The sequence below is a fragment of the Leuciscus leuciscus genome, assembly GCF_965113295.1.
Source record: "Leuciscus leuciscus genome assembly, chromosome: 8".
NCBI classification, from domain to species: Eukaryota; Metazoa; Chordata; class Actinopteri; order Cypriniformes; family Leuciscidae; genus Leuciscus; species Leuciscus leuciscus.
Genome location: NC_138732.1, coordinates 29,465,912 through 29,754,269, shown reverse-complemented (window position 1 = coordinate 29,754,269; position 288,358 = coordinate 29,465,912). Strand labels below are relative to the sequence as shown.

The 288,358-nt window shown below is 39.7% G+C and overlaps 9 protein-coding genes and 7 long non-coding RNA genes across 19 annotated transcripts in view; 8 read left to right on the top strand and 8 right to left on the bottom strand.

Moving 5' to 3' along the window:
- The window catches only part of LOC309504391, a 2,814-nt gene extending 1,470 nt beyond the window's left edge, over positions 1-1,344 (top strand). Inside the window, exon 2 of the long non-coding RNA XR_014208073.1 lies at positions 1-1,344. This exon is cut by the window's left edge and continues 234 nt beyond it. This is a non-coding gene — a long non-coding RNA (uncharacterized lncRNA).
- Positions 1,345-7,729: 6,385 nt separating this feature from the next.
- Positions 7,730-9,634, bottom strand: LOC309504854. The gene is made up of 3 exons (XR_014208204.1): positions 8,996-9,634; positions 8,033-8,426; positions 7,730-7,848 (listed from the first exon to the last, which is right to left on the bottom strand). It is a non-coding gene; the product is annotated as an uncharacterized lncRNA (long non-coding RNA).
- Positions 9,635-28,027: 18,393 nt separating this feature from the next.
- Positions 28,028-33,192, top strand: spon2b (spondin 2b, extracellular matrix protein). The gene is made up of 6 exons (XM_082178184.1): positions 28,028-28,357; positions 28,942-29,173; positions 30,192-30,415; positions 30,936-31,127; positions 31,478-31,661; positions 32,592-33,192. The coding sequence occupies exons 2-6, from the start codon at positions 28,951-28,953 to the stop codon at positions 32,768-32,770; spliced, it is 1,002 nt and encodes a 333-aa protein (XP_082034310.1). The 5' UTR covers positions 28,028-28,357; positions 28,942-28,950; the 3' UTR covers positions 32,771-33,192.
- Positions 33,193-33,552: 360 nt separating this feature from the next.
- LOC309504867 (transmembrane emp24 domain-containing protein 11) lies at positions 33,553-38,168 on the top strand. Its single transcript, XM_082178146.1, has 5 exons — positions 33,553-33,721; positions 37,178-37,269; positions 37,375-37,500; positions 37,590-37,736; positions 37,906-38,168. The coding sequence occupies exons 1-5, from the start codon at positions 33,574-33,576 to the stop codon at positions 38,053-38,055; spliced, it is 663 nt and encodes a 220-aa protein (XP_082034272.1). The 5' UTR covers positions 33,553-33,573; the 3' UTR covers positions 38,056-38,168.
- Positions 38,169-38,573: 405 nt separating this feature from the next.
- On the top strand, positions 38,574-64,403 carry rnf212 (ring finger protein 212). 2 transcript variants are annotated; one of them, XM_082178431.1, is made up of 13 exons: positions 38,574-38,699; positions 39,578-39,690; positions 39,965-40,026; positions 40,108-40,177; positions 40,277-40,333; positions 40,408-40,466; positions 40,543-40,602; positions 48,255-48,310; positions 48,481-48,550; positions 49,098-49,140; positions 49,242-49,296; positions 63,611-63,683; positions 63,785-64,403. In XM_082178431.1, exons 2-13 carry the CDS (start codon positions 39,673-39,675, stop codon positions 63,933-63,935), a joined length of 774 nt encoding a protein of 257 aa, XP_082034557.1. In that variant the 5' UTR covers positions 38,574-38,699; positions 39,578-39,672; the 3' UTR covers positions 63,936-64,403. The 2 variants fall into 2 exon arrangements, with proteins under 2 accessions (XP_082034557.1, XP_082034556.1); XM_082178430.1 differs by having other exon boundaries at positions 40,103-40,177.
- Positions 64,404-77,255: 12,852 nt separating this feature from the next.
- LOC309505064 (uncharacterized protein) lies at positions 77,256-85,373 on the top strand. Its single transcript, XM_082178446.1, has 2 exons — positions 77,256-79,369; positions 80,222-85,373. The coding sequence occupies exon 2, from the start codon at positions 82,794-82,796 to the stop codon at positions 83,583-83,585; it is 792 nt and encodes a 263-aa protein (XP_082034572.1). The 5' UTR covers positions 77,256-79,369; positions 80,222-82,793; the 3' UTR covers positions 83,586-85,373.
- Positions 84,141-149,324, bottom strand: fgfrl1a (fibroblast growth factor receptor like 1a). The gene is made up of 7 exons (XM_082178356.1): positions 148,866-149,324; positions 148,455-148,551; positions 117,586-117,858; positions 94,883-94,960; positions 89,728-90,012; positions 88,654-89,007; positions 84,141-86,210 (listed from the first exon to the last, which is right to left on the bottom strand). Exons 2-7 carry the CDS (start codon positions 148,516-148,518, stop codon positions 85,804-85,806), a joined length of 1,461 nt encoding a protein of 486 aa, XP_082034482.1. The 5' UTR covers positions 148,519-148,551; positions 148,866-149,324; the 3' UTR covers positions 84,141-85,803.
- Positions 94,977-108,297, top strand: LOC309505132. Its single transcript, XR_014208309.1, has 2 exons — positions 94,977-101,834; positions 103,035-108,297. It is a non-coding gene; the product is annotated as an uncharacterized lncRNA (long non-coding RNA).
- On the bottom strand, positions 121,014-121,460 carry LOC309505150. Its single transcript, XR_014208330.1, has 2 exons — positions 121,159-121,460; positions 121,014-121,084 (listed from the first exon to the last, which is right to left on the bottom strand). It is a non-coding gene; the product is annotated as an uncharacterized lncRNA (long non-coding RNA).
- Positions 149,325-151,283: 1,959 nt separating the features above from the next.
- Positions 151,284-158,238, bottom strand: rnf4 (ring finger protein 4). 3 transcript variants are annotated; one of them, XM_082178066.1, is made up of 8 exons: positions 158,140-158,238; positions 157,538-157,624; positions 157,268-157,394; positions 154,530-154,606; positions 154,383-154,395; positions 154,089-154,212; positions 153,535-153,586; positions 151,284-152,392 (listed from the first exon to the last, which is right to left on the bottom strand). In XM_082178066.1, the coding sequence occupies exons 2-8, from the start codon at positions 157,547-157,549 to the stop codon at positions 152,243-152,245; spliced, it is 555 nt and encodes a 184-aa protein (XP_082034192.1). In that variant the 5' UTR covers positions 157,550-157,624; positions 158,140-158,238; the 3' UTR covers positions 151,284-152,242. The 3 variants fall into 3 exon arrangements, with proteins under 3 accessions (XP_082034192.1, XP_082034194.1, XP_082034193.1); XM_082178068.1 differs by lacking the exon at positions 157,538-157,624 and having other exon boundaries at positions 158,140-158,201; XM_082178067.1 differs by lacking the exon at positions 158,140-158,238 and having other exon boundaries at positions 157,538-158,133.
- Positions 158,239-161,318: 3,080 nt separating this feature from the next.
- On the bottom strand, positions 161,319-166,901 carry selenot2 (selenoprotein T, 2). The gene is made up of 6 exons (XM_082178065.1): positions 166,601-166,901; positions 164,552-164,662; positions 164,335-164,461; positions 163,067-163,154; positions 162,796-162,942; positions 161,319-162,200 (listed from the first exon to the last, which is right to left on the bottom strand). Exons 1-5 carry the CDS (start codon positions 166,783-166,785, stop codon positions 162,821-162,823), a joined length of 633 nt encoding a protein of 210 aa, XP_082034191.1. The 5' UTR covers positions 166,786-166,901; the 3' UTR covers positions 161,319-162,200; positions 162,796-162,820.
- Positions 166,902-170,499: 3,598 nt separating this feature from the next.
- Positions 170,500-173,428, bottom strand: rab33a (RAB33A, member RAS oncogene family). The gene is made up of 2 exons (XM_082178451.1): positions 173,060-173,428; positions 170,500-171,608 (listed from the first exon to the last, which is right to left on the bottom strand). The coding sequence occupies exons 1-2, from the start codon at positions 173,321-173,323 to the stop codon at positions 171,162-171,164; spliced, it is 711 nt and encodes a 236-aa protein (XP_082034577.1). The 5' UTR covers positions 173,324-173,428; the 3' UTR covers positions 170,500-171,161.
- LOC309505162 lies at positions 173,143-192,897 on the top strand. The gene is made up of 3 exons (XR_014208340.1): positions 173,143-173,277; positions 190,767-190,905; positions 192,769-192,897. It is a non-coding gene; the product is annotated as an uncharacterized lncRNA (long non-coding RNA).
- On the bottom strand, positions 176,768-192,775 carry LOC309504953 (matrix-remodeling-associated protein 5). The gene is made up of 7 exons (XM_082178253.1): positions 192,658-192,775; positions 190,735-190,967; positions 190,033-190,162; positions 189,474-189,864; positions 185,021-188,308; positions 182,542-183,445; positions 176,768-179,678 (listed from the first exon to the last, which is right to left on the bottom strand). The coding sequence occupies exons 2-7, from the start codon at positions 190,926-190,928 to the stop codon at positions 177,770-177,772; spliced, it is 6,816 nt and encodes a 2,271-aa protein (XP_082034379.1). The 5' UTR covers positions 190,929-190,967; positions 192,658-192,775; the 3' UTR covers positions 176,768-177,769.
- A 55,040-nt stretch (positions 192,898-247,937) lies between the features above and the next one.
- On the bottom strand, positions 247,938-287,474 carry LOC309505109. Its single transcript, XR_014208282.1, has 4 exons — positions 286,890-287,474; positions 286,498-286,561; positions 281,817-281,981; positions 247,938-248,897 (listed from the first exon to the last, which is right to left on the bottom strand). It is a non-coding gene; the product is annotated as an uncharacterized lncRNA (long non-coding RNA).
- LOC309505122 lies at positions 253,446-255,277 on the top strand. The gene is made up of 3 exons (XR_014208298.1): positions 253,446-253,526; positions 254,237-254,318; positions 254,648-255,277. It is a non-coding gene; the product is annotated as an uncharacterized lncRNA (long non-coding RNA).
- Positions 287,475-288,358: the final 884 nt, after the last annotated feature.

The following is a 288,358-nucleotide window of genomic DNA, read 5'->3' as shown; positions in this document are numbered from 1 at the left end:
CTGCACTCGGAAATATGATGCCCTTTAAATTGTCATGTCACCTCTGTGAACATTACTTACATGACACAGTTTTCTGCTGTTGTTGTTGTCTTGTGTCACACACAGGTTTTGTCTTTTAACCATTGCCATCCACCTCTTCCTTCGCTCTATGTCCTTAGGGAAGCCATACATATGGAATCCCTTATTGGATTGATTAGAGCATCCAAATGCTGCACATCCAACCATGGTATGACCACTGATCTATTAAAATGTCAGGTGTTACCAATAGCCATCAGAACTCAGACATCATTGAAAATCACAGAGAGCGGGTGACAACTTCTCCCCAACCACTAATGTCCCTCTGACTTGGATTAGGTAAGAGGTCAGAGTATATGATCAAACCAGGATCCTCCTCTCTTGCTCTTCATGATGTTTTGAGGTCGCTTAGCCTGTTATAATGATTGCTGTTGTAGTAATGACACATGGTACAGTATGTTTGTGATGTTTCGAATATGTTGTTGACTGGGTTGTCCCAGGTATATAGCGCTACTTACTAAGTCCTCTTTTGAGTCTGCTTTTAACTGTATTCTCTCCCCTTATTGACCATTGTCCCCATTCTTACTGCTGTATAGGGCCCAGGAAAGCAGATGAGACAGAGGATGTCCCTTTCACAAAGGAACCCTTGTTGTTGTTTTTTTGTATTGATTTTTAAATGGTTAGGTTCTGGGATGCTCTAGAGTTCTGTAAATAGTAATTTTTATTTTTTGTAAATAGTTGTACAACTTAAAATGTTTGATAAATAAATGTCTTTCTCCTGACATAAGGGGACTATTTTTATTTTATTTCATGTATTGTTTTGTTGTGTAACACCCTCACTTCACCCTATTTTCTCTCCTTTTCTGTTCTGAGTTGCTCTATTAGATCCATATGGCCCCTGGCAGTCTGATCGCTGGATCACTCACCTCCCCCTGGCAAAGTGGGCTCTTCATTTTTATTTTTGAAAAATCTGTTTTTGTTGCCCTTGTTTTCAACAGCTGTTTCTTTAAATAGTTTTAATATTCATCATTTCAGACTCCCTCTCAGAAAGTTAAATACTTTTAATAATTTGAAACTCCATGTTTGCATCTGCCTTCAGCCTCAGCATATCAAACACCTCCCGCAACACTCCTGGCTCCAGTTTAACATGCTGCATCCTCCTCTGAATGGTCCTGATGTCAGGCAGAGGCATATTCATGGCTTGGAGGGTTTTATATCATGTAGTGCCACAATAGAACTATATTTGCATTTTTCTTGTTCACTCACACAAGCACGCATTTTTGTTGTTTGTCATTGTTTAATAAAAAAAAAAAATTATTTGAAAACCTTCATTTGTATCAGCCATGCTTAATTTATGTCACAAGTGCTGTATTGTAACAGACGTTTAAATGATTTATTAGTTAATTGCTTAAGTTACTTTGAGTTACAGCTATACCCTTACTCTTAGAAAAATCTTCACTCTACACTTAGCCTACTTATAAATCCAAACATAAAGCGTAAATTTGTTTTTAATCTGTTAAAGTTTTGATAATGTGTATGGCTTAATCATAAAATTATATTCTTAGTCTTAACATGGTCATGTTTTACATTTGTGGTTCTGGGGTGGTCTCTTTCATCAGAAGAAATGAGCTAGCTTCTGTGACTTCAGAACGGACCGTCACGGCAAACCTCTGCGTGATCACGAAGGTAGGCTAATGGCTGGATCGGAATTTATATCAAAATCATGAGAATCAATAGCCTAATACAGGCCAGTTGTGCTAAATCATGAGACGTTTATTATCAGATTAATGATATGCCAAAGTTAAGTTGGAGCCGCTACAGCCAGTGCTATTACCCATGCGAACATGGACACTAAGCTTTTCCCTCCAAAAATATAACCTAAAACTTCTAAATAATGCAGTATTTTCGTGTTCACCCTGCCTCTCCAAATGCAAAACTGGCATTAAAAAAATGCAATACCAGCTGAAAAAGTACTTGGGTGTGTGTTTTATTTCATATTACCGTTCAATAATGCAGTCGCTGCTGTCTGTCCCATAGAATAACATGACAGCCAGCGTATGTTTTAGAACTATTGGGGCTTACATGAACCACGTGACAGCCATAGCGGCGACATCAAAGAGTGTCGCAACTCTTTCTCTCTATGGCTCTGGTCTGTGCTATCCTGGAGAGTATTTCTGGCTTAGATCCTTCATCCGAAACGATGGCTCCCAGGTACTTAAAGCTGTTAACAGTCTCAAGCTTCTTATTGTTTATCTTGATTTCAGTGCTGATTCCATTGGGGTTGTTGGTCATCAGCTTGGTTTTCTCTGCATTAATCTGCATATTATATGCTGCCGAGGCCTCGTTAAGATGTTTCACAAGATTGACGAGTTCCTGTTCTTTTCCAGCTAATCCATCGATGTCATCGGCAAAACGCAAGTTTGTAATCGTCCTGCCTCCGATGCTGACTGTACCATCATGATCTTCCAATGCGTCGGTCATAATTCGTTCTAAATAAATGTTAAAGAGAGTGGGGGAGAGCAGGCAGCCTTGGCGGACTCCGACTGTGGTTCGAAACCATTCTCCTATGGTGTTATTGGAGTAGACTGCACTAGTAGCCTTGTCATATAGGCGTTCTATTGTCTTGATCAGGTTGGCATTGATGTTGTATAACCTCATGGTAGCCCATAAAGCCGCATGCCAAACCCTATCGAATGCCTTTTTGAAATCTATGAATACGTGGTAGAGTTCTTGTTGGTGTTGTAGGTACTTCTCGCAAATTATTCTAATATTGAAGATTTGTTCTGTCGTGCTGCGGCCTGTTCTGAAGCCTGCCTGTTCTTCGGCAATGATCTCCTCTGCTTGCGGTCTCAATCTGTTTAGTAAGATTTTCAGCATCACTTTACTTGGGTGGCTAATCAGACTAATAGTGCGGTAATTTTGGCATAACTGAAGGTTGCCTTTCTTCGGGAGGGTAATTATCAAGGATTGAGTCCATGGTGTAGGCCATTCACCTGTTTGCCAGATTTTATTGAAGATATTCCATAATGTATCTATCATGGCCTCTCCACCTGCTTGAACCAGTTCTGCTGGAATGTTATCCACTCCTGCCGACTTCCCTTTTTTTAATGTTTTTACTGCTGCTTCAACTTCTTCTCGAAGGATAAGATGGTTGTCGATGTTAGTTGGTGGAGGGACATTCAGCACCTCAGTATGTCCTGTGGCTCTGTGAGTATACAATTCGGAACAGTACTCTGTCCATCTTTTAAGGATATCCTGTTCTTCTGTCAGACATTTCCCTTCTTTATTTTGGATGGTATTGGTTTGCCCTTGTGTTGTACTTGTCAGATCTTTCACAAGTTGGTAGGCTTTCCTGCTGTTGTTTTTCTGTAAACTTCCTTCTATGTCTTTGCATTGTTCTTCAATCCAGGTCTCCTTTGCCTTTTTCATACTTTTCTTAACTTGCTGATTGATTTCTCTGTAATGTCTTTCCCCTTCAATCTCGTTTTTCTTACGCTTGAGTTCTCTGCGTTTGTCGCATAACTCCAGTATGTCCTCTGTGACCCAGGGCTTCTTTGTTGGCCGGTATTTTCCAAGGATGTCATTTGCTGTTTCAGTCACAGCTGTGTTGAAGGTGCTTATCAGTGTGTCTACTTCCGTATCCTGATTGTCAGCAAGGGCGAGAAGTGGAGCAAATTTCCCTCCGATCATTGCTTGGAAATTTTCCGCTATGCTTGTGTCATTGAGTTTGTCAAGGTTAAATCTGATCCTTATGCTGCCCTGTTTCTTAGTCTTCTTGAGATGGAGTCTGAAGGTCATCATCACAAGATCATGGTCGCTATGTCAGCTCCTGGAAAGCTCCTGGTCCTTGCAATGTTAACACTAGTCTGGAAACGACGCTTGACCATGATGTAATCAATCTGGTTGTGGTACTTCCCTCCTGGGCTATGCCATGTCCACCTTCTGGATGCCTTGTGTGGACCAAATGTGTTTGCCAGCCTTAGATCGTTGTAACTGGCGAATTCCAGGAGCCTTAGACCTCTCTCGTTGGTTTCAGTGTTGCAGTATTGGCCACATATCCCTTTCCAGTTCTTACATGCATCCTTACCTATTTTGGCATTCCAATCGCCCTGTACTACAATGATGTCTTTATTAGACGTTTGGTCTATGACTTTTTGCAGTTGGTCGTAGAAGTCTTCCACTTCTTCATCTTCATAATCAGATGTTGGGGCATACGCCTGGATGATGGTGATGTTGAAGGGTGATGCCTTCAGATGGATGGTAATAAGTCGACTGGAGACTGGTCGACAACCCATGACAGCATTCACGGTGTCTTTGTGAACGAGGAATCCAACTCCTTGCTCATGTTTGTCTTTGTTGCCACTAAAGTAGAGTGTGTGGCCATCTGGGGTCGACGTTTCCCCGAAGTTCTTCCAGCGTACCTCACACAGTCCAAGGATGTTCCATCGGTATCTTTTCATTTCATGTGTTAACTCTTCTAATTTCCCTGCTATTCTCAATGTTCTTACATTCCATGTGCCAATTGTGATGTCATCCCTGGCACGTAGATGTTTTGGTCCATCAGTCTCACTCTTAACACCCCCATCCTGGTGGACAACAACGGGAGGCGCGGTCCTTTTTCCGGGTGACGACCGAGCCGGTATGAATTGAGTAGTGGTTGTCATTTTTCATGTGGTGTGTCTTGGGCAATGTCGCATGGCGGAGCCCATCCCTCTCCATGCCAGACCACAGCCGATATCCTCCTACTAGGTGGCTCGCCCTGGTCTCGAACACGTAGTCGTTGAGATCCTCAGAAGATCTTCTTCCGCCTTGGCCGGTAACCTGTGTCATGAAGGTTCTTCGCCCTGTGATGCCGTGTTAACATCACCCCCTCACATGGTTTAGCATGCCTGCTGAGGCGAGGTCCCGGGGTGTGGCGCTTGGAGCCATCATGTGAGAGTTTGGAGGATGGAGGAGGACCGCTATGCCTGTCCTTCCTACAAGTAGGAAGCAGCAGCCAGACTACAGTGGTGTTATCTCTCTCCAGACCCCCCTACACCCCTATTTAATATCTTTATAAGACATTCCTAATTCAAAGTAATATGTTATTTCATCGGTCATCTCCATCTCCGACTGCTGTATATGATTACAGTATTGACCGCTGTGGTACCCTCAACATAACTCATGGCCACGAGAAAAATATATCGTTCCCTCAACATATGATCTCGAGGCCACGACTTTACATCGCGTGGCCACGACATAATGATGTCGTTACCTCAACAAAATGATCTCGTTCCCACGACTTAATGTGACGTTCCCACAAATTAATATCTCGTGGCAACAACATATTATCACGTTCCCACGAGTTTATATGTTGTGGCCACAACAAAACTAAGTGAACCGAACATGTCCTCTCCCGGTCACCATATGTGTTAAGCATCTGCAACTTACTTTCAATTTGATTTGTGATAGTTTGCACGTTGTCTTGATGAACAGATGCTCAGCTGCTCATCTGTGTTGATGCGAGCTGCAGTAGCGCCGTCATATCTGGCTATAACGTCATATAACCAATAACACGCTCTCAAACGTTTATTTTTTAGCATTGTTGGGAGGAGTAAAATTTATATATGTGGTTTCAACAACCAGATGCATTTACACTTGTCCCGTTTTTTCTGAAATGGGGCCCAGACCACCTCCTGAAGTGGTTTGAGCGATCACTCTTTGACTTTTCCCAGGGTTTATAGAGCTTCCACTCAAGTTCCTCCCTCTCTTCCTGCTTCCACGCGGCCGTGGGCTAGCAGGCCCAACACATTAAGCCATGTGCAACTTCCTTGATCATGACGGAGTCAAACTAACCATGTAAGTTCATCATATCTTCTTCATTCAACGCAGAATGTCGATTAAAACTTTAATGCCATCGACTAATGGAACCATTAAATCAGGAACTTTTCAGAACTGCTTCAACTGCAACGGCAATGCAAGTATTGTACATTTAACTGGCTAAACAGAGGTTTAGTAATAAGCTGTAAACCCATTTACAAGGCTTTGAAAATAATAAGCTGGTGGTTCTTTACATGGTTAGCTTCATTCCCTGTTTCCGTTTCTGGTTTCATTCTGTCACTTACCACATGAATGTGTGATTGTGTGTATGTGTTTGTTACTAATTGTGTTTGTGATTTAGCTAATTTGCTAATTTGTTACATTTCTTTGTATATTAAGTGTTTTTGAGGCTCTTGTTGTGCTTAAAATGTCATGCAATTTGGTCGTTATTAATAGGCAAAAGTTAAGTGTCCTTTGAGTTCTTCACTGTTCTTAATCAAATTATGTAAGATTTTCTTGGAGAATTTGAAGAGGTCAAATTATATCTTTCTTTCACCTGATGTAACCAAGTCTGCAGGCTTCTGGTTAAAATGGTCAATGGTTGAACATTAGCATTCATCTCCACAAGTCATTTTTCACTATCCACTCAATTCCTGATGGATAAAATCTAGTCCTGCCCTACACTACTTTTCTTGTTTCAATATTCTCTTTCAACCATATGCCATTTTAGGGCATATTGACCATTTGTGACCCTGGACCACAAAATCAGTCTTATGTGTAATTTTTTTATTTATTGAGATTTATACATCATCTGAAAGCTGGAATGGAATCTTTCCATTGATATTAGGTTTGTTAGGATATGACAATATTTGGCTTAGATACAACTATTTGAAAATCTGGAAACTGAGGGTGCAGAAAAATCGAAATATTGAGAAAATCGCCTCAGGGGGTTAAAGTTGTCCATTTCTATAGGCGATTGTGTTGCATCCACTCACAAAAATACATTTTTTATATATTTAAGGTGGGAAATTTACAAAATATCTTCATAGATCATGATCTTTACTTAATATCCTGATGATTTTTGGCATAAAAGAAAAATCGATAATTTTGACCCATATGGCTATTGCCACAAATATACCCGTGCGACTTAAGACTGGTTTTGTGATCCAGGGTCACATTTTAGTTTCATATTGACTGTAAAGTGCTGTAGAAATGTGACATGATCATGAGGTTCTTATTAGCATCTTAGTTGCACCTTTAAAGCTGCTTGCAATTTTTTTCCATAATTGTTTCACACACACACATGAAAGTGACCAGCTATAGAGTAACCTCTGATAATGCGCTTCCTCAATTATCAGGATTAAGACCTGTCACACAAGGACTGGGTGTAGACTGCCACAAAGCACATTGCCAAGAACATACTTTCCAAAAACTGTTACATAATGCAGGCTAGCCCCAACCAGTTGCAACGTTGCTAAGAAATCATGTCTGTCAGTACAAATATTACACTGGATAGGTTAACACTCTCAAAGTGAGGGTTACTGCACTGACCCTTAACTTCACATTCTCTTCTGCTGAAGGGAACTAGCAAGATGAACAAGATCAATGAACAAGAACTCATGATCAATGTCCTAATATGCATATGAGTCAAAATCGCTAAGGGGTAATTAAATGTAACAAATCATAATAATTTATCATCTTTTACTAGAAAATTAAACATTTTTATTTTTATTAAAACTTTGATAATTGCCTTAATCTTTTAAACAGCTGAAAAGATAGTGATCAAACTACATTTTATAATAATCTGTCAATTTCCCGAATCTATGTTTGAGAGAGTCCATTATGTACTATGTATTGGATACATTATCATCTCTGACAGACAGCATGTTGAAGCTTCTCAGGCTGCCATTTCCTGCCGGGCCTTTACGCACCGCCCCTATGAACCGTACCACTTCGAGGAGCTAACAAAGTACACCACCAGGCAAGACAATCAGATAGAAGGTACAAAGTTCATCTTTATTGAATTAAAAGTATCTCTTAAAATAACGTGTCACTCAATCAATTTCTTCCTCTTCTCAGAATCCTGGTCTCTTCCCTCTTCGGTCGAAACGTTCACAACAAAAGGTAAGTACGTGACTAGGGAATCCTCTTTGAACTGTACAGTGGTAAATAGGCAGATAGCTAGTCGTCTTCAAGACAGATTGGAACAACACGGGACGGATGACTCACGTCTTCACCGGATCGGCTCCAGGCCGGACAATGATAAGTGCACAAGTAATGGCTCCTCTTCAAGGCAAACCAGGACAACGAGAGAGGAATGGCTCACGTCTTCAACGGATCGGCTCCAGGCCGGACAATGGTAACTGCACAGGTAATGGTTCCTCTTCAAGGCAAACCAGGACAACGAGAGAGGAATGGCTCACGTCTTCAACGGATCGACTCCAGGCCGGACAATGGTAACTGCACAGGTAATGGCTCCTCTTCAAGGCAAACCAGGACAACAAGAGAGGAATGGCTCACGTCTCCAACGGATCGGCTCCAGGCCGGACAATGGTAAGTGCACAGGTAATGGCTCCTCTTCAAGGCAAACCAGGACAACGAGAGAGGAATGGCTTACGTTTTCAGCAGATCGACTCCAGACCGGACAATGGTAAGTGCACAAGTAATGGCCCCTCTTCAAGGCAGGCCAAGACAGCGAGAGAGGGATGGCCCAAACAGAGAATGGAGGGTACGTATAACTCACAGCTTTAGCAGGCTCTTCAAGCTTTAGCAGGCTCTTCAAGCTTTAGCAGGCTTTTCGCTGGACTCAGACAGAGAATGGAGGGTACATATAACTCACAGCTTTAGCAGGCTCTTCAAGCTTTAGCAGGCTCTTCAAGCTTTAGCAGGCTCTTCAAGCTTTAGCAGGCTCTTCGCTGGACTCAGACAGAGAATGGAGGGTACGTATACTTCACGGCTTTATAAGGCTCTTCAAGCTTTAGCAGGCTCTTCGCTGGACTCAGACGGAGAATGGAGGGTACGTATACTTCACGGCTTTAGCAGGCTCTTCAAGCTTTAGCAGGCTCTTCCCTGGACTCAGACAGAGAATGGAGGGTACGTATACTTCACGGCTTTAGCAGGCTCTTCAAGCTTTAGCAGGCTCTTCGCTAGACTCAGACAGAGAATGGAGGGTACGTATAACTCACAGCTCTGTATAATACACACTCAAGAAGCACAGGTTAGTAAGACCCAACGCCCCTCGAGTGAAGCGGTCCAGCAGGTCAAAGGCACGAACAAAGGCAAAACTTTACTCCCCACACTCGTGTATTCAGCAAAGCACTCAAACTTCACACGTGCAAATATCCACCATAAACACTGCAATCCACACACTCACAGTGAACTAGGGCCTCTGCTCGTAGCTCCGACCGAATTCCTACGTCTTCGATGGAACTTTAACTCGGGGACAGCCGGGAAGATGCATGACAACAAACAGTACTGGCTTGGAGGAATCAGAACAACATGATGTTTAGTTTTTAAGCACACAATCATCAGAACAGCTCTTACGTGCAGGGGCCGAATCCTCGTCTTCGATGTATTTGGACGCAAAGTCGGCCTAAAAGGTGAACAACGGCAAGCAGGACTGGTTTTGAGAGATCAGAGATGGGCAACAACAAGCATACTGGCTTCGAGAGATTAGAACATCAGAATGTTTAGCTTCCAACCAGCAATCATCCGACCATCACATCCATGGAGGAACAAAGAGCTTTGAGAATCAATATAGAAGGTAAGCGTAGTACTTAACTCGTTCCAAAAATAGCATGTGCACATCCGTTCTTCAGTCTCCGAGAATCTTCAGTCTCCGAGAATCTGGATCTTTGAGAGAAGCCGCCGCCGTTGAAGCAAGCGACAGTGCAAGCAGAGGACAGCGCCTGAGGAAGCCGGACGATTCTTCGCCGCCTTCAGCCATCCGTGCCTGCTACGCTATCCGGCGTCATATCCTCTTTCTGCTGTGTGTGTTCGCCGCTGCGACACACACTCTCTCTTCTTCTAAAAGAGAAATTTCCAATGAGGCGTTGTTTCAAATGCCTCGCACTTATCCCGCTCTCTCTCCCTCTGTTCGAGCCGCGCAAACAAGGGACAAGGGATGTCAGAAGCGGACGGTCACGGGGCTAGCTTTCTTTATGTTACAAGAAAGCTACCCCGCCCTCGCGCCCCGTTCGCGCGCGTCACTCACCGGCGAAAGGAGAAAAGAGAGTGCTTTAGTCCCGCCGAGGCCGGACCAACCTTCATTTCTCACACATTTCTCAGTCCCCTCTTTAGTTCAGGCGACTGGAAATATCTATATTGCAGTAAACAAGCCTGTTATATTACATGCACGCCTGCAAACGTGATGACGCTCTCTGGCTACTCGCCCCTCTTCTCGCTCTCTCTCCCTTTGCTTGTGCCGCGCAAACTGCGGCGTTCACAAGGGATGTCAGAAGCGAACGGTCATGGGGCTAGCTTTCTTTACGTTACAAGAAAGCTACCCCGCCCTCGCGCCCCATTCGTGCGTCACTGGAAATATCAATATTGCAGTAAACGAGCCTGTTATATTACATGCACGCCTGCAAACAAACGCCGACGCAAAACATGATGACACTCTCTGGCTACTCGCCCCTCTTCCCACTCTCTCTCCCTTTGCTTGTGCCGCGCAAACTGCGCCGTTCACAAGGGATGTCAGAAGCGGACGGTCACGGGGCTAGCTTTCTTTACGTTACAAGAAAGCTACCCCACCCTCGCGCCCCGTTCGCGTGCATCACTCACCGGCGAAAGGTGGAAAGAGAGTGTTAGTCCCGCCGAGTCCGGACCAACCTCCATTTCTCACACATTTCTCAGTCCCCTCTTAAGTTCAGGCGACTGGAAATATCAATATTGCAGTAAACGAGCCTGTTATAATACATGCACGCCTGCAAACAAACGGCGACACAGAACATGATGTTCTGCGCTCTCTTATATGCTCGCGCTAACTGAAAGCTTATGTGTTTTCCCCCTGTGGCTCAGTGGCGAAATCTTAGGCTTTCGCGCCAGAGACCCGTGTTCGAATCCTGGCTCTGGCGGCAGAAAGAAATTATGCTGTTTGCTTCTCCGAGCTCGCGGCCAGCTTTCTTACATACAGAAAGCGAACCTGCATCTCGCACCCTCCCGCTCACAGGATGGTGCTCGAGTATTTATGAGCGTCTAAACATATGAGCCTTCATAGCATTTCGCTCTTGTCAGTCCCCTTAAGAAGGCGACTGCAGATGTGTATTTTGCAGCCAACGAGTGCGTTGTACAACCCGCTCGCCTGCACCCAAACACCGTTTCTACGGCAACCCAGAGAAATCTCATAAGAGTACAATTCTGGTTATCTGGCTCACGCCGATGGTGTCTTGAGTGTAGAAAATGTGCCCGCTTCCCAGTGTTCACCCCTACACACAAGCATGGTTCCCCCTGTGTCATTCACTCATACAGAGCCCACTCTAGAGCTGGCATATGCCGCTCGAGTGTTAAATGTAGGAAATGTGCTCACAAAACAGTGCCCACACCTACTCACTGCCCGCTCTGCTACACTTTTATCCCAGGGGACAAAACCTATAAAGCCGACACACACCGGCTATGTTGTAAGTCTTGTGTCCGCCCGTTCCGGCTCACGCCGATGGTGTTTTGAGTGTAGAAAATGTGCCCACGTCCCAGTGCTCACCCCTACACACAAGCACGATCCCCCCTGTGTCTCTCTCTCTCACAGAGCCCACTCTCATAAAGATGGCACACGCCTCTCGAGTGTTGAATGTAGGAAATGTGCCCATGATACAGTGCCCACACCTACTCACTGCCCGCTCTGTCACACGGTTATCCCAGGGGACAGAACACTTAAAGCTGCCGAATACCGGTTATGTTGCAAACGTAATCTCTGTGCCCGCTCACGAGCACTCACACTTACTGTTAAACACTTTACCCCCGGTGCCGCTCACGCATCCTGGTTTTCTCGCCACAAATGTTCTCTGTCCAAGGTGACCGAGTCATTGAGTGTAAACCGGCCAGCCATCGCTGTCAGCGAGCCGGCGCATTCAAGCATCAAGAGTGCGCGCGCCGCGCCGATACCTCTGATTCAGGTTCTCGACCCCACGCAGTGCAATCGGAACCCAGAGGCCATTCTACCCCTAGCTATACATGCAGAAGCATGGGAAGCGATTCCAGGTGGTTCCACAACCAGACAAATCCTCGCGCAGATTCGCCCGAGGGACTGGTTTATTTCTCTCGATCAGAAAGACGCATACTTTCAGATTCAGATAATACCCCGTCACAGGCCATTCTTGAGATTCACCTTCGACGGTCAGGTATATCAATACACCGTCCTTCCGTTCGGCCTGTCTTTGGCACCCCACACATTCACGAAGTGCATAGACGCGGCCCTCGCTCCCCTGAGAAATCAGGGTATGCGAATTTTGAACTATTTGGACGATTGGCTGATACTGGCACAGTCGGAGATAGAACTTATATCTCACAGGACAGTGCTTCTCAGCCATCTGGAAAGCCTGGGTCTCACGGTCAATTGGACCAAGAGCTCATTACTGCCCAGTCAGACAGCTTCTTTTCTGGGATTAGAGCTGGACTCGGTGGCGGTGACGGCCCGCTTGTCGACACAGCGCGCACGCAGTGTTCGGCTCCTGGCCGCGTCTTTTCAGAAAGACAGCGTTGTTCCTCTGAAGACATTTCAGAAAATGTTGGGCTGTATGGCTTAAGCTGCAGCAGTGCTTCAGCTGGGTTTACTGCGTATGCGCCCACTACAACGCTGGCTGAACGCTCGAGTGCCTCACCGAGCCTGGGCTTCCGGCGGCTTGCGAATCAGAGTGACTCAGAGCTGCGTTTCAGCTCTGGAGCCCTGGATAGCGGCCGAATGGTACCGGTTGGGAGTGACAATAGGAATTGTCTCGTACCGAAATCTAGGTTGGGGCGCTCTTTTCGAGGGCAGACCGGTCTTTGGCCTTTGGTCAAACCGGGAGAAACGCCTTCACATAAACTGTCTAGAGATGATAGCGGTCGAGAACGCGTTGAAGCATTTCCGCCCCTATCTACGGGTCTACCACGTACTGGTCCGCACGGACAACATGTCTGTGGTGTCCTACGTGAACCGCCAGGGCGGTGTCAGATCCAGAAATCTCTGTGTTCTGGCGGAACGCCTCCTCGTTTGGGCTCAGCACTCACTGCGCTCGCTGAGAGCCGCGCATGTGCCTGGCCACCTGAATGATGGTCCAGACAGACTGTCCAGGGACAACGTTCCCCCGGGAGAATGGTCCCTGCATCCTCAGACAGTCCAGTTACTGTGGTGTCTTTTCGGCAAAGCGAAAGTCGACCTCTTTGTGTCAAAAGACAACACTCATTGTTCTTTTCAAAGAGCGAGGACGCGCTGGCCCAAATCTGGCCCAGCGGCCCGCTGTACGCTTTCCCTCCGATCTCTCTGTTACCACAGGTAATCAGGAGAATCAGGGAAGCGCGCCACTCAGTGCTCCTCATAGCCCCGCGATGGGAGAACCAAATTTGGTTCCCAGAGCTGATGCGGCTGTCAGACTTAGCCCCATGGCCGATCCCGGTGAGAAGAGATCTCCTCTCTCAAGCCGGCGGTTCGATTTGGCATCCTCATCCAGAGCGCTGGTCTCTGCATGCATGGATAATCAACGGATACCCATTGCCTTGCCAGAAGGGGTTGTGAACACGATCACGCAGTCTAGATCTCCTTCTACTAGAAGGTTATACGCGTCTAAATGGTCTGTGTTTACCAAATGGTGCGCCGACAAAGATTTAGACCCACAAAATTATGAGGTCTCGTGGGTGCTTTGCTTCCTTCAAGAGCTGCTGGATATCGGCAGGTCCCCTTCCACACTGAAAGTGTATGTTGCGGCTATTGCAGCGTTCGCAGAGTCGACGCACGGCCAGTCAATAGGAAGGAACGAGCTCGTCATCCGCTTCCTTAGAGGGGCCAGGAGGATGAATCCCCCACGGCCCCCGTCGGTTCCTATTTGGGATCTTTCCGTGGTCCTGGAGGCCTTGAAAGCGCATCCCTTTGAACCTCTAAAGACAGTGGATTTGAAATACCTTTCGCTCAAAACCGTTTTTCTGATAGCCCTGTCATCAGTCAAACGCGTGGGTGACTTACACGCGTTATCTGTTAACGCTGCGTGTCTCGAGTTCGGACCTAATGACTCTAAAGTCATTCTCAAACCGAGACATGGCTATGTCCCCAAGGTGATTGGCACTCCCTTCAGAGCGCAGGTCATTTCTCTGTCGGCTTTACCGGCATCCGGTAGCGAGGCCGACGGTAACCTCCTTTGCCCCGTCAGGGTGTTGAGAGTTTACATCACGCGCTCCGCCGCCTTCAGGCGCTCGGAGCAGCTCTTTGTTTCATTTGGTGGGTGCACCAAGGGTCTCGTCGCCTCGAAACACAGTCTGTCCAGATGGATAGTGGACGCTATCGCGGCAGCATATGCGTCTAAAGACCTGCAGTGCCCTCTGGGCATCAGGGCTCATTCCACCAGAGGCATGGCCTCATCGTTGGCTTGGTCCAGCGGGATTTCTATTCATAACATTTGTATGGCGGCAGGCTGGGCCTCCCCCTCTACATTTGTTAGGTTCTATAACCTGGAAGTTCCCGTCCTGCAGGCTAAACTTTTGTATGTTCTGCCCAGAATTTTCGTGTGCAGACTACCTTCACTTGATTTAGCTCCCCTGGTGAGCTGCACTATAAAGGGTTGATATTCTCAGTACGGACCGGTTGCGCCGCTCTGTATCCCCTACTGTGTGCTTGTGTACATGTGCTGGCCCACTCCGTTAGCCGCCTTTATTCCCACCTATCTGTGTTCCCCGGGCGTTCCCCTGGGACTTAGGTGGTGGATGCTGGGCGTGCACGGCGTTGACAAGGGGTTCCCGTAGCGTAAGCAACTTACGCAATACGAGAGAACCTCTCGTAAGAGAACGTACTCGGTTACCTAATGTAACCTCGGTTCTCTCTAGAAGAGGGAACGAGTATTGCGTAACCTGCCGTGCTCGCGCCACGAGCTGATATCGCTTCACTCGATGAAAACCAGGGAAGCAGCCCCCAAGCCCGTCCTTTTATACGCTAAGCCACCCCCATTCTGGCGGGCTGTTCGTGACGTCACGCAGGGCTCAGTGGTAGGCTGCTGCAGTTGCCGCAGGGCAGCCTATGAGCACGCTAGATAACTTGCTCTAGGTCTGCTAGCTGCTGCACTGCGTTGACAATAAATACAAAAGTTAAGGCTAATTTTTTGGCTTCATATCGAGAAAAGATGACTTTACCTGTAGCGTAAGCAACTTAAGCAATACTTGTTCCCTCTTCTAGAGAGAACCGAGGTTACATTAGGTAACTGAGTACGTTTTGATGCACAAAGTTGTTTTTTTATTGTCTCTTATAACAAAAATCTTTTATTTAAACTAGGGATGCACCAATACCACTTTTTCCCGAACGAGTCCCATACCGATCCTTTCATTTTTGGCACTTGCCGATACCGAGTACCGATACCTGTATTCTGTAGCTGCATTTGTAATTTTTTAAATGTATTGGTTAGATCAGGGGTTTTCAAATTGGGTGAATGTGAGCCTCCCCTTAGAGAAGGTAAGGACAGCCGAGCCCCCCAATTCCCCAAAATCCCGTCCGCCTGCCCTAACCCACACACGCCTCTGCAGTAAATGCCATCTTTTGTGTGTTCCAGGCAGTGATGAGTTTCAATAACAACTGATAAAATGTAAATATTATTTTATTTCCACAACTTTCTTAAAAGTGCATTCATAAACGATTCTTTGCAACAGCAAATAATTTCCAACTTCATGCAGGCCTAATTGAGGCTACTTTTAAAATCACTGAACATCAGTAGGCCTAACCACAAGTCAACAAAACATGCTTAACGTGCAATCGCTACCGCCGACGACACCTGACGGCTGAAATCGGCACGGTGTGTCTGGGCTTTAAGCGCACATTCGAAGGAGATGCACATCATCTCGAACAAAATCAGCAGTGGTGGGAAGAGTACTGAAAAAACATACTCAAGTAAAAGTACCATTACATTCCAAAAAATGTAGTGTGAGTAGAGTAAAAAGTACATGTCCAAAAAACTACTTGAGTAAGAGTAAAAAAGTAGCTTATTTAAAAGTACTCATGAGTAGTGAGTAGTGAGTACTGATCTGCGGATTCTACCCCCTTATAATAAACACTGTGCACTACAATGAATAAAAAAAAAAAAAATTGCACATACTGTAATTCACATTATATCTTGTTCTTTGTCAGAAAGATTGAAGAATATCTATCATCCATCTTTTTAGAATGCATCAAATCAGTACACTCATCACCATTTAAATCATATTATTTGAAAATAAAAAAAGCATTTAAAATTAGGTGTAAGGCCACTGAGCCTGAGCATGCTATTGTTGAACATAAAATATCAATATTCATAACTGTGCAAAGAATTCAAAAACCTTTAGAAACTCATATGATAGTTCAGCATCACACACCATGAGATGGGTTAAATAGAGAGATTAAAAAATACCCAATTTCTCTCCAAACCAGTACCAATTTTAGTGTTTTGATAAATGAGAATCACTAATATTATCAGTTTACCTCACCTAATGCACTGAAAAAGGCTAAAATAGTGAGCTAACACTAATTACACTGTAATTCCATGCTATTAAATATGTTACAATTTAAACGTAAAATGCACATTGTCTAGAAGGGTGGCGTCATCCCTTACATTTTACACAGCTACATTTACTCACATTGTAATGCTGATAATATAATTTGTAAGGAAACTTGTGCAATAAATAGGGAAGTTATATCCGGGAAACTTTTACAAAAGAAACAAACAAACACACACACACACACACACAAATGCATGTCTCTTTGTAGTTTTATCAGCAGCATCCACACACAACATTGTTTTTGCGCAAGTGCACTTGCCAAATGAAGACGGATTGTATGAAATGGATCAATAAAAAAAAAACCGTTGTTTATTGTGTTAACGAGCTGTAGTCACGCACTGACAGAAATGCAGTTCAAGTTAACGCCCTGGTTCATAAGGTGCACTGCATACTGAATCTGGTGGCATGGCGAGCGCGAGACGCGGCAGTACACAGATCGTGACGCACGTCTCTATATAATGAGATTGTGAAGTAAATGGGAGCGGGAATTCACCGCATTATGAACTCGTCACGCAATTATATTTATTATAAAAAAATGTAATCATATTAAATCGTATATATTCCACCCCATACCCGCTACAATCGAGATTTGACAATTTTATGTATTCCACTTAATACACAATAAAACAATATACAATAAGATTCGTTAACAACGTAGGCTACCTCCTGGTGTTCTTCTAAAATGAGGGCGAGCCACAGTTTACAAACCCGTGGGAACGGATTGCGAAAGCGTGGGCACGGTTTATGAATTTTGGGTACAGATTGCAAAAACTGAAGGCACGGTTTACAAGTCTGAGAGCGCGGATTAGAAACTCGTGGATACGGTTTATTAATCCGTGGGCACGATTTGTTAAACCGAGGGAACAGTTTGAGAATTCGTGAGTACTGTTTATAAACTGAGTGGGCTGATTGCAAAACCGTCGCCACGGATTGTTTTTTTTTTACTCACACAGGTGACTTCCCGGGCTCCGTATCCTCCCTTAATGCTGACTTCTGTTGACTTGGGACAAGAGAACGACGCATTTTAAAGCTAATACTCGCACACACAATTACCGATATCAATAGAGCTGCATACAGTTATTTTTTTCTTTGCGTGTCGCGCCTCCCCTGTGGCTCTTTGGCGCCCCCCAGGGGAGGCGCGCCTCACCTATTGAAAACCGCTGGGTTAGATCAACCAAAAGAATATAACAAAATATAGATATAACAAAAGATTAGTTAGCTTAATTTGTTCAGAAAATATATATTTCCTTCAGTTATTTTTATGCTTAAAATGCTTATGCCTGCTAAAATGTATTGTTTGAGCTTGTTATTTTCACTGTTTATTCTATTCTATTTCTATTATTCTATTGTTTATTCATGTTTTATCTTTCATTTAATAGCACAGTGCATATTTAGAGCTGCATTTAGAGCAGTGGGCTCAAACCATCTCAGGCTAGCCCAATTATCCAGTATTATTACATGCTTTCCTCACTCACTTCACAAGGTTTTTGGACTCCCAATCCATCTATAAACAACATTACCGCCTACTCCAGAAAGAATGAGCCATCACAGATTATTATGCCTTGCAATTCAGAACCCTGGAGGCTAACAGTGGGTGGAACAAGCCGGTCCTCTTCACAGTCTACTGACAGCCTGGAACCATCCATTCGACTGCATCTCTCGGCCTACAAGGACACCATGAGCTTCAAGCTTTTCATCCAGCTCTCCATCAGGGTCTCCATTATGGTCAGTTGAAGTCTTGCCTCCATGAGCATCCTGCCCTGCAATCCACCACAGGCATCATCCTGGGGTGTCCTTTGCTTCAACAACACTAACCGCGGCTCTCATGGACCACTGAGGAGGTGTTGTCATGGGGAGAATCCTTTTTCCAATGATGCCTCCACATTCTGAGCTGTCCACATCCTCCCGAGGTGATCCCGTAGTTGTCCAACACCATGCTACTTCCAATGAGAGCCCTCACATTGAGATCCGCCTTCATCACACCCATGGGCCACTATGAATCTTGGGTCATGTTGTATGGCTTGGCCAAAACTCCTTTTGTATTCCAGTGATTCATGAATGAGGTTTTCAGGCAGTACCTCCATCATTTCGTGTGTGTGTACATTGATGATATCCACATCTACTCCCAAAAAGAGACAAAACTCCTTCCGTATTCCAGTGATTCATGAATGAGGTGTTTTGGCAGTACCTCCATCATTTGCCACATTTAGAGCCTGTTCCTCCTGCAGAGATGAAAAAAAGGTTTTACAGACCTTACTTCCACCCAAGAAAAGTGGAGGATTGCAAACAATCTTAGATCTGCGAGCGTTGAACCGGGCCCTGCACAAGCTCCCGTTCAAAAATGCTGACTCAGAAGTGCATTCTAATGTGCATTCAACAACGAGATTGGTTTGCGGCAAAATACCTTAAATACACAATTTTGATGCGTACGTTACCATTGTAAGAGTGGTCCTTACCACCTTTGTTGTACGAAAGATTATGGCAACTGACTGGGGTTGGGAAGGTTATGGCGTGGCCTAAGTGTACCTGCTAGCCTCACACAGCAGTCTGCTGCAGCGACACCTTGCGAACATCTTGGTTAAAGTTGTAACCTCCATTCCTTAAAGCTGCAGTTGGTAACTTCTGTAAAAATATATTTTTTACATATTTGTTAAAACTGTCATTATGTCCTGACAGTAGAATATGAGACAGATAATCTGTGAAAAAATCAAGCTCCTCTGGCTCCTCCCAGTGGTCCTATTGCCATTTGCAGAAATACACCGCTCCCGGTAAGAAACAACCAATCAGAGCCAGGAGGAGTGTCTTAGCAGTGTCAATCATGCTTGTGTACGCACTGATCACCCCCCTCTCTCGCACAGCGCGTACCGTCGTTCAAAATCAAGATAGCCGGTGTGCCGCGCAGCTGTGCTAATGGCGGACAAACAACCAAAACTGCCAATTTCTCGAGTGGCACCAGCTCATGCAACAAAGACAGGTAAACGGAAAAAGACCGATGACGATAAACAAGCCCGTCGGAGCCCATTGACTCAGTGTCAAACCTCTAGCCGCATAACATAGCATACAGATAAAATGTCACGCACTGTGCAAAGCAACAATTGAAACCTGCTAATTCACTGGCTTGTCATGTTGCTGAAATAATGTACTAGCAAACCTTATTTAGCATTACACATGGCTAGAATAATTACTTACATACTGTAACGTTACCATTATTATCTTGCTAGCTATTTATAACTTATAGAAAGAGTGCAACGTTATGAAGTTACATTACATGTATTGCAAAATACGTAATGATTTGAGGACCAAGTTTGTAGTCAAAGTATGGGCAGGCCATAGTCAATGTAAAGCATATTGTTGATGTTTCGTCCCTACCAGTGAATGTGCGATAACTGTTTATCCGCCGTCATCAGTTATATAATGCGTCTTCCAGCTCAGCGGTCGGAGTCGCGCGTTCATGTGTTTTGGGGGCGTGGCTTTGGAAGGAGCCCAGAAGGGAGGGGGTGGAGTGAATGGAAATAATGAGCTGTCTTTAAAACAGTCGTGAGAGGTCTACAGACACTCGTTTTTTATACTTTCTTTTTCAGAGTTCGTAAATTTTAATTATGTATATATAAATAAAGTTTAAACAAATTTGGAAAATACGTTTTTTAGACAATTCCTACCTACCCAACCTTTAATAGAGGGAATGAAACATTGTGCCACAACATTGAAATGGCCGGTACACTGTTTTTCGCCCCCTCAACACAAACTTGAATGAGTGGATACACCCCCTCCTCCAATTTCACTTGCCAATTCTCATTGGTCTTTTCTGAAGTATCAAAAGTGTTTGGCGCTCCGAAGTGTGAACCCTATTTCATTACATCGACACAAAGGCCTCGATTTGAAAACGCATAATTTTCTCTCCGTTTTGGCCTTCCGTCTACACTGAGATGCCGTTTTTATTATCTCTCATGCTGATTGGATAGATCATTTGAACGTGTTCCTCCCGAACTTTGTTAATGAAACATCATAATGAGTGGTTATTTGAGTTATACTGTTGCTCTTATATCAGCTCTAACCAGTCTGGCCATTCTCCCCTGACCCTTGGCATCAACAAGGCATTTTTCACCCCCAGTGCCTCTCATTGGATATTTGTTCTTTTTTTTGTACCATTCTCTGTAAACCCTGGAGATGGTTGTGTGTGAAAATCTCAGTAGATCAGCAGTTTCTGAATAACTCAGACCAGCTTGTCTGGCACCAAAAACCATGCCATGTTCAAAGTCACTGAAATCCCCTTTCTTCCCCATTCTCATGCTCAGTTTGAACTTCAGCAGATCATCTTGACCATGTCTACATGCCTACATGTATTGAGATGATGCCATGTGATTGGCTGATTAAGTATTTGCATTAACGAGCAGTTGAAAAAGTGTACCTAATAAAGTGGCTAGTGAGTATATAGCATTATTCTAACCGACTTACAAAATAATTATATTTTACTAGTTGACATTGTTCATATTGTGCCACAACTGCATAATCCAGAAAATGGATTTTTCACCATTTCAAATCAAATAAGTCATGCCAAAGACTAAATCACCTACATTGAACGCAGAGGTTCAAGTTCTCTGCGAAATGCCACCAAGCTGGAAAATGAATCTGTCTTTAGGAAGGGCTCTGTAAATCATGCTCTTTATACCTCCGGCCTGAGAGTAGATGGTCACACTGGGAATTGTGAATGGGAATAACAGGAAAGTTTCACTTTATGAATCAACAGCAGACCTATTGTTTTTATAAGAGACAGCATGCATCAGAAAGACCTGAGAGGCCCTAAATGTACAGTGTACTGACATTTTTTTTTTAAGTGTGGTGACACTAAATTATAATTATAAATCATGTTGTGGGAGATCTGTCATAAACATGAGTATACAATACACATTAATACTTATAGACATGGATTATTATATAAATTATATACAGTGATGGAGGACCAACATCTAATGTATGTCACTAATTACTATGTTCAGGCTTCAGTAAAAGACTTGCATTGGTTCCTTTGTAAACACATTTTCAGTTTTGTCAGGTACTGTTTCCAAGAAAAATAATATGACCTAGTTAAAGGCACCATTTCTGGAACTGGTGCATGGTTTCATAACCATTCTTGCCAAGATCTGAACATTCTTTATTGGTTACATATTTGTTTCAAACATAATAGGTCCCAAAACGGCCAGAATGTCAAATTTACCGACTATTTACTATTTAAAAAAAAAAGAGGCTTAAGAAAATTAAGCACTAATATGAAATGTTAGCATTGGTAGTAGTCCTTAAAATACTTTTAGTAAAAGATGCATATTTAAGAAGTGCATTTCAAGAAAAAAGGTTAATTTAGTAATGTAATTAATTAACTGAATTTCAGTTAATTTTTGGATAAGACGAATGTATGTTTGCATCTACCTGCACTCTATTTTTTAACCCTGGATGGCTCTCAAAGACTCCCACAACTTAATTGTGCAGTTCAATCAATGCAACATATCTACTTAATTACTGACGTTTTATTTTGACTGTATTGCTAGAACTGGCCCTTTAGTGTTGACTGGTTTCTCCCAAAGTTTGTTTTTCTCCATTATCCAATATTACAGTTTTTTTTCCAAATTCCTTACACACTAAAAGTTGAACTTGAGGCCCACTTATTGACACATTTTGCGCTTTACACTTTTTGCAAAACTCTAAACATAGTTCTCTACATTAGACACATCACTCAAAACTAACAGCTCTTGTGTTTCATTTAGAAAACAGGTGGTGTTCACTAGCAGGGCGGAGACGGCCCTTCAGGCAGCCTGGGAGGAGATGGCAGCTCAGGGGACCAGGGCGGAGCTGGCAGCTCAGGGGACCAGGACAGAGCCGACATTGAGGGTATATGAGGATTAATAATGAGAAATAAAAATTCTTGGGGAGCTCGATGGACTCTGGACTCTGGAGGAAGACAGAGACTGGAACCCCCCCCCAGGACCTTGGAAGAGGGCGGAGACTTGAGTCACTACTGGGCTCTGGAAGAGGGCGGAGACTGGAGTCACTTCAGGACTTGGGATGAGGACGGAGACTTGAGTTTCAGGGGTGGCGGCGGCCATCTTGGACAAGGACTGAGGCACGGCGGCAGCCATCTTGGACGAGGGCTCAGTCGCAGTGGCGGCCATCTTGGCAGAAGGCTCTGGAACGGCGGCGGCCATCTTGGGACAAGGCTCTGGAATGGCGGCGACCATCTTGGGATGAGACTCTGGAATGGCGGCGGCCATCTTAGGACGAGGCTCTGGAAAGGTGGTCTCAGTGGGATGAGACTCTGGAAGGGTGGTGTTGGTGGGATGAGACTCTGGAAGGGTCAAGTAATGTCACCTTCATTTATATACTGTAGCGCTTTTAACAATATTGACTGTTTCAAAGCAGCTTTACAGTGATAATAGGAAATTAAAGTAACAGAGATTGTTTTGGGTCTACAGCAGCTCTAGAATAAAGTTATTGTCCAGCTAAAGTTAGTTTTGATCGATTCACTTCCGTTGCAAAGATCATTAGTTATTAACTTAGGGTGTACCCACACTAGCCAGTTTGAACCGTGCCCGAGTGCGTTTGACCACCAAAGCGCGGTTCGTTTGACTAGTGTGAGTGCTCCGAACCGTGTCCGGGCGCGGCTCGATTAGCCGGCCCTGGCCCGCTTGGAAGAGGTGGGCCAGAGCACGGTTCAGTTGGACTCGGGCGCGGTTCGCATGCAGTGTGAGCGCTAACCGTGCTGGAGCACGGAACAGGACGCGTCCTTGCTGCACTTCAGCTGGTACCTTGCAAACCTCCTCATACGAGCAGCACGATTACGTGAAAATTTTCGTGCCACAAAGGCGATAGATCTGTTTAACAACAGGCTGTGAGAGGGCTGTGGACCACCGTGGACCAAATTACTCAAAATTATCCACAAAGTAAACAGAGCGATGGACTCCATTGTGTTCAGTGAGAGCGCCGCTCTTCCTGTTTATCCCGAAACCGTCGCACCATAATGACGTAAGCGTGCTCCGGCACGAATGCTGAAACCCTATGTGAGTGCAGGCCAGAGGGGGAGTGGGGAGGGGGGACAATCGTACTCGGGCCCGGTTCATGGCAACCGTGCCTAGTGTGAGTACACCCTTACACGACACCATTCTAACAGAAAACCCTTAACGTGCTCCAGCCCGGTTTCAAATTATTTATCGCTTCCGAGTAGCCATGTGAACCGGAACTATTTTGAGAATGTTTTATCTGTACAGAGGTAAAGGGAAGGAGGAGGGGGCCTTCACAGGGGAGAAACTAGTTGACACTTCAGGACTGCGTTGTCATCGTGTCCAGGCGCAGGTCCTTCATCAGATCTGGATACAGCCTGCAGTAAACCTCGGGATAAACAGAGAGACTATTATTAGCGTAGACTCTATTCTTCTGATTATGTAACGAGTACATCAGGATTTATGGGGAGTGTTCCCGGTTCCGGCTGACCTAATCTATGCATCCTATCATTGAATTATAGAAGTTTATAATGTGTTATGTGTATGCTAGGTCAAAGAGATGTGTTTTTAGTCTAGATTTGAACTGACAGAGTGTGTCCACTTCCCGGACAATGTTAGGAAGACTGTTCCAGAGTTTTGGTGCTAAATAGGAAAAGGATCTACCGCCAGCAGTCGATTTTGATATTCTAGGTATTATCAACTGGCCGGAATTTTGAGATTGCAATAGAAGTGAAGGACTATATTGCGTTAAAAGCTCGCTCAAGTACTGGGGAGCTAAACCATTTAGTGCTTTGTAAGTAATCAGCAATATTTAAACATTTATACAATGTTTAAATAGGGAGCCAATGCAGTGTAGATAGAACCGGGCTAATATGGTCATACTTCCTGGTTCTAGTAAGAACTCTAGCTGCTGCGTTTTGGACCAGCTGTAGTTTATTTATTAAGCGTGCAGGGCAACCACTCTTAAGAGCATTACAATAATCTAGCCTTGATGTCATGAACGCATTAACTAATTGTTCCGTATTTGTCACTGAGAGCATATGACGTAATTTAGATCCATTTTCAAGATGGAAGAATGTGGTATTACAGATACTAGAAACGTGACTTTCAAATGAAAGATTGGTATCAAAGAGCACACCCAGGTTCCTAACCGACGACGAAGGTTTGACAGAGCAGCCATCAAGTGTTAGACAATATTCTAGGTTATTACGTGAGGACGTGCTTTGTCCAGTATTGAGAATCTCTGTTTTTTCAGAGTTAAGTAGTAGGAAATTACTAGTCATCCAGTTTTTTATATCAGCTATGCATTCTGTTAATTTTGTGAATTGGTAAGTTTCATCAGGGCGTGAAGAAATGTAGAGCTGAGTATCATCAGCATAACAGTGAAAATTAATGCCATGCTTCCTAATGATATCTCCCAAGGGTAGCATGTACAGAGTGAACCACAATGGTCCTAGTATTCCTCCTTCCCTTCCCTTTACCTCTGTACAGATAAAACGTTGTCGTTTTATCTGTACAGAGTCACCACATGGCTATGCGGGCGACTAAATCCGGGCCACTTTGGTTGACCATGTGGTGGTTGGGCAGAGGGTCCAGCCTAACTTACAGTAAGCCGCTACACGGTAGCCAGTGTCATCCGGACATTTCGAAATGAAAACAGTTAACCTACACTAAAACCTGCACTACAGAAACTTTGCATTGCATACTGAAAGGAACCTTGCATCTTAACCATTCACTTCATGTTTTTGCAGAATTGCTAGACAACCCTGCATCAGACGAAGAAGACAGCAGGGCAGGGCAGGACAGCATACTTTACGACAACTGCAACAACACATCATCACTGACAACACAACCTTCAGTAACATAAATAGGGTGAGTTTATCTACAATAAGCAATCTCCTGAAATGCAATCAGATTCGAATGAAGCAGCTCTACAGAGTACCATTTGAACACAATTCTGACAGAGTGAAACAACAATACGTAAAAGTAAGCTATATTGTCCTTATTGACTGCTCTATGTGTGTTCATACTGTGTGTTCATACTTTACAATGTTTTGTCTTGTCTGTTTCAAGGAGTGAGAACACCATGATTTTATCTTTGTTGATGAGGTCGGATTTAACCTACATATGCAAAACAAGACGTAGGGCAAGAAACCTAATAGTGCACCGTGCCATTGTCAATGTCCCTGGACAGCGTGGTGGAAACCATTACCCATTAGTCACAATGGTGTCCTTCATCATCATGCCACTCTTGGTCCTTACAATACTGCCCACATTATCAATTATCACTTTTCTTAATACCCTGCATAATATCCTCGTTCCCAATGATCAGAGGAATGGACCAGAGCAGTCAAAGTTTGTTGTCATCTGGGACAACATAAGTTTCCACCGGACTGCTCTGGTCTGCAATTGGTTCAATGACCATCCGCAACTTTTGATGCTCAACTTGCCACCATATTCTCCATTTTTAAACCCAATAGAAGAGTTCTTTTCGGCGTGGCAATATGATTGCCAACCCAACCAATGCATAACCCTTCTCCAAGCGTTGGAGGAGGCCAGTGTTGACATAGACGAGGGGGCATGCCAGGGCTGGGTACGCTGTTTAGCCAGAGAGAACATTGCTTGTTGATGACGTTTTGTGGCCAGACCCAAACAGGAGAAAGGATGCAAACAAATCTTTTTTCCTTTACATTACAGTAACAATCCTATTAGTTTACAGTATCTTCAAATGCATTTTGTCTGTTACTGTTGATCTCTTAGTGGTCAAATACACTGAAAATACAGTGTGTTAAGAATAAAATATTTACCCCTCCCTTGCATTTCTGTTTAAAGTGAACATATACTGAATACACATACTGTATATACAGTGTATTTGTGTACATAAATGTACGAGTCCAATGACAAACTCCTGTACACTCCACTGCACACGGAACAAGCAAAAGACAGCTAGAAGAGAGTAGTATTTTACATTGTTCACATCCATGTGTGGTTGGGCGTGTATGTGTCTAATAATTTGATGTTTGTGTGTAGAGTTACTAACCAGCCATGACGGCGACACGAAAAGATTCGATTTTAGAAGCGGTTTCTATATTTCTGTGACGTCACGGCTGGAACAGTGACACTAATGTGACTTTCACACTACAAGCAACTTTGTCGCTTTATGTCGCCAGTGGCTGGCAGTGAGGTCGCTAGTGGGCGTTACCACTACTGGTTGCCTAGTAACGTTTGTGAATGACATTCACGGTTGTTTCTTCATGTTGTAGACAACAAATCAGTGTTCTTGCCACTACAAACAAACATGTTGGAAGGAAAAGTAAATATAAATGGAATCAGTACATAAAATGCTTAATATTAAAGATGAATGAGAAATATTGAGAGTTATTTGCCATCACAGCTCTTTATCTGCAGCAAAAGGGCAAACAAAACCATTCAGGTCAGAGTCAGCAAGGCAAGTAGGCATATGTACACAGAGAAGTATCATAAATTATAGGACAGTTGCTGACTGCTAAAATTAGCTTGTGAAATTCGCTGCTCATTTGCATAAAGCTGAAATTTCTGAAATGTTATCGTGTGACTCCAGTCGCTTGACACGCCTACATTCTGTCGCTCTTGTCGTCGGAAGTCGCCAGCTCTCCACTGAAAATGAGTGAGATCATGTCGCTTTGTCGCTGGGTGTCGCTGTCGGAATGAATGGGGCATTGCAACAGAATTACTGGATTAATGCCAAGGTTAAATACTGGTCACAAAGAATTACAACTGGTAAATTAAATCTTTGTTCACGTCAAAATAAAACACCTTAAGTTATAAATTAGTAGAATTTATCTATGCACATATTTCTGCATTCATTGTCCTGTCTCACAATTGCACTTGGTAAAGACATTAGGACTGAGTAAGACCTAAAAGTTTTTGCAAATGATGACCTACTTTTTGGCCTTTAAAGAGACTATCATGTATTTATTACTTCCTTAAAGTTATTGTTAAATGAATCCATTTGTGTGGATTCAATCCAAGCTAATTTTAACACACTTTCTGACTCTCTCTGTAGTTTCTATGTAGTTTCTCTCTGTAGTTTCTAGTTATTAATATTTCAGTTAGTCCATTGTGACCAAATGGAGTGACATGTGAGGCAACTCAAATAAACAATGAGTGATGGTTGACAGAAACTGACCCTAGATTGAGACAGACATAAAACACATGTCAAGCACATTAGATGTCGCAATCCATTTGGGCCAAAGCCCAATTTACAGTACAACAGAGGAATATTAAAAACGCTTAAAGCAAGGTCTCAGAAATGGAACTGGTTTGCAAAAAAACATATCCAAACAGCTCTCAGCAAATTAAATGTCAAGAAACTGGAGAGAATTAGAGAAGGGTGAGGGGCAAAACGTGAGCATGTGGAAGCAATTACTGGCTGCAGGCAGGATCGGTTAGCTTTCGGCTTGCCGGGTGCCTCCAAGCTGCTGAGCCACCAGCCAAGTCTTTTTTCACAATCAAATAACCCCATAACTTCCTCCTTGGACTGTGAAACCCTCAGGAGCTTCATAATGCTGCTTTCTCTGTGCATCTCTGGTTGGGAGAGGAATAAATGTGTGAATCTTGATTCAAACAGTGACTCGTTTGCCAAGACCAAAGGGGAAATCCCAGATGGAGATGTAATGTAGAGTGTGGAGAGCTCGACACTACGCTTGGGAGGGGTCAGGAGGTTATTGATATTGTTAGACAGTGGGGACTGCTAGAAACGCATAAATAGCTGGAAGACACACAGTCATCTTGCAGTCTTCCTCTGAATGCCTGGGCGCAGGTGACCTCCATTAAACTCTTCTGCAGGAAACTCATCTGTCTCTGCAAACCCTGTAAGTGATTTACTTTAACTTATGTTTTATTCATGCTGCATGATGTTGAATTGCTTCTGCCTAATTACGATAAATTTAAATCTTTTTCAGAGCATATGACTTTAAAGGTAGTATTTTATATGACAAATACACACTACTATATACATACTTAATGGATTCTATTTTAAATATGGTAATGTTTAAATGGTGCATGAAATTGGATAATATGTGTAATAATAATAATATAAATTGTAACAATTAAATAATAATTTATTTAAAAAATATATATTTATACAATATTGTATTGAGTATAACTTAACCAATTTCAACAAATCATACAATTTCATTGCCAATCCTGCTTTTTCTGAACATGCCATGTAACAGTGCCTGGAAACAGAGTGAATTCAGTTATCCTGACCTACATTCCTTCCTTCTTAGTCAGTGTATGACACAGTTATATCAAATCACTCACAGAGGCAGCTTATGTAAATTGCTTAATTCCCCTGTTTGTCACTAGCATAGAAGGAGTGGTTCAAAGCGGCCAAACCTGGTTGTGGTATGTATCCACATCTTTCTCATTATAAAATAGTTCATTGTTCCTTCAGAGAACCAGCATGGACATGACATCTCTGAAAGTGAACTGCTGGCTGCAGTGGCTTACCGTGACTCTGGCCCTGCTGAGTGGAGTCCCTGCAATGCCGGTCGACGTGGAACGTGAATGCACGGCACCATCTACGGCCAAGTACAGACTGACGTTTACCGGCCAGTGGACTCAGACTGCCTTCCCCAAACACTACCCTCTGTACAGGCCGCCTGCTCAGTGGTCCCCCATCATTGGTGAGTGGCCTGCTCTTATATGTAAGAAGAGGGTAAGTAGTAAGTAACCATTATTGCTTTCAAAATTTCTACATTTGTTGCCCCCCTTTTTGGGTTGTAATGAGTGCAATGGCCCACCAAAAGGGGGATTGACCTAGCAAGTATGACTTTAACCAAAAAGTCAAAACAAAGGTGATATACATTCTTAAGAATAAAGGTTCCAAAAACAAGGGTTTCGCAGTGATTTCATTGAAGATCCCCAAAGAACCTTTCAGTGAACAGTTCTTAAAAGAACTAAGACTTTTTCTTTGTGTAAAAAACATGTTAATGATCTAAAGAACCTCCACTATAAAGATTTAATGCAATGGAAAGGTTCCATGGATGTTAAAGGTTCCATGGAACCACAGATGCCAATAAAGAATCTCAATAAGAATTTCAGGGTTTTAGTAACTATTGAAAATTAGCCATGGTGCATATTTTAAGTATGGCTGCTCACTGATCATTATTAGATTATTAAATACTACAATTATTTATCAGTTTCTTATAGATTTATGTACAGTATCACAAAAAACGATAGCATTTTTCAATTCTAGAATTTAGAAAATAGATAACATTTGGTAACTCGGTTCACTTTATTTTGATGGTCCTTTTAACACATTCTGTTGACCATAAATAACGTTGCACCTACATATCCACTAACTCATTGGAGTGTTAGTAGAGTATTAGTAGACTGGTAGGATTAGGGTTAGAATAAGTTGACGTAGTTGCAAAGATACTTATAGTCAGTAGAATGTCTGTTGGAGGAGCATCACAATAAATAGCAGATATTAAACAGAAAGTATCTACTAACACTCTAATGAGAGTTAGTTGACATGAATTGCAAATTTACTTATAGTCAATAGAATGTTCAAAAGGGACCATCAAAATAACATGTTACTGGTTACTCGCAATAGGGATGTTAAAAACAATCTGGATTGCACAAGATGTATTACCCCTAAAATTTGCCTCAAAAATTGTATCAATATTATTTTCATTCTAGGAGTAACTCACAGCTCAGACTATCACATATGGCAAAGGAACGAGTATGCCAGTAATGGGGTGAGAGAGTTCTCTGAGAGAGGAGAGGCTTGGACCCTGATAAAGGAAGTGGAGGCAGCTGGGGAACGGATCCAGAGCGTCTATAGCCTCTTCTCAGCACCAGGTGTGGTTGGAGGAACCGGCCAGGCAACCACAGAATTTGAGGTCTATGCAAGACACTCTTTAGTAAGTACACTGTGCATTGCAATATGTATTTTTATGCAAATCCACACCATTTGACTAGCTTTAACCAGCCTACGCTGGTCCCCCAGCCTGGCCATGCTGTATTGCTGGTCCTGTCAGCTGGTTTAGCTGGAACACCACTGTACCAACCAGATAAACCATATACACACTGGTTTAACGAGGCAGGGAGACAGACTAAACCAGGTTAGACCACTTAGGATCATTAAACCACCTTAGGCTGTTTTAAGCTGTTGTTATAGCTGTTTTTTGTTTTTAAACCGCAGATGTTTTCAGTCCGAAGATGTGGACACTTTCATACTGTGTCCAAAGCATTCTTTTGGAATTAGCTCTCTACATGCACATACTTCATTGGCCTCCCAGGCATTCCATATAAAATATTATAGAGAAAATTGTAAATAATAAAACTTTCCAAATGAAAACAAGCCAGTGGCAGTTCATACAGGCTAATGAGCAAGCTAAAAACACAGAGCAACCGAACACTAATGGTCTTCTTGTTTTTCAGCTGTCCTTCATTGTCCGCATTGTGCCAAGTCCTGACTGGTTTGTTGGAATAGACAGTCTGAACTTGTGTGAGGGCGATCACTGGAAAGGAAACATAAGCCTAGATCTTTACCCCTACGATGCTGGCACAGACAGTGGTTTTACCTTTTCCTCACCAAACTTTGAGACCATTCCTCAAGACAAGGTCACTCAGGTAATGTCTAAAAGAAGATAACCCTAGAATATTTTTATATTTTCCATTAAAAAAAAAATATCTTAGACCAGCATGGTTTGTTGGTCTTGTTTGGTTTAGGCTGCTCTTCCAACCTGGCCAACTGAAAAGTTTCCAAAATCCCTCAGCCAACAGACCAACCTTACCAGGCTTGGAGAAAGGCTGAGACAAGCAAAACATTTTAGGCTGGTTTTAGATATGTTTTTGCAGCAAGGTTAACTGCTTTTAGCTGGTTAAGTTGGTCTGCCAGTGACCACCTATAACCACCTTTATTCAGCAGGGATGCAAGTCTTGTTATGGATCTTGTTACAGATGTGTTTTCTCATCAACAGATAACCTCATCATTTCCAAGCCATCCTGCAAACTCCTTCTACTATCCCAGACTGAAGAATCTTCCCCCAATAGCTAAAGTCTCCCTAACTAAGATCAAGAACAACCAGATCTTCAGCTTACCCATTCAGCCAACTCAGTCCAATCAGATTCCAAGCGGGAATGAAGTAGGCGGATCTCTCATAAGTAAGCATTGGGAATTGTTTATAAAATGAATGTGTTCTAATGCTCTGAAAGTCTTCTCATACAGGACTTATTTATGCAAAAAGCAGAGTTAATATACAGTACTTGTGTTTGAGTCTTATATGCATGTATTCCATTTTCGAGGAAACACTACAAATCTGTAGAGAGAACTTGTGGTTATTGAATCATGGGCTGTAGAAAGGTTTATCCATTCCCATGGTAACCAACACAACAAACGGCAAACAAGATAATGGAGGCCAACCATTTTAAAAGTTTTCTGCCACTCAGCACTCAGGAAGTGTTTGTCATGGAAGTGAAATGTGTGCTTTTATTCCATCCTTCTGTTTTCCTACTCGTACAAAAGTCCCAGTCTGTAATACATATCAACCTTTTACAAGGTCAGGATATCTGGAAAGCATCATTGAATCTGGAGATCTCAGTGCAGTCAAACAATTATTTCTACAACATTTAAAGATTTTCTTTTGTTTTCCAAAATTAATTAAAATCTCAGATTAAATCAAGACTGGAAAAAAAACCTCAGAGGTTAAGTTAAGATTGGAAAAAAACTCAGGGGTAAAGTTATCATAAAGTTAGCACAAAATTTATTTTAAGTTGTTAGGCAACTTTCCATTTACTTACTCTTCTACATAAATAATATGTCTGCTTATAAATGAAATTATATCTATATTTAATTTTTTTTATTCTAAGATAAATCTTTTTTATGCTCAGCCAACACACTCGAAGGGCAGTTTGTAACTATTTTACCTTTTTGCAAATTGATGTAAATTCAAACAATCTCATCCTTCATGCTTAGTTTTTTATACTATCATTTTCAATATTATGTAAACTATTCTTTTAACAAGTACAACACTTTTTCCCCCAGTTCTTCTAAAGTTACGGTACTATAATCAATGTCTCTTTTTCCCCCTTCAGATACCCCTCTGGACTGTGAGGTGTCTGTCTGGTCACCTTGGGGTCTTTGTAAGGGTCAGTGTGGTGAGAAAGGGGTAAAACACAGAACTCGCTATATTCACATGCATCCTGCAAACAACGGGGCTGTCTGTCCACTTCTAGAGGAAAAGAAGCTCTGTATCCCTGACAACTGTGTGTGAATATAAAGAGGACATGATGAGGACCTGGTTCAAACTGGTTAACAGCTTTAAAATGTTTTGAGACTTTCTGTGAGACTATGGTGTAGTGGGTGAGTTAACAAGCTTAAACAATGGTAATGAAACAGACTAGACCACAAATCCCAAGTTAGTTATGAGGAATTGCAGATGTCACCAGCAAAAAGACTTTTTACAATATTTGCCCTAATAGCAGGAGTTTATAGACTGAATTTTCACACACTTCCTCATGCACTGTTCATTGAGTCTGATGCTCTCTGGTGGAAGAAACTCAACAGTGACATTATCAATCTCAATAGTTGAGATAAAAATCATCGTAAAAATATGTTGCATCAATGGATGATATCTGTACATTAATTGCAAAACTGTATATAAATTGTAAATACAATACAATAAAACACATTTCCTCTAAAGTTGTCATGTTTGTGTGGGGAAAAAAATTATGTATTTTTCTAAGTATGAAAATTACAGCACTATAAATTGTCCAAGTATTGGACATGTAGGTCTTAGGTGGACTTTCGTGTCTGAAAACTTTTAATTGTTTGAATACTGTCTTCAAACAATTACTATCTATTAAACTTTTAATCTTAATGCAGCAAGGCAGGTAATAGACTATTTATCAACATATTTAGGTTTCTCACTGGTCTTATCATTACTTTTACCTTGTGTAAACATGAGTCTACAGACATCAGCTGCAGATTTCACACACTAAACCTGCTGTGCACATAAACCTTTACTATTTTCCTTGGCTAGCTGTTACTGTTACTTCTAGCTTTCCTACCTTAAAAATGAATGGTTTTACTGCAGTGAATGTTAGGCTGACAGGCCTGCTGCTAGCCAGTTTTGTCATTTTGGCTCCGGCAATGTATTTTGATTTAGGGGAACAGGAGGAAAAGTGTCTCATTGAGGAGATTCCAGAGGACACACTTGTGACAGGTCAGTGAAGATTCAATATATACATTAAGGAACAATTTTATATTCTGTTTTAAAATGAATTATACTTTTAATAAATGTAGAACATTTATTGTTGACCTCATGTTAATAGTCTTTTTTGCGTTACTCTGTACGCATATTTAGGCTGTATGGATACCCTGTTATTAAGACAAGTTATTGTTTATGTTGCAAACATCAAGATAAATTCTGGATGCAAATATCTGCATATAACTGACTGAAATGTATTTAATCTGTAAAAAGTTACATCTGGTCTTTTCTTATCTAGACAACAACAGAACACAGGCCAGAGACAATTTAGGGGCTTATAGACTGATACAAACACAGCATTATTATTATTATTATTTTCATTTAAAAATGTCCCAAATTTATTATCATAATTAAATAAAAATGCTTTACAATGGCATCTGATATTAAACAGGGACACGAATATAATGGTTGTGAAATCTTCAGACCTTTGTCACATTCAACTACATACAGTAACATTGAGGCCTGCATAATAATTTCCTAAAAGTGTCCCTATTATGAATTTTCATTTCCATGTAATGCAGCTGTTTGTGAATGTACTTGAATACATAACTGGCTGTCCTGGAACAACGTCTAATTTGACCAGCCCTCAAACACTAGTTGTATCTGAGGCCTGGAATAGTTTGGTTTGTGTAGTTGACATGTTGAGAAGACACTTTTCTGCACTGTGAAAGCAAATCCACTTTGATGCACTTACAAAGGAAGAAGACTGTGCTCGAATTGGCACAGTAAAACCGACACCATTGTTACAGTTGGTTTCACAGTGTATCAAGTGCTGAGGAAGATCCAGAGCTGAAATTCCGATATGATAATGACCGTTTCATTTCCGACACATGCTGTAAGTGATCGACGACCAATCACAACACACTGGGCCATTTGACCAAATACAGTAGAGTAGGCTCCAGGACAGGAGGGTTTTAGAGAGACCGTATTCTTGATTGAATCGTTTCAGACCCTGTGAGAAAAGAGTTGATGCTGCAATGCATATTATGTGTTTTTTTACCTTGGATGTATGTAAACCTATTGTAGGAGACTTCCAAAACAAAGTTAAGAACCTTCAAAATAGCTTAATAGGGGCACTTTATTATTCCTCAATATTATAGTGATATTTTTACATTTTTACAGTATTGCCTGTAAACAGTATTGCCACCCAATCGGCCCAATGACGGTTTTTAGTAGGGCGGGTGAAGGATAACAGTGTGTTCGCAGTGTTTCAGTGTGGCAAAGTAATTTAATTCCAATTTTTAAATAACTCTTTCATTCTGTTACCAATGTAGCTTAGGGTCTCGCTCCGGCCGTTCTTTTTTACGCAGATCCTACAGTAACAAACTTGCCAGTTCGATCGTTAGTCAGAGGTTATGGCTAATGCTATTTAATAGGCCGCCCCTGCTTGCCATTATTTAAATAACATTTCTGTTTAACCCCCTACAATCGCCTATATATGTAACAACTTAGTTAAAGCTCAAACGATAACCAGAGGTCAGGCTAGTATTATAAAATAATGCCACCCCAATGCTTGTGATTATTTCAATAGTATTTTTATCTAGCCCCCTATAGAGCTCGGGCGTAGATGTTATGGAATGGTGCATTGTGGGTAACGGCGGTCATTTTAGAGGCACCGCAAAAGCCTGTCTATAAGATATTAGCGTAGCCGGCCGGTATCCAGAAAGAGTTATGGACAAAAAAAAAGTTGGCTATACGGACAAACTTCATAATGAAGCCAAACAACGCTACTTTAAAAAAATTTTTATTATAGGCGGAATCGAACAAAGCCTGGAGTAATATGTTTCCCTGATATTTTCTCCTATCCAGGGCCGGATTAACAATTTCATGTGCCCTCAACAACATTCACACACACACACACACACACACACACACACACACACACACACACACACACACACACATTTAATTGTTTATTAATAAACAAGTGGGGGTTTTTTTTGTCACAGTCGGCTGCAAAGATGAGGTTGACGACTGGCGATCTTCGCTGTAGTGAACGCGCCAGAGAGAAATGCACATTGCATACGGATTTACGTTCATAAGCAGAGAGCTGTCTGTTTTCTTTCGTTTTGAATTGTTTGTTTAAAAGTAGACATTTCTATATCTATTAAAATACAAATTAATGCAAAACGAAATTCACTTTAAAGAAAGGCTTTGTGCTTTCTGTTTGAAGTCTCTGCTCCGATCAATTTAAAAACTTGTCACTGGAGGCTCACTTGCATTTCACAAATGAATGAGTGCAAGATCTGCAGATCTACAAAGTAAACGCGGAGAAAACAATCGTTCGCACCGTTAACCAAGCATCAGTGGTGACACACACACTTGTCAGATTCTGTGAGCTACGAAGCTTGTCTATGCGGTTTTGTTACACTTCAGGAGTAATTTTAATTTATCATACGTGCAATAATGGACGCAGATTTGCGGTAACAATGGATGCAACGTAATCTAGAGTTAATATTTAGTCAGTTAAATGTATCATGCCAATTACATCAATTCAATTCAAATCAAGTCAAGTAAAAAGGCGACAATGGCAAGGAACCAAAACACAGAATGAAGAAAAAAAACCTTGGGAAAAACCAGGGCCAGTTCTCCTCTGGCCAACGAACGAACAGTGTATGATTATGATCCAGGCAGCATTACAGGTCAGAAGTAAGATTGGATCAGAACATTCAGAATATTATCCACTTCATTCTGGTTGAAGGTCGGAGTCATCACACCGGGATGGAGACAGGTTTGTTGAGGATCAGTGCCGATGGCTGTCGTGTCGATGAGGCCTTCACAGGGAAGAGTCTAGTTGGCACAATCTCTGCTGACACTTCAGGGATGCGTTGTGGTCGTGTCTAGGCAACCACAAAGATAATTCAAAGATAATCAATAATTCAAAGATAAAGGCGATTCAAAGATAATCAATACAAAACACCAAATGCTCTGAAATAAAAAGATACACCTGAGCTCAGAAAAATACATAATGGAGTATCTGGAGCATGTGGAGAAAAGAGATGGGGGAAGGGTAGGAGATGCAGATTAAGGCAATACTGAGGTGTGATCGACTTGATTGCATCTCAAATGAGGATGCTAATGTTTAAGAGAGAGTTCAAATGCTAATTTCCAGAAAAGTCCTTTGTTTTTTCAGAGAGTAGCCCTTCTCTAAGCCAGGCGTCTTGGCTCCAGCCCTACATGCCCATACTGCTATTGATGTTAGTATAATGACACATATACAATATGTGGCATTATATTAACTCCTTATTCCATCAAGATTTGAACAATTAATTTTGAATTTAGCTTTTTTTGGGTCATGGATTGCCCCCTGTATGACAAATACTATAGAAAGTAGCTACATTAGTCCTAGTGGACAGTAAAAATGTTTTAATAAGGACTACAGTATCACTGACTATTGGTTTCTCCCTTCAGGTGTCTTTTTGCTTGAGCACTGGGATGAAAATAAGAAGGGCAATACTCAACACCTTGGTTTGACAGTGACTGTGAGAGACCCTAACCATGAGGTACTGTATGAGGCATTCAACTCTTTATGTACTCATGAAATAACTGAAAATGACACAAACTGTTAACTATTACCACCTGGAACAATTCTTCTCTGTCATGTGCAGGTGGTCTTGTTAAAACGCTTTGGGAGATATGGAAAATTCACCTTTAAATCCCATGCTTCGGGTCAACATTTCGTGTGCATGCAATCCAACTCCACCAGGTTCTCCGTGTTCGCTGGTGATCGTCTGGTGAGTTGTGTGATGCTGTGGCCTCACATGTTGTGTTTGACCTGCTTAAAATGTCTCCTAGGGGCTTTTACTTTTCTCTTTATGCACAGAAAGTCCATTTAGATGTCCAGATGGGCGAGCACACAATTGATCCTAATGCTGCTGAGGCAAAGGACACTATGAAAGCAATGGAATATAACCTGCAACATCTCATTGACCAGATGCATTACATTAGCAGGCAGCAAAATTTCCAAAGGGTAAGCAAACACAGGCAGTAGGATGGCCTGACAACAAAATGCTTGTTGATTTAATTGCTTGCCAGAATCGGAATGAGGACCAGACCGAGTGTCAACTGTCCACATTTTCCAAGGTGTACTTACTCTCAGTGATTATATGCAATATGTATGTTTATTTTTCTGCAACCAGGAACGTGAGGAGAAGTTTCGCCAAATGAGCGAGGAAACAAATGGAAACGTTTTGTGGTGGGCCATTATTCAGACATCAATCCTCCTCTCTGTTGGAATCTGGCAAATGAAAAACCTCAAAGACTTTCTCATCGAAAAGAAGTTGGTTTAGCTGTATGAAATGACTAACTGTATGTTCAGATAATTCTACATTGTTTAAAGTATTCTGATATGTAGAAGTCTAAATGATCTCATTTGAGAGTAAACAATCATTTACTCTGCAAAGAGAATATTTCATGACTGTACTGAATTTAATAAATGCATAGGCTGTAAAGCTACTTATTAAATAAATGTTTTATCTTTGTGTTTTATTTCACTCTAGATGTTCCACTAATTTTTTTTTTTTATATAAATTCATCAACAAACTTTTAATATGGTAACTACTGTTTCCACCATATTATTAGGCCCCTTAATTACACAATTACTACTACAGTAAAATCACCTTTAATCAGAAATAAAAATACAACAGCAGACATTTACATTTTTTAATTTTTTTAATTTAAAGTATAATGTAAGAATGTAATCATTATGATTTACAGTTTAAATCGTTTAATACTAGCCGTAGTATTTGCCGGAAACTACGGTCGCCATGGTCATATTTGAGAGGAGTGCGCGATTTCCGTGCGGTGACGTCATCGTTCCAATAAGCATTGCTAAATCTGCTAATTTGTTAGATAAACTAGCAAACCCACATTTTAGCATACACACTACTGATAATAATCTGGATAGCGCGTAAAGGAAGATACAGGTATCGAGGTATGTGTTTTGTTGTTGTTTTTACTTTTTGAGATTTAGTGTCCTCAGCACTAGCGAACTTTCGTGAAGTCCTCGGTGAAACTGTATACAATATTTGTTTATTTAGCTCAAACGCTCAACATCTGCTTGCTAATTGGGTTAATGTAACCTTTATTTGAGCGCCCATTTATTGTAACTTACATTTAATCAATTCGTCTTGTTCATATTTTTCAGTCAATAATTCCTTTCTGACAGAGAACACTGTATATTAACCAGTGCTATGAACTGGCTTAATTTGAAATAATGTCATTTTAGTTGAAATTATGACATACTACATCGAAATTATGTCTTTAAACGTCAACTTGTTATGTCAACATGTTGACAACATGTCAACTTGTTATGACAAAATCCAAATATCGACTTTTTATCCTCATCATTTTCTTTTCTTCTTCTTCTTCTTTTTTTCATAATTATGATTTAGTAGTATGTCATAATGTTGCCCGGTTTCTTAGATAAGGCCTAAGCCTAGTCTCAGACTAAAATTCATGAGCAGCCTTAACTGAAAGCAACTCGCAATGACATATCTTAAAATATGTCCTTTCCATTGTTTTGTCTCAAGATGCAGGCTAGTTATGTTTGTTTGTTTGTTTGTTTGTTTATGGCATGTTTATATAAGATACTTAAATGTCCTAATTTAACTAAGACAGCTCTTCTGTCCTGGCTTAAATCAAGCCTTGTCTGTTTCATAATTTCAATAACAGGTGCATACAACATTTTTGTCATTGTAGTTAAACAGCAGTTTTGGGCATGAATGGACAGACCTTCAGTCTGTGTTCTCTATAAGCTCACTTTTAGAGGTTTAAGCAAACAGCCGTAATGATGTTGTTGTACTCAAACAGAATAATGTCTCACTGGATCTGTTGTAACTCGTGCTTCATGTCCCCTGGTCCTGAGCGTCAGCTGGCTGTCACAAACTGTGGCCACATCATCTGTAATGTTTGCTTTCAGAGAGGTATGTTCAGATGTACATGGTATATCGGTGCTGCTTTTATATATAACTGTAGTTGCTCTAAGCATTTATAACACTGGATCTGAGTTATAACTATTCCTATAATTATGATGATATTCCTAGTAAAATGATCTGCCTATTCTGTATTGAATTGCAGTAGTAAAATTTCAGTATGAATGTTTTGTTAGTGAGATTTATGAATTAAATATGTGAATATGCTGCCCTCTGCTGGAAATAATATAGTACTAAGAGCAGTCTGTGTTTGTTTCCCCCTAAGGAAATCAAGGTGTGTGTCTCATTTGCAAAGCAAAGTGTCAAATCTCTCCACTGTCTGATAAGGTAAGATGCAAGAGATTTTTATGTCGTAGAGATTAATATTAATGAACTGTCCCTAATCTACCTATTGTTTTCATAGAGCAGCTCAGAGGTTCAGGAGCTTTTCTCGGATATCAATGCAGTTGCAGTCAAGTACTTCTCAGATATAAGCAAGGTGATCATGTACATAAAATGAGTAGATTGTAGATATGTTAATCAATCATGCAGCAGTAGCACTTATAAAGACATGCTTTGACATTATTATGCTTTGTAGGTCTTACAATTCCAGGCCAGACACCAGAAGCGATTACTGGCCCACTATCAGCAGAAGGTGAGAGAATCCTGCCTTTAACATGACTTATTTGTACTGAATCAAATTAATGTCACACAACACTCTAAGCACAGATTGAGAGAATGAAGGAGAATGAACTGAAAATGCAACAAGAGATGCAGAAGATGTCAAAGTAAGGACGAGTATTGCATTAGTACAGCCATTTCTTTTTGCATTTTTGCCTTAATCTTGGTTTCTATTTTGAGCAGGAAAATTTCAGAACAGAATGCCTACATATCAAAATTAGAGATGACTGTTCAAAATCAAAGGTATTTCTACATGAATCTCTAAATAGATAGTTGAATACAGGGCCTATAAATAGTATTCACCTAATATATATCTTCGTGTTTTACAACATTAAACCACAAAGAATTTACTTTTGCTTTTGTGGCACAGATCACCAGGAAAATATTCTTTCATATCGAAATAAGAAAACCTATTGGTCCAAAAATATTACACACATAAATACAACACATTTAGTAGATGCACCTTAGGCCGTCCAGCTCCAGTCTTGAGTGTATATGGATACACTCATGTGCTTTGCACATCTGTCCAGTGCAATTTTCTCCATTCCTCTTAGCAGAACTGCTCAATCTCAGTCATGAGTGGACAGCCTATGTCAAGTCTATGCTTTTTGCTTTTTTTAGACATGAGGCAATTTAACTCCGTCTCTCGTGACGCTTTGCAGACTCTGCTTTAGTGGTGCGCGTTCATGTGTTTTGAAGGAGGTGTGGCTTTGGACAGCGCTCTGAAGGGAGGGTGGGATCTCATAGGGGTGTGCGCTATAACGATTTTTGATCGTGGACGGTTAAAATGTCTTCACAATCTGCTTTTGAAGAAATATCGTAGTATCGTATACATTTCATTCTATCAGTTGCAGTTCTGGTTCCTCCATCTCAACATACTGTACAACGCGACGTACATTCACATCACATGTAAACGCAGAGGTAGAGTTACACTCACGGGACACTACAATTCTCAAATGTTCATTATTTGCATTTGCTTTAATGCCTTGCCGGTGCATCTCATATCTGGTGCGTCTCATATGCGTGTATTAGATGCGTCGCGTGCCGGTCTTAAAGTGACAGTGGCGCCTAATATTAAACATGCTGCCGCTTGTCCATAAAGAGATAGTTCACCTAAAAATGAAAATTCTGTCATTATTTAGTCACTCTAAATCAGGGGTCGGCAACCTTTTTGTCATAAAGTGCCATTTTTAAGTTCCCGAGTTCATCACTGTGCCACAACACACACATAGCCTATATATATATATATATATATATACACACACACACTTCTTCTTCTTCTTATGCAGTCCATCGATTTCGAAGATGACGTCACTTCTAGGATGCGTTGTTAGAGTGTTGAGGCAGCCGCTGCTGTCGGCGGTGCCATTGAAGGTGGCTGTGAAGCCCAATCCGGGAGCCACATGTCCTGCCGCAGTCGGGACATGTGAGTGCTGAATCTGAGGATGGGTGTGGGTGTGGCTGGACGCGTTGGTGTCTGCGCTGACGCAACACAGTTCTTTGTTGGGCGCGCTGTGATTCGATCTGTTGGGCCCCCAGACCACATGCAGAGCTCCATGCCTGGCGGTTGGCAGCTGTTGTTTCCAGGACTCCAGGATTGATGCCGCAGCTTTTCAGGGTCGACTTGAGGTGGTCCTTGTAGCGACGCTTCTGACCCCCAGGTCTCCTGTTGGCTGCGTATATCTGCCCATAGAGGACCTGCCGGGGTAGGCGGTGGGAGGGCATGCGGATAACATGTCCAACCCATCGCAGTTGCCGCCTAGCAAGGGTTGCCTCCATGCTGCTGGAGTTGGTGCGCTGTAGGATGTCCGTGTGGGGGATTTTGTCTTTCCATGTGACACCTAGTATGCGCTGGAGGCATCTGATGTGAAAGCCCTCGAGACACCGAATATGCCTGCGGTAGGGAGTCCAAGCTTCTGCACCAAACAGCAGGGTGGATACGCAGACTGCCTGGTAGACAGCCGCTTTGGTGGAGGTACGGAGATCTTTATTAACAAAGACTCGAGATCGAAGTCTACCAAAGGCAGAGGAGGCGAGGTTTATGCGTGCCTGGATCTCGTTGTCTATGACGCAGGTGGGTGTTAAGATACTTCCGAGGTAACAGAAGTGCTGAACAACCTTTACTGGTGTGCCATGGATATAGAATTCAGGAGGTGTAAGGGTGGGGACCGTGGTCTGTGCAATGATCTCAGTCTTTTTGATGTTGACTTGTAGGCCACAAGCTTGGTAGACTGCGCATACAACATCCAGTGTGTGCTGCATTGCAGTAGGGCTGTGGGCTACGAGGGCACAGTCATCAGCGTATTGCAGTTCGTGAATTGTGGTTGTGGTGGTCTTGGTGATGGCTTGCAGGCGGCGGAGGTTAAAGAGGTTCCCGTCCAGACGAAACTGTAGGCAAACACCATCGTCGGGGCTGAGGGAATTGCGGGAGAGGAGGGTGACTGCTGCCAGGAAGAGATTGAAGATCACTGGAGCCAGTACACACCCCTGTTTCACTCCTACCTGCACAGGAAAGGAGGGGGATCGAGATGTACCCACAATCACACGAGCCTGCATGCCATCATGAAACTGTTGTAGGATTTCCAGAAACCTTGGTGGCACCCCAAACTTCTCCAGAATGACCCAAAGGACTTGGCGGTCAATGGTGTCAAAAGCCTTTGCCAGGTCAATGAAGGCAATGAACAGGTCTTTGTTCTGTTCTCTAGCCTTCTCCTGCAATTGGCGTAGTACAAAGATCATGTCGGAGGTGGATCGATCCTTCCTGAAGCCACCCTGTGACTCAGGAAGGATCCTCTCTGTGATGTGCTTGGTAAGACGAAACAGCATGACCCTTGTTAATACTTTCCCTGCCACAGAGAGCAGAGATATGCCACGACTGTTTCCACAGATGGACTTGTCACCCTTTTTCTTGTGGATGGTAACAATGTGTGAGTCTTTCCAGCCTTGTGGAACAGTTTTTTGTGCCCATATTATCTGGATAAGTTGGTGGAGATTCTTGGTGAGCAGATACCCGCCCTTCTTTAGAGCCTCTGCAGGGGTTCCATCAGGACCAGTAGACTTATTGTCCTTGAGGCTTCGTACTGCTGCCAGGACTTCTGAGAACCTGGGAGGGTCATCAAGCTCATGCACAGGTGGGAGCTTTGGGAGGCGCTGCAGGACAGTGGGGTCAGTCGGATTGTTTTGGTTAAGGAGGGTGTTAAAATGTTCAGCCCAACGCTCAAGAATTTCTTGTTTGTCCTTGTGCAGAATTGTGCCGTCTGTAGATCTGATAGGGGTGATTCTGCGTTTTTGGGGTCCATATAGTGATTTTATTGCGTCGTAAAAAGCTTGAGAGTTGTTGGTGTCCGCATAACCTTGGATTTCATGGGCTTTCCTAAGCCACCAGTCATTCTCCATTATGCGAAGCCGTCGTTGCACCTCAGCACGGATATTATTCCAGTTTGAGCGTAAAGAGGGAGATTGTGGATTGGAAAGGTGGGCAGAGAGGGCTTTATGCTTTTCCTCCAGAAGGTTGAGTATTTCGAGGGAGCTGTCGTCAAACCAGTCCTGGTGACGTTTGGAAGTGAAACCAATTGTGTCGGAAGCGGCTTTTTGTATAGCTGAGCTAAGGTTAGCCCATGCGCTTTCAGCTGTATTTTGTAGGGGATGAGTGAGAGCGGAGGAAAGGTTATTAGCCAAGCAGCGACGGTACGATGCAGTGATGTCAGGGGATTTTAGGGCTCGAGAGTTGAGCCGTCTTGAAGGTTGGTGCCTGGTGTGTTGAGGTCGGACCTTTAGATGTATCTTGGATCTGATCAGCCGATGATCTGTCCAGCACTCCGCCCCACGCATTGCTCGGGTGATAGAGATTTCATGTAGATCTTGTTGCCGGGTTATAATGTAGTCCAGTAGGTGCCAGTGTTTTGATCTGGGGTGCATCCATGATGCTTTGTATTTATTTTTCATTTGGAAAGTTGTGTTGGTTATGACCAGTTTGTGCTCAGAGCAGAGGGAGAGGAGTCGCAGGCCGTTCCTGTTCATGTTGCCTAATCCATGTTTCCCCATTACCCCAGGCCAGAGCATGTTGCTGGTGCCTACTCTGGCATTGAAGTCTCCCAAAAGCACAACTTTATCAGTGTGAGGAGCTTTGTGGAGAGCTGTGTCAAGAGACTCGTAAAAGGCGTCTTTAATGCTTTCTTCAGCATCCAGAGTTGGTGCATAAGTGCTTATCAAGGTTGCATAGCGACCCTTCGCAAGGGGAATGCGCCAAGTCATCAGCCGCTCACTGATTCCCACAGGTGACTCTGGGATGTTCTGTAGCAGTCTGCTTTTAATGGCAAAACCTACTCCATGTAGACGGCGGGTATCTTCTGGAAGGCCCTTCCAAAAGAAGGTGTAACCTTGCCCGACTTCTATTAGCGAGTCCTCTCCTGCGAGCCGGGTCTCACTCAAAGCAGCGATGTCGATGTTGTATTTGTTAAGCTCGCTCGCAACCAGGGCAGTGCGCCTGTGGGGTCGGTCAGATCCAATCTGCACATCAAGAAGTGTGCGTACGTTCCATGTAGCCAAAATTAATAGTTTAGATTTATATTTTCGACCGCGTAATGGGATGCCTTGACGACAGCGGTGGGCCGCCCAGGAGTGTAGGGAACAGGCAATGTTTGGGTCACCTTTTCTAGACCCTCCCCCCGACAGGGGGTGAGCAGTGCGGACCCTGAAGAGGGCTGCTCAGTCACACAAGAAGCTGCCGAAGGTGGACGCTGTTCCAACCCATCCACACAACGACCATCACGCTTGTGCCGCCTCCGTGCAGGGCTCAGGCTAGAGGCTGCCAGTCTGATCCAAGACCTGCCTCCGTCACATTTACCCTGTCGCCGAAGGGCTTGTACGGTGAAGTGATAGCATACGCAGAGAGTGGATTAATGTGAAGAGAGGGGGGCGCAGACCCTATCTCCACAGCTTCACTCCAGAATCCAATATCCAGTGGCAGGAGATGAACTCTAGACAACCAGATGGACGGTGGAGTTGCAGGGGGCTGCCAGGTCTCTGTCTGTTGAGCCTGCCTCTCACGTGTCCCCAACGCGGCCTTGTCTTGAGGAGACGAGATGCTCACGGAAGACTACCCACAGAGCAGTGGAGGCAGCAGTCTTAGTTGATGGCGGACTGTACTCGCCATGTCGAGGAGTATCATTGGCATAAATGGAGTTTTTGCAACGGATCTAGTGATGCCACTCAACTAGTCCCTCCATACCTGATAGACCTCCGCTGTTGGTCCACGACTACTTATTCGTCTGGGGACCACTGCACGGAGCCCCCAGCTTATTTCGTAGCTTACCTTCATATCTGAAGGGTTGTCCATTATCCGCCACCGATGGACGTGGTTGGTAGCAGTCAGCTCTGCCCCAACAATACTCATATAAATACACAAACATTTTACATTTTCACAATGGCTTACACAGAAATAGTACAGAAATTAAAATATTTATCTTGAAATTTGTTTTAGATTTAGATAGACAATTTAATAGTATTTATAACTTCTAACTAGAATAGAATTTTCTAGGCCGATTCCGATTTCCGATTTTTCATTGAGTTTGACCTGCCGATACCGATTTTAGCCGATTCCGATTTCATTTTTTCTAACCACTTTACAGCACACACAAATATTTATTTTCTATATATATTTTTTTTAAAAATAAAATACCATATCCTTTTACCCAAATTGAATAATAAAAACAAGTTTAAATGGGTACATTTTATATAAATATTTTTGAGTCTTCATTTTCTTTTCTGACATAACCTAATCCAGTTCTTGTTAAAACACACTAGACATGCACATTCTGTGCATTTTGGGCACTTTTGTTTGAAATCATATTTATTTTGTCTATCAGTGCTTTCACTTTAATTGAGCGTGAGCAGCGCAGACAAAATAGACTCGGTGACGAAACCCCCGCTTCACTGCTGCTCACGCGACGCTCCTGTTGGGCGCTTAATGCTCCTGGTGTGAATGCACTCAGTAGCCGCGTTTCCATTAACCTTCAAATTGCGCAAATTGAAATTGCGAGTTGAAAATACGCCCAATGGAAACACGTCAATTTTGCAAAAACTCCCATTTATTGCAAACAAGTTTTTACGCTCGCATGAGGTGGTTTTTCAGGCAATTCGAAAAAGAAATATTTCGCAAAACTGCAATGTAAACTGTTTTTGCGCATTTACAGGTCACCTGACGTAGATGACGCGGTGTGTTTGGACAGAATACGAGATGGAGTTCTTTATTGAATTCATAAAAGACAAAAGAATGACAAAAATACTGGATTCTAAACCTCAAAGAAATGCCACCATCAAGACCTCGGAGTAGAAATGAGTGAGAAAAACCCAGAAACACTTCATATGTGCCGCAGACACAGTATAAGGGTCTTTCCTTGCCATTCATGCTTGGATAACACGCCTACGTTTCCTTCCATTAATAATAATAATAATGTCTAGTGCGGTACGTGGCTGTGATGTATATATAAACTTACCAACGTCCGTTGCCATGATTTTTGGAATGACTTATCGTCGCGAGAGGAAAAAATGACGTTTTAGTCGCATAACATCGGTTAATGGAAACGCCGTCATTTCGCAATAGTTTTTTATCGATATTTAGAAAAAATAGCAAAAGTTTTGCGCGAATCTTTAATGGAAACGCGGCTACTGATTAACGTGCACGGCGAAAAAAATATGCGTGAAACGGCCGTAATTCACGAGGTTTCCTACATGTGCGTTCCGCGTTTTTTTACGATGAGGAATTATTACATCAAAATGTAGATCTGTGTGCAGGTAGATACTTTATCTCAATGAAATAAAGACACTTCTCTCGCATTTGCTTGTGTGCCAGCGATTAACCCTCCCGTGCCAGTGTTGGCACGCGTGCCTTAGGTTGCCTACCCCTGCTCTAAATTATTTGTTGTTCCAAACCTGTATTCATTTCTTTCTTGTGCTGAACACAAAAGAAGATATTTTGAAGAATGTGGGTAACCAAACAGCTGCTGGTCTCCATTGATTTCCATAGTAGGAAGAAATATACTATGGAAGTCAGTGGGGACCAGCAACTCTTTGGTTACCCACTTTCTTCAAAATAACTTTTATTTTCAACAGAAAAGAACAAAACTTGAAAGAAACGTATTCAGGTTTAAAACAACTTGACAGAGTAAATTATGACAATTTTAATTTTTGTGGGAACTATCCCTTTAATATTAATTGTACAACAAAACACAATGAGAAAATCACTCAATGCTTTTGACTAAGAACTTTAATTGTAGCTTTAATAAGAATCAATGTATAATTTATACAGTGAAGTCCATGTAGTGTTTTATTTTCATTTTATTTAAAATAGGGACATTAGTTAGGCTGTAATGCTCAGTCACTTGCAAAATAGTAAAACCAACATGAAAAAGAATCGTGATAAAAGCGTGAATCGTGATTTTCCTGAAAAAATCGTGATATGATATTTTTTCCATATCACCCACCCCTAGGATCTCATGCTTTTAAAGACTCTCTGAAATTGCCTACCCTACCTTTTAAATGTTACCAAACTTTCTATTCATCAATAAATCCAAACAATATTATTCTAATATTATTATCCAAACAAAAATATTAATGTTACACTGAAGACTGGAGTAATGGCTGTTGAAAATTCAGCTTTGCATCACAGGAATAAAATACATTCGAATATATTTTACAACTTAAAACAACTTAAAACAACTTAAAACATAAAACGTCAGAGGCAGTGAATAGTATTTATATGCACTGTAAATATGGCATGTATCCTTCTAATGAAAAACAACTTGTGATGGATGTGGAAATAGAAGAATTGAAGAAGAAAACACCTTAAACATTGTACCTTATTAATGCATCACTTGTCATTGAAATCATTCCAGTTCAAGACTGGCATTACAGTCCAACCGAGATCTACAGTCAGCAAGTCAAAGACAAGGTGCATTCTAGCTTGTTTTTAGCTCTCTAGTCTTTATATCTTTAAGATGAACAGATTGTCCAAACTGTTACAGTTTAAGATATTTTAGCCCTGGTAATTATGAAATAGATCAGGTGGTTTTTGTGAGTTATTATATCATTTCAAAAGAGCTGTTTCTCTGTTTATTTCAGCTTCTTCAGTGACAAAAGTTCCCTATACTTCTCCACTCTTAATATCACGATCCTTATCCTCTGCTAGCCTGTGAGTATTTACATTTACATTTATTCATTTAGCTGACGCTTTTATACAAAGCGACTTACAATTGCTATATATGTCAGAGGTCGCACGCCTCTGGAGCAACTAGGGGTTAAGTGTCTTGCTCAGGGACACATTGGTGTCTCACAGTGGATTCGAACCCGGGTCTCTCACACCAAAGGCATGTGTCTTATCCATTGCGCTACCACCACCCCTATTTGATCAGTTCAGATCTCTGGGGAAGTTTTAAACTACATTCTTTTGTTTCTCATTTCACTTAGATTCATAATTCTTTATTTTTTATGTTTGATTTATTAACATTAAACTGTTTCATAATCAACAGTACAAAACTGACATGGCAGAGAAATGTAAACCTGATTTTAATTAAATTCCAGCTGTCTGTGTTTGATGGATTCTTTGAAAAATCATCAACATCCAATGCGAACATCTATGAAATAGTATCTGTCATGTGTGTTTTTTCAGGATATTCTGTGCTTTAATCACTGAAAGTCTTGCTTGTAATTTTAACATTAGTTTGTTTTTTCTTTCTCAGAGCTGATAGCATAGAAATCGACAGCAGGGGGCTCTCTCACAAAGTAAACTTACCCTATTTTTCTGTATACTTGAGTGGTTTTCTGTAGAGTATATAAAACTCTGTCGTGACTTTGCAATCCTATATTTCTGTTTCTCCATCTAGACAGATGCCTTGAGTAGGATTTGTCTCAGAAGCTCACCGCAGAACTGCCGCATAGGTTTGTCAGCACTGTAGATTATGCTGTTTTCAGCACTGTTTTTTTGGATCGCCTGGACAGGGTTTGCATATGTTAAAGATGCACTGATTCTGGGCCAGTAACCGATAATCAACAGCTTCAATGCAATAACCAACACTTTTACTATATATAAATTTTAACCATTCTAACAAAAAGTTTTTGCTAATTAATTAAAAATCACTAACTAAATTAAAAATATGTATAACTAAATATAAATAAAATATATAAATAAATATATTTGCATCATTATAAAACTAGCTAAAAGTCAAAAACAGCCAAAAAGCCATAGAATACTGAAAACAGTGTTGTCATCAGTGTTGTAACAGACAATAGCACACCTGATTCCATTTATATATATATCTTTTTTTTTTTTTTTACCATATTACATCCAATAAACTCAAAGTTGATAAAAAATACATACACCTCAATAGCATAAAAAACTGTGCAGTAACATTCATATGTATATCAGACTGCATACAATTTTTACACAATTACAAAAGTTATTACAAAAATGATGTAGAAATTATACAAATTAAATATAAATAGAGATATATGGATATGTAGGTTTCTTCAATGGATTTCTTTTTTATAATTAAACAAAATAATAATACAAGAAAGTTTTTTTCATAATCACCAAGAATATAATGCAACATTATAAAAAATAAAAAAAAATCATAATGTGATTTTCATATTTACAAGGAATAAATCCAACAAAAGAGAGAAACCAAGTATTCAATCAAGTATTCCACAGTGCAGTGTAATCATTTCTTATTTCTTCCCACAGCACTCATATGTTCAATAATTCGTGTTCTGTCTTGTCTAATAGTTTTACCTACATATTTTTTATGACACAGACAAGTAAATAACATTCTCAGAGCAACATATAACATGTAAATCTTGTTGGAAATCGAAATTTTAAAAGAACTACTTCTTCTAATATTATTTCTACAATTCGCTACTAGCTAAAATAAAATAAAATAGAAATGGCAACAAAATAATTTTAGTTTTTGATACATTGATACATTTATAAAACCTGAATTAGCCAGCATTAAACTTGAAAATGCCCTAAGATAGCAATAATACTAGACTACTGAGAAATTCAATGCCATGAAAATTTTTTAAATCGTTTTTTGTACATTTTGGCAGCCCAAAAATAGTCAAACTAAAATAAAACAAAATGCTAGAAAATTCTGAAAACAACTAAAACTACCAGTAATATAGAGAAAACTGTACTGGAAATAAAAAAGAAATAAAAACTGAATTAAAGATGAAAAATAAACTAGTCATGATCTCACCACTGTATAATTATTGCAGTTTCATTTGATATTTCATTCATTAATAAGTAACAATAGAATTTTTTTGCTAATTAATAAGCTAAAACACACGCCCTAGTGTCGGAGTTGACTCCAGCACAGGAATTGACTCTCGTTGACTCTGTGTCTGAAATCGCTCACTCGTTCGTCAGAGAATTGTCGCAGAAACAATGTCACCGTCACATAGTTGAATCCTACATGCAGCTTATTTACAGTCAAATAAAAGCTTCTTATATTGTAATTATACCCGTGCCAACTTTGTGTGTTTCATCGGTTGTATATTAATTTGGTTTGCCATGGTATTGTGTTCATAATCATTCAACTAATCATAATAAAAATAAACTGCCAACAAGAATAAACACATTAATAAGTGTACATTATTGTATGTATTTAGACTATATATTATTTTTAGTATCTTGAATAATGTTCAAGCAGGTTTTTTGCACTATTACAAGAGATGTCAATGTGCTTATCACCCTCACCCGACCTTTTAGATGAATTAGAGAAATTCTTTAAAGAATAGGCTTCATTACCTTCTCTCTCATTTATTTTACTCTGAAATAATATATTAGACCAAGGCTTTTTCTTGGTCCTCTTTAAAATTAGGTACTATTGGCAACAAATAGGAAACAACGGTGATGCGTCATTTCAAGGTAATGACATCTCTAATTTGGCCTGTCACTAAAAGTGTGTTGTTTTAAATAAAGGTAGTTTTAGGTTTTGTGTCGGGAAAAAAAGAATAGCCTACATTTAGTCTGTAATAATTACGGCAGTCCTGTATTCTTATTGCCGACCCTGTTTTGACTAATGCTGGGTTCACACTGTACGATTTATAATAGTCCTTTATGACTGTTTCTTGTTTGACTATGAACATGAGCCACGCTGTAAGCCTTGTCACACTTAGGATCTCAGTTTTCACTCATTTCAAAACACGTTAAAAACACGCATGCAAGAAGACTCATCCGGAGTTTTACATCATCAATTCATGACACCCCTTACTAAAAAGAAGTATACTTCAGTTTTTTTTTATTAATTTTTTTAAGTATACTTAATGTGGGTATAGTCCAGGCAAAGTAACTCATTTTGGAGCCAAAAATATAACTAATTGTAAAATAATTTTTTTCAGCTTAGATCATTTCTATGAGGTGTCCAGAACAACACACTAAAAGTCCTAAGAAATCCTAGTTGAGGAAATATGTTAAATTCTCATCAATCCGAGATGTGTGCCAATAAGGCCAGGCAACAATACACCCCAATAGGGCAATTTTTTTCCATTACTCCTATCAAAATGAAACTTTACACAATGAAAGTACCCATGAAAAGTAAAAAAAAAATTGTATTACAAGTTTCTTTGAAAATGAATTTTAATATGCAAATGAGCTATACACTAATCGAATATAGGCTCCCCAAAATACACCCGCATAGGCTTAATTTCTTCCTTTACTCCTACCACAATAAAACTTTACACAATGAAAGTCTACTAGAAAAGTAAAACATTTTGTATTAGAAGTTTCTTTGAAAATGAAATTGAATATGCAAATGAGCAATATACTAATCGAATATGCCCAAAATACAACCTAATGGACTTATTTGTTCCTTTACTCCTATCACAATCAAACCTCACACAGTGAAAGGATACATGAAAAGTAACATTTTTGTTTTACAAGATTCTTTTAAAGATCTATTTTAAATATGCAAATGAGCTCAACACTAGGCCTAATTGACTTATGGCCAAGAATACATAAAGTGGGAGAGAGGCCGCACTATGCTTAAATATATTGTTATTTTTATTTGCAAATAAAAATATATTTAAGCATAGTGCGGCCTCTCTCCCACTTTATGTATTCTAATTATTTAGGCCAGCACTCTTAAAGTTGACAAGTATACACATTGAGTGAAGCCTGCTCCTATCCACATTTACTTATGGCCAAGAAACCATAAAGTCACAAGTAAAAAAAACAGGGGCCAAATAACTAACACATTCATGTCCATTCAGTAAGTTAACCTATGCATAAACAGTCACTTGCCACACTTACCTGGGTTACTTGCCACAAAAAGACTTATATTGACCTTAATAATTGATTGCACAATCTTGCCTCCAGTTGCTTTGTAAAATTGTATTTTTTTTAATAGTCATTAGTAACGTGGTGAGATAAAATTTTGGCCTGGTAGATTTACAAATGATTGGTATTGTTGGTAAGATTACGAGATTACAGGCAGAAGTCATTCTTACCAACTAAACGATTCACTCTCACACAGAAGACAGAAGAAAAACCAGATAGACACACTTTCCAGACATTCCAGCTCTTAAAATAATTTTGCCAGACACTAAAACTGCTTCTCTTTTTGTAGTTAGCAAGTATTTCAGACCAGGCGGGCCACACATCAGACTTCCACCGTTTGTAAAGTAGCTTTGCAGTGTTATGAGAATCTAGCAACAGCAATATCTAGGCTAGTTAAAGAAAAACTAAAACAAAACTAAAATAAAATAAAAAAACATCCAAAAAGAAACATCCCCTGTTGTTGCTACCTTGTCGTGGTGGAGAGGCTTGTGTGCCTCCGTGACCCTGAAGACTATACTGGCGGGGGTTATAGTATACCCCTGGCAGGTACTACCAAGCCAGGCAGTTTTCAGGTTAGAGACCAGTCTAAAAGCAACATTGCCATCACCCATTGGCAGTAGGATGATTGGATGAAGATTGGGCGGATGTATTTGTCATACATATGAATGGTGTTTCTGCCTATGCAAATTAGGACACATTCAATAAGTTTGGCGCTCATGTGCATATTCAAATTCATTTCAAAAGAAACTTGTAATACAAAAAAAAGTTATTTTTCATGAAAGTTTTATTGTGGTAGGAGTAAAGGAAAAAATTAAGCCTATTTGGGTGTATTTTGGGCATTTTTAATTAGTGTATAGCTCATTTGCATATTAAAATTCATTTTCAAAGAAACTTGTAATACAACATTTTTTACTTTTCATGGGTACTTTCACTGTGTAAAGTTTCATTTTGATAGGAGTAAAGGAAAAAAATTGCCCTATTGGGGTGTATTGTTGCCTGGCCTTATTGGCACACATCTCGGATTGATGAGAATTTAACATATTTCCTCAAATAGGATTTCTTAGAACTTTTAGTATGTTGTTCTGGACACTGGATTCTGGATTTCTATTGAGAAATGATCTAAGCTGAAAAAATTCATTTTACAATTAGTCTGTCGTAAAACGCTACTTTGCCTGGACTAGTAAGTTTAAAGGTCCCATGACATGCTACTTTTTGTAGGCTTTAATTTAGTCCTTAGTGGTCCTTAGTACTGTATCTGAAATCTCTTTCCAAAAATTCAGCCTCGGTGCAGAATTATAGCCACTACAAGCCAGTCCCAGAATGAGCTTCCTTCAGACGGGCCGTTTCGGTGTCTGTAGCTTTAAATGCTGATGAGGAGGAGAAAGGCGGCGCAAGGTGGAGGGTGGGTGTGGCCTTGACCATCTTGCGCAACGGTACCATGCATGTTTACATTGGATATATTGCAATGGCACGAAGACACACAGTCGTTCAAGCATTTCAGTTTGACCCAGAATCTGATCCAGATGGAGAAGCAACGGATGAAGAAGTTGCAACTCAGCGGCTCCAGCAGGACGTTTCCGAATGGTTAGTTTAAAATATTATGTCTGGATACGGTACTTTATTCGGATGGTTTACAGTTATCATCATGTAGCTAACGCTAACCTGTTGCCTTTTCATGAGAGATCTGTAACGTCTGTAATTTATCTTATTACAATTACATCAAGCTCTGCGATCTTGAAATGCGGATATCGCGCGCGCCATATAACCAACAGGAAAACGGTTATCCAAATAACAAAGAAATGTACAACACTCACGTTACAGTATGTGTAACTTGATGCTGTCTACCTTTACATTAGCGCAAGTAACTGCATAGCTAATGTGACAGCCACATTCTACGTGTAAGAAGCTAGGTAACCATAAACAGTAAAGCAACACACTTATATATAATTTGTTGACTTACTTGTCCGACGTTCAGCAAGCCCAGCTCTGTATTGACCATTCGATGTTCATTTGTACATCCAATTATTGAGCAATTATTATGCTTCGCTCACTCAAAAGCCATGATATCTCTCGTGGACAAACTAAAATCGCGCACGCGCGTTCTACTTCCTAGCTCATTTTCTCATGGGCGAGAAATATTCTCTGGGCGGGCAAAGCAGAGAAACGGGAGGTAACATTTCTCCTTATGACGTTATAAGGAGGAGATTCAAGATCAGCCCGGTTGAGCCTCCATTTTCTCAAAGGCAGAGAAAAATAGCAAAAGCTCGATTTACACTGATTAACATTTTTAGAAACTTGGGGACCATATACAGGCTAGGGGAACTCATATTAATGTTAAAAAACCTCAGAAAGTTGAAATTTCATGTCATGGGACCTTTAATAAAAAAAAAGCAACATTTTAAACAAAAAGCTGACATTTGACAGTTTTGCCAAAGGCTACGTCCGGTTTGGATTCAGAACAATGATCAAAACATAAATGGAGTCAATCGAGTCCATCAACACCATCCAAAGCTTCACAGTCGTTAACCCTTCCTGGGGTTTCATTAGGTAACGTTAGGCAGTTTTGATCTTTTATATGCTGTTTAATGTTTGATGATCGCATTATTTTACATTTGTGTAAGCAATTGGGGATTCGATCCATATCACGATACTGAACTCACGATACTGGTAACATAAGACATTTGGCATTATCAGAACCCACAAATATTCCCCCATTGCATTATTATACATTATATTTAACATTATATATAGTAGTTTAATGTAGTACTGACACTAAAACTCTGAAAATTAAAAAAAAAATCTCACAATGTAATTTTCATTTTGGGTGAACTGTACAGGAAACAAGGAGGTCCTCCAGTCAGAACTATGTTTCCAATGTCAAAGTTTCTTTTCAGTCTGGACCATCGCTGACGTTCCTGCAGGAGGGGTAAATATTCCAGCATCCACCGATGCCAGAAAAGATCCGCATGTTGGTGCATGTTGGACTCCGGCAGGGCTGCCCTTTGTCACTGGTTCTGTGCATAATTTTTATGGACAGAATTTCTAGGCGCAGCCAGGGTTTGAGGTTTCAGATTTGGGGACCACACGATTTTGTCTCTGCTTTTTGCGGATGATGTTGTCGTGCTGGCCCCATCAGACCATGCGCTGGGACGGTTTGCAGCCGAGTGTGAAGCGGCTGGGATGAGAATAAGCACCTCCAAATCCGAGGCCATGGTTCTCAGTCGGAAAAGGGTGGCTTGCCCACTTCAGGTTGGTGGAGAGTTCCTGCCTCAAGTGGAGGAGTTCAAGTATCTTGGGGTCTTGTTCACGAGTGAGGGAAGGACGTAACGGGAGATTGACAGACGGATCGGTGCAGCTTCTGCAGTAATGCGGTCGATGTACCGGTCTGTCGTGGTGAAGAAAGAGCTGAGCTGCAAGGCGAAGCTCTCGATTTACCGGTCAATCTACGTTCCTACTCTCACCTGTGGTCATGAGCTGTGGGTCATGAACGAAAGGACAAGATCCCGGATACAGTTGGCCGAAATTAGGTTTCTCCACAGGGTAGCTGGGCAATCCCTAAGAGATAGGGTGAGAAGCTCGGTCACTCTGGAGGAGCTCAGAGTAGAGCCGCTGCTCCTTCACATCGAGAGGGGCCAGCTGAGGTGGCTCGGGCATCTGTTCCGGATGCCTCCTGGACGCCTTCCCGAGAAGATGTTGTGTTAAAAAAAAGATGATGTCTATGCAAGGTGTAGATGGAAACAAATTCAATACCTGGCGGATCTTTTCTGGCATCGGTGGATGCTGGAATATTTACCCCTCCTGCAGGAACGTCAGCGATGGTCCAGACTGAAAAGAAACTTTGACATTGGAAACATAGTTCTGACTGGAGGACCTCCTTGTTTCCTCATCAACAACAGATGGTCAAGGCTTCAAGGTTGTTATGGTCATCAGAAGTTTTGGTAATGGGCCTATCATTGATGATTGATTCTACCACCTCACACAATAGCCATCATTCAGCTGAATTACTCTCTTTAGCATCTCTTCTTCAATTGTTGACTGATTCAAATTTTGCAATGCTTCACGCAACTCCTTTTTAGCTCCTGTGAAGTTCGTTCCATTATCTGAACGGATTAATGAAACATGAATTCTTCTGCTAATGAATCGGCAATAGCATTGGTCTTTATGCAAGATGATGGAATGCTTTGATTATTCAGGCATCACCGATCTGCTCAATCTTCCTCCAACTCTTAACATACCATACTCAAGGTAAGGATCCAATCGGAATATGCAGCTGTCTTCCCTGAGATGCATCTTTTCTTGTTGCAACATTTTTATTTCTTCTGTAAATTTCTGTTTCTGGCTGTAACGAATTAGATCCAGCTCAACATTCACTATATCCTCCATGGTAGGTGCTTTTTTTGCTAATTTCTTTTGTAGGTAGCCATTGCCTAGTATTTTGTATATTGGGATCTATTGGAACTGATCCTCTTCTGAATCTCCTTCCTCTTGCAACTTATATCCAGCAGAATTTCTTTGAGAAGCGTTAACCGTGCTACAGCCTTTTTTATGCCAGCTTGAATAACAAACAAGACGTTCTTCCTTACTATCCTGAGTGCATATTGCGTTGACATTGGAAACCTTTTTGAGCTATCTGTCGTCATCTGCAAATGACACTGAATGCTCTGGTCGAACCGGCCACTCTCATTGCGGCTTCAGCAGGAAACTTGGTCCTTTGATCCAGTTTTTGCTTCTGATCAAGTTTTCAGCATTCAAACCTCTCGAAGCTTGGTCCGCAGGATTTTCTGAGGAGCTTACATATCTCCATTGAGAAGGTTTAGAAGCCTCTCTAATTAATTGAGATTCGGTTTGCAACAAATGTCTTAAATCTTGTGGATTCATTCTCAGTGTGTTTCAGCACCGTGGTACTGTCTGTCTAAAAGTTAGACTCCTCAAGATCAATTCCTGTCCAGCAGTCTATCCATTTTGACTGTGATGGTGGCTGCTGTCAACTGTAGTAACCTGCTTGAGTGGGGCTACTCTGGACTTTTCTATCATGAATGTGCAGCTCTTTTGATCGTGGTCGTTTGTCAAAAAGAGGTACGTGACAGTCCTGTATCCGTTCTCAGTAGCATCTCCAAAGTGGTGCAACCGAAAATCTTGACATGCCCAAAACTTGCAGGTTGATCTTCTCACACTGAAGTTTGTGAGCTTCTGCAAATCTTCCAGCCAGGATAGCCATCTTTAAGCCTTTTTCTCTACAATTTCTTCATCCCATCCTACTTTCTCTTTACACAGGTCCCTCAGAATGAGCTTTGCTGGTAGCACAAACGATGCTAGGAACTCAAGGGGATCATAAACTTAGCTAACAACTGATAATATACCTCTTCTGGTGAGGGGTTTGTTTTGCACTTCGATCTTAAAATGAAATGTGTCTTTTTCTGCACACCAGCGAATTCCCAATGCTCTTTCCATGGGAAGTAACTCACTATCCAGATCGAGGTCTGTCACATCAGTGTCTCGTTCTTCTTCAGGTATGGACGAAAGTACTAGTCCATTTTGTCAAATGGAACCCACCTTGCTTACAAAGCGCTATGATATCCCTTGCAAGTGTGATTGCTTGTTCTAGGCAATCATCAACGTAAAAATTCTTCAAAAGTGTCTGAACTGCTTCTGGAGTAGTGTCGTTGATTCCATCTTCTGCTGTTCTTTGAAGAGCATAACAAGAACAACTTGGTGAAGAGGTTGCACCAAACAGGTGTACACACATCCTGTACTCCACTTCCTCTTGATCTAGGTTGCCCTGCTGCCACCAAAGGAACCTCAGGAAGTCTGCATCCACACTAGGTACTCGAACCTAATAAAACATTGATTCAATGACAGGCATCATTGCAATCGGCTCCTCGCGGAATCTGACCAAGACTCTGATAAGTGTGTTGGTGAGGTTGGGCGCCTGAAGTAACTGTTCATTCAAAGAAAATCCATGGTAAGATGCATTACAGTCGAAGACAACACGGATATACGACATATAACGATATATCTTCTCCACAGATATACGATTCACTGTATAGCTGTGTATACCAGATTTTCTTGTCTTGATGCTCTCTTCCTTTGGTCCATTCACTATCCAGCCAAGAGCCGTCTTCACTGCATAAGGTCCATCGTTTCTGCTGTTTATCACCTTCCATGGTTGCATGGCCTTATAAGCATGTTCACTTTAATCAGTAGCCCCACTGCAGCTTCAATATGTGGAAGACGAACTTCATGCATGTTAAGGCCATTTCTCAATATCCTTTTGGTTAGGAATGTTTCCTTCTTTTACAGGCAAATGTCGCTGAGTCAAGACATTGGGCAGATCAGTGCAATTATTCTCTTTTAAACCGCACACCTCTTAAGTCAGACAGCAAGTATCCTTGCACCTTTCTTTGTTGACCCATAATACAAAGCAGAAAATCAGTCTTCTTGCCCTGCACAAGTCGATGCACTTTGTGCTTCCCGGGTCTAGGAAAGCATATTTCTGATCTTTCACTCTTCTTTGATTTAACCTTTAAAGGTATAAAGAAATTGCACTCACCATCACCAGCCCCGGTGTATCCACAAGTTTCTGACTCTGTGAAAGAAGAGCGTTAGAAACCGCAAAGTCGTGGTCTTCAGACTTTTCCCCTTAGTTATCTTCTTGTTTGATAATACAGTAGGTACGGAAAGTATTCAGACCCCCTTAAATTTTTCACTCTTTGTTATATTGCAGCCATTTACTAAAATCATTTAAGTTCTTTTTTTTTTCCACTCTGCCATAAAGCCCCGACTGGTGGATGGCTGCAGTGATGGTTGACTTACTACAACTTTCTCCCATCTCCCGACTGCATCTCTGGAACTCAGCCACAGTGATCTTTGGGTTCTTCTTTACCTCTCTCACCAAGGCTCTTCTCCCCCGATAGCTCAGTTTGGCAGGACGGCCAGTTCTAGGAAGGGTTCTGGTCATCCCAAACGTCTTCCAGTTAAAGATTATGGAGGCCACTGTGCTCTTAGGAACCTTAAGTGCAGCAGAATTTCTTTTGTAACCTTGGCCAGATCTGTGCCTTGCCACAATTCTGTCTCTGAGCTCTTCAGGCAGTTCCTTTGACCTCATGATTCTCATTTGCTCTGACATGCACTGTGAGCTGTAAGGTCTTATATAGATAGGTGTGTGGCTTTCCTAATCAAGTCCAATCAGTATAATCAAACACAGCTGGACTCAAATGAAGGTGTAGAACCATCTCAAGGATGATCAGAAGAAATGGACAGCACCTGAGTCAAATATATGAGTGTCACAGCAAAGGGTCTGAATACTTAGGACCATGTGATATTTCAGTTTTTCTTTTTTAATAAATGTGCAAAAATGTCAACAATTCTATGTTTTTCTGTCAATATGGGGTGCTGTGTGTACAATAATGAGGGGAAAAATGAACTTAAATGATTTTAGCAAATGGCTGCAATATAACAAAGAGTGAAAAATGTAAGGGGGTCTGAATACTTTCCGTACCCACTGTATGTAGGACGCCTGGATATTTTAGTGAGCAATCTGGACATGACATTCTTTTCTTGCAATCTTCACTCATATGTCCTTGAGTTAGACAGCCAAAGCATAGCCTTTACTTTTGAGAAACTGAATTCAGGCCTTGTATTCCTGCTTTTTAAGCTTATCGCAGGAAATCCAGTGTATGTTCCTTGTTACAGAACAAACAAGATCTTTGGGCTGCAGAATCAGATTTCTCTGTGTTCTGTTTCCTTCGTTGTGAGAATTCTGCTTTGTCTTTGCCAGCCGGTGAGACGTTTGTGGCAAAAATACTACCTTTGAAGCCACTCTTCTTTGAGCTCTTCCCCTCTGGAGAACTGGACTTTCCTTTTCTCTCCACTTTAACATCCTGGATATCTCCAAAGACTGGGTCATTCAAACTTGAGCATTCAAGTAAATAAAGTTGACCAAATCCTCAAATGTGGCTCTTCTTCCATTTCGTCGCTGGATATCAAAGGCTGTGCTTCTCCAGCGTTCTCTGAATCTGAAAGGAAGTTTTGAAATGACTGTTCTCATGTTTGTTGGATTGTTCATCTCATCCATGAATTCAACATCAGCCATGGTATTTCTACATCCAATAAGGCATAGGTCTTCATTCCCTTATGTCCTCTGCTTTTATCTGTGGTCATTTCAGAGCTTTCTCAAGGTAAGCTGTAGCTATCTTCAGTTCATTGCCATAATGCTGCTGGAGGAGACGTTTAGCTTCTTTGTATCCCGTAACAGGACTCATGTTCACAACTGCGAACAAGAGCTTGTGGTTCTTCACTTGTGAACTGTTCAAGATAGTGTCTTGTGAGCTATTAGTCTTGTTCTCAATCACATGCTCGAAGAAGGCCCTTATGAAAGAAATATAGGCAAGAGGATCTCCAGAAAACACTGGCACATCACTTTGAGGCAATTGAGATAAGCTCTGCTGATTGACAATTCAGATATTTCGTTTTGTCGCTGCATCACTTTGAACAGATATCTGCCATCATCAATTGACTGTTGAGAAATTACCATGATCTGTAATTTGTTGTGATGGTTTCTGGGTAGAGCTTTGATCCTGGTTGCTTGTTGTTGGCTCAGACTTTCTACAAGGGTTAGATACTGGCTTAATTTGACGTTCCTTTCTGCTTTTAAATGAATCTCCAGCTTGTGATCCAGTCTGTGACCTGCAGTAATCATTCATGCCATCTTGACCTTCTTCATACTCTTTTAACACTTTGAGTTCAGCATTTGATGCAGCAATTTCAGTTCAAACTGTTCTCTTTAGTCTTCACTCTCAACTTTTCAGCCTCTAATTCTTGCCTCTTTCTTAAAGCAGATGCCCGGGCTAAAAGTGCTGCACGCTTAGTCTCTGCCTTGACATGAGCAGAACTTGTTGAAGATTGTGCCATAGAACTACTTGTCACAGATCCACTTTTCCTTCTATCTTTATGAGCCATAACTTCAGATACACTATCATTTAGTTTAATGCTGTCGTCATCTTCATCCTGAAGTTCATGCTCATCAGGCTCATTTCCTTTTTGTGGTTGAAATCCAATTTTTCGCATCAAATATAAACGGCTGGAAACGTTCAATATTGGGTTGAAACCAGTTAATCTGATCTTCTTTTCCATCTTCAATTTAGTTCTCTTTCAACAGTCTTCACATCTTTTTTTATCTTGCATTTATCTGTCAATTTGATTAGTTTTGTGTGTTAGCTGTGACAATTTCCCTTGTCTTTCATTTTTTAAGTCAATTCATTTTCTCTTCAGCAGTCTTTGCTGTTGGCTTTGGCGCCCTCTTGTGGCCAATACCGTGTTCACATCTACAGAATCATCCGCCATTCTACTTATTTAGAAAGCAGATCTTCACGTAAACCATTGCTGTAATCTTGAGCTGCTGCAATCGTTTATTTGTCTTCTAAATATTCACAAACTACACTTGTGAAAAAACGTACAATGTGAAGAAAGCTCCCTCTGAGATAAATCTTATCAGAGCAGCGTTCTGCCTCAAGCCTCCCTCGCCAATTCTTAAAGGCGCTAAAGACAGTCCAATGCTAAAACAGAGCAAACCATTTCAACATAAACAGGGGGGTGCTCAACGAATGTACATAAATAACATAAACCTAAACTAAATTAAATATTTATTCAAACATTTATGCCTTTAGTGTTGAATTTTAATTATTCCAGTTTAGGCTCTTACAGGCACTATCCACGATACATATTGTTCACTTTTTATGCGTTTTGGCCATAAAAGCGTTTTGGGGGCCTGAAAACATTTTGAAAAGAGGTTTTAAAGTGCAAGTCTTTGAAAACGATACCATTATAGTCTCCACGTAAACTACAAAAACGCAAATTTGTGAAAACGGTGACGTCATGCGTGTTCAGTCTATAGACCTTATGTAGCCCCGCCCCTTTTCAGCGCTGCGCTCGTTGTCTTTTGACTTCCGGTCTGTATTTTCACATTGATCTTACGTATTTATGAATGAACGGCTCGTTTTAAAATCTTCCCGGTCTACTGACATTTGTTAAGACATCTGCTTTAAACATTACAATCCTCATGATAACTTTCGTTAACTTTACATTAAGTAAATCCACTTCAAAAGCTAATTATTCCCGGACAGCAATGCCATTGAAATATACAGAGCGACCGCAAAAACGGAAGTTCAAAGACAATATTCTAAAGATGGCGGCGCCCTCGTTTCTCTGGCGCATAAGGTCTATAGCCACATAGTTTTTCTTTATGAAGTGACACCACCAACTACTGGCCTGGAATAACAGCATGACTCTTGTCAAACAACATGACTCTTGTCGATCTCCTTAGTGGTTTCTTTAGTCAAAATGAGTCCACACTTAAGCTCTGAACACCGTGGCGGGAGCTGCTATATTTCTATCGTCTTGTTAGCTGGGTTTGCTAATGCTAAAGCTAGTGATGCACCTTTGCACTTCTCTGCATCACAGTTTACGTTCTGAAATAACACTGCCATCTAGCGGTTGGGTTTAAACCGAACACAAAGCCACTGACACGAATCTTGGATGTAAACTAATAAATAAATATCGATAGTGTTTTTAAGAATCAGTACATTATCGCCAAACATATCGCGATATTCAGATGTATCTATTTTCTTACACCCCTAATACCTACATCCAGTTAGTTAAATGCTATAATGTATTAATATAAAATAATGTATCATACAGATTAACAGAATTACATTCAAAAGCTTTTGGTTTTTGTCAGTTTTCCCAGTTTTTGGGCAAATATATCAGCCACCTTTTTATTTTATAAAATTTTTTGACTCTGAGAAGAGTGGATAGTACTTCTTAGATCTCAGAAGCAGCACTCATTTCACAATGATATCAACAATCCATTTATATGATCTAGCTGTATACTTTGTTCTGTAATGAATGGTCTCCTCCTTTTAGGTTCAGTTTCTCACAGGGCATCAAGTCAGAGCTCTATGGGAAGCCATTCAGCGCCATTCAGTGCCACTGTCAGGTATTTCTTCCACTAAAGAATGACTCTACTGTCTTGTATCTTGGAAAACTATTGTATCTTAGCATTTACGCCCGGAGTAATACGAGAAGTATCTCTTGCAGTAGGGAATTCTCCAGTGGTCTACGGGAGCCTGCGATGAGTCCATCCCATAATATGGCCTACCGCAGAGAGTCATCATGGGAAATGCCTGTGTTCAAACTGCCCTCGGCCTACAAATACGGTTCTGTGTCCTCTCTGGGACCCCCTCTCTGACGTTCATTCCAGTCCAAAAGCAATACGGCTAATCACATCTCAAAATATTTTTGTATGTCACAAAGCTCTGCTATTTTTACCAGATACTTTTAGGAAAAAGACATCAGGCCTATTAATGTAATCAACATCCAGGCCTGTAGTCGAGCAATGAACACACTGCAGCGCTGACCTGTAACTGACTCTCTTATGATGCCGCAGTGCATTAATGCTGCTTCTCAATGAACATCTGTGCTCTTGTTTCCATAAATGTTCCTATGTATCATAGCAATTAATCACAGACCCTCATTGAGTGGTTTGTGACTGTGAATTTTAATATGCCATTTTGCGCATGACTCGCATTGTGTCAGCAGCATGTGCTGTTAATCACATCCAATATGTTCTCTGTTCTGATTCTCTTCTGATTTCACACTGATAACATTGTACTGAGGTGTTCAAACCTTACTTACATTGATTAAATTGATGCATCTGGTAATGTGGCTTGAGTTTGTTTGGGGTCTTTCTCTTGTATCTTGTTTATTATCTTATCTATTATTAATCAAATCTTGGGTTCATCCAAACAGGTATCACTTTATAATAACTGCATGCTATGAATCATTAGTTAAGCATCAGTAAATAGTTAATTCATCATTTATAAAACATTAATAGGCAGTTTATAAATACAGCTATAAATGGTTAAAGGACAAGTTCGGTATTTTACACTTAAAGCCCTGTTTACAAATCGTATCTGATGAAATAGAACGGTTAAGATTAAAATTTGGACACATGCTCCTGTCCCGAGAATTTTAGGTTTATTTCGCTTTTGTGGACCTATTTTGCCAAACGCGTCACACCCGTGATTCTTCCGTTGAGAGCTTGAATAATAGACACTCCAGCCCAGTTGGTGGCGATAATGCACCTTTGCCAATTGCAAGCAAACCACGGGCATTTCATTGAATACACAGAAGAAGCAGAAGAAGAAGCGGCGGAATACCGTTGTATGTAAAATACCGTTCTATTTCATCAGATACGATCTGTAAACAGGGCTTTAAGTGTAAAATACCGAACTTGTCCTTTAATACTTGATTCATTAATATCAATAATGTGTTTAATAATTGTATGGTAACACTTTATAATAACGTTCAGTTGTAAGTCATTTATAAGTGGTTAGTTAATGATGAACAAAACATTTATAAATGATTAGCAAGTGATATACTAACATTTTATGTATGTTTTGTAAATTCCGTTACAAGTAATTTACAAGTGATTAGTAAATGATTAATTATTTACGAAACATGACTATGCGTTCATAAATGATTAATAAGTGATGTTAATTATTGTATGTATGTTTTGTAGATTCAGTTATAAGTCATTTACAATTGATTAGTTAATGATTAACTAATCATTTACAAAACATGAATATGCGTTTCATAAATGTTTAATGAATTGTTTTTTAGTTTTTTTTTTTGTATGTATGTAGCAATTAGAGGGTGCAGAAAGTGTTGTAAATGCCTTGTATACACGTACAGATCATTTGTAACAAGTAAGTAACAGTGTTCAACACAATGATGTGTAAACGCATGAATAAATCATTTACAACACATTCTGCATCCCCTAATCTAAAGTGTAAACTATTCATCACTTGTAAATGTGTTACACATCATTTGTAGATAAGATTCGTTGATCTTATGCCTTATTAATTCTTGAAGTGGTAATCTACGAATGAAGTGTAAGACATTTACAAGTGATGAATAGTTTACACCAGGGCTATTCAATTAGTTTCATTCGAGGGCCGCATTTTCAAATCGAAAAGTTGAGGTGGGCCGGTGGGTTGGTTTGGGGGTTTAGCTTATTTATTGAAACATAACAGTTTCAATAAATAAGTTAAAGTAACCCTAAAAAAGTATGGTATTTACTTGGAAATGTGATACCCAACAGTATGCAAATATATAAAACCATAATAAATAAAAACTTGATAATTTACAGCTGTGTACAACTATTTTCCTTGGAACAAATAAATTATTTATACAAACTTATAGCTGTTGGTGAGAAATAATAATAATTGTATTTATAATAGTTATGCTTAAATGAAAAAATTCTGACAGTGAGACTTGATAACCACAGGCTACTCGCTCCCACGTATAAAAAATGCCTAAACACAAGTTAAAAACTATACGCACCTTTACAAAGAAACTGACATAATTTCATAACAAACATTAATTATATATTCCTCTACCCACCTAATAAATCTAATGCAATATAAATCACTATATTTACTATTATATAATATTATAGTATATACAGTATATTTACAATATTTATTTATTACTACATAGTATTCAATATAAATATTGCACATTTCTGCCCAACCCATGGTAAATTACTACAGTACATTCATGGTAAATGTCTGTAAGGGTGATTAGGGGATTTAAAGTCTTCTAATTTCGTTCATGCCACAATGTTTCTCCTGCTTTCCTCATCAGTCTTGTTGGGAATGTTGAGACTGTTTCATCCGATTTAATACTAATTAAATCAATGAGTGATTTGTGGTTTGTAACAGAGAGGTTTCTGTCGAACTGAAACGCTTCCCACTGGATGTCGCAACGCTGTTTAATATAGTGTCCGGGACCGGGAGTAAACGCAACTCCGTGCTGGGCCGTGTTGAAACAACTAGAAACAACTGAAAACATCGCATTTTGTTGTTACTGTACTGAACGAGAACCCGCTTCAGATGATTCAGTGACGGAGCGGTCTGAATGAATCCGAATTTTAGACCGTTATGCAAGTGCGTTTAGAATCAAACCAAAAGAATGATTCATTCATGAATTGGTATCGCTGGTTCAGTCGACATAAATTCGGGACACATAGAATAAACTGCTGAAATATTCGCACGTAAAGCGTTTCTCAGGTCAATTGGAGCGAGTATCAAACTGAATTAGTCGCATCGCCAGGAAAAGAGGAGGAGGGAGGTTGGTGCCATCGGGCCGCATGGAGATGTTTGGCGGGCCGCATTTGGCCCGGGGGCCGCCAATTGAATAGCCCTGGTTTACACTTTAGATTAGGGGATGCAGAATGTGTTGTAAATGATTTATTCATGCGTTTACATATCATCTATAACAGGTGTTGAACACTGTAGTGTGTACCGCAGTGTAAGTGCTGACTGGTGAGGGTATAGACAGCTGTCTTCTGTAGTGTGTAGTGTGTACTGCAGTGTAAGTGCTGACTGGTGAGGGTATAGACAGCTGTCTTCTGTAGTGTGTAGTGTGTACTGCAGTGTAAGTGCTGACTGGTGAGGGTATAGACAGCTGTCTTCTGTAGTGTGTACCGCAGTGTAAGTGCTGACTGGTGAGGGTATAGACAGCTGTCTTCTGTAGTGTGTAGTGTGTACCGCAGTGTAAGTGCTGACTGGTGAGGGTATAGACAGCTGTCTTCTGTAGTGTGTAGTGTGTACCGCAGTGTAAGTGCTGACTGGTGAGGGTATAGACAGCTGTCTTCTGTAGTGTGTAGTGTGTACTGCAGTGTAAGTGCTGACTGGTGAGGGTATAGACAGCTGTCTTCTGTAGTGTGTAGTGTGTACCGCAGTGTAAGTGCTGACTGGTGAGGGTATAGACAGCTGTCTTCTGTAGTGTGTAGTGTGTACTGCAGTGTAAGTGCTGACTGGTGAGGGTATAGACAGCTGTCTTCTGTAGTGTGTAGTGTGTACTGCAGTGTAAGTGCTGACTGGTGAGGGTATAGACAGCTGTCTTCTGTAGTGTGTAGTGTGTACCGCAGTGTAAGTGCTGACTGGTGAGGGTATAGACAGCTGTCTTCTGTAGTGTGTAGTGTGTACCGCAGTGTAAGTGCTGACTGGTGAGGGTATGGACAGCTGTCTTCTGTAGTGTGTAGTGTGTACTGCAGTGTAAGTGCTGACTGGTGACGGTATAGACAGCTGTCTTCTGTAGTGTGTAGTGTGTACCGCAGTGTAAGTGCTGACTGGTGAGGGTATAGACAGCTGTCTTCTGTAGTGTGTAGTGTGTACCGCAGTGTAAGTGCTGACTGGTGAGGGTATAGACAGCTGTCTTCTGTAGTGTGTAGTGTGTACTGCAGTGTAAGTGCTGACTGGTGAGGGTATAGACAGCTGTCTTCTGTAGTGTGTAGTGTGTACCGCAGTGTAAGTGCTGACTGGTGAGGGTACAGACAGCTGTGTCTTCTCTGAAACACATGATGTGGTAACACTTTATAATAACTGCACGCTATTAATCATTAGTTAAGCATTAATAAACAGTTAATTCATCATTTATAAAGCATTAATAGACATTAACAAGCAGTTTATAAATACAGTTATAAATGCAGTATTCTTAATTTATAAGCATATCTATAATGTGTTTAATAATTGTGTTTTCATACTTAATTAATGATCAATTTATCATTTCTAAATGAAGTATTTCATTATTTACAAACCGGTTATTTAGGAGTTGTCAGTGGTTCATAAGATCACTTAGAAAGTGTAAGTAAATTATTAATAAACTGTTTAAATACATATTATTATTCAGACATATAGTAATAGTTACTTAGTGTGTTAATAAATGGTTTATTAACATGTATTTCTACTGTAATTCAGGGTTAATTCGGGTAGTTATAAAGCATTTAGTAGTGGTCAGTTCACTATGTTTGTGAGCTAATCTAAAGTGAGGACTAGTTATGCTGTGTAAAGCGTTTATAAAGAAGATTTAAAGGCTGTTAATATTTTTATGTTCTATATCGCTGTGTTGTATTTGTTTACTTTTTCTGTTTAGAAGAAAACTGAGTCTTTAAATCTCCTTTATAAATGCTTTACAAAGCATAACTAGTCCTCACTTTAGATTAGCTCACAAACATAGTTAACTGACCACTACTAAATGCTTTATAACTACCTGAATCTACTACATTTACTTACACTTTCTAAGTGATCGTATTAGCCACTGACAACTCCTAAATAACCGGTTTGTAAATAATGCAATACTTCATTTAAAAATGATAAAGTGATCATTAATAAATTAAGAAAATACAATTATTAAACACATTATAGACATGCTTATAAATCAAGAATACAGCATTTATAACTGTATTTATAAACTGCTTATTAATGTATATTAATGCTTTATAAATGATGAATTAACTGTTTACTAATGCTTAACTAATGATTAATAGCGTGCAGTTATTATAAAGTGTTACCCATGAAGTCTTTAACCACTGCGCACTTGATGTTTTTTTTTTTACAATTTATTAAACATTTATGAAATGCATATTCATGTTTTGTAAATTATTAGTTAATTATTAACTAATCAAATGTAAATGACTTAACTGAATCTACAAAACATAATAATGATAATATCACTTATTAATCATTTATGAACGCATAGTCATGTTTCATAAATAATTAGCTAATCATTTACTAATCACTTGTAAATGACTTGTAATGGAATTTACAAAACATAGCCTACATAAAATGTTAGTATATCACTTGCTAATCATTTATGAATGTTTTGTAAATTATTAGTTGATCATTAACTAACCACTTATAAATGACTTACAACTGAACGTTATTATAAAGTGTTACCATATACGTATAAATTAATGTAATTATGAGGTTAACGGGTGTTTCTGGAGTGGATCAATTTCTCTTTCATGAGATACTTCCTCTTCTTGGCCGGGTTTCGTTTCTCCATGTCGTAAACTCTAGGGGTGAGGCTTCTAAAGCGTGAATCTTTAGGGGCATGATATTCAAATTACATTACATTTGAGCCGCATAGTGACAAATTGGATCCCCCCCTCCGAAATCGGTTCTCCTTTAGGACCCCAAGCGATCCCATTGGTTCAAATGGCTTTTAATAGGTACTCTCTTTAGCGGCTGATTACAATTCCTCCAAAATCATGTTATGATAAATGCTGTTTCAAATACAATATAACAACCATTTATGTCTGTATTAGTTAGCTTATACTAGCATAGCATACAGGTAAGTGCCTAATAGCGCCTGATAGCTTATAAGCTACACACATTTGCACTTACCCTACATATATTCTCAATCATCTTTAATGTAATTGTGTTAAATTAAGTGTTAAATGTCCAAATATTTAATTTATATATAATACAAATGAATGATGTTCAATTATTGAAACACTTTATAGGCTATTATTATTATTGATTAATTAACAGTTAGGCCTAATCAAATGTAAGAAATTACGTTCAGTTGGTTTTATTATGCACTAATGTGTTTTCGTACGTATTATATATTAAGCTATGCATATTTTAAATTCATATCACTCATTAACTGACAGTTTGGGGAAACCCGATTTGTCATGACACCGCCACATTTCAACGTACGATCTTTCGTATGATGGGATTGGTAAATCACACGCGTGAACCGTCACAAGATGATTTCTGCGCATGTTTCTACGTTAGATTGATAAATGAGGCCCAATGAGTGTGAAGTGAACAATAGTAAAAGTGGTGCTTGCGAATGTAACACTGCTAATGTTGTCAAGTCAAGTCACCTTTATTTATATAGCGTTTTATATTCAATATAGATTGTTTCAAAGCAAGCAAACTAGCCATAATGCCCGTAGAACAGCAAGTAAATGAGGAATATTTACAGTCGCTGTGCTCCTCCCAGCTGCAATCCCAGCTTATGACTTATGGAAAACCGCAAGAGCTAAATGAGTTCCAGCACCTTCAAATATCAAACGCCTCCAGGTACTCTTAAGTATTTTATAATGTCTAAAGCATAATCCTCATAAATCCTAACAGCTGCATTCAGTGGAGCAGATTATGAACACTTTAGCACTGAATCTGAAGAGCTGTGACAGAAGAGACGGTTATAGCTTGAGGGCCTCGACTGATCAAACGACAGCAGAGATTGTTCCAGTGTCATATCTGCCATGTTGCACAAGCTGCAGAGAAAGATGACACAATTACGCTGAGTACAGCTCAGACAAAAAAACATTTGTCTTTAATTCGTTTAGGAAATGAATGTCTCAAGGGAACGAGATGACAGATACAGTATAACGATTTTTTTAACTGCAGTTGCAGGTGACCCGTAGATTTATCAAACCAACAGTTACATTCATTTGTGATTATTAAGGGTGCTTCTTATGTCCCTATTTTTCATGTTTTGTATTTGAACAAACCTCCTGCATAGGGGTTATGCACACACACACACACACACACACACACACACACACACACACACACACACACACACACACACACACACACACACACACACACACACACACACACACACACACACACACATAATGTGCTGATGTCTTTCCTCCTTGTTATTTTGTTAACACACTTGAATGCTCTCTAGACCAACAAACCGCCTAAACTTCTGCTTTTATAGAGGTGGTTACGCTTGCTGATGATCAGTTAATCGAAGGCATATGATTAGCAGTGCCTGACTGCTACATACCCTCTGAATTCCTATGGAAGCAGTGAGGGTGTACTTAGCTTAGTTTGTCACACATCCATTTGGCCTAGATTTTGTTTAATAAATAATGACACGGTGTAATATGTCATGTGTTGTTGTTCATTTGAGGTCGCATTTACCTAATTTTAAGACCTGCAAAGGACCAGATGATGTTTTATGTCCTGATACATAAAACCATAGAATTCAAAAGGGTGTACTTTCTTTTTCACATGACTGTATATACGTACAGGCGAATAATATATTGCCTAATTATTGTGGATGGTGAAACGTAGTGATTACACCACTTCATATTACACATATTCTCACTCTACCTTTAATAGTCTGTGTTTCCTCTGGTCATTCTGCTAACAGCACATCTGGTTGCCGTTTTCTCCTGATGTGGTGGTGTACATTCATACCAGGCACTGTGAGTGAGCGTGTGTGTGTTTACAATAATCACTTCCCACAATTACAACAACATAAGGAAAAAAAACTTGTTGGAGGCAGTTGTTTCCAGGCTGCTCACTTCTTTGGAATGCAAAGGAAACACACACGCACGCACACACAAAACCTTGATGAAGCTGTACCGGTGAGCACAGGCCCTTCAACAGTTTGATAAGGTACAATAATGAAGATGGAACTAAATTAGGCTCATCTTTCTTATTAAAGTGCCATATTCAGTAAGGGGAACTTAAGAGGCTGTGAGTATGAAAGTATGAAAGTTTTAATAGGTTCATCTGAGACACTGGCACACACACCTGGAACTCATTATCCATCCATATGCAGTGGAAATGGCTATCATGAGGGCTTACCTCTCCTTAACTCAATCTCTGGTAATATAGCACTAAATCTGTGATACTCAGTGTTCAAGGTCTCAACAGAGTGAAACGTCCTCTGCAATGTTGGTGTTTTGTGCATTTCATTGCCTGGTACATATGTTTGCCTTATGAAGTTTGTTAAATGGTGGCAAGATAGAACAGTGGCTTAACTGAGTTGAACAGACATTGAAGATGCATTATGCGCTTCATTAAAAGACATGTAATTCCAGCATTAGGATGAAGATGACCGTAAATGTGTGGAAAGGATTTGTTGGGTTGGGGATAGCAAAATACCAAAGTTCTACTGATACTGTTTTTACAGTATGTATACTGTGCAGATAATGTGAACGTTTTGTGAATATACCTGGATGATATGCTCCATTTGGCACAGTGGCTGTGCCCAAAAATCGGCATACTTCTCTATAGGTGAAAACCAGTATGTGATAAAGGAGTATGTCAAAATGTACAGTAAAATAACCCGGATGACCTTCTACTAGATACTTTGATCCTGATCCTACCATAGGAGGGGATTTGTGAATGGCAGTGAAACGACTGACACTGGAAGGTCCCGTGATCATGACAACATGGCTAATGTACGCTCAAAAAACATTCATGTCTAAACTTAAGATTTATGTATTTGAATTGCATTTCCATTCATTTGGATTACATAGTTTTAACATAAACAAATTAATAATTCATATTTCTCAGTCATACATAAATGATACAGGTAAAATGTATTTAATTGTATTAAAACTGAATGTGATTTCTATATGTCAGTCATTCGTAAATAAACAGGTGAGATTTATGTAATAATACATAGCAATGTGTGGCGTTATTGTGATATGCAAGTAATATTAAAAGTTGCTGCAAATGAACTACATTTTATTGAAATCAGAGCAACACTGACATGACAACAATGACAACAATCTAAAAAAAAGCACAACATTTTCAACAATCCCTCATTTCTGATGCTCAGCAGCCAGTGTGGACTTTCTGCAGTCTGGATAGATCCGTCGGTGATCTTCCACCACATGAAGGAGAAACTGCAATTGTTCTTCAGAGTGTGTGAGATAGCCATTGTATTCTTGAATCCGAGCCACTCCTCTCTCGGCGTGATCATTGACTACTTTCATTGTATGTATGGTTGCCTGTGCCTCCTGATAATCTGCTTGATTCGGCCAAAATTCCGGGTCAATTTCAAGGAACGTAATGTAATTTTTTAAACCAAAAAATGTGCTCTAAACCCAAACAATAACCAAGGTGATCATCAATAGAAATATGTATTGATTCCACCAGGAAAGGTAAATCTGCTAAACCGGGTCATGGATGGATTCATTTGGATTTAGTTTCTACAATAAGTAAACTGAGATATGTATCTAAAATACATATTTAGGAATATATGGTGCATTAGATGCTTTTATGGAGATTTTTTTGGAATTTTACTAGCCAGGTAAAATACCAATTCAAATGATCTGTTTTTACGAAAATCATCATAATCTCAGAAAGTTTAAAGCTATTGAGCTACCAGTAATTATGTTACTGCCATAAAAATGGGCATGCTGTATTTTCTTATATAAAGGAACAATTTAAAGGGTTAAGGGCATGACAATTGGAAACTTTAAAAATAAGGACCACCCTAATTAACACTAACTGTAGTGTGCACACACATGAACACTAGGCAAAGTACCATTGAAGCATTGTTGAAGGTAATGAGATAATTAAGTGATGATTAAGCATTAATGATGAACACCTGCTGTTAACAAGCAGAATCACTGTAGAAGAAAAGAGAAAGAAGAACAGAAAAAAGAGAAACTTCCAGCTACAGCCTTATGCCCAGTTCATACTGCTCGGTTTTAGCCCCGATTTTTACCTGCTGACATGTTTTGCGAGATAGACGGCAAATGCCCGAAATCATAGGCAAACACGTGAGTGACAATCATGCAGTGTTAATTATCGAAGACACGATCTGAGAGAATCGCAGATGAGGATTGAAAATCCTGCTGTGTGAAATGTGTTCTGACTGAAAACTACATCGCGATGACCTACAGTCAATGAGAGAGCAAGATACAGGGCAGCGGGGAGTTCGGGGAGGAGTTATAGACCAGAATATCAGTATTTGAATAGATATATTTACAATTATATCAAATAGAATTAAACCACATACATTTGCTTGACCGGCAGCAACAGAAGCACATTGCAAAATTATTTATTTACCCCCAACTCTCTTCTCCTTTTCGCTGCAAATCAGCGCACACATAATTTGAGTCGCAAGCTACTTACGGGCTATCATTTTTAATAACAATTTCAGTCTCGCGCGAGAACTCCGGTCGCGTGATCTTGCGTTATTTCCTTATCACTTCTTACGTGTTTTTGGTTGTGAAACATAGTCGGCGATTCTTTTTTTTTTTGTAAAGTCATAACTGAATGATACCCCAGATAGTCGTGCAGTGTGCGGGGAACAGTGACCCGACTACTTTGAAAATCGTGCAGTGTGAACTCGGCATTAGATGAAATCAACTTAAGATAAAAGAAGACATTAAATCTCTGAAGATCTCAGCAGAGGAGGATCAAACAACTCCACAAACAGCATTAACAGCTTCACTTATCAGTTTGGGCTTATTTGTGTAATAAAAAAAAAATATTTAAAAAATTTTTTTCATTTGAAGTCACCATGACTGAGATCAGTATTTGCTTTAGTTGGGCTCTTGACCCTTGACTTTTTAACATTAGTTTTCTCTGGCTGCTGTAACTGTGTGTTTATAAAACACATTTGATATGGTAAAGAATACCAAGAGAGAATGTGATCAGGTGATACAGGTGGTGGTGGTGATAATGATGATGTTTTTTGATGATGACAATCATCATGTAGAAGCCTAAATGATTTCATTCAGAGTCTAATGCTTTTATTATAGGCTATTATTACTAACATTATTAATTTTGTATTATTCATTCATTGCCATGTGATTTAACAGTATGAGATCCAGCGTACTAGATTATGGTATTCGGTTAAATTGAAGGATTTTAGAAACATTTAGTGCACAAAAGCTTTTCATCGACATCATTAATTAGACACACACAGACATCAAGAATCAGCGTATGAATCTCAATAATGGTGACAATATATATATTTTTTTAACTTCAGATAAACAGATCAACTCTGACTCAAAAGCTAAAAAGTAAAAAAACAAAAAAAACACAAAAAAAAACAGATATTAATCAAACACAATTAGTCAAACAATTGAGCTATTAATTTATTAATGCCGCAATGCATGCTGGGAGCCATGGGTGAGTTTTGATTGGTGGTACCCAGCATGCACTGCAGCATGAAGCATTTCATTGATTGTCACCATTGTTAAAAGAAAACCCACCACTTCAGGTCAACCTTGTGAACCATCCTTTTTTTCCCCCCTCGGGAATACGAGATCCGATCTGTTATCCAGATACAGAAGCCCCTTGATGTGGACACACGCACCGTGTTTACAAGTGTAAACGCAGCCTTCATAATGCCGTAAACGAAAATCTTTTGTGCACTAGATGTCTTTAAAATTCGATTCGTGTCTTTAAAATTCGATGAATTGACATCATCAACAGAAATTACAGGAATGAAGTCAATCTGGTTAGTAAAACGTGAAGCTGTTAATGCTGTTTGTGGATTTGTTTAATAGTCCTCTGCTGAGATCTTCAGAGATTTAATGTCTTCTTTTATCTTCAGTAGAATTAATCTAAGGCTTTGACTGGAAGTTCTGTTCTTCTTCCTCTTTTCTTCAGTGATTCTGCTAGTTAACAGCAGGTGTTCATCATTAATGCTCAATCATCACTTAATTATCTCATTACCTTCAACACTGCTGCAATGGTACTTTGCCTAGTGTTCATGTGTGTGAATTTGTGAATTTAATTTAGTGTTAATTTATCATGGGCATTTTGCTGTGTACTATTACATAAATCTTACCCGTTTCATTTACGAATGACTGACATATATAAATCACATTTAGTTTTTTAACACTATGACATACATCTTACCTGTTTTATTTGTGTATGACTGAGAAATATGAATCACATTCAGTTTATTAATTTGTTTAAGTTAAAACTATGTAATCCAAATAAATCGAAATTGTATATGCACATCAAATACATGAATCTTGTTTTTTTTTGAGTGCTTTGTACATTGTTGTATACAAAATGTGCTTTTTTACAGTTTTTGTTGTTGTTGTTTTTCAAATAAGTACCTATAAGAGAGTATGCAATTGTTGGACACAGCCTATGTGTATTGTGTGGCATACTGAATCCCACAATACAATGCACTCGAAATTCCTTTTCTAGTGTGACAATTAAACCAGAAGTAATCTTTTTTTATCTTTTATTTGATCGTTCTACCAAAATATATGTTTATTACACAAAAGTGAGGTGAAAATGCAAAATAATGTTATATTTCAGACTGAATGTGGCTTGTGGAATTAAATACAGAACTTAATATGTAATACTAATATTTTCAATGTTTTTTGTAGAACAATGTGTTGCATACTATAGTTATTGTTATAGTAGGCAGTTTACATAGTCCCTTGAGAAAAAGAAGTACTCTCGTTCATTTGTTACTGTGGCAAGCAGTGCGGGGCTGAGAGCCGTGGGAACGGAGCGAGTCCTACAGTCCTATAGCTCGTTCTGGGTCGACATTCGACACTAACATTAGGCCGTTTTTATTTATATGCTGTTTAATGTTGATGATCGCGTTATTTTACTTATGCATGTGATCACATATGAGATCGCCTGTTCCTGCATTTTTTTAGCCTGTATTTTGATCTGGAGATTCAGTACTCTTTCAGAAGATGTCGTAGCGCCCCCTACCGTATAACAGTGAAAACACGGAAAGCACATTCCGGGGGACGCGTTTTCTCAGGATTTTTGTATGGGAAAGAGTTAAGAAACATAGTCATGGTATTTAGATTACATGTTGTGTTATTTATTTATTTATCCTTCATTTTTCCAGGAAGGTCCCATTGAGATTCAAAGAGTCCTGGCCAAGATGGCCGTACTAAAATTTCACACAAAATTTCACTTACACGTATATCACAAACCAAATTCTAAATTGATGAAGTATTTAAAAGAATTTAATGATACAGAAAAACATGGTATTAGTATTAGTATGTACATAGTATTTTTTTGTTGTACATTTTTGCTAGTTGTAAGCTTGAAAACATGTTCATTATACATGTTAAGCAGTCTTGAGGTTTGTGATGAAAGCAATAGAGGTGTAAGGAAATGTGTTAATATAGTGAAGAAAGAGAAATTTTCAAAAACATGCCACGCACAAAAGCGCAGATTGAAAAAAAAGAAAGAAATGAAACTGTCATTCAGCAACCACAAAAGAAATAACATCATCAGGGCAGTATGTTAGCAAACACGACACAAGCACCACATCAAACACACCGACACATGCAGCGAATCACCAGACTGACACACAACATGGTAGCACCAGCCAGAATAAAAGCAGTGACATCAGGCCCTAATTACAGTGTTATTCTATCTGAAACACTCTGAAATGTAAAGCATAAAGTCCGTATTTTCAAAGTTGGAAATAAAAGTGACGTTGAGTTATTTGCACTGAGCCAGGGTAAATGGAGGGGAATATTTAGATGTAATGCCTGTCAAGAGACAAATACATTACCAACAGGAACATTAGGAAACTATGTGTCAGACGCCTAAATCATTTAATCCCCCAAAGCTTGACACAAACACATGAAACCACACGATGAGCCTCATATTTCATACCGCATACTATAAATCAAATACTCCACTTGGATGACAGGTAGAAAATCATTCCATGAAAAGACTATTTGTCAATGAATATCCTCTTTACACATCAATAAACATCACTAACAAAAACATAGCATGGTATTACTAAGCTATTTTTTGCAAATGCACCAAGATAGTCAAGTCACCTTTATTTATAGCGCTTCATACAATACAGATTGTTTCAAAGCAGCTTTAAGTGATGACAGGAAAAAGATGATTTAGATCAACAAATATTAAATTTAATTTCATCTATAAAGAAGTTCTGCAGAAAATGATGTCATCAATCAGTTCTTATATAACAGTCAATACAGTCAGTTTAGTTAACAATAACAACACGAATAACTGAAAAATACAAATAATAAGATAACACTTTACAATAAGGTTCATTAGTTAACATTAGTTATTGTATTAACTAATAATGAGCAATACATTTGTTACAGTATTTATTAATCTTTGTTAATGTTAGTTAATAAAAATACAGCCGTTCATAGTTTGTTCATGATAGTTCACTGTGCATTAACTAATGTTAACAACCTTTGATTTTAATAATCTTTTTCTTTTTGTACGCAAGGGAAATGTTTATTAGTATTAGTAAATTAGTTTAAAATAATATTAACTTAAGATTAATAAATGCTTCATTCTATGTTAACTAGGGTAGTTAACTAATGTTAACTAATGAACCTTACTGTAAAGTGTTACCATAAATAATTATAATTATGATCCATCCATTCTCCAAACTGCTTATGCGCAGAGGTGCAGTGGTGCAAGATAATAATAATAATAATAACAACACACAAGAAATGATCAATAACTCCAATAATTATTAGTAATTGATACAGTTCTCTTTCTTATTAGTACTACTAGGTATTCATTTATCTCTGTTAGGGTTTTCCTACTCCATCAGGACATGGCAGGTGACAGATGCATGTGAATGGGGAGCGATTATCATCACTCGGCCTGTCGTGATCTGCCCCGACTGGTAATTCACTGTCTCGTGTGTATCTTGAGTGTGAGCGTGTCCAATATTACGTCTGTTTTGTCAAGACATCCAGCTCTCTAAGAGGGGCGAGGTGTGAACAGACAGTATTGTACATGTGAAATGTGCCTGAACTCTGGGGCTTCAGAGGGATTTCGGGTAATTTCCTGTCCCGGGTCCAGCGAGAGTGAAATTCAGCCCTCGGGTAGGCTGTCATTGTGTCATGCAGCCTAAGAAAAATATAAATCAGACTTCCTTTGTACAGCCCCAGGGTGTACAAATGAGTTGTGCTGCTTCAGTGAGATAAAGAAAACAGTTCGAGAGTTGGCATAAGTGATTGTCCAACTTTAAAACAGAGAGAGTCTTTGTGCTTTCAGCTGGAATGAATTGATTCATGCTTGACACTTCTGACCCCAACATCTTGAAACGCTTTACCCAAAGCAGGTATAATTTATTGATTTGTATTGCTCTTTTGCATTTGAAATGAAGTTATGTTTAATTTGTTTTACATAATCGTCAGAGTAAACACAGGAGCTTTTGCTATTGCTAAATTAAAGTTTGTAAAGAAACTAATCTATAAAAAGATGTCAAAATGTTTAGATAAAACTTTGATTCTGTGCACACTGTAAGAAATACATGCGTGTTAACAGTTTTATAACTGTATATTTGTTTAGAAATTGTCCATAGAAGGTGTTTTTTCTTGTGCTCTGTTTTGACAACTTTTGGCGGCCATAATTGTAAGCAGCACAAAATCCAGCTGTTCAATAAGTAACTTTATGGAGAACTTATGTAACTAATGTAACAAAGTGGCTGTTTTATTGCCATTATTAGTATTTTGAAATTATGTTTTATCTGGGTTGGTCATGTAAAATACGATTTGCAAATATTAGTTGGACATCGCTAACATAGCTCATGTTCACTATATATATCACTATTAAAGTTTGAACAAAAAATAGGCCTATTTGAATGAAATGAAGACCATTAAATTTTTTTTATTTTTTTTACTAGCTGTTCTGAGGTAAAATCAACCTTATTATCAACATAGTCATGAATCGGTCTCACATCATCAACTACTCATTCTTACCACAGCTGTGATTAATGATAATGTAATTTTACAAGTGCGGACAATGCGAGCGGTCACGACCTGCAGTTCTGTGAGTAATTACAGGAAATAAGTTAAATGATGAGGATGCCCTTGGATGGTCGAATTTAATCCAAACAATGTGTCACAACACCTGCGGAACTCAATGACGGCACTTCCTCCGCGCTTATCTGAATCCTCTGGTTTCTTTCAAGGTGCTAAAGAGGCTTTTATCCGTGTGAATGGCTATAAGGAACTTCCTGTTGAATTGTCGGCGTGCCTCTCCCGAATGGCTCACCTTGAATGATAAGCATCTGTGTTATAGTTTGAGGTATTTTGGATGTCTGCTGTGGCTTCAGAAAAACATGAACAGGTAAGGGTTGTAAAAACACAGCGCTTGTGTGTTTTAACACACTTGCACAGATGTCCCACATGTGAATAGCTTTGATGACCCTGATTTCTTCCCGGGCTTTCATGATGTCAGCGGGACTGTAGAAAGAATCCGTTCCTCTAAGGCAGCTTGGCAGGATGTGTAAAGAAAGGCCGAAAGACAACACCGAGATTAAGCTGCTTTTGTCATGGTTCTGTTGCGGACTTTAAAGGCTTTGGCTCTGGTCCCATCTTGCAGACACTTTTTTTTTATTATTCCCTCCTCTCGCTCTCTGCATCTTTTTCTTTTTGTACGCAAGGTAAACATTTCAGGAAAGCCACTGGCAACCAGTTTTCAGAGGGCGGTGTTTTTTTATTTTCACTCTTTCAATTGGCGTCTTTGTTGTCTATCGGGCCATTATGACTGTTTGAAAAAAGGAGGAAAGCAAACAGAGGGATCATTCTTTGAAAGGAGCAGCCAGGTATTCCCAGGTGTTGGATTTATAGACACTCACGCTTTCTGTGTCTCACTGAAGACGCTCACTCGTCGCTACATGAAGAAATAGAGTAGAATGAAGCGGCTGAGAGGACCGGTAGTGCTTTGAAAGCTGTTTGGTGCTGTAGCTTCCTGATTACACCATGAACTTATGAATACAAAATATGCTGATAATAGAATTTTTTATGAAAAACAAAAACAATATATAGTGCATAAAATGCAAAAGAATTCATAATAATGAAAATACATTTTTAAAGGAAATTTTAAAAGAAATTACTATTATACAGAAAGAATGCACTAAATTGATCAAAAGTGACAGTAAAGTAAATTATAAATATAGCTGCAAGCAGCAATTAAGGGGCCAAGCACAAAAAAGGCATGATGAGTCCTGCAAGCATGACTGTGAGCATTAGACTAACTGCAACAATGAGTATTTAAAGACATTTTTTGATTATTTTAGGCAAATGGCTGAAAAATCAAATATAATATTATTTAATTGCTTATTCTACCAAATAAGACTATTATTACCCGCATGCATTATGTTCGGGGACTCGTGTGCCTCAAAATCACGAGATGTCGAGGAAAACATTTCACTGTAATTCAAATTAATTAGATACATATAATTTGGCAGTAAAAACATAAAGTGTTGCACATTTTATTGGTGCAAAGATGAGTATGGTATGTATAGGCCTTATTTTGTACAACATTTGCAACTGTTTTTATCACTTAATTAGAAGCACCACAATTTTTTATTTGTGTCTTCTCTTAGTTACATAACGACTACTGAACAGACATGTAGAAGTTTATCTTTAAAATGCAAAGTATTGAAAATAAAAGCTCTGTAAACACTTGCATGTTTTGCAAGACTATAAGTGTATCCCATCGAGTAATCAAAAGTTCGGCAGTCTTTAAGCCTACTTGAACACTTGGGTCAAATAGAGGAAATACGTCATGCAAGTAGACAAGTCAAGTGCTAAGACGGCAAGTGTGGGTATTTGGACAAGGCATAAGTTTGGTCTAAATATGCTAAAGCGTTCAGGAGGCGTGACTCACTTTGGCATGCACAACACAATCACAGATTATGTCAAACATAAGTAATGTTGGTACAGCCTACCTCCACTACACTAGCTGGGGACAGACGTAACAGTGAGAGGAAATCTGCTGAAATAGGATCCACACAATCTAAATTTATGCAAGAATGCTATTGAAGAACAAAGAATAATCAGTTTTGACTAAAGTGAACAATTTAAAGTAACAAAAACACATTTTATTTAGCACAAAAACAATTGCCATGTGTGTTTGTATTCCTGACACATAACATTTCAGTCACTAGCTATGTTGACCATACACCTACTTTAATGTTAACAACACTCTTCAGTCTCCCCCTATTTCATACATTCTCTCATTCACCGCCATATAATTTTACCCAACTATAACGACTTCCGCTTCTGAGAAACCTAAAAATGTGAAAAGGGTCAATTATGGTAAATATCGGAGCAATGGTCTAGGAGTTAGAAAAAGTTGTTTTTTGGAAAATTCTAATGGCGGAAAAAATTTATATCTATAGATATGGAACTCTATGGAAAAAAAAAACGTCATAGAAAATCGAATCGTTTTGAGCCAAGGAATCAAAAGAAAAAGTTTGTTTCTAGCCCAACGGTTCAAAAGTTATTTGCATAAACATGAGTGCAAATTTGTACAGTTGGTGGTGCTAGAGGGATTGAGTCAGAGACTCCAAAACTGCTATCGTGCAAGCGGTTCTATTGGCTTCCATTGATTTCCATGGTAGAAGAAGAAGAAGAAGAAGAAAAAGAAGAAGAAGAAGATGAAGAAGAAGAAGAAGGAGGAGAAGAAGGAGGAAGAAGAAGAAGAAGAATGAGGAGGAGGAGGAGGAGGAGGAGGAGAAGAAGAAGAAGAAGAAGATGAAGAAGAAGAAGAAGAAGAAGAAGGAGGAGAAGAAGGAGGAGAAGAAGGAGGAAGAAGAAGAAGAAGAAGAAGAAGAAGAAGAAGGAGAAGGAGAAGAAGGAGGAGAAGAAGGAGGAGAAGAAGAAGAAGAAGAAGAAGAAGAAGAAGGAGGAGGAGAAAGAAGAGGAGGAGGAGGAGAAGAAGAAGGAGAAGAAGAAGAAGAAGAAGAAGAAGGAGGAGAAGGAGAAGAAGAAGAAGGAGGAGAAGGAGGAGAAGAAGAAGAAGAAGAAGAAGGAGGAGAAGAAGGAGGAAAAGGAGGAGGAGAAGAAGAAGAAGGAGAAGAAGAAGAAGGAGGAGGAGGAGGAGGAGGAGAAGAAGAAGAAGAAGAAGAAGAAGAAGAAGAAGAAGAAGAAGAAGAAGAAGAAGAAGAAGAAGAAGAGGAGGAGGAGAAGAAGAAGAAGAAGAAGGAGGAGAAGAAGAAGGAGGAGGAGGAGGAGGAGGAGGAGGAGAAGAAGAAGAAGAAGAAGAAGAAGGAGGAGGAGGAGGAGGAGAAGAAGAAGAAGGAGAAGAAGAAGAAGAAGAAGAAGAAGAAGAAGAAGGAGGAGAAGAAGGAGGAGGAGAAGAAGAAGAAGAAGAAGGAGAAGGAGGAGGAGGAGGAGGAGGAGGAGGAGGAGGAGGAGAAGAAGAAGAAGAAGAAGAAGAAGAAGAAGAAGAAGAAGAAGAAGAAGAAGAAGAAGAAGAAGAAGAAGAAGAAAATGAACGGATGCAATAGGCGCCTACGCACCTTCGATGCTTGGCCCCTAATTTAAGTTACAAAATATCTCGATTTTAAATCAAATCTGTTTTTTTAAACGTTCTATTCATCAGAGAATCTGGGGGGAAACATATCATGGTTTCCACAAAAATATTAACCTATATTAACTAATTTCAACATTGATAATCAGAAATTCAGCATATTATAATGATTTCTGAAGGATCGTGTGACTGAAGACTGTTTTGAATACATTTTTAATGGAGTAATGATGCTGAAAATTAAGCTTTGATCACAGGAATAAACTACGTTTTAAAATATAATAGAAAAGTTACTTTGAATTAAAATATTTTACAATATTGCTGTTTTTACTGTATTTTTGATTCAATAAATTTGGTGACATTTCTATTAAAAAACATGTACAAATATTACTGACCCAAAGTTTTGAATGGTAGTGTAAGTAGTTACACCATTAAAGAGTATCTGCTACAGTATTTATATGATTTATTTCACATGACTTTCATATTACACTTTGAATTATAAATACAGTCTGAAGAAATATCTCGAAGAAATCTTGTATAAACAGTTTAAAAAATAATCTCATACATTTTGTACTAATTGTAATATAAATTAATATAGTTCATAAGAACATTGGAAAATAGTTATTTATAAGGTTATAATAATATTTTGCCATTTCAAACAGTGGGTATAAAATTAGACAAATTGTATGGAATTCCAAATAAAAGATTGTTAAAGGCATTCATTGACAGAAAATGACACTCAACACATTTTCATACCTGGTGAACAAGAGCTTTATCATTTTATGATAATGATAAAATTATTTTTAATGTTTCAATGTGACAAACATATATTGTTTTAACTTAAAAACAGGCCAGAATGTACAAGATTGTCCATACAGAGATTATTAACTAATTACGACCGTTGTGTAATTTTTTTTCAACAGCGCATATAAATATTCAACACTTGATATATGCTACATAGCTTACACTGCAGCTAAGGGAACACAATGCTATGTTTACTCGTTTTTGGTTTAAAACATCTAGATTACACCCAATTCAAAGCATCAAGTCATTGCTAACAAATAAATTAACTATTTTTGAATCACTTTCCTCTTTTGGCTGACTTTGTTAAAATAACAGGGGCAATGAATTTCAAAGTTTTTTTTGTCAGATGTCTGGGTTAAGTGCATTCCTGTTTTCCCGTTGTCCTTTCAGCATTTTCCCATTACCATGAACATCACGGTAAACACATGCACGGTCAATGCACAATACGTCTGAGCTTTAGTCTATGGTTTGTTTTTAAAACTCTGACTCACTTCTGTAAATATTAAAAGGGCAGACATTACATGAGCAGTCAAAGGCATTTTACACAGTATTCATTATAGTGGTCAAGCTTATGATAATACAACTTCCCTCCCACACACACGAAAAACAAGGCCATAGAGCAACTATGGGATTGCGGTACCTCAGGTTATTCAGAGCAGGCCCTGAAAAGAAAAGTATAAAGTTAATGAAAAACACAAGGAACCCCCTTGCCAGAACATACATTATCAAAATCTCTTTGTATCTTTAGTTACGGTATAACCATAGCTCATTAATATTCTCTTTTTCCATTAAAGATACAAAACTAGATTGACTGAACCTACACTATTTCTTAAAGTCGAAACAAGGTAGACCATACCTGCAAAAACATCAACATACTGTACGCTCTCATGCATTCAATCGGATGTAACTAAATACACTGTGACTGGATCTGCAAACAATTTTCTTATGCATGCATACGAACGTTTCACTGAGATTTGGTGATAATCTCCACTCCCCCCCCCCCCCCCCCCCCCCCAAAATCCTTTTGGCCCCATCCACAAGATTAGTCAATGGACGTATGAAAAAATCGTACTAAAATATTAGCGTTTCACAGTTTGAAAGCAGATACGTATTGAAGACACAATACATTTGAGTGTGTTTGTTCCCATACAAATCTGCAAAAGTGTTTGCTCTGCCAGCAGTGTTTTTTGTGAAACGTTTCTCCATTTCCAAACAGACTCAAATATCATCATTTTTTCGTTAGCCTTGCCCACTGTTCATAAAGGGACTGGTTAGACTGCAACAACATGGCTCCATTGTCTTTCTATTCTTTCGAATTTGAGCAGAAATGTTTGTTTGAGGCAGTGGCTTAACACGCTGCTGTATGTTGGGTCCTGTTGGAGACTGAAGAAATATGTGAAGAAAAACCAAGCATGAAGGCCTCGGTACATGCTAACATTGGTAGTGGATGTGTTGGTGCTGGTGAATTTTGCCGTCCACGTGCGAGTGGGTGTGTGTGTGAACGTCTGAGTAGATCTTTGGATAGACTTTGGGAGCAGCTTGGGCCAGCAGAAGCTGTTGTTGCTGTTGCTGAGCCAAATACTCCTCGTAGGTGACGGAGCCGATGCAGTCTTTATCAGCGGCTGCGAGCGCCCGGTCTCTTGGGGCCGGCCGGGGGCCATTGGGTAAGGACTGGGCTGAGATTATGGCTCCTGAGGAACAGTGCTTTCTGGACTGGCAGAACCAGAGCAGGACGGTACCCAGAATAAACACCACTCCTGCAGGGATGCCGATGATGACGGGCCAGGGAAGACTGGGAGGCAGAACCGACGGGATTGGAGAGAATGGCGGCTTTGGGTCTGGATGAAGACAGAGACGTAAAAACCACAATGTAAACAACAACAAAACTGACAGTAGAATTCAAATATAAGCCGCTTTCCGACCGGAGGAACCTTTTCACAGTTCCTAGAACTATTGGCTAAAGTACCCGGATGTCGGCGTGTTCGCACCGCAGGAACTAGGAACGATTTTAGTTCTAGGAACTCCATTTGGAGGAACTAATTTAGGTCCTACTTCAGAGTAGGGTCTAAACCAGCACTATAGGAACTACTTGTGACGTTAGTGTACGCTGATTGACCGAACGCACGCGGAACACCAGCACCCGCCATTTTTAAAACAGCCGGAATGTAAACACTCAGATTGTAGCCTATATATTTACTCCATAAACTAACTATACAAACATTGAAAACAGTGATAGATGGGTCTCTAAACCTTTATGCTGAAGAGAAAATCCAACGCAACTTTGAGGGAACCAAGCCAAACATGATTATGTTTATCTGCCCAGCTAGCAACACTGGACATCAACCACACGGCATAGGCCAATAACCTTTTTTTCATATACTGTCTACTTTCTATAACAGTTCTATCTAATAACATATTAAACAGTACTGTTAGACAGATCGTTAACTAATAAACACAGAGAATGCGAGCATTGTTTGCTCTGGCGTTCTCAGCGCCGCCAAAATAAAGGTATGTCGCGCCGTCAAAATAAAAGTCACCGTGCTTGCTTGCGCACTCCCTTACCCCTCCTACCAGTTCCTATGGCCACTTGGCCTGTGCGAACGCAAACAGCAAAACCGAGTTTGGGGAAGAGTAGTTCTTAGAACTGTTTAGAAGTGGACAGTTCCTAGAACTAAGTTCCTGTAACTACTTGGTCGGAAAGCGGCTATAGACCACATTCACAAGTATCAGTGGCCCTGTTTACACCTGGTACTAAGAAGCACTTTCATCAATCTGATCACAGGACCAGTGTCACATGATCATGATGACATGGTTGAATGACTTTACATGAGGACGGGTATCAGAAGAGACATTTAGGCTAGAAACATACTTAAAACAATTCAGAAATTGCCATGGTACTGTATGACATCATGAGCAAGAGCACATCAACACTGAATCAATAATTAGCACTTTGCCATGGCCAAAGAGTATGCGAAGGTTAACCAATCATAACACACATAATTTACTAATGTATATTAGGAATGTAAATCAAGTAAAACATTTAACCCTCTGGTGCTCCTCAGTAAGAAAAAAGTTTTTAAATTTTTTTTTTAATTTTTTTATTTAAATTGTTTACATCGGAATGGTACGAAACTTGGTAAAGTTTTTGCCACTTGCAATGTGAACACACACACACACACAAAATCATGGACATGATTCGTAAAGGTTAAATGGTCCTTAAAAAATAGTCACACTTGTGCTATTCACGGTCAAAATTGGCCGCATATATATTTCATATAAACAATTTTATAACAATAAACTAACTTTTTTTTAAGTTCACTTTTTCACTTCAGCAATAATATGCCAAGTGTCGTCTTTGAAATACAGTGTAAATATAATTTAGTACCATAAAATCCCCTAAAAAAACAAAATATTAAATAAAAAAAACATTATCGAACTAAAATATAATACATTCATTTCATTGAAATAATCATAATCGTAAAAAAATGGTCATTTTTGAACGACATGCGAAGATCATCAGAGAGTTAAACTAAGTAATTGCACAGGTTTATGTAATTTATCACAATGAATCAAAGCAAACATTAACATTTTTAATAAAATGAATGATGAATCAGAATAAATTATATTTTTAATAATATTTAAAATATTATTATTAATAATAATATTCAACAATATGCATTAATATAAATCCACTAATATTAATAATGAAAACTATATATATATATATATATATATATATATATATATAGCAAGGATTAAAATGATCAAAAGTTATAGTAAAGACCTTTAAAAAAATTACAAAAGATTTCTAATCTAATCTAATCTAATTAAAATAAATGTTGTTCTAAATTAGATGTTCTTTATTAATTAAAGAATCCTAAAACAAAATATCACTGTTTTCTCCAAAATATGAAGCTGCACAACTGTTTTAAATAATAAAAAATGTTTCATGACCAGCAAATCATCATATTAGAATGATTTCTGAAGGATCATGTGACACTGAAGACCGGAGTAATGATCACAGGAATAACTATATTAAAACAGAAAACAGTTATTTCAAATTGTAATATTTCACAATATTACTGTTATTACTTTATGATCAAATAAATGATGCCTTGGCGAGTGTAAGAGACTGTTTTTTTTTCATGCTGGTTTTGCAACTGTATTTACAGTAGTAAAAAATAGCATGAATAATTAGCTTGACTAATATTGCAAGTGGACTACCGTGAAAAATTCAAATGCTGCAGAAGTGAGAGATGTGTCTGAGAGAAGGAAACTGACCAGGCAGCACAGTAAGGAAGGCACTGCGGAAGCTGTAGCCCATGGTATTGGCCCCCAGGCAGATGTACATGCCAGCGTCCTCCTCTTTGGCTCGAGTGATAAGAAGCTTGTTCAAATAGGATCCGTCTGGTCGTGACCACACTTCACCCGTGGGCAACACAACGAAGCGATGGTCTCCGACCTCAATAGTGGAGTTGTACTTGCTCTCACCGCCTGGTTCGACCCTCTTCAACCATTGGATGACCGGCTTCACGTCACTGCGTACTTTGCATTGGAAGGACGTGGTGCCACCATAGTCTACTGTAGTATTTACTGGATGAGTGCCCGTCAAGATGGGCTTGGAATTTGTGCGCTCTATAATGAAATAAGGAAATTTTATTTCCTAATTAGTATTTAACACAATTGTGGGGTTCAGATTGGTCTTTCTATTTTCTGTTCTAAAAATAGTTTTATGCTATTTCGAGTAAGGAAAAAAATGTGACATATGACCCTACCGAGAGCAAGATTGATAAACTTCCCACTGTTAGGATGTGGTTGTAAAGTCAGCAGACATAGCCGCAAATTAATCTGGAGCAAATAGCAATTGAACTGGATAAAATCTTTCTTTTCAGCCTTTACCAAACCAAACTAACCACTTTTAACCACAATTTTAAACTCACTCAGATTCCACTTCGGAATATATTTAAAGATTAATCTATTTTAGTATTTGTGAGGCCATAATATAGATATAGATAGAATATAATACAGAATTCAAATTTTAATAATAATAATGAAAAAATTCTTAAATATCATGCATTACTAATGATAAGCCATTCATTTATTGAGACAGTTTGGCTGGTGCTGCTAATAAAGAATGCTACTCTTGTTTACTAGCAATGATTAGATCAAATCTTCCCGACACCAAACTCTTGCCAAGACAGCTGTTAAACCCCCCTGAACAGCATCCAGATACGAGAGAAGTAATGTTAAACTGTTGCTGCATGTTCATTCTTTCAGTCTACACTATGTAAGTAAGTCATCGAAAGCTCCATCAAATTCCAGGAGAACATCACAGAGACGAGGTGAATGACTCACGGATGACTTCCACTTTATAGGTGGCGTTGATCTCCCCAGCGCGGTTGGACACATGACAGGTGTATTTGCCGCTGTGTTCAGGCGTGAGGTTCTTCAGGCTGAGAGTCCACTTCTTCTTGCGGCCCTCGCCCACCTCTCCGGGCGTCAGAGGCCTGCTGTCCTTCAGCCAGATGATGTCGGGTCTGGGGTTCCCGCTCGCGGTGCACTTCAGCCTTACTGAGCTCCCCACCGGACGTGCAATCACGCGCTTTCTCATTTTGGCCGGCTGCGTGAAGCGGGGCCGCACTACAAAGAAAGAAAAAAGAAAAAATGACAAAATTTCTTTATCAAAGAAAAAAATGAAAGATAAGGATAGACAGCACCTTTCTTTTTTGGACTAGCGCTACTGTACTTAAAACCTGAAGGAAACAGGTTTCTATCAGTTTTGTCAGGTTTATAGCCTACTCTAGTAAGACGTTTAGTTATGCATTTCTCAAAGCTTGTCAAAAGCATGTCATTTTTAACTTCAAAACTGAAAAAATAAGAAATTATTAAGATTTTAAGAATTTATAAGAAAATCTTTTATTTTTTATATAAGACTATGAACTATTTACAATGGTATTTTTACAGTACGTTATGATATGGTATTCAAACAGAATTTAGCAACAGCATGTGTAATGCCTTTTATGCTTAATTAAAAAAAGCAATTTTAATATAATACAGTAAGAAATACTAAAGAGAATCTAAAAAGAATTTTCATTAATAATAATAATAGTTGCAAATACTCAAATTGTCTGGAAACATTGCAGTAATGAGAATTTGGGGGAATAAAAACAGTCACAAGGCAAAAAAATCTTAAAGGAGTAGTTCACTTTAAAATTAAAATTCTGTCATCATTCTGCACCCCATTGACTTCCATAGTATTATTATTTTTTCCTTCTATGGAAGTCAATGGGGTCCATCAAATGTCTGGTTACCGACATTCCTCCAAATATCTTCTTTTGTGTTTAGCAGAAGAAAGAAATTCATACATGTTTGAAACAACTTGAGTGTGAGTAAATGATGACAATTAAAATTTTGAAGTGAATTATTCCTTTAATATCCATCTTTATGTTCTTTCGATTTTTGGGGAGTAAAAATATTACCCATTCTTATGAATTTTTTCCAATTTAGATTATGGAAATCTGATACCTAAAGAAAAAAAAAGAAAAAAATATGAATACTGCTTTTCCACACTTAAGTTTAGAGCTTAAATAAATAAAGGGAGAAAGGTGGAATACTGATTTATCATCAGAATTTACACAACACCGCTAACATTACAAAGAAAATAAAGCAGAAAAGAGCGGACATGAAGTTCTTATGTGGGCAAATTTACTGAGCAATGCACCACACCATGAATGCAATCAGACAAAGCAAACAGCAGCTCCTCTGTAGTTTCACTCTATAGTTCCCTGCTGACTGTTACTGTTCACAGTAGACTCTGAACAAACACCACAAAAGCAAATACAATAGTGAACTAAGCATCTCCCGCTAGCAGCCATCAAAACTGCTACGCTCCGCAGTACAAAAACAAGCAGGTCAGGCCCTCTTTGAACACTGCCGAGTTTAGCGCTGCTCCAATATCAAATCAGATGCCGGCCGTCAGAGGGGAATGGAATGCTTCCCCCCCTCACACTTCACATAAATAGCCTGCTCTTTGGCTCGTCAAACGCAATTACCAAAGCAAACACTGGGCTCCAGAGGTAGGAGTGTCTGACTTGTGACCTATAATGCAGCCTGAATCATAATCATACACTGTTTCAAATGCTTATATAGTTATTCGGTTTCTCCCAAGGGTTTTTTCTCCATTTTATCACCTGATGGAGTTTGTGTTCCTTGCCACTGTCGTTAGTTCCACTGCCACTGTTAGTTGGGGACACTTAATATTCAACATTATTGATCTGCCTGCATTGACACCGTTGTATGAGAACTTAACTGAGCTGAACGATGACATCACTGTTTTCTCCAGATTGGCTATAACTAAATGAATAACTTCTTTCCAACAGAAATGAAGCATCACTGGACTATGACACTATTTTTGTCTAGATCTGCTGTACAGCCGAAATAAACTTTGTTGCATTATTTCCCTGTTAGCACTGTAAAGCTGCTTTTGAAACAATCTGTATTTTAAAAAGGGTAACACTTTACTATTATACATTAGTTAATGTATTTACTAACATGATAACAATGTGCAATACATTTGTTACAGTATTTATTAATCTTTGTTAATGTTAGTTAATAAAAATACAACTGCTCAGTGTTTGTTCATGTTAGTTCAGTGTTCATTAACTAATGTTAACAACCTTTGATTTTAATAACGTATTAGTAAATGTTGAAATTAATATTACCTAAGATTAATAAATGCTTAAGAAGTATTGTTCATTCTTAGTTCATGTTAACTGAGGTAGTTAAATAAATGTTAACTATACTGTAAAGTGTTATCGTAAAATGTTTTATACAAATAAAGGTGACTTGACTTGGCTTGACTTGACTCCTGGGGCTATGGGAAATAGTGTGCGGACTGTCCAATCTCAGACCACAGGGCAACCTGTCAGTATCTGGGAAGATTCAGCCACATGTGTGCCGGCCTGGAGATGGGGGTTTGAAGGGGAAATACAGGGGTGACAGACTGTACATGCTGTCCAAACACTCTGTGACAGCCTCAGTTTCCATTCAGTTGGTCAGGTTTTTCCATAAGGACACACTTTAAACCTGGATCACTGATGCTCTTCCAGCACACAGCATGCTGTCATATTGTGTAAGACTATGAGACTCTTTTATTTATTCTCATGCATTTGAGTACTACAGTATATACTCTATAGCAGAGGTCTTCAATCCTGCTCCTGGAGGGCCACTGTCCTGCAAAGTTTAGTTCGAACCCTAATCAAACACACCTGAATCAGCTCATCAAGCTCTTCAGAATCACTTGAATATTCAAAGGCAGGTGTGCTGAAGCAGGTTGGAACTAAACTCTGCAGGACAGTGGCCCTCCAGAAGCAGGATTGAAGGCCTCTGCTCTATAGTAACAGTAGTGCTGCTACAGTGTACTACAACAAAGTGTCAGAAAACATCACCACTGCTATACTACAAGAAAATGGCTACGCTGCAATGTTATAAGAAAATGTCACTGCTACTACACTACAAGAAAATATTGATGCTACTTTAAGAAAGTGGCATAGCAATTATACTACAACAAAATGGCAGCATTGAAATGCTACAAGAAAAATGTCACCGCTAATAAACTACAAGAAAACAACAGCGCTGCAATGCTACAAGAAAATGTCAGCTGCTATGCTACTAGAAAATCTCACCGCTACTATACTACAAGAAAACGGCAGTGCTGCAATGCTACAAGAAAATGCAACAACTACTAAACTACAAGAAAACAGCAGCTGATATGCTACAAGATAATGTCACCGCCACTAAACTACAAAACAAATGTCACCGCTACTAGAAAACAAGAAAACGCCAGTGACATTTTCAAAGGTCTGCCTCGTTGCTCCTGCTGCAGCTGTTTGCGTAGCGGTATGCATCTGAAAGCTTCGTATATCTTTCTGTTTTGAATCATTATTTATCATCATTCCTTGTTGTTTATACTGCTAAATATAACTTACTCAACATCACACATTAACCTGACATCAAGTAATTCGCTAGCCTGTTAGCGTGCCATCTGTGCGCTCTTTATTTATTGTGCGCGCTCGCGCCTTTTACGAGTCCATCAAACAACTTAGGTGAGTAAGATCAGTCAATAAACACGGTAAGTCATGTCATCTTCTCCTCTTATTGTTACTTGCACCTCATGCAACATGTTTAGCATATCCTTCTCTGTCAGCACAGGATTTACATGTGATAAATGCAGGGAGATAGTAAAGCTGACGGGGAAGATTTCATTACTAGAGGCACGCATCCAAGCTTTAATTGAGGTTAATTGTAAGAGTGCAAGGGCTTTAGATACTGCTTTGGATGCGACTAGCTTAGTGAACTCTTTACATTGTTTGGTTCCGGCTGAAGTAGAGCCCGCGCAGCAGGGCAATTGGGTGACGGTGAGACGCTGTAGTCGTGGGACAAAACACCGCTCTTAAAATCTGCTAGATCTGCTTATTTTTCAACCCTATTAGAAGAAAATAAACAAAACCCTAGGTATTTATTTGAAACCGTGGCTAAACTTACGAAAAATAAAGCTTCAAGCCCAGAAGTTTCCAAGCAGGACAGCAGTAATGACTTTATGAACTTCTTCACTTACAAGATTGATAATATCAGGGAGAAACTTATAACTATGCAACCGTCTACTACAGTATCGCATCAGGCAGTTCATTGTAGTGTCCCTAAGGAAAAATTTGATTCATTCATTGCTATAGAAGAGGAAGAATTGGTTAAACTCGTTAAATCATCTAAATCGACAACATGTATGTTAGACCCTATACTGACTAAGCTATTGAAAGAGATGCTTCCAGAGGTCATAGATCCTCTTCTTAATATTATTAATTCATCTTTGTCATTAGGATACGTACCAAAAAGTATGTTGAGGGTTGATTTGTAGGGAAGGACTACACGCCTGCGCACATATATTCAAATGCACATCGAAACTCGTAATACGCATGTGCACTCCATCGGCGTTCTCATTGGTTTGCTTTTTTGAAGTTTGCGCAGAAAGAACTTGAGTTTTCTGTTAAAACGGTGTCGTGTTAGTGGCCCCTAAGTTAATAACTAATGATCGTTGCGACGGAAGTGAATCAATCAAACTAACTTTATCTGGACAATAACTGTATTCTAGAGCTGCTATAAAGCCACAACACTTTACTTTAATTTCCTATTATCAATGTAAAGCTGCTTTGGAACAATCTACATTGTTAAAAGCGTTATATAAATGAAGATGACTTGACTTGACTTGACAAAGACTGCTGGAAATAGAAGAGATAAGACCATTTACAATACCTAAATGTTTCAAAGTTCTAGTTTTTCATGTTCTTCTTTAAATTTGTAATACAATGTAAAACAAAATGTTGCAATTCATGAAAAGCAGCTTATGAAACATCTTGGCAGCTGTAGTGCATATTTTCAGTTACTTTCTGGGCAGCAATTATAAATACCAGGAATGAAGGAGATCAAAGGGGATCAGAGGACTGTAGCACCTTACCCAGTTTTCCTGTCAGGTCAGTGGAGTACTCGGTTTCACCAGCTGGTCTTGCACCTTCCCTCCCAGCACTGGAGTCATCTAGAGAGAGAGAGAGAAAAAGAGAGGGAGAATTGAGTATTTACATATCAAAATAGTATGCTCCTCTGAACACAAATATGTGTGGCAATCTCAGAGTTTATTCTCATATTCATTGAAGTATCAATCAGATTACTATAATTCTTCAGCCAAATCACTGCACTCCTTCAACCGCCTAAACCAAAATATAACTGTCTCCCGAACAGCTGACTGAAGAGCAAAAATTATACTGTAGCTGAGAGCCTTAACATATCGACATTGCATTTCAAGGCTTGAAAGTGTCAGAATAAGGCCAGAAACATAGTTTACGCAAGTACGCAAAAGTAGACATGGCCTTCGCACTCCAGGCGCATGCAGTCTTGCTGAACATGCTTAAGTATGCTCTTGTTAAACGCTGTGAAACCTGGGGTGGTAAGAAACATCAGTACTCAAGGGGGTGATATAGTTTCCTTCAGATGTTTCTGTCATTAATCTGGATGTGTTCTCCTTCAAGTAAACTAGCTATAAACAAGCCGACAAGATTCTTTTCAAACTGCTGACATTTCAGAGCACAGCAACATTCACAACTCATGTACACATACAGTATATGTAGATGTGTAAAGTATGTTTTGGGCCTAAAGGTGACTCAGATATTGTCAGCATTCACACAAAATGTACAAATGTGCAAATTTATGGACATTACAAAATAAATAATAATAATAATAATAATAATAATATTTTTTGATAACAAAAGCTGAAGATAAATTTGATGAACATGCACTTTGAAGATTGAGTAGCCAAAGCCAAAGCTTTGCTTGTTTTCAAAGCAATTTACTACAATCTTAAAGGGATAGTTCACCCTAAAATGAATTTGAACCTTGGTATTGTTCTAATGCAGTAGGCCCTTCTTTCTTTTATGCACCACAAAAGGAGATTTTTTTAAAATTTTGTTACATAATACATACAATTTGTTTTCATCAAACCCTATCATATACCCACAGAACACTTGGAATATACAGCATGTGTCGCATGGGATAATTTGGTGATAATTGTGCGTCTTTAAAAAAATAAATAATCTTGATGCTGGTCGCTGTTCAATGCCATTATATGGACGAGCGTGAGAAGGCCATATGGCATTAGAACAACACCAGGGTGAGTAAACGAAGACTTAATTTTCATTTTAGGGTAAACTGTCCTTTTAAGTTCTACTGAATTTTCTCACCTGAGAAGATATGTTAAAAATTCAAGGCAAACATGTAAAGTCACGTGCGGTGAACAGTGAAAACTATGACTGGAAATCTGTGGCCCTTCTGCTCTAGTTACAGCCCCAGCTCATCCGTTCACCACATGACTGGTATTTTCAGGCCTGTCAGCTCTTTGAAGCTGTCGGGTTGGTGGGGGTGTAACACTCCTGAAGGAGAGGTTCCAGTCTGGGCAAAGGGAAACAGCTCATTGCTGGGCAAACAGCTTAATTACTATAGCTCTTACCCTCAAGTACGGTCACTCTACACATAGCTCTTTTGTTCATGTCGGGCTCACGCTCATTGCAACCATTGCACATACATTTTCATTGACACCTTAACAGCGCTTTCAGGATTACCCTTAGGTTTGTCATTTTAATATAATTCAATAATTCATAAATGTAGTTTGCGTGTTAAACAACTGTTTCAGAACTTCCATAACATATATAGCGCTCTGTGAGCTCATAAACCATGCACACATACTTCAAGACTTCCCAATGCCTATAAAGGTGTCTTAGGAAAAAACGAGTTTGATTCATGGAAAGTCAACAAAACTTGGAAGTATGAGGGTTGTCAGGTTTCTAAACCAAACAAACTCCTGTTTCCCTTTCATTAAGGCGAAGTGACACCGTAGCGTGCCACATTTCACACGTTGACCATCTAGGCGTGTTCATAATTTTGAACAAGCTCAATATGACTGAGATGTTTGCATAACCCTTCAGTATGTTTGCTTTCATGTCTGCAGTGGAGACGGCAGTAGAAAACTGGCTTTTTCTGCAGGAAATCTGAGCATAGGGCTCTGCTCCACTGGATCTTCACCAGGTTTGTGGCCTTCTAGATGTAATGTTCATTGGTGAAGTTGCAGACCAGGTACCCTCTTTTTCTCTCTGGCAAGAGTATCTGTGGACTTTGGCAAGACCTGCTAGTCCCTCGCTAAGCATGAAACATCCAACTTGGCTGTACCACGTCTTTCAGGGGTAGCAAAAACCCATGGTGTGCAAGATTTATTGCGCTTGCATGTTCAGTTTATGACCTCCAGTCCTGTCAAAAAATCTGAATAGTTGCATCGATGAAGTTGAACAGTCACCACGTTTTTCTGGAAGCAAAGCAGCCACCTTCGCTCAAAGCAAAACAGTGTTTCTGAACACAGCATGCTAATTATGCTGTCATCCTCTACGTCTTTGGTGAAGTCAGCTATGAAACCGGAGAGGGTTTGGAGACAACCCTCATGACTGAAATCTTGACAGGAGAGACAATATGGGTGCTAGCTGTTAGCCTTTACCTTGGCTTTGATTTACTGAATTCCAGCACTGGCTTATGGAAACCATTACCAACTCTACTGCTACACAGCTCTATATTAACAGCCAGCTCTAAACTGTGAAAATTTATGGGCCGTGGTCACAGCAGAGACGTTACTACATTACTGACTACAGACTAACCCGAGAATGAATAACACTAAGAAGTTGACAGATTAACTGCCTGCCAAGCATATTTATGTTCGATCTCACCAATGTATCTTTTGGCCACTACGTATTTGACTTCGCTTGTGGATGTTTCACAATACGAAAAACTGCGACCTGGCTCAAACGTTTTTATATCAAGCTGTTTTTATATCAGTGAACCTATTGAATTCTGCCTACATTAGCTTAAGATTCACTTTTTCATTTGAACATCACAAACAGCTTGATGTTAAAGCCACTGTATTATGGTCGTAGCATCTATGAACACCAAATCACTATTGAACCCATTTACTTTCTTATTAGACATGTTTTATTTTAAATGATTCATTATTCCAATAGACAAAAAGCTAACTAGATATTTAACTAAAAGTAACCCAACTCTCTCAAACTAATATTTAAATTTATTGGTCACATATAGCTATTGTAAAATGTGGTTAAAAAATTATATAACAGCATCTGGAGAGTTTCCAGGAGGTACAAATACTTGTTCCAGCGGCTTCAATGTTGACCTGTTCCATAACGTCAACTTCTGAGTCAGCCTGATCATCTACAGTCATTCCTGCTTTGGCACAATCCCTAACAATCCCAGGCCTGAATCCATTCTTCAGCTGTGGAGCACGAGGCAGATTTAGAGAGGCCTTCGTTCCCGGAGCTGAGGACTGACCCCGCATTAAGGGTTTCCGTTTCTCTTTTAAGGATTACCGGAGCAGAGCAGAGGGAAAAGTGAAGAGCCTTGACGAGACTGTGTCTACCCTAAGGTCTTTCATGAATACCATCTGAATTCACATTACAAAAGGAAAATGTCAAGTAAGACCTGGGCGTTGTCGTACATTGGCAATTTGTGGAATTAAATATATTACAGAAATATAAATAACAAAACAATCTCTTCACTGACTGAATTCATAAAAACTTCTAGTGTGCTATAAAAACGGGTGTCAAAATTACACTCAATTATACCCTAAAAAAAAATCTTGAAAAGGGGTTTCCACATTTCATTTAGTTTTACTTAAGTAAATTTGTAGGTAATTGGTGGATACATTTTTTACATTTATTTCAGAAATCACAATTTTATTTGTCCAGACATTGTAAATCTCTAGAATATACAACAAACTGAACCTTTTGCTTGGAAAGGATTTCTTTGGATTTTAGTGAAAGTTATGATTTAATTAGCTTGCTAGTTCAGGTAAGATTGTGTGTGTTTGTTTTTTTGAGGAAAGTTTACATTTGAAATGTATATGTTATACTAAATGAAATTGCAAGTCTTACATTTCAAATGCAAACTTTCATCAAAAAACAACACACACACACACACACACACACACACACACACACACACACACACACACACACACACACACACACACACACACACACACACACACACACACACACACACACACACACACACACACACACACACACACACACACACACACACACACACACACACGACAAATTTCACCAAAATAATACTTAAGTATATTACTGAAGTACAATTACTCAAGTACTTTTTACCCATTTTAAAACAACAAGAAAACTGTAGAACTGTTTTGCCATTATTCATCATGCATTGCATTTAAAGTAATACATTTGCGCAAACCCTTGAACTGAACACTATAAAAGAAACACAAACAGTTCAATTGTGGTTTATTTGCTCTCTCTGCACAAAATGAGACATCAGATCTGTCAAGCTAAAACATTTGAGCAAATGAGAGAATGTTTGGGAACTAAGGTTTGAACCAACAAATCTTCCACACTTTCCACATTAAAGGGCCCTGGCCCACAAATACAACCCCATACATGTGATTACATCACAATGTAGAGCAAACTGAAACCTCTATTTCTGTGCGTGCATGTGTGTCAACATGGACATTTTGTTGAAACTCTAAATGTGTGCAGAGCTCTAGAGTGGCTTGTAACAACAGAAGTTTGATGGGATACGATTTGTGGGCTCAGAGGTAATTGCGGCCACCTGTGATAGGACAAAGAGAAACCTGCTTTACAGCCTGTGCTGTGGGGTGGGAGAACAAACAGAGCTAGAAAACATGCTTGCACCCTTGCTCGAAACTGTGCACATTTTTAGAACTTAAACTTTTGGGTGTCAATTCAGATAATCAAATCAAATAATCCTGTTTCACCTGGAAACATGCAAGTAAAATGGTTTGCAAATATAAACTATTTACATACATTTACATAAATAGACATACAAGAATGCACAGAAGGAAAGGTGAATTCAGGGCAGGATGAGAAAAAAAACCCAAAAACATTTGTGGTTTGGGAATATTTTTGATAAAAGGAGAGATAATGTATCATCAACTCAGGTAATTTGCAAGACCAGTCAAACTACCGTTGCGGCAAAAGAGAGGGGCGAGTAAAAAAAAAGGCACAAAGAAATAACTGTATACAACGTGTTATTTATGCAAAGATATGGTGTCCGCAAATGGGTTTTTTTTGCCCATATTGCATAGCCCTGGTAATAATAGCTAATAATCAATTTTATTGGTCACATATAGCTATTGTAAAATGTGGTTAATTTTATATAACAGCATCTGGAGAGTTGATAAAAATAAAAGTCACACTCATCACCAATCATCAATCTATTCATCTATATATTCAATCATCACTATTGATATGGAAGATCAAGTCAAGTGCACTGCATTGTGGTTTACAGGATATCTGCAATGTTCCTCTTCTAAATGAACTTTAATAATATTATTACATACATTTCTAATATAATTTTAGCTTCTGTGCATCTGTAGTAACTGATTCGCTCTCTGCCAGCCTCAGCACGCCACACCAGTTGGACAGCACATTCTCCTCGTGCCGGTATTCAGCGTCTGCTTTATATCATGTTCACACTTCATTTATATGCCACGGAAAATGAAATCCGAATAATTTCCAGCTTTCCATCGGTATGGATGGACTGCTGAACTATGTGGGATGGTCACGGTATGAGCTGTAGAAGGACGAGCTTACACCCACACCACAGCCCATTCAGAGAAGCATCCATTGTGTTACTCCTTACAGAACAAGCTTTTAGCAACAAGAAAGCCTCCACTGTGGCATGCTGGGAGAGATAAAGACGTCCCATCTCGAGTCCAAAGCTCTGGTGTTTGTACACTAATTTAGCGGGGGAACTAAAAGTCCTTAAGAAACTTTAGAATGGCTCTAAAACACATCCATAAAACATCCCTTTGAATTGACAGGAGCAAGCTGGCTTCCATTCTCCGCACTGCCAGGTTGAAAGCCGCTTAATGGCTTCTCTCCATGCTGAGCTGTCAAGACAAAAACAAGTTTGTATGGAAGATGCTGAAGAGGATTCGTGGTATGTTTCCAGGGGGTTGGCACAGGACCCCGCTTCTACTGTCCACCCTCGGCGTTCCAGCTGCCTGCCTGTAACTCTAGCAAACATCAAGGACAGGACGGAGCTTTACCGAATTAACATATCTCACATATTGATCACGCGGCGCTCTCTTTGAAACAGACACCTCCTCCCCTGCACTTTGAACTGGCCTCTGTTCCGCCCAAATTATTTTGAAATAAAAAAAGGCCCTTAAAGGAGCAAGACATGGGGTGTCAGTTACTCACCGGCTAAATTAAAATCAAACAAGCAGGAAACTAAAAGTTGCTTGGAAACAAACTGCATTTCACTGATAAAGCAAGGAAATCGAAAAGTAAAAGGTTGTTACATCTGTTTCCAGGAAAACGGTAATATTAATATTATGCTATCCATGCCTGAGGTAAAATAAAGTTTTGTGTTTGCAGGCTCTTGGAAAGCAAGATCAATTGTGTGAATACTATTTCTTCCTCCAATACATAAATTGAAGCCACGGTGCAAACTTGAAAATGTTGTTTCATGCATGTAAAAATGGCAGAAATAGTTTTGCTTGATGCTGTCAGTCAACACATACTTTCAGCGATAGGCTGCAGCAACACCTCGTCATCTTTGAGGCTGTCGAGAGGAGTTGATAGATAAAGATATGGTGCCAAATCTGTGGAGTTTCTCCCTATCAACAACACATGTCCAGTCTTTTTTCAACCCCTCCTCTCTCTCTCTTTCTCGAACAGACTTGTACTGTGAGTTCCAGCGCGATCACACTTAAATTGAACATAATACAGTGAGGGGTTTCAGACCACATCAAAGCACACCTTAAAAAAAAGGGAAATGTTGGCGGCACTGGCTTCATTCCACCAACGGTAAATTTAACTACACAAGTCTCTTTTTGTTAACACATTTAAGGAATCCTTTGAGTAAACTGTCAGTGTGTTGGTTATGGACTCGAAACAAAAAAAGAGTGTGAAAAACTGCTTTTGATCCAAACTTAATTACAGTCATTCATCAAACTTACTGCAGGCGTCCGTCTCAGGTTGCTAATGTCAGTGACGGTTTTGATTGATTTAAATATTTAAATATGACTTTTAAACAGATTTTCAACATCAACATTGGCAATGAGACTGAAACAACTGAATGGCATTTGAATATTAAAGCCAAGAGCTCAGGGTTTTTCTGCTTAGCAAACCTTAAAACTTTATTATGCAGCTTTAGCTGAATATGGATCTTTGGTCTCACTATACGTACAATAATGACAATGCATATACTTCCACATCAAACACAAAAAGACAAACCCCCGGTTTCAAAGACAACGCTTAAGCCTAGTCCCAGACTAAAATGCATTATTGAGCTGTTTAAAATGAAAGCAACATGCTCTAACATATTTTAAATTATATCAGATCAGTGTCACTGTTTTTTTTACTCAAGATGCACACCAATAGGCTAATGTTATTTTTCTAAGGCACGTTTATAAAAGCTATAAATGTCCTAATGAACTAAGGCCTAATCCTGGCTTAATATAAGCCCTGACTGTGAAACCAGGCCAATATTACAACTAATAATATAATACATGAACTACATCGGTCCATTTCCCACCCCTTGTTTAAAAGACCTAAAACAGCTCGTCTCAGCTCTGGACAGTTGCTAGGGAAGGGTTTGGGACTGTATGACAGTAGACAATGAGAGTTGTTACGACTAGGGGTTGGCTATTATGATAATTACATTTCACCACCTGTATGTAGAAACACAAATAATACAGGTGAACTATAGAAGTACTTTACAGGAACAGCAATGCGTTACAAACGTTACAAAAAGTCCTCAAATTCTACTTCACGATCAAAGCGAAAGCATCATTACGACATTTCTAAAGACAAAACATACAACGATCAAAACAATACCAAAAAGCAGCGCACACCAATGGAAGAGTGGAATAAACACAACAAAAGATTGCGAAGACTTCAAAGGGACTACAAACTACAGATGCCGTGTCCTCTCCTCAAACACTTTTAAACTAATTGGTGAATCTATTCTCTCTGACCTCACTCTACTTGTTTCATTTCTTACAGGTTGCATGACCATGGAGGCGAGGCCTGGCATTCAGCGGCCGGACTCACAAAAGCCGCAAGCAAGTGGATAAAGACTATGTCTAATGAGAGAGGATTCTTCCACTACACTAGCTACCAACTACAGAGGAAAGAAAAAGCTATTATGGATCTTTAAAAGAGTGGAAACTCTGGATAGGTGTGCAGACATACGCTCAAAGGAGTGAGGCACCTCCCTCTGTGACAGACCTTTGGTTCCTTCTCTGGTAACAATGGAGGTACAAGCTTAATCCCTGCCAGCTCATAATGAGCTATAAGCTTTCTTTTCACAGCAAAAATGTCCTCCCTTACTTTGGTGCTAATCAGGGACAAATGCCCCAGTCCTTTTCAGGTCTCCCGGACCTCATTCCTTTGCTGCCGCTATCCTCTCTTGTCCTGCGTTTTCAAGTGTCCTAGGTTGAAGATGAGATGGTTTTGATATCCGTGAGAATGGTCTGGCTTTGGCTCGACGTATAGAAGCTCTATGTTCAAGAGGCCCCATTCCTGACTCGTCTTTCCAATTGCGCAAACACGATGGCGTTTGCAATCGTGCATTTGGGACAATGAAGCAGGAACAAGGGGCAGGAGCTGCTCTTTAAAGCTAAAATAACCAAAAGCAGGTTTTTTTGGTTGTAGCTCTAGGATACTAGCGTGCCCGTTTCAGCACATAAATGCCTACGCGGGCTGCAGCGGACCAAAAAAACCAACAAAGAGCCAAAACCCCATTCACACCGTGAAAGGACGAGCAACCAGACAGCCGATGAGGCATGTAGCACACAGGCTTTCTTCTTTCCCTCCACCGCACAAGAAGCGCGAGACGTCTATGAGGAATCTATTAAAGCGAAATGACACATAATCGGCTTATGAAGCCGGGCAAAATGAAGAGTTCTGGGGCCCAAACCTCACATTACAGTTCAACTCCTTGGGGTGTTTCCAGATATCTCCAGGGGTACAAAATCTTGGCCATTTCAGTGATGAGGGATCTACAAAACGCTACAAATTAATAAGCCCTTCAAATATCAGGGCGCTTTATTCCAAGCAGCACGACAAGAAACACAAAATACAAAACAGACATTTGAAATAGTTTCAAAATTCTTTAGTTTATGATCATGAGGCATTGATTCAGTCCAATCCGATACAATTACTCTGGAAAGATTCAACATTACTACCAAAAATATACTGAAGATATAAATTTAAGTGGAGAGACTATTTGCATTTTGAATATTGACAAAAAATAAATCAGGCTTTACATTCACAGTCTCAAAATGTATTTTTGTATCATTGATTCAACAATACAAACTTGAGTAGACTTGAATATGCGTAATAGAAATGTACATGTATGTCATGTATATGGTGATAATTACCATATTTAAATCGAGCCGAGTCACAAAATCAACTTTATATTAATGAGCAAATAATCACAAAAATTACAAGTTATTTTAATATCACTGATATGCTATTAGTTTTTGTTAATATTTATTTTTTATTTTTATATTTTATGTTTTCATTTTAATTTTAGTTGAAGTTAAATATGTACACAGTTTTGATAAGTTTTAGTCTTTAGTGAAACTAAAGAAAAATGAGAAATGTTGCCTTGGCAACAAGCTGAAATGAAAGAAGTTTATTTTTTTTATATATCATATTTGTTAATATTTATTTTATTTAAAGTGTTCATTTTAAATGTAAATCAATTTTTTTTTAACTTTTTTGTTTTGTTTTACTCAACTATAATAACCCTGCTTTACTCAAATCAATAATGAAGAAATCAGAACCCAACAGTATACATTTTGCAGTATTTAAATTTTGCGAGGGCCTATGTAACACGCAGAGTATTATTATAGTCATCATAATCAAATATTAAAGGCACAACATGTACGATTTTTAGATTAAAATATCCAAAAATCACTACAACAATGTTATATATTTTGTTGTACTTACATTATTCCAAACGTTTCCAACAGTGTTTAAATTAAGAGAAGTCAGCCATTTTAACCAGGACACGGGCCGGGTCTGTGCGTCGCCTGTCAATGACGTCATATACGCGTTTCCCTTGATTTCCAGTATTACTTTCGTGGAAACCATGGAAACACCAAAGACACTTTAATATATTACTGTATGTGTTTTATTAGACAGGTGAGCAACTGTTTGGATACCTTTATTGACAGAAAACGAATCATTGTTGAAAAGCTCAACACTTTGTTTGTGTTGTTTGTTTGAATCACTTGTTGATTTACCACGAGTACCATGTTTTTACCATGTCTCGGAGACAATTTTGTCAAGTGGCTAACATAGCATAATCAGAGAGTAATCATACAATATATTTTAAAATTAATTGCAAGTCATTTAGCAATACAAGTCATCCAGTTTTTATTAATATTACATTCTAATATCGATCTAGATTACTGCAACAACTCTCACATACCAGCCACGAGCAAACGCACAGAGTAACTTTCAACACACTCTGAATTGAATGAAGTATGATTATTTTTATTTTAACCATGTAAAACAGCGCTGCGTTACCCCACATACACAACAAAAAAAGCAGGAGCGGCCGACTCCAGTGCATAATAAAAGTCATATTTTGTGTTTTGCAAAAATGTTGCCACAGGTACATTACTTTTTTTTTTAATGAGCCTGGGCTGGTATTAGCAGGTGTCTATCATTACCAGTCGTTCTAGCGGCCTCGTTCAAATTGAATACATTAGCTCATCCATGAACATGATTTTTGCCCGAGTCCGTTGGATTCCTTTCCATTGGCTGAGGAGGTGAAGACAACAACTCCCATGAACCCAAGCTCACGCCTTTGTTTTGAATAAGCGACCTCTAACAAAAATGACATTGTGCCTTTAAGTTCTGTAACTGATGCACTGAATTTTTATTACTGGACAGATGCGTAATAAAGCCTATTCACACCCCACTGACAGACTGCAACAGACCTTTCGTCGGATTAGTCTGTTAGTGTCTGTCAGAGCTCGTTTTCATCGACTGAACATGCTGAATCGGATTTAGACTGTCTGAGAAGTGACGTGCAGTAGTCTGGTGACTGTCGGCGTTGGTCTGCGTCTGTCGATGCAGTGTGAATTGGCCTGTATAAGCACTGTTGTTTAGTACTGAATGATTTGAGAACAATACATTCAGCATGTTTTTGAATTGTCAAAATGTGTCGAACTAATTTTACTCATCATGATTTATTCTTCCCCGAGGGTTCCTCTTCATCAGAGATTCCTCATCTATGAATCCTTGGAGTCCATCATCTCTCTCTCTCTCCTACGTGAACAGTATCTGGCACACCTATCTGAGGCACGTCTCATGAATGCTCAACCCTGCAGATTGGAATGTGCCTCCTCTTTCTTCTCTTTCTGGTGTCTGTCTTCCACAGAAGGTGAAGTGATGCAGAACGCCAGTGCAGGCTGGACGGAGACTCACCCGCCTTCTTGGGACCTTCATAAACAGGGGGGTGTGAAACGTAATCCCAGGCCTCGTGCATTCAAGCGGCCTGGCTGCTTCAAAGTTTTGTTTGTGTTTTTCCTTTTCCGGCTCTTGGGAGTGTTTCCCTCCACCAGTGCCTTTGAAACCCAAGCTCAGCCCCCACCTGTAACGGGACAGGCGGCATGTTTTCATAATCGTGTGTTTAAAATGGTGTCTTCATTTCCTGAGCACTATTTCCGGAGGAGTCGCTTAAAAACAATGAGAAAGGGGAGGATCCGTTGCTGCGTTCACTATAAAGAGATTCGAGGGTTCATCGAATTTATCTCAACCCGCCTTGAATGAAATGTTGACGCAAGGCCAATTTTTGAGGGCAAATAAAAGATAATCTCTTCCTCTGCTTTTTTTGGGATGGTTTGAAAGGTCACTAATATTTGGTTATGATAAACACATCCTATAAACCACGATCAAAGAAAAATATGTTTTGTACCACATTGTAACGATCAAAACAATCGTAACTCAATCACTATCATCGTTGTAAATTCATAGACTTGAAACGTGAACGTCAGCCAGATTTTTCTTTCCTCCATGCTTTCAAAAGCCACTATTTCTCATTCTCTCTCTCCTTTGAACCATGACTGCCGTTACAACAAAGCCTGTTTTTCATCTTGAAGAAACAGCATTGGGCAAAACCTGGAGGACGTATAAGGGCATGTGTGGCTCCAACTCCACACCAGTTGCTCTTCTAAGGGCCTGATCCACCTTGTTTTGCCATGCATGTCACTTGGACGGGCCGTGGTGTGTAGAGGCCATAGTCATGTGACATGACTATTGAGGCTTAGCGGAGTACAATAAAACGTTTCTAATATAGTCTTGAACAGGGTTTCCCAAAAGGGGTTTGTGAGTATATGAAAAGTTAATAATGAATTATATCAAATCTAAAATGAAAATAAATGATAATCGCAATAGAGCATACGATTATCAAATCAAAGGGTGCTATTAAATAACTGTATAATCTGATGTGCAGCACTGTGTTCATTTACACGGCAGCAGATCTGACTGTGTGTTCAGTGTTTTCAGCGGCTCAATTCACAATAAATGCAGAAAACTTCATCTCCGCATGTGCTATGAGATTAATGTGCATACATATTAGTATTGTAACATGTAGTGTAAAATACTAATGTTTTATTATTTTTTTATTTATTTCACAGTACAATTGTAAATTGCAAGAGTAATATATATCTGTCCTAATTTTTTTAATTAGAGTTAAAATAATAATAATAATTTCTATTATAACTATTATTACTATTCAGTTTATTTGGGTTCCAAAACACCAGTGTGAATGTAATGTGGACTCTATCACACACTATCACAGCTAAAAGGAGTTTTGAACCTACTTTATAGTCCAGCAATAGAGTAAGAATAAAACGAATAATACTAAAAAAGATTAAATATTTTATTTGTTTACCTGCATGATAGTGACTATTAACCAATATTAGAAAACCGCCAGCATGCAAATGTGACGTTAAATTATTGAAATATTAACAAAATATCAGGGGGTACTTTCAGTAAATAATTTATGGCTAAGGGGTTCAGCTGACAAAAAACGTTTGGGAATCTCTGTTATTTTGAAAAATATTTTTAAATAGCATAAGACAAAATGAATGGGAAAACCGTTCCTGAAATCATCTGTCTATTCTTTCTCAGTCTCTCAGTTATTCCCTTGCCCATAATTCAAGCACAGCATCCATTGTTATATAAAATGTACGTTCATTCTTTGCTATTATTTTACAATGATTAAAAAGCAGTACCATAAAAAAAATCATATATCAGTCAAACCTGTAATTCAGATTTTTCAGCAGAGTAACTGAGACTGAGCAACTGAGAAGTGTCATGCAAACCTAATCTGAGAGATCCCTGCTGTTGAGAAATATAACACAGCTACAGTTTCATTCTTTAAGACGGGTGATTGAGGATGTGACACAGATTTCTCAAATAAGCTGATGAAACCAAATAAGTCTTCTAGGTCTTTGAATTTCAATCAATATTAAATAAGTTATTTCAGACGGACTCTATGAAGGATGCAATCAGATCTGTTTTCTTTAACTGTATCCTCAAGACATCTGTGGAATCTGGCACTTGCATCATGAATCATAGTTTGTGTGTGTGTGAGTGTGTGTTTGTGTGTGTGTGAGACTGTGTGAGAAGAAGATTACAGGGAGAGCGGCACGGTATTTTTAATATTGACTTGCCTAACGGCAGTCCTGGCTTTAAGTTCAACTGACCCGATCAGACAGAATCTTTAGATGGCGTTTACAAGAGATGTGTTTTGTCGGATGGAGTGTAATGTAGTCTACTGGCTGGCTGCCCTGCACGCTTAATAAACAAACTTTTTTTTCACGACAATTAATTTTTTTCCTCTGTAAAGATGAAAGTGTTGTCAGATCTGTGGAAGCGACTGGGGGCGCTGTGCTTTACAAGCCAGCCAAGGTGGTTTGCCGGTGTCACTTTTTTAGAGAAGGACACTCGCTCACGCACATACACATTCAAACGAGCATGGCTGTGGACTGGGCACACGGTGTGTGTACCGTCGATGTTTTCCCGGATCCACGTTCCCGGCCTACTATTAGACGCCGCCGGGGCGCCGTTGTCGTGTGGATGAAACACATTAGGAGTTTTCTGTTTTCAGAAAACTGTGCAGGTTGTAACGGCCAAAGACGCCTAAAAGTACAATACCATTCAATAATGTGGGGTTTTTGAATTAAGTCTCTTATGCTCAGCAAGGCTGCATTTTTTTATTAGATAAAAAGTACAGTAAAAACAGTAATATTGTTAAAATAGATTTCTATTTTAATGTGTATTAAAATGTAATTTATTCCTGTGAAGCAAAGCTTAATTCATTAATCCAGTCAGAAATCATTCTAATATGCCGATTTACTGTTCAAGAAACATTTCTTATTATTATCAATGTTGAAAACAATTATTTGATGAATAGAAAGTTCAAAAGAGCAGAATTTATTTGAAATAGAGATATTTTGTATTATCATAAATGTATTTGCTGTCACTTTTGAGCAATTTAAGGCATCCTTACTGAATAAAAGTGTTATTTACTTGACTCTAAACTTTTGGTTTTGGTAAATTCAGTTGTTGAACAGGTGTGGAAAAACATAAATTATCAATATCCTGGGGATGTAGGGAATATGAATTTGAAACAATGCTCAAAAATCATCAAGATACTTCAAAGAGACTTCCAATAGTTTTCTGTTAATAATACATTCTACTACAGAAAAAGCAAAAATACCAGGAATAATGAATAATCATTCAGTATTCAACTTGGAAAGTCAATTTTCAACTTCTGGAATTTACAGGAAAACCTCAATAAAATGTCTCTGAAGTTAGGTTGTCTAACTTGGAAACTCAAGTAGAAATGTTCAACTTTGTAGGTACATGATGTCACACAAATGCCATCAGAGTCACGGAAAAATTATAAAAAATAAAAAAAAAAACACCTGCAAAATAAATGTCAGCAATGTCGTCTTGTTTATTCATGTCTTTCATTTATATTCTGTACAATGCCATGGTTCAGACAACAGAGCGTTTCATGGTCGGAAGACTGAGATATCCAGATCTGACCTTGAATGGAACAAAGCCTAAACCCACAGACAAAACATGCAACAATCAGAACTCATCTGCATGTATCCTCAAGATTTTTAACAAAACTCAATTTAATATAATACACAAAAGTGCATAAAGAGTAGAGTTCAGACAAAACTGAACAAAGAAAGTGAGTGTTACTCGTGATGTTTCTTAAGTACGGTTTCAGAAAGATCAGTAGAGCTTCAAGAACCCAATGCTAGTTTGACTGTGATAGGGCCTCTTGAAGTCCAGAGGGAAACCCTGCATAGAGATCAGTAGATATCTCAAGCTCCAGTTTTCCTGCACCGCGATCATTACCAGATGTTGGCTGAACGGCAGCTTCAACGGCCCGAGCAAACTCCACAAATCGCTATAAATCACCAGGCACTTCCTAGCAGCTTCCTACATATCTCAATTCCACAATCATGTCTGCACTGTCATCACAAAGGGACGGTAAATCTAATCTTGATCTTGTTTTTCTAGCGATAGTCAGTTTATGCAGGTGAGGGCCAACAAACACAACAACCGGGAACAGAGAACTGAAACAAAATATGAAATCTGCTCTTTCAATCTGTCTTTTTCCCCTCCATCACTCCCCATTCCCCTCATCCTTGCTTCCGCTGGATGCTCTGAAAGCCACCTTTCTTATCATAATCCAAGGATGGATTTGCCAAGGATGCATCTGGTGCAACAATACAAATGTTAACAAAAAAGCTAATAAATAAGGAGAGGAGATGGCAGTGAATGAGTAGGCGTAGGCATACAGGGAGTAAAAAGAAACATAGCAGGCCTTGCGGACTGGGGACATGCTCAGAGTTGGTAAGAAGAGAGAGCTGCTTAAAGCCAAAGCGGCCCATGATAGATGGACAGTAATGTCTTTGCCATCTGGTTTGAGGAAGGGCAAAGCCACTAATGAGCCCTATCAACACAGGTCTTCTGTCCTCACAGGGACATTTGATCACTGAGCCACACAGGACAGAAACAGACTACACATGCTGTTCTACTATGCAAAAGCTCCCAGATAACTAATGACTCGACCTGATGTTAGGATACAAGGGCTGAGATGAAGATGTTAGATGTTGGAATAGCAGCACAATGGGTCTCATTCACTAATAATTGGGTGGACTATTTTGTATTTGTACGCACAGGAGAACGTCTCACGAAAAACATCAGCCTAATTCACAACACGCTCATTCGCACATGAATTTGTTCTTAACATCGTTCTGATATTAGTGAATTTGAAGTATTCTAAATGAGCGACCGAGTGCACTAGGTTAGTCATTTGCATGAAACACGATTTTAATTAAAACATTTTTTATAAAAAAAAGTCCGAATTGCGAGGTAAACTCGCAATTGTAAGAGAAGAAGTCGTAATTATCTTTTAAAATGTTTTATTTTACCTCGCAATTCGGACTTTTTTTTTTGTCAGAATTGCTAGATATAAAGATCATGAAGAACCGTTAGCATCCATGAAACCTTTCCATTGGACAACAGGTCCTTCATAGTGGAAAAAGGTTAGATAAGGGATAATGTACATCCAAGCCGGTTAATATCGCATAATAAACCCCGACAGGGTGATCTTGCATCAGCCTGAAGGGGTTTATTCTGCGATAACAACCAGCTGGATGTACATTATTCCGCTTATTACACAGCTACTTGCCAGATAAGTAAATAATTAGATATGAAATATTGATCTGAGTCGAAATATTTTATTAGCTCTTTAAACGCAAAGCTTCCGCGGAGAGACCAGTTGCTAGCAAGTGGCAAGTTCAAACTAGACAGTCACTTATTACACGGTATTTCACCACATAAATAATTATGGGATTAAGATATATTGTTTGGAGATGAAACGGTTTTAAAATCGTACTGGTTTGTTATCTTATCTTATAATACATTACAGTGTACAAAACAATCATCGAAAAATGTCAGTGGCTGCGTTTGTTTGAAACAAGAGAGTGAGTCCGCGATGACATAATTAAATAACTGTGCAAAAAAAGATTGTTTTGAGTTAATATTTTATTACCTCACCAAATGCAACATTTAGGGGATAATCGAGGGATAACATACTGCTGGATGGTGCGACTGACCAATCAGAATCAAGTATTCCACAGAGCCGTGTAATAAATTATTATAATGTTCTTTACACTTTCAAGAACTGATCACTGAAAGGTTTTTTGGGGAACCTAAAAGGCTTTTTAAAAATCATTTTAAACCTTAACAACTGCAAATAAAATAATTTAATACTATTTTTTCTTTTCTTTTCTCTACTTCTTTTGGCACAGGACAAATACAGTAGGACAGAAATTGATGAGCAGATGAAGGAAATGGGATCTGAAATGTTGCAAGCTGAATTCAAACCTGAGTTTTCCTAATGAGCACCATCACTCAACATGTAACCAATACATTACAGCTCCAACTCCAAAACTATTGGTTTTGATGCAAAGTGGAAATGCGTTTTACACATGGGAGGATCTGATGCTGACATGCTTTGTGTACACATGCCACATGGGTATTTGAAGGATTAGATCCATTAACTAACAGAACAGGATTTGGAAGTGGAGGATAAATTAGTGGTTTCAGAAATTGTCTTGCGAGTTGATGTTGTCCTGAAATCGAGGTTTCAAATGGAGTGAAAAAGGGGCAGAGGAAACCAAACCAAGCGAATGTAAAATAACAAATTCAGTTTAAGAGCGCAAGAAAAACATCAGGAAAGTCTTCTTTTTTTCTTACAGATCGTGGTATAATGCAGTTCTGGCTTCTGTGCAGACATGTGTTTTAGTTTCATGAAATATAACAAAGATGGAAAGGAAAACTGTGAAAATATTTATACAAATGAAACACGGTCTGCGATAGAGGAGTTGGCGGGGTGTGAAGAAGCAGCCATAATTAGAAAAAGGTGTCAATATTCATCACTGAATTCAAAAGAGCATATAGAATAATAAACAAGAGTTCAGATGGCCTGGACTAATTATTAAAACCACATCTTGGGAAATTAATAGATTACTTTAAATCCTCACGTTCGTGGTTCTCACTCCACTGAAGGAAACATGGACGTCGCTTTATTTTACCACATGGAACACCATATAAAGAGCATAACGTGGATGTTATGACATCTCATAAAACTATTCCACAAGGGGAATTTCCTCTAAAAGCCAAAGCAAATCATGTAACAATCTGACATCTACAAATATAAAAATGCTTTATTCTAAATATAATACCAGCCCAGAGATGTCGGTAAAACTTCACATAGTGTTGGAATTTCATAAAATCATGACAAAGATGTTTTCGATATTTAATATCTTTATTTGTAAAATCTTGGCTTTCCGAAACACTACTAAACAACGTAACACCTATCAAACTGCACGGCAACCTCCACTGGCACGACTTGAGTTACGTTGAGGGTGGGATGTGCCAGCAGAAGGATTAACAAACAAGTCCAAGTTCAAGGGCCCTGACTAAACAGCATGGCGGAGACGGTTGCGGTGCATCAAAGCCGTCCTGGCACATCTTGGACGTCCCAGCACAGTGGGTGCAGCTGCTCAACTGAGGTCATCTTGGCAGCTGCCCCTGCCTCCCCCCTCCCTACCCACCCCAAGTTCAGGGGTTCGCTTATTGCCTTCAGCTGCAAAGAAACTTCTCATTCATGCTTAATTATGAGAAGACTTTTTATACACGCTTGTTTTCTTATTCTCATATTGCCTGCTTCGATTCTCCTCGCATGTTTCATGCCGTTTCATACTCGTTTTTTCTAAAATAGCTTTGATAACCAGCCAACCTTTTACATTTGCAGATTTAATTGGTTTGTCAGCTTGCAGTGAGAGTGTGAATTTTCGACATTTTGCAGTTCTTGTAGTGAAATCCTTCAGAGAGACTGAGTGTAAATCTTAGAGATGCTTAAATTAAAACAACAACAACACAATCATTTTTTTTATGGTTAAATCTGTCAAAGAAATGTAGTGTAATTTATTATTATTGTATTATTGTAAATTTATTATTAACAATAATAAATTACTTTTTAAAAGTATTTATGAACATTTTTGAATTGGAGTACAAACATTTTTAATTAATGAATCGTATTTCACACGATTGCAGCATTTCGATAGATATAAAGCTGTTGAAATGACCCCAGTTGGGCCCTAACACGTGTCTTCACCAGATGCGAGCTGAACGATGTGATGAAACAAAAGCGAATAAAACCCATTATAATCAGTGATGCTGTCTACACTGGATGCAGAGTGACACAACACAACCACGACAAATCCTTGACAGTAAACTGATGCCCCATTCTATACCTGACGTACTTCAAGCCCTTCTACTTCTACTTCTAATATGAAGAACACAAGAAAAAAATAAAGTGTATTCAAAGGCATACTATGTAAGATTTTTGGATCAAAATATCCAAAAACCACTAGAACAATGTTATATATTTTGTTGATTTGTGCACTTACATTACGGCCACGGGTGCTCTTGATCCTGTGGCTGATTTTGGACTGTGTTCGCAGCTGAATCACGTTCTTCCTTCATTTTTGTCCACTGATTGACTGTTATAATTTCTCTAATTTCCAGGTCAAGGTACTGTGCGTTGTGGTAATAGATGCGACATGACGTCACTTCCAAAGGACCAATGAACATGTCTGACCAATTTCATGGAATGTAAAAACGAATCTCATTGGCAGAATAAATAACATTTAAATTAAACTGGGCATCAGCGCAACTCAATTGGTTTGATAATAGCAAGGGAAAATAGAATGTGATCTCCAAGTGATCTCCAAAAAAGAAGTACTTTTTGACTATAAATAAAATTGTAAGGAGTAAAAAGTACTAAGTAAAAGTAAGTAGTAAGTATCAATTTTTAATTGTACTCAAGCAAAGTAAAAATCCCCCAAAATAATACTTAAGTACAGTTATCAAGTATTTTACACCTCTGCCGAGAGAACGCACAGAATAACAACTTTCAACACACATGTCAACAAGCGTTCTGCGGTATAATAAAAGCTCCACTACTCACGCTTGTCTCTTATTAGCAATCGCTCCAGCGGCCTTGTTATGCTCCAACGGCTTTAGTAACGCTAATAAATCTTTAATACATTACCGGTCATCCATGAATATGATTTCTGCCCGAGTCACGTCGTATTCTCCACCGGCTGTAAAGGTGAAGACAACGATCCCATGATTCCGTGAAATCAAGCCATCATCAAGCTACGCCATTGTTTTGAATAAATGACCTCTAGTGGCGAAAAATTACATAGTTTAATTATAGTTATAATTGCTTGTTTTTAACTAAATTAAAGGCACACTATGATGCATTCCTATCACACTGCTATAATTTCCACTGTTTAATTGTCAGGGCAGTAGCAATATATCCAATACATTTTATGGATCAAATGATATGGATGCCCAGAGTAAATTTGACTTTCATTGACAAGGCTGACAAACAATTTGTATTTTGTTTGTTTTTGTCGTCATTTTGTTGTGTCACTCATTGTGAAAAGGTCTCTTGACTTGATTTAGAATCAGCTTCGCTTTGTCTGTTTTTTATATATCCGTCAGATATTAAATCACAGGAGATTATAAATTAGCACGCACACTTTGACACACATTATACAACTCCCTTTAACAGGAAAATGCAATAATTAACAAGGCAAAGGAAAATGATTTTCTACGCCCAGTTATCAGTAAGGCGACCGGGGGATACAGCAGGTTTATGAAGCCGTTACTCTAAAAGATGTACATTCAGGGGTCAAGATTACGAATGACCCACTGTATGCTACAAAACAAACAGCCCATTCACTGCAGGGGATGTTCTCAATTCCTGTAATCAAGCCCCATTGTCTTGCATTACATAGGGCTCATCTAAGAGGCAAATAAAAGGATCATTAACTTTGTCCAGCTAATATAAAACTCCCAACTGAAAGAGGCACTCCACCAGGGCCTCCATTTAGACTTGGCATTGCTTTAGATGGATGCTTTTGCAGTCCCAAATTACCCCACTGGTTAACATTATCATCCTTCAAGTTAAAGGTGACTACATGCAGAAGGTCCTGGTGATTTGCCTTTCCGACGGTGTACCATCTCTGATGAATGTACTTGGAGCAGGGTTCATGTCCTCAGAAAGTCAGTAAGGGGTTGGTGAGATCACAAGACCGGCCCAGAGCCCCTCCTCGCGTAAGTGGACGGATCACCATGTGGAACGCGGCCAAATTAAGCCCTGATTAACTTGGCGAGTGGCCAGCGTGCTCATTCAGCCCTCTAAACTTTACACACAGCAGAACAAAGGTCCATCTACTGGATGACAGGTCTGAGAAAAGGCCATCGAAAACCCAGAATGATCAGAGAGTTGAGGATTAAGTATTTTACGGTTCCTTGTGCTCATTTTTATATGCCCATTTCTGGTTGACTGAAGAAATAAAGTTGCTGTTCATGGCTACAGACATCCTATTTTATTTTGTGGGGAAGGAATAATAAAAAAACTGGATCAACTATTTAAACATCATTATGCATTTTTAGGCCATTTCTGGTTGTTTTCTTTGTCAATGCTTCGGCCAGGTAGGCCTACAATATATTGAAAAAGTTCAGATTAGGAGATAGTGAGTCTTTGGGAAACCTGCATTCAAACGTTTTCACGAACAAATCATGATTCACAAATAACTTTAATAAATGAATCCTAAATTTACAAATAACTGTACTGGAAAAACTGAAACCACAAACAATCACATACTCTGGGTAGCCTTATAATCATGTTAAGATGAACTTGTATACATGGATACTTCATCTTGAATATATTTAATCATATACAGTAAATGTACGAGTATAAATACACAGGGCAAACAAAGGGAGCTAAATGAAATGCAGTTTAAACTAATCAGTAACTATGGAATAAAATAGACCATGATCAGTAACTACAGAAACAAAAAATGATTGAGAACACAGGCACACAAGAAAAGAACAAAACCAAACTAAGGGTACGTTTACACTACAACGATGTACTAAAAACAGAAACGTTTTTACGCAACATTTTCAAAACGACCTCGTTCACACGGATCTGCAAAAACGTCTAAAAACGCTTTGAACTGTGTTTGAACTGATTTTGAGGATCTTGCTGCCCTCAAGTGAAAACGCATCTTTAGAGAGTCTCATGTTTGCTGAGAGTGACGAAAGACTATAAAGGAAAGGCTGTGCAGAAAGCCCTTATATGGTGATCGTTTGGGATGTTTTATTACATTTACGTTTATGCAAATGACTAACCTCGGGCACACAGTCACTCATTTAAAATACTCCAAATGCATTAACATAAGAACAAGGTTAAGAACAAATTCATATTGTGTACACATTTAGGTGGAATTTTTCATCCGAATTTCTCCGGAGAGTACAAATATGAAATAACGCACACAAATATTACTGTATGAGACCCATTGTTCTCAAGATAAACTGCTTTTTTGAGAGGTTTGGTGAAAAAGAGGCTAAACATGCTTACCGATGACGATGAGGGTGTAGTTAATGTTGACGCTGCCAAAGCCATTGGTTGCTTTACAAATGAAGGTCCCAGCATCCTCTGCCTCGACCTCTTTGATGCGCAGGGCTTGCTGAAGGACCCTGAAGCGCATCCAACCGCTGTGGATGTTTCGTCCGTCTTTGGTCCACATGATGAGGGGTGGCGGATCGCCCTCCACGGGACACTGAAGTTTCATGGTGCGTCCGATTCTGACGGTCTGCCGGTGGGCGATCTTCTCTGCTACACGTGGAGGACCTACAGAGAACAAGATGATGGTAATTCCTCTCATTTTAGAGCGCCGTCTTAATATACATGCCACAAGTTCAATCCCTTCTCCCTGTTAACTTACTGATGAAAATGCAGGAGAAACAAAATGATAAGTTGGAAAAGTATTTTGCACTGGTAAAACAAAGAGCTTTGCTAGCGGGTTAATTAGCTCAACAATAAATTAATTGATTACAAATCAATTAATTAAAGGGATAGTTCACCCAAAAATGAAAATTAGCACATGATTTACTCACCCTCAAGTCATCCTAGGTGTACATGACATTCTTCTTTCAGAAGAATACATTCAGAGTTATATAAAAAAAAATGTCCTGGCTCTTCCAAGCTTTATTATGGCAGTGAATGGCTTAAACTTAAATGGAATCAGTATGTTCATTTGCCCGGAAGCTAGTTATTTTTCTTTGTAAAAAGTTTTAAATATGGATATTTTTATTACACAAAACGCATGGCTTCGCTTCAGAAGGCCTTTATTAACCCCCCGGAGCTGTGTGGCGCACTTTAATGATGGATAGATGCACTTTTATGGACTTCAAAACAGAAACGGCCATTCACTGCCAAAATAAAGCTTGGAAGAGCCAGGACATTTTTTAATATAACTCTGAATATATTCGTCTGAAAGAAGAATGTCATATACACCTAGGATGACTTGAGGGTGAGTAAATCATGGGCTAATTTTCATTGTGCTAATGATAAATATATGTATCTATCTATCTAATGTGTATATATTTCATACTTTATTACAATATTAATGCATTAATTATTAATGTAATGTTTGGTCTGTGACTAATATTTTTGTCATACAATTTAAATTCCATTCCATAAGAGAAAAAAAAAAAAAAAAAAGGACAAATGGCAAATGACAAATATTAACTACAATGAAAAAACATTTTGTCAAAAGACAAAAACTATGAGTTCTATAATGTGATAAGTTAGTTGCAAAATCCTTTCGTCATCAACATGAGTACCACCAGAAGTATTTACTGACACAAAATATACATAAAATATTCCCAATTTATCTGAAATCAAACTGGGCCACATTTTGAAATGACATGAAAGAGTAAAAAGAGTAAAAACGAAGGAAAAGTTGTCACACCCCAGCAACAAATAGAGACGCATTTATTTCATGTTTAAGCCCAGTGGCTCTTCATCAATCTGACCACAGGTGACATTTTCAGGCTGATGAAGAGCCACTGGGCTCAAAACATTACCTGTGGTGATGTACAAGCTTTTTTGCACGTTAGATGTTCCCTCTTTGTGTTGTTATGAACGTCAAAGAGACCAGAATTTACCTCACAAAATCAAATGTTCATTGTTCAAAAAGTTCACTGTTAGATTATGCTCACATGAACCAAAACTTTAGACTTTTTAAAGGGAATCGAGTGGTTCCTCCGCACCCGAATTCTAAACAAATGCTTATCAAAACCTGTTGTGTGCCCTTCGTAATCTTTAATCAGAAACATTCACATGCCTGCAGTGCTCGCCATGGCATCTCTTTTCTGATGACCTGTACACCAGCCACTGTCGCCTTTGGCATTTGGCTTGCTTAGTTGGGGACATTTAATTTAATTTAATATTCAACAATAATATTGATCTGCCTGCATTGACACCATTATATGAGAACTGAACTGAGCTGGACAATGACATCACTGTTTTCTCCAGAGCGCCTATATATATAAATTAACTAAATTAATAACTTTTTTACAACAAAAATGAACCATCACTGAACTTACTTAAGCTGGACTATGACGCTATTTTCTTCTAGAAACAAACTTTGTTGTATTATTTTCATGTTATCACTGTAAAGCTGCTTTGAAACAATCTGTATTGTAAAAAGCACTATATAAATAAAGGTGACTTGACTTGACCAGCGCAATAAGATTGTCCAATGGCCAGACGAGTTTCAATCCCTACCCATACTGTCACTCACATGAAACGATTAGCAAACAACAACTTTCTACAATCGAATAAACTCCCGATTAACAAACCAAGTGCCATCTTACTTGTTCCTTATTCATCAAACAAATACGTCAAAATAAGGAACAAAAGTTGGTCGCAATTTCTGTTCATCATGCTGAATTGTCTGTTCTGAAAATCCTCAATGGTTTCTTAGCAGTTCACTATTCAGTATTCTTGTATACCGGCTGTTGGACTAAGGTAAAGTGAAAGCTTCAGAGATCAGTTGGAGGTTTAGAGAGTCTTGGCCCAGCAGAGCAGAGGCTTCCCCCTGCCCACGCACATGTTGCTTGCTCCCGTTAAAAGACCGAATGCAGGAAATTGATATTGTCACTGTTTATGTCTGTGGGGAAATTGTAACCGCAGTCCCGTGTCAGCCAGCCATGTCTCGCTGGCGTACTCCGCTACTGGCCTGCATTGTTTGTGCGCTCCTCAGTTGGTGGCTCCGAGGAGGTTAGAAAGGTCAGAGTCTGCAAATACTGTCCTCACTCGTTCCTCTCAAGGCTGTGTGAGTCACTCTAATAGCTGTTTACGTTAGGCTAATGTCAGATTGGATCCATTTAGCTGCCACAAAACCGGGCTTAAGAAGATCTTGTGGTGAAAAAAATTGAGAAACAGATTTCCACATGCAGTCATACGCACGAAAGGATATAACGTTTTGTACGCCCGTAATTGTAGCCATCACTCGGATAAATTAAGAGGTAGGAGTATTTTATCAGACTTCCATCCAACACATAATCATTTCCAAATCCGTCTCGACAAATTAAATCCGGAATCTGATGAAAGATATCATCTGAATGACAGAGGATGAGTCTGGAAAACCCATCATAAAGTCATCTGAAGCCATATGTCAGGTTAATATGAGGGTATGGTGTAAACATGATGTAACTGAAGGTTAAGGTCGCAACTTGCCGTATTAATAACTCAAGTGATCACATAAAACTGTGTATATCTGCTATTTTATAACGGCCTCAAACATGGCTGAGATGATCATATTTGCAAAGTATTACTGTTTTAGGGTATTTTTATACCAAATGTTACAAAAGTTTTTGTAATGCTAGACTTTTATGTAAAGTTTGTAATGATGCAATACTTTTATGTAAAGTTATGTAAAATGTAGGCTAATAAATGTAATTTGTGTATCTGCTGTAATTTCCAACTTGAAATGTAGAATGTAGAAACTAGTCCATAAAATAAGCAGCCCTTAGCATACCTAGAAAATGTATATTCATTACAAAAATCTCTACAAAAAAAATCTTTAAAAAACTAAAGAAAAAGGTTTCTGATGACATGAATAAAAAAAAAGAAAAGAAATACTTTCTTTTTTTCAAGAATTTAATTGTAGTTGTTTTAGCTTAGTTTATAACTTATTTGTCTTATTTTAAATCATTTTCAGACATCTTGAGGCCTCCTGGTTGAGAACCGCTCAGGACATACAGTAAGGAGGGTAGTAGAGATTTTTTTTCTTCTGCATTTAGCAATGCATAAAAAAAAATAAAAATAAAAATTTGATAGTATATTGCTTTTTTACATTTACAAAAACTAGGAGAGACTAGATATTAAGCAACTGAAATTGAAATAATTAAAATAATTACATTTCAGTATTGCAGAAGTTAAGAACTTAAAGGAGAACTCCGGTGAATTTTTAAGTTAATCTTGATCGTTTTACCTCTGTGAGTACTGTCTATAGAAAAAAAAACGAACCGGATCGGTGCTTGCAACGCGGAGCTGTTACAGTTAATGCCCAGAGCTCCCATTCAGCTAAAACGGCAGTTATGGGGGCATTAACCTAAATAGTGTCTTTGTGCCTCTTAACAGACACAAAATGCAATTAAAATGTCTGTCCAACATGAACAGGGCCCTTACATGACAACAAGATGCGTTTAGCAACTTAGCCATTGTTTAAACTCACCTAAATAGTGTTTTAGACGGCTAGCTGTAGTCTCGCGCTGAAGTCCCGTGGGAACTCAGTAGTAGCCGGAACACGACGCTCCTCCCACCTGCACTATGTGCGCGATTTTTTCCCCCAAACCACTTCAGCGGAAATCCCGCCCTGCAGCTGATTTAATTGGTTTAGGTTACAGTGACGATTGACATGACCAATGAAAACCTTAGAATCAGCTGCAGGGCGGGATTTCTGCTGAAGTGTTTTGGGGAAAAAAAATCACGCGCACTTTTTCCGGCTACAACTGAGTTCCCACGGGACTTCAGTGCGAGACTACAGCTAGCCGTCTAAAACATTATTTAGGTGAGTTTAAACAATGGCTAAGTTGCTAAACGCATCTTGTTGTCATGTAAGGGCCCTGTTCATGTTGGACAGACATTTTAATTGCATTTTGTGTCTGTTAAGAGGCACAAAGACACTATTTAGGTTAATGCCCCCATAACTGCCGTTTTAGCTGAATGGGAGCTCTGGGCATTAACTGTAACAGCTCCGCGTTGCAAGCACCGATCCGGTTCGTTTTTTTTTCTATAGACAGTACTCACAAAGGTAAAACGATCAAGATTAACTTAAAAAATTCACCGGAGTTCTCCTTTAATGTTCTTCAAGTGTGTTTCTGTATTCCACACAAGAATTACCTTTTTTTATTTTTAGCAATGCCTTTTTATCTTTAATCTGTATTGAGATTTTAGAGCTCTGGCAGTGGCGAAGATTATCAGTACTGCTTGGAATATAGAGCACAAGTGCACTATTTTATGCCCTTATCTGAAGCTCTGCACCATACACCATCACCATCTACATTTGCTGTATGGAAAAGAGCAGCGCGGAAATTCTTATAATGGACCTCTCTCTGGCTGATAGATATCAATTGTCCATGAAGTGTAACAGCAAAAGTGTTTGATGTCGAATCAAAGGGGACTTCCAGTGAAAAATTTATCTCATGCCTGGTTTCACACTGCTTTGATATGACGTTGTGCTTAGTGGGAGCATGAAGGAGTCACTGGCACAGATTTGGAGCCAGCCTGACTACAGCACACTACTGTGTCCCACAGACACCAGTGGCTAGCTGACATGTTGATGGATGATGTTTAAAAGTGTGAAAAAGAAATTAGTCACAGGCAGGAACTCGCCAGAGTCCTGTTCTCCTGTTCCATTTCAAATCAGAGTAAAATCGTCCCGGTGAGTCGTTTCACAGATTGAAATCTCATTCTCCTTTTGGAGGCCCGTACGCCCACTCTTTGAGCAGATTTACGACCCTCCCGCTCTGGGTCTTCTGTTCGCAGGTCGGTCCCGAGGCCTTCTCCTCCTTGCAGACCGACAGCACTTGCACGTTTCACAGATCAGAGGCGTGCGAGAGAAAACAAAGGCCCTAAACTTTCACAAGCAGTGCTCGGTTTGCCTTCCAACTCTTCACCCTTCGGCCAAAATATGGCCTTGTTTAATGCAACGGTCGACAAAAGTCCACAAAAGTCGAAGAAAGCACCCTCTAAAAAGAGAAATGACAACATGGAGTAACAGTATTTTCAAATGTCTGAATAAATAAACGTGTTTCCAATGCGCAACAACACACTTTTTAACAGCAGGCACTTTAAAAAGCCTGCACGTCTGTGTAAATATTGGGTGTGTGAGAGTATTTGTGAGGAAAGAGCTTGGTGAATGAGGGGAACGGCAGGTCAAACTCTTTAAAAGGCAATCTGTTTTTTCCATTCAACATAAACGCATTCCCTTCTGTCAGAGCACTATACAATACGGAGGCCGGTCTCTCATTCGCATGTGCACCGGGGAACTCTCAGCGAGTTGCAGTCTTCCCTATCCCTCCGTTCCCTTTTACGGCTTGTTGGCTTAAGGTATCCCAACATGCACGTCTGGAATGTCGACTAATGAGGGGGAAAAAAAAATATTCGTAAGAGGCCAACACAAGTAGCATTCCATCATATACTTTCTTTTAACTCCAGCCCTCAGCCAAAAAAACCCTCCAAGGCGAGTGGCCTAAAGAAAGCCTTCCCTGAAGAATCGATATCTCTCCTTGAGCCAGCTAGATAGGGCTCTTTGGTGCGAAAGAAGTCGAGGAATAATATTTTGATTGGCCTCATGTAGTGAGCACAGGACATGCTTTGGAGCGCAAGAATGTGTTTGATTATAATTTCTCGAGCAGGTCTGAACTCACGAGTGCCAATGTATTCACCTTCAGGAAGCGGGCTGTGATAGAGTAAGATAACCTTCACCCTGCCTTCACTTCCTCTGTCTTACAGGAGGCTGTTTTATTGCTAATCGTATTTGCTTTCTACCATTAATTCCCAGAAATGGATTGTGAATATGCCCAAAACTAACAGCTCTGGAGCTGTGGAAATTAAAGGAATATTATAGGTCAGATGCAACATAAGCTTCCATTGAGCGAATGGGACATAACTATGAACAAAACACTTTTAAATGAACCAAAACACTCACAGGAATTGTGGGTAACGTAAAACCATATCCTCCTAGAAAAGTAGTTGCACCTCATTCAAAATGATAATATTTGGATAAGAGCTTTAACAGATATTCACATTTCTAGTCTACCTTTGAAACCTCCAATACATTTGAGTACATTTTCAGTCCAAGTTCACCCAAAAACTGACAATTATTTTATTGTTTAAACACTCTCACGTGGCTCCAAATCTGTATGACTTTTGTTCATCTTCGGAACAGAAATGTATTTTTTTTTTTATCACATTTATTTGTATATCCATTGAAAGTCTATGTAATAAACTTTTTTTAAGCTTCAAAAAGTTATGAAGACGTCGTAAAATTAATCCATATGAATTAAGCAGTTTGATCAAAGTCTTCTCAAGAGACACAATAGCTTTTTATTTATTTATAATAAACAGATTTAATTTAGGTTTTTATTCATTAACAAACATTGCACATCAACACGCATACATAGAAAACATCAAATATGAAAAAAAAAAAAAAAAAAAGACAGACAAAAAAATATTAAAAATATCTTCATTTATGTAATGACCGAAAGTTTGGAATGACATGATGGAGAGTAAATGATGACAGAATTAAATTTTTTGGGTGATCTAACACCACGTTTTTGCTTTGTTTTTGCTTTTTACAAACTGAGAGACAAACTCGTTTCTGTACTGGTCCACAGTTCTTAGTCATATATTTATTAAGTTGTATTTAAATCAAGAATATTGTAGTTATAATCAAACAAACCAAATGCATAAAATCAAATCTGTCAAAGCACATATTAAAGTGCCCCTATTATGGTTTCATAACAGAGCTGAAGTTCAGTTATGGTAATGAGCATTTAACTTCCGACGTGCTCTGTAAGTCGTAGACCAATCGTAACAGAATGGGCCGTCTGGCCAATCAGAGCAGAGTAGGCTCGTGGAAAGGAGGGATTTAGAGAGACTGATTCATCCGACAAGTCGTTTGAGAATCAAACAATATATATAAATACTATTTATATGAGAAAATGGAAGTGCTTTTTGATGCATGTAAACCTGTTGTAGCCTCCAAAACAAAATTAGGAACTATCAAAATAGCATTATAGGGGCACTTTAAGATCACATTTCAGTTTAAGACCACAAGTCATTCCGAGTCAAAGAACATACTCTGTGGCTCCCAACCTCTAAACACCATGAACATCACTTTATATAAAGGATGTTATGAGTTTGATTGCATTAAAATCAGAGTAATTATTGTAGATTTACACCATCTTGAAGGATGGCTCATGGCTGGCTGAAAATGTAGAACAAGGAATGTAAACATACTCCAGTTATGATGTATGGTGTGGTCTCTAACAGCTGTGGTTGGCCTTCAGTGCAAACTAAGATTTTTCCCAAGGTGACACAAGTGAGATGGAATTAATTGACTTCACTTGTGTTTACAGTTCCTTAACAACTAGAACAGGCATGAAAACAACCTCACCATTTCTCATATTAATTGCTTTCTTATTGCTGCTTATCATGAAGCATTTGAAAATTTTTGTGTCCAGGAAGTCCGACCGGCAATTAACATTGAAACGCTCTGTTAGGTGAGCTCCAGAATCTGTTTACTAAAGCCGACCAAGGGCGGAAAAGAGCCAATGAGAGTCGGATGAAATGAAAAACCTCCTAAAACATTTGCCAGATTGAGCAAGGGTCTCCCTCGGGGAAAGCTGCAATGAAGGGGTTTGTGGGATATCACATGTTGCCACCATGAGGTTTTGAGAGCCAACAGCAACACAAGCAAAATAAATGTAAAAAAAATAAAATAAAATAAATTGATCAGGCTGAAAATGGTCAAAACTTTAGTTAAAAGAGATGTCAATTGCATACATTGTTTTTCTTCAATTTGTGAGACTAACTATTGCATGTCAAAACTAAGAATGCAAACTACACTATAATCTAACCAGCATTTGGAAAGTTAGAACAAAAAACTGTAATTAGAACACTTTTTGGAATCATTTCATCTTTTCTATTTCTGTTGGAAAACAAACCTACATTCAAGGTCATTCTGACTCTGGGGCATCGGTGTCTTATTATGAGGTTCTGTTTTAAAATGAAACCAAAATTCAGCAACTCAATGACTATACTGTAAGTAATCAATGGTAATCTATTTACACCGCTAAGTACAGTTACACACAAACACTAAAAGAAAGAAAGACATCATTATTTTTTTAAGACCGCATTTATGTGATACTAAATCCGCAGCAAATCAGGAATTTTAAGGCATGGCCAGAGTCGAAAAGCTTTTCTGCTTTTCATGCATAACTGTGTTCCTTCATTTGCAGCTTACACAAACACATAGGCATATAACATGCAAAAGATTATATGTATGAAGTTTTGCATTTCCAGAAGGAAATACCAGTGTTGAAAGTTTTAGTCTTTAGTAGTGTGTAAAACTATAAACACATGCAAGGAAGACTAGACCAATAATAATTCACAATGCAAATACAGTACTGTAGTCAACGGGACATTTATATTAAATTATCATTAAACAAATTCAGAGCATTTCTAAGGCTAATAATTATACAAAACTCAGTCTGATTGTTAATACACAATGTGGTTTAGGCTGAATAATTGCAGAAGTTCAGTATGTAGGGGTTTAGATCAAACCCTAACCAGACTTGCAAGAGCTGTAAATATGTAGCAGTAGAAAGACTGTATATCTCAAATATGTAAGTAAAATCTCTAATCTGCGGTCTCATCTAAGAGCCCATCTCCTCCCCTTGTGTTTCTGTCCCTGCCTGGGGCGACAAGTGAAAGCGATGGGGATATTGCACTTACACAGACCGTACTCCTGTCAGACAGGTAAAGAACAGACATTTCCCCTGCTGTCAATAGGTCAATTGCTACCAATTGCAATAGCATGACAGTTAACGCTGCCCTGAGGTGGTGGGCTGGTCGTCTTTCCATCAGACAAGACCTCCAAGAAGTCGGCAATGTATTCTGTTAATCGAAAGTTTAATTGAGGGGGAAAATCCCATAGATTTACATTGACCGAGGCATATCTATAAAAAAAATATCAAGACTTTTTGGAGGGGGGCCCGAGGGTGGGCTCTTTTAACAGTAAAGGCCCAGGAATACTTCATTTTCTGCAATCCACTCCGTCTCATGCACTGTGTCATGTCCACACAGCTTTCATGTTTTAAAAGCAGCTCTCTGTTTTGGGTTAAGCGAGTTAGGGAAGCTACGTTGTATTTTTCTTTTGATGTGCTTTCTTTCTTTTAGGGAATTTAGAGGGTACTAAACTAGTTATTTTAGTTTGTTATTTTGGCCTTGTCCACTCCTGAATTTGATCCCATTGTTTCTGGTTTTCACTATTTTCTTGTCAATAAACTCACTTTTGTTTAACATTTACATTGTGAGTGAGCACACATTAATTTTTGTTACGGCTGGTCCAAGACAGTCTAAAAAAGTACACTCACCTAAAGGATTATTAGGAACACCATACTAATACTGTGTTTGACCCCCTTTCGCCTTCAGAACTGCCTTACTTTTACGTGGCATTGATTCAACAAGGTGCTGAAAGCATTCTTTAGAAATGTTGGCCCATATTGATAGGATAGCATCTTGCAGTTGATGGAGATTTGTGGGATGCACATCCAGGGCACGAAGCTCCCATTCCACCACATCCCAAAGATGCTCTATTGGGTTGAGATCTGGTGACTGTGGGGGCCATTTTAGTACAGTGAACTCATTGTCATGTTCAAGAAACCAATTTGAAATGATTCGAGCTTTGTGACATGGTGCATTATCCTGCTGGAAGTAGCCATCAGAGGATGGGTACATGGTGGATACCCATCGGTTGCGGTATCTCGGTTGTAACGAGTGGTTATTTCAGTTAAAGTTGCTCTTCTATCAGCTTGAATCAGTCGGCCCATTCTCCTCTGACCTCTAGCATCAACAAGGCATTTTCGCCCACAGGACTGCCGCAGACCGGGTGTTTTTCCCTTTTCACACCATTCTTTGTAAACCCTAGAAATGGTTGTGCGTGAAAATCCCAGTAACTGAGCAGATTGTGAAATACTCAGACCGGCCCGTCTGGCACCAACAACCATGCCACGCTCAAAATAGCTTAAATCACCTTTCTTTCCCATTCTGACATTCAGTTTGGAGTTCAGGAGATTGTCTTGACCAGGACCACACCCCTAAATGCATTGAAGCAACTGCCATGTGATTGGTTGATTAGATAATTGCATTAATGAGAAATTGAACAGGTGTTCCTAATAATCCTTTAGGTGAGTGTATACTCAACCGTGGATTACGATATTTCACAATTTATCGTTTTAGCATCGAAATTGCGATGTGTGCATCCATGATAGACGGATTGGTATGGGTATTGTAATTGATCGAAACGCACATGATTTTTGGATTAATAGCAACCTTTAACCATCATAGAGCGAAAGTTTATCATTTGCACATGTTTTAGGTCCTGTCAGTTTAAACTTATTCAAGTCATTTTAAACCATTCGAGCGCAAGAAGTGAAAGTCAATTCGACCTCATGTTCTGTTTCTGTACGAACACCAATTTCATTCTCTTCCGCGTAAAGGCCAGGACATTATCTGTTTTTTCTACTTTTTTTTTTTTTTTCTATATTGTAAGTTTAAATTATAATTAATTTTAACAAATGGAAAAGTCTCCAATTGTAAAAGTTTAAAGTTGCCTTTAAATCACACAAAAGTCAAGAATGAAAAAAAACTTTATACGTCTTATTGGAAGTTTCAAATAAATAGTAATGTAATACACAGATAAACAGGCCTTTAATCAATATTATTACATGCAATCAATTAAAAAACAGATACAGTACAAAACATGACATGAATTAGGCATCATGTATTGGGTTTCCAGATGAGGGTAAAAAAAAAACATGTTGTGAATGGCACAGGATCCCACAAACTGGAGCAGTGAGTAAGTGAGTGGTTTATCTAATGAAGGGCTGGAGCGGTGGGAAAAAGAGAGGTTTGGCTGGCTCTGCCGTTCTGCCATGGCCCCAAAGGAGACACACTTTTCTGGGAATCTCAGAACCAGAAGCCAGTTGGGTGTTGAGTGTTGAGCAGATAATGTTGCCATGTCGACCAGTCAGCAGATTCTTTACAGTTTTTAAGTTCCCTTCGCTGTTCTGGCATTGAACACTATAGGAACACGACATGAGCTCTTTATTCCTTCTTAAAACAAAGATATTTAATAAAGCGCTCAATGCTAGTTTTCATACTACATTCCTAAAGTGTATTTTTAAGAATAAATTTAAAGAATCTAAAAAAAAAAAAAAAAAGTTGTGCGGTTTATGCTTACAAAATGTCTAATGAAGAAGATATCTCTCTCTCTCTCTCTCTCTCTCTCTCTCTCTCTATCTCTATATATATATATATATATATATATATATATATTTTTTTTTTTTTTTTGCCATGTAAAGTCTGGGCCGAAATATAATTGTCAAAGTAGAAAGAGTCTTTGAAAGGAAATGAATAATGCTGGTCAAAGAACCAGACCTCAATGGGACTTATTCCAGAAACATTTAAAGCTGTCAGTTCTGAGGAGTGTAAACCTCCATCTCACCTTATATAACGGCCACAGGTTCACTGGAAACAAAGCATGGTTTGTCCTTCCAAATTAACCCAGATCATGTTCGTTTTAAACAGCACCTGTCTTCTCGGTGTAAATGAATTGAGAAACGAAATGTTGCAGTAAAGTCTGGAAATCAGAGTGCTGAAAAGCTATGAAAAGGACACGTTCAGCAGGCGTTGTTTTCGCAAGCTAAAGAGCCAAGAACTGAGGAGTATTTAAAGGACGACATACTTCCACTGGTTATAAAGACTTTTATGAGAGCTCAATAGAAGAAACTTGGGTCTGGATGACAATTATCCAGATGTATTGGACGTGAAAGGGGAGCCTGAAAAAATACAGAGCAGAGAATTCCCAGGGCTGCGACCTCAGCCTGGAAACCGGAGGAAAAGCCAGCTTCTTATTGCACACTGGCGAAAAACTGTGTTAAAGGCCACAACTTCAATTACACGTGGCTGCTGTGGGGGCTTTATGTTTCACAGGGGGAGATCAAAATGACCTCCACAGGGTGCCGAGTTAGCCATGTGGACTCAACGATGGGGACTAATGACTGAGCCGGGAACACACGTATGGACCAGGACAATATGTTTGGGTAGCATGTGGCAAGCTAGACCAGGGGTTCCCAAACATTTTCGTCAGCGAAACACCTTAGATGTTTTCTTGAAGTACCCCCTGAGATTTTAAGTTAATATTTTAATAATTTAACATCAACTTTGCATGTTCACAGTTCTCTGATGTTGGTTAATGGTCACATGACATGCATGACATGCAGATAAAACATCAAATTTTTTTAGTAAGTGTTTTATTTTGATTGCTTTTACTTAAAAAATATGTATGGTAACACTTTACAATAAGGTTCAATAGTTAACATTAAGAATGAATAATACTTCTACAGCATTTATTAATCTTAGTTAATATTAATTTCAACATTTACTAATACATTATTAAAATCAAAGGTTGTTTTTGTTAACATTAGTTAATGCACAGTGAACTAACATGAACAAACAATGAACAGCTGGATTTTTATTAACTAATGTTAACAAAGATTAATAAATACTGTATCAAATGTATTGATCATTGACTACGTTTACATGCAGCCAATATCCGGGTTATGGTCGGGTTAGAGTCACTATTTGGGTTTCTGAAACATTCGGAATAACGCGTTTACATGCGTGAGCAGAGAGAGTTACTCCTGTATACATGGAATTTACAATATCCCGATGTAAACGGCGACGCACGGTTAGCGTCTGGACGTACGGACTTCCTTAAGACGCAATATGCGTCATTTCCGATTCTTTTTCCTGTATCCAAAGACAACAACAACAGCAGCAGCACGCGGATAATGAATAGTTCGGGGCAGATAGCGATCGCCTTTGTTTGCGCTTTCCTCCTCGCTCCAAAAGTGTGGTGCTGTGCTGCGTCTCGCCATGTTTACATGCCAACGTAGTTTACATGCAGCCAATAACCCGTTCAAAACCGGGATATTAGCAATAACCCGGTCGCGCACGGCCATGTAAACACCAGCAAAAACCCGGATATGCTCATATCCCGGTTTTTAAAAACCCGGATATTATACCTGGGGTACCCCCTTTCTAACCCGAATATTTGGTCATGTAAACGCGTATCGGCATATCCCCATCAAAAGGGACATTGATTTGTGTTCTGCGCATGTTCTATTCGCAAGGAATCTTGGTCTTTTGAGTAGGGACGGCGCATACAGAAACCCGCGTGCAGTATACCGGAAGTAAACAAGAAGTAGAGGTAAACATGGCGAGACGCAGCACAGCACCACACTTTTGGAGCGAGGAGGAAAGCGCAAACAAAGGCGATCGCTATCTGCCCCGAACTATTCATTATCCGCGTGCTGCTGCTGTTGTTGTTGTCTTTGGATACAGGAAAAAGAATCGGAAATGACGCATATTGCGTCTTAAGGAAGTCCGTACGTCCAGACGCTAACCGCGCGTCGCCGTTTACATCGGGATATTGTAAATTCCATGTATACAGGAGTAACTCTCTCTGCTCACGCATGTAAACGCGTTATTCCGAATGTTTCAGAAACCCAAATAGTGACCTTAACCCGACCATAACCCGGATATTGGCTGCATGTAAACGTAGTCAGTGTTAGTTAATGTTACTTAATACAATAACTAATGTTAACTAATGAACCTTATTGCAAAGTGTTACCCTATTTATATATACTTCCAGACAACAGATTGGAATAATTAAGATTTGTATAATGTTTTTGAAAGAAGTCTCTTATGCTCACAAAGGCAGCATTTATTTGATAAAAAAAAAATACAGTAAAAACAGTAATATTGTGAAATATTATTACAATTTAAAATAACAGATTTTTATATGAATATATTTTAAAATGTATTCCTGTGATGCAAAGCTGAATTTTCAGCATCATTACTCCACTCTTCAATGTCACATGAACCGCCAGAAATCATTCTAATATGCTGATTTGCTGCTAAAAAAAATAAAATAAAATCTTATTATAATCAATATGGAAAACAGTTGTGCTGATTAATATTTTTGTGAAAACCGTGATACACTACCATGGGGTAAGTACGATTTTTACAGGAAAAAAAAAAGAAAAGAAATGAATACTTTTATTCAGCAAGGATGCATTAAATGTATCAAAAGTGACAGCAAACACATATATAATGTTTACACAAAAATATTAAGCAGCACAACTGTTTATTACTGTTTTTACGGTATCAAATCAAATAAATGCAGGTTTAGTGAGCATAAGAGATTTATTTAAAAAACATTTAAAAATGTGTAATTATTCCAAACTTCTGTCCGTTGTATGGCTGCACGAAATTGTTATATTGATGAAATGCCATTAACTTCTGTCCACAAATCCTGTTGAGAATGATGCGAATGAGCCTATCACACATTACGTTCCCGAATGCATGTTAAACTCACAGCGCTTGCAGAGATGGAGTTAAGCACCATTTACCATGAACTGAGCTCTGAAAACACCGTATTATCAACTGTATGTGTGTAAATGAACACAGTTGCGCTCTTCACTCTGAAACACATGCCATTTAATATGATATTTTGCTATTTGAGTTTTATTTTGATTACTTGTACTTTGATTACATACATTTCTTTATTTGAATGTTACATTTGATTAAATTAATTATTAGCTATTCATCAACTCACAAAGCCCGGTTTGGGAACCCAGTGCAAGGCGAGTCACACATCCGAGTGTGTGCTATTTGGCAGGGAGAGTCGGCTAATTCCACTTTACCACTCAGACAAACGGCTCACAGAGGCCGGGAATGCAGAGCATGAGCATATAAGATATCCACCCCTTCCCTCCCCCAGGACGACAAAGAATAAAAACACAGCTATAAATGGTCGCTCATCACACACCAGTCTACACAGCATCTGCAATTTGTATCTTTCCACAAGACAACTGGTGGCTTGAATCAAATGTTAGACGTTTAAAACTTAATGATGTCAGGCTGACAATTCATTGAGATCAAAGCCGATTTCTAAGTATAAGATGATGAATTAGTTACTGAAGTCGCAAGTATGAAATTACCATTGAAAAACATGAAATGGCCGAGCCAGCTTTAGCTGGGTTTGAGGTTTGCAGCACAGGTCAAAGTGTGGAGTGCTGAAAAGAAGAGGGAGAAAGGTTGTGACACAGCACAAGGACAACTTGATATCAAAACAGTATAGCAAAGGGAAACTATTACCAGTGTGTGCAGGAGGGACGGGTGGCCGATATCTCTATGGCTAATATTTAACGGTGACAGCCTCCAGCTGCCTGATAAAGGCTGAGGCGAGCCTGTCCGATCACACTTCTCTGTCTTATCTGTGCTCAGGGCACTAACCCCACTTCAGATAGGAGGCCAGCACCTGCAATTGCTCACTTTTGTAATAAACTTTCTATATTCTTTAACTAGAAGCCCCATTGCACTATAACAACAGATGCAGGTTGAAGCCTAGTCCATATTGTGGTTTTATCAACGACATAAAGCGTAGTTTAAAATATAATATAATCAAAGTTAAAATTAGTGCACATCAAAAAATAAAATTTGATTATCAATATTAGTGGTTCAACATTATTATTGCTTTAGAGGCTTGTTCAAAACTTCAATGCGTAACTCGTCCTGCTGTTGAGGAGAGGCTAGTTATTGTTGAATAAGCAATCAAACTTTTGATATTCTGCATGATAAAAGGGCCACAATTTTTTATATTGAACAATGCAAATGTTCAAATCATTTGCTGGCCGTGGATTATCCCGCTTATACCACGATCATTGCTGAGAAATATAAATTAGCGATTCAGTAGTGAAGCTATTTTATCAATAAAAGTCGCTGGGCAGCGTTGGTGAGTTTCTGTGCTCCTGAATGTGTGCGCAGCGCAATCTCCCAGTGAGTGTGTGTGTGTGTGTGTGTTTCAATGAAAACAGTGCATTAATACAGAATGGTGATTAAACTGACTTGGAACTACCTGTGTATTAAACGGTTTTATTGCACACCTTCCAGCAAATCAGAATGGAGTATTCAGACAGATCATGGTATAATAAGAAATGTTTCTTGAGCAGCAAATCATAATATTAGAATGAATTCTGAAGGATCATGTGACACTGAAGAATGGCGTATTCAGCTTTGCATCACAGGAATAAACTAAAATTGAAAATATATTCATATATTCAAAATATATTGGTGAACATAAGAGACTCCTTTCAAAAACATGAAAAAAATCTTGGTATGGTAATGTAAACTTAAAACAAATAAATACATTTGTGATCTACCATTAATTTTGTGGTCTACCATTAATTTGGAAATTGTCATAAGGACCATTATTTTTTCAGTACTTTATAATCACATTTCCATTCAAATGTTTGTGTATATCAATATATAGTTATAATATCATTATAAACCAAAGTTTAAAGAATATTGTGGTATAAAATGTTGCCCCTACTAGCAACCACCCAGAACATTTTATTATCCACTCAAAACTCCTTGGCAACCACATCACAACGCCCTGGCAACCACCCAGAATATCTTAGCATTGAGAGTTTTGTTTTAGATTTTTTAGTGTTTTAGAGTTATATTATTTTTTGAATGCATAAAAATAATAAATATATATACCCCACCCACACATATAAAAACATAAAACACATTTAAACACATTTTTATTTTTATTAATAATAATAATTCCCTCTCAAACTTCAATTTCCACTATAAGTATCTTCCCTTTCCATTGAAAGGCCGGCATTCCCGGGCCTCTGCCGGAGTCTGTTCGCTCCTCCTGCCTCACACACATTCCACACCGTGTCTCGGCCATGACTAACCTCGTTTGTTCTGTGCCGCTCTCCATCAGAAAGCGTTTCATCTACACGCTCTGTGGGCACCTGACCAGGGCAAAACGGCACATAAGACACCTCGAGTCAAGCTGACCCGTGAAAAAGAATGGCATCCAGTACAGGGATCTAATGTAGACTGGGTGTATCATGAGGACAGCCCTCCATTTGTCTGGAGAGGTAGTGAGATGCACCAGAGGAAGGGGGTTGCAGGACATTCCACTCAAAGCTCTTGCGCTCAAACAACGTCAGCTGGGAGTGAAGTAGTGCCGGGTCGACACACGGCCCATGTGTTCTTAATGTGCAATATGCAATCTGGTCATAGAGGGGCTTTGTATCATTTTCAGTTAAAAAAAAAGAAAGAAAAGTGACTGGAAAAAAGCCGAGTTTTTGGTCCAAGGCTTATAGCGTGCTATTTACATAATGGGGTCCACATGAAGTACCTGTATAAAATTACAAACGCAGCACTTCTGTAGTTTCCCGTTCCGATCTCCCCCTTCCCCCGTCAGCTTGTCCTTGTAAAGCGCTTTAGCCCTGTATTCATTGTGGCGCCACAGGAGAAGAATACCCTGACCCCGAAAGGCACAGCCAGATCCGACAAATTGTCCATTGACTGAAGGGGAACCTCACGTGGCCGGCAATCATGGAATATTGTCTCAAATGAATCCGTCGTCACAGCACTTGTACCTGTCAGTGTACATCGAATTTTGCCCTTGCGGGACGCTGATCTGTCATCTGCCTCGTGGTTATTTTCCTTTGCACTGGCGTCACGTGAGGGTCTTTCACGGGCGGTTCCGCCCCATGAACAACCTTCGTCTCCGTTTCCACTCCCGCTCAAAATAAAATGATCAGACCCACGGGAGCTGGCTGTGAATCAGCTATCCTGCCAAATATTTATAGAAACAGGGCCTCTACTTGAAACACAGCTCTAGTGTCTGAAACACGCATTGTGCTGTTAAAAAAGCATTGCAAGTGTTTAAAGGGATATTTCACACAAAATGTAAATTCTGTCATCATTTAATCACCCTCATTTCTTCAGTGGAACACAATAGGAGAAGCTTTGAAAAATGTGCTGGTTGCTCTTTTTCGACCTATTACAATGAAGCTTCAAAAAGGAGGCAAAGACACCATCATAGTGTCAACTGCATGAAGTCAAACAATCATTTTGTGTGACAGAGTGAAATTAAATTTATTCCTGATAATTCAGTGAATCACTGCAAACTCGAGAGCCGCATCAGTCTGATTCATGAATGAATTATTCAGTAAACGAATCAGTCATTCAGGTTTTGTGAACTGGATCCACCAATTCAACGAACAATTTTTTTAATCTATTTTTAAAGTTTTAAAGGTACTTTTATGGAGCTTTTTGTTTTCAAACAACATAAATGAATATTTGGGGTGAACTATTCCTTTAACAAGACAGCCAGCATCACAAATGTATTTCAACATCCCAAAGCAACACAGTATGAGGTTTGAGAGTTTGACTGGACCTCCAATGGACAATGGATTTGGGATTTGGGAAAATGACACCTACACCTGTTACAAAAGAGCCTCTTATATCCCCATATAGGTAATTTATCAGGCCTGATCCTTGGAGAGGCTGAGCGACATATAACAGCCAGCAGCTGTTAGAGCTATTGACCAGTATTTGAATTGTGCTTAAAATATTTCATGCAATAGAGTGGTAAGCTCTATTGCATACCTATATTCTCAGTAGCACACTATTGATTTGACTGCACTGACACTATTGGATGAGAACTGATCTGAGCTGAGCTGGATGACGACATCACTGTAGATAAAAATAACTAATTAAATAAATGATGATCTTTACAACGGAACTGAATCTACACTGAACTGACTCTAATTTAATTTAGAGTTGCTGTACAGCCAAAATGAATTGTTTGCATCATTAATTCATTTTTCCTTTTATCACTGTAAAGCTGCATTGAAACAATCTGTATTGTATGAAGCACTATATAAATAAAGGTGACTTGACTGTACAGAAAACCTCTTCAGCTCACACAAATGCAGGTTCGAGCAGCCTCTGCGAAACCACTTCCACATCTCTCACACACTTCACACATTCCAACTGCTGTGTGGATTTCAACCCAACAGCTGGCTATGCTTTTCACTCTTATAACAGACAAGAAACAGAAACCAACTGTAAAGATTCAGCCTGGGCAACCACACCATAAAATAACCATTAATGAGTGCCACACATATAAACATATTAATTAATAAAAGAAAAATATAAACAACGATCATTTCAGTAGCAACTTTGTCTCAGATGTCTACCAAAAAAAAGCATGCTTAGTATATTTATTTTTTAAAATGAGAAAAATTTGTATTCACAAAATTTATTATAAAATAAAATAATTACAAAAATAATACAATAAGACAATTACTATTCACAAAAATTATTGTAAACAGGCAGCTTGAATTTATATATATATATATATATATATATAGTTCTGCACGATTAATCATATCGCAATCGCAATGTCAAGCCTATGCGATTATATGACGCGAAATGCTGCGATTTTTTGAAATAAATAAATGCATGTGTGGACATGACAACCCATTCCCTCTGAGAGCTGTTTGCCCATTTTCTACACCGCTAATAAAAAGAAGACCAGTCAGTTTCAGTTTAGGCAATGGCGCGTGTGGTGCGTATGGACACGTCTTGACTTTCTCCGGTGTGCAGCGCGGAGAACAGGTGAAGATGGACGCTGAGCAGACGGTTGATCTGCAGAACTGGTGGCCAGAAAAAAATCCACCTCTGTTATATGGCGATATTTTGGCTTGTATAAGATAACCGACACTGAGCAGAGAGAGCAGGGCTGCCAACTCGCACTCATTCAGTGTGAGACTCACGCAATTGACACTTTTCACACGCTCTCACGCCACACATCCATTTTCTCAAGCAGAGAAAAGACAGACTAGACAGAGCAGATTACTTTTGATAGGAAACAAATTCTCAGCTCTCAGATTCTGTCAATTTTATTACGAAATTCAAACAATAGCGTTTTGGCGCTTGTAAATGTGACGTGACAGATCGTGGTCGTGAACCGAACATCTCTCTTAACTAGTTAATAGTAAATAAACATGAATGAACAATATGTGTGTTGAAAGATACAGTAGGCCTACAACTTACCGAAATGTTTATGCCTCATAAATAATATCGATCAATCAGTGTTTTTCAACCTCGGAAAGAGGTCAATAAAACGGCTGGAGAACAATTTCACAAAACGTTACATTTATCTCAGGAGAGTCATTTGATAGCACATTATTTGGCTAGACAAATTATTTATAGAAAGAGGAGTATTTTGCTAAATATGTGCACTATACTCAATATTTATTATATTTTTACTTATATCATCAAAATATTGTAACATTGTTATTATAGCCTAATGAAAACCACATTATATTTAATTTGAGTTGTGATTTTTAAAGGTGCATTAAGCAACTTTTCATGTTAAAAATACCCGTTTTCTAACCCATACATGCTTAAACAATTGCCTGATGGGCTGAATGAACCCTTCTCTGATCACTGAGATTGTCTCTATAATCCTGTAAAGTAAAATAAATAAGAGGGATTCGGGCCGGAATTTTAGACTGGGCGTGACGTCATGCGCGTTCACGGCACGCTCACCTGGCTGTCTGGCAGGTTTGTGTATTCGCCGCCATTCTCCGTAGAAGATGGATTCTAAGAGACCGGCTTGTAGTTCATTTCAAACACCAACGCAAACTCCACGTAAGATAAAAAAAAGAAAACTTTTGTCCGTGAGCGTGCACACTTCTGGCTGCAGTTTCGCTTGCCGCCAGAGGGGGCATAGTTCTGCAAAAACTCAGAGACTTGCGCAATGCACCTTTAACCTTTAATAATAATACCAGCTGACAGGGCTCTCTGTATGTTTACAGCATTAGGTGAGATTTTTTTTTTTTCTTGAGAAAAATTACTGTAAAATCTACTGTAGCTAATATTTATCCAAATCAATCGATATTGAATCAAGATCGGAATCAAATCACAAGATTTGAATTGAAATCGTGAAATTTGTGTCAAGCAATAATAAAAACAGTAGCCTATCAGTCATTATAGCTACCATGTAAACATTAACATGTTGTCACTAAATTGAACAAATTTCTGTTTAGTTACCAAATGTTTTGAGAATCACAATACACACCCTGCTTAAATATCCCTTTTTGACTGGACAGAATGTTCAAAATATCTTATTTTCATGCGCATACAAATGTTCTTATTTATTGTTCTATTTATTTTATACTATTGTACTATTGAGACAATAACAGGCTTGCAGCAATGCGAAGATGTCATTATTTCATTTTGTAAAAAAATATTATTTTAATTTGAAAACACTGTGCATATAGTTGTTGTTGCTAGTTTGAGTTGAGAAATACACATTTCAGCATTATCACTAATCTGTGTGTGCATTTTCCTTGAGAACCAAGCAAGTTGACTCATGAAACCATTTGTTTATTATATCACAATCGCAATATTGACCTCAATAATCGCAATATGACATTTTTCCCAAATCGTGCAGCCCTAATAAAAATGAAATAAAATAATCATGTCCTGTCTGACAATGGTGAGGAAATCTTTCTGCATTCCACCAGTCACTTAACGTCAGTCAACTCTGCGGCTGTTGTTTAGGCACGGAAAACCTTTCACCTTGAACAGAGTATGCCAGCAGGGGAGGCATGTCATGATGTTTAAGATACAAAGAGGTAGCTTGGGATTAAGGGGGTCAGAGGGTTACATTCCTAATTGGCTTGAAAACAAATTGCAAGAAGAGAAAACTGGACCGCAAACCTCTAGACTCATGCGAGTAGAACAGCCAAATACAACAGTCACAAGAAGTATTTGGAACCCCTGAGTCACACTTAAAATATGTATGAATGTTACTGCATTATCAAACAAAATAGCATTACAATAGCAATTCGTTTTTTCAAGCAAACATTTAACAAAAACAATATATTTGTTGATGGACAGTATGAGGTATGTAATAATATTTGGGATAGTTCACCCAAAAATGAAAATTAGCCCATGATTTACTCACCCTGAAGACATACTAGGTGTATATGACATTCTTCTTTCAGACGAATACAATCAGAGTTATATTAAATAATGTCCTGGCTCTTCCAAGCTTTATAATGGCAGTGAATGGCCGTTTCTGTTTTGAAGTCCATAAAAGTGCATCTATCCATGATAAAAGTGCTCCACGGGTTAATAAAGGCCTTTTGAAACGAAGCGATGTGTTCGTGTAAGAAAAATGTCCATATTTAAAACTTTATCGACTAAAATATAACTTTATCCACTTTATCGTCTTAAAGAAGAATGTCATATACACCTAGTATGGCTTGAGGGTGAATAAATCATAGGCTGATTTTCATTTTTGGGTGGACTATCCCTCTAAGTGTTTGCATACAGTTACAGCAAAACCTTGGAAAGCAATATATGACGTAATTCCATACAAAGCAACTTCTGGAAGACGCTAGCATTTTAGCCCTTGCAATTCAGTAGTGCAGGGTGGCATGTGGCTGATTTCTGGGGCAGGTCAGACACAACAGGGGCTGACGGGCGGTACGGTTAAGTGCCCTGCCTTGCCTAAACAAACAAACAAAAGAAAAAGTTTTCGAGAAGCTGACGCATTTGCGTGCCAGCGGACGGCCTAACTGCAAGAGATGCCATCCATCAATCACGCGCATAGCTTCTTTGTTGAAGGTTGTCCTGGGCTTCTGCTGCACAGGGAGCACCAGAGCCCTCTCTGACACATGACATATGCACAGCTGCTGGAGAGGCACAGGCCCCAACACAAACTGACATGCCAAATCCCAAAGAAAACAAGGGGAGCTGTCTCCAGTCTGAGGACTGCTTTTCAACATATCATTTGTAATGCAACCAAAAGAACAGCTGGGGATATGGGGGCGGGAGGCGTCCCAGACAGCGCAGAGGAGCGGCGAGCCAACAAGTCCGAATCGCAAAACGGGAAGCGCTTGGAAGAGTGACGTTCAGGCAGACAAAACAGGAGAAATGTTATTGTAAGACCTCTGTTGTGGGGTCAGGCATGCAACTCAATCTGGCCTTCTCTCTGGTCCTCTACACTGACCTTTGACCTTTTCTGCTGAGCACTGGCCAAACACAGACCACCGGCCCAACACAATGAGCTATTCAGCCTATGCTACGACCAGGAAGTGCGAGTGAGCGTGTGAAACATGTAGGACTGATTCCCAGCAGCTATCAGCGGACTGCTTAACGAGCTTCACATTTGACTGAGATTTACTGCTTTGGGACACGCCATTTGTAAATTTGCTATTGTAAGAGGAATTTAGGAGCTGGACAATGAATTTGTGGATGACATCTGTAATCGGCTTTCAAATTCCAGTCTGGGACAACCTACATACTGGACACCAGGCTTGGAAATTAATTGGGGGTAATAGGGAAAAAAATGGCACCAAAATGAGCAGAAATGCCCTCCAAATTCAAGATAAGGGGGGCAAAAAAATGCCACTGCACAATTAAACTACGGTATATCTACTACGGCTGTCATGATTAAAGTGAAAATGAATAAAAATGTGTCGATTCCTGCTTTACAATTAGATATACAATTAGATCTTTTCTTTTCTTTTTTTCTTTTGCAGTGCTGAGCAATATAAACAACCACACAATTTTCTTATGAATGCAAATGCCCAAACCGAGGCGTTTCGATTAGTCGCTGCTGAAAATGTTTTGTTCAGAGCACTAAATGATTTCTGCACTCTTGCAAAGTCTCTCATCATAAACAACAAAATGCAGATACAATGTAAGTAAGAGATTACTTTTGCGGCGTAGACAGATTCAGTGGTTATTTACGAGAGTGCAGAACTCACGCTAGACTGAGGTCATGGACCGCTTCCATGTTATTGGCTACCGCTTTCTGTATTGAATTTATTCCCTGTTTGAATAACCATTTTATTTTTCATGCTACTAAAAATAATCAACGTGAAGTCTTGCTTTTCTAATACGTAAAAAGTACGTATAAACGGTTCCTAGCTTTTGTCTGTGTAGACAGAATATTACGTAACGTGCCGTTTCCCCCAAAACAAACTTGTTTTGTATTGAATTAATAGATTTTTGCCAAATTTTGCAGCCCTACCCTGTTATGAGTTCTTGTTTTTTTATTTATATAATAGTAATGTACATTATACAATTGTTGTGTAAATACATGTATGCCAGCTTTAAGCAACATAATACATAAATGCCATGTCAGATCAACTTCTGTTCCACCTTTGTAGTTGTTGATGTTGATTCAGTTTTAATGGTAACAGTCTTTACTATAGTTTACTGACTGATTGGCAAGTTATTGGAAAAATGTAAGTATTTGACTTAAAAGACAGTGCAGATACATTTAATGAGGTAATTATAAAAATTGCCCTTTCAAAGGCAAAACAATTGACCTGTAAATCAAATATTGGCTCTTAATGGAAAAGTTCATTCCTTTGCCTGCTGGGCACAGCTGCTCGGTGGACTCTTACTTCTAGTCACACATTTAGCTAAATGTTTGTGCAACCCCCAATTCAATTTGGGCTGTTTTTCCTCTTTTCACACTCCCATCATTACGAGCACCTCCCCCATTGAGTAACAAGATCCCGCACCAGCATCCAGGCACCGTGAGGCGCCAAGCCCAGAGAAGGAACTCCCAACCTGAACTGCAGGATCTGTGAAGCTCTATTAGCCACCATAAGAGTCACCATATGCCACTCATCCAGTGACCTTTTGGTCTTTTTTATGGCCTAATCAAAATCCCATCAGCCAGAGTGACACAGATCAATTGTGATTTCATAACATAATCCTTCATCAGTGTCTCAAGTCATCCAAATAATCCACAAACCAGTCAGACAATACTTAAACCAGTTAGCCTATATATCAACATACTTGTCTAGCCAACATTAGGCCATTTTGAGATGATTGGCATCAATTGCTAGCCATCCCTGGTTTACTTTCCCTGGTGTGTTAGCATCCAAAATCTAAGGTATATATATTTATTTTAAATATTCTTAGTGAATTTTTTGAGTAAACAGTGTGTAAAATAAATCATTTCAAATCTCACACTTGCTTATGACTCATTTACAATAATGAAATCCTACAAATTTATTTACACTACTATTCCAAATTTTAGGGTCAGTAACATTTTATTTATGTTTTTTTAAAATTCTCTTTTGCTCATTAAGGCTACATTTATAAAAAATAAAGTAAAAACAGTAATTTTGTGAAATATTCTTACAATTTAAAATAACTGTTTCCTATTGTAATATATTTTAAAATGTAATTTATTCCTGTGATACAGAACTGCATAATTTCAGCATCATTACTCCAGTCTTCAGTGCCACATGATCCTTCAGAAATCATTCTGAGGGTATGTTTACACTAAACCGTTTTGAACTGAAAACAGAAAAAAAACTTTTCATGCATTTTTGCCATTCATTTACAAGACAACAGCGTTTTGGAGGCCCGGAAATACAAGCTTTTGAAAAAGGGTTTCAAAGTGCAAGGTTGTGAAAATTATGCCTTTACTGTCTCCATACCGTCTTCACAAAAATGTGAATTTGTGAAAATGGTGACATGCGTATTGCATGTTTGCGGGGTTTTTCTTGACAAAGGGACATCGCCAACTACTGGCCTGGCATGCATAATACAGTCTTTTTAGTCATTATTGCAGATCCGTGTGGATGGGGATCGTTTTGACAATGTTGTCGTCTGTGTTAAGTATCGCCGATTTGCAGAGTATTATCAATGTTGAAAACAGTTGTGCTGCTTCATAATTTTGTGAAAAAAAACTTCATTTTTTTTTCAAGATGAAAATAAAGGTCAAAAGAACAGCATAATTAAAATATAATTGTGTAACATTATAAATGTCTTTCCTGTCTTTAAAAAAAAAAACAATTTCATGTTTTTTTCCCAAATGAAAGTATCTTTAAAAAAGTTTTACTAGAAGTCTTAGTAAATAACTGACCAAAATAGTCATTAATTGACTGATACATTTTTTATTTTCAAAACAGTTGAATAATTAATTAAGAATGAGTTGTACAAAACCAACATCTATTTCAATTGGATCTAAAGGCATTTGATTTTTGTTTCCCCATGGTCTGTTATACAGCACTTCAGCATCTCATACAGAGTCCTGGTAAAACAAATGACACCATTTATGTTCCCCAACCATTTTTCCGCCTCATTACAGAAGAATGTCCCTCACAGTCTATTGCAAATGGGAGTAGGTGACACAAAAATGGCCACTATGTAAACACCATTTGACTTCAATAACTACTTTATTGGTCCCACTTAACAGCCATTCTTTGAGTCTTCCTCAATGGAAATTAGATTTACAGCCTTCTTTACTTATACCGGTTATCCTCACGACAAACCATGCATTCAACCATCTAATTGGTACTAGACTGCGCTTCGGTTTAGACCGTAACTCATGCTGCACAACTAGAGGAAGTTTGAGGATAAAGGAAAACTGATAATCAACCCACTGTTTTGACAGTGGGATGAATGGAGCAAACAACTGTAACACCATGTTTCTTAAACACAGTAAATTAACTTCCTGGACGTTTTGCTGGTGATAAACCATGAGGTGGAAAAAAGGAAAAGGTAAAAAAAAAAAAGAAAAAAAAAGAAGATAAATTGAAGGGGGGAGGGGAGGTGGGGACTTGGTTTTGTGACTCTAGTATTTTTTTTCCCAGAGATTTAGATTTAATGTCCCTCAGATTGGAGGTCATAAGGGTGTTTATTTTGCAAGCAGACCATCCGACTGTTTGCTCCATTGAGATTTTGGATCCACACATCTTAGTATCGACATATGCTTCAAGGGTGGTCCACATCAGTGTAAACAAATCAGCGTGTGCCTACAAACACTTCAGCCCATCTTCAGAGCTCACCATATGTTCCCAAAACACTCTTCTACCATCCCTGCAACTGTGTTCCCTACTAAAATACCCACACACAAGCCCAATTCTTGAGTAAATACGTGAACAGCAATTTCTGCATTGTTAAAAGAAGCACAGACAAAATATATTTTTGTATAGTATGAGCAAATGTTGATCCATTTCAGAGGATATAATTCATGTCGATATGATTGAGAAAACAAAAATGGGAAGCTGTAACTTACAAGGCTTGAGGGTCTTAATTACAGTCTCCCAGTGTCTTACACACAATGATATCCATTCAAGCTACAAGGCCATTGTATCATATAAACTGCACACTTTAAGGTTTTTCCTGTGGACAAATTGTTGAAATTCCACATGGGATTGTAAAACTCTGCTTCTGGCATGGCTGGTGAACGGGTCGAAAGTGATTCAGATGGGATTGGATGCATGTTGCATTTACGTACATTCAAAATCGCCAGCTGGAACAAGCGGCCAGTGGAAGGAATCGGATGTTAATTCTTCTACCTCGAAATGCCTGGACCCGTAAACATAGCAAAGGCTGCACAACTGCAACGTTTCTTTGGAAGCGCAGCACAAACTACACTTCCTTTAACAACGGAAAATATTTGTCATCTGATGTGAAGAACTCCCTTCACGTCAAGGACAGAGCAATCTTACAGGTCCTACACTATCACTCCCAAATAACTGGAGTAATGTTGTAATCTTATTCCAAACATGTAAATCAAATAAAGTGGAAAATGCTAAAGAAACACTAAAGAACCTTTACTTTCTTAATGAACGTTGCAGGCTTTACGGTGTACGGTTCATCAGTGCACATTATTATATCAAAGAAAATCTGAGGGGAAAAAATTTTCTTCCTTTTTCATCTGAATGAAATACCTTTTCCACAGACATCACCAATAAAGCCATACACTTAAAATCAATTCTACCCCTAGGCTTTGTTTTGGTTTTGTAACAACAACAAAAATTTCGGATGGAGAAAATAAAGTTGAAATAAAATGGCTTGTGAATGCAGTTTCATGTTGACATTAATATATTGGTCCCATGTAAGATGTAGCTGTATGAGTTGTAATCAAGTACAAAAAACAGAGTAAAACACTTCTGTCAGATGGTTCAGTATTTAAAGGGATCTGAAATAAATATCATGCCATTATTTACTAACCCTCATTTTGTTCCAAACCCATGAGAATGTCAGTCATCTTCAAACCACAAATGAAGACGTTTTTAATGAAACCTGAGAAATTTTTGTCCCACCATTATTAGTTAATTCCAACAAAACTCTGATGGTTCAAAACATTCATAAAGAGATTGTAAAAGTAATACATATGAATCAATGGTTTAATCCAAGTCTTCTGACGAGAAATTACCATTTTATGTGATGAACAGATTTTATTCAGGCTTTTATTCACGTCAAATATGGTCAACGGCAGCTCAACCGTGCGTGACACGTGACAACAAATCTTATTGGTTCTGGTGTGTCAAGCAAGTACGTTTGAGCTTCCAATTACCACATTTGATGTGCTCTATGTAAGCGCGTTAATCAATGTTTAAGGAATGAAAAATAAAAAAGGTAATTGCGACTTTTTATCTCACAATTCTGACTTTTTCCTAATAATTGCGAGTTTACATCGTGAGATAAAAAGTCACAATTATCTTTTAAAATGTTTTATTCTGTGGCGGAAACAAGCTTCCATATAAATCTCACAGGTTTAAATGTAAAATATCTTCATTTGTGGTTTAAAGATGATCAAACGTCCTATGGGTTTGGAACGACATGAAGGTGATAAAATTATGACCGAATTGTAATTTTTTGCTAAAAAGCTACCCATTAAGGGCAATTAATTCCACTCAGATTTGAATTTTGGGAGAATTGAGATCTTTGAACCCAAGCATTCAACTGCTCTTAAAAATAAAGGTTCCTTTATGAGAAAATGCAACTATCATTGAACAATCTTCATTGCTCCATCAGTCACGTTCTATGTTACAAGTGTAACATCATATTTCACCCGCATCTTTGAGCCTCAGATACGATCGAGGCGGCAAATTGTCTGCATTTGCTTACAAACAAAAATCTGTCTGACTTGGGAGGAATACCTTAGGTATTGCACAGCAAACAAACATAATTGGCTAATCTAATCGCATTGCTTTCAGCATTTCTGTTTACTTTTGCCTAAGCATCTCCATGAAGGCCAGGGCTATGTGACCATGAATGCCACATTGTTCAGGGCCCCTCACAGATGCAATCTGCACAGACGTCGCTCTCTGTCGCTCTCTCTCTCTCTCTCTCTCTCTCTCTCTACTATCGCGCCAGCTCCGGTGACAGGCTGTTGAGTCTGAGGTGTACGCTAACGCTAAAGGGAGACTCCATCACGCTTCACATGCAGCCCTGATGGAGTGGAGGCAGTGAGCTGTACTATCTGCCCATCAGCGGCCCCGGCCCCTATTCAACCCATTCTGAATGGAAATGATGGTTCATTTCAGTCGAAAAGGAAGACCGGAGAACGGCTATTGCGAGAGGACTGCATTCAGCAAACAATGCCAGTGACATAACCTGAAAGTCTCAAGCTCTCAATCTGGTCCTGAACTCAATAGACAGGTTAAATAGAAAAGTCCAGGGCATTGAATTTCAACTCGGTAAATGCAAAAGATGGACTGAATTTAGACGTTTTCAGGCTATCATTTAAAATCAGGTTTTAAATCACGTTTAGCATATCAATAGAATATCACATCTGATTAATGAGTCAACTGAACCATCACAACTGAACCTGGAACGTGATTTCTTTTCATAGGGAACATAATACCAAACATATTGCAGTTAAATCTAACATCAAATAAAGACCAATAAGTCACATTAAGGTTGAAATAAATAATAATAATAATAAAAGCAGCTGAATGATTCTTGCCAATCTTTGAACATTACAGGGACAATTTTGGATAGGTTTTAAAGCACATTACTTGATGAATTTATACTAGGTGGACTTAGTCTAAAGTTTTGAAACCTGACAAGTTTGTTACCTTATAAGCTTAAATTATCTGCTGTTACACTTTTTAATATAAATCTTGATCATACTGACAAGCACACATTACATGCATGTGACTATTTAGTGACTGTAACTAGAACAACAATATTACGTTCATAAACTCAACCTATAGTGACACAATTACTTCTAAACTGTTTATTAACTCTTTCCCCGCTAGCTTTTTTTTAAAGTTTGGCTAAAAGTTCAACCAAGAATATTAAAATATGAAATAATTAAAACATAATAATAAAATTTCTTTGACATGTACCATTTACCACGAATTGCTGTAATGGCTTAATTTTCCCCCCAGACATTTTACAAGGGCAAATATACTTTTACTCACCTCTAGCGCAGTCTGTTAAGAAAATAATGTCAAAAATGAAGAAAACAATCCAAAAGAGTTCCATGATGTCCCTATTAAAGCACTCTGGTTCTTCAATCTATAAAAGAAATAAATCTTTTAGTGAGAACAAGAACTGGTGAATCAATACCAGAGCAATGCCAAAACTCTAATGAACTTCTGCTGCACCGTTGTAAAACGTGTGTAGGATTGAATTACAATTCTAACACAACTTCAGTTGTCTTATAAAGTTTCAGTTAAATCACAACACAGCACAACTTGCAGCAAGGATATATTAATTCATGCAATAACCAGCACATGTCCATAAAAAAAGCGGTTTCAAGTGGGTAAAAGGTACATTTTAAAACATAAAACATGCAATGAAATATTCCAAGTCAAAAATATAAGACTTACCAAATGCTGAAAACGTTGATAAATCTGTTCCTCGCGACTGATAGATAAAATATCATGCTTACATCCTGTTAAAACACTCCAGACAAATCATGCCAATGTACACTGGACCCTACGTCAGAAATCCTCACGCACGCAACACTGGATCCAGTGAATTCAATAGGTTTAATTATCACGCGCAACTGTATTCCTGAACGCTCTGACGTCATGTATTTTCGCGCGACACTTTTTAATACACGCGCTGATCGCCGTAAACTTCTGTTGATGACAGTCACCGCGCGCTGTGTCGCGCAAGCACTTCAGATCACAGCGACTTCATCTCCAAGTTTCGTCTGATAACAAAACACACAAGACAACTTATTTACAGCACCGAAATGTGTATCAAAACGGTTTTTTAAATACCGTTAACTAAATATTCCGCAGTCCAGACACACGCTACACACACACACACACACACACACATACAGAGTGTGAGACGGTCCAGCCCTACGGCCAACTTTAGACCAATCACATCGAGCCAATTCACTCTCCCTGTTTAACTCTTTAATAATAATAGTAATAATAATAATAATAATAATAGACTAAATAAAAATAACATATTACTTAATATTTATATTATTTATTACGGTTATTTGTAAATATTATATTTTTATATTTGCTGCGAATAACTGAAATCACAATTTTAACAGCAAAACGTGGTATAATTTTACCACTTTCTAAATCCAATTGAAAAATAGATCTGAGCAAATGTCATTTGCAACTGTCTGACATTATAAAAGACCTATACAAATAATTACACACCCAATCACACTAGCGAGCACAAGACTCTGAGTGGCCGAAGTGATAGTATCAACTAAAATCTGCAAACAACACTAAAAGTGTTTTAACATGGGAGACCCTCAGTAAACAAAGCTTGACAGCTGGAATAATATCTCACAGCTGGCTATTTGACCTTCTCATCAGTTTTTAAATGTGTTGTTATACTCTAATGCAGATCCTGGGCACATGCGGTACACATATCCATCTAATGTAAATATGTGAGTGTTGTGCTTTGTAGACAATGTTGTACAATTATGCACATATGTTTTGCACCCATTTAGATAGAGTTAATAAAGACTATTTGTTTGTGGACTTATAAAGTGTAAAAAAAAAAAAGAAGAAAAACAATCCAGCAAAAGCCCCAGAACAAACACAGCTCATTTAAACTGGGCTCATCACTGCCCTCAGCTGGGGAGAAGAAATCCTTCAAACCAGCGATCAACAAGACTTGCAAAACGTGCTCCACATTTAAGAACACGTGCCGCCATCTTGTGGTGAATTCTGATACTGTCAAGTTAAAACGTGCAACGTCGTGTTGTTTTACACTATTTTATAAAGTTCATATATACAGTGCTGGGTAGATTACTTAATTACACATTGTAGTCCATTACTGAATACAAATGACATGATGAAAACATAGATCACATAGATTTGAATAGGACAATCTTGTACTGTCTACAGTGATATAAAAATATAAAAAAGTGTTTCATTTTTTGTCATCAAGAAAATTAAGGGCATTAAACATTACATTACATCAGGGTTCCCCAAACTGGGGTTTGTGAAGAAACTACAGGGAGTCTGTAGTTAAAAAGGTCATAATTAAACCATAAAATGTAAGATTTTAAAATTAAAACAAAAAAGATGAAATGAATGAAGACTTTCTGAACATATATAAGCAATAGGCTGTTATAGAAAGGACAATTTAAAAGATAAAAAAAAAAAATTGGTGAGAATCAAATTAAATTATGAATATTTCCTGCCGTTTTGAAAATATTAAGTAAAGTATTGTATGTGATTTATGTGATAAATGCAAATCTAACTGTCATCTGATTATGAGTATTTTAAAATATAATCTAATTACAAGTATATCATTTTTGGAATCTGATTACATAATCCAGATTACATAAAACTAGTTACTACCCTGCACTAGATGTACACACACTCACTCACACACACACACACACACACAAACGCATAACAAAATAACTAAACATTTTAAATGAAAACCTAACATAAAAAAGCTAATACAAAATATTAATACATTCTATAATAGTATATGAGTAAGTAAAGAATAATTGACAACGGGCCATTGAATTATTAGAAAATACACTATTACATTATTTCAATGGATGGGTCAATTATTCACTATGATTGCCACACCTCAAGACATTATTCAGATGATGCATTTCAAGACATTTGTCAGGTTTTTTTGTCCTTAAAACGCTCTTGTTTATTATTTAGCTTTGGGAAATACAGATAATCTTATTGTTCGCAACCTAGAATGAGGAAACGGTTGTGTTTGATTAAGTCTGCCTGTACAATTTCTTTTAACAATCCAGTGTTTATCAAAATGTCTTAAACCCCATGAAATAAAGCACACAATCAGTGATCAAAACGTTTATTGAAATAAATGTTATGGTCTTTACAATACTAACGCCTCTTAACTTACAGGTCCTTTATACATGAAAATATATACAAATATCAACATTTAACATGTATAGTTGGGCAAACAAGCCTTGCTAGCTTCAGTCCCGGGTCACCCACTGCTAACCGGTCAGCAAATGATCATTTTAAAAGTGCTTCTGAGATGAAAGCGCGATCAGGACGACACATTTACAGTGCTGACCAGCAATCATTGTTCCTTCACATATTTACCTGAATACACTGAATGACAAATAATGAATCTAAATATTAATTCCCATCAAATAAAGAGATAATGAATAACAAGTTAACTGTGAGGTGACAGTTAAAGCTAACAAGGCTATACAGATAAATGAGAGCAGGTACAGGGAAGGGCGACCTCATTGTCCATCAATGCGCCCCATTCACTAAAAGCTCACAAATTTCACTAAACAAGAATTGAGACCACCACAGCACTGAGCCATTTTCTTCTCAAGACTAAACTAACATTACTAGATGCTACTGTGATGGTTGGTCACTCATTTTTCATTCAAACTGTATCCTAAATCCTCAATACTAAAACTGGGCAGAGTTGAGTGACCAAAAAAAATTATATAAAAAAAATTTGGACAATATTATTATAGCAGCCAAGACCTCAAACCCAGACTACCCAATGTCAGTATGTATTCCCAATACCTCTAAACTTCAAAACAGTGTTTGTGTTCACAATTTAAAAAATACTTAATCCTAGACTAAGTGCCCTTTCAGTTCCAACAAAAATCACACAAGGTCGTCTTTTTCTGTTGTTGTGCCAAATATCATCTCGGCACTGATGTGTCAAATATGAAACAGCCAGTGAAAACATAGAGGTGCGCAGTTGTTTGATGAGAACGTACTGCAGAAATTGAGACGCTGATCTCAGCGAGTTGCTCGTCTTATCATTAGATATATATTGGGTGATATTGTTTTTGTGTGAGTTTCTTTCTACATGTAGGGCAGCTGTGAGCTCTGCTGAGAGAGTCGCGGATGCACTGACTGCAGAAAAGGTGCCCGCACTTCGTGGAGACCATGAGCCGACCGCTGTCAATGATCTGGGAACGGGATCAAAGATTTATTTAGTCACATGGTTTATTTAACCGGAGAAATACATCATATTATAGACTAGAAGAAATATTTATAGTTCAATTAAATTATTTCATCCAAAATCAAAACGATTCATCATTAAATGCCTGTTCACACCAAGGATAACAATTCAGTAAAACGATAACGACACGGTTCAAAACATTTGTTCTAAATGAAAAAGAACAACACACCACAACTATAACAATAACGGCACAGAGGAATATTGCTGGAATCACTTTCAGAACAATTTTTTTTCAGCTGATGAACGATGAGAACAGATGAAGAGAGGGCAGTTGTCATGTATAGTATAAAACATTTTTAACCACACAGCATCATTATTTCTGTGTTACAGTAATTCAAATTTCCACAGAAGCACTGGGAATAACAGGTTATGGTTTGATGTCTATGGTAGCGATCAAAATAGAGTAAATCACCTTTTGAAAGTAAGTTGACGCTAAAATATAGATTTTATCAATTACATTTTTACACCAGTAGGTGGCGACAAGTGACAGATGTACTTGTCATTGAATCATTCATTCAAGAGATTTGTTCAAAAATTCTGGATTCATTCCGTAATGGAATAAGTGAATCTTTATTAGTGACTCAATGAATCATTCATTCAAACCAAAAAAAAAAAAAAATTTTTTATTATATATATATATATATATATATTCTTTTTAATAGATTGCATATTTTGTAAGAACTTCTAGTAAATTACATGTTATTTTGTTTAGTTGTCTATTCAGAATCGTGGGAGAATCGTGATCTTGATTTTTTTTACTTTTATTATCCAAAATGATCCAGAACGGCATAATCTATGGAAGCTGTTTCCGCCACAGAATGAAACATAAAAAAGGTAATTGCGACTATCTCACAATTCGGACTTTTACATGCGTAAGCTCTGATCCGACAAAACCCGATGAAGTTTATGTTGCCGTACGTCGGCGTTTGTTTGTGCAGTGTGAATTGGCCTTAAATGATGGCTATAACTCATGAAGAGAGATTACCCAGGTACTGGACCGAGTTGTTGTAATGCGCATGTGTCAAATGAAGAATACGTTGGGCTTAAATGAACTGCATATATGATTATTTACCACATATAAGGACTTACCTCTGAATAAGCATCCATGCAAACAGGACAGCTAACGGCTCCTGGTGTAGACCTACAGCCAACACAACACCACAAAACAAGTCAACACGAGAAGATGGAGAAATACACACTGATCTAGACGTTACTGTTGTGTAGAAGTTCACAAAGCTGCACCCACAAAATTTACATACAAGGATGAAGACTATTGTTTAGCATATATCATGTCACCTTCATTTATACAGCGCTTTTAAACATGGATTGTTTCAAAGCAGCTTTACAGTGATAATAGGAAATTAAAGTAACATATTGTTTTGGTTTTACAGCAGCTCTAGTATAAAGTTATTGTCCAGCTAAAGTACGTTTTTTGATTGATTCACTTCTGCTGTTAAAATAAATAATTAGTTTTTTAATATAAAATAATAAAATAATTAGTTATTAATTTAGGGGCCACTTACACGACACCGTTTCAACTGAAAACAGAAAACTTTTTGTCAACAGTGTTTGGTGGCATTGAAATAGGTTCCAAGACTCATAGGCATAGGCTGATCTAGTCTGTGTGAGAAGCATGGATGCACCTGGCCCGTGAGCTGGCATGCAGGGTGGACAGTAAACCTGGACTGAGTCTGAGACTGGACTCTTCCTCTTCATCACTGCTCAGAACGTAACTCTCTGTGCCCGGTCCACGTCTGCTCTGCACACCTGCAACACAAACATGAATGTTATCACACTTTTAAAAACTCACCTCACTGCCACAACAGTAAGTATTCTGCATTCTGTCATATCATATGATAATATGCTTTTATCAAAAACGACTCACAAATGAGAAGTTTAATTACATCAACACAAGAAAAAACTAAATGATACATTACCATCTTCCACAACCTTGATCCCATGAGACGACGAGTAAAGGGAGAGATAGAATTCATAAAAAAAAAAAATTATAATAAAAAAAAATTTAACAATACCAACACAACCAAAGAATAGCCTATACTATAGTATAATAGTTGAAGACTCACCACAATAGAATCATTATTGGTGAGGTCAACAACCGCAGATTCAGACCCTTCACACGTTAAATCTACTACATCTTCACCTTGGACAAGACAGCATGAAAGAGAAACACATTAGCAGTCTAGATCAGGAGACATTTAGTGAGAAGCTACGGGCCTATTTACACCTGGTCACTTCATGCATTTTTACTGATCGGCTAGCTAACCTTTTTGTTAAAACTCTTCCATTTGCACTTGGCCACATAAACGTGTTTATTTCTCATCAGCTCATTTCAAGATCAAAGCCAGCAATAGGAGAGAGAGCGGCATCAGCACTGGTGGGATCATTTAGTCTCTACTTTAATTTGCATGTCGGTTTGCTACTCTGCTACTCATCTGGGGCGGCCCATATCTGTGGTGCAGTATCGCTGTCATGTGACTACAGGGAAACTGAAGCCTATAACAGGCCCTTGTTTTTACCATTTTGGGAGGAGTAAAATGTACATATGTGGCTTCAACAACCAGATGCATTTATACTTGTCCAGTTTCGTCTGGAATGCGTCTCAAACCACCTCCTGAAGTGGTTTGAGTGATCGGATTTAAATCCATTTAAGAGGGCATTTACAACAGTTGCATAAACAGCCATTATGTTAAGACTGTGTCTTAAAGGTGGTATCAGTGATTTCAGGCCCAAAAATATTTTTGGGTGTTGTGAGGTTTTGTGCTCGTGCACGGCTGGACGCGAAGTCAGAGCTGAAGAAAAAGCTGGCTCAAAACCTCACAGCACCCTCCCCCTGTCAGTGATTGGTTGGAACACTATTTGTTTTGGTTTTGAGTGTTTGGTGAAACCATTTGTTTTTGTGTGCAGATCTCAGAGCCTAGGCTGCCTACAGAGACGCGTTTTTTTGACGGCATGCTTATGGGGCGGGCAGCTAGCGGATCGTTAGGAAAGATTAGATGAATGTGACAAAAATAGTTTTGGGCCTGAAATCACTGATACCACCTTTAAGAACTAGTGCGAAAAACTAGCAGTTAGTTAGGGTAATCAGTCTTACTTTTCGGTATCAAATTAAACCAATCAACGATTTTATGCAACCGACTTGAAAAAGATATAAACGATCTTAAAGGAAAAAAATGACTAACTTGTAAGACTAGTCTTAGCAGTTTATGCATCCGGTCAGGTCTTTCCAGGATCAAAATAGCCATCCGGTCAGAGAAAATGCATGAAGTGACCAGGTGTAAACAAGCCCTAAATCTGTCAGGGAATTCTTTTAAATTACAGTTCCCCCCCAAAAAAGAGAATACAATTGTTGTTAATTGTTATTTACTGAAACATCCTAAGACTGACTGAGCAGAGCACACTTAAAGATTGTTTCCAACGACTGGAGCAGATTTTACACACCAACTGTGAACACCGACTGAACGCGACTCGGCCTTACAGTCGTTAAGTCTGTCCCCGGCTTAAGATTTAAAATTGTATTTATTTATATAAATAAGAAATGACAATCATTCGAAAATTTTTAATTCATATACAAAATGGTTGTAATACTACATTTCAATTTTAGTATGAATTCAATTAATCAAAATGTCACCACAACACATTTTTTCCAGAAATATTCCAGGTTTTTCAAGAAATATAAGATAATACTTGAAATGTCACATCAAAATCTATATTTAATAATTATAATAATAATTTGATATATAATAAAATCTACAGATTCAAATGAGGGAATATGATATTGTGTTTGTAGTATGAGTAAAATCTGTTATGATAGCCAAGTTCAATATTTTGACAATTCATCTGTTATGGTAATTTCAGTGTTCTGGAAATACAATCCCATGAAGCATTGCGAATAACAATCTAATTAGAAACAAAGTAGAAATATAAAACAATTAATTATAAGATTTAAAATATATGTTTTTATATACACAATCAATATTTCCTGCAAAATGTGAATTTATTATATGTATGTATGTATGTATGTATATATATATATATATATATATATATATATATATATATATATATATATATATATATATATGTGTGTGTGTGTGTGTATGTGTGTGTGTGTGTGTGTGTGTGTGTGTGTGTGTATGTATGTATGTATGTATGTATATATATATATATATATATATATATGTATGTGTGTGTGTGTGTGTGTGTGTGTGTGTGTGTGTGTGTGTGTGTTTTCAAGTCAGTTGCAGAGATAACAGGAAATTAATGCAACAAAGTTTGTTTCTGCTGTACAGCAGATCTAAAAGAAAATAGCATCATAGTCCAGCTTAAGTAAGTTCAGTTTTGTTATAAAATTTAACCAAAATAACGTTTTACACACACACACACACACACACACACACACACACACACACACACACACACACACACACACACACACACATATATATATATATAGCCACTCAGGAAGCTGCTCTTTAACGGTTTATAAGTTAATATTCAAAATAAATGTCCCTATGGAGAATATGAATGGGATTTTTCCCTCTGGAACCAGACTGTTGCACTCTATAGAGGTTCCTATGGGTTTAACGTTAGCGAATTCAATGCAAATCCAGCTAACAAACTGAAAAGGAAACTGTAAATTCAGAAATTTGCTCAACCCTCCAGCAAAATGTTTATTGTTCAAGGCTTTATTTAAACAGGATATTGTTGATCATAGGGTCTTTCCAGTAAGCCGCTGTATGTTGTTCTTGATAAATGATACATCGACTATATGAGAAGTGAATGACTCATCTAGCAAACTCACTGTTAGTTCTGTCACTTTCCAGCACATCAATAGTCTCCATCACCGTCTGAGACATCTGGGTCCGGTTCCTCTTTCTGCTGACACGGACTGAACATGCAGTGGATGATGTTCGTCTTTTCCTCTGGGTCTAAACACAGGAGACACAAGTGGTACAGCTGTTGTATTACTGCTATTGTTTGGAAGCAGGGAAACTGCCATTCAACAAGCTGCAATAGTTTAAACTTAATCAGCACTAATCACATGAGTGGTCACATGATCAGCCATACTCACAGCATTACTCATGTTGACTGGTGTTCTCCAAAATGCCTCGAAATATCACTTAGTCAACAGATAATTCCTCGAAACGGATAATAAATGCTAAAACACAAATTAGTCGTATTATAAGGACACAAACTGTTTAGACAAAGTATTTATTTAAGTCTTAGTAATTCAGTCTAAAGATGTCCGTTTTTTACTCCCGACGACACATTAAATGACGTGTAGCTTGCTATATTCTCACAAGTGTGTCAAATTTCTTATGTAAATAAATGAGCGAGTTGAATATCTGCATTAGCCAGCTAGCCTTATTTACATGACTAAAATTCATAGAAAACCGTGTAGTAAGCATGGACAAAAGGCGCGTTTTGTTATTTTGTAAACAATAATACATCCCTAACGTGTTCATTAAAGAACCCGTCAAAAGGTATTTTAAATAGTAGCTAGTTCGCTAATTAGCTAACATTGTCTCATTGTTAGCTGACAGCTAGCTTGATTCTGGAAATGTACGTTTGGTTAAATTATTGTTTAATACATTAGTATATTAGATTTTGTATTAAAATATCACATATTAAATCAACATTATCGTCAGTTTAACAGAATAGCCGGTTACATACTCAACACTCTCTCCAGCAGTCAGCCCTTAAAAGCTACAGCAGAAATACAGTAGAATAAGACGCACAGTTCTGCTCCAGTCACAGCGCCACCTGTGGGACTGGAAGTATTCCGGATGAATGTATTTTCATGAACTGCAAATCTTTACATCATAACATGAAACACACACACAATAAATACATAAATAATAATAAAGAAAAAAGAAAAGAAAAAAAAGTACATATATTTTGCCATAAAGATAACAAATAAATTAGAAAAGCCTTCTGTCTCCATATATTTTAACGTAAAATTTTGATTAAAATAAACAAATTAGTAAATAAATAAAAATGTATTACAATAAATAATTAAATAAATATATTGAACAGTACAGTACAATAAAAAGTAGAAAAAAGAAACATAATAATTTAGCCTAACTCCAACTCATGCTTTGGAGAGTAATATTTTGTAAATAAAGTGGTACAAATTATTACTTTTTTTTTTTTTGCACAAACAAAGCAATCACATCACTTCATAAAACTGAGGTTAAACCACTGGAGTCACATAGATTACTTTTATGATGTCTTTACTACCTTTCTGAAAATGGTAGTTGCATAGACTGTCAATAGAGGGACAGAGAACTCTCAGATTTAAGTAAAAAGATCTTCATTTCTGTTGCAAAGATGAACGAACGTCTTATGATTTTGGAACGACATGAGGTTCATTAATGACAGAATTTTCATTTTTGGGTGAATTAACCCTTTAATAGAAACCAAATATTTTCCAAATAATATTCAGACATATTCATAAAAAAAAATGTTCATGGTATAAACTGGGTCTTTACAAGAAACGATATACCTTTTCAATTTTAGGATGGGGGTCCTTCACATGAGGGTGGGCATTATTTGGGGGTCCTTGGCATCTAAAAGACTGAAAGCAACTAGCTGAGAAAAACGTAAAAAAAATTACAATTAAATGTAAATTAATTAATTCATATATAATAAAAGAAAAGTAGATACATTTCTTTTAATTTAAATAAATAATAAGTAAATGGATAAATAATTTAACAATACAATATTGTATAAGAAACTAAATATATTCCAAATAATATTTAGACACATTTATATATATATTTATATATTATATATAAAAAATTATTAAAAAAATTCGATAAAACCCCTGCTCGATTTATCCTTTTATCCTATTTCACAGTTATAAAGTTGTGGGTGGTTTGACAGTCTCAAAAGGTAAAGGAGAAGCTGTGAAGATGCACATGATTAGGAAATGGAATCAGATTCCTTAATAGGCCTATGTAAAATGTTTTATTATGCCAATATACTCTCACATCATGTATGGATGATGATTTTGAGTGCTCTTAAAAAGTGAAGAACCCTCTTTGACCACAGAGCTGGACGATCCCAACGCCAGAAAAGGGTCACAGTGTTCCCTGCTGTTCAAGCTCTACCGCTCTAGTTAGCTGGGACAGAATGTAAACTCTGAAACAAAGAAGCAGAGACACTATATTTTATAGGCTGTAAAATATTCTGTATCTTTCACAAATAATAGCCCCCTTTTATGGGCCTGATGTCATGTGACCTACAGTAGGATGAAATCAGACAAGAGCCCAATTCACAGCTGACAGATGTTTTCACAGCACGATTGTATTCATGGAATATATTCCTCAGAGAGCAACTGGCTTTATTTTCTGGAAATAATCTTATACAGTCAATTGTGAAGTACATCAATGTTCAGCTTTTAGCACACACAAAATGAAACTATTGGATGCTCATATCACATACCTTTCCTTTTGCTTTTAAAGTTCAGATACTCCATTCCAGATGATGCACGGATGAATATGAACTATTCCAAGATTAGAATGATAGATAATAAACCCTATAAGGTTTGGTTTCACGATACACTACAGTTGTGCTCATGAATTTACATATTCTGGTGACTGGTACAGGTCTGGTCATGACAAAATCAAGACCCACCCCACATTTTTTCTTGTTCGAGAAACCGTCTCTCTCGGATATGGGTCAATGACATGACGTGCATATTTTTGTGTCCAACTGCATTATTTCCTTTTACAATAATTTGATAAATTCATGACATATATCACTTTTGGTACATTTAAATAATACATTTTATTTTATGTTTTGTTATCTTAAACCCCCAAGATGTCAGGTGGTGCAACTGTCCAAACAAATGAACAGACTAAGAAACTATTTAAAATGGTGTCTTAATAATATTAATAACAAAACAAATTTAAACAAAATACTATGGCATCATTTTAGGTTTGAAACATTTCATATAAACACATTTGTATGTCAGGGTGGCACAACTGCAAACATGGCTCTTTTATTATGAATTGACAAGGTACTAACTGTAAATATGATAATGCATCATCCAGAGGAGCCCAGCTGATCCTTGTGGCAGTGAAAATGTTTGTAGATCTCTCTCAAATACTGGTCAAAACTGCTCATTTCAAATATGGGTAAGTTGGCACACTTTCCACATCAGGTGGAACAACAATATATACATTACAACTATGTGGTTGTACCGCCTGACATTAAAAGTAAAAAAAAATGAAATTAAACACTTTAACACTAAACAATGTTGTTTAAAGACATTGTTCATGACTCAAAAATATGCATTATATCAGTTTAGATTTTTTTTTATTAGAAATTGATTTTTTTTTTTTAGATACATTTTTTGGCAATACTATATTGTGCATACACAATTTTTGTCCAGGCTCTCATTCAAAGAAATTATATACAAATGCAAAAACATATAAATATTAAGAATTGATTGTTGTCGTCAATGCATGCTTTTTCCTGTAAGCTTTTTGGTTTGCGAATTTTTTGGAAAAAAAACAACTAAAATGTATAATGTATAATCATATTATATACATATTATAAAAAACTCTTTTTTGCCAAATCATTTTATCAGATAAATACCTGAACCAAGTACAGTGTTTTGTTCTTCCCTCAAAAAAAAAAAAAAAAAAAAATATATATATATATTCCTCATATTTTGATGGTTTAATCAAACTTGTAGGGTCATTAAAAACAAATATCCCCTCCGAACATCACTTTTGGCCACAACAGTCTATCACAATAGGGAAGAAAAAACTTGCAACTTCAGTTTCCTGACGATTTTGAACAATCTAATGCACCTCATTAGAAATTAATAATTCACAATCACATTTTGTTTTAATATATATTTGAATCTTTATTTTACGTCACTGTGAAATAGAGTACAATTTCTTCTCTCAATGCAACTTAATCCAAACTATCAGTATCACTTTTGTCACAAATTCACAGATATACTAAACTATCAGGGTACATTGCTTGCCGCCACATCTATATGGAGAGAGATGGAAAAATAGTGGATGTCTTTAGAGTTCCCATTCACATCTTCTGATATGCAACACTCAATCACACCATCATTAAGACGACTGCAGACAATTTCACAGGTCACTCTGGCAGTGTATACAGTTAAAGTCAGAAGATCTGGCCTTCATTCACATGCAGTAAATCTAACCAGCAAACCTGTGACAAACACAACAAAAATGTACCACTTCAAGCATTAAAAAAGAAAACATTAGCTCACTCTAAAAAAACCCTGCATGTTTCCGCAGTACACAGACATTCCCACTAATTAAAAAGGTCAGATTCCCCCGAGTACAGTACAGTCTACACCAGTGCAAACAAATGATCATGTTAAAGGCCATTTAAAGACATCTACATTAAGAAAACATCACAGTTGCCCTCGAGAAAGCACTTGTTACAAACAGAACTACCCTGACCCAAAAAAACCAAACAAAAAAAAACATAAAAAAAACCCTAACTTCAGCATTGAGTAATAAATGTAGTGCCTTTATCTCTCATGTGACTCTCCTACTACAAATGCATGAAGTTTGATGCTCTGAAGAGATGTAGTCGATCTGAAGATGCACGTCACTGGGCAGGAGGAGTGTGTGTGGTGGCCGAGCATCGAGTCTGCGCTCACAGCATGTGTTTTCAGCGCAGGCCTTCATTATGCCACAGTCCACAGTCCCTCTGAACAGAGAAACGGCTCCGGAGACCTGCAGACGAGAGGACACTTGATGGTGTTATGCATGTTGATTGACGTGTCCTAAACAAGAGCAACGCAGCATCAAGTAGTGATGAAAGCAGTTAAAAAAAGAGAGAAGATTTTACTGAAGTTTAAAAAAAAACACGTTTAAACCAAACATACAGCATGAGCTGTTTAGTCCAATTCATGAGCAAATGACTCTAGAGCTGGTTCTTTATCCTTCACAAATGCTGGATTTGAAACCACATACTACTCTGGAATTTTTACAGAGGTTGTGGGTGAAAAAAAACAGTCTTGGAAGATTCAGACGGGATTAAAATAGCAACATACGCCTGTGAAACACAAATTTCTCTGAAGTCCCCCTGGAAAACTAGTCCTGTCCGAATAGGGCTTTGGTGAGCATGAGAGACTTTCAAAAACAATCTTTCTGACATCAAACTTTTGAACAGGGTGTAAATTCCACACTGAAATACCATGCAAGCAACAGATTCAAGTTTTGCAATATAATCTGTAAGTCAAGGGAAACACCTGTACTGAAAGCAGCAACAACAGAAAACATGCTGTGACACACACGGTGACGTCATTGTACAGGTATTACCACTTACATGTCTCTTGGCAAAAACAACAGCTCTATGGTGAAGGAAAGTTCATCTTGTCAACCTGATTCATCTTAAGGTGGTTATCCAAGATCTGGAAAAGCTCCTGAATGTTGGGCACGTATCCAGATTGCAACTTGGACCAAATTGGTACATCTAAAACAGAAAGATAGTGAAGCATCTGTGACATACACATATTGTTCATATATATAGAGAGAGAGAGATATATTTTTAAGTTTTTTTTTTTTTTTGAGTGGAGTGGTCATCCAAATGACATTACCATTCAATGTAACCTCAAAAGCTCCTGTCGAGAGGAAATGGGTCTCCAACATGTTGCTAAGGAAGAATGCCATAAGGCAGGAGAAAATCTGCAAAACAGACCATCAACCATGAGAAACTTTCCTCCAGATTTAGACTGCTTCCTGTTTAAAACCACTACGAAGACAGTGGACAAAATGCAGTTGGCACGAAATGTAAATTCACCCCATCTCTGTAATTGATCTCAATGTGGACAATTAATCTGTGCATATGTTTCAGTTCGTAATTCTTTTAGATATCGTACTTAGATGCTGGACTTCTCCAATCATTTTGTCTGCTTAAACCCAGACTTTTCTGACAATTGGCTGCAAGCTTTCATTCAGATCTGACTCAATCCAGTCAACAATGGATGCACAGAACCAAGTCCCATTTTATTCTTCGATAGTCTGTTTTACATACATATAGGCCTATATAAAGACTTCAGATGCAAAAGCCTCAAAGTGCCATCTGAAATTTTCCTCTAAAATGAGTATTTTTATCAAGCTCGTATATTTAAGTTCAGTAATTTCACTTTAATGACAATAGGTAATTTTCATTGCCATTAAAGTGGAATAAGTGAACATAAACATACAAGCTTGATAAAAATGATCATTCTAGAAGGAAATTTCATATTATATATATAAATAATACATTAAACCCATTCAAATACAGTGCCAGATGAGCATCAATGACACCATGTGTCTCTTGACTAAATGCCATGATGTGAAACCTCTGCCACTTTTGATTAAAGACTGTAATATGTGACATAATATGGAATATTTCGAAGTGAAACAGCATATTGAGCTTGGAATAATGTAGAAACAGGATTTAATTAAATGGTAATAAATAGCCTATGATATTATCGGTTAATATTTCACCTGCGGTCTCATGGAGCGATTCATCAGTGCATGTTATTCTAAACAACACAGAGTTTGTTTTCATAACGGTTCCATAAAATTGAATGTCCAGCTTTGAAACAACTTTTCTGCTGATGTAACCAGGCTCTCCTAAAAATGTATTTTACATCTTTAACACAGGCGTTTACAATCAATAGGCCGTCGTATACATTCTGCCAATTCATTCCCTTCAAAGTTCAAACTGATTGATGGTTACGGCTCTGAAATGCTGCTCATTCCTCAAAACAGGCTTAAGCGTCAGTTCAACTATAACACGGTGAAAGTTTATCTTCAGCCTCGACTCCGCTATAAAACCAGGTTAGAGTCCAAGCACTAGTATTTTCAACAGCATTACCTTATTCTCCTGTCCCCAGGACCATATTCTTGGAGTGTCCATTCCAAACATTTGAAAAGGATTTTGTCCAGTCACAATCAAAGCGATGGCAAGCAGTTTGAAATAAGAGATGAAGTTTCCTAAGTATCTGCAGAGGGAGACACATGAGTTAAGTCAGGACTAAACCACTTTCTGACAGAGCGTCAATTCCATTACATCTGGAAAAATGCTCTCTCACTTGTTGATGGGTTTGGGAGGGTAATTCTCTCCCTCGATTCGGATGTCCGGGTACAGCTGGCTGATGGACCGGGAGTACTCCTGGAACACCTTACTGTACCCTCAGGATATACTGAAAACAAACACAGTACATGGCCGAGATTATCACTTAAGAAATAGCCATGAATATGAAGATATTTTTGCATATATTATTTTTGATTTAGTAATGTTAAATCAAAATGTCATAACTGTCTCTTCTCTCTAGTGAGGTCTTCTCCAATCATTTGATCATACAATTAACAACCGGTACAAAGAAACAAGCTCCACCCTACATTTTTTCTGTAGATGTACTTCACAAAATGGAAGAAAAGATTTATCGCTACTTCCGTATACATTTATATATCAATGACACCTATGAGAAAATGGTCTACACTGGTACATGATGTCATCCAATCATAACAGAGGTCATTTACATATAGAAGTCGGCATGAGACTTCAGTTACAATCGTATTTTCTTCCCTATTGTGATGTATAACAGAGAAACGGCTTCTCAAACAAGAAAAACATTTAGGGTGTGGCTTGATTTTATCACGAGGAAATGATTGGATGGTTGTGGCTTGCTATTGGTGGATCTCATGTGAGTGACAGGTTGTCCCGCCCTCACATCAGTAAACATCATCAGAGAAGAGCTGTCACTGCAAGAGGGATAGGATGTTATTTTGATTTAAGATTAAGAGAGTACATGATTTTTTTACGGATAAACCATTAATAGTAAATACACTATAAAAAATAAGAGAATGTCAAGAGAACTAAATGTCAGAGGGAGGTTGTAAAAATTGTTTTGAAAATTACACTTGTTTGACCTAAGATACGAGTAACTGGTGCTAAAGATTACATGCATTGTAAGTGAGAAAAAAATGCTACAAAAATATTATTTAAAAACCACTTTCACTTAGATAATATTAAACAACATCTAGCTTCATCAAAAAAAATTTAAAAAAAAAAAAAAAAAAAAATTAAAGTCTAATATGTCGCTCATTGTATTTGGATATATTGTGTTTTAACAGGAGCAGTCATAGGCTATGTTCACACTTAGCGTCTTTTTTGACAAGAAAAAGGTGACAACGGCGTTTTTTTAGCAAAAAAAAAACGCTGGCAGCGTTCGGTTACAAATAGCAGCCGAGCGCGTCTTTTGTTGCTATAACACCTAGTGCTGTGTGATGCAAAAAATGTCGAGAAAGAGAAAGTTGGCTCTTGCGTTGGCTTTTGAAGTTACCGGGGAGGAGAATGTCGGTTCACAAAGACGTTTGTGGGTGCACGACAGACAGTTGTTCTTGTTGTTATGGAAACGACAGGTCTCGCTACTCGCTTGTCATTGGTCAGCTGTCAAAAAAGCGCTTGACGTAGGGCGTTCTTTTAAGAAAAGTTGAACTTTTTTCAACTTAAAAAGACGCTCTGAGCTGCAGAAAAGACGCCGGCGGTGGCGTCTAAAAAAGCGCTCAGGACTTTTTGGAAAAAACGGTTTACTCCATAGGGTTATAATGTAGAACAGACGCTGGCAGTTTGAAAAAAGACGTTAAGTGTGAACATAGCCATAGACTGCAAAAGGGAGATATGAAATCCTTATTAGCTTTAAACAGATTTATAATAATCTGCTGGTTTCAGCATTTCACGTAAAGACAAGAATGCACAAGAATCTGAGCAGTTTATGTTGCAGCAATGATGTTAAATCATGCACATACGCATGAGTTGTAAAATATATTTTATGATTATAACGTAAAGGGTGGAATGACGTAAATTGCGCTTGGCATTAATCCCATGACAAAACCGGCACAATTTATCTAAGTTCATCCACTTTAATATGTAACTTAACGTTAAATATTTATTTTTATATTTCAATTTATATATTAATTATTATGCAGGTTATAATTATTTTGATGAATATTTATCAATTATTATTATATGTTTTATTCGGGCATGGTATGTTAGCCGTATTAGCTTAGCACCTCCTTTGTCTTTTAAACAGAAAGTGAAAACACTGAATAACATGAATGTCTGTGGAGTCTCTCACCAGAACTGGAACTTGAGAACCGGACCCGTGTATAATGTGTGTTTGTTCGGTCTCTGTGTGAGCATGTCGGGTACGGCGCTGTCTTGTTGAATCATGCTGTTGCGGCCCACATAAATATCCTTCAGTGTTACCACAGTAAACAGCAGCAGGGCCGTTAATATACCCGTCTGACTGTACTCCGCCATCTCCGGCCCGTCCACAGCGACAGAACCGAGCCCAAAGACCCGCTGCTACCGCGGTACCGCCGAACGGTCGAATGTCTGCTAGCGAGACAACAGAGTGAATCAGGATAAAGCGACCAAGTATGTTTCAAAATAAAAGTCTCTCACGCTGAGTCATTACGGCGAGCGAGTAAACAGCGACATCTACTGTCTGTGTCATCAACACATTTCAGCTCCAGTACGCCACTCTGTGAAATGACAGGTAACAAATAACAAAATTATTTGAACACGTTTTAAGTATATTTCATAAAAGTTTTTAAAGAGACAACAGTTACAACAACTTGTTTCTCCATTTTGCCAAATGGCACATTAATTACATAATGAGCAAAAATTCAAATGTGGAGAGTTGACATTGATGATTATTGTGTTTGATGATGTTAAAGAGATCTAGCCTATTATAGTTTGTGTTGATTATGCGCATTTGTGTTTGTGTGTGTGTGTGTGTGTGTGTGTGTGTGTGTGTGTGTGTGTGTGTGTGTGTGTGTGTGTGTGTGTGTGTGTGTGTGTGTGTGTGTGTGTGTGTGTGTGTTGGCATTTTTTTGTGTGTGTGTGAACCAATATAGGCTGCAAATTAATTATGAGTTTAACTTTAAAATATATGACATTTACCTACGGTTTCACAGACAAGGTTTAAGCCTAGTCCCAGACTGTCTGAGCTGTTTTACCTCAAAGAAACGTGCACTAACATACAGTATCTTAAAATATGTCAGTGCCATTGTTTTGTCTCAAGATGCCCACCAGTAATGTTTTTTTTTCTAAGACACGTTTATAAAAGCTACTTAAATGTATTAATAAAACCATGGCCTAATCCTGGCTTAATCTAAGCCCCGTCTGTGAAACCAGGCCATAGACATATTTCTATAGCACACATTATTCAATATGCACGCAAATACCTTGCACATAGATTTTGAAATGCAATAAATACAAAACGTGTTTTTAATTGTAAATGTATTATATCGTTTATATTTATTGTATTATTAATATATTTTTATTCATATATGGAGAAATTTTGGAGCCATTGTTTAAGAGAGTATGAGAGTACACATATGCCCGGTTTCACATGCTTATATCAAGATGCACTTCAGGATTGTTTTTTTTCTAAGTTTATAAAATCTTAAATGCAGTCCCAATTTAAGGCCTAATCCTGGCTTAATCTAAGCCCTGTCTGTGAAACCAGGCCTGAGAGCATATCTTAACCATAGGCACTTTTGACTAAAGTTTAATTTCACTTTTAAATCCATGACCTGTTCTGTGAATGCAAAAATCAGTCTAATATTCTATCGCCTTTATTTATTTAAAAATACAACTGATTACATAAGCACTCTGGGTAAGATTTATTATGGGTCTTTCCATTTGTTTATATTTAGTACAGTGGAAAAGTATTTCTATAATTATAAATTATTTTTTCTACATTATAAAAATGTATGTTTAACTCCTCTCTTTACATTGCAAATGTATCTATTAATCTTTTTTGCATTTATTACAACATGATGATTATCGTTGCATAATGTTAGTCTATTATAATTGTTAATACTGTCCACAATAAATCCATGAGTAATTTCAGCAGAGTAGGATTTTACAAGCGTTATTAACTCTTTTCAGCATAATATGTTAACAATATTGTGTGGTGCGTTTGAAAATCATTTAATCAGTTCATCATTTTTCTCAGCTAATGAAAGGGCTGGGGCTTCAGGATATGTGAGATTTAATTTGGTGCTCAAAACCTAACATACATATTGTAACATGTGACAGCATACAATGGCACAAAAACAAGACAAATCATAAGGCTTCAGTGTCTTCAGCAGATATAAGGCTAAAACAATTGAAACCAGAAAATTCTCTAATGAATCTGAATACATTTGAAACCACACACACAAAAAAACTGCAACTTCTCCTGTAGAACCAAAAGAACAGAACAGAAATGGCAGTGGATAGAGGTTATAATAACTCAAAACAAACTTACAGGGGCACCAAATTACACTCTTTTTCCATAATCAACATTTCCACAAACACTCACACTGCCAAATTGTCATGTTAATACCATTATTTTCTGGTTCTTTTGAATTGAAATGTAACAATAAATAGCCTGTGTGAACCTTGCTTTTGTAGAAATTAAAGCCTTTATGCATTTGGAAGAACCACTTTAAGCTGGTGAAATACTGTGATGCCACATAAAACTTCCCACACGGTTCCACTCGTTCCCAATGTGCATGTGGTGAATTATGAGCAATATCAGATTACATTAAGCATTTTGTTGGGTCACTAAACTATTTAATGCTAACTATCAGAATATGTTTTAATAGTTTCAAAATTTGAATGAGTTTCAAATATACTGAGGGTTAGTGAGGGTTAATGTTAAAAATATTTTAGCATGGAGTAACCACAAGGCTAGGAAAAAGAAATGAATATGTTTTAAGGCAATACAAACATTTGAATGATCATTGTAAAAAACTGCAGTAACTGCATTACTGGAGGGTTTGGATTCCATGTGCAGTTCCTGACGGCTGAAACATTAAAGGGATACTCCACCGAAAAATGAAAATTCTGTCATCATTTACTCACCCTCAAGTTGTTCTAAACATTTTTATGTTCTGTTGAACAACCACAAAAAAATATATTTTGAAGAATGCGGATAACCAAACAGTCACTGGTCCCCATTGACTTCCATAGTATAAAAAAAATACTATGGAGGTCACTGGGGACCAGAAACAGTTTGGTTATATGCATTCTTCAAAATATAATTTTTATTTGTGTGTGTGTGTTCAACAGAACAAAGATACTCATACAGGTTTAGAACAACTTGACTGGGAGTAATTGATGACAGGATTTTAATTTTTGGGTGAACTGTCCCTTTAAGACCATCAGCCAATGATGTTGGAGATGTTGTGTGATGCCCATGAATGAATTTAAATGAATGTGTGACAAAACCAAATTACTGTAAATCTAACAAATGTCACATTTTCTCAATCCTTGAAAGGTTACTCATAAGTGGTATTTATGCAGATAAAGTGCACCCTGAATTAAGTATGAGGGATTGAAAATCATTCTTCTACACAGGCATGAAATATTGTGTAAACCTGTCTAGCTCGCATTCTTTTTGGATGACAGAAATGAAGCATATTGAAGGCCATTATATATTTTTTTCCATTTTTTTCTAATTTTTCCTTGCTAGAAATCTCAAAAGAATGTACTTGATGTTTTACTTTTGAGTAAACTACTTATTTTTTGTAATTATAAAATTGATACTTAATAATACTTAAAAATACTTAATAATATACGAGTTGTTTTGCATTACAACAATGAAAATAAGATTTTTTTCCCCATTACACCCTAGTGTAAAAAACCTACACCAAAATGTATTTAAAATACATTTATTTCTTACTAAGTATCCTAGAAACCCATTAACATGTTTACTGACATATCGCTTAAGACTTACTGATAAAACTATTTGTAAATATTACAATTAAACTTTATTTGGAGTACTTCTTTATTGCACAATGCACATTTCTTAATATTATGCTTAACATGTGTTTTATATTACTATTAGTATAGTATAGTATAGTATAGTATAGTATAGTATAGTATTACTATTCATACAGGTTTATGAATGACGTCATTTATAGTATGATCAGTATTAGTCTTTAAATGCTAGATATTTAAAGCATACCTAAAGTATACTTGCAATGGTTCCATTTCAGCACAATTAAATATACTTAAGTTTATCTTTAGTTGGACCTCAGCACTATTTCTGGATAACTAAAATACATTAAGTACAAAAAAAAGAAAGTTGTTCCAATTTAGCAGACTTTGAGTAAACCAATTTAATATACCAAAAGTACAATTGCAGGAGGGTATTTATACTGTATTAAGTACATAACATGTAAATGTATTTGTAGTATACTTAGCATAAAATAAAAGTATTTCAGTATATTTTAGTATATTTATTTTTCACTAGGGCAGTAATGTGAATTTTTGGGGAAATGTGCTTCTCATAAAAATAATGTCACAATGGAAAAGTGGCATTATTTTCTGTCTCATTTATTTCCTTTTATTTTGAGATGAAGTACGACCAGTTTTGTGGGATTTGCCTTTTAGTGATGGTGTAATTGAAAAGAGAAAAATAAACAACAACATCAACATTTTAAGATAAGCACGCACGCACACACACACACACACACACACACACACACACACACACACACACACACACACACACACACACGCACGCACACACACACACACACAGGGATAGTTCATGACGTAAAGTAACTAAAATGAGTTGCAGGCACATTCTTGCACTGAATTATCATCAATGTTAATAATTCCACAGTTTAAGGTCCTCAGCATGGGCAGGTACTCTTAGGATCGGGCGGATGCGTTAGCCTCACTCTGCCGTCTTCTCTCTCCACGTCTCTGTAGATCAGGGACTTTTGTGCTTTTAGACGACATGCCAGGCACATGAAAATGGAGTCCACATTCTGGCTCTCCTTGGGATCTTTGGCTGATGTTTCAAACAGTAGCATGTTATGGGAATCTGCAAACTTAAGGGCAGTGTTGGAAGGGACCTGGATATGGTCAACTAGATCGCATTTGTTTCCCACCAGAACACGAGGCACTGAGGATGACACCCCGTGCCCGTTACACTCCTGAATCCAGGTCTTTAGGTTCTGGAATGAGGCCATTTTTGTGACGTCATACACAAATACCACAGCATGCACATTGCGGTAGTAGTGCTCCACCATGCTCTTCCGAAAGCGCTCTTGGCCCGCCGTGTCCCATACTTGTACCTGTTACAGAAGAAACAAGACAGAAACTAATTTCAAGGTTGCAGAGAAGGTGAAGGAGAAAACGGATGCATCATAAATAAACTAGCATGACAATAAATACATCTACTTTGGCTATTTTTTTAAGCATTCATGGTGTGATGTTAAATCCAAATGATTACTGGTCAAATATTTGACATTTACTCATAATTGTATATGACTGTGCTCTTTAAATGTCATAGTGTTTCCCTTTTTTAATTTATGACAACATAAATTGGCTCAACATAAAGATCATTTCAGTGTTGATGCAATCGGAATGTTTAGTACTGGCTTCTATTGCATTAGACGGATGTGTAACTTTCTCAAAATACATTTATAATAACATACGAGATACATACAAAAAAACTTTATCAAAATGAATGTATTAAAGGGGTGACTGAACACACACTAACACACACACACACACACACACACACACACACACACACACACACACACACACACACACACACACACACACACACACACACACACAGAGAGAGAGAGAGAGATGTATAGACAGAGAAAGACGATAGATAGATAGATCTCATCTGTGTGTGTGTGCATGTGTGTGTTATCTATGTAATGTCATCCCCTTTCCATCAGTCTATTGTATTAATCACAATAAATGAAAATACAAAATAGTGTTGAACAATACCATAAACATTCTCTTGGACTATCTGGCTCTAGATGGAAGCTGTGGAACATGCTAATGGGTCATTCCGTGTCAAACCAACCAAATTGTAGAATTTTTTTCCTGCCTCAAACTTTTTATTTAGGTCATATTTCTTCTGAAGAAAGACAAAGATTAATAGTGATGAAAGCCAAAATATTAAATGTCATGGATGTATATTTACTGAATAATTTTGCAGAGGTAGTCAAAATGACAATTTTCACCTGAGATTTGGAGCCAAATTACACAGGGGTAAAAATGACTTTAGAAAGATGGTAGCATCATTATTTTATTTTTACACTGAGATTTATTATTTAAATCTATTGACTTTAGCAATCTTTGTAACATTATATGCCAAAAGAAACAGTTCGAAAATGGGGAAAAGCACTTCTTGTGTTTTTTGCCTGAAGTTTGCATGCCTGTAACTCAAGAAGTATTAAAGATATCTTAATATCCTTATATATCGTTGGTTTTTGACCACTGAAAATGTGTTCAATTGACCAGTTTACTCATGGAGGTGCATTAAGATGAAATAGCAGGTGTGATGATTTTTAAATGGTCGACATTATGGCATGTAATTTGATTTGTCTGAAATGAAAGACGATGACCAGGCGATCAGAACATTGATATTACTCAGAATGTAAACATTGAGCTTCCTCATGATGCTGCTGTCTGTCACACGTCCACCCAAACACACAATACAATCGTGACACAACGAGATATCGGCCTTCGGAAAGAGAAAAGCCCCGACAATATATCCCACCTTTATTTTCTCGCCCTCGATTTCCACGGCTTTCTCCCTGAAATCCACGCCGATGGTGGCTTCAGTCTTGCAGGGGAAGGCTCCGCCGGTGAAGCGGAAGGTTAAACAGGTCTTACCCACATTTGAGTCCCCGATGACAATGATTTTAAAAATCCGCGTCTGCACACTGTGGTCTAGAGACGTGCTCAGGTCTAGAGACGACGTGATGTTGGCATGGCGTGAGTTGGCAGTTCTTTCTCTGTTTTCTGGGAATTCATTTGCCATAACGGTGAAATGATGTACCGAGCCTGGTGTTCACTGGTCCGGCGGCGGTGATGATGGTGGTGGTGGGATGGGGGAAGGGATGGCAGATACACTCCCTTTGCAGATGCAGTGAGTTTACATAGACTGACTGACACTAGCTGATGTAGTAGCCTAAACGCAATTAAAATCGTATAATAGCTGAAAAATAAATGAAACTTTAACCATAGTTGAATAAAAATGACAGCATGGGTGTGGTAGTTCAATTTAAAGGGATAGTTCACCCCAAATTTAAAATTCTGTCATTATTTTACTCTCATGTTGTTCCAAACTTGCTGGTATTATTGCAGTAGAATACAAAATAATTTTGGAAGAATCTTTATGTAGTTATTTTCCAGACAGTTCATAGTGATCATATAGCCTTTGTCAACAAAACATCATAAAAGTGTCCAAAAATAACTCCATATGACTCGTGCTCTATGGTGCAAGTCGCCTGAAGTCATATGATTGCTTACAATGTGAGAAATATACCAAAAAAAGTTATTGACGGAAAATACCCCTCTGCAAAACTGTTATGTTATATGCATTTTGTTCAGAAAAATAGTTTGGCAAGGTTTGATGTCTTTGTCTATACTTGCCATTTCTAGGATGTGTCATAACGGTCATAACTGAGCATTACACTTGTTATGTGGAATGGAGAATGACATTTCATTGCAATCATTGCTGCGTGAATCAATAATGACAGAATTTTCATTTTCAGACCTTTAACCATATTGTATTGCTCTATCATAGCTCATAGATTTATGGAGTTCATTTATGTTTCATTTATGTACTGTATCAATCGAAAATTGTTAATATACAGTAAGAGTATGTAGCCATAAAACTAATGTGTATAGAATAGCTCGGATAGTTTGGTCTTGAGTGAATTTAATAAGAAATTCATATTTCATAGTTCATATTGAGATCTGACTTTTGTTTGCAAACTTTAGTATCTTGGCAAATCTATTGCACAGATTGTGACGTTGTTGAGAGATCTCTTCTCAAACTCTAGAGCAGACAATTCAGATAAACACTAAAAAAATCCTGTCTAGGAGACGATATCATTCATATCTCACTGCGATTTTTATTTCCCATGCATTAATTAGTACTATTGCTTGATTCATCACTGTGGCGTCTTACATTTGAAATGTAATAGACCTCAAATTAAATTAATAGGCCCACATTAATTTACTTAGTAATATTGTGCAATTGTGGCATTTTGTAAAATAAATGGTATATATTAAAGAGTTGAAACAAAAATACCATAATAGTATTATTTATTTGCCCAGTGCGGCAGTAAGTATCTTACATAATTGTGTTCTTGTCTTATTTTTTGTACAGCTACCACATCAATAGCAACATTTGTACCATACATTGCCTCATTCCACTCTGACAAGGCCATTTTGTTCTAACGCACTGAAGAATGCAAGAAATTCAACAGGCAGTATTTCAGACAAATTGCAGACATTCTGGAATGTTTTATGTTCAATTTATGTTAGAAAATAAGGTATGTAAAATGATTGTTTACTCTGTGGAATATATAAAAATGTACAAACTAATATTTTTTATAAATTAAAAACAGAATACCAAAGACATCTTATCCTTGGGTCAATGAATGGGCAGATCCAAAGCTAACCAACATTTAACAACATTGATGAGGGCATTTTAAGTGCATTGGTGCACTTAATACATTTTTTAATACAATATATAAACCCAATTTCCAGAAAAGTTGGGACATTTTGTATAATGCAATAAGAATCTGTGATTTGTTAATTCTCTTGAACTTTTATTTAACTGACAAATGTACAAAGAAAATGTTTCCAATGTTTTCACTGACCAACTTAATTGTATTTTGTAAATATAATTTATTTTATTTTGATGGCTGCAACACACTCCAAAAATTTGGAGACAGAGGCATGTTTACCACTGTCACATCACCTTTCCTTTTAATTATACTTTTTAATAATTTGGGTTTTGAGGATAATTGTTGCAGTTTTGCAAGTGTAATTTTTATCCAATCTCGCCTGATTTAAGACATCTACTCAAGAGTCTGTGGTCATCATTGTCTGATTCTCCTTTGATAAACCACTCCGTTGTAGCACGTGCAGAATGAGGCCTATATTGTCTTGCTTCCCAGGAAAGTTGATGGCAGTATATGTCTCTGTACAATCCCAATATACACCTCCACATCAACTGTACCTTCACACATATGCAAGTCAACCATGCCGTTTGCACTGATGCATCCTCATACCAGGACAGATGTTTGCCTTTGCACCTGTTGTTGATGAAAGTCTGGATGGTCCCGTTCATCTTTGGGACCAGAGTGCGAATTACCCCACCATAATTGGGGGGTACTGCTCCTTCACTTCTTCTATGAACATCATGGTCCACTACCAATCCCCACCGTGATCGCCAAGTGCAACATGTGTTGTGCAACGCACATACAAGGTCTAAACATGCGACAAACTGATAATCAGTAGGCTGCATAATATCTCATTGTTATTATATATCCAAAAGAGAACTGTTTTGATCAACTCCCAATTGTTAGAAGTTAAGTGCACTGAAATACCATTCTAATTACTAGTAAAAGTAACACCTTTACAAGAAGCCATATTGTCTATTTCAGGGTTTTTCCTGGCTCAAAATGAGGCGGAGGTGGTAAAATCATAATAATGTATTTTAATAAAACCGCCTATATTTAGATATCTGCATCTGATCATCACATTACAATTATTCAATTTCTTAGTGTTAAGCATGATAATATGGTAACATATCACACTGAAGTAGGCTGATTTAAAATGAACATTTATTTAAAATAAAAGTTCTTCTTTTGGCAAAATTACATTTCCTTAATAGCCTAAACAGAGGCTTTACTCCCTTCAAGCTTAAATTGTCAATGTTTCATTACATCACTGTTTGAAAACACTCAGAATAATTTTTTGTACCTTTATAAAGGGCATTTTCCCCTAATTTTATTAAATGTATGCTCCATCTTTCATTTCAAATTCTTAAATTTGATAAATATATTCAATTAAAATAATTAGACACTAGGCTGTTACCAATAAAATTTAATAATTTACATTGAAAAATTATAACTGTATTAAATAAGATTATTTTAAATATTTTTGAACATACAAATAAGGAATGTTGAAAAGGATAGGCTACTTTATGAAACTAGCGTTTTGTCATTCAATGTTGACACTTGCTTGAGAAGTTGAAGTCGTTCACTATCTCCATTGCTTCTAGCCACGGTGGTTAAAAATGGTATGGTCCACAATAGAGGTGTATGAAATCGCTTTACATTAAAATGTTCCTACAGTGAAAATAGGAGTTGACTTGTATTGTAACTGTAATTATATTTTCACAATATCAGAAAAATGATCTGACCCCCCCAAAGGGACAGAAATATCAGTTTTGGGGGGGTCAGATCATTTTTCTGATATTGTGAAAAAATATAATTACAGTTACAATACAAGTCAACTCCTATTTTCACTGTAGGAACATTTTAATGTAAAGCGATTTCAGACACCCCTATTGTGGACCATACCATTTTCGAATACCAGAATTCGAATTCCCTGTAATTCGAACTATGTTTGGGACTAAGAACTTGATGTCCGTTTTTTCCAAAAACAAGCTGAAACATTGACTCATCTGACCACAGCATATATTTCCACCGTCTTTTAGACCATCTGAGATGAGATTGCATCTCTGCTTTGAACAGATGTATAGCTTTTTTCTTTGCATAACAGAGATTTAAGTTGCATTTCTTGATGACTGTGTTAAGTGAAAACGGTTTTCCAAAGTACTCCAGAGCACATGTGACTATATTTAACAGTAGCATGATGGTTTCTCATGCAGTGCCATCTGAGGGCTCAAAGGTCACGCACATTCAATGGAGGTCTCCTGCCTTGCCCAAAACAGACTGAAATTTCTCTGGATTTCCTGAATCTTTTCACAATATTATGTATGGTAGATGGTGAAAAACATAAATTCTTTGCAATCTTGCATTGAGAAATGTGATTTTTGAATTGTTTGACAATTCCTTCATGAAATTTGGCACAAAGTGGTGAACCATGACCCATCTTTGCTTGCAAAGACAGAGAATCTCCTTTTACACCCAATCACAAAACCCTCACCTATTACAAATTCATCTGCTAATTGCGTTTCAAAAGAGTTTAACTTGGATATTCTATTATCTTTTCACTTTTATTTAGCCTCTGTCCCAACTTTTTTGTAGTGTATTGCAGCCATATATTTACAAAAAAAACAGTTGGTCAGTGAAAACATTGGAAAACTTTTCTTTGTACTTTTGTCAGTTAAAAAAAGGTTCAAGAGAATTAACAAATCACAGATTGTGGATTTTATTGCATTTTACAAAAGGTTCCAACTTGGGGTTATATCTATATTATCTAATGGATGTATGTCTATTGCTCAGATCACTTGAAGGTATGTTGATTTGAAGTCCGTTCCCAAGGCATTTCTAGCATTACATTTGTAAATCCCTGAGTTCATGAGGCCTGGGTCCTGTATTACCAAATTTCCCTCCTCTGTCATGTGAATTCCACTCTGTGCTGTGAAGCGACTATTGGGTACAAGTGTGGTGCGTCCAGGCAGAGTCCAAGAAATGTCTGGTTTGGGTATGCCAGAAGCTATGCAGTTCAGAATCACAGGAGACCCCCTGTTAACTCTGGTTATTGAAGGTGGAGCATGAGTGATTTGAGGTGGAAACACCATAATACTCACTGGATATGACAATGTTGATGATCCAAATGTGTTTTTGGCTTTGCAGGTATATGTTCCTCTATCAAATTTGGAAGTTTCTTTTATTTGAAGTGTGCCATTAGATAAATATGTTACTCTTCCAATAACTTGAGGCTTGTCCAAGACCAGGCCATTTGGAAGAGTCCAGGTAATTGTTGCCTGAGGCCAACCATCCGTATTACATGGCATATTCAGTGTCTGCCCAAATGAAATCTTCATTGTTGCAGCAGTACTTCTAATTTGAGGCTTTTGTCCAGGTTCTAAAGCATAGCGCTTTTCTCCTTGTCCAGCTACATTTTTGGCCAAGCATCGATATACACCTTTGTCAATGACACCTGGTTGCATAATGTGTAAAGTCCCATTTCCCAGGAAGTGAGTGAACCGTTGAAGTTTCATGCCTGGATTCAGTGCTGTTCCATTGGGTAGAATCCAAAGAAACTCTGGCTTTGGTTTTCCTGTAGCACGACACTCCAAAGAAATGTCATCACCATCTTGTTTGAGAGGAAGAACCTCTATATTTGGCACTGAAAAGCTCGGCTTCTCAGCAAGTGATGCTACTTCCAGGTCAACTGCTAGACTTGCTTCCCCTAAGAAATTCTTGGCTACGCACAGAAACCGACCTTCATCAGTCTTTCGAATGCCCCTCAATTCAAGAGTGCCATTCCTGTGGACTTGGAACCTGCCTCCCATATATGGGGTGGGTAGAGACATGCTATAAGGTGTGGTCCAGGTGACCTGTGGCTCAGGCATACCCTCTGCTTTGCAGTCCAGCAGCAGTGTCTGGTAATACACTGCTAAAACTTTGTTCTCTGTTCGCCCACTCTGTCCATTGATTTGCGGCCCTTTAACATCAACTAGAAGCTTCACATTTTTGATGTAATCTCCGGCTGGGTTCCGTGCCACACAGGCATACTTTCCCTGATCAGCCAAAGTCAGTTTTTTTATGATCAGAGTCCCATCGTTCAGGATTTGGTATTTGACCGAAGATGAGGTAATTATCTCATTCCTTGGTGAGATCCAAATAATCGTAGGTGGTAAAATACCTGTAGCATCACACTTCATTTGGACTGATTGCCCGAAAGGTGCCCACATGGATACCTGCTCTTTAGAAGATATTTGGACTGAGTTTGGCACCACTTGGACAATTACTTTCATAGCATCCTCCCCCAGGTTGTTCTTAGCGAAGCATGTATAATTGCCTTCATCCTTTTTTCCCATTTGTTGCAACAAAAGCGTTCCATTCCCAAAGATGATATAGCGCCGGTTACGGGTTCCGCTGTCATCCGACTGAAGGGCATTGTTGATCATGGTGCCATCTGGGAGGCTCCATGAAACCTCAGGGTCTGGAAGGCCAGAAGCTACACAGTCCACCAGGAAGTTGTCTCCATTAGCTATTCTTTTATGTTGTGCCCCATTGTTCTCTATCTTTGGCGGCCTCATGAGAACCTCTACTTGGAACAGCTCCATGTCCTCACCATTTGGTCTTTGATACATGCAAAAATAATTGCCTCCATCTTTCTCAGTCAGTCTCAGAATTCTCAGAGTGCCATTGGGGAAAGCAGTGATGTGCCTTTGTGGACTGAGAACAAAAAGAGAGAAATTGTTTACACCTTTTTATGACAGCTGAACTCTTTCATAGTAATTAACTATGATAGAATAAAATAGCTCATAGAATTCTTCCTACACTGCACACCGTGCAATTTCTTTTCCCTGTCCATTACAATTGTTACTTGTCAGATTTTGTCAGATATGAGTCCGGTGAGATTTAGCATAAAAACTAAGCTGGACAGAGTGGCATCTATGCTTATTCAGACTGTGTGATACATCTACAATTTTGGTCATGATTGACAGCGCTGACTGGGAAGTCCACATCCATTCAGGGGTGCGTTTCCCATATAGTGACGTAACTCACTGCATAACTCCGTAGTACTATGAATCGTGGTATGCATTGGTTTTCCGAAACCTTAGTAACTGGCCACACCTCTGTTGTTTGATCCGTGTTATAGATAAAATGAACTAATTTAATAATTTATGATCTTTACAACAGAACTGAATCAACACTGAACTGACTTTAGCTGAACGACAGCCAAAATGCATAATTTTGAAACAATCTATATTGTATAAAGTGCTAAATAAATAAAGGTGACTTGACTTGACATTGGCTCAACATATGGGAGTGTAGATAATGGCATCACGTGTCTGAGTTTTTGCTTTGTAATGTTTTATTTTGACCACTAGAGGTCCCCATAGGACTCTCGTGTGTAAACGTGTGCCTTTAGTAATCAGTGCTATTGTTTTCTCGTTCTGTGCTGTGTATTAAAGCTGGTCTGTTTCTCTGTATCTTTGCCTGGTTATTGTTGTTCCTAAGCAAGTTACTGTCGTAAGTCTGCTTTTGTTCCAAGAAGTTTTCTTTTGTGCCTTTTGGATTGTTTCCTTGAGTTTATTGTTGCAGTTTTATGGATATTCTTCTGTTTTTGTGGCTGTCTTGAAGAAAGGGATTTTTTTATTTTTTTACCCACATGAAGGTGTTGGAGTAATAACTCCTGCTAATTAATCCAATCAATTCGAGATTGCAGTTAATGTAATATTATTATAGTTAATGTAAATTAACAAACAACAGAAAGCTGTTCATTTATTTTAATCACGTTAACATTCTGTATTTAACTGCTGTATACTTTACTCCCGTATACATTCAGTCAGCAGCTTACTCCACAACATAATTTCTCTGAAATGCTGCTGTAAAGAACATGGCATCTGAGGACTACTTTAACCTTTGTGTTTCCTTTTCAAAGATAAACTTTGAATGTTGACGTCACAAAGCTTTGTTTGAAAGTAAAAAAAAAAAAAAACTTGTTTTTTGATGAGCACTAATATAGACAAACTAGTTGTTTGACTGAATGTCTCTCTCACTGTCTCTCTTTCACACCACACACATTGGGTTTTCATGTTTTATATTGTACAAACTGTATATTCTATCATCATAAATTGCTGTGCTCCTTTCCGTTAAACTGTAAACAGCAGTGAAAGGTCCACTCTATGGACGCAATAATGAAGTGACATTATTCACATTAACATTAAAAGGATTAAAAGGAAATTTAAGTGTAAAAGGATTAACAAATTACAAGAACAGACCATGATTAACCATGTTAAATATCACTGTAGTAAAATAAATATATATAGATATTTAACACACCCATAATATTGCTGTGGAAATAATCAAGCTTTTGGGGCATATATATATATATATATATATATATGTATGTATGTGTGTGTGTGTGTGTGTATTATGTAATATAGTTTGCCTTAATGAATGTTCATTAACTTTAGTATTGAGTGATAATATCTCAAAGTGGATAACAAATAACAAATACTGTATTTACCTACTTTAGAAATGTTACAGTTAACACTAATAGGGATGAAAATGGGGAGAAAAACTTGGGGAGAAAAAAAAGAGATTCTCAGTGCACTACAGTGATTTATTCATGGGATATTTTGTAAATTAAATCGGGACAGTAGACCACAAATGCACAGTATATGTTGTCTTTTTTCATGCTACAGCGGAATACAAAGAAATAAGAAAATAGGAGGAAAAGAAAGCAGCGACTGAAAAGAGCTCTTTCCATATTCTTGTGATGCGATATCACATAAAAAAAAAAAAGCTTTGTGTTATTCTTCTGAAGTCTGAAAATAAAAGTTTTAGGGAAATTGACAGCTCATTCAGTCAAAATGGCTGATGATGATTATGTGTTAGTGGAACCTTATTATTTGAAATTATTTGTTTCAGTCTTTTTGAATGGAATTTCCCCAAACCGTAAGTACCACCCATCATTTAAAATGCATTAGTCTTGTCAGGAAAAAAGTGGATTGGTTCTTCATTAAAATGTTGTAGCTAAAGTCACATTGCATGACTGTGAACCAAAATTTCAGATTTTTTTTTGATAAATTTTAGTTGAAGGCATAATAATGACTGACTAATGTTAAACATTTGTTATGTAACTGCTTTAAGTAGCCTGCTGCATAGCTGGCTGAGCATTTAGACAAATTGCCCTTGCATCCCGCTCTGTTACTGTATTGTCTGGATCAGCAGGGGTTGTTTGGGCTGAGACAGACTGCTTGTTTAATCTACGCAAGACATGGTTTGAATTCCACTAGTGATGAAGTTGGCCTGCTGTGAGTTTGAGAGCATATGTCAGCTTGAACAGTGAGGACCAATAATTGCTCAAAAGAGAAAAGTAAAACACTTAATAAAGGGGAAATAACAATACAGTTTAAGGCTTGACTTAAATAATACCACTGTAGGATTGTTATGAAAGGGAAAAGAAGTTCCCACATTGTTAAGCAGAAAAACTCATCATTATTTTATTCTAGAAAAAAAAATTCTAATCTTGCTCGATAGAACATATATACATTTAGCTTATATTTAACAGCATAAAACATGCTACCTGTACTGATGTTCCAGTATGGTTTTAGATGGCAGTCTCCAGACTGTACCTCTGTGGGAACCTATGGACTCTGGACAGTGCAGGAAAACTATGGATCCATATGTTGCCTTGACACTGTGTTGCTGGTATAGGCCTTTCCAGGGGCCAGGAGCCTCTTGCCTAACATCCATCTGCACCGTTCTTTTAGCAAAACCCACTGGGTTGGTTGCTGAGCACTCATACCTCCCTGAATCATTGGGAGTGACGTTCTTTATATAAAGTGTTCCATTTGGGAAAATAAATATCCGGCTTCCAATAAACTGTGTGGGCTTGATTTGTGAACCATCAGGGAGAACCCACTTAATAAGAGGGAATGGCTCTCCTTTAGCAGTGCAATCCACATATACGTTTCTTCCAATATTCGTAAACATTGTATCATATGACATCTCAACAATTATTGGAGGTAGCGCTGCAACACGAATGTGGTATGTGAGTGTATCAGCTCCTGCTACATTGCTGGCAATACACTTATAATCACCTTTAGTGGAAAAGTTTGCTGAATGAATACTCAGTGTTCCATTTGGAAGAAGAGATATTCTTCGGTCAAGGAAACCAATGTCTCGCACAAACGTCCTATCTGGAAGAATCCATGAAATCTGAGCTTCTGGTTTACCCAAGGCAATACAGTCCAAGCTGACTGGGTTTCCCAAAATCACTGAGACATCTCTGGCCCTTGAACTCATGATTTTTGGAGGCTGAGTCTGGACAACCAGGGTAACTACCATGCGGTCTGAGCCAAATTTGTTTTGAGCTGTGCAAAGGTACTGGCCTCTGTCTTGCAGCTGGACGTTTTTAATCACAAAAGTACCATTTGAAAGGACCTCAAATCTTTGTCCAAGTTTTGTGTTGATCTGAATTGTTGCACCTGTAAAGGAGTTGGAAAAAATAATCAAGCATAAACATCAACAAACTATTAAAAAAATGTACAAGCCAAACACAGTTTAATGATAGCCGTTATTACAGAAAATAATTACAGCTCTAATTACAAGCAAATTTTTTTTTAAAATATACGTACAATGTAAAAACATTTATGCACACAATAAGTGCATTGTATCAAACAATTATTTTAAAGGGGTCATATGATGGTTCTAAAAAGAACATTAATTTGTGTATTTGGTTTAATGCAATGTGTTTACGCGGTTTTAGGTTTAAAAAAGTCATTATTTTACACATACCGTACATTATTGTTGCTCCTCTTTGCCCCGCCTTTCCGAAACGCGAAAATTTTTACAAAGCTCGTCGTTCTGAAAAGCGCAGTGTGCTCTGATTGGCCAGTGATTCAGTGCATTGTGATTGGCCCAATTACAATTACTATGTAAACATAAAACCATGTCTGTATTTGTGATCGTAGAAACGACAAACAAGCGATACTTTATACTGCTCAAAACTCGCGTTTGAATAGTCCGTAGCAAATTCTTTAAATGTGAAAACATTCTTACGTATGTGAGTCAGAAGCGCCAGAATGTACTTGTAAAAGATGGAATTGCCCCACTTTTTAGAATCAGCCTTTGTACACAGCACAGCCGGAAAAAAAACAGTGTCTCCACAACATGGCGGTGCCGGCAGCAACAATAATACAGCGAGAATAAAAGTTACGCCTTCTTTCTTTGCATATACATTTGGGCGGAGTTATGAAACTCTGCCCCCACACACTGACGTAGATTTGTGGGGGCGTGTTTGAACGAAGCGTTTTAGGAAGGTGTGGCTAAGCCTTAACTTTTACAAAGAATATCTCTTTAGGTTTGAGACTTTGAGCTTTGTAACTCTGCAGATCTTATACATGCACAAACAGCTTAACTGTTTAGACAGTTAACTGTTTAACTGTGTGTTAACTGTTTTAACACACAAAGAAAAAGGAAAACAAGAAATCGCATCATATGACCCCTTTAAATGTTAGTACATAGTAGTTAAAGACACCTAAAATAAAGTGGGACCAAATGATGTATAGCTCTCACAATGGGGTCTTTCAGCTTTTTTATAGCTGCCAGTGAACTTCCAAAACAGGGTATGTAGAGTGACCTCTAGGACAAAACAAATGTATCTTTTATAATATAATATATAATTATGATTTTAACTTGCACTCTAGGGTGAGGGTCACAAAAAAATTTATAATAATAATTTAAAATAGCATGCCAGCCAACCTATCTCACGAAGAGAAGTCGCAATAATAATTCTGGTATAAGAAATGTATCTAAATATTTTATGGTTTTATTTTCCATAATTTTACACCAAGTGAAGACTGTCACATACATGTTCAATTTGGTTAATATAGTTGGCCAAATAAATGTGATCAGTTTTGGTATTATCTTGGGCAATTATTAAGCATGATGGCATGATTATGCATTTGTTTACTGTCAAAGTTAAGCACTCTAAAAGGGGATCTCATCTTCCATTCAGCTAAACACATCCACAGAAGTTTTGTAATGAAAAATCGCCTAACCTGTTGAAACTTTGGTCCATGAAACAACAGGTTTGGGGTCCCCAGATGATCTACAGGACAAGAGCACATCTGCCTCTGCTAGAGCAGATACAGTAACGGATTCAGTTGCTGTGATCCTGGGTTTGACGCCACTGCCCATCAGGTTTGGAAAGGGAATGGCAGTGATCTTTGCTCCAAAATGACTGTAGTGCCAGCGACTACCATAGGGTACGCTTGCTGTGGAGGGTGGTTTGTTTGTATATGCTAGTAAGGATGGGGGAGTCACAGGCTTGTAGGTGCTTGGGACATTTGGTGCTTGGTGAGGCTGTTGAGTGGGATAATATGTCCTTGACTTAGAAGTGACAATCTTTCCCAGCTGGGCTTGTCGATATGCATCAAGCTGTGATTGTCTATATCTGTTTCTGAGCCTGTTGAAAAGTAAGTGGTTGCGTACATGAGACGAGCTGACATGTGGAGCTATGGTCCTCAGAAAGGAAGCTGTTGCTGACCCAGAAATGTAAGCTGTGGGCTTTGCTGTTTGAGCAGTGATTTCAGGCCAGTTGGTGACCCCTGCACCCCTTTGTTGGAAATACCAAGTTTTGTCTTGGGAGTGGTGGTGCCTTGAGCTATGAACTGTGGGCCAGAAGGGAATGCCATAGTTCTTGGCCCAGAAGGGAGACTGAGTGTAGGGATGTGGTGTAATTGAGATTTGTTTTTTTGGTGTATTCTTTTGGATTAGCCAAGGGTGAATAGGCACACCTTCAGGATGCATTCCCCAATTGTAAACACTCTGTTGGTCCACATTAGTTAAGGTTGGTTTCCCAGTCATATGTGCTCTTTTTGTTTCTGAAGCATTTATGTTGCTGGTTTGAAGATGAGGGATGGCTGTTGTCGAAATCTGCCTTGTCTTATTGTCATTTGGGTGGCTATTAGTTCTAAAAATGATCTCTATGTTTTCATGCCCATACCTGTTGATCTGTCTGGGGGCAAGTGTAGCAGGAACTACTTCAGTTTCTTGCAGAGGTGTTGTACTTAGGAGCTGAACTAACCCAATGTGTTTTGTTTTGCCTTTAAATTCATTAAGCTTCTCCTTTTTTATGAATGTTGTTATAGGTGTTTTAAGAAGATCTTCTGTGACAGTCATGGCTAAGCTTTCAGTTACTGGGTAATGAGTAGGAGAAACTTCTAAAATCATTGATGTTTTGTTTTGGGTTGGAGAATAAGAGTTAGTGGTCACAGTCTTTACTGGAGATTGGGTGAATGGTACTGCTGTAGTGTAAGCTAGGGTGAAATATGGTCTCTTTGGACGTGGTCTACGTGATGGAGGCCTACGGTGCCTATATGGGAATCTTCGTCTTTGGTTCCAGATGGAATTATTGTTAACCCGTATTTTCTCTTCTATTGTGTGTCTGTCTACCTGTTTTACCAGCTGTGACTTAGGTCCAGGTACAGTTGTTGAGTCCATGTGTACTAAAGTCAAATCTGAAATGTTAGAATCACTTGTCTTGTAATTCGATTTTTCTCCTTGTGTAGTTTCTTGTTTTTCATACTCACTTTGGGATGGTGGTTTCAGCTGTTTCGTATTGTAATTGTGTATGCTTGAACTTATGCTGGGACTGCTTGCTGTAACTTCTGTTTGAGTAGTTTGAAAGGTGTCAGCTGTCGAAGGGGTGGTGGTTGTAGTCATTGACGACTCTGTCACTGTTTTTGAGGTTTTTGTAATTTGTAGTTGCGTTGTAACTGGTGGCATGGTTGAGAGTTTAGCATTAGCTTTTGCAAGAATCTGTTCCCAGCGGCTGGGGTCAAGCTCTTTGACAGAGTTATTCGGTTTTCTCACACTCTCCTTTATTTTATTTTCTTTTGCATTTTGTCGGCCAATGCCCTCTCTGTATTTTCCACTGACCCTCTGAGGTGTTAGTTTAGCAGTTGGTCGTTTGATTTCTTCATATCCTGACGCTTCGCTGTCCTCACTCTCAAAAAGCGGTAATTCGCCATTAGATACGGTAACACCTTTTTGTGCTTCTTCCTTTTTACCAGTTACAACAATTAGATGAGACAACATATCAGCCCCATAGAGGTTAGCTGCTAAACAGCTATACTCTCCAGCATCCTCGTAAGTCAGTTTTTTGATTATCAAAGTGTTGTTCTGTGACATGTACACCCTTCCTTTCATGTCTGATGCTTTGAGAATTTTATTGTTTGGAAGGTACCATCTTGTCTCAATTGGATGAGGAGATGTTACTAAACAGGGAAGAGTAAGAGTGTCCCCATTCTCCACAGACATCTTCTTTCCATTTAAATCACTGGGACTTAACAGACGCATCCTGACTGTGAGTCTATAGGAGACGATGTCTACATTAGTGTCTGTCCTCACAAAGCAATGATAAAGTCCAGAGTCTGCTATACTTGCATTTTTGATTACTAGCCTGTAATTCTCCAACCTTAATTTATGGGAATCAGTTTGATCCACTGTTGTTAAGTCTGGAAGCATCCACTCCACATGCTGATGCCCTGTGCTGAGCACACTACAATCCAGACTGACTTCAGAGTGTTCTAGTACTGACTGAATTCTCCCTGGAGCTCCTCTTTGGATCATAGCCCAGGAGGAGACAACATCCTCCTCATCCCCTCTTCCAATGATGTTCTTTGATATAAAAGTGGAGAAGTTCAGCACCAGTTTTTTTGTTGTAGTTTTGCGCCTGTTCAGCTGAAGGGTGACCCTTGGTTGTAAAAGCCAGGCTGGTTCAGCTATTAAATGTCCTTTGAGCTCTGTAAAATATGGTGATTCTTCACTTGAGGCTTGAGAGTATTGAAAAGTCACCTGGGAAGAATTTCCAAGTCTGGTTCCCCGTTCTAAAATAGCTGGGCTCTCATAGTAATAGGCAACTAACCTCCAAAGGTTCTGAAGAGCATCTCTATCGATCTCACACTCCAGCAGTGTACGTAGAGTCACATTTACAGCAATCTCATCTGTTCTCCTCACTGGCTCCCACACCATGGAGGTGTCTTCAACAGGGTGTGTTACATTACAAGCCACGTGTGCTCGATTCCCATGGCTGTCAGAGAGAATAAAGGTCAGGTGGCCAAGAGGACGCTCCAAGTCCTTGATGTAGGGGGAATCTGGCTCCTGATCTTCCCACACGCTACTCTCTCCGATTTTTAGAGGGGACTGAAGGGAGGGTTGGCCACAGGTGAGTTGATTGGTTGAAAGCTGCAAGATCTGGCTGTTATTCAAAGGCTGTGGAGAGGCACATGCAGCACAGTTGCCAGCATCTCCAGAGTCACGGTCCTTTTTGCACTTAATAACTCCTTGAAAGAGTGAGAGGGATAGAGAATGTTTCAGTAAAAAAAAAACTTTTCTTTGTTTGCCTTTTCAGTTATTTGCAGCCAGTAGAGTTGTACACATTCAGCCTTAAATTTAATTTTACAATACAATGCATCTAAGGGCCAATTCACCCAGCACAGACAAATGGCAACAAAGACCAAAAAAAGGGTTGGCCGTTAGATTTATAATTTTATGAAAAGTAACTGTCACGTTCACACTGCCCAAACAGACACTGACAAACTCGAGCACCCACGAAAATGGTTGAGCACCCACAGAAAAACACGAGATATTCTCCATTCATTTTAACCAATAAAAATAAAAGATTGCGGCTTTCAGACACAACTTTCTTCCCGTCTCTTTATGACAACTGTAAAGACTCTAAATACAAAAGGGTTTTACCCTTTATAGTTCATTTGAGGCGGTTTCTATGGCGTTAAATGTTGAGAGCGCATTATTGTAACGCGAGAGTGCATCTATTTAACGAATCTCTCCGCTCGCAAGCGGATTTCTTTCACTCTAGCACACAACTTACTGGACGCGCGCTTTCAAATATGGCTCTGCTCTCGCTCAGATTTTACGTGTGCATGCTCAAACTTTGTCTAGTGTGCTCTCGCGAATCTCGATGCTCGTTCTGTAGAATTGTCTTGTAGTTTGTCCGGAAACATGCCATTTTCACTACAAGGATAATTTACTAAGCACACCCAGCACCTACACACAGTCTTAGCAAGGGACATTTCGGGGCCAGATCAGATTACGTCACAGTTTGTTGCCTTTTGTTGGAAAATCATATCACACTGCTCAGACATTCCACGACCCAACAAACACCGATTGAACATGGTCAGTTGGGTGAAAACAAATCCAGACCAACGCCAACAAATGCTGACAGGGGTAACACACTGATCCAACAAACTCCGACAGACTTGTTTGTTGGTGTTTGTTGGCATTTGTCTGTGCGGTGTGAATTGGCCTTAAAACTGATGATAAATGTGACTATTTAAAATATATAATGTATGAACACACTATCTGAGAAGTTCAAAATATTTGTGTACAATGTTTTTTTCAGTTTTATTTTATTTTATTTTATTCCATTTATATCAAATTCTGAGTGAGTGATGCAAAGGTTGGAAAATACAATCAATGTAGTTTCACCCTCATGATTTTTGTCCCACTCCAAGAGCCAATGTAAGTTGCAGTCACAGGCCCAGGGGTTTCCATGCAGGGATAGGACTTCCAGCCTGTGCAAGTGCTGCAGAGTTCCAGGCAGCAGGTATTCTAGTTGGTTGTCTGCCAGGTGCAGGTGCCGCAGTCCTGAGCTCCAAAATGTGCCCAGGACTGAAACAGTAATAAATGTGTGAGAGTGAAGGTCCTGCAGTCTGTTTCCCTCCAGTTGCAATAGCTTTAATGATGTGAGTCCTCTGAATGAAAAGGGCTCAATGAAGTCAATATGGTTGTGGTCTAAATGAAGCCGTACAAGGCTTGTCAAGCCCTCAAACAAACTGGGATCAACTCTTTTGAGTTGGTTGTAGCTCAACTTGAGTATCTGTGCCAAAGAAGAACAACAATTACTCAAATGCTATTTCAAAGTCATGTCTCATAACTATTTATATCGTTTTATCAAAAACTAGAGACACAAAGAAGCTACAGTAAAATAGTTAAATATAATGTGTTTTCCTTTGTACATCTCATATAACCATATATGAATATATACCTGGAGGGAACGGAGGTGGTAAAAGGATCCGGAAGACACAGAGGAGATATCGTTTCCATGGAGCATAAGCATTTCCAATTGCCGTAGGTTCACAAAATCTGAAGACTCAATCGTGCCAATGCTGTTATAGCTTTGTAGTAGACAAAGAGGATTAAGGATTTTTTTTTTTTTTTTTTTTGCTTAAGACATATCACATTGGTTACCCCTTAATTTTGTAAGATACAGAGTAATCAACACCAATTTTGAATATCATTTAATTAATAGAATTTAATTAAAGAAATTCATACAACCACAAGTGTCACAATACCCTTTTTTTCTTTATTTTACACTTTTTGTGAAGTGCAATTTTGAATATCATTTAATTAATAGAATTTAATTAAAGAAATTCATACAACCACAAGTGTCACAATACCCTTTTTTTCTTTATTTTACACTTTTGTTACACTTTTTGTGAAGTGCAATTTTGAATATCATTTAATTAATAGAATTTAATTAAAGAAATTCATACAACCACAAGTGTCACAATACCCTTTTTTTCTTTATTTTACACTTTTTGTGAAGTGTTTGCTTAAAAAGATCCTGTGTGACTTAAGTGTTCATCTTGGTGCCTCTTTATATGCACATTTGTATTTAAACATGAATATGTTCGGTCTGCCAGTAGTTCTTTAGCTAAAAGCAAAAGCCAACAACACAGTAGCTTACCCTAAATTGAGTCTCTCTGTGTCCTGGGGTAGGTTTCGTGGGGCAGAGGGGAGGTGACGGAAGGTACAGTGCACTTCCTTAGGGCTGGGGCAACTACAGGACCTTGGGCATGCATACAGGCAGCATGATGGCAAGATGAGCAGCAGATACAGAGCTGCCAACATCAGGAGAGTAGGTACACCCACTGGAGCCATGTCCCACTCATGCCATTATCTGATTTAGGAACAGTGTGACTGCAAAGCACATACAGTACAATGTAAGCAATGTGTTGATACAAATCAAGTAACAGCAATCAGTCTACAATTTCACTTGCAAAAGATAGAAATGACTGCAAGTTAAAATGAAGCAAAACACAAATTTAAATGTAAAAAAAAAAAAGATTTGAACTTATGTTGGATTGATGTTGAATGTCTCCTAGAAGCTTTTTGAGTTGCCATGTGACAATACGCCTGAAGTGTGATGCATAAACCTCTGAAAGTTTTGCCCATGCCTGACTAGCAGAGATAACATATTGCAACATTTAAAAAAAACAAAATCCACATATGTCTCTTAAAGAATGACTGAGGAACTGTGATTCAAGCAACATACTACTCATCAGTTTATTTGATCCGTGACAGATGTAATGTAATAAATTATAATGGCAATGTGCAAGTACCTAGTTTCACTAAATAATAATACAAATTATTTAATGATCTGTAGACACTGTGAAGTGTGACCTAATTTAACCAATTATAATTACTGCACATATTTAGGAATATTTACTGTGTTGTACATACAACAAATATTTTGCTAAGTTATTTACACACACAATTTGCTGAAATGTTTGTCTCAGGTAAAGCATTGCATGGGTTTCCTACCACAATCTGGCAACTCATCCACAGCTTAATTACACAAACTACATTTAAGAGGAAGAAGAAAAGTGTTTTCTTTCTAAATACAAAAATGTTTAGATTATGAGACACAGAAATGCCTGTTTTGCATTTTAATTACTTTTCTGCCAGCTTGGGTTGCTCAAATCTGCTGTTTAGTGCAGAGCAGCCAAAAAGGTGAAACGTCAGGCATGATTTATTCAGCTGACAGAAGCCCAATGATGACCCATGATGACTCTCAGACCATTTTGGACAATTTTATTCTCTCTGCATTCCTGTCTCTTTCATGCTGCTACCAGCTGCTGGTAAGATAACTACTCTATATCAGGATACTGACTGAATGAATATATACATGGGCCTGTAAAGAAGTCCAACAATTTACATCCAGTATTTTCTGGTTTGGTATTTGAATCTATTATGAATTATAATTGGTCTAACTGCTGTTGCACACCCTTGCACAGAAAACTACTAGCACTGTAAATGATCTAGTGGCAGCTTATGCAATAAAGCATAATCATAAGTTTACTATATCTTGCAAATGATTGGGTCTCTAGTAATATTAAAGTTTCATACAAATTAGTTCTGCTTTGACTTTTGAGGGCATAATTTATGTTGAAATTAATTCAAATTGATCTTTGGTGACTTGAATTACTGTGGAATACTGGCTGATTGCCCTGGAACTCAAGACAGAGATTCACTTTACTTTTAAAATATTAACTAAATTCATACATAATTATGTCAAAGATATTTAAAAAATCATCAAACCTCAACGCTTCTTTGAAGTTAACTTTTGCTCAGGCTTCAGTTCTGTTTAATATGCAAGGTCATAAGTCAAATTTATGTGAATTTATTCAAATAGGATAAAACTCAGATTCTAATGAAACCACAAAGTTCCCCTAATGTCCAAGAGGAACTACAGTGAACTTCTCAATATGCACTGAAATATTTATAAGAAAGCTCTGAAGAAAAAAAAACAACCGGCATGCTATTTGTGATAATTAGATGCTGAGACAGATCTCAACTTGAGTCCCTTGGAACAAATATTGCGTCTTACCTTAAGATTCCTGTTGACAAAACGTTACAGGTGAAGGCGAAGTGTGTAATTGTTTGCAGATGACTTGTTAAAGTTCCGTAATTGTGTTTATCCCTGTACTTGACTGAGCAGGAACTGTTGGAGGCTCTGAGTGATGGAGGCTTATCTGGAGAAAGTCGGACTCCAGGAGTAGCAGTCAACTACATCTGGAGAAGTGCTTAACTCCCACCTACACTCCTCCTCTGAACTGGCCTGTACAGGGGGAGGGAATGCTGGGAGACTTGGCTTCCATCCATCCCCTCTCTTCCTCCATTACCTGAACTTCCTGAAGTTGTTTCTTTCCTGATGTTTCTCTTTCTCCTTGTGCCTGCACTTTGTTCTCTTCTAACTCCACTCTTCTCTTACTCACTGTTCTGTTTTCTTACTTTTAAACACATTCATAACTGCATGCATATGCAAACACATGCTCACCTCAGTGTGTCCCACTCACACTTCTTTTCATTTTCAGACATTCACATTCTGTTTATCATTTCCCCTTCTGTTCAGTTTCCAGCAGTTCCATGAACTTTTAAAAGGCCACGAGAGCTTATTTTCTAAAGCATAATTAATGCATGAGAGACTAATTGCCAGTGACAAAACTATTGTTTGCAAAATATTAATCAAATCAACTAGTCATAATGGGAAAGAGTATCACAAAAGTTCACTGTCAAATAAGCACAGTATTATTGTGCTCATTTGGTAACCTTGGGTAAAAATGCTGGTCAATTAAAGGACTGAAAGGTTCTAAGTTCAAAACCAGATTTTCGTCTTTACGAACTGAAGGATGATTCTTTTTTTTTTTTTTGCTTGTGGTTTAGTCTGTTGCCACAGAACATAATTTTGACTTGTCCCTCAGTAATGCATTTACAGTGGAAGCCTATAGGCAGAAATGTGAAGTTCCCTTTCCCTTTCTGGTAATCTTACTGTATATGTATCATGCCAAAGCTGTCAGTTTTACGCGATTTACATTATCATGGCAGCAAACAAGGTTAATAAGTAAGAGATGATTTATGTACAGCCCGTCGATAATCTGATAATATTCGACTATACTATATTTGAGATAAATTTCCTAACTGTATTTTGTGGTAAGGCTTTTACTAATACAAAAAATAGTCCACCACACAACGTACAAAGCAATCGGCCTAACAACAAGACAAACACTATTACAGTAATATACTTAACCGTTGTGATTATCCCTGCGCACGCCATAGGTTGCCGACCGCTGCTCTAGTGGCTACCCTTACAAAAAAAAAAGTTAATTCAAGTGTGCTACAGATTCTTTAGTTCTTTCAAACTAAAAATAAGAAAGTATACTTTCAGTCTACTCTTTATGTACTTCTCATAAAAATAGGCCTACTTAAAATTCCACTTGAGTATACTTGACTAATACTGACAGAAAAGTCTAAGGGTATATATGGCCTATATTTGTACTCAATATTTTGATCAAGATATACTTAAAAGTATAATTAAATATTAAGTAAATATTAAGTATACTTGGCTTGTATTTGTGTTTACTCTTTTGATTGAGTAGCCTATTAAATACTTTTTTTCACATAGTTTTTCACACTGCATTATAAACTTACATTGTTTGAAAATATTGACTAATAAAGAAAACGGATATGTTCCTAATACTAAGTATCTGATTTTTGTTGTGTAGGCTAGTCCACTGGTAGTATACATAGGAATCTACTTTACTCTTTCCCCGCCAGTGACTGAATTTTTTGGCTATCCATGTTTTCACTGTTATAGGGGGCGCTATTATGCATCTTCTGAAAGAGAACAGAATCTTCAGATCAAAACCATAGACAGTATATAAACTGGACACAGCGACCCCATTGGATTCAACGGAGACAAGTGATGTCAATTAGAAGCACTCACTTCCTGATGGTTGAGCGTACTGCGCAGACTCAAACTGAGCTTGACGACGTAGATGTGACGTGAGCAACCAGTCTGTCTTCTAGTAGCTGTGCCAAGAGAAATCTGAATCATTCCCTTCCGAAACTTGCAGAGACGGAGATCGTGAGTAGGAGCTGTCCATGAGCTAGGAGCAGGAGAAACTTTTGCTAAGTATTCTGATTAATTATTTTGTCATTTTGCCTCCACGTCCCCCCGATTGCCCACGAGCTTCTCCTCCTGTCCATACGATTTTGACGCAATCGTTAGCCTATTTTTACAAACATGCCTTTTATACATTTTCGTGTTTCTTTAGAAATAAATAATGGACAAATGGAGTCTTTAAAGTCTCAGATGTAAATGGAGTCTCAGATGTAAAGTTATTCGCTGTCAAAGTGACGCCAAAATGAATGGGAGTCAATGGAATGCTAACAGCAGGTGATGGTCTGCTAATCAATGGCGGCGCCCGGGGAAACTTCAATATTTTATGAAACAGTGCCCCCTTGATCAAAATACAGGTGAGGAAGAAGCAGAAATGAGTGATAGAAGATTGCTTACGCAAATGTAAAATAACACGATCATCAAACATTAAACAGCATAATATAAGTTCAAAACTGCTTAATGTTACTGAATGAAATGTTGAACCCATGAAGAGGAAAGGACCGTTTAAAATGTTTCTTTTTTTTATGAAACGTACCCACATTCAAGTGTTGATGAAAAATGTATAAAATAATAAAATTATTTTAAAATGAAAATAACGTAATTTACTAGAGGTTCTAAAAAAAAAAAGTTAATTGCTGCAGTCTATTTAAAATGTATGTATATGCATAATGTATATCCGACCTTTAAACTTTTATCCCAATATTTCTTAATGTTTGTAAATAACAATACTGTTGATAAGACTGTTTGTGAAGATGTTTCATACCTATACATGCCCTCGCTGGGTCAGTGGCAGCGCGAACGCAGATTTGAATGTTCCGCTGTGATTTTGTAGACATGGCAAAATCATTGTCATTTAGGAACGAGATCGTGTTGGAGTTTGAATCGAGATCGCAATCTTTTAACGATTAACCGTGCAGCTCTACAGGGGTTTAAGGAGATCATAACATACGAAAACATACGAATGAGATTGCGATTGCTTTTTAAAGCTTTTTAACAGTAATTCACTGTTGGCTGCTGGTCAAAACAGTGTAACGCCTTTTTTTTTAAATGGCGGGTGCTGGTGTTTCGCGTGCGTTCGGCCAATCAACGCACTCTAACGTCACTGGTAGTTCCTATAGTGCTGGTTTAAACCCTACTCTGAAGTAGGAGCTAAATTAGTTTCTCCAAAAGGAGTTCCTAGACCTAAAATCGTTCCTAGTTCCTACACACCAAAATCCGGGTACTTCCGCCAATAGATCTAGGAACTATGAAAAGGTTCCTCCGGTGCAAAAGCTCCTTATGTTTACGTCTGCTAGGACTGATGGGCTCAACTGTCTCGGTTATTCCACTGGGACTGTTGTGAATGAGAGAGTTTCAGCTCTGGATGGCAGCACAGCATTTGTGTCCAAAACGCCACTTCAACCACAAAGTGATAGTATCATTACTCTGCTTGCGGGCTCTCCGTCACTGGAGGGATCATGCGTTTCTCTACTTAGGGACTCTGCTGGGGGCAGTTTCTCTGAGAAATGTGGTTACAACGGATGCGTCACTTACAGGTTGGGGCGCAGAGTGCGAGGGCAGGATAGCGAAAGGGAGATAGCCCAGCTTGCTACAGAACACACACATAAACTTCCTAGAATTGTTAACAGTGTTTCTGCCATTGAAACATTTTGTGCAGTCCTCGGGAACCACCACATTTGGATCAAATCAGACAACACAACAGTGGTGGCATACATAAATCACCAGAGAGGCACACGTTCTCCTCAGCTTCACAGTCTGGCACGAAAGCTGATTGTGTGGGGCATGAAGCTTTTTTAGTCCTTACAGGCAATGCATGTCCTGGGAATAATGAATATGGGGGCTGATCTCTTGTCCAGGGGAAACCCCCTGTACGGAGAGTGGACTTTCCAGCCTCAGGTAGTGAGCCAGTTGTGGGAGAGGATTGGCCGAACTGCCGTAGATCTCTTCGCCTTACACAAAAACACTCATTGCCCTCTATTCTTCTCTCTGGCAAGAGCCTATGGGTGTGGATGCTCTGGCGCACCCCTGGCCAAAACACACGACTGTACACGTTTCCTCCACTGAGTATGATCCAGTGCTGATCCTACACTTTTGGGGGCCCAAAGCAAAACTTTGTGAAAGGGCCCCTGTCAGTGCATTCTTTAAAACCCCCAAATTGTTTACCAACACAACCCGAAAGTAACACTTCATCATGGGGCATTTCTAACGAAACACAGTAGAGACCTGGACTGGAGTTATTGGTTTTACGACTTACTTATGAAATTATTGCTTTGTCAAGACTAAATAAGAAATTTAAATGTTACAAAAATACATACTTTCTTCATTCTTGGCACTTTTTTTTTCTGTTCCAGAAGGGTAGTTTAGTTTTGCAGCCATAGCCATGTCAAGACGCATGTTATTATCTGCCGCACTGCAAGATGTCCGAGTTCGAAACAGTTATTTAATAAATACAAATCATTATTACAAATATTTCCACAAAACGCCGCAAATGTTTAGTAGATACCGCACATATATTTTCATGTCATAAAAAAAAAAAAAAAATCACATTATGGTAAATTACCGTTTATTTTATATAGTGATGAGCAAGGGGGCCCCCTGGTGGTTCTGGGGCCTACACTGAATATTTGTTGTGCAAAAAAAATATTTGTTGAATTGAATAAATGTTTTTATCGTAAGTAAGCACAACTTAATGCATTTAAACAAATGCATTAAGTTGAACTTTAAGTTCAACTTAATGCATTTGTTTAAATGTAGCTAAAATCAATTGTGTGCAACCACTTACGATAATTTTTTTTATTAAATTCAACAAATCATTTTTTTCAGTGCATGCAACTTGCGTAGTTTGAGTATAGGAAGGATCGGCTCTGGTCTGATCGTACCAACACTAAAAAGATTAAGGAGATGTGGTCACTCAGTCACACTAATCGCCTCAATCTGGCCAGGGAAACTGTGGCTGACGGAGACAATTTAACTCCTGTGCGACCAGCCCTGGCCTCTCCCTTTGGGCAGGAAACTCCTCTCTCAAGCAGGCGGGGAGACTTTTCACTTGGCCACGGACAAAATGGCTCTTTGGGCCTGGCCCTTGAGAGGTTAAACTTGAATGTTATGGGTTTGCCTGTGAGGGTGATTGAGACTATTCAGAATGCGAGAGCAGCTACAACGCGCTCTGCGTATGATCGGAAATGGAATGTGTTTGAGCGATGGTGCACACACAAACACGTCTTTCCTTTTCTCTGTTCTGTTGTGGATGTGTTTTCTGCAGGAGCTTTGGGATAAGGGCAGAACCTTTTCAACTTTTAAGGTTTATCTTGCTGCAATTTCTGCGTGTTGTGTGGATTGACAGGAATACCATAGGTCAACACCCGCTCATTTGCAGGTTTATGAGAGGTGCGTGGCGTTTGCACAGGGTTTCAAAGCCACTGATTCCGCTGTGGGCTCTGTCTTTGGTCCTTAATGCATCTCAGCCCCATTTTGAGCCTATATATAATATTGATTTAAAGCTCCTTTTGCTAAAGTCTGCTTTATTATTGGCTCTTTCGACCGTGAAGCGGGGTTAATGAACTTCAAGCTTTGTCGGTTCATAACTCCTGTATGCAGTTTGCTATGGATTACTCGAGAGTAACTCTCAAAACTAATCCAGCGTTTGTGCCTAAATTAAGCGAGTCAGCTCTCGTCTGTAAACAGGTGGATTTACTGGCTTTCCATCTGCAGCCTTTTTCCTCATTGGAGGATGAGCGGCTTCATTGCTTGGGTCCTGTCTGTGCGTTGCGTCACTATGTGGACAGAAATAAATCACTAAGGAACAGTAATCAGTTATTTGTTTCATGGGCTATTTCTCATAAGGCTAAACCTATTTCATGTCAGCACCTGTTCCACTGACCCACATATTAGGTTATAATAGCATGGGAAGGGCTGAGGGCTCATTCTACCCTACCAGAGGTATGGCTACATCATGGGCACTATTTAAGGGCGTTTTAGTCCGGGACAAATGTGTGGCAGCAAGTTGGGCTTCACCTCACACATTTGTTCAATTTTATAGACTGGATGTCACAGAGCCATCACTGGCTCATTCCGTCCTGTGTGTAATAAAACAAAAAAACAAACAAAACACTTGCTTGTGAGGTGTTTTTTGCTTTTTGTTCACATATATTCCTGTTCTATTCTGACGGATGTTGTGTTTATGTTACAGACATCACTGAGTTGGTTGACATGCCCCTCTTCGGACAGAAAAGAGAACTTCAGGTTACTTACTTAACCCCAGTTCTCTGATAACATGAGTTAGGTATCTCACCACACTCCCCTTCTTGCAGTGGCAAGCGTCTCAAACTTGTGAAAAACTATCTGCGATCGATAATACTTTTACATGCAACCAAATAATCCATTAGTAATCGGATTGACGGCTCAATCGGACTGAAAAGCCTTCATGTAAACACCTTAATCAGTCCGATTGAGCTCGATCGGAATGAAATTTCGATCGAATTGAAAGGGGTGGTTTATTCCTTTTCTAATCCGATCGAGAGGACATGTAAACACTTGATCGGATTGAAAACCGAAACTGAAAGGACTGCGCATGACGTATGACACACCGAACGAGCTGTTCCTCTTGTTGAAAAAGTGTCATGTAAATGAGTGTCCCGTCATTCTAAAATTCTCCTTTCATTCAGCGTCTGTGAAGTGGAGCAGGACAACGTCCCACCAGTCCTTGTTTCCGATTCTCATCCACAGGTGACTGGTTTTGGGCGCGAGGAGGGTCATTTTTACTGCGTGATAAATATAAGCAGCACGGCACAACGGTTCATATTATGACCAGAGACGGATATTAAGTCTGCTGTTTAAAACAAATAAAGAACCAATGTAGGAAAATAGTTAATATGTGCAAACAGCGGGAGACTCTGTATATTTGTGGAGAGTGATTTGAAGCTTGTGACATAAACGCACACACCAACCCGATTTTTATTTAGTGTTCATGTAAACACTAAGTTCAGATTCATCAATCGGAATGAATTCAGTTCGATTGAAAAAAGGTGTGCATGTAAACATAGCCACAAGATCGTATATGAATGGATAGGCCGAAATTTCAATTGAGCAATTAAATCTGTCGCAAATTGGATTAGCCTACTCCAAAAAGAGTTCGCAGCAGCCAAAGCAAGAAAGGTCCTCCTAAAATGGTGAGTCAACTTTATTAATTCATTACACCTGTTTTAAGTCAACAGTAGTGGTCAATATGTGATAAATTGGCATTTTTTTCTCAAAAAAATTTGAACGTAGGGGGCGGCATATTCCTATTTTGCCCAGAGCGCTGGATTGTCTTCCCCCGGCCCTGCTTCCAGGATCAGTCAAGCCCGAGGCGTTTCCCATAGTAAGATACCTCACTCATTTTATCAGAGAACCGGGGTTACGTACAATAAGTAACCTAAAGTTCAGCCTCTTTGTGTATTGTTTTCCAGTTTCTGAGTTAATTGTATTTTGTAAAATAAAACTTTACATTTGGATCCATCTCTCCCTCGTCTCTCTCCCTCGTCCAAGTCGCTGCGTTACACCGATTTGCCAAAATGTGTTTGGAAAATATTTACGATTGCCATGGCATTGTGTTGGTATAGGGGGCGATTTTGGACACAGCTCAAGTGATGTGAAAGTAGCTCCGGTTTTATTTACCCAGATGAACGGACTGATATACATCATTGCCATATGTATATGCCACTGCAAGTTCGGTTGAGCTTCTGTTTATGTTTGCTGATCAATGTTTATGTGAATAAAACTAAATTAAATCGGTTCATTTTGCAAAGCGATCGAGTCTCTTCAGAACATTTGGACTAAACTTCTCAATTCAAATGGATTAGTTTTACAATCTCTTTATGAACTTTTTGAAGCATCAAAGTGGTAGTTGCATAGCTGTCAATGGAGAGACATAAATCTCTCAGATTTCATTAAAAATATCTTCATTTGTGTTTTGAAGATGAACGAAAGTCTTAAGGGTTTGGATATGAGGGTGAGTAATAATGATATTAATGATAAAAACCTATCTATCTATCTATCTATCTATCTATCTATCTATCTATCTATCTATCTATCTATCTATCTATCATTCTTACAGTGTCACATTAAATATCACAGCTTTCTCCATTGTGACGTCCTGTCAGCTCCAGCCCATCAATAAGGCTGCAATCCTTCCTTTCTTGCACCCTGTGAGGCGCATATGGATCCTTCATTTTGCTTTCTTTTCACGATCCCTCTCTCTCTCTCTCTCTCTCTCTCTCTCTCTCTCTCTCTCTCTCTCTCTCTCTCTCTCTCTCTGCCGTCCTCCAACAGCGGGAGGAAATGCATGCTTTTCATCATTCCAGCCTTGTCTCTCAGCCACAGCTGGCAAATTAATTTAGGTGCTTTCTACACTGCAGCTCAGAGTCACATCTGAACACAGAGCATGGAGCCAAAACAATAATATAGTCGAGGCAAACCATGAGAAATCTTTACCTGAGGACACACAGCATATTTGGACACACTGCCATAGAATAAAAAATAATAGCATTCATGGCACAAGTTGTTCTCTTTCCCTGTGAGTTATTAAAAAAACCCATTGCTTAATACTGTAATTGACATGTTTTATATTCTTACTGCACACTAAATGATTGTTTCGGCGTCTAAACAATGTTAAACACACCAAAGGAATGTTTAATGATCAAGCTTAGTCAAACAGGGGAGCGAGAAGCACTGAATGAAGGAAGTGGGCTGTGAGTGCTCTCATCTTACAGAAATAAGCTTCTGTTGCATTTCCCACAACATTCTTCTCAGCACTGGGAAACAACTTTAGGCCTCAAAATTAATACTACTAAAATACTGCAGGGCTGTGCCAAGTATAGGGCCCAATAAGGTCATCTAAGGCATATAGTCATTGGGTCTGGAGAGAGGGCCATTTATTTGATCAAATACATTTTATTTGGAGGTGATTTAGTGAAGGCCGACGCTGAGATTATCTTATTATCTAAGAAGTTTGTATCTGGAAGTATTTTTGAAATAAAAAAAATAAAAATAAAAATTTTAGAAGGAGGTTAAATAAAACAATGCAAACTTGTGTAATTTTTTATTTTAACTAACAGTTTGAAGCGCCCTGTTGGTGGCTGGAGAAGGGGCTTTGCATAATATCTCATTATACAACTCATTATATGCCAGAATGGAGGCAAAGAGCTCTGAGAAATTCAATCACAGCTAGCTTAGTCAACCGCCGGAAAACATACTATTTTGAGCGCAAATGTGTGATGGGTGGTTGGACTGTTTATCAGATGGAAATGTGGTGATATAACTAAGCATTTCTGTAATCTTTTAAAATGTTATTCTATGTGGTTTTGACTTTCAGTGACAAAGGGGTTCAGGATTTTTTTTTTGCTTTATTTACATAAATTAATTTCTTTTACTTTATTACATACTAGTCTCATTAATCCAGCTCAACACATTTTTTTTTTCATAAAGATTTGTATAATGCTTTTGTTCTGGTGATTTGAGTCCCTTGAATACACAATTGACTTGAACAAACCCTAAATTCCAAAAATAAACTTTGCAGTGTAATTCATTCAGCACTTTTTATGCTAGGGACATGAAGGATAACTGAAATCATAGGGGCTCGGCATTATTCACATTTAGAACTGCTTTTGTTGTATTAGAGTTTCAACTGGTAGTAAATATATGGTTGTCAAGCACTGATTGTGTGAAAGTAGGTGTAGGTCAGTAATCTAACAATGCCCTGGCAACCATCCGAAACACCCTAGTATAGTGACGGTGAGTTTCGTGTGTGCTAGCACTGACCCCAAATCCAGTTAAATTTAAAATCATGAGGTTGTTCAAAAATATTGATTCAGTCAGGAACAAAACAATTCCTTCTCAAATTGAAGGCAGCGTTCTAACAAGGCTGCATATCTCGGCCGGGATGATGGTGGGTGCTGTCCTCAGGCATAGGCTCACTCATCACGGCAGGCGGAAGCTTCCAGTCTGCGGGTGGCTCAGACGTTTTCTCCATTGAACGGGGTGGTAACAGGCTGGGCTCTGGACAGACACTCTCCAGACACCTGATGATGGCCTCCCTCCAGCAAAGTCCTTTGGTGTCTGGGAGGTCTACTGGGTGGTAATAGTTGGCCCCGATCCAAAAGAGAGACTTTAAATTCTCATTGTCAAGCGCCGTCTGTACTGCAAGCTGACTGAATTCAAATGCCTAGTCCAGTAAAGGAAGCCCCTTCTGAGTTAAAGCAGAAAATCTTGCAGCATAATCCATTTGTGGTCGGTTGTTCTGTCACGACGTCTAGGCATGGTGTAGGTAGAAGACAGGACGAGGATGAAGAATTAACAATAGACTTTATTAAAAGAAAGATTACCATAACCAAACTTAGATCTTGTGTTTAACGACAACAGACAGTGAGAACTGAAAACCCAGGCAGATTTAATGCATAATTAATGATGCATAGCTGGAGAGAATGAGTAATCATATCAGTAACCATAGTGACAAACTCAGGCGCAGACTGAATACTTAATAGAAACAAACTAAAACTCCATCAAAATGAAACTAAGACAAAAATAACAGATTATGTGTTACATTTCAGACACAGCCATTGACTTTATGAATGAGTCATTGAATTATTAATTTAACCGTTTCATTACAAAAAAGAAGACTCATTCATGGAGCATGAAGAGTCAATGAATCATTCATTTAAATTATTTGTTCAAAACAACTTCAATTTAAACTATAAAATAGTTCTCCAGTGTGTTCATGCTTTTACTCGTCCCAAAGGTGGAGCCCCAGAGATACATCTACATAATCGTCACAGATCAATGATTGTATGAAAGTGTTTATCGGCCAGAGTGAACTTTCTGGAAAGCTTGCTTTGGCAAGTTGTTTTGAATTCCTGAAACAAACTCCAAATTAACTTCTTTTTGGCTTTATTTTGTTAGAATTTACTCCACACCAGTTTGTTCTTCTGTTTCACTTGAAATATATCAGGGCCTTGAAGAACATTCGGTAACGCTTTAGATTACAGCCCGGAAAGTACTGCGTAATTACGCCGAAATTACAGCGTACCTTTCGGTAATTATAGTGTACTTATAAAGTACATACGTGTAATTATAAGGGAACAATTTATAATATTTGGGGAATAAAGGGGTAACAACCAGGAAAAATACTGCGCAAGTACACCGAATTTACAGTGTACCTTTCGGTAATTATAGTATAAAGTACGTAGCCTATGTGTAATTATAAGGGAACAATTTATAATATTTGGGGAATAAAGGGGTAAAGACCAGGAAAAATACAAATAATACGCAGTATTTCATAACTAAGGGCTAACTATTTTAATATTACATGGTATGTATGACCTATATGCTAAAAACGTGGAAAATTACAAATGATATATACAGTAAGTAATTCATAACTTCGGGCTAACTATTCAAATATTATTCATTATAATTCTTTTGAACCATTGTATAAGCAATATCACTGTTAAGAGTTGTGCTATGGATGTATATCAGCACAACTGTGATTACTTTTATTATTGATCATTACACAGGTTTAATATTATGGGTAAGCAGATATTAACATACATCTGTAGCTAATAAGGGTCAGAGAGACGTTAGCACAGAGGATACATAGACTTCAGTGTGTGATTTGTGGTGTAGGCGTACGGCGTGGGCAGCAGGGATTGAGCCAAGTAGCCTCTGGCTGCCACCAAACACAGATCTCAGATTCCTTCAGCCTTCTCTGCTCATTAACCAGAGCTGAGCATGATACCCATGAGTGCTGAACTAGCATGGCATCCCGTGCGTGAAATCCTAACAAACCACTGAAATATGGTTCAACTGATCCCTGAGGAAATTGACTGCATTTGTACTGTAGGTTTTCTAATGTGCAGGATCAAGTTCAAGAGTCTCTCTGCCCTGGCTCTCTTATGTACGCTGTTATTAGTATGGGATTGCATTGTGTACTAGAACCAATCAGTTATATGGAGCCTCTGTTCTTTAAAGATCTTTGAGTCAGAATCAATATACCTTGATTTAATACAGTTCTTATTGTTTAGATAAGTGGCTGGATGGATCAGACATGTTAGCTTTGATCATAACAAATAAGCCTTAGATTTGGAGATTACAATTTGTTAGAAATTGCCCAAACAAATTCGTCATGCTAAGGAAAAGTTAAAAACTTCTGTTGATCAAAACCTGTATAACTTCCATAGAACATATAATTGACATCATTTGAAAGAAATTATTGATAAAAAAATAAAAATAAATTCAAAACAATTGGAAAGTTATGGCTACACTAATATCTCAGTATATGAGTTCTCTTACGAGAGGTACTCTCGTACTGCGTAAATCTTACGCTAGGGGAAAATCTCTTTTCCGCGAGATACTGAAGCCAAAAAATTATCCTTAATTTTGAAATAATGTAAAACGCGTTGCGGCAGCATGCAGACATAGGCGAGACAGCTCGCGCGCCTATTGGCTGCCCTGCGGCAACTGCAGCAGCCTATCGATAAGGCCCTATCGTGACGTCAGCACCAATGGGGGCGCTTCGCGCCCAATACGTCACGTCCCGCCGAAACGGGCGTGGCCTGGGGCTATAAATATAGCATCGAAAGGCTAGCTTACCGATTTTTCATCTCTTCAGCGGAGCTCACGCATCGCTGGATCCAGAGAGAAGAAGCCGCGCCGTGGAAAAAGCATTTCAGCGGGACGAGTTCGGTACCTGGAGTCGCTGGCCGCGCCGCCTTCAACCGCCGTTCCTGCTACGCTATCCGGCGTCATATCCTTTCATTGCATAGTGTGTGTTCGCCGCCGCGACTCACACTCCTTCTCTAAAAGAGCAGAGCGTCTTTTTCAAGATGTCTCGTCCATCCTGTGGCTCGTGCCGAGCCCCACTCAGCGACGGGGACCGCCATGTCATCTGCGTTTCCTGCCTGGGTGAAGGACATGCAGCTCTAGCGCTCGACGACGGCGGATGCCCTCACTGCGAGCTTATGCCTATGGCGACTCTGAGGACTCGCATGGCAACCTTCCACGAGCCTGCACTTCCCGCTGCGACGCCGCGCCGTAAAAAGCGCCGTGCTCAGCGGATCCCTGAGCCTCCCACCGAGAAAAGCTCGCCGGTGCGCCTGCCAGCTTCGCCGTCTGCTTCTCTCGAGTCTCTCACTCCCGGACAGTGGCCGCCGTTGGCCGCCGCTTCCGCCGGAGATGACAAGGAAGAAGCGGCAGTTTTCGAGGAGGACAACTGCTCTATCCTGGCTTCGGACAGCGAGGATTGGGCGAGCTCTGTGGACCTCGCCCCTTCTTCTGCCCGCGAGTCGTCAGGAAAACGGGCCAGTATTGAAGCTGAGCTGATGCGTCTGCTCACACAGGCCACAGAGAGCCTCGGCCTCGAGTGGTCCGCGCCCGCCGAGCCTACACGCAACCGTCTGGACGGTTGTTTCTTACAAGGGGACCGCGTTTCCACGCCCTCAAGACCCGCCCCGTTTCTTCCTGAGCTTCACGAAGAACTGGCAAAGTCTTGGAGCGCCCCTTTCTCAGCCAGGCTGCGCTCCTCTGCTTCAGCGGCATTCTCCGTGGTGGACGGTGCCAAAGACAGAGGATACCTCGCTCTTCCTCTGGTGGAGGAGGCAGTAGCAGCCCATCTTTGCCCGCCCTCTGCTGGACGGCGGACTAAGACGGCGCTACCTTCAAAAGCCTGCCGCGCTACTTCTACCCTGCACAGTCGCGCTTACACCGCCGCTGGGCAGGCTGCATCAGCGCTACACACTATGGCCACTCTCCAGATCTTCCAAGCTAACCTTCTCCGAAAGCTGGACGAGGAAGGCACGGAAGCAGTCAACGTGGCGGATTTAAGGAGCGCTACGGACCTCGCTCTCCGCGCTACAAAATCCGCTGCACAGGCCATAGGGCGGAACATGGCCTCTCTCACCGTTGCTGAGAGACACCTCTGGCTGACGCTTTCAGAAATGCCGGACTCGGAGCGCTCTGTGTTCCTCGACGCCCCCGTTTCTGCTACTGGCCTCTTTGGATCGTCCGTCAAAGATTTCGCGGACAGATTCGCTGAGGTACAAAAGACGTCGCAGGCCATGAAGCACTTCTTGCCAAAGCGCTCTAGCTCCGCATCAGGCCGCTCTAAACAGCCGTCTGCTCGCAGCTCGCAGCCGCCGCCCCCCGCCGCCGCTTCACAGCGTCGACAGGCCCGGGACCAGAGACCACGCTCTCGCTCTGCCGGCCGCCGCCCCCCACAGCGTGGGACTCGGCCGAAGATTGAGATGAAGCCCGAGGCCTCAAAGTCTTCCTAGCCAGCTTAGGAAAACGACGGTGTTCAAGCCCCGCTGCGGCCGGGTTTCCACCAAAACTTCTCGCTCGTCCAGTTCCATTATATGCGACTGTTCCAGTGTACTCTGCAGTAAACAAGTCGGTTACATTACCCGCTTGCCTGTACACAAACGCCGTTTTCACGGCGACCCAGATAAATCCTGTAAAGAGCGTATTTTCTGGTATTCCGGCCACGGCCGACGGTGTTATGAGTGTAGTAAAAATGCCCACTGCCCAGTGCCCATTCCTACACACAGACACAGCCCGCCCCACAGGGCTCGCGCACATAAAATCGACTCATGTCGATTGCGCACAGAATGTAGTGAGCGTGCCCACGTCCCAGTGCCCACAAACACTACACGCTGCATGTCTCTCGGTTTCTGTAAAAACGAAACCAACACACATACAGCCGACTCAGGTCGATGGTGTTTTCAGTGCAAATGTGCCCGCTGTCCTGCGCCCACATTCACTCACAGACATGACGAATCCCTCGGTTTCCCCCACGCTCGCCGTCTCTCAGCTACCTGCCGTGAGAGAGCCGAGCGCGGGCGAACCGCCCGCTGTGATCAAAACACTCCCCGCCTCGAGCGCTGCAAATGCGGTGTCTATAATACAGCATACCGAAGCTCCCCGGTCGCCACTATGTCACGACCAGAGCTCCGATCTCATTCAACCCTTAGCTATGCATGCACATGCGTGGGCAAAGCTTCCCGGTGTATCAGAATGGGTGCTGAACATTATAGAAAGAGGCTATTCGCTACAGTTCGCTCGACGTCCCCGGCGTTGTGCGGTGCGAGTCGAAACCACAGTAGAAAAGGAAGTAGCAAGTGTACTTCGTACCGAAATTGCGAAACTGTTGAGCAAAGGGGCAATAGAGCCTTTATCTCAAGCTCAGAGCGAAGGGGGGCTATACAGCAGATATTTTCTGGTTCCGAAAAAAGACGGGGGTCTCAGACCCATTCTAGATCTAAGACAACTGAACGAAGCGCTTTCAAAACGCCGGTTCAGAATGCTCACAACCAAGAAAATCCTCGCGCAAATTCGCCACGGGGACTGGTTTGTGTCAATAGATCTGAAAGACGCGTATTTCCAAATACAAATAGCGTCACGTCACAGGCGATTTTTGAGATTCGCCTTCGAGGGCCAGGCTTATCAATACACAGTCCTACCGTTTGGCCTGTCCCTAGCACCCCGTACATTCACGAAGTGCATGGACGCAGCCCTCGCTCCCCTGAAACTTCGGGGAATGCGAGTTTTGAACTACTTGGACGATTGGCTGGTTCTAGCTCAGTCACATACGGAGCTCATAGAACACAGAACCATTTTACTCGAACATCTCGAGAATCTGGGTCTCAAAGTCAACTGGGCGAAAAGTTCACTGTCTCCCAGTCAGAGAATATCTTTTCTGGGCACAGAACTGGACTCGCTGTCAATGACAGCTCAAATATCGCTACAGCGCAGATTGACTATTCAGCGCATGACAGAAACCCTCCGCCGCGGCACTATAGTCCCGCTAAAGAAGTTTCAAAGGATGCTCGGTCTCATGGCAGCAGCATCCACAGTTCTCCAGCTGGGTCTGCTTCGCATGCGCCCACTGCAGTTCTGGCTACAAGCGCGAGTACCGCGTCGAGCGTGGACTTCAGGTCTCTTTCGCCTCAAGGTCGATCAAAAATGCGTCTCAGCACTGATACCCTGGAGAGCGACCGACTGGTACCAGTCAGGTGTAAGCCTGGGGACTTCCTCGAGTGTGAAGGTGGTGTCCACGGACGCCTCCACCTCGGGATGGGGAGCACTGCTCGAGGGCAGACCGTTTTTCGGCCAGTGGTCAGAACGGGAAAAGCTTCTGCACATAAACTGCCTGGAAATGATGGCAGTCGACAACGCGCTGAGGCGCTTTCGTCCCCAAATAGCAGGACACCACGTCTTGGTCCGCTCGGACAACATGTCAGTGGTAGCCTACATAAATCGCCAGGGAGGCATCACATCCCGAAACCTGTACAGGTTAGCGAAACGCCTCCTGGTATGGGCTCAGCACAATTTGCGCTCGCTCAGGGCGGCGCATGTGCCTGGCCACCTGAATGTGGGACCAGACAGACTGTCCAGGAACAATGTTCCAGCAGGAGAATGGTCACTGCATCCGCAGACAGTCCAACTGCTGTGGCAGACATTCGGCAGAGCAAAGATAGACCTGTTTGCGTCTCAAGAAAACGCTCACTGCCCGGAATTTTTCTCCAAGAGCAGGGATGCGCTGGCCCACGTCTGGCCCCGCTGCCCGCTCTATGCTTTTCCCCCCATCACGCTCCTACCTCAGGTATTAGAGCGGATCAGGGAAAGCAGATGCTCAGTGTTACTGGTTGCTCCGTTCTGGAAGAACCAGGCTTGGTTCCCAGTTCTTATGCAGCTGACAAGCACTGCCCCATGGCCAATACCAGTGAGGAGGGACCTCCTCTCTCAAGCCAGGGGCTCGATCTGGCATCCTCGCCCGGAGCTTTGGTCCCTACATGCGTGGGCCATCAACGGGTACCCTCTGATATCCCAGAGGGAGTGTTAAACACGATCATGCAGGCTAGAGCTCCCTCTACGAGACGGCTCTATTCCTCAAAATGGTCAGTGTTCTCCAGCTGGTGCACAGCACGCGGCTTTTCACCCCTGGACTGTGGAGTGACGGAGGTTCTCTCCTTCCTACAAGAGCTACTGGATGAAGGCAGAGCCCCATCCACGCTCAAAGTCTATGTGGCGGCTATAGCAGCGTTTTCCAAACCAACGCTTGGTCAGTCACTGGGAAGGAACGATCTGGTCATTCGGTTCCTTAGAGGAGCTAAGAGGTTAAATCCTCCCAGACCTCCCTCAGTCCCCATATGGGACCTTTCTACGGTCTTGGAGGCCATGAAGGGTGCCCCATTTGAGCCAATCCAGTCAATAGATATCAAACACTTGTCTTTCAAAACGGTGTTTCTTCTGGCTCTCGCTTCAGTGAAGCGCATAGGGGACTTACAAGCGCTCTCAGTGAGCGCGACGTGTATGGAGTTTGGGCCAAATGACTCGAAAGTCATACTCAAACCAAGGCACGGGTACGTCCCTAAATCCCTCAACACACCGTTCAGGGCCCAGGTAATTTCCCTGTCTGCCCTGCTCTAACGAGGAGAAGGACGCCAGCTTCCTTTGCCCAGTCAGGGCGTTAAGGGCTTATGTGTCCCGCACGTCTGTTTTCAGACAGACGGAGCAGCTCTTTGTTTCACTCTACGGACGTTCTAAGGGACTCGCCGTGTCGAAACAGAGTCTATCTAGATGGATAGTCGATGCTATAGCGCTGGCTTACACCTCTAAGGGCTTGCAGTGCCCATTAGGTGTCAGAGCGCACTCCACGAGAGGCGTGGCCTCGTCGTGGGCTTGGTCTAGTGGGATTGCCTTGCAAGATATCTGTATGGCGGCAGGCTGGGCCTCCCCGTCTACATTTATAAGGTTTTATAACCTAGAGGTTCCCGCTCTGCAAGCTAAGCTGCTTTCAGTCTAAAAATCGGTACTGTCTGCCCCGAGTGCGTCTGGCCCAGAATACCGAAATGGCTCGAGCAACGCTCGTTTAGATCGCGCAGCTCTATGGGCAGTGTGTAAGACCCACTATATTCATCAGTCCAGGCCGGGGTCGCCCTGACTGAATAAAATACCATCACTATAACTGTTTCTTATAGGATGCTGCATTATAGGAATGATGCTATTCTAGCCACTCTTCCTGGGCTCTCTGTGAGTCACTTATGATCATGTACTACATGAGCCCGGGCACTTGCCCTTGGGACTTTGGTGCTGGATCATAGCATGCACGGCGTTTTACACTGTTTCCCCTAGCGTAAGATTTACGCAGTACGAGAGTACCTCTCGTAAGAGAACGTACTCGGTTACTAACGTAACCTCGGTTCTCTCTAGAGAGGAAACGAGTACTGCGTATCTTGCCGTGCCTACGCACGCTCCGGTTCGCTCCGGCGATGAAAAACCGGTAAGCTAGCCTTTCGATGCTATATTTATAGCCCCAGGCCACGCCCGTTTCGGCGGGACGTGACGTATTGGGCGCGAAGCGCCCCCATTGGTGCTGACGTCACGATAGGGCCTTATCGATAGGCTGCTGCAGTTGCCGCAGGGCAGCCAATAGGCGCGCGAGCTGTCTCGCCTATGTCTGCATGCTGCCGCAACGCGTTTTACATTATTTCAAAATTAAGGATAATTTTTTGGCTTCAGTATCTCGCGGAAAAGAGATTTTCCCCTAGCGTAAGATTTACGCAGTACTCGTTTCCTCTCTAGAGAGAACCGAGGTTACGTTAGTAACCGAGTACGTTTTCCCTTTGTTCTCGCTCTATGCCTTGTCATGGCTATAGTTCTGTGGTAAATGTGCCCAGCAGGGTCCAAAAAACATTTGCCAAAGGCCAAATGCAAGTCAAATTTGGTTTTGCAAATAAAATTGTGAATTGAAACAATGCATTTTTAAAATTGCAACTTATAAAACTTCTGGACAGTTATATACGTTTATAAACAAAAATATTCAAATGTAAAATACAGTTTCTAGTATGCCATTAGATATGGCTACTGTTAAATCCTGATGCCATTTCTTGTTACAGTAGTCAACATTGGATAAGTGGATCAAAACCTTTCATCAAAGTTAGACACAAATTTTGAACAATACCTGTTCTTGTCTTAGGATAATTTTGATGAACTTTTTTGATCCACTTCAAATGCTGACCACTGTATTAAAATTAATCTATTAAAGGCTCCCTGAAATCAAAATGTACGTTTTTTTTTAGCTTTTAGTATGAATATGTTAGCCTTAAAGTTATGAATAAGCTGGTGTGTTTCAAAACAATGACACAATTTGCATTTAGGAGATAAAAGCATTCAAAACTTATAGTCTCTCACTTCTGCTAAAATGGATCACAGATTTTTATAACATCACCGCGGACTTCAGCTTCTCATTACATCTTCTGTCCAATCAAATTCTCTCTAGAATCTAAAGTGTCCCGCCCCCTATGCTATAAATACCACCTGGCCAAAGCGACCGTTGACACATCACAGAGAAATATGGGTTGGAGATGTGTGTTGGGTTGCTCAAACGCTCAAGTTTTATTCTGTTTTCTAACTGTACGTTGGTTAAAGGTGCAATGTGTAATATTTCTGAGGATCTATTGACATAAATGCAATATAAGAGCCATAACTATGTTTTCAGTGGTGTATAAAGACCTTACTTAATGAACCGTTATGTTTTAATTACCTTAGAATGAGTCATTTATATCTACATAACCGCGGGCACCCCCCTTCTATGAAGGTCGACCCCTTCATGTTTCTACCGTAGCCGACAGCGAACAAACAGCACTACAGAGCGCGTTTCGTCACTAACTTGAATGAGAAGCAGCAGCAAAAGACGCAGCAGAATACTCAGGTTGTCCCTGACTCTGCAAACGTGGAGAAAAACATGCTGTCTGAACGACGCCTCGGACATCGTAACGTTAGCTATTTCGATTTGATTTGAGCAGTGGAGGTAATCATGGAGAGGAAGAGGCGATCTAAAGCTTGGCTTTATTTGACTAAACGAGACAAATTATGCCTTTTGCAATAACAGGGTTTTTCCTGCATTGAACTTGTTTTAGCGCCCGCCAAAGCGAATTTTTGTCCCGCCAAAGTCTTATTTGATCGGTGAGTAATGTAGATGAACTGCTGGGCTTGTGACAGGGTGCATGTTTAACTGAAAGAACGAGCAGAGAGAGAGAGAGAGAGCGACCCGGTCGCGCGCGCGCACTCTCTGTCTTCGGAGCCAGGCAAAAGTGTAAACAAGACTTCACCGTCTCCAAACTAAGCGCTGTCTTGCTCTCTCTCCCTCGCACATATTAATCAAAATAAATCGACACGGTGGTAAAAGGTCGGAAGACCAAAGTTTCATGTGGAGCATTCTGAGATTTTTTTTCTTTTTTTTCTGAATTACCGCTGGGTGTGAATTGTGCTAAATAAGTTGCCTTATCTTCTCTGAAAAGCGTTCCGGACAGTCAGCTGACATAAAACAACACTTTAATTAAACGAAAAAAAAAAAACTATCCAGTGATGAAATGTTTTCTGTGTTGACACAAATCTTGGATGTCCATGTACTAACTGCTGGGATAATCACACAACACGCATGACACGTCCAATTCGCGAACTAATTTTCTTTGTTGCCCTTTGAACCGATTCATTTTAATGAATGGTTAAAACAACTGATCTTTCCAACAGTGAACTCAGGAGACGTCTGAATCGGTGTATAACTAATCAGTAACACTTTACAATAAGGTTCTATACATAAATTACATAAAAAGTACAGTTTGCTTACTCAAGCTTTAAAATAAATAAAACCACTTGAGCATATGACTACATTTTCCCACACAGTGCTATCAATAATCGATGAGAATCGTTAAAGAATCGGATCGATAAGCAGAATCATCAGTGGCATTGATATTGATAAAATCTTATCAATTCCCATCCCTAGTAAAGTCAGTGAATAAAAGACTTACACAATGATGAACAAGTAAAAATAACAATTGCAATAACATGTGGTTTTACTGAATAATTAAGTAAATATAATTTAATATAAAATATAATATAAAGAAACCTCATTGCTTGACTTGCTACTCTCTGCTGACTCAGACGACGACATCTTCCGATCCTACGTCGGCCACCGTAGCTTCTCCTTCGAGTTTGCAATTTGAGGGATAGGCCATGAGTGACTGCTGTTTGCAATTCGCAAACCTCACCACTAGATGCCGCTAAAAATTACACACTGCACCTTTAAGAATGAAATGGCTAGAATTTATTCACACCTCTACTATTTAATCCAACGTATCATCAGCGCTCTGATTCTCTTTCATGGTGCTGTCAAGTACGACTTGCAGTCTGTGAGGTAAACTAAACGCTATTGGCTATTTGAAAAGGGGGAGGAGCCATTCAATATGTCCCGCGTTAGCTTCCTGTTTCAGTGGAAATTACGTCAACGCATCATACAAAGCTGTGCATTCCAAGGCACTTCATTGGGTCTTTAAAGGTTCCTGGAGACACAGGAGACCAGATTGTTGAGGTCTAGATGAGAACATACAAATGATGGCCCTGTTTTGAATAAAAGTGAGGAGACCCTTGGCAGAGTGCAATTATTTGTTTGGCTGCAACTTAAGTTAATGTTTCGTAGCTCTCCTTCGATAAATAGTATTTAGTCACACACTGCTAATAACCTTAAATTGAGACCAGATGTGTGATTTCCTCAGAGCCACAACCTTTATTACTGCAATAACAACAGACTATTTTGAGATTACTTGAGTCATTTTCATATTTACTGGCTGTTTTAGTCATTATCAACTGGAATGATATGTGACTTCCTGTAATAACGGAAGCCCATTATTTAATCTCTGTGCCAAATTACCCAAATGGATTCAATAAAGCATTCAGCAGCTTCTAATATTTTCTATTTATTTACTTAGTCAATTTGCAATTATAATTAGGTCTAAAGAAAGAATGAGGACTTGCATCCGATTCTGATTTGAAAACCCAAGTCCTCACCAACAGTGTATTGAAAAGACCTCCAGGGCCCCTTTGCATGATACACCTTTCATTTTAGTCTGAGGTCTCACTTATCACCAGCAGTGGATAATCAACAGTTTAATCAGTGAATTAGACCGGAGATTGCTGGACATCGTTATTGGAAAAGACAGACTCTTAGCTGTGGGCAATAAGAACTGATAATTCACTACCTTCTCAGTGAGGACCATCCATTACACTTCTAGATGCTCATTAATTTCCATAGAAGCGATGCATCATCAATTCTGTCTTCTCTCAAGTGTGTGGCGAGTTCATTTACAACCTGTAGTAGTGTGGAAGGGGAAAGTTCTCCAAGGGGTTGATGGAAACAGCAAGTGGTATAGCTATCCAAACAGAGGGAAGGGGGATTAATGGTGATGTTGTGAGCAATTCTGTGTGATAAAGAAGATGGAAGAACGTCCTGAGGGGAGGCCAAATTGCTTGAATGCTCTGTTAATATTTGTTTGCAGAAGACACATGAAGACTTGAGAATGAATGCTTCTTTGTTTTAGTGGGCTTCATTTCTCTCCATCTTCTACCCCTTCTAACAGATTTACTTTGCTTTTAATACATTTATTTTCACTGACTTATATTTATTGATCTGCATCAGCAAGTTTGAGGTTTATCATTATGCATTATAATGCTGTCTTTACTCGTGGAGAAACTCACAGTATGTGTCATGTTTCGATGTTGCAATGTTGAAATCTCAGTTAGGTAGAGAAATGTTTGTCAAAGTGTGGACCGCAGTGGTATTGTGGGAGGCTGTGGCCTAGGCTAAATCAATCAAATTAAAATATTAAATTAAAATAATTAAAAATATATTCTCTGTTCTATTTTTTTATTATTATAATTTTAGTTTAAATGCATTAGAACTAATATTTCTTTTCATTATTATAAGGTAAGATACCATACTTATTTCTAACTCTTTAATGATTTCAGTTACCCAGTCTGTTCACAATTTCCTGCCCATTCTAAAATGCATCAATGGCTGCAACAACAAGCCAATAATGTTTCTGATGCTGCTTGCCACAGTGTATCTCTGCGAAGTGGGATTTACGGTGCTTGGGTCCTTAAAGACAAAGTTCAGGAATGTGTTAAGCGTTGAATCCGATCTCTGCCATAAATTGGCATCTGTACATTCAAAAAATTTGTTCACACACATAACACATTTGTGCATTCCTCTGCATTGCTTGTTGTATAGATGCACTAGATGGACGTCTTTGACCTTTGCATCTTTTGTGTTTCCAATTCACTCCCTGGTGAGATTCTGAAGTGCGCAACCACTGGACATTTTACTATCCTATGAAGCCACAGGAGAGTCTTTCTACACACATCCATACTATATAGAACATACTTTTTTAAAGTTCACATCAAATGTAGTACCTACTTAGCATAAAATTTGACCAAGCAAATGATATTTTTTGCCACATTTGGATGTCTGCCAAGTGAAAATTGTCTGATGCTTCTAAAAGTACACAGCACCAGCTATCCATTAAGAGGTGCGCACGGAAAATCCCTAACCCTTAGTATAAGCAATAGTAATACATTTTTTTTTTCCGCCTGGACACAACGACAACGCAGTCCTGAAGTATCAACTAGTCTCTCCCCTGTGAAGGCCTCCTTCCCTTCCCTTTACCTCTGCACAGATAAAACGTTGTCGGGATAATTCCGGTTCACATGGCTATGCGGAAGCGATACAAATTCTGTATTATAAATTTTAAGGCCAGACAAGTAGTTTGTTGAGGGTTGGTTTGTAAAGAAGGACTAGACGTCTGCGCACATATGTATTCAAACGCGCATACCTATAGACTAAACACGTAAAACACATGTGCGTGCCATCAGCGTTCTCACAGTTTCGCATTTTTAAAGTTTGCGCATAGAGAACTTAAGAGTTTTCTGTTAGAACAGTGTCGTGTAAGCGGCCCCTAAGTTAATAACTAATGATCGTTGTGACAGAAGTGAATCAATCAAAACTAACTTTTTTCATACATTACCGGTAAACAAGTGCTTATGCGCTACAAAACAAAATTGAAAGAGTTCAATTATTTCTGCTTATCATGTGACCTCAGTTAATGATCTATTGCAGTGATTCCCAATCCTGGTCCTGAAACCCCCCAGCACTGCACATTGTGGATGTCTCTCTTATCTGACACACACATCTTCTTCTGGTCTTTACTAATGAGCTGGTGAGTTGAATCATGTGTGTTTGATTAGTGAGACATCTAAAATGTGCAGTGCTAGGGGTACTCCAGGACCAAGGCTGGGAACCACTGGTCTATTGCAAGCACCTGTCCTGTGGAAGCATTCCTTACTCTTGGATGAACAACCACTGAGCTTTACATAACACAAAGTTTTTTTTTTTTATCTAAAAATCCTCAAAAATGTGTTCAGAACTGGCAACAAAGTTCGTCAATCATGGGGCCTCATGATCACACAACGCAAAAGACCCACATCTCATTTGCTGCAACATGCTTTAGCCCAGATTCAACAAGGTGGTTTGATTCCTCTCTTGAAGAACTGGGGAAATGGAAATATGTATAACAAAGACCAGCTGCTGGTTCTTCTCTCCTGGCCAGTGGACCCTAGCCAGAACGACAACTCTTGGCATGATAAGTCTGAGAAGCTGGGGTGATTTGTCGAACATTTCCAGAAGAACATAATCCATGGCCTGATGAGCTGCTGGGCTGTCATGCTCACCATTACAGAGCTGCCTGTAAATCTCTTGGATCTGGGTCCCGTAACTCATGCTCTTTATGCATGTACACATGCTCTAACTTTTGGTATATGAGGGTCTTTAGTTGAGAATATGGCCAAAAAGCCAGCCAAGTTCACTTAAATATAATATTTTTGCTGAAAAGTACAGCTTTCCATCTGCTGGTTTTGATAGCTCATTCATCAGTAACTATGTTTCCATCAAACAATTTTAATGCTCATTTTGGGATATTGCATAAAAAAATGCTGGATGGAAATGCCAAGATGCGCATAAATTCCAAAAATGCACATACAAATCTTATGCTCTCTACTGAGATACAATGGAAACAGTGCTTTATTCGCAAATGTTTTACGCGATATTCAAACTTTGCACATAAGTTAAATTCAAAATGGTGTGAATTTACTGTTTCTACAGTTTTATTGAAGAGGGCAAATAATTGCGGACAGATGGGAGTTACTATCATAGAGTTTTATATATATATATATATATATATATATATATTTTTTTTTTTATATATATATATATATATATATATTTTTTTTTATAAGGAATTATTTAATAATTATCAGCATGTCAACATGAGTCTAGATCATGGACCCTTTTCACATTTCCAGGGTTCTCAGAAGTCATAGTTGATAGTTTGTATATTTAATGATTTAAAATAAAAAATATATTTTTTAATGAAAATGTATAAAACTTTGCTAGATTTATGATGTTAATAACTGTGAAAAGTGTCCATTGAGGTGACTGCTAATGACCTAGAAACAATAGTTATTTTTGTGTTGTATAATACTTCAGTCTCAATACCTTATACTGAAAACATGCATAAATATATCAAACCCAGCAACAAAAACACCAAGAACCTCTTGCAACAGTGACTGGTATGTGTTTAATGTCAAGTCCTCCAGTTCCTGAGGGAAGAAAACCCTCGCCTTGTTCCCAGGGCTCAGAAGTGTGCCAACAGGTGTTGCCCTGCCATTCAACACTTCATCACTTCCAGATGAAAATTCTGAAAGGATTTGGCAACTGCACGCTTTTAATAACTCCCACCTGCCTCACAGGGGTAAGACCACTTGTGTTACCGCCTGAGGACCTCTGCTGAGAACCAGCCTTGAATGTCCATGCCTGAAAAAGTGATTTTGTGTGTAGTGCAAGAGGAGTTGAGAAGAACCCATGATAATTGTTTCCATAGGAGAGAGAAGAAGCGAGAGAGATGGAAAGTACTCTGGAACATCTCAAAAAGGGTGATCTTGAGGTTACTAGTGTCTTGAAGATTATAAAGACTCTTGGAAGGGTTTGGATTTCTCTAAAGAATGGTCCTATCTGCTTTTATGAGCCTATATGTTGGGTTTAGCAGCAGGCTATAATAGTCTCATAAAAAAAAAAAAAAAAAAAAAGATATCATGCTAAATGACACAACACTGCTTTAGGTGAGGTTTTATGGCTGTTGTTAGGGTTCTTCTGGGCTTAGCGTAGCACACATGGTGGAGTTTACAGAAGGATTTCACAAATGGGGCAAAGAGTCTCAGAAGACAGCTAAGTAGGTTGTTTTTCTGGGCTGAAGTTACCAACTTAATTAACAACCTGGCCAAAATAATTTTAGGCTTGGCTGTGGATTGATGTCTTGGATCAATGCTAGAAACATTCCAAAGATCAAGAAAATGGAAATTTCTTTGCCATTAACAGTGATTCTTAAAGGGATAGTTCAGCAAAATATTCTAACTCTATCAGGCATTCGATTTTTCTGTATTTGTACGGATTTCCGTATTTTCTGACCCAAAAAGTATGACCCACGTGAATTGCTTAAATCCAAGAGGCTTAAACAATTACTGAATATACTGCAAAATGTTATGTTTTTCAATATATTTATTTCATGGATGGATTGCCTCTGACTGCATTTTTCTAAGAATGTTCAGAATGAAGGCAATTCTTTAAAGTTTCTTTTTAAATAAGTCAAATATTACTTTGTTTATTTATATTTACATATTTATATTTATTTATATAATATTTACACTTTATTTTTATGGTCCACCTTAGACATTCTAATAACTATAAGTAACTTTGCAACTACATGTAAACTAACTCCTAGACTATTAGTTGACTGTTAATAGACTGTTAGGTAGAGGTTAGGTGTTAGGGTTAAGCCTGTTTTATGCTTCTGCGTCGAATCGACGGCGTACCCCCGCGGACCCCTCTGCGTCGACGCGAACCTCGACGCGACCCCTCCGCCGTAGCTTGACGTGCACCTCCAAAAAATTGTAACTACGCGTCGCGGTGACGCAGACCGCAGGGGCTGTGATTGGTCAGATTATACATCATTTCCGGAGTAAAATATATTAAAATAGAAAACAATCATTTTAAATTGTCATAAAATATGTTTTGTTTTATTGTTTTTTATATACTAAACACAGCCTTGGTGAGCAGAAGAGACTTCTTTTAAAAACATTAAAAATCTTACCGATCTAAAACTTTTGACCGGTAGTGTATATGTATATATTTATATATATTCTTTTCTTTTTTTGTTGTTGCTAGAAATAAACTTCAATCAATCAAATCAATGTTTGTTTTGAAAAAAAGTTTGTTGTTTATTTACAATACAATGTTCACGGGTACATCATGGATATCAAGTAATTAACCAAGTCTGCCACGGGACACTACATTATCCTGCCATGGCACCGTGGTCGAACCCATTTTGTAGCCCAACCCGGTGATCTTTGCACCCGAAGATAAAATCTTTAAAGTCACTGCCAGTCTCTGAGCGAGGTCAATAGGCATACTGTGTGTAGTCTGATGCTGTATTAACGGCTTTAAACGATGAACAAGATCGTCAAATCGACCTTTCGACATCCGAAAATACTTAAAGTGCATTTCTTCGTCCAAGTCCCTCAGCGGTCGAACAACCGTAACAAATTCGCCAATCCTTCCCCTGTCTTCGTGCACTGGTCGTACAGACCACCTTCGCTGACGTCTTTTTCTTCTACGATTAAACATTTGCAATAAAATCATTTGTTGTTCAACGTTGATTAGCTCCAGCTGCAACAACACTCTCTCTCTTTCGCTCGCCATTGTCGGAAATGAAAAAGCGGAACCGGCGCATGGAACCAAAACAAACTAGGAAAGAGATTCGCGAACCACACCACCCCCCTAGCGTTCTGGCGGTGAAATGCACCGCGATGCAACGCAACCCGACGCAGAACCATAAAACGGTCACGACGCCGTTGGAGTGACGGCGTAGCTACGCCGTGGAGTTGACGCAGAAGCATAATGAGGGCTTTAGTATATGACATGTAGTTGCAAAGTTAAGTCAGTAGCATGTCTGTTGATGGAGCAGTGTTAGCAGATATTAAGCAGACAGTCTACTAAGACTCTAATGAGAGTTAGTTGACACGTTAACTAAAGTGGACCATCAAGAGGAAAAGAAGTGTTAACATAATTGTTTTTTGTAAAAATTTAAATTGTATTGCAAGTAGCCACCACATACACAGCAAAAACAAATTAACAACAGCAAGACAACCACTTTTGCATGTGCAAAAGTGAGTAAACATCATATTTTCTTTTTTTTAATGAAAACATCTAGTTAACAATTCTGTACCATCTAGTATATTTAGTCTCATAGTCCTGTTGGGTTTGGGAAATAAATGAGACTTGCTTCTATATAATGAGCTGCTGAAAGGGCAGGCTGTTAGTCTTCAGAGACAGGCCACAATTCCAGCTCAAGCATATGCTTCATTACAACATGAAGACTGATCTCAGTGGCTTTGGAATCTGTGTAATCAACTCTTTCTGAGATCTGCTGTCAACAGACAATACCAACTCTGGAAGAACATCAAACATTTAATTCCTTTGCCCTACCTGGCATTCTTCAATAGCTGGCCAGCACTGTGTTTTGGCAGCTGTCCAGACGGATGAAGGCGCATCACAGAAAGGATTCTGGTTGAAGACCTGTGCAGTGTAGAGAGAACATGGCAGCAGGAATTTGGCTTCTGGCACATGTCTAAATGCTGCATTGATACCTTCTTTAAATAGCTGGAGAGTTTTTTAAAGTGGAGGTAGACACATTTGAGGTTATTTTATTAATTGTTAAAAGAGGAATGCCAAATGCTTTTCTTTCTTTTTTTCTTTTTCTTTTTTTTTTCTGGCTCTTAGATGAAGTTTATAAATGACTTTGCTTTGATTTTTTGCTTAGTCATAAATTATCTTTGCTTAAGCAGTTATCACTGTTATTGTTTCTCAAGTCATGCATTTGTGCTATTTTTTCTAAGCAATCAGTCTGGCAACATTTTACACTGCTCTTGCAGTTTTCTCACCCGATTACAAAAGGAATATCCACTTATTTATTAAATTATTTCAGTAAAACCCAAAAGGTAGTGCTTCAAAACGGTTTCTTCTTTCAGTAAGTCAGTAAAAATTGTTACAATAGTAAAAATGCAATGTTCTTTATTAATATGAAACAATTTTCCATTTAATTTTTTCACAGATGTTTTACTTTTACTATACTTTACTTGTTTATACATGTTGTGTTTTAGGGTTAATGGAAATGTCTGTTAACTTAACAGATAAAGTCCTGGCAGTAAGTTACCAATAACTTTTCCGTTTACCTTTAAAGTGTGCATTTTGTTGCAGATTTTTGTTCGAGTAAACACCACTGTCATTTTGACCACTCACATTTTCATTTGATCTTGTTATTTGGACTGTATATAGAAAAATCAAGAATATCTACATTAATCCTGTGATTCAAATTGGAAAACATTTGAGAGAAACTTTTTTGCATATGCATTATTATTATTATTCTTTTTTTAATTGTTGGTTTCTTGCAGATGTACTCTAGCAATCTTCATGCAATTGTAACTGACACGTGTTGGATGGGTGGGTAATATGAGAGGGGGGTTGGTGAAACACCAATGTTTGGAGAATGAATGTACTGTTTTGTCAATCTGAAAGAGAAAATAAAAAGTGTGAATCATAGAAAGAAAACATTTGAGAGTGAAGTTGCCCAATGTAAAAATCAGATGCACAGAACACATTTTTTTCTTGTGTGTTATCTACAATTTCCAGATGCTTATTCAGCATGTGTGTTATTACCCACAGTTCACCTTGGTTGGACATCCTCAGTATCTCTAAACTGCACTGCTGTCAGGATGGCTGTTCACCGGATGGTCCGGGGAGAGTTGATGTGAAAACCATCTGATGTGAAACCCTCAGAGCACACCTGTACACCATCCTTCTTATAGGCAATATAAACAACCACTGGGCTCCCCCAGCACCAGCCATATTCTCCTCCTCTGTTGCTGAGTGCTTTCCATTCTCATGTAAGTTCTGATTGCTTTTACAGGAACCAGTGTTTCAGAATGTCAACACACAGTATTTTCTAGCTGTCGCTCATCTTGTTACCGCTGACTCAGGGAATTTTCTAACTGTTACTGTTAGTAATTTACGTTGTCAACTAATTCAGATTTCTTCACCAATATCTGGAACTGATATGTTTTTGTATGCAAGTAAAGACCAAAATTCTGTTTTTCTTTTTAGTATCCAATTTGAGCATCCCCTTGAAATAGCGTATATCAATTCAGCAGTGGGGTTTTAAAGGATTAGTTCACTTCAGAATTAAAATTTCCTGATAATTTACTCACCCCCATGCCATCCAAGATGTTTGTCTTTCTTTCTTCAGTCAAAAAGAAATTAAGGTTTTTGAGGAAATCATTCCAGGTATTTTCTCCATATAGTGGACTTCAATGGCAAACAACGGGTTGAAGGTCCAAATTGCAGTTTCAATGCAGCTTCAAAGGGCTCTACACGATCCAAGCCGAGGAAAAAGGGTCTTATCTAGAGAAACGATCTGTCATTTTCTATTTTTTACTTTAATGTAAGTACAGTGAGTTTCGTCTTGTAACCATGCATGTAACCATGGTTCCCTGAAAGGGGAATGAGACGCCGCATCAGCTGACGCATTGGGGACACGTTCCGCAAGACTTGTTGTCTGAGGCACATGTACCAACTCGCCAATCATGGCCGATGCAGTGATGACGTTGCAAGGTGGTCCCCAACGTATAAAATGGGCACCTGAAAACATGTCATCAGCTTCAAATGTCTGAAGCATGGCAAAGCGACGCGGCGTCTCATTCCACTCTCAAGGAACCATGGTTACATGGGTCAAGTCAAGTCAAGGCACCTTTATTTATATAGCGCTTTTTACAATACAGATTGTATCAAAGTAGCTTCATATTGATAACATGAAAATAATACAACAAAGTTTGTTTCTAGAAGAAAATTGCGTCATCGTCCACCTTAAGTAAGGCAGATCAATAATATTGTTGAATATTAAATGTCCCCAACTAAGCAAGCCAAAAGCCAAAGCAAAAGTGGCAAGGAACCGAAACTCCATCAGGTGACAGAATGGAGAAAAAAACCTTGGGAGAAACCAGTCGGGGGCCAGTTCTCCTCTGGCCAACGAGTGAACAGTGTACAGTATGATTATGATTCAGGCAGCATTACAGGTCAGAAGTCAGATTGGATCAGAACATTCAGAATATTTATCCAGTTCCATCTGGTTGGCCGGTATGGAGACGAGTTTATTGAGCATCAGTGCCGATGGCTGTCGTGTCGATGAGGCCTTCACAGGGCTGATGAGGCTGGCACTTCAGGGATGCGTTGTGAATGGGTCCAGGCACACCATCTGATCTGGATACGGCCCGGATCCGGCTGACTTCAGTAAACCTCGGAATAAACAGAAAGACTAACATTAGTGTAGATGTCATTCTTCTTATGATGTAACGAGTACATCGGGTGTTATAGGAAGTGTCCCCGGTTCCGGCTGACCTAATCTATGCAGCCTAATAATCATTTAACTGATTTGAATAATAGAAACGTATAATGTTCTATATGAATGCCAGGTAAAAGAGATGCGTTTTTAGTCTAGATTTAAACTGACAGAGTGTGTCTGCTTCCTGGACAATGTTAGGAAGACTGTTCCAAAGTTTAGGTGCTAAATAGGAGAAGGATCTACCGCCTGCAGGGTAACCTGAGACGTTCCCTTTTGAGGGAACTCAACGCCACATCAACTGACGCAATGGGGATGTCAATACTAACAACTAGTCTTAGAACCTTAGGCACTGAAACTCAAAAGCCAGCGAGTACCAAACACCCTGCACAACGTTGCAATGGGAAGGAGCGTAACCTCACTTAAAACATATATACCTGGGGAAGGTGACAGAGAAGAGAGTATAATTTTCCTTTTAAAAACAGCATACTGCTCACCCAACGCCCTCAACTGGGGGAGCGGGAATAGATTATACAACTTCCTGTACCCCAAACCCTCCTCTGAGGGGGAGAAAGGGAAGAAAAGAAGAAGGTTTCAATACCGGTTCACCACCATCCCAACGGCAGTCCTGCTTGAAGATCACGAGCGAGCATTGAGTCCTCATATTCTTCATGCACCTCCGGGAAGAAAGACATGGCAAGGCGATTTTCGCATTGAGCTCCCAATCGTCCAGCCAAGATCGCTCCGAGTGAGTCCGAGTGCGCAGAGGCCCGGGTGAGCATGGCTGTCAACTGTGAATCCGATTCAGCATGAGCAAGCACCGCTGAAGCAGGAAGCTCAGCGTCATCTTCCTCTCCAGAGAACAATAGCATGCAGAGCTGGCTTCTGTTTTATGCATGAAGATAGCAAGAACTATGTGGGATAAGTGCAATTAAGGAACATCGTCTGAGTTCCCCACGGCTCTAGGCTGGAAGAACTCGAGCCGCGAGGCTCAGCAGCTTGACACTCTTCACTCATGAAGAGCACCAGCCGAGAGCGGAGCTTTCTCAGTGAGAATTCATTGCAATGAATGCATCCAGCCCCCTCGTACTTGCTCCACTCCTATACAGATAACAGACATACCGGTCTCAAAAGACATAGAAATTATTATCAAGTTGGACAGTGTGTACATTTGTTGTTGTTATCTATATATCCCATTTGTGAAGTTTGTGCCTTGTAATGTGTGTTCTATGTAGCAGTTTGTATTGGATCAGTCCGTGACCATCGCCAGGCATTATGAAATGCGGACATGGAGGGACACAGAGTTTAAACAGTTTGCTCGCCATATTTCCTTCTCTTTTTGTTTCACACACTGTAATCTTCACACAGTACACAGACAAGCAGCTTCCTGAAGACATTGAAACTGATGACATGTTTTCAGGTGCTCTTTTTATACACTGGGGAGCACACCTTGTGACGCCATCACTGCATCCGAACCCTTGTCAGAGGGGGAAGGAGGAAAACTTGATTCTCCTTTAAAAATAGAATTATCGTAACCCATCACCCTCCTCAGAGGGGGAGGGAGGAGGCAATGGGAAGGAGCGTAACCTCACTTAAAGGGGTCATATAATGCCATTTTTGTACAAGCTAATATGATTCTTTAGGGTCTAAATTACAAGTTTGTAATATACTTTATTTAAAAATTCTCATTAGTATTGTAAGAAAACACAAATTTTACCTGGTCAAAAACAGCTCTGTTTTCAGCACGCCGTTCAAGTGCATGTGTCTTTAAATGATAATGAGCTTTGCTCACCCCGCCCCTCTGTTCTGTGCGTACACCGTTTGTTATAACCATAACACAATAACCATAACGCGTTGTTCATTATAAACGTGGGATTATGAATTATATATATATATATATATATATATGAATTATATATAAGCTTAATAAAACGTTACACTCACGTCAGTTCTTCTGGAGGTGCAGCAGGAACACGAATAGTTGGTACCAATCCTTTTTTCACGAGCAGCTTCTTAGCAAAACCAGCTTTATACTGACCCTCGTTTGTAAAGCAGTCTGGTGAAATGATTCGCGCAAACATGAAAGCATTGACGTTGATCGTGGGGAATATTCCCTTCGAAAACAAACTCAGCCACTGCGTCTTCAGCTGTACGGATTTAGGAACATCAATATGACTGCTGTGTTCCTTATTACACCCAAGAACAGAACACCACAATCGCTTAGACGCCATTCTGCTCAGTGCTCCAGCTATCAACAATGACGCGCCGGTCTGCGCGGGCTATGATTGACAACTCGCTCACGAGCGAGGGTGGGGGCTGTGTTGAAACGCTACTGTAAATCAACAATCGTGGGAGGGGCGTCGATTTTGTGACGTCACAAAACCGAACAGCTTGATTTGAGTTGGGGGGAAACATAAAAGAAGATTTAAAAAAAAAACCACTGGATGGATTTTTATCATTTTATGATGGTTGTGTACAGGCACTGCCAACACACATTTCAGTACAATCAACTTGTAAAAGTGCATGTACCATTATATGACCCCTTTAATACCCAGATACCGAAGGTGACAGAGAAGAGATTTAACTATCATAGATGATCCTCTTAAACATCTGTCAGCTCTGCTGCTGAATTTACTGGGGAGCCAAACACCCTATGCCAGTTCAACCTGACTTCATCCCTGACACCCATATCTTTATTCTCCTCTAATCACAATACTCTGTATAGCCCAACTCCCTCCTTGGAGGGGGAGGGAGGAGAATTCATTTTGTTCTAAAAGCATAAAAGGGGGGAGCACTTTGCGACCTCATCACTGCATCGGCCATGATTGGCTTGTTGGTACACATGCCTCAGACACAGAGTCCCGCGGGACGCGTCCCTATTGTGTCAGCTGACGTGCCGTTGAGTTCCCTCGAAAGGGAACATATGATGTCTCAAAATATTAGATCTGTGCATTAGGTCTTGCAGTGTTAATGCAGCCGCAGACTTAATTTAGCGTTACAGTCATTGTATCTTTACATGTTTGTTTAGGCTGTAATCAGTGTTAGATAGTGAGGCTCATAATAATGACTTAGGGGAAGCGAGTACATATGGAGGCCCCTAAGCTAGATGTGCACCACTCATGCTTATGACTGTGGCAGATGGGGGACCAGGCCTATGTAATCTGGACGTAATAGCAACAACAACACCACATGTTTCCTTCTGTTCCCCTCAACTCCTATTATACTCCCTTGTGTTTAATTTTCTAGATAACTGTGATTCTTTCCTGTTGTGTGGTAAACTGTGAATAACAAATACAAAAGCAACTGTTGATGTAAGACTCCCCACATTTTAATCAGATGCACAGAATTGTTTTATTCCCAGATGTGCAAGGGCATAAATTAAATATTCATCAGTTCTCACATCCACTGTCCTCAGAGCTGGTTCACAGCAAAACTGGAGCTTTCAAATGTATGTCTCCGTCTTTCTTACCCACGTCCATGCAGCAGGCATTGAGAAGCTGTGACACTGCCTCATTGAAGGGTGTGTGATATGTACAAAATAATGTTCTACTGGTCAGAGATGTTTTACATCTCAACATCGCTCATGTCAAGGCGTGTCTCTCATGCAAACGCATGCAGACAGCTGCTTAGCTGTACATAACTTTGCCCTCGGCAAGAACGTGCACGCAATGCGAGATGCATGTTTCTATAAATATGGAAAGGAGCTACAAGGCTCAGTGTAACTCGCGGCTCCACAATCCGTCATCTTAAAGAGTCTTAAAGTGCCCCAATTATGCTATTTTAAGTTCCTAGTTTTGTTTTGGAGGTCTCCTAGAATAGGTTTACATGCATCCAAGGCCAAAAGACACTTTAAATTTCTTATAATATATGTTGCAGGCTGCAGCATCACCTCTTTTCTAACTGTGTCTGAAACGGTTCGATCAAGGATTCGGTCTCTCTAAACCCTCCTTTCCGAGAGATCTACTCTGCTCTCATTGGTCAGATGGCTCAGTCTGTTGTGACTGGTCTACTCTGCTAGGATAGGTTGGTCAGGTCAGCGGTTGTGATTGGTCTACCGCTTACTGCGTGTGTCAAAAAACAAACGCTTATTACCCTGGATATTCCTCAGCATTTCCTCAGCGATGCGAAGAGTAACAATGGCAACAGTTTTACCGTATCAATTCGAGCATGAGTCCTTAAGTGCATCAAAGTGGATTTGCTTTCACAGTGCAGAAAAAGAGCATTCTCGACATGTCAGCTTTGTGCAGGAAGTACTCCATTTATTGTGAACTTTGATCTTTGAAACTTTGAAGACCTTTTACATTCACAAACAGCTATATTTACACACTGCATAAAAATGTATATCTGAAAAAGAATAATATATGCACTTTTTTGTGCAGTGAACTAATCCAAACTTGCATTTCTCAAGACATATGATGCTCACATTAAACACCTGAGTGAAGTTGGAGTGGATGCAGAAAATAATTACTCGTCAGAGGCAAGCCGGCACAATGCTGCGTGCATTCCAGTGTAAGGTGACGGACATGTTAGCTCATGCATGCAGTGCATCTGATCTAACATCACCTATGATGAAGCATCACTGAGAGCATTAGAGTAGTTTAGTACCAGTTAAGTAAGATTTTTTTTTGCTGTAATGAGTATAAATTGTTCTTGATGTTTGGATATAGTTAGTGTCTCAGAGTAACACTATTTTCGGACACACTGGGAAGCTGAGCCCAAGAAGCCCTGATAGCCTGCCCACGACCAAAAGTATTGAACGTATTGGCAGTCTCAAAAGACATAGAAATTATTATCAAGTTGGACAGTGTGTACATTTGTTGTTGTTATCTATATATCCCATTTGTGAAGTTTGTGCGTTGTAATATGTGTTCTATGCAGTTTGTATTGCATCAGTTGAATTTTACTATTACATGACAGAGTATATATTATTGCAGACATGTTGACAGTTAACATTCTCTGTACCCATGTCAGTAGTCCATTTTTGAGTAAAAAGCAAAGGCTATTGATTTGTCTGTTGTTATTAATAACTTATATATTTGTGACAGAAATTTCTATGGTTTTAAAAGTGAGAGGGCTTGGTAAAGAGGGGAATGATAGTTTTTTAAGTTCCTTGAGCCAACTGCTTTTCTCATTACTTCTCTAAACTGTGTTTCGAAAGTAGGCCTGGTTTGGAATGTTATATTTTAATTGAGCATAAGCTGGCCATCAGTGTATATTTGGCCCAGGTTGGTTATGCCTTTCTGACACTCCATGTTTGTGCCACAGCGGGGTATGATCTGATTGTATTTTAATACCTTGTGAGTATTCCACAAGGCATTTATTGTGCTAGAGATAGTAACCGGGATGCATTTTCAAAGATGTGTCTATAAATGGTAGATTCTTAATATCTAATTGTTTCATAATTTTGTTTCCATGTCTAAATGATGGGTATGCAATATATAAAAGAATGTCTTCAGCATATAGGCTTATTTTATGATGGTGTGTATCTGATTAATTCCAGAAATACTATGGGACTGCCTGATTACAACTACCAGTGGTTCAATAAAAAATGCAAATAATAAAGGAGACAATGGGCATCCTTGATGAGTACCTCTTTTCAAGGGAAATGGCTTTGACATTATTCTGTTGGTTACATCTGAGGCTGCAGGGGATTTATACAGTATTTAAACCCAATTGGTAAAATGTGTTTTAAAACCAAAATGACAAAGTGTGGAGAAGAGAAATCAACCATTCCACCTTGCATCTAGTGATGCAATTAAGAAAGGTGATGTGTTTTCTGGCATGAAGTTATTATAAAAAGTAATTACATTTGTTAACCGTCTTGTACTTTCGGAAGGATGTCTCCCTTTAATAAATCCAGTCTGGTCATTGTGAAATTAAAGTTGTGATTTACGGTTTCTAGTCTGGCAGACAGTGCTTTGCTTATGATTTTTATATATTGATGAGTGAAATTGGCCGATAGTTGGCACATTGTGTAAAGTCTTTATTAGTTTTTGGAATGAGAATGACATAAGCAATGTTCACTTCAAATGATGTTTCCAGTTTCGTAGATTTCTGTAATAACCCTAAAGAAGAGAGGGGACAGAGAATGCCAAAATTCTCTATCAAATTCAACTGTGTAACCATCTGGACTGGGAGATTTGTTGTTTGGCATGTGTTGGAGAGCTTTGTTAATTTCATCTAGTGTCAGAGAGTCTTATTTACTTTTGGTATGGAGCAATTCTTAAAAAAATATTCTATTTCCTCTATTTGTATAATTATGTTGGTCTGGGGTATAAAGGTTTAACACATTTCAAAGGTTTATACACCATTTCCAGCTTTCTATAAATATATTTCTCATGTCTGTGAGGCAAGTAGCCTATACGCTGAGTTTCGGTTCATTTATGTGACTGCTGTTCAGGCAGACCAAGATGGCAGACAGCGCATCCTGTTTGTTTTGTTTATTTTACAAAAGCACAACGTTTGTTGACCCTCTCAGACTGTGTGACTTTGCCACTTCCTGTTGAGTTTTTTTTCTGTGACTTACCGACTAATAAAATCTCTTTGACTATTAGGGTGTAGCCCTACTAATTATTGCTCATTCATTCAAAGTTATCTATTCTAAAAACGTGAGCACAAAAATGTTATTTATACATCGACCATGGACCTATTTTTCTGAAGTGTCTTAGTCTCTCTAATATTTTTTAAGTATTGCCACTTGTTTCAGAACGTTCAAAGAAAATGTAAAAAAAAAAAAAAAAAATCCACAATGTTTGCAAAATTCCAAAACGGAATGTTCTCTAAACATTCGTATAACCAAGAAATAACATTTTTTAAAACATCAAAAAAACTGGACATTTTAAACATTCAGAAAATAATGTTTTCATAACTTAACAAGAACGTTAGCAAAATATTTTTAGAACACATTGTTAGCTGGGAAGACTTTTTGAGATGAATGGAACAAATTAGCAAGAATAAACTATAATGTGGGCAGCCAAGTCTGACTGTGCAAGCGTAATGTAGACTTATACACACACCGACTGAATCCTGACCCCAAACCACACTAGACAAGACAAACATTTGCACCCTTCATTTTTATATCATGAGGGATTGTCCTTGTTTGGGTTCTATTTCACATAATTGGTTTTGTCCAGTGAGTTTCATCAGAACTTCAGTAGATAATAACAGAGAGAGAAAATCTGCTACCCTCATGCTTCTTAATGCAAACCGCTCTAAAGATCCATAGTCTCCCTTGAGATATTTATAGATCAGAAATTTGGTTTGATTAACTAGTGTTAGCCAAGCTTATGGCTAGTATGTAAAAGCTCCTCTGCACTTCATCGTGTTTCTTTCCGGTATCCCCAGGCTACTGCCATGAAGGAGATCTCAGTTTGAAATGTAAGCCACAGTGTGGGACATCCACTGTAAATGAATCTTCCTTCCTAAACCTCAAACTCCAAAGAGGGAAAGCAGGCTCTAGTTACAACCCATCAGAGCAGCAGGTCAGAGGTAGAGAGATGAGATATCAGGGTCACACACAGGAATTCCTCCATATGATGAGGTGTACAGATGTTGCAAGCAACAGGGACAGCTTATACACACGCTCGCACACAAACAGTTCAAGTATGTCTCTCAAGAGATTAAAAAAGGCTCATTGCACTCCTCGTTTCCTCTCTGTCAGAATGCAGTGTGCTTTCTGCAACTGGGGCTTCTGAGGAATGTTTTCAGACACATTTTATACACCAGCGGTTCTTAACAAGCTTTGCTTGAGGACTTGGTCGGACAATTAAATTTGGTATTTTTAAATTATTAACCTGCACTCTCATGATAATTCATATTGAATGTTTTGGCGAATTGGTGAAAGTCTCATTTGTATGTTTTTGCAATATCTGCTTATGTGGCATTGATGGTTAGATTTAGGGGTGTCCCTTATGCTTACTTTTTTCAAAAAATGTATGATTTGATTTGTACTTAACATAAACATAATAAGTTATGTTTTTGTATGAATCTCATCAAATGACTTCACGCCACAATAGCTTGAGGCTGTCACTAGATGAGGCAAAGCGACCAATTTGTTCCTTTGTGTCAGAAGTAGCGCGAGTGCTTGAAGTGTGTCAGGAATAGCGTCGCATTGCGCCACATCCAGTGTAGACAGCATCACTAATTTCAATGGGTTCTGTCTGCTTTTAACATGACAAGCTGCTCACTTTCTGGTGTAGACACGATGTTACATTTAAGGCCCATTCACACCAATCACAATAACTATAATGATAACTATATTAGCACTCCTTTCGAAGGCTGGATCCTCTCCCGGAGGTCACATTTGTTGGCACACATACGTCATTGAGGCTGATTTATTTCAGTAAACTGACAAAACATTCCAAAGTCATTAAAAATTACACCAATTTATGCTTCACTATAAATAACGGTCAGTTGTTTAATGATTTCTCTTCTGAAATAAGACATCCTTTATGATGTATGCGGCCAACAAAAACAACTTCCAGAGGATGCAGCCTTCGAAATGAGACACAGCTAATATCATTCTGTTAATAAGCGTGGGCTGCAGTTTTGTCATCTGTCGCTCATGCTCTTAAGTAGGATGGATTCTGATTGGCTGTCAGTGTTTTCATTGTTCATCAGCTGAAAAAAATATATTGTTGTGATAGTGATTCCAACAACATTTTGCCTCTATGCCAGTGTTTCTCAAGGGGGGCGTTTGGAGAACATCGGGGGGCACTGGAAGCAATATTTTTGGAAGGGGGGCGTTTGTTTAATGCGAGTTCACATCAAAGATTTACAGACTGAAACGCGTGACTTTATGTAAAAGAAAATGGCCTGTAACATTGTAACACTGTGTGCATCCTTACATGCATCAAAGCGAACGTTCCAAATGCTTTTGTCTTTCAGTAGCGCAAGCGTGCAGATGCAGTGTTTCAGAAATAGAACGTAGCATCCGTTTACTGTCTGTGATTTGGCGCGTGTCCAATGTGGACAGAATCACTGTTTTTAATGGGTGCTTATGGTGTGACAGGTGTAGTAGACAGAGTGTAACCTGCCAACCTGGGTGGTAGGGTACAGATAATAAGTAGGGGAGCCCTGGCCCAAAAAAAGTTTGAGAACCACTGCCCTATGCCTTTATCGTTATAGTGAAGTGGACTCTGCTATTCTTTTACATTTAAAAAGATTTATAGCCTACATAAATATATACTATATATTTATTATTTTCGTCCTTAAATGTGAATACTCATGAGTTGTATCAACTGATAAATTCCTGTTTTGCTGCTGTGTATCATTGTGTTACTAAGACCAGCATGCAACAAATTCTCATTTAAACAGCACCGCAGCAATCGCATATGAGCTCATGATATGTTATTTTCCTTCTCTCATTCTCTCCTCAATAGTTTCCTGTTACTTTAACTGTCTTATCTAATAACAGGGAAATAGCCATTTTTGTCATCTACCATAAGCAAATATGCTGATGTCACATTTCCAAAAACAAAAACCTATTTGTGGGTCCTGATAATGCCAAATGTCTTATGTTATCAGTAAAAAGTGGCCTACATTATTTTAAATATATCTAGTCAGAGAAAATGTAAGCATATTCTGTATTTTCAGCTTCAGAGTCATGAATATTTTTATTCTGGTGTCACCATCGTCCTGTGCATTGGGTTACCAGCCCCAAGTCCAAGCCTTTACACCTACAATGTAATATCAAATTTAGCTTTTTTTGTTAAACTTTTATGGAGTATGGCAATAATATCATATCGTGAGTTCAGTATCGTGATATGTATCAAATCGTGACATGAGGGTATCGTTACACCCCTAGTACATACAAAACTAAACTGTCCTCAACATAGTTTTAGTGTTTTGACAGTCAGATAAACTTCCTTCCCTCACACAACTCATTCGCCCACAGGTTTAATGGTCTTAAGTATGGAGTGAAACTTCAAATAAACATATTTTTATAATAATGTCCTGGAATTAACAACAGTTACAGCATCGTATCAACATCCACATTAATGTCATATTCTGTACATATTCTGTGCTGCTTGCAAATAAAGTATTATTGCAAATAAAATATTCAATGAATACAGCGATATGACCATAAATGCCACTAGGTGGAGCTCTAAACCATAAATAAAGCGAATAGGAGATTTAAAGCCATGAATAACATTAAAGAATTACAGACATTAAATAGTTAAATCTGTTATCAAATTAAACAAAATAACAAATATTTTACATTAAACTTGTTCCATCAGAAACACTTTTCCATAGTACTGTGTGCACTGTTGTTTTTCTTCCCTTTATTAATGTATTTAAAATGTCTTTGTGTTAAAAAAATGGTATGATTACCCTAACAAAAATAAATAAATAAATAAATAAATAAATAAAATCAGTGTACTTCAAGTTAATTTTATTAAGTATACTTAAATAAAGTTGAAGTATTTGTTTAAGTATACTTTATGTACACTAATATCAATGTACTAATAGTATATTGGTAAGCATACTATTTCACTACCTGGGACTAATTTTGCCCACTTATTAGTGTATAAAAGTATACTTTAAGTCTAACAGTAGTTAACTTTGAGTACACAATTAGTTTACAACTATGTTTTTCTGCAACTATACAAGTGAACTTAGAGTACATTTTTGAAGTATATAGGCAACTCTCAGTAAACTAGATGGTGATTTTATTACTCAACAGGTGAATATGGTACTGTATCTTATTGAACAGATAAATTGCCATATGTAGCTCTCTAGCAGAGTTTATTGTAAAGCTTTATCTATTGTGAAGGATCATTTCATTATGGTTGTTGTAGCGCTGTGCTGGAATTTATTTTCAAGGAAGTACATGTCGGCATAGCTATAGTAGCGTCTTCAGCTAGTCATCTTGAGATCCTTTCCACTCTTAAGCCTGGTAGTGAATGTTTTATGAGCATTAGGATAACCGTCATCCAAGACCATGATCTTAAACAAAAGTTTAGTTTTTTAACTGCTAGAGGGCCAAATGTTACCATAGTACCTTTAATGATTTGTTGTGATATATTTGGATCCCACTGCTTTCTTGTGAAAAACTCAACAGGCTTGTCTTTATAGTTTGAGGGCTTGCTTTCTAAATGTCTCATGTCTTCAATGGTTTCATAATCTTGGCAGAGTTTCGCAGAGCATCGTTTTTCCATGCTGCAAGTGACTTCACTTTTAACAGTGCACGAGTCGTATCCTTAAAGAAATATAGAACATTTTATAGTTCTTGATAACTACCCTTATTCCCTGCTGAAAAATCAAGCATTGCTGGTCACCAGCATAAGGTTTTGCATGCTGGTTCCCAGCATGGGATGCTGGTTGACCGGCACATGTTGTCTTTTGGGTGCTGATATAATTCAAGCAAGACCACAACAAAACTTGTGTATGTGTTAAAAGATGTTGAAGTCTGTTTGAAGTTGCCATTATGGTAATTAGTGTTTCATCATGTAACTTTTAGTTGGGCACTTGGCCCTTGACTTTGGTTGAACTAATTATTTTTCAGCAATTGTTGAAGTGCATGCTATCACTGTTGACTACAATATTTGATCCCACTTTATATTAGGTGTCTCTTACTACTAACATTTAAATTAATAATTTGATACATTGCACTTATTGTGTATACATACATGTTTTTACAATGTACTTGTATTTAAAAATATATATATATACCTGCATGTAATTACATTTGTTATTAATTGCAGTAATTACATTTATAATAACACTGCTGACCCTTCCTCTACCTCTTAATCCACCCTGAAACCAACCCAAACCTGTCCCTACAACCTTACCAGTATCCCACCTCAAAAGTGTTTTGCAATACAACATGCACATAATAAGTACATTGTGCTTATTTTTTTTATGTAAGTACATGGTTATAATAATAATAATAATTTGTTAGATTTATATAGCACTTTTCAGGCACTCAAAGCGCTTTACATATAAGGGGAAATCTCCTCAACCACCACCAATGTGCAGCACCACCTGGATGAGCCATGCTGTGCCAGAACGCCCACCACACACCCGCTTACTGGTGGAGAGGAGACAGAGTGATGAAGCCAATCAGTATATATGGGGATGATCAGGAGGCTATGATGATGGATAGAGGCCAATGGGCAAATATGGCCAGGATGGCGGGGTTAAACCCCTACTCTTTTTTTGAAAGACATCCTGGGATTTTTAATGACCACAGAGAGTCAGGACCTCAGTTTAACATCTCATCCAAAGGACGGTGCTTTTTGAAAGTATAGTGTCCCCATTACTATACTAAGGCGTTAGGACCAACAGGGTGAGCCTGCTGGCCTCACTGACACCTCCTCCAGCAGCAACCTAGTTTTCCCAGGAGGTCTCAGATCCAGGAACTGACCAGGCTCAACCCTGCTTAGCTTCAGTGAACAACCAGTCTTGGGCTACAGGGTGATATGGCTGCTGGTTAAAGACACCTAATATAAAGTGTGACACAATATTTTATGCTCCTGACTGCAATGACATATACCTTTTACTATGTACACTTTTTGGGATCAGTGACTGACAGCTGGAGTTTGACATGTGCATTCCCAAATAACCATTAAAGTCAACAGCAACTTTCAATTTTGAGCTTTCATTATAGCTCTTTCTTATCAAGAGCTCTTCTCATAACCCCTGTTATTGAACAAAATGCTTATGATTATGTAGTTTTTTTTTGTGGCATTTTTAATATCTCTAAATGTTTTTGTTTTGCAATGTACACAAAACTGATTTTAACCAATTCAAAACTTATCTTTTTAACTGATTTGTGTAAAGATCATTTGAAACAGGAGACACATCCTTTGATCTTTTGAAACGTTTCACCAGTTTGAATTTTACATAGTTTAAAACTTCAGATGACACTGATTAATAATGTAATCATAACTAAAACAATTAAAATGTTCAGTACTGTAAACCGAGGAAACAAAGAAATTGCAAAGTTATAATTATATATTTCAATAAATCATATGTTTTAATCGTATATTGTTTTTCCTCTACATCATTAATGTGTTAAAAATAGAAATATGCAAGCAGAAACAATGCTTGTCCACAAAACACTGCTTGCATACAGACAGCTGGCCTACTCAAACTCAACCCCACAAGACCATGCTGGTGAACCAGCTTTACCAGCTCAGTTTTGCTTGAGAACAGCATGCCTATGCTGGTCAACCAGTTAGACCAGCATAAACCAGCCTGGACCAGCATGGAATTCATGCTGGTTTATGCTGATTTTGTTTTAAGCAGGGTTATCAGACACTTTTGTTCACAAAAAAAAAAAGAAACCTTGCTAGGTGTCATGATTAAATTATTAGCTGCACTTTAGTATTTTCACTAACCACAATTTTTCCGAACAGACAGACCTGCCACCCATTTTTGGGTCATAACCCAGCAGTTTCCAACGCCTTGTAAATTAGAAGAGTTTTTGTTAGAAGTAGGTCAGCATGTAGGCCTATGAGTATTTGACCCTCTGCACACACGGGCCAAAGGAAGATGGGTCAAAGGAAATGAGGTCTTGGTTTCAGCAATCAGGCTGAAAATAAAATCAAGTTTGTGACCTCACGTGCTGTTTACTCGTAAACTGAGCCGTAGGATGATTTGTCAGTGTCCGCAGAACTTAAATGCTGTTGTAACCTTTCCAAGATCTTTTCCATCACCTTTCTTGCTCTGAGGTCAAGTTAACAATACCTGACATAAATAAGGAATGAATCAAGGAGAGAAAAGCTCTCAAAGGCTCTGCTGAAGATGAAGATCATTAATCTTGTCCTAGTCCACAGTGCTGTTCCTCACCACTAGATGTAGCTGTGTCCCATCCTTTACAACCTCATGCACTCTGCAGTGAGGGAGAAAATAAATCATAAACATTATCACTGCTAGAGATGCGATAAGATGCACATGTGTAAGGTTTCTATCAGCCGTTTTTAATGAGTATGTTGATACAAAGTAACTCTTAGTATCTCTTTGTGACTCTTTGTTTAAACTTCACTTGAGGGACTAAAATTACATAAACATCCAATTAAACACATAGTCATAGCAGTGAGATATAAAATGTTTGCATAATATGTCAAGTTGTCCACATTTAAAATGAAAATATTGACAGAATATGCTATTTTGAATCTCCTCATTATAGGTCTGAAACACAATGTGTTTATTTCACAATATGTTGTATGTTTGAAACGTAATAGTTAATGTGTTTTCTTCATCATTCTGAATTGACCTCTTTCATTTATGAAAACGGGTGATGTTTAACTTAGGAAACCTGTTTGTATAAGCATGGATAAACACATGACTATATTACTAGAATATGAGGAAAGTATTTAGAACACAATACCACGATATTTGTCTTGCTGTACAAAAATGTACTGTGGTATTCATAGCATTTTTCTTAAAAAACACAAGACACTAAATAATTCATATTTGGAATATCACTGTGGTAACTGTGCAATTGGCCACCACTGTCATAAGAACATATGTTTGATAAAGTATGATTAAACAGCATTTTATTTCAGAGTAATTCACTGATATGGATACAGACTTGAAAGTGTACTTTATTAATAAACATCTCAATCATTTGGTTATTATTAAAATTGTTATCTGTTCAGCAAGCCATGACTCATAATGTGCTTTACCAGATGGGTGAGCTTGCAATGCATTGGCCAAGTGCTTGTGTTTGTGTACTTGTATGTAACAGTGAGCATAAAACAGAAATTGCAATAGTCTTTTCGTCCTTATTGTGACGTATATCCAATTGAAACGGCTTTGTGAACAAGAAAACATGTAGAGCCAGACTTGATTTTGTCCCTGTGGAATTGATTGGATGATTGTGATTTGCTATTGGTGGATCTCTTGTGAGTGACAGGTTTCCCGCCTTCACGCTAGTAAACACGTCATCAGTGAAGAGAAGAAAAGAGAAGAGATGTCACTGCAAGAGGAAGGGGAAGATATTTGGATTAAAGAATAGGGGCACATTAATATATATATATATATATATATATATATATATATATATATATATATATATATATATATATATATATATATATATATATATATATATATATATTAAATAACAATGTGCACATATAATAAATATAAAGAATAAAATAAAATATAAATAAAATAATTAAAAGATAATAAAACAAAAGAAAATATATATGCTACACGCACACGCATCACACACACGCACATGCACACGCGCGCGCACACACAGGCACGCACGCACGCACGCACGCACGCACACACACACACACACACACACACACACACACACACACACACACACCACCTTGGACATGGTTAGAAAAGGTCTTTAAAAAAGACACACTTCTTTGCGTTCAGATAAGGCTGCCAAAAAATTTATGGAAAAAAAGAAAAATGCTAAAATATGAGACGAAGTCTTTGATATAGATGAAAAACCGGTAACACTTTAAAATACGGATCCTTCGTTAATGAATAACTACACAGGAACAAATGAGTAACACAATGTTAACAATCTAGTAACTACAATTACCTAACAAGTAACTCTGATTAACGAATTAGTAAGTAATAGCACACAGATTTAAGTGGTAGTTCACTATTAACTAATCAATAACTACTATTTTTCTAATACTTCCCAGAGAACTACTGAATTGTTTACAGATTTAAGTGGTAGTTCACTAATAACTAATCAATAACTTAAATTTTTTAATACTTCCCAGAGAAATAATGAAAAAAATTCACAATTCATGCAAAACTTAATAACTAATGCAGGAAAAATTACTAGCACTAGATTAACATTACTGCTAGATACTGTACACTAATTATCAATATGTAGTAGCGTAGCAGACTTATGATTTGGGAAAGCTGTCAATAATTAGCCTATGCACTGCTGTCTTTTAGAGAACTATTCATAAACTAAATAATTTTTAAGAATTGTTTTTATAAATGCACTTGTCTGGAACACTTACCCTGTGGCCGATTTTCCGGCATTCCTCTGGACTGGCTTTGAATAACTAGACTCATCATGGTGAGTACTGGAACATACTGAGTCATCAGCCATCCAAATACCAGTTATTTTATTATTTAACCTACCTCTCAAAATTGTTTTTATGTATGTCTCTTTGTTCATATGTATATATATATATAAATATGTGTGTGTATATATATCCTGTGAATGATTAGATGATTCTACCCTTTCGGGTTGGCTCTTCATTAGTAACTACAGCATGGAATCATGATAACTAGTAATGACTCAAGTGTTACTACATACCTCTATCGGAACTACTAATTATTTGGATCCGTATTCTAAAGTGAAGATCATGTTAACTAACTAGTAATGACTTAAGTGTTACTACATACTTCTATAGGAATTACTAATTATTTGGATCTGTATTCTAAAGTGAAGATCATGTTAACTAACTAGTAATGAATCAAGTATTAATGCATACTTCTATAGGAATTACTATCTACAACTTCCCCAAAACCTTAAAATTACTTCAGTGTTTGGTTGCATATGATATTTATTCATCATGACTGATTTTAACAATACGCCTGGAACAAGCAACAGCTTAAGTAGCAGTGACACTTGGCCATATTTATGATGGCTTACTTTAAACAGTAGTCAAGTAACACAAAATTACAGTTAAGGTGACTGTATATAGCTATTCGGCTAGAACATGCATGGAATATTATTTATTAAACAAAGAAAGAAACACATGCATAAACAGCATAGAATACTAAACATTATTTTTGTCTCTCATTAAAGTCGATAAGCAAACCAGCTTTCTTTTATTGAAAAATAGTAGTTATTGATTAGCTATTAGTGAACTATCTGTAAAAAAATTCAGTAGTTCTCTGTGAAGTATTAAAAAATAGTAGTTATTGATTAGTTAATAGTGAACTACCACTTAAATCTGTGTGCTATTACTTACTAATTCGTTAATCAGAGTTACTTATTAGTTAATTGTAGTTACTAGATTGTTAATATTGTGTTACTCATTTGTTCCTGTGTAGTTATTCATTAACGAAGGATCCGTATTTTAAAGTGTTACCGAAAAACCTAATAAAAGTAAGCAATTATGTCAGAAAATACCAATACTATGAAGTCATATTTGCAGAATTATTACACAAAATATTAAAGATTAGCAATCAGTGCATCAGCTCTCATGACAGTAAGTACAGTGGTCATTATTGTTTTGCTCTTGCCCATGTGGCTGAATGAGAATAACTCATCATCTGTCATGAAGTCCTCATCGCCTTCACACGGACACACACAGAGCGTGTGAGACGTCCTGTGTGTCCTGTGGTCCCTGTGAAGTGAATGGGCTGGGCCAAGGGTCTGATTGAGCTCCAGTGATTGTATTTGCTCAGTCCTCCTGCTCGACTGAGATGAGTCTGTGATGCTATCACACACACAGCACCGTCTCCGTCACACAGCTCCATTTATGGCCGTGCTCAGAGATTAGTGTGGTATATGAGATGTGTGTCCATGCATCATGCAGTAATTCTGCGTCTACATTTTGTGTTTGCCTTTATCAGACCTAGTTAGTCTTTTTTTTACCCACTCTGTGTGTTTATCTCTGTTTTCTCAGTTATAGACAGACAGACTGGGGCAGACTCTGTGCATAGAAGAAAATAAACATAATAGTTCTTCTTAACATTACATTTAGCCCCGCAAAGAAGTTTTTTTTATTTTAATTAAAGGGGACTTTTCCTCCTATTTGCACCACTAACTTCAACATTAGGTGTTTCTTCAACTATGACCACTTGGTCAGTTTTAGGGGTTATTTTTACTAACAGATTATTATTATTTTTTGCTAATATGAAAGTCAAAAGTTTGAAAGTTTTTGATTTTTTTTCAACTAGCTCATTATTTACTTTGATATTTTTCAAATGCATTAATCTATCGATTTTATTGTTTGTGCCTCGTCCCAGACCCCGACTTTCAATCCTTTCAAAACTCTGAAATTTCCATCTTAAAATTTTTACTTATTTATAACTAATTGTATCATGTAAAGATTGTCATTGTGCAATGTGCAAACATTTTGTAAAGTTTAAAACACTATATAATAATTATTATTTAACTTCATATATTTAGGACACATGCAATACTAGTTATACAATTACTCTTAGCAAGACAAAGGAGTTTGTCATTTTATTCCAAAAATGCTTAATGTAATTTCCACCACTGTCAAGATTTGTTCAAAATAATATGAAGCAATAATGAAAAATACTTCTAAAGCATTTATTAGTCTTAGTTAATGTTAATTTCAACATTTACTAACTCATGTACTAGCACTATTAAAATCAAAAGTTGTATTTGTTCATATTTAATGAAACTGAGCTAACATGAACTAACAATGAACCATTGTATTTTGAATAATCTTAACTAGGAATAATACATATTGGAACAAATATTTTGCTCAATGTTAGTTATTGCATTAACCATTGTTAAATAATGGGACCGTATTGTAAAGTGTTAACCCAATATTCTTCTAAAAGAACAGAATTCTTCTGTGATTCTGTGACTTATATACCCTACAATCTTAGTAGTAGAGCAGGGTTCTTCAGTTCAGCCCCTGGGGTTCCGCTGTAATCAAACACACCTGCAAAAGCGAATCAAGGTCTTCAGGATCATTTAGAATTACAGGACCTTCGGGAGCAGAAGTGAAGTAGTAGACAGATTAAATAAGCAAGTGAGTTTGAACAGTGATTTAGGAGAGTTTAATTTCTAAATGTCCACAAGACATACACAAGAGCCTTTGCTGTCATTATTACACTATTGACCAGGGGTGCGTTTCCTGTACAACGACGTAACTCGCTATTTAACCACTATAATACGATGCATTTTTGAAGAAATCAACTAGCTATAGTCACGACTGTTTCCCAAAACCTTATTGTTGCAAAATGGTCGTTCAACCACGTTGGTTTATGACGTCACGCACGTGGTGGAGTAATAAACTTCTTTTAATGAATCTGTTTGAGATCGAATTAAAGCTAGATGTTTTGCTATAAATTACGGACATGGCATTTGAGGATTATTTCTCATTTTTATCTCAGTTATTTTGCTTTATTTCCAGATTCAATCATAGACTCGTTCTTACGTAGTAGAGCACGTTCGCACATGCGCACTCTTCAATAACGACGCTTTATCTCTTGACAAACTTAAAGAAGTAAATTACATTTGTATGTATTCTAAATATAAGATATAGGTTGTACTGAATGTCAGCTTGCTTATTTTGAGTCCAAATGTCATGCAAACAAGAAACTATTTTTCTAACCACAGGTCGAGTCGTTCCAACCACACAACTTTGCGATGCTGTTTGCGAATATTTGTTAGAACGATGGTTTCGGGAAACACCGACTTGTTGAACTATGCTGATAACGACGGAACTTGTGAACATAGTTGGCTAACGATGCTTTCAGGAAACACACCCAGCACCAAACCAATGCTTACAAAGAAAAAAAAAGTGAAGAATTTTTGTTGTAATATGCTGCTTGCTGAAAGCGTCTTGTTGGTTTATAAAATTGCTACCATTAACCCTGAAGCAAGAACCTCAAATCAGAGAAATCACTGTTACTGTGGAAATGTGAATAGCAGCGAAATATCTAAACAGTGCAAGCAAACTCACACAAGCAAACTCAATCGACTTTCAAACCCTGTTTTTTCTCCAACAACTATCCAGCAAAGAGGGAACATTCTCAGAATGTTCTGGCAAGGTTCTGTCAAAGTAGTGCACAAACTTTCTTTCAGTAACATTAATAGAACATTAATTCTGGTCTTTAATAATCTCCTGCATGGACCGGACCGGTGAAATGAATATTTCAACATTAATATTTGCGCTAACAAGGACGCTAAAGACAGCAGCTTTCAGCTTCAGTCGCTCGCTGGCCTGTTACACTCACTCCCCTAATCCTTACTCCAATCCAGGTCATGACACCAATGTTACCCCTCCGGTCCAACTCACACCACTCTGAGCGGGATTCCAACCGGTTTTTCTAGCATGGGAGGTGCGCACGCTAACAAAGGCGCTAAAGATTGCAGCCTCTAGCGCTAGTCGCTAATGTGCCTCTTGAGGCCAGGGGGAGTGAGGTATAGGGTGGCCATACGTCCGGATTTTAAGCCTCCTGTCCGGCGTCCGGCGCAGCCTCAAGCCGGACACTCATTTGTCCTCCTTTTTGGAGATGCGCTGAATCGCTCAAGAATCTTTATTGGGACGCAGCAGCATAGCGTCTAATGCCGTAAGATCTCTGGTCAAACAAATGATTGTCTGAAAGCGGTGTCAAATAAATATCTGATACATCATTGGTTAAAAACGTAAACAAGCCTCCACGTCGTGGAGTCCACGTGCTGGCTACGTCATATCATAACGTTAACATGCCGAAACGTCAGACCTCATTTAATCCGGAATGGACAAAAGAGCACGAATTTGGCCATGATGACCCTAGAGGAGCTGCAGAGGGTGAACTTCTTTGTTAAGAACTGAAATGTGCATTTATTAATTTTTTCGCATTCATTATTTGTTTATTTATGTATTTCTGTCATTTCCAGAAGTCCAGAAATGTTATGTTTTCTGGCACTGTGCACTTTGCAAGACAGGTTCATCTCAGTGGTCAGTTTTTGAAACAGACATCACAATGTCTTGAATAAATACAAATACTGTGAACAAACACTTTTTTGCCTCTTCTGTTACACATAGGTCTACATCAAGATATACCGTAGATCAAATTGTCTGGCAATGAATAGAGTAGACTATTTCAGAATCACTTTATCATGATGCCATCGATATGATGGACAAAATTGAATTGTAGTTGCGAGTTCTTGCAATTATTCTTGCCTCACTAAATGCCGCAAAGTGTCCTCCTTTTTGGTGTTAAGAAAATGGCCACCCTAGTGAGGTATACTAGCTCTTACTAGCTGGCCTCCGTTACATTTACATGTTTACATGGAGAACAGTTTGAGTGACTGTGTTCAGAGTCATTCTCATCTCTAGTCTTTGGTTTTTCTCTCCTTCTGTTTCTCCTACAGGAGCTGCTCTGTTCACTTAGGCTTTCAGTGGGTGATGATGGCTCGTCATAATGAGTGATGACAGGATATGCAGATTCATAAGTCATGATTTCATAAAAGACACTGTGACAGACAGATAGTTATAGCAAATCTGATATCAATGATTAATAAAGTAAATATTGGTTATTCAGCAGATGATCATTTATATTTACAAATATAATTTAAAAAAGAAACAAACTGATTATGATTGATCCCCAATCACACAGTATAACAAAAAGATGTAATGAAGCATTCCTTTTCATATATATTATTTACTTTAGTTCCCAAACCTTTAGCCACCGGGTGCATTTATAAAGACAGTAAAAACAGTAATATTGTGAAATATTATGATTTACATGAATATTATGATTTATGATATTATGATATTAAAATAACCGTTTTCTGTTGTAATATATTTTAAAATAATAATATAATATATGAATCAGATTAATCGCGATTAATCGAATCCAAAATAAAAGTTTGTGTTTGCATAATATATGTGTGTGTACTATGTATAATTATTTTTTATAAATACACACATATGCATGTATATATTTAAGAAATATTTGCATGTATATACTGTATATATATATTTATACATAAATATTCAACGCTATCTCACGACCAATTCGTACGATTTGTCTAAACCCCAGTGATGGGTAGGTTTAGGGGCGGGGTCAGGTATAGGCCATTTGTACAAATTCATACTAATTGGGCAACTTGTAAAATATGTACGTTTTAGCAAAAATCTTACGAATCCGTATGAATTAGCCACCTCCTAAAATACGTACGAATTGCGGTGAGATCGGGTTGAAATATTTTGTATATAAATAACACATTTTTCTTAAATATATACATGCATGTGTTTGTATTTATATTGTGGCCGGGCGGGGAACGACACGACAAAACAAAGACTGCAGTGAGCCCCGGAGGGTGAGTTTATTTGACAATGTGATGGAAAAACAACAATACGGGTGAGTGAGGCGACGACGTCGTCAGTGCTCGGTGCTGGGTGAGTCCTTCCTTCTCAGGTGCTTTCCTAGTGACAGTTGCCAGAGAGGGGTGGGTGCGGGAATGCGCGATCACCCCGGCGAGTGGGTCCAGGAAGTGGATAACCAATCGGTCACGGCGAGTCTGGGGAAAGAGCGATACAGAGATTCGGTAAGTCTTACACCTCATTGGAGATACTTCTCTCTCGTCTGTGCTGAGTTGTCTGCTTATATTGGGATTTGTGCCGTGAGCGATTGGTCCGAGGTGAGTGACTCCAGGTGCTGCTTGTGTGTTGCCAGGGCGACGCTGATTGTTCCTCGGGACTCCCGCCACACTCCCCCCCCCAAGCGACGTCCTGGTCCTGGAGGTGGACACAAAAAGGGGAGACAGGGGGTGGGAGGGGAGTGACCCCTGACAGACCTGAATACGCTGCCCAGGACCGAGAGAGTCCGTCGGCGTTGGTGTTGCTGGAGCCGGCCCGATGGCGCACATCAAAGTGGAAGTCCTGGAGCGAGAGGAACCACCTTGTGACCCGAGCATTCGTATCCTTAGCCCGGGCCATCCACTGCAGAGGAGCATGGTCTGTAAAGAGAGTGAAATGTCGGCCCAACAAATAATACCTCAGCTCCAGGACTGCCCACTTGATGGCGAGAGCTTCCTTTTCTACGGCTGCGTATTTTCTCTCGGCCTGGGACAGCTTACGGCTGATATATACCACCGGATGCTCCTCTCCCTCCTGTATTTGGGAGAGCACGGCCCCCAGACCCGTGTCCGAAGCATCTGTTTGGAGCAGGAAGGGACAGCTGAAGTCCGGAGCACGTAAAACGGGTTCTGTTGTCAGGGCCTGTTTGATGTATTGAAAGGCTTGTTCGGCCTCCTTAGTCCAGCGGACCCGTTCCGGCTGTCCCTTCCTGGTCAGGTCCGTCAGGGGGGCTGCTATAGAGGAGAAACTGGGGATAAAGCACCGGTAATACCCCGCCAACCCCAAGAACGCACGTACCTGGGTTTTGTTGAGGGGTTTTGGGGCGTCCAGGATTGCTTTGACTTTGTTTTCCTGCGGCTTGACAAGTCCTCTTCCTACTGAGAAACCCAGGTACCTTGCTTCGTTCATGGCTAGGTGGCATTTTCGGGGGTTGGCGGTTAGTCCAGCCCGACGGAGCTCGGACAGCACCCTCCGGAGCCGCTCCAAATGGTCCTCCCATGCCTCCGAGTGGATTACCACGTCGTCGATGTAGGCAGCTGCGTAGGTTTGGTGAGGGCGGAGAACCACGTCCATTAGACGTTGAAACGTTGCTGGGGCTCCGTGCAGGCCAAAGGGAAGGGTCCGGTACTGCCAGTGGCCAGAGGGTGTCGAGAAGGCCGTTTTGGGCCTGGCTTCTGTGGAGAGGGGAACATGCCAATAGCCTTTAGTAAGGTCGAGCGTTGTGATGTACCGGGCCCTTCCCAGGCGTTCCAGGAGTTCATCCACTCGGGGCATGGGGTAGCTGTCGAAATCGGAGATCTCATTTAGGCGCCGGTAGTCATTACAGAAGCGTAGGGTGCCGTCCGGCTTAGGCACCAGAACTATCGGGCTGGACCATGGGCTCCGGGACGGTTCAATTACCCCCAGTTTGAGCATCTTCTGTATCTCCTCCTCTATAGCCTGCCGGCGGGCCTCTGGGATTCGATAGGGCCGTTGCCGGATGACGACGCCCGGAGGAGTGTGGATGTCATGGGAAAGGACGTTAGTCTGGCCGGGGGTGTCAGAGAAGATGTCCTGGAACTGACCGACCAGGTGCCGTAGCTCTGCCTTTTGGGCGGCGGAGAGGTTAGGGTTGGTGTCCACACTGTAAACCCGGATAAGTAGAATTTACTTAAAAAAACCAAGGTAACTCGTTGCCTTACATTTTTTAAGTAATGAAGCATTAGTTGAATAAGTGAAGTGGACTACGTTCAATGTACTTAAGCCCATAATGGAATGGAATAGAACATTTAAGTTGAATGTACTTATAACCGAGTTACAGTAACTGAAGATACTTAGTTTAAACAAACAATCATTCCCCACACATTTATTTAACTCAGCTTGTTAAGTAAGCATTACTCCATTACCAATTTTTACAGCACTAGTACAGTAAAAAGCATTTACAGTACTCCACTGTAATTACCAAATACAGTATATACCACATAATTTTACAATATTAAACTTGTCTACAGCAATAAATTGTATTTTACAGGGAATGCTGCTTTTATAATTACATAATTAAAATATTATACATTAAGGTTTCATAAGAGTAGTCACACTAGGAAAAAGAAATCAACATTTTCTGGGTTTTAAAACATTTATTTTGGTTAAAAGCAAAGATCAGAAAATTGCCTTCTGTGAACATGTTGGCTGAATTTTTTTAAACATAAAATGCAATTTTAACACTTTAACAACAAACAGGTAACACTAAGCGCTTAATTAAAGGGATAGTTCACCAAAACATTTTAAATTAGCACATGATTTACTCACCCTCAAGTCATCCTAGGTCTATATGACATTCTTCTTTCAGACGAATACAATTGGAGTTCTATTAAAAATGTCCTGGCTCTTCCAAGCTTTATAATGGCAGTGAATTGCTGTTTCTGTTTTGAAGTCCATAAAAGTGCAAACGAAATCCCATTCAAAGTCTTCAAGTTTTTGCAGAAGTGAGGACACCTGTAGGCTTACAGTGGTGTTCTTTTTTTGCACAACTTGGCCAGTTTTCTTTGAAGTTACTTGTCCTTTCTTTGTTTTTGATCCACGTTCAGGTTTGATTTCAAGAAAGCGTCTAAAAGGCAGAAAAGAAAGAAAAAAAAAACAATGAAATATTATGGACTGAGTTTATATATTTTGACAGAGAGAGACAGCACAAAAGATGTGTAAATATCGTTTTAACGACTAATTTGTTTGGATAAAACTAAACAACATGAAAAAAAATGCAATGTTGGATGTTGTGATCAATAACTGATATTTTTTCTGCCCTGGTTAAAATACATCAACTCAATGTGTCTGTTTACATGCGCACTGTCAACTAACTAAACTTTTGGAGGTGGGGTTGCCAGATTTAAAGTTTTATTCTACTACTTTTGTCTACTCATCACCCAGCTCATTAACAATATCATCCCCTCATCAGGTCCCATCAGAGTATCAGTGTAAAGGCAGTCATAGACTCTCAGTTTATATAGAGCACACATTGCCAGAATCCAGCCCAAACCTTTGTGACAGAAATAATTTAACCTTAATTGCAAGCCTCGCAATGTGAATTGCATACATGACTACATGATAATGTTGTAACGACAATGACTATGACATGCAGTCGCATGCTGTTCAAATTAGTAAATCCTGATCTCCAAGTCTGCTTGAACGGTCAAAATTGCATCTTTGTGGCTCCCCCGAGGGACATTTGAGTCACATAAGGAAACCCTGTTTTCTTAGAATCCCCTCTAAAACCCCCATTTCAGCTCTGGACTCCCTGTGACTTTTACAACCTCACAGACTCGTGACATTCCAGAACACACACACACGTACACACACACACACACACACACACACACACCAACATCCTTTTGTGTTTAACTTAAAAGGTGTGTAACTCAGACTGGTATCTGAACTTCCTGAATGTATGTGTGATTAATGTTGTTTTGATCATATAGTTCTGATCTTCGAGTGTTTGGATCTGAAATGTATTTTTGAAGGATGTTCTCCCAGTAGAATCGCATTCCGTAACCCGAGCTCATTGGCAGGTCATAAAATTTGACCACAGAGCTATCCAGCCCTATGCATGAGATAACAGGGTCGCAACATTCCAACACACACACATACAAACACACTCTGGACTGTGAAACAGAAACCCCCTACAGAAAAGGACTTTTACCCATAAAGTCACTCTTAAAGGTACTAAATATATAAATTTGTGTGTTAAGAGGTGTGTGTAAACCATAGGAAAGCATATGTCCTATTTGTGACATTAATAGAACTGCTATTGCCTATACAAATGCATAATAATGTATCGTTGCATGGCTACAACGCCTAGATTCTATTTTTGATATCTCTGTAATCCTCTCCAGCTAACGGAGTTGAATTCCAATAACAGAATTCAGTGATGCGCATTGTTTTATAAGTTCATATGTCTGGAGAAAATCCTCTCCAGTTAAAGTCAATCATGACTCATTCGAGTGGGCGTGTCTAACCGGACAAAGGAATCTTCCCGCTCGAAAAATCTCGACAGCTGATTCGTCCTACACGAAGGAGGGGACGGCACCTGGGACACTGATAAAAGTCCAAAACCTGCTCTTCTCTTCCTCTCATCTTATCGCTTCCAACTCAACTTCCTCTCTTCGGACCTTCTTCTCCCCGGCGCAGCGCTCCTCCAAGGAACATCTGGAGGAGGCCCTGGCCTTCTCCATCGAACGAACCCATGTTCGAGTCGTAACAGCCGGTCTTTGCAACTAAGATTTCCAGCCTCTCCCATCCCGGGAGACGAATCTGAACTTTCTCGGTAACGTTAAATTCAAGTGAGCCTTTACATCGTTTTGCGAAACGACCCAGAAGACAAAGCTAGACGCAAACCAGCCGGACACGCGCACGCGCGCGTCCCCTTTGCAGCATCACACTGAAAGAGTACCATATCTCGCAAGTATCTTTCTCTCTAACAGCTGATTCCTGGTGTTTAGCTTGTAGGTCTGCGAATTAAGTTACCCTCTATCTCTTAACTCTTTATCTTTCTTTCTTTCATTTCATTTCATTCTGATCATGCTATGTTTTATGTTTTTGTTCGGTTAAATGTTTATTTGTTTGGTTGCATTTTTACGTACGTTTATGTTTGTAGTTTATATAATCTCTAGTGTGTGCCAATTTTATTAATAAACCCATTTATACTTTTAACTGTCTCTGTGTTTGAAAACCCACTTTTTATAAAGTCAATGAAACAAAAGATCTATAAAGCTACAGGCTCTATATTATAAAACTACTTTGAGTAGTTTTAATTTATAAACCCAAAGAGGTTTTGTCTTCGTGGCCAGAAGACAAACTTTCTTGGAGTTTTGTAAACAGGAATACTTCTTCTTAACTGTAATGATCAGACAGTACAGAACGAGGCATTTCCTATAATTGATAAAGTAAATGCATATGCGATTTATGAATTATGACCATGCGTTATAAATATTAATATTGCCAAAATTCCCTATATTCTTGAGCTAATTCGCATTAACCCAGAGGCATTTACGTTACATGTTTAATGGTGGAGAATGCGGGCAGTTTCAAACTTCATTTTTGTGGGCAAATTCAGTTTCAGTTGAATGTGTATTATTGGTATTAATAATTGTAGGCTATACGCGCGTTTTGAATTGTGAGATAAGTCGCTAAGGCGAACTCACCCAGCTGATCGCGGGCACAAAGCCAGCCCAGCTCTGCTAAAACTGCAGTTCATGACATTACATCTGTCTCTGTAAAGACGAAGCAAAACTCTTTGCAGTTGATACATGTAACATGATTTAAACCGACTAAATGAAGACGAAGGATCTCTTTTAGGACGAAGACGTAAATCTGATAGTTTTCAGTCGTAATAGGCCTTATGATATACAATACGTTAACGATAAGCTCCTGGTCAGAAATTGGCCTCGCGATCCAATTTCGTAAACCTACGCAAAAATCATAAAAGTGCTATTTTGATTAATGCTTATGGGAGATGAGCAGATGATAAGTCCTGCTCACAGCTGTTCTGATGCCTGTTGTGCTCACAGCTTAAGTAAATAGATGTTCAATGCCTGTTTGCTCACAGTTTCTAGTGATTAAAACACGAAGTTTTAATACCTGTTTTTATGTAAACCGTTTTATATGTAATGAGTAATTGGAGACCAGTTTTATGAATTAAGAAAAGATGATAATCCCTGTTCTTATTCTAAAACCGTCTCAATGTGTAATGTATAATGTGTAATTCCTGTTAGTCACATGTTGTGAAACTCGCGTCAGTTTTCCGCATGCAACAGAAGCGCAAAACACCACGTGATTCCACAGATAAAAAAATCTGCTGTCTTAACTGCTGAATCACGTCACCGACACTAGAGGGCAGCCTCTAGAGGTGTGGCAGGGCTCAAATTACGCGCCCCCCACCGACGTCATCCTGCGTGAGCGTCGCCTCCCACTGACGTCAGCCTGCGCGAGCGCAACTACGCCATCTCGTGGCGTTCTAAGATAATACCTGCTTTCAATTTCTTTTTCTCTCTGCATTCATTTTCTCTCTCAAATACTTAACTGCATTGAAGCTTAGCTTATGCTGATATTATTTGGAGTTAGACAATTCCTTTTTCTGTTTTTGACTTTCACACTTTAAGTAAAGTTCGAAAAAAAAAAGGGAAAACTTTTCGAATTAAAAACTTAGATTTGATTCACTCAGTTCATTGATAAGGTCCACCTAGGAAGAAGCACGCCACCGTGTGGCGATCTTGGGTCGACTTATCAATATCTGTTTAACCCCCAGCCTGCAATTGAAGTGTCTCATTGCCACCCTTTTTGTTTGATTATTTTTATAATCAATACTAATAACCTCAGTGTTATTGTAAGGATTATAGGAAGTCATTCTGAATTTCAGTTTTGATTATTTTTAGTATTGATACATCACTGTTATCATTCTGATTTTCTTTCCTTCCTTATTATTATTATTTTGGACCTCTCCTTGCATGCTTATTTGAATTTTAATTTAAACTACTTTGAATTTTAATTTAAATTGTGTTCACTAACAACCAGGTGGACCACGGAGAAGGAATACGCCCCTTTCCCTTGTGGCACAAACCCACTGCAGGGCCTATCCCTCTGCCTGCGTCCCAAGCCTGTGTTGTTTATTTGAATTTTATTTCATTGATAATTTTTTTTTTTCTCTTTCCCCAGCCTTTTCAAAGGGGGGGTAGGTTATTCCGATAATTAACCATCGGTTATCATAATTCCTTTGCATTGTATCATTATTTTAGTAAAGCCTTTGCCTCTGACCCCTGCATACATATTTACTCAATTTGATGAAAACAGAAAGCCTTAATTCACTTTAAGTCTAACCTCTCAATCCCTTATTGTGTATCTATTGGCAGGACCCACACTGTAAAAAGGTTTTCAAGCAGTACTTCATCCAATTAATAATTTGTCTTTCAATTCAGTTTACCATTATTTGTTTTATTTTTCAAATAATAATTTTTTCGTTCAAAACATAGTTAAATATAAATATTTTTCATTAAGAGCTCAAATAAGAAATATTTGTTTCGACGAATGTACAATTTCAAGGTTACACACAGGATTGCGCATGGGCATTAAACACAAATCTTCTCGACGACAACAACCACGTCAGCAGACCGCTGTAACCGCTCTTCTACGTGCCGTGGATCACTTTGCTGCTCCAGAGAGAATCAGATTTCATCGCGGATAAACTGAAGTAAGTGAAACAAACAACCATTTAAATGTGCTGCTGTATATTTAGAAGCCTGTACAAGACATGTTGCTCTGCCGAATTTATCTGTTAGATATCGTTATGTAACTTACGTTAGTTTAAAAATGTGTTAGCTAGCTTAGTTTACACTTGGCAAGTTAACGTTAATGTGTCGACGTTAATCAATTCCTGAACGATTACAAAAAGGAACATATACGTTTACCCCTGGCTTATTTTGATTTTACAATGGTAATTAACGTGAACGTTTAATCATTGAACATAACGTTATCTCGATGCAGCGTCATAAGAACGACGTTCTCTGGTTAAAACCGTAGAAACCTGATCAACAACTAAGGAACTAAAGTTAACTTACATGTAAAAGGACTGACGTTCACTTGTGATTAATGGTAACGTTATCTAACACGTATGACTGTCGACACTCACAATGGTCATTTATTTATGGATTGTATGCATAGAAGTATTGCTGCATTGGCGCCAATCGGTTGATGTCGGTTGGTTTTCAAAAAAGTGTAGTAGCAGCCAGAGGACACTGGGGGGGGGGGGGGCAGACATTTTTTCGTGGCGTTAGTAATAGGATTGACACACTATTGAATCATATATTATAATAATTATTATATCAACTGATAACGTATATTGTGCTAAAGTTTGTTGACCATAATGTACCCTCATGCCAAATTTGTACTATCTTGATGCAGGATACTGACACCGATACAAAGAGCACTGAAATATCTCATCCATATGGGAGAAACAGTGGAGGACCTCATCAAAGATTTCCTGGTAAGGAAAGATTACTTTAGAGATGTGAAAATGCTAGATATGGCTGTCCACTTCAAAATTAGCCATCAGACTATGTTCAGATATATGTCTGATAACAGTCTGAAGGCTAATTTCAAATATAGAAACAATTACTTTCAGCTAAAATCAGAGTCCCATGTGCTGGAAAGTTTGTGCAACTTATATTTATATGTCAACAACAAATTGGAGTAAATTTTATAATTAGTTAGAAGTATTAGTATTATGTAAACTAATTTGGGGGGAAACCCAAGCTGTATTGATTCCTTATTCTTTTTTTCTTTTTCTTTTCTCCTTCCTAAATTCTTTTCCAGGTGTTGGAGAAGGAAGAGGCTGAAAACACTCTTCAGAAGAAACCATGGAAATCTTTGTCATCAGAGATGCACAAGCTGTATACCCACAAACATTGGAATCATACTTGAGGGTCAAGAGGTTCTGAGGGACTTGCTGTCTGTCGCAAATGTTGAAAAAGTTGAAAATCTGACACTAAATTGTGGATGTGTGGAAGTAATGTATATAATAATTTAATAAATATCGATTTAATGAAAATTATGTGTCTTTTTTATTTGATTTTGGACAAGATTAATTAATGTTCCTTAATGGGAAATATGTTTTATTGAATCCATATCTTTTTGTTTGTTTAAAATAAATAATTTCTATTAACTTGTATTTTTAAAAATGAGAAATAATTGTATTATTAAATCAATATCTATTTAATTGGAGAAAACAAATAATTTCTAATACATATTTATTAAATGAGAATTTTTGTTTTGATTAAATCTATATATTTTTGTTTAGATCAAAAATAGAATTTAAATTAATTGATTTTTTTCAACAAGAAAAATATGCTTTGTGCCAAGTTTTATAAAATAGTTTTCATAGACATAGAAAATATTGGTAAGGGCAAGTTATTTATTTTTCATTGGCTCAAGTTATAAAATATAGATGTGAACCATTACCCTAAAATTTTTTAATTGGATGAATGAAAATATTTTTTCAGTGCAGTCAGTGCACTGTGGTAATCCAAAAGTCATCCCTGGTGGTTTCCGGTGGGCGGGATCATCTGTCCGGCGTTACTGACACTGCGCCCTGTCTGGTGTTGGGACCGTCGGAGAGTCTGACCGCGCCCGCTGGTTTCCACCTGGATGACCTCTATTCACCCCAGGTAAACTAAAATTTGATAGAACCCATCCACTTATTAGGAACCACAGAATACTAGCTATTCCTTCGGGTGTATTTTAAGTGCTTAGACCCACCTTTCTCTCTCTAAGACACACCTTCTTTCGAGGTCCTGTCCCGATAACCCACGCATCTCCTGGCCCGATCAGGAACTCTCGCAGTGTTAATAAGGCTTAGGCCTCTTTATTTTATTTTATTTTATTTTATCTTATTTTATTTATTTTCCTTAAATAACGCTCCCCGTGTTATTGTTTGTGACATTTCATTACAGACCAATTCACTTCCTTGTGTTGTGTTTCCCTCTGATCTTCCCTACCTTCAACCTTGTCTCTTTCTCCACTCTGTTGTGATTTGTTTCTTTCATTTCACTTAGACACAGAACCTAAGAGAGACCCCAGGAAAGCCGAATAATAGAGTGATGATCAAAACGGGCGTCGCTAGACGACCCCCCCAGGCTACCGCCTGTCCAAATTTCTATTGTGGGTTTCATCCATACCCACGAAATTGGCTCAGCTAACTGTCGGCATCAGTTAGCCCCGAAATTCTCATAAACGGCATAGCCCGTATGAGTATAGCTCATTAACCCTAAAACAAACTTGCATTGTGTCTCTTTTTGTGTGTGCTGTGCTTCTCTCACCACAGTAAGCAGAGATGTCGAGCTAACCCAGAAGTACGACCACGAGCAGCTGGCCAAAATCTTCGGAAAACTCGCACTCAACCTCGTCAACAAGGCCCGGGCCAGCGAAAGGCTCAGCCTCGACATGGAACAGAAGGCAGCCGCACTACAGCTCCAGGCCACAGAAGCCCGGAAGGACCGAGCCCACACACAGAGTCGGCTAGACCAGCTAATCTTCCTGACCGAGGAAGAGGACGAGACGGACACAACGCTACAACAGGAAGTTGAAAGACTTCAAAAAGCCCTGGACGATCTTCGTCTGCACACAGATCAAAGACAGCAGTCGGAGGAAAACACCCGGAAGGAACTCAACGAAAGGCTCCAACGGGCTGAAGCTCTCCTTGAGAGAGCAGAGACTAAAATCCATCAGCTCATTCAGCAGAGACACGATCTCGAAGACGAACTAGACATGGTTCGCAGAGAACTGAGACATGCTTACAGTTTCAACCGCGACCGGGAAGGGGAAGAACATCTCACACCATTTCCCCCTTCCAGCGAGTCTGCGCCTTTCAGCCACACACCCAGAGCTGAAAAGGGGGGCGAAAGCCCACTGCACAACACCACGCCTGTCAGCCAAACACCAAGAGCTGTAAAGGGTCAGAATCCTCTCCAGACGGATTGGGCCCCCAGCAACAGCTCTCGTCCAACAAACCTCGACAAGATGGCCAGAAACATTCCTACGTTTGCCGGAGACCACAGTGTTCACGCATACCTTCAAGACATTGACTTTCACCTGCAAACTGTCGCCAACGCGACAGCTTGGGACAAATTGTACCTGGTAAGAATCACCTCAAGCAGAGAGGTGCGTAGTTTTCTGGATCGCCAACCACAGCCTGTCAAAGCAGATTACAAGCAACTGCGACAAGCGTTGATCCGCGAATTCTCTGACCCAGAATCAGACCAAGGGTTTATAACGGCCCTCGACGTGAAACAGGCCCGACTTGAACACCCACACTCCTATTATGACCGACTCCGACAAACGTTCTTCGGAGCAACCAACACACCAGATATGGAAGAAGATATAACCTTTAGAACTTTGTTTCTGCGGAACCTGCATAGCACCGTGAGTAAACATCTCGGTGTGCTCGTCTGCCCACGAACCATGTCTACTCGAGAACTCAGAGACTTAGCCCACAAGGCTTACACCAAGCAAAGGGCCATGGATGAAAAGACGGTAAAGACACACACAATTCACTCCGTCTCTGAGCACCGCTCAGAACCAGACAGCAGGTGGCGGCACGACTGTGACGGTGCCCGTCCAAAGCGTCGGACCGACCGCTCAGAAAGATTCTGGAACCAGCACCACCCGCCGTCCAGAACTCCAAGCCCAGACCGTCGAAACTGGAACCACTCTCCCCAGAACACTGGTGAGCCCGAGTCTTCTTACATCACAGATGAAGACAGTGCAGCCACGTCTGACACAGACACAGAAAACGAACACTGACACCTACTGCTTCAAGGTCCTGACTGACCTGCAGTTGAGTAACCAGACCAATGTCTGCGCCACATACATACCACCATCACGATTGCAGTGACCACACAGCACGAACGAACTTTACCAACTACACTGCACGCCTCAGAGCCGCTAAACGCTACCTCCGCTGTGTACAAAGAAAGTCATGCGGGCCTCTGATGAACAGACTTTTCCTATGCCACCACTTACCCCTCCACCACCCTCGCAGGCAATCCGAGCTCACTGACAACCAGTGCCTCAGACAGCTGTCTGCCACCACGCACATGTTGCGTTCACAAAACTTCAATACGCATTGTGCACCTGTTGCCATCACAGCGCCACAGCTTGTAAAGCCACAAAGCACAAGGGGGGGCCAGGCGTAACAATGACGCCACATGTGCCAAAAAGCCATGCATGGGACATCAAAGCATGTGGCATACCAACCTCAGCGAACCAAAAAGACTGTCCTAAACCAACCAAGGGCCACCCTCGCTGAAATTTTTCCTCCCTTTCTCTCTCTCTCTCCCTTTTGCCTCTAACAGGATGCTGTGGTGGCTCGCGAGAAAGCAGCCACGATCGGACATCACCTCACCAGGTCTGGCATCCGGCATCGCATGGAGAGAGCAGCCCCGGTCCTGACTACCAAGGCAGGACCCACACTCAGAAAGTGTACGTTCGACTCAAACCCAGCAACGTCGAAAGAGCACACTACCTCAACAACAGCAAACATAGTCACAGTAAGACGGCCTGTGGCCGAAATTCAGACCTAACTTCCACAGCTAAAAGAGCCAACCTACCACGAAAGCGACACACAACTGTTCTCGGTTCCAAACCCGCACGTGTGTACTTTGACTAAAGACATTCATTATCTCTGCCCTAGCAACACCTTCCTCAGAGACACAAGCAGAGATTGTAGGTGAACGATGGCTTGCTAACACACCTGCGCACACAGCCACTGTAACTCACGACCAGCATGACACTGCCACACGTGTCAACATGCTCAACCAGAGTTTGTCAATTCAAGTACCAACAGGTGCCATCCCACACCTTGGTGACCTGTCATGGTACCATCTTACGAAAACACCCTGAGCCAGACAGCACTGGAACTCCCAGCCTCCAAGAACTACAACTTCACCTTAGATCCAGAACTGGACCTCTGGTTTGAGGGGGTCCCAACTCATGAACATGGCTCCTGTCAACACAGCCCTCCAAGCATGGGCAACCGCCCAGCCTGAATACCTCACCTGCGTCCAAATCTGGACCGCAGCTGACACTGTGCTGTGCCTCTCCACGGTCACCGACCACACCCCGACACTCGTCTTGGCTTTCATCCTGTACAGGACTCAACGAGATGTGAACATCTGCAGCCAAGCTCACGAAAGCCGTGCCCAAGGTCTCAGAGGGAATCCCCGGAAAGGGGGTGCCAAGTCAGAGACCACGCCGAACCTCATCGAGCTGAATCCTCAGCTTCTAAGGACCACCTGCTATCCTACCATCATGATCCACCTGTCATCCATTGTGCTAATTTGTTGTTCGATGAAGTCCATCCCCGGTCTTCATCTAACAAAAAGCGGGGAATATGTAACGACAATGACTATGACATGCGGTCGCATGCTGTTCAAATTAGTAAATCCTGATCTCCAAGTCTGCTTGAACGGTCAAAATTGCATCTTTGTGGCTCCCCCGAGGGACATTTGAGTCACATAAGGAAACCCTGTTTTCTTAGAATCCCCTCTAAAACCCCCATTTCAGCTCTGGACTCCCTGTGACTTTTACAACCTCACAGACTCGTGACATTCCAGAACACACACACACACACGTACACACACACACACACACACACACACACACACACACACACACACACACACACACACACACACACCAACATCCTTTTGTGTTTAACTTAAAATGTGTGTAACTCAGACTGGTATCTGAACTTCCTGAATGTATGTGTGATTAATGTTGTTTTGATCATATAGTTCTGATCTTCGAGTGTTTGGATCTGAAATGTATTTTTGAAGGATGTTCTCCCAGTAGAATCGCATTCCGTAACCCGAGCTCATTGGCAGGTCATAAAATTTGACCACAGAGCTATCCAGCCCTATGCATGAGATAACAGGGTCGCAACATTCCAACACACACACATACAAACACACTCTGGACTGTGAAACAGAAACCCCCTACAGAAAAGGACTTTTACCCATAAAGTCACTCTTAAAGGTACTACATATATAAATTTGTGTGTTAAGAGGTGTGTGTAAACCATAGGAAAGCATATGTCCTATTTGTGACATTAATAGAACTGCTATTGCCTATACAAATGCATAATAATGTATCGTTGCATGGCTACAACGCCTAGATTCTATTTTTGATATCTCTGTAATCCTCTCCAGCTAACGGAGTTGAATTCCAATAACAGAATTCAGTGATGCGCATTGTTTTATAAGTTCATATGTCTGGAGAAAATCCTCTCCAGTTAAAGTCAATCATGACTCATTCGAGTGGGCGTGTCTAACCGGACAAAGGAATCTTCCCGCTCGAAAAATCTCGACAGCTGATTCGTCCTACACGAAGGAGGGGACGGCACCTGGGACACTGATAAAAGTCCAAAACCTGCTCTTCTCTTCCTCTCATCTTATCGCTTCCAACTCAACTTCCTCTCTTCGGACCTTCTTCTCCCCGGTGCAGCGCTCCTCCAAGGAACATCTGGAGGAGGCCCTGGCCTTCTCCATCGAACGAACCCATGTTCGAGTCGTAACAGCCGGTCTTTGCAACTAAGATTTCCAGCCTCTCCCATCCCGGGAGACGAATCTGAACTTTCTCGGTAACGTTAAATTCAAGTGAGCCTTTACATCGTTTTGCGAAACGACCCAGAAGACAAAGCTAGACGCAAACCAGCCGGACACGCGCACGCGCGCGTCCCCTTTGCAGCATCACACTGAAAGAGTACCATATCTCGCAAGTATCTTTCTCTCTAACAGCTGATTCCTGGTGTTTAGCTTGTAGGTCTGCGAATTAAGTTACCCTCTATCTCTTAACTCTTTATCTTTCTTTCTTTCATTTCATTTCATTCTGATCATGCTATGTTTTATGTTTTTGTTCGGTTAAATGTTTATTTGTTTGGTTGCATTTTTACGTACGTTTATGTTTGTAGTTTATATAATCTCTAGTGTGTGCCAATTTTATTAATAAACCCATTTATACTTTTAACTGTCTCTGTGTTTGAAAACCCACTTTTTATAAAGTCAATGAAACAAAAGATCTATAAAGCTACAGGCTCTATATTATAAAACTACTTTGAGTAGTTTTAATTTATAAACCCAAAGAGGTTTTGTCTTCGTGGCCAGAAGACAAACTTTCTTGGAGTTTTGTAAACAGGAATACTTCTTCTTAACTGTAATGATCAGACAGTACAGAACGAGGCATTTCCTATAATTGATAAAGTAAATGCATATGCGATTTATGAATTATGTAACGGAGAGCAGATCACCAGTTGCATGGTGATTAAATCAAATTAATTAATGCAGTCTAAATCTACAAAACCCCTGTCTCGCTCTGACTCAAGCTATTCTCACATTCCAAAGCACTCTCATTTACGACACCTCTGCTGTTTTGAGATTGCTCTGCGCAAGACGTGCAGCCCAAACGGCGCCGAAAAATGGTGTAAATCATTGACTATCTCTCACTCTACATGATCTCTTACGTCTAAACCAACAGAGACCGTCTGTTTATGGCCGGGAGAGCCTCACGCTGACCAATGAGAGCGATCCCGAAAGCACTCCCCCCTAGGGAGTCCCTCGGACACTGATTTACACATAGACACTAATTAACTCTTCACAACAATAAAACAGTGTTGTAGAGACCAGATGCCCGAAACATGTGGTCTGTGCCTAATACATCAATCCAAAGAGCCAAACGCACGCACACACATAAGCCTCACCCGCAGCGACGGGGACAAGAGTTCAGCGGACGGGTATGAACTTTCAAGACGCACTCACATACACACACACAGAAACACACGCAGATCCCACCACGTGGGACCAAAATCCTTGTATGAAATATTTTAAATGTATTTTCTTGATGTGTGTCTGATCCCCTGTCCCAAATATTATGCCTATGTAGTTTGTTGGCCTGTAATCACTCTGTGGTGTCCACAATTACAAGAAATGATGTACCTCCTTGATTTTAGATATTAGAACTGTCATTCGCGGTATTGCCGTGTTCCACGAACAACAACGATGCTGAATCTTTAACACAAAATATCAGAGAATGCATTGTTTTATTAAATACCAGTGGTATTAAGTTATGGACGAATTCATCGTTCAAAACCCCGCGGAAAAGGAGGCGTATAGACCTCAAAACGTCAGGAGGTGGGCCCATACGTTGTTAAAGACGATTGGCCCACGTACGTGAGGGAGGCGTGAGTTTAGCCCTTTAAAATTGCGCGCCCCTTTCCTCTCATTGCAGTCCGCCAGAGAGAAAGAAGACACGCCTCCTTCCCTCAAGGAAGCTCCGCTCGCTTTTATTTTCCTTTTATTTCCAAGTCTTTTCTTAGAACTACTATAGTATAGTCTTCTGAAACCAACCCACAAAACCAACTTAAGGCTAAAGATAATCTTTGCTGAGTCTTCGCTCGCTTCAAGTCGCCATAGCAACCAGAACGCTGTGACCACGTGATCCAGGTGTCTTTATCCAACACAGACGAACGCACTCAAGGAAGGCCGATCTTTCAAACAGAGTAACGTAGATCTTTTAAATTTGCAATCTGAAGGAAATGCTGTTTAAAGTTGTCTAAATATTACTGAGAAACGTTGGGGTTTTGTGGTGAATGACTAAACTGTTTCTATCCCTCTCTCTAAATTCTCTTTCACACACACAAACATACACGTTCACACACACACACACACACACACATACTCTCACCCACGTGTGCCGAGATAAACACACTACCACGTGCTCACGGAGCGACACACCCACCTTACAAACGCTACCATCTCCACATTTCACACACACACCTAAAATCATTCGTATCTCAACTATTAGTTTCCTCTCGCTGAGTTTCTCTCTCTCTCTCTCTCTCTCTCTCTCCCAAATCTCTCTCTAAAACCTTTTTATTTTGTGGTATCTCTGTATTACGACCGTTATATTGCCTGTTTTGTTTATGCATTTTTACTCCTGCGTGATTTAAAATAATTGTGTAATCGCTAGCTTGTTTAAATAAACTTTGTTAAATCATTTGAATTAAGTTTGCCTGTTTTGTTTCAAATTCTGAGTCCCTGATGAGTGCAGATTTTACCTTATAAGCTCTACGATTGGTTTTATTCTTAAAAGAAACCTAAAATTGTCTAAAACACGGAGATAATTATCTTCTTTGTGGCCACAAGAAAGTGTTATCTGTCAGTGTTAAAGACGCCCGATTTCTGTTCATAAAGTATACATTCTGTCCGCTGGACGGCCAGTCTGCATGGTAAATGAACAAACTCAACTTCTACCTCAAATTCCCCCAAATTGAGTAAATGCTACCCGTCTCTATCAGTGATTATTACAAGTAATTGTGTAATCGCTGATACGAGCCGAGATTTTGACCTATTCCCTAATTTGAATAAATTAATTTATGGAAGCAACAGATGCATATTCACATTGATGAATATTACCGCTAATTTGAGCTAATTAATTCCCCAACACAAAGTCATTGTTGTTACATAAATATTGGTTTTTTGAATGCGGGCACTCTCATACTCAGTTTTGATACAAATTGTGCAATTTGATATTCATGTGTGATTTTTGAAAGTTTAACGTTTTTGTGCGCGTTTGAATCTTGTAACGTTACCGAACAAGTATTGAATTACTGAATAAGTCGACTCGAAAAACTGATCAAAGGGCAAAAAGCCATAACCCACCAGTTAAGTCTGGTCGTGGAGAAAAACTGCAGTTAAGTTTACAGTATTGTTGCGAGTCCAAAATTAGAGGAAAATAAACATCTCTTTTGCTTGACCGTACATGTAATTCTGTTTTAATACCTGTATTGGAACAAAGGAGTCCATCAGGCATTGTTACCGGTATTTCTGTAAACCCCGAGAGCAAAGTAAGCTACTCCGGTCAGAAAGAATATATTCTATTGTATGTCGCTAGCAACGACACTTACGGGTTAAACCACTGGCTTTGCTAAACCAGCAAGAAACCCACGTTATAGTTCTGCACGGAACAGAAACAAAAGATCCGCCGTGATCTCTCAAGAATTTATTTGCAGTGTGATTTTTGTGTTTGCAAAAGGTCTGCGTGACCTTTTTAAAGAATTTATTTGCAGTGTGATTTTTGTGTTTGTAAAAGGCCTGCACGCGTGAAATTGCGATCGCTGAAGTCAATCTTACAGGCGTGTATTGTTCTCATGTTTTAAATTTACCACCTCGTGTCTTTGTTCCGCGTAAGCGCAACACTGCCACCGCGTGGTCGACGACGGGGTAAACACCCTTCGGCCATTTCCTTCCGCCTTGATTTTTGGTGATAAAAAAATAAAAAAATAAATTCGCGGTCGTAAGTATCTAAGACGCTGTTTAAATACATATTTGTATTTACAGCTCGCTAAGTTCGTTTAAAACAACCCTTGTATTTTGGACTGAGACAGTTTATTGTGAATTTAAATTCCCAGAAAGGAAACCGGAAATTATAGAGTGTCTCAATCCAAAAGCACTGATAGTTCACCCGGAAGAGGACAGTGCCCCACGTGGCCACACCCCTCCAGGTCAACTATCCCTCTTCTCCTCAGGGCCACTATTCATAGATGCCACCTACGTCACTACAAAAAGAACGCCGCCATATTTGCGACCGACTCGCCCGGTATGGCCGCCCAGTTTGCCCATTTGAATGAGAGAGAGACAGAGATACCTGGAGAAAAATTCTATTTTAGGCTCCGATCCTTATTTGTTACCCCCAGTTTTCTTTAGTCCATTATTATCTGCCCCAGGCTTGCCCCAATTGGGCTTTCATGATATAGAAATACTTAAGTCATAGAGCTTCATGGCGCGCGTTCATGAGAGTCGAGGCGATGTCATGAATGAATCTATGAATCTGCAGATGTTCGGCTGGCATGAATGAATCTATCTAATCCGTCCATCAGCACAGCCAGAGACATCAGCCGAATATCATAAAAGACTGCCTTATCTGTCCGAAAGAACAGATATTCAATTACAGAGAGAAGGTTTAATACACACAAATATCGAAATGAAAGAATCTTTCGAGTCGAATCTTTTTGAATGATTCGGCTGCGATTAAAAGCTATCAAGAGGTAAAGCTCATCAGTGATTATAACGACTTAAATTGCAGTTTGTTCGTCACATAAAGCTATCATATGAATAAATAACGATATTAATATAACGGACGAGTCGTATTAGATCACTTTTATGATACTTTTGTGATGTTTTTTTGTCTTTTATTATTTTTATTTTTTGCTTGTACAGCCCCCAGTAGGCTAATGTTACTCATTCACTTTCATTACATCGACAAGAAGAGTCTCCATTAGGCTACATATTCAAAAATGTCCCTTTGTCTTCCACGGAAAGTAAACTTAAGGATTTGCACATGAAGGTGAGTAAATGACGGCAGAATTATCATTTTTGGAAGAACTAGTCCTTTAATATGCATTTCAAGGCTGAGATTATGCATCGTCTGCAGAGCTAACGTTAACGTTACTTACACAAAATAACATCTAAAGCGCATGTGACGAAGACAATATCTTTATGAACTTCAGAAAAATATTGATTAGATTTAGGTAGGTATTAACTAACAGACAGACAGACAGTTATATGCAAAACAACCCCAAATCTTACTAACTTACCATGATAAAGTGCATTTAAACAGATCCAACAATAAAATGAAGACAAAACATTATCTGTCGATATCTGTCTGTATAATGTTGGCCACTGAGAGTATAATGGAAACATAATTAACCACAAACCAACATGAGACTTCAAGTCTTTTAAATAAATGTTTCTCTCTTCTCTCTTCTTTTGGTATAGAATAAAATACCTGTTCAGGGTTCCTCTTTCGGCTGTTGTTGCAGCCAACTGCACAACATATTGCAGGCATTACTGAGACCGGCGGTCGCAAAGATGGCGGTGCAAAGCTACAGTGACGTCATGTGAATCGAATGAATACCCTGCTGTGTTTTCCCTTTCTAAATCTACCTTGATGATTCTGTTTGGGTTTATTCCCATTTTAATAATCATCTAATAACAACTTCAATGTTATAGTGATTATTTTATTTTGTTGTTGAAAGCCTTCTATTTCTCTAAAAAAAAAAAAAAAAAAGGAATTTTTTTTTTTTTCAATCATCATAGCCCCTGAGAAAGACAGAGCCCCCTAGTGGAAGCTCCCTGTCCAAGTCAGCTTTCTACAAATTTACTCTGTTGAATTTCATTCCATAGATGCTGATTTCGAATGATTAGTTTGTAATCATTACAAAATAACTTAAGTGTTGTTTGATTGTTATAAATAACCATTCGAATTCTCTGTTAAGGTACCCCAGGATTATTTGGATTTGATTTTAAGCCAATTTTGAATTAAAAGTTTAAGTGTGTCCAACAGTTAAGGCGAACCGACGAGAGGAAGAGCGCCCCCTAGAGGCTCTATTAAACCACTACAGTGGTCTGCCGCACCGCTTCTCCTGTTTCCACCTACATCGAGAAACCGCTAACCTTCTTCTGTTTCACCTTTAACTGACAAGACCATACACCCCTTTAATTCGGTTTTTCCGCTTCAAGGTTGGTTTAATTTTACTTTGTTTTTATTTTTTTCTCTCCTCTACGAAGTTTTATTTTGTTATTATTGTTTTACCACATAACCCATTTGGTGTAAGCAAGAAATCTTAATTCACTTTAAAGTCCCTTGTTTCACTCCATGTTGTGGCTCTTAAAGGCAAGAATCTCAGCACTTGCAGTGGACTAGGAAAGTCCCGGTTTGACCTCTGTGGGTGAGTCTCCCGACTGACGTTTCCGACACTGACCGTGCGGTGACCCTTGAGTTTCTCTTACCTCTGCCACGGGCGGCGGCACGCAGTGCGTGACCTCAGCAATCCGGTGCTTCGGAGTGTCAGCCATAAAAACCGACGCAAGAGTCAATTGTTGGGACCGCTGCGCAAACACTAGGCAGACCCTGCCATCGTTCTGTGACGCACTCACCTTTGCATTGCGTTTGGTTGGTTGATATCTCCGGAACTACTAGGATTGTGTTAAAAGTCACCCTGTTTGAGGGGTCGTGTCCGTGAGCAGAGTAACGGAGAATCCAAGGTCACGGCGGCCAGGTGTTCGGGGCGCCAGGAAGGTTGACCGCGCTCGGGGAGGGCCGGCCGGGGCGACCTCCGTCCATTTCAGGTAAGACTAAATCATTTAAAAAAAAAAAAGAAAACTCTGCCTCCCACTATAAGCCACATAATCTTAAATATCTCCCCCAAGGCACATCCTTTGTGCTATTAGTGTCCAAATTACAGCTCAGATCAAATCACTGATATTTTTGTTTTTGTTTTTGTGTTCAATTTCTGTTTCTTCCTCCCCTTTAAATCCTCGCCTACTCGTGCCTTGCATGTTCTGTGGTAACTTGTTTTTCAGTGCACCAACGAGACCCCAAAAGGCTAAGTAATAGAGGGACAACTGAACAGTCTCTATTCCGGGTCCTATGCTGACCCGCCTAACTGTCTAAAGTCATACCTAAAGGCATACCGTCCTACAGTTTATTAGCTTCACGACACGATTGCATTGGCCCTTCTTGTGTGTGTGTGTGTTGTGTTTTCTCTCGCCTACAGTGAGTCAACATGTCGCGCTCATCCAGCCCTGCGGCTCACTGGAGTAGCCTAGAAGCGTGGCTGTCCGCCATGACTTCCGGCTGTCTATCCAAAGACTTCGGTGACCCAAAACTCCTGACCCAACAGGAACTGGACAACAACGTGGACCAGATCATGTCCCAGGACCCCACGCAGGCCTACAGTTCAAAAGAATGGAGTCGCCTCATCGGGAGTCTCTCTCACTACCTGGTGTCCCAGGCACGTCTGCTGGAGGAGGACAAAGCCCAGCTGGAAAAGGACAAAGCCAAGCTGGAAAAGGACAAAGCCCAGCTGGAAAAGGACAAAGCCAAGCTGGAAAAGGACACCGCTGGACTAAAGACTCAGCTAAAGGAGGCCTGCAAACAAAAGGAGCTGGCACAACAACAACTGGACGAGCTACTTCTGGGAACTGAGGAGGAAACACACCCGGAACTACAACAGGAAGTGGAAAGACTACAACAGGAAGTGGAAAGATTACAGCAGGCCCTGGAGGACCTGCGTCTGGACACGGACAGGACAGTGGAGGCGGAGAAACAGACCACGGCTGCCCTAAATTCCAAGTTGCTACGTGGAGAGGATCTGCTAGCAAGAGCACGCACAGAATTAACGGACAGAGACGCTAGAGTCAAAGTTTGTGAAACATTTTTGCAGAAAGCCCGAGCTGAAATTGACGAGCTCATCCAACAAAGACATGAGCTTAAGGGCGAGCTGGACATGGTCCACTGTGAATTCAAACATGTGTACGACCTACAAGATAAGCGGGAGGGGGAGACACACACCACCCCGTCTCTCCTTACCCGCGAACCTGCACTTCACAGCCAAACTATTAAAGCTAAAGAAGAAGAGGAAAGCCCACGCCCTGACACTCTCTCACCTGCTGGCCCCGTCCCGGAAAGACGAGCCACCAGTCACCGCACAGCCTCTAAAGAACTGGACAAGCTGGCAAGAAACATCCCTACATTCAACCCAAATCCAGCAGGTGGCAACGACGTGCACTCTTATTTAACCGATATTGAATTTCACTTGCAAACTGTGGACAATGTCACGACTTGGGACAAGTTATATCTCCTTCGGACCACTTCTGGGCGCATCGTGAGAAGTTTCCTGGATCGCCAGCCAGAATCCGTTAAAACGAACTATCCACAATTACGACAAGCCCTGATCCGTGAATTCTCTGATCCAGACTCGGACCAAGGCATTATTGCGGCAATGGACCTCAAACAAGCTCGTCTGGAAACGCCGCAAGCCTACTACGAACGTCTGCGGCTCGCCTACTTCGGACCGAGGAATGAGGCACACATGGAAGAGGACGTGAGTTTCAAAACGCTTTTTCTGCGGAATCTCCACCCAAGTCAAAGTGCGCACCTGGGCGTTCTAGTCTGTCCACGGACCCTGTCAATTCAACAGTTACGTGACCTGGCCCACAAAGCGTACGTAAAACAAAAGACTGTGTCTGAAAAACCTGTAAAATACCCCACAGTGTGTGCCGTCGCTGCGCCCGGTCCAGAACTTGCCCTGGAGGGTGCACAGCCTGCCAACTACGAACCCGGCAACAAACAGTCCCGACCGTTCCAAGCCGGCAGAGGACAGCGAAACCGGGGAGGTGTCCGCCCAAGGCCGCAAAATGATCGTTTCGGTGGATCCTGGGACCGGCATCGCTTCCCCCACAACCAAAAAGGCGGAGGCAGCTGGGAAGCCGACCGCAACCCCAGAAGGGGCCGACCCCGATCTCCCCGAACCACAAGCCCAGATCAACGGCCAAGGGACCCATCTCGACATGACAACGGTAAAGTCAAAATGGAGCCCACACCCGACAGAAACAGTGCAGCCACGCCCGAAGAAGCAGAACTCATAAGAGCACTGAGAAATCTTGTCCAAAAGAAACCTCACAAGGAAGACAAAGATAAACCAGACACCGCATGACTAGCCCACAGGCCTGAAACCAATGCTCCTCACGCTGACAGCCCACCTGAAACTATTGTTAAACCTCAGACTGCTGAACTCGCTGTCACATCACAAAATGACAGCTCCACTCACTCCCTCAAACTGACAGCCCCGCAAAACACCGCTGTCGAACCAAAGACTATCGAACTCGCTGTCACATCACAAAATGACAGCTCCACTCACTCCCTCAAACTGACAGCCCCGCAAAACACTGCTGTCAAACCAAAGACTATCGAACTCGCTGCTGCATCACCAAATGACAGCTCAACTCACTCCCTCCAGCTGACAACAACACTTCCTGCACAAGACTGCAGCAGCTCTCACAACAAAATGCCAGACAGCGCTGTCCTAGTAATCTGCACCAACAACGAGACACTAGAGACCTACCCCCACTGCTTGTCAATCAACACACAAGAGCCCATGCCACAACTCCTGGGCAACCTCATTGAGAGAGGAGTGGCACGAAAACTGTACTTAACCATCACCTTAGAAAAGGAAATGCAGCTCGAAGCCCTGGTGGACACAGGTTCTGACCTAACGCTAATTTCTGCTCAACTATTTCAAAAACTCAAGTGTGAAGCGCAAAGACAAAACCGAACTCTTAAATTCCACACTTGTGAGCTGAACGTGCAGTCATACAGCCAGAACGACATCCAGCTAAAGAACTTAGCTCCCATTCACCTGGCAATCGGTCCTATGAGCGTAGTCCACCCTGTGTATATTTCCCCTGTGAACACTTATCAATTTCTCATAGGCAAGGACCTGCTGGACCGTTTTGAACCCTTGTTGGACTTCAAGCATCTACAAATTTGGGCTCAGGTGCGCGAACCCCTCCCCCTCCAGCCGCACAAATCCATTGAGCCAGAATGCCAAGCCACAAGGATCGTGGAAATTCCCTCAGCCAGACATGAGGATGAAATCCCCACAGCTGTTCAGGGTTCAAGTTCGCTACTCTGCACGTTCAGAACAACGCCAGACTCCGATAATTACTGCCCCCAGGTAAAAACTCCCCTGCAGCTGCAGGACGTAACCGCAACAGACATTATCCTGGCACTATGGGCAGACAACTCAGCTATAAGCTTGTCACTATTCAATGCCATTCTTGAAAAGACTCCAGACCTGCCCTACACCTGTAAACGCACCCGTTTCCCTTTGAACCCAGAACCAACCTCATTGACATCTGCCAAAGGGATCTGTGCCTTGAACTTGACATGGAATCACCGGCACTTGACCCATTACTTCCTGATCCTGGAAGACCCAGCTCACGACGTCTACATTGGAGCAGACATCTTGATTCGCCTCAAGGCTCATGTGGACATGTTTAATGAGGTTGTATGGGCTCCATTGATTTCACTGCCACCTGTTCCCATCAGTCATGACAATCTACTGTCAGGTCAGACCATCCCTGAAGTCTGTACCCTCATCAACGAACAAGGAACAGTCATACCTGCTTACACGAAAGGCGTCGCCGTGCGCCTCAACCTGCGACAGGGCCAAACCCTAAACCACACACTGGCTTTCTTCCAACATTCACCTGAATGTGTAGAACTCGGACTCACCCTCGAAGCCACACCCCTCACTGAAGTGTCATCTCGGGTAGTCTACATTCTGTTCAACAACTGCACCGCAGCTGACATCAACATCCCCAAAGCCTACCGACTGGGATGGCTAGTCAGTAATGACTTTCATGACTTTGAACTGATACTACCCGTAATAGGGCCTATTCCACCTGCACTGATACCTGAGGGACATACTGACAATACATTGTTCACAGCACCCTTCCAATTCATTGCCATCACATCTGTCATGTCGGTAGCCAAACACCGTGTGTGCAGAACAGAGCTGACAGAGGATCAACACCTCACAGTGTACACAGTCTCCCACCAGCCCGTCAGTGAAGCTGACGCACCTGCCGTGCCGGTTGAAACCAACCCGACTGATGACAAACCAACAGAGGAACCATACCAAGGTTTCGAAGTGCAAGTGCAACAAATTCTACAGGATGCTGATGCCCTTCAGGATGATGCAGACCGCCAAAGACTAAAACAAGTCCTATACAAGTTCAAAGAATCATTTGCGAAAGACTCTTTAGACTGTGGTCTGACGGACCTCCACACAGTGCGTATCCCCACGCACCCCGAGGCTCCGCCCACCTTTGTCAAGCAATACAAGATTCCCATCGCCTCACACGAACCGGTGCGGGAAATCATCGAATCAATGCTTGAGAAAAATGTCATTCGAGCCTGCAACAGCACATACTCTGCGCCACTATGGCCTGTTCTCAAGCCTAATGGAAAGTGGAGACCGACCATCGACTATCGCAAATTAAATCAACAGGTGCCATTGTCACGATGGCCCATGACTCAGCTGGAACAGGAAATCCCACAAATCAGAGGAACCACCATCTTCTCTACACTCGATGTGGCCTCTGGATTCTGGACCATTCCAGTACACCCTGACGACCAACACAAGCTGGCATTCACGTTTGGCAACCGACAGTACACCTTCAACAGGTGTCCGTTCGGATATGCAAACTCACCAGCTGAATTCAACATATTCCTGAACAAAGCATGTCCAGACGCCAGGATGAGAGGTAACCTGATTTACGTCGACGATGTGCTTATGAAAAGCACGACGGTGGCAGACCACCTAAAAGAAATTGACTATGTTTTAAACCAGCTATCTGCTGCCGGCGCCAAAATAGCCCTCCACAAGGGGCAGTGGTGTAAAAGCAAGGTCAATTACGTTGGCTTGCTCATTGGACCCCATGGCATTGAACCACAATCAAACCGTATTCATGCCATCCAAAACATCAAGCCCCCCACTAACGTCTCAGAACTTCGAAGCTTTCTAGGAGTTTGCAACTACTCCCGACAGTTCATCGAAAACTATTCAGACATCGCCAGGCCTTTAACAACTATGTTGAAAAAGGACTGCCCTTTCGTCTGGTCAGATGCTCAAGAACACGCCATGGTAGAACTAAAAAGACATTTATGCACAGCTCCATGCCTTGCTTACCCTGATCCACAAAAAGAATTCCACCTGGAAGCTGGGTTTTCAAACCAATGTCTCAGTGCTGGCCTATACCAACAACATGACCAAGACAAGAAGGTAGTCGCATATGCCAGCAAGACACTTCTCCCTCCAGAATGTAAATTCTCAGACTGCGAAAAAGCTTTGCTCTGTACAGTGTGGGCAATTCAGCGCTTCTCCAACTACATTGGTGCACAAAAAGTCATCATAGAAACATGCCACCAGCCCGTCATGTTCCTCAATAGCCAGCGAATCCGCGACGGCGTTGTCACTAATTCACGCATTGCTACATGGCTAATGGCTCTCCAAGGACGAAACGTTGAGGCAAGATATGCACAAAACCACAAATCCGCTCTAGGTAACGGCTTGGCGGCCTGTCAAAACTGCTCTGACAACTCTCCTGCCGCAACGCTGAACACACCTGAGCCCCAAGAACCACCACTGACCTGCCACAGGTACTTTGACAAGAATGCGTGCGAAGGCATGCCCACAGCCTACGTGGACGGATGCTCCTACAACAGCGAGGGCATCCTAAAAGCAGGTGCAGGGGTACTGTGGGTGAACGACCACCCATGCCCACCACAACACTTCAAGCTAGGCCCCAAGTCATCACAGTATGCAGAAATCGCAGCAATTCTCATAACTCTGCAAATCGCAGCATCAAACAACATCAAAGAACTTCTCATCTGCACAGACTCTAACTATGCCAGACTCAGTTTTGTATGCCATCTCCAGACCTGGAAACAGAATGGTTTCAAAACTGCTAACAACAAGCCTGTAAAACACCAACACCTGTTCCAGGAATGTGATAACATCACAACGACACACGATCTCGCCGTGTACTGGAAAAAGGTAAAAGGACACTCCAAACTCCCAGGCCAAGACAAAGACTTCAATGACCACACTGACGCCCTCGCAAAAGCGGGCGCCCTACACGGTGAACCGTGGAATTCCCCGAAACCCTCACCCACCCCCGATGTAGCAGTGCTAACCCGAAGCAAGAAACCATCACCTGCTACTGCACCTGCTTCGCAGATGCTGTCACTAACCCCACAAATTTCAAACAACGACCTTGCAGAAATGCAAGCCTCAGACACTGCCATAAAGACTATGATTCTCCACCTCAAAGACCCCTCCCCCAACCCAATCGCACCGTCGGACACCACTGATAACTCAGATCTCAGACACCTACACAACAGCAGACACATGCTGCGTGTGCGGGACGACATTTTATGGTTTGTCACCGATGACACCACTTCGCCCAAGCTTGTCGTGCCCCGATGTCAAAGGGGGGAGATGATAAACCACGCCCACAACGCACCTTACGCGGGGCACCACGGTACCAGAGCCACGTATGAGACACTTAGACAAGTGGCATACTGGCCAGGTATGCAGCAGGATGTGGCAGAGTATGTGAGAGAATGCCTGGTCTGTTGCCAGTTTCACCCAACAAACCTGACTCACAGAGCCCCGTTGCAACGCAGAGGAATCACATTTCCCTGGTCAGATCTCCAAATTGATTGGGTGGGACCGCTGCCCAGATCGAGCAGAGGTAACAAATACTTTCTCACGGTGGTGTGTCAGTTTACCAAGTGGGTAGAGTGTTTGCCAGCACCTAACGACACCGCCCAAACAACGGCATATCTCCTGATGAACCACATCTTCTCCCGATTCGGGTTGCCACTGAGAGTCAATTCAGATCGAGGTACCCATTTCACCGCAGAGATCATGCAAAAGATCTGGAGAATTCTAGGGGTACAAGCCAAACTTCACATCAGTCACCATCCGATCTCATCCGGACAGGTAGAAAGGTCTAACCGAACGGTGGTCGCCATGTTGAGAAAATATGTGTCGGCTAACCAGAAAGACTGGGATGTGAAACTTCCCCTGGTGCTGATGGCTATCCGAGCCACACCACAGGAATCCACCAGAGTGGCTCCATTTGAACTCATGACTGGGAGGCAGATGACTCTGCCCTTACACCTGTTGTACCAACCAGGAGACAACAACCTCGTCACTGCCTACACCACGTCCCAATATCTGGACGAGCTCCATAGACACTTGAAAACAACTTTCGCTTTCGCTCAGCAACACCTGAAGACCAGCGCTGAAGGCCAGAAAGCCTTTTACGACAAAAAGGCATCGCACCAAGAACTCAGTGTGGGCGACAAAGTCCTGTACTACAGTTTCGCCTTGCCACCCAAGCAACTGTCAAAAAAGTTTCTGCCTCACTGGACTGGACCACATGAAATTGTGAACAAACTCTCTCCTGTAGCATACCAGATCCAGCTTAAACGGGGACCAAGAGAACCCGTTCTCAAATGGGTCCACCGAAATCAAATTAAAAGATATGTGGCCCGTAGTAGGGACAGACAAGAAGAGGCCAATACGAACTAAACTCAACCGCCGTCCCTACAGGAAAGAAGACTGTCCCATCCCCCGGGACAACCCTTGCTGATCTGTGCCTTCTTTCTTTCCCCTTCTCATCCACACCTCTCTCTCTCTTGCCTGTAACAGGATGCTGCTGTGGATTGCCATCATGTGCTTTCAGTCGACCAGAGGCCAGCCACCACCCGATGTCATCTCACCGGGGCCAGCCTCGGGAATCGTGTTGAGAGAACAGCCTGGACTGCTTATCACAAATTGCCGCACACACACACAGAAAGTGTACGTGCGACTCGACCCCCGAAACGTCTACCGTGCGCACTACCCGAGGTCCGCCACCCACTACAGTTGGGCGGGTGCCAGATGGACAGAAACCGCCCTCGACCATGCTGAAGCTGACATCGTCCACATGCTGAACCAACTTGAAAAGGTGACTCTCACCCAGGCCGAACTGAGTGGACACAACAGACGGTCCAAAAGGTTCCTCGGAGCCCTACTCGGAGCCGCTGCAGCTGTGGGCACGCTGTTCAACATCGGTATGTCTAGCGTCAATGCCGTGAACATCGCCACGGTACGAAGACATGTGACAGAAATCCAGACGGAACTCCCACAGCTGAAAGACCAACTCACCACACAAAGCGCATCCCTAACCACCATAGGCAAAACACTGAGAGGTACAGTCACCATCCTTAACACACATAGCGTCATGTTGAACCAAACTTTGAACTCAATGAGACAGATGTTCACAGTCTTCCAGAATGACTTTGCCCAAACTCAGTTGGTCACCGCATTGATGTCCGACATGCTCAGAGAAGTGAGCTCCTCCATGGACAACCTAGCCATGGGAAGGATCCCGCCTTACCTAATACCCCTGAGTCTCGTACAAACCGTGCTGGCTTCCGCCACCACCGCACCCACGGATCCGATACAAACCCATCTCGCCTACTCTTTAGGTAGCGCCATTCCCCTGTACGTTGACCCGGCACAGCGGGAGGTTGGCTTCCTCCTCAATCTGCCAATCATCGAATCAAGCCGAATCTACCGTCTTAAAGACATTGTCAACATCGGATTCTGGCAACGGGACACTCAGTTTAAAGTACGGACTCCCGACGTGGTAGCGTACCATGACAGCGACCCACAACTGTACCTAGCACCTAACCTACACATGTGCACCCGCACGAAAGACATTCACTATCTCTGTCCCAGCAAACCTTTCCTCAGAGATAACACCGATGGGATCTGCGGCCTCCAACAACTAGCCAACGACGCACGTTGTCCGGCCGATGCGAAACCTCGCAACCAGGTCACCGAGACGCAAGCTGAGATCGTAGGAAACCGATGGCTCGTGAACACTCCAGTACGGTCAGCGACACTGACCTATGACCAACACGACACTGCTACACGTGTCAACCTGCTCAACCAAAGCATGTGGATTCAAGTCCCACGAGGAGCCATCCTCCACCTAGATGACCTGGCCTTGTACCACCTCCCAAGTGAAGAGTACCAAGCCGAGCTAGAAATTCCGTCGTTCTTCAAGAACCGCAATTTCACTCTAGATCCCGAACTGGAAGATTGGATTGAAAAGGGGGGGCCACAAGTTATCGACATAGCTCCCCTGGACTCAGCCCTTCAAGCATTGTCCCGACTACCCATTCTGAACACTTCACCTGTGGTACAAACATGGACAGCCGCTGATACCGCACTGTGCATTACCAGCATCCTCGGACACGCCCTAGCTTTGGGTTTGGCCTATATCCTGTACAGAAGGATCAACGCAATTCGAACCTCCACAGCCAAGCTCACAGAGGCAGTCTCCGTCGGCTTCAGGAGAAACCTCCGGAAGGATGACTCCCCACTAGAGCAAGCTGAAGACCTCATCGAGCTCACGCTGCAGTCCTAAGCAACACCCGTGTGCAGCCTCCTCCCATCCATGCACCTGCCATCTGACCGTTGTTACCGTGATGACTCGACTAGGCCCATACACGCCCGGTCGACTCATCAAAAGGGGGAATGTAACGGAGAGCAGATCACCAGTTGCATGGTGATTAAATCAAATTAATTAATGCAGTCTAAATCTACAAAACCCCTGTCTCGCTCTGACTCAAGCTATTCTCACATTCCAAAGCACTCTCATTTACGACACCTCTGCTGTTTTGAGATTGCTCTGCGCAAGACGTGCAGCCCAAACGGCGCCGAAAAATGGTGTAAATCATTGACTATCTCTCACTCTACATGATCTCTTACGTCTAAACCAACAGAGACCGTCTGTTTATGGCCGGGAGAGCCTCACGCTGACCAATGAGAGCGATCCCGAAAGCACTCCCCCCTAGGGAGTCCCTCGGACACTGATTTACACATAGACACTAATTAACTCTTCACAACAATAAAACAGTGTTGTAGAGACCAGATGCCCGAAACATGTGGTCTGTGCCTAATACATCAATCCAAAGAGCCAAACGCACGCACACACATAAGCCTCACCCGCAGCGACGGGGACAAGAGTTCAGCGGACGGGTATGAACTTTCAAGACGCACTCACATACACACACACAGAAACACACGCAGATCCCACCACGTGGGACCAAAATCCTTGTATGAAATATTTTAAATGTATTTTCTTGATGTGTGTCTGATCCCCTGTCCCAAATATTATGCCTATGTAGTTTGTTGGCCTGTAATCACTCTGTGGTGTCCACAATTACAAGAAATGATGTACCTCCTTGATTTTAGATATTAGAACTGTCATTCGCGGTATTGCCGTGTTCCACGAACAACAACGATGCTGAATCTTTAACACAAAATATCAGAGAATGCATTGTTTTATTAAATACCAGTGGTATTAAGTTATGGACGAATTCATCGTTCAAAACCCCGCGGAAAAGGAGGCGTATAGACCTCAAAACGTCAGGAGGTGGGCCCATACGTTGTTAAAGACGATTGGCCCACGTACGTGAGGGAGGCGTGAGTTTAGCCCTTTAAAATTGCGCGCCCCTTTCCTCTCATTGCAGTCCGCCAGAGAGAAAGAAGACACGCCTCCTTCCCTCAAGGAAGCTCCGCTCGCTTTTATTTTCCTTTTATTTCCAAGTCTTTTCTTAGAACTACTATAGTATAGTCTTCTGAAACCAACCCACAAAACCAACTTAAGGCTAAAGATAATCTTTGCTGAGTCTTCGCTCGCTTCAAGTCGCCATAGCAACCAGAACGCTGTGACCACGTGATCCAGGTGTCTTTATCCAACACAGACGAACGCACTCAAGGAAGGCCGATCTTTCAAACAGAGTAACGTAGATCTTTTAAATTTGCAATCTGAAGGAAATGCTGTTTAAAGTTGTCTAAATATTACTGAGAAACGTTGGGGTTTTGTGGTGAATGACTAAACTGTTTCTATCCCTCTCTCTAAATTCTCTTTCACACACACAAACATACACGTTCACACACACACACACACACACACATACTCTCACCCACGTGTGCCGAGATAAACACACTACCACGTGCTCACGGAGCGACACACCCACCTTACAAACGCTACCATCTCCACATTTCACACACACACCTAAAATCATTCGTATCTCAACTATTAGTTTCCTCTCGCTGAGTTTCTCTCTCTCTCTCTCTCTCTCTCTCCCAAATCTCTCTCTAAAACCTTTTTATTTTGTGGTATCTCTGTATTACGATCGTTATATTGCCTGTTTTGTTTATGCATTTTTACTCCTGCGTGATTTAAAATAATTGTGTAATCGCTAGCTTGTTTAAATAAACTTTGTTAAATCATTTGAATTAAGTTTGCCTGTTTTGTTTCAAATTCTGAGTCCCTGATGAGTGCAGATTTTACCTTATAAGCTCTACGATTGGTTTTATTCTTAAAAGAAACCTAAAATTGTCTAAAACACGGAGATAATTATCTTCTTTGTGGCCACAAGAAAGTGTTATCTGTCAGTGTTAAAGACGCCCGATTTCTGTTCATAAAGTATACATTCTGTCCGCTGGACGGCCAGTCTGCATGGTAAATGAACAAACTCAACTTCTACCTCAAATTCCCCCAAATTGAGTAAATGCTACCCGTCTCTATCAGTGATTATTACAAGTAATTGTGTAATCGCTGATACGAGCCGAGATTTTGACCTATTCCCTAATTTGAATAAATTAATTTATGGAAGCAACAGATGCATATTCACATTGATGAATATTACCGCTAATTTGAGCTAATTAATTCCCCAACACAAAGTCATTGTTGTTACAATTATGACCATGCGTTATAAATATTAATATTGCCAAAATTCCCTATATTCTTGAGCTAATTCGCATTAACCCAGAGGCATTTACGTTACAATGTTAAACATGACGTTTACCAGACTAAACTGCATGTTTGCACCCAAAAATGAAAATTCTGTCATTATTACTCACCCTTAAGACTTTCGTTCATCTTCGGAACACAAATTAAAATATTTTTTATGAAATCTGGGAGGTTTCTGTCCCTCCATTGACATCAATGTCATTGCAACTGTCAAAGCCCAGAAAGGTGGTACAAACATCGGTAAATAGTACATATAACGACAGTGGTTCAACCTTAATATTATGAAGTAACGAGAATACTTTTTGTGCGCAAAATAACCCCAAAATAACGACATTGTTGAATAATCTCTTCTTTTCCATGTCATTCTCCTACACTGTTGACGTAGTGTAAAACAGTGCAGCGCTTATGGGTTCTACATCAGAACGCAGGCTCACTATTGGCTAGCTCCTGGGTCATCACACACGACCAGAGTCGGACAATAATAAGCCTACGTTCTGACGTAGAACCCAGAAGTGCTGCACTGGCTTTTTTTCAAGGCTTGCACCTTGAAATCTGGGTTTGCGTTCTCGAGCCACCAGGCACTGTTTTGTGCGGATGAGTGGGCCGGAACGCATTAAAGGATAACTCTTGCCAAAATGCAACCTCTTTTTGTTAATCTACCTGAGGCAAACTTTCATTTAAAAGCATAATTAGGATGGAAACGCCACTTTTAAGTTTGACCGTATTTTCGTTTTCGGTCAAATTGAACTCCAGCATTGAGAACATTGTTTGTGTCATGGGCGTAGGTTTAGGGGGGGACGCTAGGTACTAGTCCCAATCAATATTTTGAGATGACAAATTTGTCCCCACCAATATTTAGCAAGCTCCTTTGAACTGCTATTTGGATCTTTGCGCTGCTATTTGGATCGATTCCAACAGCCAAAACAACGACAGTACAAGAAACGCCGTAATTTGATTGGCGGCGGTGTATCTGACAGGCTACACGCGCGGGCCGGGAGTCCCGGGACTACTTTTGTGCTTGCACTGGCAGCGAGCGGGTGGTGTGTGTGTGTGTGTGTGTGTGTGTGTGTGCGCGCGCGCGTCGACGACGCCGACGGTAAGTTTTCCAGGGCTGTCTCTCTGCCACATACAAAGGCCAGAGTAAAACATTTTAATATTCCGTTTTTTGCCACTTTTTGTACTTTGTAGATAGATCAGCTATGCCACCCAAGAAGAAGAAAGGGGACATACGAAGCTTTTTCATAAAGCAGAGTGTAAGTAGGCAAAATAACTAGCCACACAAATAAACTAGCAGTAGTAGTGACTGACCAGGCTTTCAAATGCAGATTCTACTGTGGAAAATAGTATTGATTGGTGATAGTATGTGTTACCATGTTGTTACAGTTAAACCTAGCAGCAGCAATCTTTCAACTAAGGTTAAGAGTATTGATTAGGCTGTGCAGCACTGATAGACTCATAGAAGTCACGCTATCATGATAGAATGCTACGTTAGCAAGTCACTGAATGTTAATTAGCTGACCTTAACTTAGAATCTTGCAGTCAACATAAACAGTGGATCTGAGACATTTTTCGTTTCTACATTCTATTTATGTAATGTATTTGTGAGTGAGTGTAGCCTAAGAATTTAATATTTAAGAATAGAATATATCAATAGAATTTGATATAGAATAGTAGATACAATTTTAGTATTAATGGAATACTGTAATCATGGATAATAATAATAATAATAGATAATAATAATGGATTTGTTGTGTTGAATGCATACTATGATACGTGTGTATTTTATTCATTTGTTCATTATTTAATTACATATAGAAAACTCATTCCAGGGGGAGGGGGAGGGGGATGTCCCCACCAAAGCTGAGGCCAAACCTACGCCCTTGGTTTGTGTACACAGAATTTACTAAAAAGAAAGATTTTGAACAACTCGCCGGCATTTTGACAGTCAAAAATAGTCGATCTAATCAATTTATTCTAGAGATGCTGTAAAGCCTAAACAATCTATGTTACTGTACTTTCCTATTATCACTGTAAAGCTGCTTTAAAACAATCTATATTGTTAAAAGCACTGTAAAAATGAAGGTGACTTGACACTGTTTACACTACGTCAACAGCGTAGGAGAATGACGTGAAAGAGTAGAGATTGTTGAATAATGTCGTTATTTTGTTTTTGTGCACAAAAGGTATTCTCGTCGCTTCATAATATTAAGGTTGCACCACTGTAGTTACATGGATTATTTAAACGATGTTTTGACTACCTTTCTGGGCCTTGAAAGTTGCAAAGACGTTGCTGTCTATGGGTGGTTCAGAAACCTCTCAGATTTCATCAAAAATATCTTAATTTGTGTTCTGAAGATGAACGAAGGTCTTAACGACATAAGGGTGTGTAATTAATGACAGAATTTTCACTAATCATTTAACTGAAAACAACTTGCACTGACATATCTTAAAATATGTGACTGCCACTGGTTTGTCTCGAGATGCACACCAGTAATGTTTTTTTGTTTTTTTTTAGACATTTTTATAAAAGCTGCTTAAATACCCTAATTTTATTAAGGCCTAGACCTGGCTTAAGCTAAGCCCAGTATGGAAACCATGGCCATATTGTTTATACCAGTAGTCAGCTTAATACATACTGTCAAGACAAGTCACAATTCAGTCTAATATTTATATGAATGGCAAATATGCTAAAGACTAACCTCTGAACAAATTCAAGGTGCTGCCTCTTCCTGGTACTGCAAGCTGAACTCATAGGAGGAGGCAAACAGCGCTGCCAGGCCAGTGATGAAGTTAGGCTGTGATCCTTTCACACACACCTTGACCTTCCAAACGTAATATCCAACACTGGTCGCTTAGAGATTGACCTGTAATAAAAAAAATAAAAAAATAAACGAATTAATAAAAATTATTAATAATTATGACCGCCGCTAGCGTAGCTAGCCGGTCATATAGGGATTGTCAAAGTTTTTTTTTTTTTTTTTTTTCGTCACCTTACTGAATTTTTCGTCAACGATACCAGGGACACCGAAGCACCGGGGAACATGAAATTTGGTGGGCATGTAGCCCCACTAGACTTCTAAGGAAAAATTTCGTTTGGTCCCCGGGGGCCACTCCCCCCCCGCGCTGGGCCCCCCCAAACCCCCAAAAATGCAGTTTTTCCTAAATAACTACCTGAACCGTGGCACCGAGGATGAAGAAATTTTTATGGTATGTTGGTCTACTAGACTTTTACGGAAAAATTTCGTTTGGTCCCTGGGGGCCACTTCCCCCCCCGCGCTGGGGCCCCCTTAAATTTTTCGTCAACGATACCAGGGACACCGAAACACCGGGGAACATGAAATTTGGTGGGCATGTAGCCCCACTAGACTTCTAAGGAAAAATTTCGTTTGGTCCCCGGGGGCCACTCCCCCCCCGCGCTGGGCCCCCCCAAACCCAAAAAAATGCAGTTTTTCCTAAATAACTACCTGAACCGTGGCACCGAGGATGAAGAAATTTTTATCGTATGTTGGTCTACTAGACTTTTACGGAAAAATTTCGTTTGGTCCCCGGGGGCCACTTCCCCCCCCCGCGCTGGGGCCCCCTTAAATTTTTCGTCAACGATACCAGGGACACCGAAACACCGGGGAACATGAAATTTGGTGGGCATGTAGCCCCACTAGACTTCTAAGGAAAAATTTCGTTTGGTCCCCGGGGGCCACTCCCCCCCCGCGCTGGGCCCCCCCAAACCCAAAAAAATGCAGTTTTTCCTAAATAACTACCTGAACCGTGGCACCGAGGATGAAGAAATTTTTATGGTATGTTGGTCTACTAGACTTTTACGGAAAAATTTCGTTTGGTCCGCGGGGGCCACTTCCCCCCCCGCGCTGGGGCCCCCGTAAATTTTTCGTCAACGATACCAGGGACACCGAAACACCGGGGAACATGAAATTTGGTGGGCATGTAGCCCCACTAGACTTCTAAGGAAAAATTTCGTTTGGTCCCCGGGGGCCACTCCACCCCCGCGCTGGGCCCCCCCAAACCCAAAAAAATTCAGTTTTTCCTAAATAACTACCTGAACCGTGGCACCGAGGATGAAGAAATTTTTGTGGTATGTTGGTCTACTAGACTTTTACGGAAAAATTTCATTTGGTCCCCGGGGGCCACTTCCCCCCCCCCGCGCTGGGGCCCCCGTACATTTTTCGTCAACCATACCAGGGACACCGAAACACCGGGGAACATGAAATTTGGTGGGCATGTAGCCCCACTAGACTTCTAAGGAAAAATTTCGTTTGGTCCCCGGGGGCCACTCCACCCCCGCGCTGGGCCCCCCCAAACCCAAAAAAATTCAGTTTTTCCTAAATAACTACCTGAACCGTGGCACCGAGGATGAAGAAATTTTTGTGGTATGTTGGTCTACTAGACTTTTACGGAAAAATTTCATTTGGTCCCCGGGGGCCACTTCCCCCCCCCCGCGCTGGGGCCCCCGTACATTTTTCGTCAACCATACCAGGGACACCGAAACACCGGGGAACATGAAATTTGGTGGGCATGTAGCCCCACTAGACTTCTAAGGAAAAATTTCGTTTGGTCCCCGGGGGCCACTCCCCCCCCGCGCTGGGCCCCCCCAAACCCCAAAAAATGCAGTTTTTCCTAAATAACTACCTGAACCGTGGCACCGAGGATGAAGAAATTTTTATGGTATGTTGGTCTACTAGACTTTTACGGAAAAATTTCGTTTGGTCCCCGGGGGCCGCTTCCCCCCCCGCGCTGGGGCCCCCTTAAATTTTTCGTCAACGATACCAGGGACACCGAAACACCGGGGAACATGAAATTTGGTGGGCATGTAGCCCCACTAGACTTCTAAGGAAAAATTTCGTTTGGTCCCCGGGGGCCACTCCCCCCCCGCGCTGGGCCCCCCCAAACCCAAAAAAATGCAGTTTTTCCTAAATAACTACCTGAACCGTGGCACCGAGGATGAAGACATTTTTATGGTATGTTGGTCTACTAGACTTTTACGGAAAAATTTCGTTTGGTCCGCGGCGGCCACTTCCCCCCCCGCGCTGGGGCCCCCGTAAATTTTTCGTCAACGATACCAGGGACACCGAAACACCGGGGAACATGAAATTTGGTGGGCATGTAGCCCCACTAGACTTCTAAGGAAAAATTTCGTTTGGTCCTCGGGGGCCACTCCCCCCCCGCGCTGGGCCCCCCCAAACCCAAAAAAATGCAGTTTTTCCTAAATAACTACCTGAACCGTGGCACCGAGGATGAAGAAATTTTTGTGGTATGTTGGTCTACTAGACTTTTACGGAAAAATTTCATTTGGTCCCCGGGGGCCACTTCCCCCCCCCCGCGCTGGGGCCCCCGTAAATTTTTCGTCAACCATACCAGGGACACCGAAACACCAGGGAACATGAAATTTGGTGGGCATGTAGCCCCACTAGACTTCTAAGGAAAAATTTCGTTTGGTCCCCGGGGGCCACTCCCCCCCCCGCGCTGGGCCCCCCCAAACCCAAAAAAATGCCGTTTTTCCTAAATAACTACCTGAACCGTGGCACCGAGGATGAAGACATTTTTATGGTATGTTGGTCTACTACACTTTTACGGAAAAATTTCGTTTGGTCCCCGGGCCACTTCCCCCCCCGCGCTGGGGCCCCCGTAAATTTTTCGTCAACGATACCAGGGACACCGAAGCACCGGGGAACATGAAATTTGGTGGGCATGTAGCCCCACTAGACTTCTACGGAAAAATTCGTTTGGTCCCCGGGGGCCACTCCCCCCCCCCCGCGCTGGGCCCCCCCAAACCCCAAAAAATGCAGTTTTTCCTAAATAACTACCTGAACCGTGGCACCGAGGATGAAGAAATTTTTATGGTATGTTCGTCTACTAGACTTTTACGGAAAAATTTCGTTTGGTCCCCGGGGGCCACTCCCCCCTCCCCGCGCTGGGGCCCCCGTAAATTTTTCGTCAACGATACCAGGGACACCGAAGCACCGGGGAACATGAAATTTGGTGGGCATGTAGCCCCACTACACTTCTACGGAAAAATTTCGTTTGGTCCCCGGGGGCCACTCCCCCCCCCCGCGCTGGGCCCCCCCAAACCCCAAAAAAGGCAGTTTTTCCTAAATAACTACCTGAACCGTGGCACCGAGGATGAAGAAATGTTTATGGTATGTTGGTCTACTAGACTTTTACGGAAAAATTTCGTTTGGTCCCCGGGGGCCACTTCCCCCCCCTGCGCTGGGGCCCCCGTAAATTTTTCGTCAACGATACCAGGGACACCGAAACACCGGGGAACATGAAATTTGGTGGGCATGTAGCCCCACTAGACTTCTAAGGAAAAATTTCGTTTGGTCCCCGGGGGCCACTCCCCCCCCGCGCTGGGCCCCCCCAAACCCAAAAAAATTCAGTTTTTCCTAAATAACTACCTGAACCGTGGCACCGAGGATGAAGAAATTTTTATGGCACATCAACCTAGCCCATAATCACTCATTTGTGATTTGCGCCCCTCCCATAAAAAATGAAAATGCAATATTATTCTGCTTTAATCGCCCCTATCTTCAGTGGAGATGTTCAGAACTGCACCATATTTCATGTGTATGATTAACTTGACAACCTCTGGGGGTATCCTCTGCTAAGTTTTGTAGAATTTCATCCATGGGGGGGGTATAAAATAAATTCATTTATGTGCACATTTAGTGACTGTACACTCATCGGCCTGTAGATGGTGCTGTTGAGCGAAGGGTTGCTGGTTTAGGATGATACTGTCACACACACACATGCAGGAATACAAACAAACGCAAGCATGCACACACACTGACATCCACACGCACAGACACACACCCATACACACACATACAAATCCACATGCACAGACACACACACACACAAACACACGCGCACACATGTACGCACACATACATACACGCACAGACACACACACACACACACACACACACACACACACACACACACACACACACACATACACAAATACACACACATACACACACACACACACACACACACACACACACACAGACAGACATGCACATACTATTACTTTTTTTAGGTATATACATAAACACGCAATACAGCCAAATTACTCCACGTCATTTATTTTTCTGGAAAGCCAGTGCAGGCCTGAGCGGCGGTCATATTTTGTACCGCGATGCGGTACATCTAGTTTTGCTTGTTTTAAGCATAAACTCACTTAATTTTGGCTTATTCTTTCAGAAAACAAGACAATTTTTACTTGTCTATTAAATGCTTCATGTAAGAAATTTAGATATCTGGACTGGAAACAAGAAAAAAAAAAACACTAATAAAAACATATTTTACAGTGGGGTGAGTAAATGATGGCTTTTCATTTTAGGTTAAAACTACCCAATGTTTACATACCAAGCAATATAAAGTGTGGACTCTCTGGCAAATGTAGATTGCTGGACATCAGCGTTGCAAATTCCTGAAACAATTTTTAAAAAGGACAGCACAACCATGATCAACAGAACCAAAACATAAAACATATTACAGATTAATGAGATTTGTTTAATAATCTCTACTTATCTGCTTGAAGGATAACACCGTCTAACTTCTCTTTGAATTGTGGGAGTAGTTGTAGGACCATGGCATGGCAATCAGGAATACTACATTTAGAAACAACATTAGGAACATGGATTTTCTTGTGCAAGCAAAATTCTGACAACGATTCAAAAGCACGATCACAGAACTGACAGCATTTTTTTTTAACACATAGATAGACTATAACTGTAACACTACTTAAAAGCACTTACATTAGCACTGGACCGTCATCAGATTGCAAAGCCTGAAACGAAATATATATATCAAAAGCACGTCATGCAAATAACATGGTAAATGTTGCCTATTATGTGAAATGTCGAAGTTAACGTTACTTGGTAAACAGGTTAACAGAGTCAGTGAATGCTTGCGCGGCCGCGGTAGTAAACCGCGTTCGCACAATCAAACCAAATAAGTTACGTGGAAACAATGTAGAAATGCGAACGCAAAAAAATATATACTGGCTTACCGTATCACTCAGTTGAACAATTTTCCATCTTCTCAAACTCTAAATCCCATTTATCGTCACAGTCGCAGGTTAGATTATTCAGATGATTCTTCCATCCATCTTAACGTTAATGTCGTCCATTTTCTGCTGCGTCACAGGCAACTAATGTTTGAAACACGAACCGAAGCTCACAAAAGCTTAAAAATTGCTCACAGATTCGCAGACACTGTTTATCTTGATGACAGGAATGATTATTCTGTTCATTTGAATCCCGCTGACAAATCAAGTTTGCCTGTAGTAGCTACTGTCTGCTCGCGTCACATTTGAACTGAATTGAGCGCGAAATAAATCAATCCCATGTATGGTACTGTATTACGAATTTATCGGGTTGAAAACAGAAATGTGCTATATATTTACAGCTGTTCTGTAAAAGATACAGCCTAATTCTGTATTATGGAAATACAGTACAATTCTGTAGAAAATTCGCTGTAAATTTACAGTAAAGGGTCAGGCTACAGTGGACACAATAATAACGTCCAGAAATCACGAACTTACCCATGACTCCATCTGGAAAATAATTCGCGATTTCGTATTTTGTTTTTGACCCTCTGAACTTACCGTTGGACAGGCAAAACTTGGTGATTTTAAGTTGTTTGAGCTAAAACACATAATTACAATAAGATAGGCCATTAAAAAGTGCAGTTTACTCAGAATTAATAATTAATGTAAAAAAATGACACATGTTTAAGTAATACAAACTCAGTTTGTTTGAGTAGAAACTACTGATTGGACTTAAAAACTCAATTACAATAAGAAAGGACAAGAAAAAGTTCAGCTTAATCAGAATTAACAAGTAATGTCAATAAATTAGACACATTTAAGTAATATGAACTCAATCTCTTTGAGTTGAATCAAAATCTGGGTTTACAGTGCACAACCGCGGGCTCTTGGACGGTGAGGGCGGCCGTTCGGTCCTGGTCCCCGACCCACCTCTTCAACAAGTTGACATGATATAGCTGTACTGTTTGTCGACGGCCAGGCTGTCTTACCCTGTAATTAACTGGGCCGACTCGTTCTTCTATGGTGTAGGGGCCTTGCCACTGAGCCAGGAACTTGCATGCTGCATTGGGGACCAGGACCATCACTCTGTCTCCTGGTTGAAATTCCCGCGGTTGGGCCGCCCGGTTGTAGAGGCGTTGCTGGGCTTGTTGGGACTTCACCAGGTGTTCCCGGACT

Excerpts from the sequence above, each read along its gene's own strand:
- spon2b (XM_082178184.1), top strand. The coding sequence starts at position 28,951 with ATGGACATGACATCTCTGAAAGTGAACTGCTGGCTGCAGTGGCTTACC. Across the intron at positions 29,174-30,191 it reads TCAGTGGTCCCCCATCATTG|GAGTAACTCACAGCTCAGAC; the intron begins GTGAGTGGCCTG and ends TTTTCATTCTAG. Across the intron at positions 31,128-31,477 it reads CTCAAGACAAGGTCACTCAG|ATAACCTCATCATTTCCAAG; the intron begins GTAATGTCTAAA and ends TCTCATCAACAG.
- LOC309505064 (XM_082178446.1), top strand. The coding sequence starts at position 82,794 with ATGAAGAAGAAGAAGAAGAAGAAGAAGGAGGAGAAGAAGGAGGAGAAG.
- rab33a (XM_082178451.1), bottom strand. The coding sequence starts at position 173,323 with ATGGCAAATGAATTCCCAGAAAACAGAGAAAGAACTGCCAACTCACGC. Across the intron at positions 171,609-173,059 it reads TCGAGGGCGAGAAAATAAAG|GTACAAGTATGGGACACGGC; the intron begins GTGGGATATATT and ends CTTCTGTAACAG.
- fgfrl1a (XM_082178356.1), bottom strand. The coding sequence starts at position 148,518 with ATGGAACTCTTTTGGATTGTTTTCTTCATTTTTGACATTATTTTCTTA. Across the intron at positions 94,961-117,585 it reads CTACACCCTCATCGTCATCG|ATGACTCCAGTGCTGGGAGG; the intron begins GTAAGCATGTTT and ends CTCTCTCTCTAG. Across the intron at positions 89,008-89,727 it reads CTATAAAGTGGAAGTCATCC|AGCGCACAAATTCCAAGCCC; the intron begins GTGAGTCATTCA and ends ATTTCATTATAG.
- LOC309504953 (XM_082178253.1), bottom strand. The coding sequence starts at position 190,928 with ATGGCTCCAGTGGGTGTACCTACTCTCCTGATGTTGGCAGCTCTGTAT. Across the intron at positions 188,309-189,473 it reads GTGGGACAAAAATCATGAGG|GAGTTATTAAGTGCAAAAAG; the intron begins GTGAAACTACAT and ends CACTCTTTCAAG. Across the intron at positions 183,446-185,020 it reads ATGGACCAAAGTTTCAACAG|GTGCAACAATTCAGATCAAC; the intron begins GTTAGGCGATTT and ends ACTCCTTTACAG.
- LOC309504867 (XM_082178146.1), top strand. The coding sequence starts at position 33,574 with ATGAATGGTTTTACTGCAGTGAATGTTAGGCTGACAGGCCTGCTGCTA. Across the intron at positions 33,722-37,177 it reads AGAGGACACACTTGTGACAG|GTGTCTTTTTGCTTGAGCAC; the intron begins GTCAGTGAAGAT and ends TTCTCCCTTCAG. Across the intron at positions 37,501-37,589 it reads TGTTCGCTGGTGATCGTCTG|AAAGTCCATTTAGATGTCCA; the intron begins GTGAGTTGTGTG and ends CTTTATGCACAG.
- rnf4 (XM_082178066.1), bottom strand. Across the intron at positions 154,607-157,267 it reads GGAAAGTGACAGAACTAACA|GTGAAGATGTAGTAGATTTA; the intron begins GTGAGTTTGCTA and ends GTCTTGTCCAAG. Across the intron at positions 152,393-153,534 it reads GCATGGATGCTTATTCAGAG|ATCATTGACAGCGGTCGGCT; the intron begins GTAAGTCCTTAT and ends TCCCGTTCCCAG.
- rnf212 (XM_082178430.1), top strand. The coding sequence starts at position 39,582 with ATGTCTCACTGGATCTGTTGTAACTCGTGCTTCATGTCCCCTGGTCCT. Across the intron at positions 40,027-40,102 it reads TCTCTCCACTGTCTGATAAG|AGCAGCTCAGAGGTTCAGGA; the intron begins GTAAGATGCAAG and ends TTGTTTTCATAG. Across the intron at positions 40,334-40,407 it reads TGGCCCACTATCAGCAGAAG|ATTGAGAGAATGAAGGAGAA; the intron begins GTGAGAGAATCC and ends CTCTAAGCACAG.